Genomic DNA, 220,058 nt, shown 5'->3' on the forward strand with positions numbered 1-220,058 from the left:
TCAAGTACATATAACATAGCTAAAGACGCCTTGCCTAGCCATGCCCCCACAGGACCCAGCAGTGATAAAAATTAAGCAATAAATGAAAGTTTGACTAAGCCATGCCTCTTTAAGGGTTGGTAAATTTCGTGCCAGCCACCACGGTCATACGAATAACCCAAACTAATTATTCTCGGCGTAAAACGTGCTACCGGAAACCTAAAAAATAGCATTAAAATCCATTCAATATGTGAAAATACATCGCTGGGCTTAAAGCCAATGACGAAAGGGATTCTAATGCACCTGAGACACGATGGCTAAGACCCAGACTGGGATTAGACACCCCACTATGCTTAGCCCTAAACTTCAATAATTATAAAACATTTTGCCTGAGAACTACTAGCCACAGCTTAAAACTCAAAGGACTTGGCGGTACTTTAAATCCATCTAGAGAAGCCTGTTCTATAATCGATAAACCTTGTTATACCTCACCACCCCTTGCTAATTTAGCCTATATACCGCCATCTTCAGCAAACCCTAAAAAGGAGTAAAAGTAAGCAAGAGAATCGCCATAAAAACGTTAGGTCAAGGTGTAGCCAATGAGGTGGGAAGCAATGGGCTACATTTTCTTACAAAGAACACTGCGCTACCCTTTATGAAACTAAAGGACAAAGGAGGATTTAGTAGTAAATTAAAAATAGAGAGCTTAATTGAATTGAGCAATGAAGTACGCACACACTGCCCGTCACCCTCCTCAAACTAAATAAACGAAATTTATATATAATTACATCAAAAATTTACAAGAGGAGATAAGTTGTAACAAGGTACGCGTACTGGAAAGTGTGCTTGGAATAACCATGATGTAGTTTAACCTATGTAAAGCATCTGGCCTACACCCAGAAGATTTCACAACCAACGGACATCATGAACTAAACCTAGCCCTAATAAACATACAACTCAACTATAAGATATACTAAAACAAAACATTTGACAAAAGAAAGTATTGGAAAAAGAAAGCTATTTTAGGAGCTATAGAGAAAGTACCACAAGGGAAAGATGAAAGATTAATTAAAAGTAAAAATAAGCAAAGATTAAACCTTGTACCTTTTGCATAATGAGTTAACTAGAAAACACCTAACTAAGAGATCTTAAGCTAGGCACCCCGAAACCAAACGAGCTACCTAAAAGCAGTACAAAGAACTAACCCGTCTATGTCGCAAAATAGTGGGATGACCTAGATAGAGGTGAAAAGCCTACCGGGCTTGGTGATAGCTGGCTACCCAATAAAGAATTTCAGTTCAACTTTAAGATTACCATAAGAAACACAAATCGAAATGTAATCTTAAAATTTAACCTAAAGAGGTACAGCTCTTCGAGAATGGAAACAACCTTCTATACTGAATAAACCCTAATATCTAAGACCATTGTTGGCTTAAAGGCAGTTGTCAATAAAGAAAGCGTTAAAGCTCAACACTAAAAAACCTAAATTCCATAGATTATAATGACTTCCTATTAATATCGATTGGGCTAATCTATAATTATATAGATGAAATACTTTTAACATGAGTAACAAGAACACTTTACTACTATGTAGACCAGGCTGGCCTCGAACTCAACCAACAATCTACCTGCCTCTGCCTCCCGAGTGCTGGGATGAAAGGTGTGCACCACCACATCTGGCTTCCTAGAACTTTACTGTCAGAAAAGGAGAAGTTAGAAAGAGGCTCCTGATGTTCAAACACTGTAAGGGAAGTCACCGAAGAAGCGTCCACACCCGTGTCTGCCTGTTCTCTGACTCCCCTGCCATCACTAGAGCAGGGATGGATGCAAGGAGCCTGCATTTCGACAGCGGTGATTTCGGGTCTCTCTCCTAAGATAATGAGAATCACGTCTGCAAACGCAGGCAATGTGAACTGAAGGACATGGTTCCGGAGGAGGACTGCATTTTCTGTCCTGTTTTAACTGATTTCGAAGCTGGGACTCTGCTATGTGGGTTTCCAGGGTCAGGAATGGGCCCTAAGAACCCTTCCAAGATAAGCACTTGACTCGAAACCCTTTTTCCAGGCACCCACAGCTGCTTTCCTCTGTAGTCAATAGCATTCTGTAGCAATGGATTCTGGTTCCCTTTTGCAAGGTGCTGCAGAATATAGTGCCAGGCAGGATTAATGGCCAACAACCTTTCCACTGGCCTCAACTCCAGTGTACTGGGATTACGGGCACACACCACAACACCTGACTCATATTAAAACTTTTACAAAGTACTTGGGTGCCTGTGCCTCAGCACCACTTAGAGATGTCCGTGTGTGCATGTATGTGTGCGTGTGTGCATGCGTGTGTGTGTGTGTGTGTGTGTGTGTGTTTGAGATAGAGCTTACCATGTATCTCTGACTGTTCTGGAACTCACTATGTAGACCAGGCTGACCTCAGGCTCACAGACATCTACCTGTTGAGTTTCAAGGTGTGTGCCACCAGTGCCCAGCCTAGAAGAGGTCCCTTAAGGACAGAAACTGTGACCTGGTGGAGGGAAGAGGAAGACGAAAACGGCACTGTGCTTAGAAACATGTTCATTCCGGAAATCCTGGGAGCAGGCAGGCCTGGAGGACCTCACGTATGATCCAGAGAGCCTGAAGACACATGCAGACCACGTCACAAAGCCATGTCTGTGCACCCATATCCAAGGGTCTCCAGTACACCCAAGAGGAGTCATACCCAGGCATTTCCTGTTACAGCCACCCCTTCGAATCAGGAAAGCATGACAGACTTAATCCACCATTGCCACAATTATGACCGACTTTGGCTGATGCCTTAGTGCAGCGTTTCAGCTGAGAACAGGGCATGAGTAACTCCAAATAGGATCAAACAAAGTAAGGTGGGCAGTTTAGTTGGGAAAGAGTGTATATTGATGCAGTTCGACCCACCTGCGCCGACCTGCATCCTATTAGCCACAGGTGCTTCCCGACAATCCTAGTTGGTTTCTCTCTGCGGTTTCCCAGCATGCTACAAATAGACTCATCCCTCGAAATCTGTTGTCACGCTTAAGCAATGGATTCTTGTTGGTGAACTGAGAACACCCTAGATTCTCTGAATAAATTATCCATCAGTTGGTATTTGTGAATACTCCCCCCAAAAAGGCAGTGTGTGTCGTTCTAGGGCTGGACACTGACGCCAGGTCCAGCAGGGCCTCCCGGAGGCCCCTACCACTGAGCACAGCACCTGAAGCTGCTTTTGTCTTTCCCCTGCTTCTTGGAGGGATTTTAGCATAACGTGGGCTCGCTGCTACCGCAGGACAAGATGTCTAGCAGTAAGTGCTCTCCAAAAAACTGTAGCCTATGGAATTCCGGGTCTGTGTGACGCTTTCCTTTGCTCTCATGGCACCTGGGAGGCGTTTCTCATACACCAGGACCAAATGTCCTGGACAGGTGTCAGTCATGAGGGCTACAATCAGCGTCTAGTCAGAAGTAAAAGGCACTGTGATACTTAGATCCCAGCCATGCCTGGGCTGATGAGATAAAACCTTGCCATTCAGTGTTCTTTGGAAAATTTTGTGAATTTTGTCGGAGGCACTGGCGTTCTCCATTCCTACTTTTCTCATGTATTAATCCCAAAGATTCCAGGAGAAAGACCACCAGCTCAAATAATTATGGTCAAATTATTTAAAGCAAGCTTTTAAATTCACGTGCGCAGGCTGTCTCCTTCTAAAGCAGATAGATAAGGTTTTTAGAGCTCAGGGGTGGGGGTTTCCAAATGAAGGGGTTGCAGGCAAGTGAACGGGGTTACGGAAGCTGAACCTAACAAGGTGGTCCTACAGCTGGTGGCCGTGGTGTCTTTCTTGTTGGACTTTCTTGAACTGCCAGCGCCCAAATAATGACACGAAGATGTTGTGTAGTTTTGGCCAGCAAAGAAAACACAACACCAGACTCTTCTCAATTGCAGTTTAATCAGGAAACCTTGAATAATCTTCTGACCCCGGGGAAAGCCAGCCCACATCTAAAATAGCCCCTGGGTAGCCAACTCCAGCAAGCCACGTAGGAAACACGGATAGGCCCAGGTACACAGAAACAAGCCAGATTCTTAGTTTTAGCCATGTATGGAGTTATTTACAGCTGAAAGCACATTCCACCCAGGGGGTGGAGAGCAGCAGTCAGCGCCATCTTTAAGGTGCGGCACAAAGCAGCTCACTACATTTCCCCCTTTTTGATTTAGATGCCACGGGTAAAAGTAGAGGCCTGCTCTCTGTGAAAACAAGAGTCTTGTACTGATCCTCCCTAGGTGTCTTCCACTCAGAGTGCCAGACTGGCCCGATGCCATTTTTCAGAGGTGGGATCTTGGACATCAACCCACATGCAGCTAGGCGTGCTCTTCTCAAAGTCAGCAAAAGCCGTCCTTGAGTGCAGTGCCTTGCCTCGCACCCTGGATGCGTCACATTATCCTTTCATGGTGGCTAACCATGCTTGTGGGGACTGGCCAGCCTCTATAGCCAGGCTGTATAATCATGGCTGTACTGCAACGCTGAGAGTCCCTAATCTGACAGATACACCACAGGCAGGCTAGAGAGACCAACACCAGAGCCAGCTAACGCTCCCAAGCCCGCCCATTCCTTCAGATGAATCATGGCTGCAGAAATCCAGGACGAGAGTCCCTCGACCATGACAGCATCCACTCGGGTAGAATTCACGGTGACAATGGCCACTCTCAGCTGCTCCATCACGGCACCAAATTCTCCAGTCCTGTTACCTAAAAGATAACTAGACAACTGTTTAGACAAATTTGTAACATGGGTAAAGTACTAGTCATGGCATGGGAAGCATCCACAGGCACAGGCATGATGCTCCTTGTGCTGAACTCTTCTAGTCAAATGCTCTGGCACCCACACCGGATCTTGTTGGTCCTGTGGGAAAACACAAACAGAGCCTCGTGCCCATGTTAGGATGAGATCGGGCCCGTACCAGAGCCCTGTCAAAATATCCTTCCACTTGACCATCCCTGTAGCAGGGCCATGGGGGTCCTGATGTCTATCAGCTGCAGAACAACCTTGAGCATCCAAATTTAAAAAATTAATGGTAAAGAGGGCAAAGGAAAATCTTTTTTTTTCCTTGGGGTCCGGCTGTGGCTTATTCCCCCTTTTTGTTTTTGTAGACATTCTTTTAGTGTATGATGAGCACACTCCACAATGCCCTGCCCTTGAGGATTATAAGGCAAGCCATGAATAAACTGCACCTCCATTTGTAAACAGAAGGAGGCAAACATTTGACCTGCTTAAGCTGGTCCATTGTCAGTCTTTTTTTATTTTTTTATTTTATTTTTTTACTTATTTATTTATTTATAAAAATTTCCACTTTCTTCCCTCCTCCCAATACCCTCCCATTCTCCCCACTCCCTCTCCTCCTCCCTCTCCAGTCCTAAGAGCAGTCAGGGTTTCCTGCCCTGTGGGAAGTTCAAGGTCCTCAGCCCTCCCTCCAGGTCTAGGAACGTGAGCATCCAAACAGACTAGGATCCCAAAAAGCCAGTACATGCAGATGAAACAAGACCCAGTGCCATTGTCAATGGCTTCTCAGTCAGCCCCCATGTCAGCCACATTCAGAGAATCCGGTTTGATCACATGCTCGTTCAGTCCCAGTCCAGCTGGCCTTGGTGAGTTCTCATTAGATCAGTCTCCATGTATCAGTGGGTGAATTCACTCCTCGTGGTCCTGGCATCCTTTTTCATGATCTCCCTCCTTCTGCTCCTCATTTGGACCTTGGGGGCTCAGTCCAGTGCTCCAATGTGGGTCTCCGTCTCTATCTCCATCCATCGTCGGATGAGGGTTCCCTCTGATCCTGCCTTCCTTGCTCACGTTCTCCCTCCGTCTGCTTCTCATTTGGACCTAGGGAGTTAAGTCCAGTGTTCCAATATGTGTCTCTGTCTCTATCTCCATCCATCGCCAGATGAAGGTTCTATGGTGACATGCAAAATATTCATCAGTATGGTTATGGACCAAGGCCAGTTCAGGCACCCTCTCCTCTGCTGCCCAGGGAACAATCTGGGGACCTCTCCTTGGGCCTGGGAACCCCTCCAGAATCAAGTCTCATGCAAACCCCAAAATGGCTCCCTTAGTTGAGATATATACCTCACTGCTCCCATAACCATCCTTCCTCCCTCCCCCATCCCATTCCCCCAAGCTATCCCCAATCCTCCCCCTCTCTCTTTTCTCTAGTCCTCTCCCCTTACTTCCACCCCTCCACCCCCCATGCACCCAAGTTTGCCTGGCAATCTTGTCTACTTCCAATATCCAGGAGAATAACTATATGATTTTCTTCAGGTTCACCTTCTTATTTAGCTTCTCTAGGATCACTAATTATAGACTCAAAGACCTTTAATTAAGGCTAGAATCCACTTATGAGTGAGTACATACCATATTCCTCTTTTTGGGTCTGGGTTACCTCACTCAGTAAAGCGTTTTCTATGTTCATCCATTTGCATGCAAAATTCAAGATGTCATTGTTTTTTACCGCTGAGTAAAACTCTAATGTGTATATGTTCCACACCTTCTTTAACCATTCTTCTATTGAGGGGCACCTAGGTTGTTTCAGGTTCTGGCTATTACAAATAGTGCAGCTATGAACATAGTTGAACAAATGCTTTTGTAGTATGATTGGGCATCTCTTGGGTATATTCGCAAGAGTGGAATTGCTGGGTCCTGAGGGAGGTTGACTCCCAGTTTCCTGAGAAACTGATTTCCACAGTGGCTGCACAAGTTTGCATTCCCACCAACAATGGATGAGTGTTCCCCTCACTCCACATCCTCTCCAGCATAGGCTATCATTGGTGTTTTTGAGTTTAGCTATTCTGACAGGTGTAAGATGGTATCTCATAGTTGTTTTGATTTGCATTTCCCTGATCACTAAGGAGGTTGAGCATGACCTTAAGTGTATTTTGGCCATTCGAAGTTCATCTGTTGTGAATTCTCTGTTCAGATCAGTACCCCATTTTTTAATTGGGTTAATTAGAGTTTTAGTGTCTAGTTTCTTGAGTTCTTTGTATATTTTGGAGATCAGACCTTTATCTGATGAAGGGTTGGTGAAGATCTTCTCCCAGTCAGAAGGTAGCCTTTTTGTCTTACTGACAGTGTCCTTTGCTTTACAGAAGCTTCTCAGTTTCAGGAGGTCCCATTTATTCATCGATTCTCTTACTGTCTGTGCTACTGGGGTTCTACTTAGGAAGTAGTCTCCTGTGCCTATGTCTTGTAGACTACTTCCCACTTTCTCTTCTATCAGGTTCAAAGTGGTCAGATTAATGTTGATGTCTTTAATCCATTTGGACTTGAGTTTTGTGCATGGTGATAGATATGGATCTACTTTCATTCTTCTACAGGTTGACATCCAGTTATGCCAGCACCATTTGTTAAAGATGCTTTCTTTCTTCCATTGTATACCTTTAGCTCCCTTGTCGAAAATCAGGTGTTCATAGGTTTGTGGGTTAATATCCGGGTCTTCTATTTGATTCCACAGGTCGACTTCTCTGTTCTTATGCCAATACCAAGCTGTTTTCAATACTGTAGCTCTATAATAGAGTTTGAAGTCAGGGATGGTAATGCCTCCAGAAGTTCCTTTATTGTATAAGATTGTTTTGGCTATCCTGGGTTTTTTGTTTTGCCATATAAACTTGATTGCTGTTCTCTCAAGGTCTGTGAAGAAGTTTGATGGGATTTTGATGGGGATTGCATTGAATCTATAGATTGCTTTTGGTAAAATTGCCATTTTTACTATGTTGATCCTCCCAATCCAAGAGCAAGGGAGATCTTTCCATTTTCTGGTATCCTCCTCAATTTCTTTCTTCAAAGACTTAACGTTCTTGTCAAATTGGTCTTTCACTTCCTTGGTCAGAGTCACCCCAAGATATTTTATGCTATTTGTGGCTATCATGAAAGGTGATGTTTCTCTGATTTCCCTCTCTGCTTCTTTATCCTTTTTTTATATTTATTTATTTATTATGTATACAATACTCTGTGTGTATGTCTGCAGACCAGAAGAGGGCACCAGACCTCATTACAGATGGTTGTGAGCCACCATGTGGTTGCCAGGAATTGAACTCAGGACCTTTGGAAGAGCAGGCAATGCTCTTAACCACTGAGCCATCTCTCCAGCCCCCTTCTTTATCCTTTGTGTATAGGAGGGCAACCGATTTTTTGGAGTTAATCTTGTATCCTGCCACATTACTGAAGGTGTTTATCAGCTGTAGGAGTTCTTTGGTAGAGTTTTTGGGGTCGCTTATGTACACTATCATATCATCTGCAAATAACGAAAGTTTAATGTCATCCTTTCCAATTTGAATCCCCTTGATCCCCTTATGTCATCTTATTGCTATTGCTAGAACTTCAAGCATTATATTAAAGAGGTATGGAGAGAGTGGACAGCCTTGTCGTGTTCCTGATTTTAGTGGAATGGCTTTGAGTTTCTCTCCATTCAATTTGATGTTAGCTGCCGGCTTGCTGTAAATAGCTTTTATTATATTTAGGTATGATCCTTGTATCCCCAATCACTCCAACACCTTTATCATAAAGGGGTGTTGAATTTTGTCAAATGCTTTTTCAGCATCCAATGAAATGATCATATGTTTTTTTTTTCTTTTAGTTTATTTATATGATGGATTACATTGATAGATTTGTGTATGTTGAACCAGCCCTGCATTTCTGGGATGAAGCCTACTTGATCATAATGGATAATTTTTCTAATGTGTTCTTGGATTCGGTTTGCCAGTATTTTATTGAGAATTTTTGCGTCAATGTTCATGAGTGAGATTGGCCTGTAATTCTCTTTCTTGGTTGTGTCTTTGTGTGGTTTTGGTATCAGAGTAACTGTAGCTTCATAAAAGGAATTTGGCAATTACTCTTCTCTTTCTATATTGTGGAATACATTAAGGAGTATAGGTATTAGCTCTTTCTGGAAGTTCTGGTAGAATTCTGCATTGAAACCATCTGGTACTGGGCTTTTTTTGGTAGGGAGATTTTTGATAACAGCTTCTAATTCTTCATGACTAACAGGTCTATTTAGATTGTTCACCTGATCTTGGTTCAACTTTGGTATATGGTACTTATCTAAAAAATTGTCCATTTCTTTTACATTTTCCAATTTTGTGGAATACAGGCTTTTGTAGTAAGATCTAATGATTCTCTGAATTTCCTCTATGTCTGTGGTTATGTCCCCCTTTTCATTTCTGATCTTATTAATTTGCATGTTCTCTCTCTGCCATTTGATTAGTTTGAATAGGGGTTTGTTGATCTTGTTGATTTTCTCCAAGAACCAGCTTTTTGTTTCATTGATTCTTTGGATTCTTTTCTGTGTTTCTATTTTGTTGATTTCAGCCCTCAGTCTGATTATTTCCAGTCTTCTGCTCCTCCTGGGTGAATCTGCTTCTTTTTTTTCTAGAGCTTTCAGGTGTGCTGTTAAGTCTTCAATGTGTGCTTTCTCCGTTTTCTTTTATTGGGCACTTAGTGCTATGAACTTTCCTCTTAGCACTGCTTTCATAGTGTCCCATAGGTTTGAGTATGTTGTGTCTTTATTTTCATTGAATTCAAGAAATACTTTAATTTCTTTCTTTATTTCTTCCTTAACCCAGGGGTGATTCAGTAGTTGACTGTTCAGCTTCCATGAGTTTGTTGGCTTCCTGGGGGTAGCATTGTTGTTGAATATTAACTTTAATCCATGGTGATCTGACAAGACACAGGTGGTTACTAATATTTTTTTGTATCTGTGGAAGTTTGCTTTGTTACCCAGTATGTGGTCAATTTTCGAGAAGGTTCCATGAGCTGCAGAGAAGAAGGTATATTCTTTCCTATTTGGGTGGAATATTCTATAGATGTCTATTAAGTCCATTTGATTCAATACCTCCAATAATTCTCTTACTTCTCTGTTGGGTTTCTGTCTGATTGACCTGTCCATTGGTGACAGAGGTATGTTGAAGTCTCCTACTATTAGTGTGTGTGGTTTGATGACTGCCTTGAGTTCTAGAAGTGTTTCTTTTACATAAGTGGGTGCCTTTATATTAGGGGCATAGATATTCAGGATTGAGACTTCCTCCTGATGAATTGTTCCTGTTATGAGTATAAAATGTCCGTCTCCATCTCTTCTGATTGATTTTAGTTTGAAGTCAATTTTGTTAGATATTAGAATGGCCACACTCGCTTATTTCTTAGGACCATTTGCTTGGAAAACCTTTTCCCAACCCTTTACTCTGAGTAGGTGTCTGTCTTTGTGGTTGAGGTGTGTTTCTCGTAAACAGCAGAGTGTTGGATCCTGTTTTCGTATTCAATCTCTAAGTCTGTGCCTTTTTATAGGTGAATTGAGTCCATTTATATTAAGTGATAATAATGACCAGTGGTTGTTGACTCCGGTTATTTTCTTTTTTTTTTTTTTGTGGGGGTAGTAGAGTGTGTTTGTTTCCCTTCTTTGAGTTTTGCTTGTGAAGGGTTGCTAGACGTCTGAGTTATTGTAGGCAGTATTGGCAATGTTGGATTCCTTGGGTTGTGATTTTCCTTCTAATACTTTCTGTAAGGCTGGATTTGTGGCTACATATTGTTTAAATTTGTTTTTATCCTGGAATATTTTGTTTTCTCCGTTGATAGTGAATGATAGCTTGGCTGGGTATAGTAGTCTGGGCTTGCATCCATGGTCTCTTAGTTTCTGCAGTACCTCTATCCAGGACTTTCTGGCTTTCATGGTTTCCATAGAGAAGTCCGGTGTAAGTCTGATAGGTTTACCTTTATAAGTGACTTGACATTTTTCCTTTGCAGCTCTTAATATTCTTTCTTTAATCTGAATGTTTTGTGTTTTGATTATTATATAGTGAGGGGATTTTTTTTTTTGATCCAGTCTATTCGGTGTTCTGTATGTTTCTTGAACCTTCATAGGGATATCGTTCTTTAGGATGGGGAAGTTTTCTTCTATAATTTTGTTGAATATATTTTCTGGGCCTTTGATCTGCAATTCTTCTCCTTCTTCTATCCCTATTATTCTTAGATTTGGTTTTTTTATTGTGTCCCACATTTCCTGAATGTTTTGTGATGAGAATTTGTTGGATTTGCTGTTTACTTTGGTCAGAGCGTTTATTTTCTCTATGGTGTCTTCAGAGCCTGAGATTCGTTCTTCCATCTCTTGTATTCTATTGGTTATGCTTGTTTCTGAAGTCTCTGTTCGTTTACCTAGATTTTCCATAGCCAGCTGGCACTCGGTTTGTGTTTTCTTCATTGCCTCCATTTCAGTTTTCAATTCTTGAACTGTTTCCATTACCTGTTTGGTTGTTTTTTCTTGGTTTCCCAGGGTTTCATTTATGGATTTACTCATTTCTTCAAACTTTTTGTTATATGTCTCTTCCATTTCTTTACTCATTTCTTCAATCTTTTTGCTATATTTCTCTTCCATTTCTTTATGGCAGATTTTCACCTCCTGTTTAAGTTCCTCTATTATTTTCATAAAGTTCCACTTAAGGTCGATTTCTTCAATTTCTTCTGGAGTAGGGTGTTCAATTCTTCTAGTTTCATGATCCCTGGATTCTGGTGATGTCATGTTGCCTTTCAGGTTGTTGGAGGAATTTTTGCACTGGCCTGCCCATCTCTTCCTCTCTGGATGGGACTCCTCAGCACTCTCTGGACAGAATTCCTCAGCACTCTGGATAGAACTCCTCAGCACTGAAATAGGGAGAGCTGGTATTCCAAGGACACAGGAGACAAAAGGGCAACAGTGGGGGCAGGGAAGATTCCAGCAGAACACCAAAGATCCTGCTGCAGAAACTGAGGGGGGGGGCTGTGCTCTCTTCCGGGACAGTCTGTTCTGGCTAGCACAAACTCACCTCTGGATAGAACTCCTCAGCACTGAAATAGGGAGAGCTGGTATTCCAAGGACACAGGAGACAAAAGGGCAACAGTGGGGGCAGGGAAGATTCCAGCAGAACCCATTGTCAGTCTTTAATTGTTGAGGCTTGCCCCAAGCAGCCCAAGCTTCCAGACTATGGGCAATGACATTGTGCGCTTTTTCTCCAGTCAGAGGTGTGGCATGTATTACGCCTGAACAGGTGTCCACAGACACATGCACATACTTTATATTTCCAAACTCAGATATATGTGTCACATCCATTTGCCAGATTTTTAGAGGGAGTAGACCCCATGGATTTACTCCAATACTGGGTGGATGTTGATGAGTCACACATTGAGAGCAATCTAAAATTACCTGTCGAGCATCTGCTCGAGAGAGATGAAATTTTTGTTGTAATATTTTAGCATTAACATGAAAAGCTCTCCCCTTCTCCAAGGTAGAACTCATGAATATACATTCCATTCTAGTCCACTGATCAACTATATCATTTCCTTCACATAAGGGTCCTGGCAGACCTGTATGTGCTCTAACATGCTGGATGTAAAAGCGATTTCTTCTTTGCCAGATTAAATGTTGTAATTGCTGAAATAAAAGGCACACTGGACTGGAACTTTTAATAGGTCCAGCTACTTCTAAAATTCTAAGGGCATTAACAACATATGCAGAATCTGATATTAGATTAATATCGGATGCAAAAGGGAAAACTTTAAAAACTTCAACTACAATCTATAATTTTATAACCTGAGGAGAACCAGGTTGAAACTGATGCATCACAGGATCTTGTTTATCTATCATATACACCCCACAGCCTGTCTTAGATCCGTCTGTGAATACATTTGGAGCCATGGAAATAGGCTGCAATGATGTTGTTTTAGGAAATATTACAGGATGCTCCTTAAAAAATCCTAACCGTGGATGTCTGGGATAATGATTATCCATGTTGCCATCAAAACCACACTGCAAAATAGCCCAATCATCTATCGTAGCACACAAGATCTTAACTTGATGGCTGGAATAAGGCACTATAATGGAGGTGGGGGCGGTCCCAAAATATTGTAAACACTGCTGAATCCCGGTCAGGGCTAAAGTTGCCACAGCAGTAGGATAGTGCTCAAGAGATGTGGCTGGAGATATTTTGGGATAAATCCAAAGCAATGGCCCATTTTACTATAACAATCCTGTAGGCTGGTGAAGGCAGAATGCACAAAATAATGTCTTGGCCTTCTTGAATCCTCTGCAGAAAGGCATCTTGTAATATATTTTTCACTTTTTTTCAATGCCTCACGTGCTTCATTAGTCAGTTGCCTTGGAGAATTCAAAGCAGAATCTCCATTTAAAATATCATATAAGGGCTTTAACTCATAATTTGGCAACTTCAAATAACATCTAAGCCAATTTATATCGCCTAACATTTTTTGAAAGTCATTCAAGGTCTTTAAATTATCTTTTCTCAACTCTACCTTTTGTGGAATAATTTGCTTCTCACAAATTCGTGCTCCTAGATAATTTACGATTTTATCCTTTTGTAACTTATCAGGGGCTATAAACAATCCCTTCTTTTCAAGCAATTTAATTAACTCCACATAGGCCTGTTCCAAGTCCGAGCAGCATATCTCTGTCCCATGCTGGATTTCCAACTGCTTAATTAGCTGTAGCCTGCTCGCTAGCAAACTCAATCAAAAAGACTCTCCAATCTAAGTACTGTCCAGGGCTCAGGCATGCACAATCAAGCCCACTCCAGTCACTAGGTGTCATGCAGTATCTATTCAGGGCTTCTACCTGCGCCACGGGTAAAAGAGGCTGTAATCCCGTAAGTTTTCACAGATTCAGCCAAGGACTTAATCACCTTAAAAACCAGAGGTTCTTTGTACCTATTTCCTTGCAGACCTTGAAACATTGGATATGCTAATTGCAGCTCAGTTTTCACCACTTTCCAAACGCCTAGATAAAATGTGCGTCCGGAGTTGCCCTGACCTCCTCCCACATAAGGTGGAGGGGTGGAGGGTGTCGTGGGGCAAAATGTCAGCGCTTTTGAACCTCCTTTCTCCTTTTTTCTCACCCTCTTTCTCAGTCTTGCCTTCTGCAATTTTCTTGCGATTGCGTATCTGACTCTTCTAACTCAGAAAGGTCCGGGTGTAACTCTCCCCATTCCTGATGCTTCCTTTTACTGCTTGCCTTTTCTGACTTTTCTGATCTTTCCTCTTGCAACATCTCCAGCGCTGCCTGTCCATTTTTTTTACCGCTTTACTGCAACGCTGGTCCTCAAGACAGCCTCTAATTAATTTCCAAATTGGCTTGACCCCTCCCTTAAGGATCCCTTGCTCAAATGCAAAATCTAGGTCTCTCCCTAGCTACTCCCATGATGACATTGAGAAACTCCCTGAAACGGTGAGCCAGGGTGCAATAGCGTCACGCTCGTTCAGAAACTTCTCCAAATTAAAATTCTTTGAACGTAGCAGCTCATTAACAGCCAAAAAAAATTGGGTGCGATTGATTAGCGCCCATATTTGATTTACATTTCTTTTATTTTCGTTTTGTCAACTTGCAAAACGACTCTTCACTCATTCCTTATTTAGGGAATAAACAATAAATCCCCTGCTTTGATTACGGTTCTCCCCCTTTATTTCCAGGAAAAAGCAATTAACCCCCGCTCTGCCACGGTTGCTTTCTCTTTAATTACCGAGAAAGCTTTTAATTAATTCTGCTTTAACAGCAGTCGCTTTCCCTTTATTTACAGGGAAAGCAATTAATTAACCCTACTTTAGTCATAGAATTCCCATTCACCTGGGAACTATTGCCCCTGCTGTGGTTGCAGGATCCCCAGCTTACCTGAGGACTATTCCAGTGCACTGCCCCTGACTGCAATGAGTTCTGGGTCCTTGACAAGCGGCTCCCGGGTATCGGCACCACCTGTTGCGTAGTTTTGGCCAGCAAAGAAAACGCAACACCAGACTCTTCTCAATTGCAGTTTAATCAGGAAACCTTGAATAATCTTCTGACCAAGGGGAAAGTCAGCCCACAGCTAAAATAGCACCTGGGTAGCCAACTCCAGCAAGCCACGTGGGAAATACGGATAGGCCCAGGTACACAGAAACAAACCAGATTCTTAGTTTTAGCCATGTATGGAGTTATTTACAGTTGAAAGCACATTCCACCCGGGGGGGTGGAGAGCAGCGGTCAGTGCCACCTTTAAGGTGCAACACAAAGCAGCTCACTACACGAAGACTTACCGTTGATTATGAAAGCTTGGCTTTTAGCTTAGGCTTGTCCCACTCGCTCTCAAAACTAGAATCAACCTCCTTCTGCTAATCTACATTCTGTCGCTTAGCTTTTTACCTCTCCTTCATTGTGCGTCTGACTTCCTCTGTGTCTCACTGGCACCTCTCGTGCCCAGATTCGCCTCTAGTTCCTCTCTCTCCCTGGAAGTCCCGCCTATCCTCTCCTGCCTAGCTATTGGTCATTTAGCTCTTTATTAAACCAGTCAGAAGGTGCCTTAGGCAGAGGCAATTCTTTACAGTGGAGATGGTCCTAACAACTCTTTGATACAAAAGACATGGTTGCTGTTTCCTGAAGCAGGCGCACAGAACCATTTGTAGTTAAGGTTACAGGTGGGCATAGTGCAATCCTTGAGAAACAAATTTAGCCATACACAGGAATGAATCTAGTTTGTCTTTACTACAAGATGGCTTTGAAGCCTAAGATGGAAGCAGGCTGGTTCATCCCTTGGTGCCATAACAAATCACCATGAATTTTGTGGCTTAAAACCCATCAGAATTTCAAAACCAAGGGCTTGCTCTTTATGGCGGCTCCAGGGGAGGGTATCCCCTTACCTTTTCTGACTCTGTTCCTCAGCTTGGACCTTCTGCCTCTGCCCTCCAAGCAAATGTTGCAGATCTGCATCAGTCTCTCAGAATCCGTCTTCACCTTCGTTTTGGCTCTGAATTCCTGGCTGCTGTTTGTGTAACCCAGGCCTCACCTGCGCCCAGCAAACACCCCACTCCTAAGCCACAGCCCAAGCACCAGGCTCTCTTTTATAAAGATACTCTGATTATACTGGGCACACCTGAATAACCCAGGATGGACTCTTCCATGCCCAAACCCTTAATCACAATGACAAAATCCTGGGGTTTTTTGTTTGTTTTGTAATGGAATGTGACATATTGTCAGGTTTTATGGATTTAATTGTGAACATCTGTATCATAAGAATATTTTTGAGGCAAATCACCATTTTGATGATGGAGATACAAACCTGAAAACCTTTTCTACAAAGATCTAGACAGTACATATTTTAGGGAATGAAGGCCACAAAATCTGTTATGACTTAATTCTGCATTGCAACAAAAAAGCAAGCATGGATAATATAAAAATAAAAAAAAACATAGCTGTGCCTCCCCCAAAAAAATAAACAAAAAAAGTATTTACAAAAATCAGAAACAAGTCAAATTAGATCTTTGAGTTCTATCCCCACTCCCACTGAAATAAAAAAGTCTGGTGACACTTTGTGAAGAAGGAAAGCCAGATGAACTTTCATTGGTTTACAATTCAGAGTTAGTAAACATGCTAGGAAGAGATTATGGGGATCAGGGCTTAAGAAGCCAGACCACAATTTACCTGCAGTAACAAAGGAAGCAGGCAGGCAATGGTGTTAGTGCCAAGCCAGGAAAGAACCTGTGATCAGAGCTAATCCTTCTGAAGACCCCGAAATCCCTTCACCTATACCAGCCAATGTCGAGTTTCCCAGAGAGGAACAAGTGTGCATTTCTTCCCTGAGCAGAAAGTAAATGTCCCAAAGACGGCTGTTCCCACAGAGGGGAAACCAGGGTCCAGGGGAGATGAATCCGAACATATGGTAGTGTTTATCAGCCATAAAATTATGTGGATACTGAGGTGAGCTCCAGGCAGCCAACTACCAATATAGTAAATCCTTTGCCTGACTGCTTTGGGGAATGCTGGTTGTGTGTCCTTCCCGGGGGAGACTGGAAACCACCATTTGTGGCCTGGGTGAGACTGGAAACCACCATTTGTGGCCTTGCCCATTGTCGTAGTAGTTTCTCTCACCTCACTGCTTCTTAACTGCTCAGAGCCAAATATCACTACCACCCCTTCCACCTCTTCTTTCTCCCACATCTCTCTCTTGGGCATCACAGGCTGCTTTAACTCCTCAGGAACACACCTTGTGGGCACACTGGATTCTGCAGACTGCAATAACACTGTAACCCCTAGTACTGCCACCCTGCTCCTAGGCCCAAACAGTTCCAATGCCTCGATTCTTTGTGGTACTCAAGTTTATTGCTGCTTACCTACCAGGTGGCCTGGGACTTGTGCCCTTTTGTTCCCCTTTCCTAAACTAAGGGTGGTACCTGATGAAGAACCATTGCCAATTCCCATTGCTAGGCTCCTAGTGGCACAGCATGAGAAATGAGCAGTCCATGCCACATCCTCTCTAGCAGCCCTGGGCCTAACTGCTGATGTGGCCTTTGGAGCAGCAGAACTGACTCCCCCGCTAACTATGTTCATCGAGGATTTCCAGTGGGTAGTTCAGACTATCCTGACCCTTTGGGGTCAAATAGACTCACTGGCTGCCATAGGATTACAAAATCATAGAAGATTAGATCTACTAACAACAGAGCGAGGTGGTCTTTGTCTTTTCCTTGGGGAGAAGTGTGGTTTCTATGTTAACCGATCTGGTTTAGTGAAAGACAAGATCAACAACTCCACATCTTCAGAAACTTAAACAGCGTGATCCTCTGGCCAGTGGATCACTGGTAGTCAGATATGGAACTGGATAATGCCCTTCTTAACCCTTCTTCTCTTCTTTTTCTTAATCCTACTAATGTGCCCCGCCCCATAAACTTGTATAGATTTCTTCAACAACAGAGCCAAAAGATTTCTGACCAGACTTTCAACCAGCTACAATTATATAATTACCAACCCCTAGCTATAGAGCCGGAGACCTGCAGCTCCTGGTTACATTCTGACAAACAAGATCAGGATTGCCCCCCCAAGAACCTCGTATCCCCATTCAGTGGGAAGTAGTCTAATGGTGACGCTACTCCTTTCAATCCCTAACCTTTTCCTTTGGGGCTGTAGGTATTCCTTGACTTCTGATGATGGGGATACCTTTCCCTTCAGAAGTGTAACACTTACGCCCTCACCATGGGCATGAGAGAGCTGACTCCACCTCTTGTCTGAGGGGTGTGGTCCCAGCTGCCTGGACTGACCAACTCAGTTACCACCCAGGCACAATCCAGGGCTCTAATTGGCCCACCCAAACATCTACCAATATATGACCTACCTGCTGGAGCTCATGAAGGGCCTGATCTTTGGAACCATAGCCATAGGATCTTCATGACAAGGGGCAACAGCAGGAAATCTGAGAGTTTTTGATGAGGGTCCAGATTGACAGTGTACCAGAAGCCAGGGGCCTCTGTAGGCCCATATTTCTATATGGTAGGGCAGCCAGGCTCTACAGCCATAGGCCACACCTGAAGTGGTCACGTAACCTTCCAGACAAAGGTCAGGATGTTGTTTTGCTCCTTCTCTGTAATTTGGAGGATGCCTGAATAGAGATGCTGATTCAGCCAACTGACTGAGCTAGCATACTGACCAGGAAGACTGGACAGCAAGCACAGGTAGATGTGGACGTGACTAAAAGCCATTCACTGGCTACCTAGGAAATAGAATGCTAATGTATTTCCCCTTCAGTTAAGTTTTGGTATAAAGACTATTTGGAAAATAAGCAAGGAGCAATTTTTCAAGATGTGAGCTCAGGATTTCATGAGGGATCACGGAAAATCTCCCTCCCAATAAAGTCATGTGAGTTGTGTCTTCTTTATTCCCGTGCTTCCACGCTGGTCCAGAGAGCGACGGTTTATGTTGGGGTCTTGTCCAAAGGGATCCCAACAGGCCTTGAGCCAGACCAACAACTCACTACACAATGAACTTTTGCAAGTAAAACTGGACAAAAATATACCATGTGACACATCGCTGCTCCTGATGCCACTAAGATGAACGAAGAGGTGATGGAGAGGGACAGGTGGAGGAAGGAAGTGGGGTTTTTTTGGTTTTGTTTTTTTATTAGTATTTTTATTTTTTTATTTTTTTAAGTTTTCCTTTTGAGGGGATGCTACAGGGGTCAAGGGTGAAAACAGAGGAACTGGAAGGTGAGTGGGGTTGGTTGCATAATGTGACATCCCTAAAGAATCAATAAAAATTAATGTTCAAAAAAAGAAAGAAAATGGAATAATTCTTATATTTGATTTTTTTTGAGAAAAATTTAAAGTCTTTTATGTCTTTTTCACAGCAGTCATGGACAAGACTCTGCCTTCCCCCTTAACTCTCCCCAGCAGCTCCTAATGGTAGAATCTCACAGGGGTAGGATGCTATACAAAAACAACAGGATTTGTAAGTCCAGCCTCACCTGTGCAAAGTGAAGTCAGGAAGGCTGGATTTGAAAGTGAAAGACAATAGCTTAATAACAGCCTAGGCTTCTTCACTCTGAAACAGCGATTCCCAGTACACAGAACAATCAGTAAGGACATTGGAAGAGGCCAAAAGATCCCTGAAGATAATGGTGGCATTTTGGAGAGATTTCTACTCCTTGGTGTTGTTGGAAGAGCTGCTTATTTTTTCCAGGTGCTCAGCCCTGAAATAACCACACAGAAACCATATTATCTGCAATACTGTTTGGTCAATAGCTCAAGAGTATTTCTGTCTAACTCATATCTTAAATTAACCCATCTCCATTAACCTATGTATCACCACGAGGCTGTGGCTTGCAGGGTAAAGTTCCAGCATCTGTCTCCAGCAAGGGCTACATGGCTTCTCTTGACTTTCCCTTCTTCCTCCCAGCATTCAGTTTAGTTTTCCCCGCCTACCTCTGTTCTGCTCTGCTATAGGCTCAAGCAAGCTTTCCTTATTCATTAATGGTAATCAGAGCATACAGAGGGGAATCCCACATCACCTTGGTACTTACCTAAAATTGTAACAGATATTGATTTGACGAAATACAGCTTGTGAAGGAATATTAACTGATGACACAACAGAACTGAATATTTAAATAAAATAGTTTTATTTATATTAAATTGCTTTAAAATGTCAGGCATTTAATAGACGCTAAATAAATAAACAGGTTGTTCATCTGAATTCTCTGGTGATAAGAATGCAGGGATCAGCCACTTGCGTGGGAAATGAATGGGGCTGTTGTGGGCTCTCCTCCTCCATCTGCAACGCTTTATGCTGGTGCACGGCTCCGTTTCTGCAGTTAGCTCTCAGTGGGTGTAAACTGCTCCTCCACTTTCCCAAGGTCCCCTTGCTTCTCTAAGCGCTATGTGCCTGTAAACTTGTTTTAAGAAGCAAACTAGAGAACTGTAGTTATTTAGAATATCCTTGGGAAGAAAATAAGGATATTTTAAAATTATGGAGCAAGAAAGTTCTTACTGAAAATTCCAGGAATGAGGTAAAGCAAACGGTACAAACCGGTTACCTGGCGGTGATAAAGAAACTGAGCTGCGGGAGAGAGACAGGGAGATGATGGTGATGGGGAAGGAAGAGCCACAGGACTGGTGTGTGTTGGGGGGAGACACAAGCACACAGGAACAAACGTAAGCAGCTGAAATACAGCTTGTTCTGACGGAGCCTTAGAGGTACAGTACTCTGTCAATCAACCCTCAAATGTCATTCCTCTGCCACAAAAATAAATGGGTTGTATCTCATGGAAGGCACACCAAGTCTAACCGGAAATGTTCTTTCTGTGGTCCGTAAGGCAATGGTACAGCCGAGAGAATCTGTGATCCCCATAGACTAATCTGCAGCCATAGGAGCTACACTCTGAGTAAGTTGGAAACATTTCAAAAGCTAACTCTGAAAACTATCCGCTAAGGATGAACTCTGTATAATGTACCTGAGCTGTCTGATTTCTACACAGCGCTGGAAACCTTGCAGTGTTCTCTAATCTGAGCTACTTTAAGAGGGTAGGGGAGAGCTTTGATTTGGAGATGCAGCTGGTAGCTGCCAGGGCAAGGAGACGGTGGCTCCTGTAACTTCGTAACCTTCCTCTGAGAACCTCACTAAGCAGCGAAGTGCAGGATAGATGAATTACATCTTCATAGTTACATCCTCAATTGGAACACAATGATCCTCCAACAGGACACAAAAAGGCATCTTGAGATTGGGACAAAGGCTGGCAGGTTTCCAAACCCAGAAATCTTAAGCCTGCTTCTGTTGCTAAGACACAACACTAACTAAAAAACAAAGCCAAGAGAAACCCGTGCCAACTCCTCTGATGAACCTGAGTCTTGAAGCAGCCACTCTTGAGATGGCCACATAGAATTTGGATGCCACCAGCAGAAGCAGAAGCCCATGCCCATCTCTGACTTACCATTGAGCATGGTCTCTTTTTTGAGACTTGTAAACCACAAACCAGGACTTCTCCCTGACTGGTCTGACGCTGCCTGAGATACTCAGTTTGGAGAATTTAGTCCCAAGAGGTTGAGGGGGGGGGGGGGATCCTAGGTGGCTGGCTGAAGCCTTCAAAATTTTGGCTCTAACTCCAACTCAGAGAATATTCCCAGATCAAACTGTAACGGAGATAAGGAGCTCACAGAAAACTTCAGAAGACATACAAAGAAACAAGACACCAAAAATAAAAATAGTAGGTGGGGTGAGGGAGCGGTTGTGGAAAGACGGAGCATGGTTAAGAACATTTGCTGCTCTTGCAGAGGATTCAGGTTCGATCCCAGCACCCACATGGTGGCTCACAACTGTCTGTAACTCCAGTGCCAGGGGCTCTGAAGCCCTCTTCTGATGCATGTGGTACACATACATGCATGCATGCAAAATATTCATACATACAATAAAATAAATAAATCTTTTAGAAATTAAAATAAATCAATAAGTAAAAATGAACATGAAAAACAATAGATGAGAAAGAATCCAGATATTGAAAAGATGAGATACAACATCTGTAAACCTATATAACAAATCCACATGCCCCAGGAACACACAGAAAGATTTTGACCCCCGGCAGAATCCAGGAACACACACAGTGAACTCAAAATGAGATCTTAGTTACACTCATTTTTTAAACTGGAACTGCTCAGGATGTACATGTAAACATCGGACAACCCCCAATTCCAAACTAGACTTAGAGAAACAAACAAGTATCCCAGGATGTTCATAGTATTCGTGATACTCATAGAAAAGGAGAAACCCTGGAAATAAGCCCACACTCACCAACACGTGAGTAGATTAAGTATCATCTAGTCCCACAATGCTGTCCCGCTGAAGAACAGTGCAAATGAAGGCACCTTGCCACGGACATCAATGTAGACAATTTGCAAATGTATTGTTGAACAAAGGTATAACCATGATACATGCAGTATGAGCCCATTTACATCAGAATAAACAGCGTACATTGCTTAAACATACAAAGGTCACCACCTTTGTACAAAATTTAGAATAATGGTTATTTCTGGGAATGGGGGGTAGCAAGGAATTATAATCAAGGCAGAGCAATGAGGTTCTTGGTTTTGAGGTGTGTATGCATGTGTTTGTGTATGTAAGACATGTGTGTGTTGAGGCCAGGGTTCAGCTCCAAGTGTTGCTGCGTTGGCACTCTCCACCTAGTTTGGTTTGGTTTGTTTTGAGACAAGGTCTCTTCCTGACCTGGAATCTCCAAGCAGGCTATGCTGGCTGGCCCCAGCGTCTGCCTGACTCTGGTTCTCCAGCAGTAGCCTTATAATCTTGTGCCACCATGCCTACTTTAAAAAGATGAATTCTGGGATCCAACTCTGGTCCTCATGCCTTCAAGGCAACACTCTACCAACTGAGCGATCTCCCCAGCTCAGCTGAGGATTTTCTAAGGTATTTGATAATATTTACTTAGGTATCTATGCTTGGTACTCTATTAAATATCTGCTTTACATGGGAGGCTGAGACCAGAGATTGCTTGAGGTCAACCTGAGCAATAGCAACAACATACGTATCTTTGCTCCTAAGACATAGGCACAAAAACCAAAAGTAAATGAGGACGCTCCTCATAGTTCTGTAGCTGGAACCAGCTGCTAGAGTTTTGTGTTGTTCACGGTCTCAATGCCAGCTTCCTTGGCCATAAAATAAAAGGGACCCATTTTGGACAGCAGCTCTTCAGGACTGCCGTACTCCACAATCTTCCCACTGTCTAGGACCATTATCCTGAAATAGAGGAGAGACGAGCTTTAGAGAGTGATGTCAAAGCTCACCGACTGTAAGAACAGCCAGGACCAAGTGGTAGTCAACAGAACAGGGGCAACGAACGGACTTCAGCAGTGAGCATGCGCAGAGTGAACACCATGTCTAACCCTGAGTGGAAGGGGCAATGGAGAAGAACATTTGCGTGTGCGTGCATGCGTGCGTGCGTGTGTGTTACAAAGTACATGCTATTTAAGGCACTTGGATCAAAGGGGGCTCCTTCCTCTCCAAATAGTTGTAATACGCCAGAGTAGGGACAGTTGAGGCCGGCGTGGTTGGGAAGGTCTATGCCCACATCTGTCACGTGCAAGACGAGGCTTCCACCTTCCGGTACTCAGTTACTATAGCTTCCTAGTTTATCCTCGCCCCCATTTGTTTTTATTAGCTTGGTTTACAGTTTGGGCTAAATGTATTAAAACTGCAAGGCCCAGGGCTCCAAATGACACTGTTAAGCCCCCTGCTGTGAAGCGCCTCTGGGCTTCCAGCTGACACTGCAGCTATTGCCCAGATTAGGTTCTGTCCCTTCACTCCTGTCACTGTCCACGATGGTGGCACCTGTGGGCAATGGTGATGCCCTCCCCACATGCTGTCCACGATAGTGGCACCTGTGGGCAATAGTGATGCTCTCCCCCCCACGCTGCCCACGATGGTGTGCACCTGTGGGCAATGGTGATGCCCTCCCCTAACACACTGTTCACGATGGTGTGCACCTATGGGCAATGGTGACGGCCCCTCCCCCGCCCACACACACTCACTTGTCACTGTCCATGATGGTGTGCAGCCTGTGGGCAATGGTGACAACGGTACAGTGGGAGAACTCATTCCGGATGGTCGTTTGAATAAGGTTGTCTGTCTCTAGATCCACCGCAGCTGTGGCCTCATCCAGGACCAGGATTTTGGATTTTCGTAGCAAAGCCCTGCCCAGGCATAGGAGCTGCCTCTGCCCTATGCTGCAGACAACAGAAGAAGCCACACATAAGCCCAAAAGACTGGGGAAAACCTGCGGCTCGGCTCAGTCTCATGGCCCAGGTCAGGCTCTCAACACCTCCCATTGGTCACTGTGAAAGTCAGTGTTTTTCAGATTTTCTCAGAAGACTTACCAGAGAATCTTGATTTAAAAAGTTATATTTCTGGGTCTCCCTTTATATAGATTGGGGAACGGAGTAGAGGTGTACATTTTTAATAAGCACTCCAGATAATTTTCATATTGAAGCAAGTTTGAAAAACATTGGCCCAGGGCTGGAGAGATGGCTGAGATGTTCTTCCAGAGGTCCTGAGTTCAATTCCCAGCAACCACATGGTGGCTCACAGCCATCATAAATGAGATCTGGTGCCCCCGTCTGGCATGCAAGCATATATGGAAGGAATGTTGTATACATAATAAATAAGTAAATTGATTTTAAAAAAAAAAAACATTGGCCCAGAAACAGTGCTTTGTATTTGGCCATAGTGGTAGCAATATTTTCAAACCAACATGAAAGCCCCAAGCTTGTTACAGCAGTGTGTGACCTGACACTGTTGACAACAAGGGTGACATTGCAGTAGGATGCCCCCGTGGCCTCTATCTGTGGCCTTAGCAAATGCATTCGTTATTTTAATGTGCACTTCTGGTCGCAAGGCTAATGATTTGTTCAAGGCTTTCTGCCTTGATTAGAGACAAAGCCAGCTAATGAGTCCGGCATCTTGGTGTGAGATGCAACGTATGTGGAACTCAAATAATCTTGTAAAATGCAAACAGTTTTAATTTGGTAAGAGCCGATAATGAAAGCTGGACCTCTTACTTACACAAAGGAGCTTTGGGAAATGATGTGAAGGAAAAACTGGGGAATTTGCTAATTACCCTTCCCTGCTGTGGTCATTAGGGATTGCATTAAACGGGGTAGCTAGACTAATGTTCTGTAAATCTCTGTAAGAACATTTCTGCAGGAGGTGAGAAGTCATCCGAGATGAACTTCAGTACATGTTTGTAGTGTAAGGCCAGGCACGCTGCAGAATTATTAACCTCGCTGGCACCACACGCCTGCCCAGGTCAAATGGAATTGATGATGACAGGCACCACTCGCTGGCAGCCGCTCGCTCATGCTCCTCTTCGGAACATTTATCACAGATATTGCAAGCCATTTGTTCCTCCACTCATATATGTAAGTTTTAACACCCTAAACCAGGTCTGAGACACAGGTCTGAATTCAAGGCCCTAGTAATAGCGGTGAAGTGACTCCCAGACTCACATCCTGGCACAAGGTCTCCCATGTCCCCTCTGCAGTATTAACAGCAATGCCATTTATGCCCTCATTATGTTTAATGTTCTTGGAGGTCCAGGGCTGTATCTGTGTTATCTCTGTGTCTCCAATGCCTGGCACACAGGTGTTAATATGTATTTATTGACTGCATATTTGAATGGCCTTTTACATCAGGCTAAACAGCTGTGTAAGCCTTGCTGGCTCCTGTGTCTGTTGCCAAGGAAAAGCAAGATGGATGATATTCACTACCAAGCCAGAAAAGTGCCCCTGTGGGTGAAGCCACCTTCGTCTTGGGTTCAGATAGTCTGGGGAACGGTCTGAACACTGGGACTTAAGTTTCCTGGGCGAGTTCCTCAGTCTACTTAGGAACCAGAGCTCCAAGCAGGTCTCTCAAGTTACAGCATGCACACAAGCCGCTGGGAATCTTGCTAAAATGTAGGTTCAGAGTAGTAGGCATAGGGTCTGGGAGTCTGGGCTCATATGCAGCTCCCAGGTTCTTCCAGAGCTTAGACTAGTGGTTCTCAAACTGGGATGCCTTTTCTAGCCTATGGGAATCTTCACGTCCCCGAGTTCAGTCTGGGTTTCATAACAGATAGATCAGACTCTGGTTGGACTGGGGAGCTGGCTATTGTTACCATGACTCTGTTGAGTGTTCTATGGTTCTCCACAATAGTGGCATTTGCAAGCTCACATGATAGAATGCCACATGAAGGGCACATTTAATAACAAAGGTTTTCAAGTGTTTCTAAGCATTTTACATATTTTTTAAATCATATTTTTGCTTATTTTTTTTTTGAGACAGGGTTTCTCTGTGTAGCTTTGGAGTCTGTCCTGGAACTCGTTTTGTAGACCAGGCTGGCCTTGAACTCACATAGATCTGCCTGCCTCTGCCTTCTGTGTGTTCTACACATTAGGAATTAGATCTACACATTGTAAACCCCATAATGGCAAACCACATCTAAAACAGGAACACAATAAACAGTCCCCACATTGTGTCACTGCCTGTGGAAGAAGTGGGTTACAAGCCATCACCTCAGGTTGTCACCGCCCTCTGTCACTTCATGATACAGCCCAAGTTGCAGGCCATCCACGAAGGATTTGAGATGAGCCAGTTCCAGGGCTTTCCAGATCTCCTCATCTGAGTATTTGTTGAAAGGGTCTAGATTCATCCTCAGACTCCCGGAGAACAGGATGGGGTCCTGCAAGTCGAAGAATGGCAAGCTGTTAGGGGTGATGTCAGCACAGGGCACGGTCATGCTTTGTGGCCAGACATGGTCTGAGATGAACTCCTGGCAAGAAGCTGGCTCATGACAGTGTTCCTCTCACACCTCTGAAGGCCCGGAGTGTTTGCGTCTGGAGAGCTGTGCACGGGGTATGAGGAGTCCGTGGTTTGTACCTGCTTTCTTCCACTCTGGATCTCCCTGTAGACATCCAGGTTTGTTGCCACATCTCTTTAGGAGATGAAAAGAAAAATCCCTCCCCTGAAACAGAAACTCCTGGCTTAGAGATAGAGACTAAGAAGGTAGAAGAAGAGAAGGTGTAGTCATCTGACAAGAAGCCGTCTCCTACATTTTGAAGAGGTTAAAGAAGAGAATATAGCAAGCTAACAAAACATGGGGGCTGAAGAGACTTTTGATGCTCAATCATCAAACCTGAGTTTGGACCCTCAGCATCCAATAGAAAGTTGAGTGTGGCCTCTCCAGCCTTATGCTCAGCCCTGGGAGGGAGAGGGGAGCAACCAGAGGTTATCGATATCTGGAGTTATTGACCCATAGTCTGGCCAAAATAATGCTCTCCAGAGGCTGGAGAAGTGACTCTGTGGATAAAGCACTTGCTGCTCTTCCAAAGGACCTGTATGCAGTTCCCTGTAGCCACACAGCAGCTCACAACCATCTTTAACTCCAGAGGATCTGGTGCCCTCTTCTGGTCTCTGTGAGAAGCAGATCCACATGCAACATACATACATGCAGGCAAAATACTCATAACACATCAAAATTTTTTTAAAAAATCTTAAAACAACATCAGAAAAACAAAAACAAAACAAAGAAACAAACGGCAAGCTCCAGGTTCCATGGAAGATCCTGTCTCAATGCAGTGGGGAAAAGTTACTGAAGAGGGCATCTGACGGCACACACCAGACATCAGACAAACAAATCCTCCACAGGCGCTTGGCCGCAGTGCAGACAGTAGAGGCCTCCAAGGCAACCCTGACTTTGGTAGGGTCCATAGAGCAAGCCAAAGGGAGGTCTTTCTTGCTGATACAATAAATGTTCTGCTTGCTGGCAAAAACTTGCAGCAAATTCCCTCCCCTATCTTTTAGTCACATCAAATGGGGGATATAAAGCTTAATGGCTTCAAGCTTCAGCAGCAAAATTGCTACTGCTAATTACGAAGGTCTCAGCAAACCATGGTGGGCTATGGACCCGCCAAATAATCATCTGCTCTATTTGACTGCGTTGTTTTGCTGCCACCTACCGGTCAACTCCAGCAGCCACAAAGAAGGCGCAAAGTCAGAGCTCTTCTCAGATGCAGTGTTTTGGGGAACTAGTCTGGAATCCTGGTGTGAAATTGAACCCTGATAGTCAACAGGGTCTAGAACCATCTAGGAAACAGACACCTGGAGGTATTTGAGAGGGAGTATCTAGACTGGGTAAATTGAGCCGGGAAGACACCTTAAACACCAGCTGCACTGTTTCCACGAGGGAGGGTCTTACACTGAGGAGAAATGAAAAACACAGCTGAGCGCAAGCACTCATCTCTACTTGGTGGGTGCAGATGCAGTGTGCCAGGGTCCACTCATGCTGCCGTCTTTCCCACCACGACGGACCATGTCCCTTCTCAAACCGTGAGCTCAATCACCCTTTCTCCAGTAAGTCACTTCCCGTCAGGCCCAGTGACAAGAAGACTAACTAATGCAGCTGTGGGAGGTGTATGGTTGGTTGAGTTCCTGTCAGAGTTTTTCTCCTGTCTGTGTTAGAGTAAGTTCTAGGGCTGACCTGGGGGATGATGGTCAGCTTCTCACGAAGGTCGTGCAGTCCGATGGAAGCAATATCTACTCCGTCAATGATGATCTGGCCGCCTGCAGACTCTAAGATTCTGAAGAGGCAGTTTGTGAGGGATGACTTCCCAGCTCCAGTCCTGCCCACCACACCAACCTATGAACAGAGTTCATATACATCTGGGTCACTTGCAGTTCTTGGAGAAAAGTTAGCCTGTATAGCCACACTGTGATAGTCACAGACAGAACAGAAAGAAAGAAAGAAAGAAAGAAGGAAGGAAGGAAGGAAGGAAGGAAGGAAGGAAGGAAGGAAGGAAAGGCAAACACCTTATATCAAACATATAAAATGGCTTTTAGTCTTGATGAGAGAAAACATTTCCCAGATGTCAGAAACAAACAGCTCTCTCCCACTCCTCCTCAGTCGTGCGGGCTGAAAACAGTGACAGAAGAAACGGACGCGCCCTCTTAGCTGTCGTTACAGTTAATCTTGGAAATTACAGCGTTATTCCTTTTTGAATTTTTTTTTGAAGTAGAGGGCAAGGAACCTTTGGGGTGACTTAGTAGTAACAGCATCTGTTGCTAGCCAGATGACCCTAGTGCAATCCCTGGAACCCACACAATGGAACAAGTTAGCCTCTGCTCTTCACATATGTACGTGTGCATGCATACATGGGCACGCACATGCAAACTCACAACACAAATAAATAAAAATGTACTAACTTAAATTTTTATTACTTCTTTTATTTTTTGAAATTATAATTTAATTACATAATTTCCCTTTTCCTTTCTTCCCTTCAAACCGTTACCCTTCCATGATCTTTTACAAATCCATTGCCTTTTTCATTAATTGTTGTTACATGCATACATGTATACATACATATATACACATATGCATACGAATACACACATAAATATTCCTAAATATAACCTGCTCAATCTGCATAATGGTACTTGTGCTATGTTGTCGGAGATGACCAGCTGGTGTTGAATGACCTTTGGTGTGGTCTTCCCTGGGGAAGACCATCTCTCCCATTCCCATCATCACTTCGCCGCCTATGGAACACGTCACAGACTTTCGTGTCTGCCTTGCTCAGGGGCCATGCTAATCTTCTCTGTGCTGTGCTAATTTTACTACACGTGCTGCTGAGGGGAGAGCTAGGTTTATTTGTTTGCTTGTTTTTGTTTTATTCTTCAGTAGAAAGAAGGAAAGGCTTGTCACCAGAAGAGAAACCTGGTTCTCAGCGTCCTGTCTAGACTGGTTGGTTGATGGGTTGATTTGTCCACATTAGACCCCAAACTGTGGCGAACAAGAGCTCTATAGGAAGGGTACTCAGCTTCACAGACCAGGAGAAATACTAGGTGATTCTCTCCTTGTGGACGGTCATCTACACAGTTTTTCTAAACAACTCTCCCTCCAGGCCTGATGCTCTCCCTTTCTTTCCCAGGTTCTTCACCACACATTATACCCTCATGGGGTGGGCCAACAGGGAGGCAGGATCCAGCCCATTATTATATTCCTAACATGTTCCCAGACTGCAGGAAGTACCCTAATCTTCTCCCTGTACCCAAATGATGGAGACCTTGTGACCTCCTTCTGTGCCAGACACTCTCTGCTGACGAGGCCTGACAGCCAGAACTCTCCAGAGCTGTCTTCATCACCTACCTTCTCCGTGCTCTTGATGTGGCAAGTGATGCCTCTCAGTACCAGATCCAGCTCAGACCGATACCGTACTTGATAGTTGTTAAAATGGATCTCACCTTTGCTGGGCCAATCTGCTGGAGGCCTCTTATCGGTCACCCAGGGTGCCTAGCAAGGGGAGAGGATGAGGCAGGCGGGCACAGTAGCAACTCAGCAAACAAACGGCTGTCCTGGGACTCATGTCATATGACAGAAAGGTATCAGGGCTGGGTGAGCTGGGCTTTTCTCTTCCAGAGGGTCTCTAAGTTTATTCAGTGAAGAAGTGCTATCCTGCAAGGTTGTTCTATGAATTTCCAGAAAGATACTGTCATTTACTAAATCATTTCCTAGTCTTACATTTGAGGAGGTTAAGTCCTTTGAGTTAGAGTAAGGGGGGCTTTGAAACAACATGACGGTGCCAGAGAGATGGCTCAGAGGTTAAGAGCACTCATAGCTCTTCCAGAGGTCCTGAGTTCAATTCCCAGCAACCACATGGTGGCTCACAACCATCTGTAATGAGATCTGATGCCCTCTTCTGGTGTGTAGGCAGAACACTGTATACACAATAAATAAATAACTCTTAAAAAAGAATATGATTAAGGTGGGCGGTGGTGGTGCATGCCTTTTAATCTCAAGTGGCAGAGGCAGAGGCAGAGGCAGGTGGAGTTCTGCAAGTTTGAGGCCACCCTACAGACTCCAAAGCTATTCAGAGAAACCTTGTCTTGAAAAACCAAGGGGAGAGGAGACAACACTAATCCACTCAAGATGTTTTTAAAAATGAAAATGTCCTCTCAAAAGAATTTCATGGGATTCTTCTGAGTTTCACTAATTCTCACCTCATTTTCCACATTTATGTATTCATTTATTCGCTCAACAGCCACAATGTTGGTCTCTGCTTCTGATGTCATCCTCACCAGCCAATTCAGGGTTTGTGTGATCTACAGAAGAAAAAAATTATACCAAACACACAAATACACACACACACACACACACACACACACACACACCAAAAAAAACAATGAAAAAAAAACCCTCAGGCTTAGAAACTAGCTCAGTTAATCAGCTGTAGCACAAGGTAAACTGAGAGGTTACTTTATATTCAGGACTGTGGTGATATAAAAAGACAATTCTTACTGAATTCTTATTTTCTTAGCTAAGAAATAAGACCCGTGCTCTGATTGGCTGGGTAACAGTTGAGTGCTTACCTATGTGGTGCTCACAAAAGGGCAATGTGAACTTTGAATAGTTCAGGGCTAAAGCTCGGCTGAGGAGGCTGGCTCTTGGTAAGGTGGTACCAGAGTTCAGGTCTCCTGCCTGCAAACCTAAGGCTGTTTACAGAATTGTTGTAGATGGCCCTCTGCAGGTGGGGGATACCATGAGGAAACACTCAGGGCATGAAAAGGCTTTCAGAAACGCTGCCTTCTGTCTCTGACCTCACTCCTAGCCATCAAGGTGGGATAGCCCTGTGGACCCCTGTCCTCTTTTATACAAACTCTGGCTGTCTCCTGCTATCACACAAACATATCCAACCACCAATCAGAGATTCATCACGGTGCAGACCAGTCTACAAAACAAGGACCACTCAGATAGGAGCTTCTTTCAGGAGAGGAATCAGGAGTTTGCACATCTGCCCAGGAATTTTGGGGAGGGAATGGCAGCTAGAGAGAGGAAGGCCCATGAGACAGGATAGGACCACGGTGACTTAGAGTAATAACTTTGTATGGGTTGAACCACACATAACTGCAGTTACAGAATTAGACTTTACTTCCATCTAAGGGTGTCCCGACTCTGCCGTGGCTGCCCTGGAGAGACAGGGAAGTAGTACAAAGAACCAAGGAGACTCTGGAGAACACCACTGTTTGGGGTGCCCCGTCATGGGCCTCATAATATCTAACGAACACAGTCCTACATAGAGGACATCTGCGGCCATGCAAACCTCTGGGACAGTAGCTGTAGTGCTGGCCACTGCTCAGACACTGGGAAGTACTAATGCCAGCGTGCATCCCTGCTGTGCTCGCCCTGCAGCGAGAGTCATCCACGTTTCTCTCAGGCTCCCTATAACAATTTGTTTTACTTGTTCTGTGATATAAGAGACTCCAACTCAGGAGGTTTTTTGTCCAAAGGATTTTCTGATTACCACTATATTCTGGATAAGAAATATATAATCTTTGTTGATTAGAGTCAATGAAGAAGGCAATAAGTAGAAACATATAAAAATTGCCTTTTTTAAGTCATAAGGACAGTAAGAGTTATGCCCACTTTGCCAGATAGTTCTGGTGCCCACTTAAATGAGGTAAGGAATGTACCTATGGGTAAAGATGAGGAGTCAGGATTTGAGCCCAGTCTTCCTAATTTGGATGAGAAATAATAAAAGACAGGGCTCTCAGACTTAGTTTAAGATTAACTGACTTGCTGGGCGGTGATGGCTCATGCTTTTAGACCCAACACTCAGGCGGCAGAGGCTGATGGATCTTTGAGTTTGAGCCCAACCTGAAATCCCATATCAAAAAACAAAAACAAAAACAAAAACAAAAACAAACAAACCAAAAAACCCAACAACAATAGAAGATTGACTTAGCCAAGACTTCAGACTTACATTGAGGGCATTGGACAGAACAAAGCCCACAGCATCCCCAGTTAAGGATTCTTTATAAATAACCAGAAATAAGGCTGAAAAGAAGACAACCAAGTTTCCAACCAGCTCCAGACGAATTGCAAGCCACCTGTAGAGCAACAGAACCAGAAAGAGGGGTGTCATTAGTCTCTGCTCACTCATCTGAACCAGGAACTTGGGAGCCCATAAAACACTGGTGACAGGGATGGTCAAATTAGGGGAGGGACAGAGAGGAAGAGCAATGAGAGAGATATCTTGATAGAAGGGGTCCTTTTGGGGCTAGGGAGAAACCTGGACATAGGGAAATTTGCAGGAATCCACAGGATGAACCCAGCTAAGACTCCTAGCAATAGTGGAGAGGGTGCCTGAGCTGGCCTTCTCCTGTAATCAGATTGGTGGTTACCCTAATTGTCACTACAGAACCTTCATTCAGTAACTGGAAGCAGATGCAGAGATCCACAGCCAAGCACTGGGATCGAGATCCTGGAGTGCAGTGGAAGAGACAGAGCAGGGATTATATGAGCATGAGGGTTGGGGGTAGAAGATGGAGGGGTGGTCCAAGATCATGATGGGGAAACCCGCAGAGATAGCTGACCCCTACTAATGGGAGCTCATAAATTCTACGACAGCTGAGGAGCCTGCATGGGACCGAACTAGGCCCTCTGAATGTGGATGACATTTATGTGGCTTGGTCTGTTTGTGGGACCTCTGGCAGTGGGACCAGGATTTATCTCTGGCACATGAACTGGCTTTTTGGAGCCCATTCCCTATGGTTGGATACCTTGATCAGCCTTGATGCAGGGGGGAGGGGCCTGGTTCTGCCTTGACTTGATGTGCCAGGCTTTGTTGGTTTGCCATGGGAGGCCTTATCCTTTCTGAGGAGTGGAGGTGGGAAGGCAGGAAGGGGGGAAGGAGGGGAAACTGTGTTTGGTATGTAAAATTAATAAAAAAATTTAAAATAAAAAAATCATTCTTAGAGGGCTTGACTGGTATACTGTGCTCTTAGGAGCTACCTTAATTTGATTTAGAAATACTTAAATTCTTAATAACCCAATAAGTTGACTTTTGAGGGAAATAAGTAGCATTTTAAAGGGTCTAAAAGAGTTTTCTAAACTAAAGAAATCCTACAATACAATATTCCCCAAAGTACCAAGCTATAAAAATTAAATAGGGTAAGCACTGAAAATAAAACATACAAATTCATCTAAAATATCCTTAGACATTTTGGAGGAAATTCTGATTCAAGGACCACATATGAGGTAAGCATCTACGTTTCTTTTTCTTTTCTTTGAGACAGGGTGTCACTATGCAGCCTTTGGCTGGCTCAGAGCTTGCTGTGGAGACCAGGTTGGCCTCTAACTCACAGAGATCTGCCTGCCTCTGCTGGGATTAAAGCCCTGAGACAGCAGCCTGGCAAGCAGCTGCGTTTTAAATGAATGGTGATTGCCTTTGTTTAGCATAAGGAAGCAATGGCCTAGTGGATCCACAGAGAGCTAGAGTCTGAGTATCTCTTTCAAGTGGGGAAAAACTGGGAGTGGAAACAAGTTAGGTGTGAACTGGTCACTGGGAGACAAATTGGACTTCCTAGGGAACCGAGGGATGCATAGTTTAACATCATTCATAAAAGTCAGCCGTCCCAAATCAAATATACTTAGCTAAGTTTGTATCAATAATTCTAGCAGGTACTACAGTAAGGATCATTGGGTTTACTCGGAAGTCTTCCCTTGGACAGTCTCTAAGAAATCAAACCTCTGACCTTGCAGTGTGCCAGCTAACTGATCCTCACTAGCCTGCCCTTAACATCACAAGGCATCCTGAAAGCCACCTAGGAACTTCACCTCCCCAAACCTCTCTTTCAGCGGCCGGCTTATCTAGCTTGCCATGGCCTATTGAATCCTAGTCTGATCAGATGACCTTTTCTTTTCTTTCTTTTTCCTTTTCTTTCTCCCCCCTTTTTTCTGTTTTTACTTATTTATTTTCTTTCTTTTTACATACTTTATTGCTTTTTAATTGAGCTACACATTTCCCCGACTCCTCCCCTCCCTTCTTCCCCCTCCCCTCCCCCACTCTCCCCTCTCATCCTCCCCCTCCCCTCCCACCCTCCCTTTTCATGTCTTGTCACCAATGTTTTCACCTACAAATCCCTAACTCTCCTCAAGCCTCTGCTTCATCTGTTGCCCTAAAAAGGATGCCATGCCTATGAAGAGTCTCATCTCTAGTCTCAGGAAACCAAACAGATATTGCTCAATTCACCTGGCACGTGTATACTACTAGAGTTTTCAGATACTCAGAAGTGTCACATGACTTTCACCGTAACTGTAAGACATGTTGTATTCTAAGCATTGAAAAACAAAAACATTAATACTGAAGGACCCCAACTCGTTTTAACCACAGTTATGCCATTCTGCAAAGGTTTTCAGATAGCAAGCTTAATTAAGGGCCTCTGGAGTTCAGGGCCTCCGGAATGCTGAGCAGATAACAAGCTCCATTAAAGGCCTCCGGAATTCAGTACCTCCGGAATGCTGAGCAAAGATACCTGAGGTTAGAGCAAGGACAGCCTTATCTGGCTGCGAGACAGGAGATTTATGAACTGGCCATAGAAACAAAGAAAGAGAGGATTGTGAGGCCTGAGTCACGTATAAAGCGGGGCTCGTCACGAGTCAGAGGCTGTGCAATCAGACATCTGGTCGCCAGCCAGGAAGGAGGGGCAGGATAAGAGGAACAGTAAACCGCTGAGTAGTCCCCTCATTGTTATTTAGGTTAAGAATTTACCACCCTGCATCTTGCTTCTGTAAACCTCGCTTTTTGCTCTCCTATAAAAACCCCTCACCCCCAACCTGCGGCGCGCAAGTCTTCTGAGAGACTCTGTCGCCCCAGGTACCTGCGTATTCAATAAACCTCTTGCTGATTGCATCCGGCCGTGTGTTTTTGACTGATCTTTGGGCATGGGGTCTCTCCCGAAGGAAGACGCCCACGGGAGTCTTTCATTTGGTGCATTGGCCGGGAAACGAGGCCCCTATCCCAGAGACCGCCGAATCACTGCCGGGAGGTGAGGTAAGCTGGCCAGACTTCTATGTTCTATGTTCTATGTCCTGTACTTGTCTTATGTTGCGCTGCGAATTTGAATTTGTTCGATTCAGCTGGGTCGGTTTGTATTTTGGCAGGCCTCGGAAAGGAACTGACGAGTTCGGACTTTCCACCCCCCCCGCACCCCGGAAGACGTTCCGAGGGAGTTTTGGAGGCCGATTTTTCGGGGCTCATTTGTCTGAACCCACGACCAGAATCGGACTTTTGTCCGAGGGTACGGGGCTCGTTTGTCTGAACCCACGACCAGAGTCGGACTTTTGTCCGAGGGTACGGGGTTCGTTTGGGAGGTGGGGTGTCCGGAGCCCCTTTGTAACCTCCGTTTGCGCAGCGTGTTTGATTGTCGGTCTATTTGTCTTATTGTGCATCTTTGAGGTTTGTCTGTTTGTTATTGGAACACCAGCATGGGGCAGTCTTTAACTACCCCTTTGAGCCTTACTCTAGAACACTGGTCAGACGTCTCTAAACGAGCGAGCAATCAAACGCTCGAAGTCAAGAAGAAAAAGTGGCAGAGCTTCTGTTCCTCGGAATGGCCCACATTCAACGTGGGCTGGCCGCGGACGGCACTTTCAACAAGAATGTTATTTTGCAGGTCAAGGAACGAGTCTTCGACAAAGGGCCCCGTGGACACCCTGACCAGGTCGCATATATCGTTACTTGGGAGAGTTTGACTAATGACCCACCCCCCTGAGTGGCCCCCTTTATTTTTCCAGAGAAATCCCAACCCTCCCTAGGTCTCACTCCTTCAGCCCCGACTCCTCCCCTGCCTTCCCCTCCTCCGCCTTCCCTATCAAAGACCCGCACCCCTACGGTCTCCTCCCTTTATCCTGCACTGACGAAGGAGGAGACCCCCAAACTACATGAGAGACCAAAGGAGACCCATAAGCAGCCATCTGTCCTTCCCCCTGACCCAAATTCCCCTCTTGTCGACCTCCTATCCGAAGATCCTTCCCCCTACAACCCCCAGCAGGAGCCCGGAAATAATGAAGCGGATCTTGCGACGCCCTCGCCCTCGTCACGGAGCTCCCCACCTACTGCCTCCCCTGTTGCGAGCAGGCTCCGGGGAAAGCGTGAACCGTCTCCCCTGGACTCCACCTCCCAAGCATTTCCCCTGCGACAGGGAAATAATGGCCAGTTTCAATACTGGCCCTTTTCCGCCTCTGATCTATACAATTGGAAACAACACAATCCTCCCTTTTCCAAGGATCCTATGACATTAACTAGCTTAATAGAGTCTATTCTGCTTACACACCAACCAACCTGGGACGATTGTCAACAGCTTCTACAGACCCTCCTCACTTCTGAGGAAAAACAAAGGGTCTTCGTAGAGGCACGAAAGCAGGTTCCCGGAGAGGATGGGAGGCCAACCCAGTTGCCCAACGAGATTGATGCTGCCTTCCCCCTCACCAGGCCTGACTGGGATTTTACTACGATTGCAGGTAGGACGCACCTACGCCTTTATCGCCAGTTGCTCATAGCGGGTCTCCGAGGGACTGGTCGTCGCCCCACAAATTTGGCACAGGTAAAGCAAACGATTCAAGGGGCAGATGAGTCTCCAGCAGCTTTTTTAGAAAGGCTTAAAGAAGCATATCGTATGTATACGCCTTATGATCCCGAGGACCCAGGGCAGGCTAACGGCTTGTCGATGTCCTTTATCTGTCAGTCAGCACCTGACATCAGGAACAAGTTACAGAGGCTGGAGAATTTGCAGGGGTATACGTTACAGGATCTACTTAAGGAGGCAGAGAAAATCTTCAACAAAAGGGAGACTCAAGAAGAAAGGGAGGACCGTATCCGTAGAGAGAAAGAAGAAAGGGAAGATAGATTGAGAAGGGAAGCAGAGGAAAAAGAGGAGGCTAGAGATAGAAAAAGGAATAGGGAATTGAGCTGCCTCTTGGCCGCCGCAGTTCAGAGCCAGGAAAGTCGACAGGGAGATAGGATGGGAGAACGGAGAGGCCCTCGCGTGGAACGCGACCAATGCGCCTACTGCAAGGAAAGAGGACACTGGGCGAAAGACTGCCCTAAAAATACTGGTAAACCCAGAGGCCCCAAACCACGAGCCTCACTCCTGGCCCTAGATGAAGACTAGGGAGGTCAGGGCCAGGAACCCCCCCCCTGAGCCCAGGTTAACACTTGATGTTGGGGGGCAGCCGGTTACTTTCCTAGTAGATACCGGAGCTCAGCATTCGGTTCTTACCCGGTCACCTGGACCGCTCAGTGAACGGACCGCTTGGGTACAGGGAGCCACCGGCGGAAGACAATATCGCTGGACCACCGAGCAGAAGGTGCAATTAGCAACTGGTAAAGTAACTCATTCCTTCCTACATGTTCCAGACTGCCCCTATCCATTACTGGGGCGAGACTTACTCACCAAACTGAAAGCCCAAATTCATTTTGAGGGGCAGGGGTTCGAGTGTTGGGCCCAAACAGGGACCCCCTCCAGGTCTTGACTTTACAATTGGAGGACGAATACCGGCTATACGAACAGGACCCCAAGGTACAAGGGTCCAGGGACTTGGACATATGGCTTACAGAGTACCCACAGGCATGGGCCGAAATGGGAGGTATGGGGCTAGCGCTACAGCAGCCCCCATTGGTTGTAGCCCTAAAAGCCTCAGCCACCCCAATCTCAGTCAAGCAATACCCCATGTCAAATGAGGCCTACCAGGGGATAAGACCTCATATCAAGAGGCTATTAGAAGAAGGCATACTGACTCCCTGCCGGTCACCTTGGAATACCCCCCTCCTTCCAGTAAAGAAACCAGGGACAAAGGATTATCAGCCGGTACAGGACCTCAGGGAAGTAAATACGAGAGTTGAAGACATACACCCGACCGTCCCTAATCCATATAATTTACTAAGCACCCTGCCACCTTCGCACACCTGGTATACGGTGCTAGACTTGAAGGACGCCTTCTTCTGTCTCAGATTAAGCCCCAAAAGTCAACCCCTTTTCGCCTTCGAATGGAGAGACCCCGAATTGGGGATTTCAGGCCAACTGACGTGGACCCGGCTCCCACAGGGCTATAAGAATAGCCCCACCCTATTTGATGAGGCCTTACACCGGGACCTTGCAGACTTCAGAGTTCAACACCCGTCATTAATCCTGCTCCAGTATGTGGATGATCTTCTGCTGGCAGCCCCCACGGAACATGACTGCCGACAAGGTACGGGGGCCCTATTGCAGACCCTGGGACGGCTGGGCTATCGAGCATCCGCCAAAAAGGCCCAGATATGCCAGACTGAAGTGATTTATTTGGGATACAAGTTAAAAAAGGGACAGCGTTGGCTCACAGCCGCACGCAAAGAGACTGTATCCCACATACCTGTACCCCGAAACCCTCGCCAGTTAAGGGAATTCCTGGGGACAGCTGGGTTCTGACGCTTATGGATACCAGGCTTCGCTGAAATGGCAGCTCCTCTCTATCCCCTCACCAAGCAGGGGGTCCCATTTGAATGGACAGATAAACAACAAGGGGCTTTCGAGAACATCAAACGGGCCCTCCTCTCCTCCCCGGCACTGAGTTTGCCGGACGTCACTAAGCCATTCGAACTGTTTGTTGATGAAAAACAAGGATATGCCAAGGGGGTTTTGACCCAAAGACTTGGACCATGGAAACGCCCTGTCGCATACTTATCAAAGAAATTAGACCCAGTGGCCTCAGGCTGGCCCCCTTGCCTACGGATGGTGGCAGCCATTGCCGTCCTTATTAAGGATGCTGGCAAACTGACTTTGGGACAGCCCCTGACCATACTGGCACCCCATGCCGTCGAGGCCTTGATTAGGCAGCCCCCTGACCGGTGGCTCTCCAACGTCCGCATGACCCACTACCAATCCTTGCTGTTGGATACGGACCGAGTCCAGTTTGGACCTATAGTCGCCCTTAATCCGACGACCTTGTTACCCACACCGGAAGGACCAGACCAGCATGACTGCCTTCAGATCCTCGCAGAAATGCATGGAACCCGGATGGACTTGACTGATCAGCCCCTCCCAGATGCGGACCACACCTGGTACACCGATGGGAGCAGTTACCTACTAAATGGGGAACGCAGGGCGGGAGCCGCAGTTACCACGGAGACCCAGGTAATCTGGGCCAGTGCATTACCCAGCGGCACCTTGGCCCAACGTGCTGAACTCATCGCTCTAACTCAAGCCCTTAGATTGGCAGAAGGTAAGAAGCTGAATGTTTATACTGATAGTCGGTATGCATACGCTACTGCACACATACATGGAGAAATATACCGGAGACGAGGGCTCTTAACCTCTGAAGGCAAGGAAATTAAAAATAAAGCAGAAATCCTTGCTCTATTAGAGGCCTTATTCCTCCCCAAAAGACTGAGCATTATGCACTGTCCCGGACACCAAAAAGGAGATCACGCCGAGGCCAGAGGAAATCAGCGGGCAGATGAAGCGGCCCGAGAGGCTGCGTTGGGACCACAAATTCTCCCCCTAATATCCGAGGCCGTCCAACCCACAATAGACTGGGCCTATGATAAAGAGGACATACACTTACTCCAAAAATTGGGGGCAGAATACAACTCAGCGAATAGACGATGGATTTATCGGGGAAAAATAGCAGTGCCCATAAAAATAACCCATGAACTTATAGACTACTTACATAAATTGACCCATTTGGGTACAAAGAAAATGAAAATCCTCCTAGACAGAATGGAGACTGGACAATTCCTCCTGAACAGGGATAGGGCACTCCAACGGACAATATATAATTGCAGGGCCTGTGCCCAAATTAATACAGGCCACTCGAAAACCCTCCAAGGGGTGCGTCTCCGAGGACACCGGCCTGGCATCCACTGGGAAATAGACTTCACCGAAATTAAACCTGGTTTGTATGGGTACCGATACTTGCTGGTTTTTATAGACACCTTTTCAGGATGGGTAGAGGCCTATCCCACCAAACATGAAACAGCCAGGATGGTTGCCAAGAAGTTATTGGAAGAAATTTTTCCCCGATACGGGATGCCAAAGGTATTGGGATCCGATAATGGGCCAGCCTTCGTCTCCCAGGTAAGTCAGTTGGTGGCCAAGCTACTGGGGATTGATTGGAAATTACATTGTGCTTATAGACCCCAGAGTTCAGGACAGGTAGAGCGTATGAACAGAACAATTAAGGAGACTTTGTCTAAATTAGTGCTCGCAACTGGCACAAAGGATTGGGTGCTGCTCCTACCCCTAGCTCTATATCGAGCCAGGAACACTCCTGGGCCACATGGCCTTACCCCATTTGAAATATTGTATGGGGCACCGCCTCCAGCCGTACATTTCTTCGATACGGACATTGCAGACTATGCTAACTCCCCTTCTCTACAAGCCCATTTACAGGCCCTGCAACTGGTACAACAAGAGGTCTGGAAACCCCTGGCAGCAGCCTACCAAGACAGCCTCAGCCAGCCGGTGGTGCCCCATCAATACCAGATTGGAGACACTGTTTGGGTCCGTAGACATCAGACCAAGAACCTGGAACCGCGCTGGAAAGGACCGTTTACTGTTCTCCTGACCACCCCAACGGCGCTTACAGTGGACGGAATTGCTGCTTGGATCCACGCCTCACACGTGAAAGCCGCCAGCCCAGGAGAACAAACGACTAGCCAAAAGAAAGGATGGAAGGTCCAACGCTCCCAGAACCCCCTAAAGATAAGACTGGTTCGGGAATAATGTTATGGGTATTAGTCTTTCCAATGTTGATCTCGGGATCCATGGGGGCTCGTAATGGAAGCCCCCACACAATTTACTCCTTAACTTGGCAGATTATTTTCCAGACCGGGGAAATAGTCTGGAAGAAAACTGGCCAACATGCCCTCAACACCTGGTGGCCGCCCCTGTTCCCAGACTTTTGCCAATTAGCAGCTGGTTTAGACACCTGGGATGTTCCCATCGAGGATCCTACCAACTCTGAGGACAACCTGCCACGCGCTAGGCGTGCGGCCATAGGGGTTAGCTCATCAGGAGGACCCATGCAAACTTCTCCCGGATGCAGGGACAGTTGGGCTAAGGATAGGCTGGCTTCATTAGATTTCTATGTATGTCCAAGGGATGATAGAAGCAGAGACAAAGCATATGCTTGTGGCGGATATGAACAATACTTCTGTGCTCAATGGACATGTGAAACCACTGGGGATGCCTACTGGAACCCCTCTTCCTCCTGGGACAAAATTATTGTCAAGAGAGGCTGGGTTAAAAATGGGGCAGGAACCACTTCGCTGCCCCTTAACATCACATTCACTGACAAGGGTAAACAAGCCCTGGAATGGCAGAAAGGTTATACCTGGGGACTACGCTGGCATATGTCAGGGACAGATAAAGGGGTGATATTCAAAATACAACTTAAGGTAAAGACAGCGGCCATACCAGTCGGCCCTAATCAAGTTTTGGCAGACCAGCGGCTTCCATCTGTACAGGAATATAAGGGACCATCAATTAATCACAATGCACCACCTGTTCTGCCCAGTCCACCTAAGACCCATGGCTCAACTCCAACCCCCATCCCCCCAGCAGCCACAATTGAGCCAGAAAGAGGAACGGGAGATCGTCTTTTAGGCCTCATTAGGGGGGCTTACCAGGCCTTAAATCATTCAGATCCAGATCGGGCCAACAACTGCTGGCTCTGTCTTAACCCAAGTCCCCCATACTATGAAGGGATAGCCCTCTGGGGTAACTATAGCAATGTCACTCCGCCACCCCCCACCTGCCAGGGCATGGATCACCATCTAACCCTTACCCAGGTGACAGGCACCGGATCTTGCATAGGAGCTGCATCTGGCCAGCCCTTTTGCACTTCAACCATGGCTGTCATCAAGGGGGACTATTATTTAATTACACCGGAGGGGACCCTTTGGGCTTGTAACACTGGTCTGACTCCCTGTGTTTCGGCAGCAGTGTTCAACCAAACTCATGAATATTGCGTTTTGATACAAATTTGGCCACGCATCACATACCACTCGGATGAGACCGTCCTCCAATATTATGGATACTTACCCCAAAGGGAAAAACGGGAGGCTGTTACTTTGACGCTGGCCGTGCTCCTAGGGGTGGGGGGGGTGTTGCGGCAGGGATAGGCACTGGGACCGCCGCCCTGGTGCGCATGGACCAATATATGCTTTTACATCAAGCTATGAATGAGGATCTGAGGGCCCTTGAAAAGTCGGTTAGAGCCCTGATGGAGTCATTGGCTTCCTTATCCGAGGTGGTGCTGCAAAACTGGAGAGGACTAGATTTGCTCTTTCTAAAGGAAGGAGGACTTTGCGCAGCCTTAAGAGAAGAATGTTGTTTTTATACTGATAATACCGGAGTGGTGACTGAAACTTTAGATAAGTTAAAAGAAAGGCTAGAAAAGCGTAAAAAAGAATTTGAAGCACAACAGACATGGTATGAGGGGCTTTGGAACCGATCCCCATGGTTCACTACCTTAATCTCTTCTCTAATGGGACCTATAATCCTGTTGATGTTAATTCTTACGGTTGGCCCTTGCATTGTAAATCGGTTGATTCAATTTATTAAGGACAGACTTTCAGTCATTCAAACCCTGGTCTTAACCAGCCAGTACCAAAAATTGAGCCAAAGCGAGAAAGAGATCTTATAAATACTTGAGTAAAAGGTTTTACTCCATGATAAAAACACAAAATGGGGGAATGAAGGACCCCAACTCGTTTTAACCACAGTTATGCCATTCTGCAAAGGTTTTCAGATAGCAAGCTTAATTAAGGGCCTCCGGAGTTCAGGGCCTCCGGAATGCTGAGCAGATAACAAGCTCCATTAAAGGCCTCCGGAATTCAGTACCTCCGGAATGCTGAGCAAAGATACCTGAGGTTAGAGCAAGGACAGCCTTATCTGGCTGCGAGACAGGAGATTTATGAACTGGCCATAGAAACAAAGAAAGAGAGGATTGTGAGGCCTGAGTCACGTATAAAGCGGGGCTCGTCACGAGTCAGAGGCTGTGCAATCAGACATCTGGTCGCCAGCCAGGAAGGAGGGGCAGGATAAGAGGAACAGTAAACCGCTGAGTAGTCCCCTCATTGTTATTTAGGTTAAGAATTTACCACCCTGCATCTTGCTTCTGTAAACCTCGCTTTTTGCTCTCCTATAAAAACCCCTCACCCCCAACCTGCGGCGCGCAAGTCTTCTGAGAGACTCTGTCGCCCAGGTACCTGCGTATTCAATAAACCTCTTGCTGATTGCATCCGGCCATGTGTTTTCGACTGATCTTTGGGCACGGGGTCTCTCCCGAAGGAAGACGCCCACGGGAGTCTTTCAATACTTTCCTTAGAGAGTCCAAGGCAACTCACCTAACTTGGTCAGTGGAGACCTGGGATGGAGAACCTGTCTCCAGCTCCAAAGTTTGTGCTTTCTCCTTTCTACTTAAACAACATGTGTTTTTGTGTGCATGAGGTCAGAATGAACTTTGTACCACTGGCTATGCCTGCCCTCCAGTGCTAAAAGTCAAACATGCAAAACCCTGAAACATACCTTGGAGGAAACCCTTAAGGGAGGCCTCACCTGTTGGAGGTGATCCAGGAGAAGACACATTTCTGGTTGGTGTCAACCAGTCTCTCGCTGCATGCTAGGAAACGCTGCTGGTGCTGGAAAGCACGGATGACAGGCAGACCCGAAACAGTCTCGCTGAAGTGAGAATAGATTGGGGACCTGGTGACAGAGTCCAGTCGTCTCAGCTGGCGGGAAGTAGCCACATAAAACACCTGAACAGAAGCACCAAGAGTCAGCTAGTCACACAGCCATAAAGCATGTTTTGTACTTCTTTTCTTCTGGCCTTGGACCGACATTTGTCACTCAATGACTGTGGCTCACATCCAGACAGGAAGACTAGGGCGGCGGGGAGCAAAGGGAGCTGACAGAGGCGGGTTAGAGATGTGCGTTTCTAACCCTCGGGAGGAGCTGGGCAGTCAGGCCCATCTCTTTCCTTAGCCCTTCATGGGCTATCCAGACAGAAATTTCTGGACCGGCTAGAGAAATGGTTACCAAGACGATTTTGTAATAGATGCTGGGACACAAGGAGTATATAAAGTAGGGGAAGATGGTTCCTTAGTTAAGAAAATTTGTTGTTTTTGCAGAGGTCCTGGGTTCAGTTCTCAGCACCCACATAGTGGTTCACAATGTCTGTAACTCCAGTTCTGTGGGCACCAGACACACAGCTGGTACACATGCATACAACACAGGCGAAACATGCATCTGCATAAAATAAACACATCTTTTAAAAATAGTAGGTTATGCTGAAGTTGGGATTAAAATGGAGATTGACCAAAACTGTGGCTCTGTGGTGTGCTGTTAAGGGTAATCCTGAGGGCATGCGGAGTGTTGCAGTGGAAGAACTGGCCTGGTCGTAAGAGAATGCAGGCATATGCCCATTGGTGAGAGGCAAGGTGAACAGGTTCTCAGTGCTAATGGGACCTGTGAGAACTTGTTGAAGGAAAAACTGAGCATTTGAGAGTCACGGTGCAAAATGCTAAGTCTCAGAGTTTCTGCATATGGTCCTGCCTTTCTTGACGATTTGTTATAAACAGCTGAAAGGCTGCTGAGGACATGGCTATGCACCAGCAGAACTCTACGCGGGCACTATAGAGTTTCTATAAGTTCATCACAGCACCCCCCTGGTTGGGTAAGAAGTGGGGGGCTGGTGAGATGGCTCAGCAGGTAAAAGCTCTTATCCTGCAAACTTGACAACCAGCGTTGGTTTCCCTGAACTCACATAACAAGAAGAAAATTGACTCTGCAAAGCTGCTGTCAGATGTCCACACATGTGCCTGTGCACACTGACATACAGTACACACACGCACGTGGGCACACACACACACACACACATGCCAAATAAAATTAATTCATTTTAAATAAGAAAGGCAACTTGCAGCAAAGCATCATTTTCTTTATAGCCTCCTTTTTCTCATCAATTTTTATTTGGGGCAGGAAATGATTCTACTTAGTCCAGCCTTTTGGGAAGATAGCTGCGCTGGAACTTGCAAGGCCCACAGACATGACAGACATGCCAATGAAACTAGAAACACCCTGAAGTGAGATGAGATCCAGCCCCTGCATAAGGACATCCCCAAGCAGTTATGCCTTTTCAATAACAAAGGAAGCAGCAGCCCCACACAATCCCCTGGAAATGACCTAACTCTTGTGTATGTGTGTGTCAGGGGGAGGGGTGCTGGCTGTTTTTGTCAACTTGATACAATCCTGGACATGTCTGGGAAGAGGTTAATTGAGACAATGCCTTCGGAAGATTAGCCTGTAGGCAAGTCAGTAGGGCATTTTCTTGATTTATGATTGATGTAGAAGCGCCCCACCTACTGTGGCTGTTACCTGGGCAGGTGGTCCTGGGTGGTGTAAGGAAGCAGGCAGAGCAAGCCACGAAGAACAAGCCCGTCAGCAGCATTCCTCTATGGCCGGCTTCAGTTTCCCCCTCCCGGTTTTTACCCTGTTTGACTTCCTGGCCTGACTTCCCCCAGTGTGATGGATGTGACCTGAGAGGCGGGAGCTGAAACAAACTCTCTCCTCCCCAAGCTGTTTAGTCATGGTGCTTATCACAGCAACAGAACCCTAAGACAGGGGCCCTGATGGAACTGTGAACATGTCATCTTTCTCTCCTACCCTCCCTCCATTCTTTCCCCCCTCCACCCCATCCCATCCCCTCTCAGAGCTAGGCAAGTGTCCTGCCACCAAGCTATATTCCTACCCCTCCAAACAGTCTTGAAAGCAAACACACGTCTCCTCCTTAAGCTCTCTGGAGTGCAGTGTAGGGCGCCATATGCTGTGATCCACACTCACTGATACCACAATTGCGCTTTAGGTAGTCCCGGGCTTTCCAGGATGCAGGGGAAGAGTGACCAACAGCAAACACAAAAGAGCCTCAACGACTTCCAAAACAGAGAGGAAGGGAGACCTAGCTGCACCCATAACTTACCTGAACAGACACATAAATAATGCCAAGAGGAATGATGACGACGGCGAAGATCGGAGTAGCCATGCAGATCATAACAAGAGTGCTAATTATGATAAATAAGCATATAACCCAGCTCCGCAGAGTCTGGGGGAGCAGGTCATCCACAGTAGAAATATCCTAGAGATGCAAGGAGGAGAGAAGGTGAACCTTCTTCTAAGACCTTCCTCTAAGATATTGCTTCCTGCCTGGAATGCGGGGCTTTTTTGTTCTTTAGGCCTTTGTCATTCAATCTCTTTAAGTCACCCATGTGTAATAGATTATACTGATCTGTCCAATAATTATTCACACATCTGTGAATTCCTTATTTTTTTCAAATTCTTCCAAATATATATGGCTATCTGTATATCTTATAGAATGTTTCTTCCCTTCCATAGGATGATAACTAAAAGCTGTGCTGAAGGAGCTTCAGAATCTTCCAGAATTGCCTGGATCCTGCCCCTATTCCTAAAACTCCCCTTTCAGATGTGTTTAGATGAGCCAGCGAATTAGGTCTCCCCATGAAGGGAGCCATCCTCACATCTCACGGTACTAGACTGGTTGAAAGGACTCAGCTGATGGCGGGAAAGGAACGACTGATGCCTGTGGTCCCAGAACCAACGCAGATGGAAACAATGAGAACGCAAATACAATATCTCAACCCAAAACTCAGATCCACCTCAGTGGTTCTCAAAGCATCAAACGTCGAAGTTTTAGGGGTGGAGACAGGCTAAGGAAAGATTTTTCTTACAATTCTTTTTATTAACTGTTATGAGCAGTGAAGGTGTTTTCACTTATGCTTCTCTGCAGAATGGCGCTCCTCACCCCGCTTCGACTGCCCCTTCCGCTCCCCACGACAACCCTCACTATTGTCTTACTGGAGTGATTTAACTCAAGTTTCGCCTTTTCTGACGTTTCCCATCCTTGCCATCCAGGCTGAGCTAGTACGCTGTCTCTGCCATTCCTTTGTCCCCACAGGACACCTCCGCACATGCTATTGGTGTTTTTTAATCCTATCACAATCCTTTTCTTTGATTTTCTCCTTCACTAGAGGGTGAGCTACTGAAAAGCCAGTATGTTCACCCCTAGGATTCTTGAGACTTCACAAGAAGGATCCCAGAAATATTTGCATGCTAAGTAGACCAAGAACTCAAACTGCAGAGTTGGGTGAGGACTCTCTTATAATCAAAATTAGAAAGACCCTGTCATCTAAGCACCCCAGTGTGCTGAGATACTTACACCAGCAAATCTGTTCACAATCCGGCCTGTGGGAGTTGTGTCAAAAAAGCTCATGGGTGCTCGAAGGATGTTGGTGAGCAGCTGCTTGTGCAAAGTTTTTGATGAATGGTTGCAAGCAAACATACTCCAGAGAGTCGCAACAAGCACAAAGATGCCTGGAAACAGAACCGATATGGTCAGCCCCATGCGGCAGACTCCTGGTGATCTGGGACTTGGATACAACAGCAAAGGATTTCCTGAGTTGCAGATTTCCAAGGTCCATGGAGATGTCTACCCTCGCCATCAGACATACCTTGTGCCAATCCCAGAGCTGCAAAAACTCCAATTCTCATGTCCCTCTGAGAAGCTGGATAGTTAGTGCCATTCAAGTGTTGAGAGTCTCTGGTCCAAGCACTCAGCCAGAGGTTAGATCCAATAAAAGAAACAGAGTACAATGCATAGCACAAGAGGATAAAGGTTATCGAACACCATCCTACTGATTGTAGGTATTTCAGGTAGATGGAGAACTTTACCTGCAAAGACACCATCAACAATACCCTAAGGGCTTTGGGTAAGACGTTATAGAAAACTAACCATAAGGAGGACTGTGCTGGCTGGGTTTTTTTGTTTGTTTGTTTGTTTTCTTTGGTTTTTTTTTTTTGACAACTTGATAAGCTAGAATCATTCTGGACAAGGGATCCTCAATTGAGAAAATGCCTCCACCAGACTGGCCTGCAGAGAAACTTGTGGTGTGTTTTTTGGTTGGCAACTGATGTGGGTGCCACCCCTGGGCTGTAGGGCTGGGTGCTGTAAGAAAGCAGGCTGAGCAAGCCACGAAGCACAAGCCAGGCAGCAACCTTCCTCCACAGCTTCTGCTCGAGCTCCTACCTCCAGATTCACCTGCCCTGCTTGAGTTCCTGCCTTGACTTACCTCAGTGATGTGTAAGATTTTACATTGGAAGTGGAAGTATAAGATTAAAAAAAAAAAGCAACCTTTTCCCCCCAAGTTGCTGTTAGTTGTGGTGTTTTGGCTTCACTAACTCAAGAAGTGGTGTCCCCTGGAAAAGTGGGGAGCAGCGTTTAGCTGTCTGTGGTCACCATTTCCACACTTGGCAGGATATATCCTGCTAAGTATGATGCAAGGGGAATAGCCACCAGTTATGAATAAGGATTTAAAAGTGATGAACAAAATACATGAGACAGGCTGGAGAGGTCACAATTTACTAAGACCTTGGAATCTGTGGTTTTAAGTTTCGTTAATTTGAGTCGTGTGCTCTGGGTCTGATGTTTTAGTGTTCCCTAGCACCGACAACCGTGCTTCAGATCAATTTTGTCGTTCTCCACACGTAAGTAGAATCAAACATTCATCCTTCATTCTTCTTTTTCTTTTTAAAAGATTTACTCTATGTACACAGGTGCTTTATCTGGACGCATGCAGGTGACGAGGAGGGAGCATCAGGGCATCTGACTGTGAGCTGCCATGTGGGTGCTGGGAACTGAACTCAGGACCTTTGGAAGAGCAGCCAATGCCCTTAACTGCTGAGTCATCTCTCCAGCCCTGAGACATAATTTTCTGGAAAGTCTGTTTCTGTTTGCATTTAAACATTGAATTTGAAGATTTGCAAACGTGCTGCTCCAGTAGATACGTGTTTAAGTTTCAACTAACTTCCAGACTTTTTCAGATTCCAAGCCTGATTTCCCCTCGAGCAGTACTTTCTGTGTGTGGTGTTTACCTTCCCGGTTTCCATAAATTCCTTCTTGATTAGTTTTTGGCCTCTCACTAGTTCTCCCTTCTCCTTCAAGGCAGTCACATTCTTAATCTTCAAGGAGTTTTTGAGGGACTTCCTGTGCCTGCCACTGGACCTGGAGCTGAGGTAGACAAAGGAAAACACCCTGAGCTTGGGGACACTTCCCAAGGACCTTCCCACAAGCAGGTGTCACAGCCCCTGCCAGCATGGAAGTGCTTTCATAGCCAAGAGCTAGTGAACAGCTGCCCTTCCCCCACCCAAGGAAACAAAGAGCCAAGAGTGTTCCTGAGATCCATTCTGTGTGGACAGAAGGTCCACACGGAAAGAAGAAAGTCCAAATAGGACTAAAGAAGCTGTAAGAGTTGCCAACCGAATACATGGGCTACCTGCGACTCAGTGTTCGGCGAAGGCTGTTTTCTCTTCTCATGGTCAAGGAAGCTGCATCCTCGGGGATTTCCTCCACACTTGGTATCAGTCCACCGTCATCATCGTCTTCCTCACTATCATCATTGACTAAGGAGACATGTTTGAAGTTAGGGAATGACACAGGACTCGCAACACTATGACTAAGGAGAGAAAAGTCCTCCTGCATCGTGTTGATCGAGGGAGCTCAGATGTATACACGTTAGAATATTCAACCTCATAAATTCTCACTGAGGATGCTAGGATAAAGAAGGGATGGGTTCACAATCCACCAGAAGAGAACGGTCAAAAGGAGAAGGAAACCTCCGGAGTTACCTAAGTTCTTTTGGAGAAGAAATAGCTTTAGAGATACAGGAATAAACTGCAGACGCCATCCACAGAATCAACCAAAGAGAGGGTTAAGAATTAGAAACACTCATCTCAAAGTTCAAGTAATTCAGCTTACTTTTATTAACTGAAGGACTTACGAAAGCATTTGAAAATGAAGGAACTAAGGTATGAAATACAGTAAGGGCACCAGTGGGAACGCTGATGCTGAGATCTCTAGAAACTCCTCCTCTTTGGCAATGAGAATGCTGAGGGGTGGGGAGGTGTGGACAGTTTGCCAAAACACAACTCTTTCCAAGACTCTGAAATCAACCAAAATCAAACATCTTTTTTTTTTTTTAAATGACAAAATCTTGGTAACTGGAAACCTTGCGGTACTTTAATATGTCGCATTTCCACCTCTCTCTCCTCAGCTGATAGAGCTTGTAAACCAATCACAGGAATTCCGATAGAGTAAGTGGATTTCGCACTACCCATAACAGCCCTATCCCAGGATAATTACTGAAGACTGGCTTTCATGTACCAGGAGGCAGCATGCAGCTTCCAAGGAAGGGAAGCAGCCAGTAGTCCTACCCAGCTACGATGAATATGAAATACAACAATGATCAGCTGGGCATGAGAGCCCTAAGGGTGCAGCAGTGGCTTATACACCTTTGGCAGTAACCAACAGCTCCCTTATTGGCATTAAGGACCATTCAACAAGAGGGAAATTGTGCCTGGTACTGGAAACCTGTTCACCTGGGTCTAGTGAGGTCATGGATCTCTGCAGAGAACCTACAACCACAATTTTACTAAATCAGCATAATCCTTAACTGCATTCTAAATATCTATCTTTATACCCACAGATAAGTGTAGTTCTTACCCCTTATCAAAGACACTTTTCTTTGTAACAGATGGAGATCATTAATGAAAATCACAACCAATCAAAATGTCGAGAACAAAAGATTGTGTGGTGCCCATTCCCAACTGATACATCTATAGCACAACTCCTGAAACCAAGGCTCTAGGGTCATTGCAGAAGAGGGAGTAGAAGGATTGCAAGATCCAGAGGAACAGGCATACCCATGAAGTCTCGTGAACATGGCTGCCTATACAAGACCTGAACAACGACAGCACCAATGGACATGCTGACATGGAAGAGGGAAAGCCCATGGGGTCTCAACCCTAGACAAATAACTACAAGCAATTGGAGAATGCTGAGAGTGGGAGAAATGGTCTTCAACAGGGAAGAACTCCCCAAATGATTGTCTAATACTCAGTATATACAGGTATAGTATATAGACCAAACAGATTCTATTTATGTATTTAGGAATATATGTATATATATGTATGTATGTATATTCCTATATCTATTATTTATACATATATATTCATCTACCTATCTATCTATTATCTATCTATCTATTATCTATCTATCTATCTATCTATCTATCTATCTATCTATCTATCTATCTAAAACAAGAATTAAAAAGAGGCCAGGTGTTGAGAGCTTCTGGTAGCAATGGCTTTACCAGAGGCCACTGAGAAAATACAACAGATGACAATTACCGATTCAGGTGTCATCCCACCAGATGAGTGACGCTCTGATGGAGAGAACCTCATTGAGCAAGGCTTATAGGGCCACAGACTCTGAAGACTGGTTGCTTCTGTCTATAACTTTTCTCATGTGATATGGGAGAATTGTCTGTATTCTGTCAATCATTTTAATAAAACGCTGATTGGCCAGGCAGGCAGTATAGGCGGGAAAGCCAGACAGGAAGTAGGGGTGGAGCAAAGAGACTGGAAGTATTCTGGAAGCAGAGCTCCCTCAGCACTCCTGCGCAGATCACCTAAGAGGCAGCATGTAACTTGCCCAGCTGAGAAAGGTATGGAGCCAATGTGGCTAATGTAGATAAAGATAATGTGGTAACATAAGTTATAAGAGTTAACAAGAAGCCTGACCTAATGGGCCAATCAGTTTATAACCTTATAGAGTCCTGTGTGTGATTTTCTTTGGGGCCTGCCTGCTGTGGGGTACTGGGCGGGACAGATACCCCAACAAGCTGGCCCTCATGTAACACTCATGTGCCACGATAAACAGCCATGGGTATTTTTCCCATTGCCTGTGTGTTTATCTCATATATATATTCCATCTACTGGGCATACATATAGCTGTGGGTGGTCAGGAAGAGGATTTCTGCTTGATCTATATAATTCTGATGAATAGAAATAATACTAGAATATGTTTCATTACTCAGACTGACCTAGGGAAGGAATAATATTCTCAGTCACAGAGACAGTCAATTTTAGACTTCAGGACTAATTCAAAGCAAACTGGAACTTGAGTAAACAGAAGCCTGGCATTCCTACAACTGGGTCTCTGACACCATTGCTTTTCTTTCCATAGAAATTACTCACTCAAACATCCATTGTACACTCTGAAGTGTCTGTTGGTTGCATACCAGAAGTAGAGGAGTAGGAAGTACCACTCACTTGGCCCAGGCAGAGTTTCAATTTCTGTGTTTCTTTACAAAGACACAGAACACAGAAGAATGAAGTTTGAAACTCTGGGCAATTAGGCCCCTAAATGTAGTTCACTGAATACTTAATAGTTTAGGATATAGATGCTGGTTTTCCCTCCCTCTAGGACACCAAGTTCCATCCTCTTCCAACCCTGTTCACATACCTGTGGCCTCTCCTTCTGGCCCAGAATGCTTCATGAATGTCTTTAGATTCTTAGCGAACACTCCTTTTTTGCTCAGCAGATCCTGGTAGGATCCTTTCTCTAAGACAGTACCGTTCCCCAGAACTATAATCTCATCCACTTGGGGAAGGAAGTGAATGCTGTGAGTCACCAAGATGCGAGTCTGTAAAAGTCACACGGAACGGCTCTGATTACTCCATGCCCACCATCCTCCCTGGATTGCTCTACAAAGGGAAAAAACGGACTTCTCCATTCACACGGGGGCTTTGCCTCAGAGTCCAGCCCCAACTGTGTGACTCTTTTTACCTTATGTTCTGTTCCTAGCATTTCATCTTAAAGCCTTACCCTGCGTGTGAAATGAGACTAGACTCGTGGATCTACTCACAGTTATTTTCCTGTAGTGTCAACAGGGTTTGCCTGACACATGCTCTCCTTCATGTTCCTGAACAACAAGACTGAGCTAAGAGCATCCCTAGGACCGATACCTAGTCTTACAGACAGATAACTGGTTAAGTGTCCCTTCTCACTCAGGCTGTCACTCACCAGCTAATCAACTGTAGAAAAAGAACTGCCCGTATCCTTCAGTAAGCTAGGGATACTGTGGGATAAGAAACATTATTTTTACCCAGGACTTCCTGGCATTAGAGACTTGACACACCTTGTATTCTTATACTGATTACTATGGTTTGAAAGAAAATGACCCCCAAAGAGCATGGCACTATTAGGAGGTGTGGCTTTGCTGGAGTAGGTGTGACCTTGTGGAGGAAGTGTGCCACTGTGGAGGTGGACTTTGAGGTCTCATATATGCTCAAACTTCTCAGTGTGATACAGGGACCACCTCCTGCTGCTTGCAAGATGTAGGACTCTCAGCTACTTCGCCAGCACCATGTCTGCCTGTACACTGTCATGTCCCACCATGATTATAAGGGACTGGGCCACTGAACTGTAAGTGAGCCACCCCAATTGAATATTTTCCTTTACAAGAGTTGCTGTGGTCATGATGTCTCTTCACATCAATAGGAACCCTAAGACAGCTCCTGACACAGGAACTCCACTCACAGAAAGACTGATCGGTCAACAGTGAAACTGAATTAGCACATGGGGTTGTAATGGGCTTCGGAGAGAACCTAAGCCCCTGCATTTGCCCTCCACCCTACAGTCCAACAGCATCTAGAGTCTTCCTGAGGTATCCGGGGGATATTCATTCCTTCTGTATCCACTCAGAGCAAACCCCTGGTTCCTTTCCCAAGTCCCTTGGGAAGACATGGGTATTCTTCTGAGGTTTCCACTGTAGGTTGTGCCAACAACCTTGAAAGTTTGTTTTTTCATCAAACTTGGCATAGAATAGACGCCAGTTCATGAGTGAAAAAGGAGGTCTTAGGGACAGGAAGAGGAAGAATGAATTTCTGCAGACTTATTGAGCTAAGATAGAGACAAAGGGTCTCAGTAGGACAGCAGGTTGCCTCATCAACTCTGTCATTTTCTTGCTAGCAGCATTCAAGAAGTCTTGAAGGAAACAGCCAAATACAGTTGGCATCTCCCTGCCTGTTGCTAAGGAAAATGTTCTTATCAACAGAGGGACAAAGATACATATATACCTCCCCCCATTATCCTAAAAGACTCAATATTAGAGCAACAGAGTAAGCTAAGCCTCTTATTAGTCAATTTCAGGATAGGCCATGACTTCACAATTAGAACCTTCAAGGGACAGACTTTAATGAGACCAGTCTGACAGGAAGAAGATAATAAGAAAATCTTCTTCAGGACATACTGTTCTGAGATGTGTATGACAACACCCCAAGCCCTCCCTTCCTGCCTTCACCATTGGATAACTTCTTACCTTGCCTTTCAATATGCCATTGGGGCCCACAACCTTATCGAAAATGTGTTTCCCCACATGAGAATCCACAGCCGATAGGGGGTCGTCTAGAATATAGATGTCTGTGTTCTGATAGGTAGCTCTGGCCAGGCTGACTCGCTGCTTCTGACCACCGCTGAGATTTATGCCCTGAAGAAGAAATAAGTCCTGTTGAGCAGCATGCCCTAGTCCCCCTCTGCACAGTCTGAGGTGGAGGGGAAAAGAAAGGCCTCAGTAAGGTTTAATGGCTTTCAAATGTCCTGTTTCTTTATATGAACAAGTCATTTCTATTCAAACAAATAACCTTAGCCCAAATGATTAGTCATGTCTGACTTACTGTTCTCTACCATGTAGCTTTCTTATTGACTACTTCTGACACTCTCTACCCTGAGAAAGTGGAGCTAACACAAAGTCAGAGTCTCTGCCACTTAGTCATTCAATCAATGGCTCCTGACTTCGAGGAAAAGACAACTCTAGAATTGTATTTCCACTCATCTCCTAGTGCCTCAGAGTCCTTGCCCTCAGAGGATTGATATGTTCACTTTTTAAAAGGGGGAAAGGAGTCAGTTGGTAGTGCACGCCTTTAATCCCAGCACCCAGGAGGCAGAGGCAGGCAGATCTCTGTGAGTTTGAGGCCAGCCTGGTCTACAAGAGCTAATTCTGGGACAGGCTCCAAAGCTACAGACACAACCGTTCTAGAAAAAAAAAGGGGGGGGTGGGTTGGGGGGAGGATAAAATATTTTAAACATGTAATAATCAAAATTTTCTAAGTGAATTATGCTATATATATCCAATGGATGTAATATAGTTATTCAAATCAATTCTTTCTCTTTTTCTTTTTTTTAAACAAATCTTTTGCTGTTGTTTTCTAGACAGGGTTTTTCTGTATAGCCCTGGCTGTTTAGAACTCACTCTGTAGGCCAGGGTGGCCCCAAACTCAGAGATTTGCCTACTTCTGCCTCCCGAGTGCTGAGATTAAAGCTGTGCCACCACGCCTGGCTAAAATCAGCTTTTTGTTTGTTTGTTTTTCGAGACAAGAGTTTCTCAATGTAGCCTTGGCTATCTTGAAACTCACTCTGTAGAACAGGCTGGCCTTGAATTCACAGAGATCTGCCTCTGCCTCCCAAGTAATGGGATTAAATGCACGCACCACCACCGCCTGGTCTAAAATCAGTTTTTATTAAAGATATTTAATGGCACAAGTCAACTCTGGGTCATTATAATAAACTCAGTCTCTTGATTCCTTTGCCTTATTAGCTTTGATTCAGAATATAAATTCTTATATATGTTTTCAGGTACAATGTTTAAAACATTGGAGGCCAGTTCTGGTGGTGCAGACTTTTAATCCTAGGACCTGAGTAGCAGAGACAGGTTCTCTGTGAGTCTGAGGCCAGCCTGACATACATAACAAGCTCCAGGTCAGTCAAGGTTACATAGTTGGATCATGACTTATATAAAGTATGCAGTCTTACAAACATGTTTTGTGTGCTTGTGACTATCATATTTATTAACACACTTTTCCCTATCATCCTCATTGTTTTTCTTCAGTTATTTCTGTACCCTTCAAGGTCCCTTGCCCCAAGTACCTTCTCTCCAATCTCAGCCATGTCTCTTCCAGGCAACATCTCCAAGTCTGGGAGGAGAGCGCAAGCTTCAAGAACTTGCTGGTACTTCTTTTCATTGAATTCTGATCCAAAGAGGATGTTGTCTTTGATGGTCCCATTCTGAATCCAGGACTGCTGAGGGACATAGGCTGTGGTGCCCTAGATGGGAAGGATCAAACCAGGTGACAGTCACAGTTAGAGGCTGGAGCTAAGAGTGGCAAGGACCCAGCAGAGCTTAGGTTTGGAGAGCTGTACCCCAGGCTTCCCAACTATCTGGTGTTTATTAATGTTAGAATCAGGAAGTAAGACCCAGTGTTCAACCACCAAACCATCCTCCCTGCACACCTTTTAATAGCATCATTTTCTTCCCTTGACCCTGAAAATTAGAAGGAATGGGCATGCTGCTCAGAACAGGGTTTTAGTCAAATCTAATGGCCTGGTTGGAACTAATACAATGCTAGGTTAGCCCTTTCAATGGCTTAGATGACTCACTAGGAAGAAAACTCAAGAGGCTAAAATTAACACATCACAGGGACAGAGGCTGAGCAATGCCTGGGTTTGAGAAATAACTGAGCTGTGGGTTAGCAATAAAAGTCTCCCAAAAGGAATTAGGAGACAAAGTTAAATCAGTAGCTGTCTTTGCTATAGTACATTTTAAAAAAATGTATATTGGCTCATTGGAGACTGATAAACAAGTGAGTAACCTCGTCATACTGTGGAAGAGAAAATAGTTCTTCAGTGTTTCCAAGCAGGTTAGTGCCAAGCAACTAGGCACAAACTTTCTCAAAATTAAAAAGAAAGCCTTCAAAGAGGTTGAAAATTTCTTCGTGGTCCAAATAGGCTGGTTTAATGATTGAAAATTGGTTATGATTTTCTGTAAATATAACTCAGTGGAGAGGTTCAGAGAGTTGATGAAAATGTCATGAAACCACTTTCCTCTGGTTTCAAACAAATAAACCATAATTAATATTGTGTTTGAGGAAACGTATTTAAAGTTCTTGCTCTCAAAAAAGGAGGTGAGCTGGGCACTGTGACACACGCCTGTCATAAAAGTTACTCAGGAGCTCTGAGGCGGCAGACCACAAACACAAGGCCTGCCTTGACTACACTCTGAGACAGGCTACAACCTATTTCAAAACAAAAAGCAAGAATAGGGGATGGTGGAGATGGTTAATCCCAAGATCCCATGTAAAGCTGGACACAGTAGAATATGTCTATGATGTCAGTGTTCCTAAGGGCAATTGGGAACCACAGGCAGTAGACTCCCTTCTGGGGCCTTGTGGGTCAGCTAACCTGGTACCCATAGTAGTAAACAACAACAAAGAGAGGCATCTGAAGTCATCTTCTTAACATGCACACTGGGGCACAAGTACACACATGCACACACGGGGCAGGGGTAGGGATTGAAGCAAAGAGACGGCTGGAACACGAAGAGGTGGAGCATTTGCCTAGTCTGTATAAGGTTTAGTTCCCATCACTAGTGATGGTGAGGGCTCAAGACTAATCATGATGTTAGGTACAAATGCCAGTGTTGATTTTATTTATTTATTTATTATGTATACAATATTCTTTCTGTGTGTATGCCTGAAGGCCAGAAGAGGGCACCAGACCTCATTACAGATGGTTGTGAGCCACCATGTGGTTGCTGGGAAATGAATTCAGGACCTTTGGAAGAGCGGGCAATGCTCTTAACCACTGAGTCATCTCTCCAGCCCCACCAGTGTTGATTTTATAGATTACATTACATTACAGATTTCATTGTTGTTTATTGTTGGTACTCTGGTTACAAAGTTAAGTTTGCTGTTGTTTAAAGATTGATTTTATTTTTATTTTATGTATTTAAGTGTTTTGCCTCTATGTGTGTATGTACACCACATGAATGTCTTGTGTCCAAAGAATCAGAAGTGTACTGAATCCCTTGGAACTGGAGCTACAGATGGTTGTGAGCTACACTGTGGGTGCTAGGAATCAAACCCAGTAACTGCTGAGCCATCTCTCTAGTCCTCCAAAGTTAGGTTTGGGGAGCCTCTTAAAACTTTCTCCTAGGTCCTTTTACTTTTATTGCACAATTTAGTAGATGGGGGGCTGTCAGACACACATGTATATTTACAGCGGAAATGCCTACACTGTTAAGGAAGACATCTCTAGTCAACAGTTTCAATACCTTGGTATGCATATAGGAATCACATGGACAGCTCATTTGAATGTCAGATATTCTATAATGTTAGGTTCTATAACCAGAGTCTGTTTGTATAGGACTGGGGAGAGGCAGAGAATCTACAGTCCACAATTATACCAGATGTCTCCAGGACCTCGTGCATGAGTGGACTGTCCCAAATGGGGAAAGAGCACCAAGGCCCACGTTTGGGGTCAGAGGTCTTCTCCACTCACCTTGATAGTGATGTGTCCATGTACATTTTCCATTTCTCCCAGCATGGCTGACACCAAAGAGGATTTCCCACAGCCTACAGTGCCCACAACAGCCACCAGCTGGCCTGGCTTTATGTCCAGGTTCACACTGAAAGAGAGGAGTATTTATGAAGGAAATGGGTGGGTGGCAGCAGCAGTTCGAGCCACTTTTCTTGGCTTCTACAAGAAATGTTGTGGGAGTAATTTCCGCTGCCTCAACCAATAGTCGCTGAAATACGAGCCCACAGTGCAGCGGGGAGCGACTTCCACTCCGTCAGCCAATAGCTGCTGAAATACCAGCCCACTGGGGCGTGGTATATTTCTCTTTTAAAAAGAGAAGCATATCCGGAATAGGCTCTCTTGGTTCCGGCTCTTGGTTCCGGTGCTTGCTCCTGGCTCCTGCTCCTGGCTCCTGCGACTAGGCTCCCTTCCTGACGGTTTATGGTGTATGTAAGTTTTACCCCCCAAAATAAATAACCCCTTAAAACATAACTGGTGTGGGATTGATTCGCCGATAAAGAAATCTGCTTTTCTTGTAGAAAATCTTGTCATTTCCCCCTCAAGACTAGAAATTTTGCCCTGGGTGTATAAGACCCCAAAGTGCTTCTTTATTATTCTTAAGTTCTGAGATACTGAAGAATGAATTTTAACTCTCAAACTCATTAAAACAGTCAGTGTCAAGGGTGAGTTTATAGCAGTCCAAGTTATCCTAGGGGTGGTTCTCTGAGGACCAATGGTTGGACAACACCCTCTCTGGAGCCTAGGCACCTGATCTGGTTCAGGTCTCAACTCTGACACTGCTGGGTTGGGCAATTTTGAAAGGTCACTTTTTCTGGAGTAAGAGTTGGATTTTGCTTCTAAACTAAACTTGTTGCTTAATGTTTCCCAGATTTCTCTATTCTTTGGGTGATACCTGCTGGAAGCAAATTCTTTACCTAACCCTAACCTAACCCTGAAGGTCTGGCTTCTCTGGATGGGGAGGGGTCTACCTGGGGCTAGAATCCCAGGAACTCTCTGTGCTACCTTGACTATTTTGAGTCCCTAAAGCAGTTGGAACATCAGGAAACTGCCACACAGTCTTTCTAAACCTACTCTGGATGGCAGCAGTGAAGCGGGAACTATGTGCAGTTTCCTCTCTACAAAGGAAAGTTCTGGACTGGGAGGTTTAGGGCAATGGCCTTGTTGCTATTTCTGACTAATCCTGGTGCTGACCCCAGAGTGCATTTCAAGGCTAAAGGAATAGAAGAGAAGAGTAGGGAGTCATAGAGTTCTTTGCGTGGGGTAAGAGGACACACAGGTTCTGAATCAGAAGGCATTCATAGCCAGAGTGAGCAGAGGGTCTGGAGTCTAAAACAGTGAGGTCTTAACAGGTACCCTACATACAGCAGTGCACTCACAACAGTAGCTACAATAGTGCCCCTCCCCCCTTTTTAGGCAAAGTCTTGCCAGATAGCCCAGACTGGTCTCAAACTCATGATCCTCTTGCTTGGACCTTCTGGGTGCTGAGATGGCTGGTGTGTACTGACACAGGGAGCTCTGAAATCTATGGCAATAGTTCCCCTCGTCTAGTCTTGGGAGAGAAGCTGAAGTTCAGGACATGTACTTTCTCCACCTATTTTCTGGGGGGCACAAATATCTTCATGGATTCTCAACTGAAGAGACGTAGACTCGCAGCATGAAAGCAGAACTACACACATGGGAGAAGGCTGGACCTCTGCTCTCGGCTCCTCCCTCCAGGGTCTAGCCTAAACCAGTATCCAAGCGAATACAACATAGTCTTTTCTGGTGTTCCACTGTACAGAATTTTCCAAGAACAAGGGAGGGCAGGAGGGTCCTAAGAAAGCGAGAAAGCAAGGGGACAAACTCACTCTCGGATTGTTGGGTCCAAGTCCCGGTCCCAAGTAAAAGAGGCCTCTGAAAACTGCACAGCTTTATCTGTTGATAAGAGAAAGAGCCCTCTCTTTAGTTACACGCAGGTCCTCGTGTGGCCGCCAGCCTTTCCTCAGCATGCATGCGCCTCTGACTCCTCTGTCAGCCCCTGAAAACACCTCTGTTAGTTCCTGAGCTGCTACCAGCAGGAGGCAATAAGAGTTGCCAGGATGAGACTCAAAGTGACCTGCCTGTTGGGACCTAGAAGGGGGAGCTCAGAGTCCTTGGACCTCTAGATGCCCTACCCCCCACAACACACCCCTGACCCTCTATTACCTAGTCCTCTGTGTGAGCTCTACTTTCTTAGTTAAGTCCTCCCCACTTCAGACTCCAGATCTACTGTTCACTCTGGCTATGGATGCCTTCCAATTCATAACCGATCTGCTCTTTCACCCCTAAGCTACCTTCCCAACCCCTATCCAGCCTGATTTCTGTTTTCTACGTCACTTGCACGACTCCCTGTTTATCTCAGAACAGTTAACTGTGTTCTGCTAAGAAATCTGGCTAAACGTTTTCCTTTAGGTGACAACGTAGCTTGGATTGCCGGTGATATAAGTCTAATCAATTTAAGATGGAGTCCCTAGCTCTTCCTTTCCATTAGCTGCTGCGGTTAAGCTCCTGCCTGTAAATAGTACGGAGCCAGCGCGATGAATAATTTGCAAAAATAATTTCCAAATGTGTTTACCAAAGTTGCTGACATGGCGAATGGCAGAGATGTCCAAATCTTCCCCTCCCAAGTACTTCTCTAACCGTTCTACAGAAACACTGGCCTAGAAAAGAGCACAAGCGTTCCTAAGAACAGAGCACTCAGTAACACAGCCAGCACACATGGACTCCATAGCGATCCTAAGAACAGAGCACTCAGTAACACAGCCAGCACACATGGACTCCATAGCGATCCTAAGAACAGAGCCCTCAGTAACACAGCCAACACACATGGACTCCATAGCGATCCAAAGAACAGAGCACTCAGTAACACAGCCAGCACACATGGACTCCATAGTTTTGGTTTGTTTGCTTGGTTGGTTGGTTGGCTTGGTTTGGTTTGCTTTATCAAGAAAGAGTTTCTCTGTGTAATCCTGGCTATCCTGGAACTCACTGTGCAGATCAGGCTGGCCTCAAACTCATGAGATTTGCCTGCTTCTCCCTCCTAAGTGCTGGGACTAAAGGCATGGGTCACCATCACCCTAAATTGTTTTTTGTTTGTTTGTTTGGTTGGTTTTTTTTGCTTTGTTTTGACTTTTTGTTTTTGTTTTTAAGAGAAACTTGAAGAACATGAAATTGGGTGGGTAAGGAGATGGGAGAGAGTCTGGAAAGACGGGGAAAGGAAAGAATATACTTAAAATCTAGTGTATAAAATTATCAAAGAATAAGTAAAAAATCATTAAAAAAAAGACTTGGCCTTATGGAAATAAAGCTAAGGGGAAAAAAGGAATTTGGTACCAAACACAAGCAGGGAACTGATTTTCACTTTGCTATTAGCCATGGATTGACTACAGTTGGAACCTACAGATCCAGCCATACCTCAGCCCTGAAAGCTGTCCATCACACCTCAGCCCTGCAAGCCATCCCATCATACCTCATCCCTGCAAGCAATCCCATCATACCTCAGCCCTGCAAGGCATCCCATCATACCCCAGCCGTGCAAACTGTCCCACACTAAACGGAAGTATATAAAGACAGTATTTCAGTATTTCAGAGACTTGGCTTTCAACTCTATGGCTATTTCTCTCCAAACTTTGCTCTTGTTTCCAGAACCTGTTTGCCACTTTCTTCTATGACAGAGCCCTAACTTCTACCTACTTCTGGTAACTGGGCCCAGTCTTGCCCCTATTTGATTGAGTCTCTGCCTTAATAAGACATCCATCTGGTATTGAGATGATCTACAATACTCTGAAATTGCTAGAACAGAAGGACTTGGGAAGTTTTCAAGGAGTAATCACTTGGATGCTTTTCATTGCCTTCCTGTCTTCTAGGAGAACTGTCATCAGATTGTTTCCCACAGATATCAGCCCCTGACAAAGCATGGAACCTTAACTGTTGATCCAGCTGCTTCGTGCGTCAACACCTCAGAAACAATGTCCTACAGCCCGTGTTACGACTTTGTCAGGCCTTTTTTTGGTTTGGTGTCAACGTTTCGTGAAAAGGAGAAGGGAGTGAGCACCTTGACTGATCTTACTTGTGTTGTGTGCACAATAGACTATATCTAAAGGAGAGCACGATTGCTTTCCTGGCCAAGTGGGTCTCCTTTATTTATTCTCTCTAAGACAGAAAGAAGGGCTTCTGTTTGAATTCAGTCCTTCTTACGGCCAGAGGTGTCTGAACTTGATACCTCTCAAAGGAATGCCGGTCGACTCCGTACCTCAACCTTCTAGCCCTATTGTCAGTCTCCCATCTATCCTTTGGACTGACTCTTAAGGTCTAGTTCATGGTACCTATGTTCTCAGTGACTATGTTCAGTTTTCAGAACATAAGACATGCCTCAGCTTGAGGCTCCCAAACTTATTATTACATAGGTTCATGCAAAGACAGGGTTTTGTTTTGTTTTGTGCCATTATTTACCTAATGGTATGTCAACGCCTCAAGAGCTTTAGAAAAACAAGAGAGAAACTAGTCTGGGGAAGCGGCTCTGACCAGGCATAGTCATAATAATCTCACTAAATGCCTTTGTAAGACCGTCTCCCTGTGAAGCAGATGAGGTTAGTATGATTATCCATATTTTAAACTGGGGCTCAGAGGACTTACAGTTTTACTAAGATCAATCATTGGTCTCCAGAAACCAGATGAACTTTTAATTTAACCATTACCAGCAGGTGCTCGACATGAGATAAAGAAGGCTAGTAATCTGTACACAAGGCAACTAAGCAGGTAGCAGTGGAGCTCTTAGGTACCTGGAGCATTGAAGAGATCACCATAGGGAGCATGGCAAGAGGAAATCCAAGGACGTTGAAGAGGGTGATGGAAGTGAAAGCCTTCTCTGCACTCAAAACATTGTTGCTGTCCACCATGACATAAACAGAAAAGGTGATCACAGACACCTAGGAAGAATAAGGCTGTGAGAAACCCACGCTAAAATGGACCAAAGACCTCTGTGCCAAGCTTCAGGAGCACTGTAATCAGGAACGTCAGGGACTACCCCAATCTCTTCACACTACCCATAAGAAAATAGTCCTAGCAGAGGAAGAGGAAGAAATACCTCCCGCAAGGGGACAAAGTCAATGAACGGATTGCTAAGGTCAGAGCTTGGGCCTTCTCTTTCAACACATCCGCATTGCTTTTCCCATGAAGACAAGTCCTACTATATAAGTAATTTGATGAACATCCTGAAACCTCACTAGTGGCTACTAGATCACCCAACAGTACATGCAGGGTAGAGCCAGAGTTGGGGTTGTAGGAGTTTGAGGAAGGGGGATAAATATCCCGAATCTAGGGACTGAGTCTAGAGATGGCTGGAGTCTACTAGGAACAGACTTTTCTTCTCGGAATATGACCTCAGTCCATACCCCTCCCACTCACCAGGACTGGAGTTAAATACAAGATGAATACTATAATAGTCTGCATTTGGCCAAACAATAGCAAATTCTTGAGTTCTTTCTTTCGAAGGCTGAGGACTTGGTCTCTGAATGAAAGTTCCCAGGCAAAATATTTCAGGATCTAATGGGTCAGAGAATAGCAAAATTCACATTGTTGTCTGAAAGGGCAACAGTTACATATGGTCCACTCTTATTTTAGGATAAATTACCAAAAGAATAGGGGAAATCTAGATTATAGAGAAGTAGCTTGTATTTACTGACAACCTGGTAAATTCAGAGCATCTCTCTCTCTCTCTCTCTCTCTCTCTCTCTCTCTCTCTCTCTCTCTTTTTTACACACACACACACACACACACACACACACACACACTTCATTTCAATTAATTTTTCAACAAACTCTCCTCGTTTGCCTATCCAAATAGATTTGCCAAGACACAGAACTTCCCATGTTAGAGCTTAAAAATTTTGGAGCAAATCGAGGTGAAGCAATCACCCCCCTTTTGTAGAGTACTGTATCCATTTTAGCAGCGCGGGAACTGGTGGAAAGAATCCCTGTGGAAGGCTTCACTAATAGACTGTGTCAGGGAGGTGGCAGAATGTCTGAGCTCGAAGAAACTGGAACAGTTTCAACGGGTCTGACAGCCCTGACCTTCATGGGCATTTGCACTCACATGCGCGCACACACACACACACACACACACACACACACACACACACACACACGGGGGAGGAAAGGAAGGAGGGACAGAGGGAGGGATGGAAAGAGATGTAAAAATAAAACAAAATTTTCTTTAAAAAAAAACAAAAATAAAAAACTAATGGTTGTGAAGGTCAACGCCTTAGGGGGCCCCACTACTATTGTTTGCTAATGGAACTTCTAAGTGTTCACATTCGTACCCACAGACTGGTGCTGCTCTCAGCTTCCTCCATGAAGCTTCTCTTTGCCAGAGTCAGCAGTTACTGCAGACTCACAGTTGGTCAAAGTGCTGAGAAGAGGTGACTACTGAGCGAGGCTCAACCCTAAGCAGTGGTTCCAAATCACTGCTCTCCTGCTTCCGGGGCCCAGGGAACATCGTGAAAGATGGAGGAGCAGAAACGATGTGAGAGCCGGAAGATGGGGGTACCACAGAACACTGTTTTCTGTGTGTGACAAGGACACTGCCCTCAGGAGCCCACAGCAGCCGTCATTAGGGACTGACTGGGCCTGTCAACCTTCCACCATGGGGAGGGGAGGGAATTTCAGAGGGCTCACTCTAACCTGAGCTGCTATCGGTAGTTAATGGCTGATGTAGGTGGGTCTTCTGTTATATGTTATTTTTATTGGTTAATAAAGAGACTGCCTTGGCCCTCTGATAGGACAGAAAATTAGGTAGGCGGAGTACACAGAGCAGAATGCTGGGAAGAGGGCAAAGAGGCAGACGCCATGGAGCCAGCCACCAGGTCAGACATGCTGAATCTTTTCCAGTAAGCCACCGCCTCTTGGTGCTACACAGATTATTAGAAATGGGTTAATCAAAATGTGAGAGTTACCCAGTAACTAACTCTCTAGAGATAATGGGCCAGACAGTGTTTAAATGAATACAATTTGTGTGTTATTATTTCTGGGGCTAAGCTAGCCGTGCGGGAGCCAGACGGGATGAAAATCAGGCCTTCCCGCAGCTCCTCACTACAAATGACTGCTAGTTTGCCTTCCGGTGGCAAATTTCTATAACTGAGCAAACAACTCTATGCTCATGTGCATGCAAATATTCCTAGTTAAACTCAGGGGGCTTTCTGTATATTTACAGATAGGAAATTAGAGAGGGTATGTCTAGAAGAAAGGGTTCAGAGGGCGTAGAAGGGGATAAGAGGGGAACTGGGAGGGGGAATAAGTGTAGTGAAAATTTGTTATTTATAAAATTGTTAGATAAATTAAAATTTATTTAAAAACATTTCTACAGCAAAATGTAAAGACAAGCAATTTAGGGTAAACAAATAGAAATCAAGGTTCAAAAGTGTCTGGAAGGGTTAGCGATAGAAGAGGAAACAGGAGACTTGTGGGTAAACGAATCAGAAATCACATGACACTCAACAGCTGAATCAGTCACTGCCTCTCTTACTGTACCCAGAGGATTTTCTCTGTTTGCCTTTCCTTTTTCTTTACCTTAATTCCACTGAGAATCTCATTCATGATTTTTAACCGCTTGTCTTTATACTTCATATTTTTGACCTGCCAAGAGAAAGAAAAATAAAACCAAACTGAACTTCCGCGAGAGAAGCTCCAGGTTTGCAGCTAATGGTAGACACCAGTGGAAAGGTGGCTGCCATCTCATCAGAACTTGAGGTGCCCCGGGAGGGCATTTGTTTCCCTCCAACTCTTCCCATTTCCCATTCTGTTTCTTCTGTCCCTGCCTCTTTCTGACCCTGGAAGATGCCAAGCATATTCCTATCTGCCCTCCTTTGCCTGACTGTACTCTGTCTCCAGACTGTTCTCCCCTTGCTGTCCCCAAATCTCCCTCCTCCGTTGTCAGGATGTGCCTGCCGGTCAGAACTTGGCTTCAGATGCCCACCTCTCAGCGGACGTCTTTGGCCTGACTGAAAACTTCTACCCTCCCACTATCGTTTTGTGTTCAGTTCTCTGTGTGGTACTCATCATGACTCGTTTCTTTATTGTATTGTTGTCTATCTCTCTGCCCTGACAGTAGGATGCTTGTCTGATTCCTTGCTGTGCTCTCGGCAAAACGTGAAATAAAGAGTTTTAAGACAATATTTGCTACTAAATGAACATAAAACAAATGAATGAATAGATCACAGACGCTAGGGAGTCCACTACTACTGTGACCTGGCAGAGCTGAGGACCGTGTATGCTTGGAGGACTCCCACCTGGTAACAGCAGGGGAACAGCCAGGACATAAAGGAAAGATAGGATTACCCATGGAACTGCTATGCGTGGTTGGTTTATTTTTGCTATGGTGGAGAAGCAAGATTTTTTTTTTGAAGTCCCTTTTGGAAGAAGCTCAGCAGAGCGGGGTGGGGAAGGATTATAAACTAAGTGATCAGAAACCAAAAGGGAAGATAGAAAAAGCCAAGCACATTTGGGATGGCAGAAAGTCTCAGATAAGCTTTTCCCTCCTCCAGTTCCCTCTAAGAATTAGCAATGTAAGTCAGAGTTTGACTGTTGAAAAGGCACATGCACACGGGTGACTATTTCTTTACCTGAATCTTCCTGTTCTTGGTAGCCAGTACTGCGTTGACTGGGATCATGAAAACCATTACCCCAACACCTGCTAAGACTGAAGGTCCCAACTCTCTCCACAGGAAGTAGATGGACAAGACAATCTGTAAAACGGTTGACCACGTCAAGTGAATGTAGTTGGTCACATCCATTAGCTTCTGGGCATCGACAGACATCAAGTTCACGGTCTCTCCAATGGTGTACTGCCTCCTGGCCAAGTTAGATAGCTTCAGAGCCTAAAAATAAAGAATAGGACTGGGGTCAGCAGATAAGACAAAGAGAATGGGGAGAGGAGGACCTCAGGAAAGGAGGGAATAATAGAAGAAGGGGCTCCATATGGACACACCTTCTCTCTGGGGCCACAGCTTCCCATTCAAATCTTAACACACGGTGTTAACCTCATTTTTGACCACTTGTTCGTCTGTTTTCACCTTCATTCAACCCCGCCCACCTATACACTTCTTTGCCCAGAAAATTCCCATCTATCTTTTGGTATCAACTTAAATGCAACTTTTAAAAGGACTCTCCAGACTTCCAAATTTATAAGAGTGACCTCTTTTTGCAACCTCTAATAGTCTACAGGTAACTCTTTCTTGATCTTAGGTATATAATTTTTATTTATTTCTCAGATGTAACTGTGGTGATGAGGTCTACATCTATCCATTTCACTATTGTATCATAGTCAATTCAATATTGGAGAATGGGAGAAAATGAGAAAATTAAAGATGCAGAAAGAGAAGGAGCATTGTTGATTCTTGCCTTATAGACTTAATAATTTTGTTTTATTTATTTATTGTGTATGTGTAATGGGCGGGTCCCATCGTCATCTGCCTGATGACAAGCATCTTTACCTGTTGAGCAATCTCACCAGCCCGTCGTTGTTGGTTTTTGTTCTTTTGGCTTTTTGGGGGGCCCACCACCCAGCTCCCAAATAAATCACTCACAGAGACTTACTCTTAGTTATAAATTCCCAGCCTTAGCTTGGCTTGTGTCTTGCCTGCTTTTTTAAAACTTAAACTAACCTGTCTACCTTTTGCCTCTGGACTTTCATCTTTCTTACTTCCGTGTATCTTACTTCCACTCCTACTTTGTGGCTATTGGGTGCCTGGGTGGCTGGGCCCTGACGCCCTCCTTCCCTTCTTCTCTCATTGCTCCTCCCTACAACTTCCTGCCTGCTGGTTGCAGGCGCATCTCCGGATCACAGGTGAATTTTATTTAATCAAACACATCTTTGCATCGTCAAACAAATGTTCCAGAGCATAAACAAAAGTAACACGCTTAAAAATGATATTCTACAACACCAGTACTTTACTAGGCTTTTGAGATATCTAACTTCTATTGCACCACAGTCTTAGAAAATTCAAGCATTATCAAGGAGGACAAGAATTTTTAGAATGGAGAGGAAAACTGCAGAGGTCACACATCTGAAGTTACATGCTCTCTTGTTGTTCACAGACAAGTTCTACATGTCTGAATCTCACAGTATAGGCTTTCTGCTTTCATGTTAGGGAGAACAAGAGACTAATACTCACATCGCTGTTCCTTACTATGCCTTACAAAAGTAGCCGAAGTAGCTTACATCTGTACTCTCGGCACCTGGGAAGTTGAGGCAGGAGGATTGCTGGAAGTTCATAGCCAGACTGGGCTACATACTAAGTTCCAGGCCATCCTGAACTACAGTGTAAGAAAGATGAAAGCCCAGAGGCAAAAGGTAGACAGGTTAGTTTAAGTTTAAAAAAAGCAGGCAAGACACAAGCCAAGCTAAGGCTGGGCATTTATAACTAAGAGTAAGCCTCTGTGTGTGAGTATGGTTGTTTTCAGTGTCAACTTGTCATGAATAAGAATTTTAAAAAGTAGAGGGCCTGTCCTGAAGAACTGTCCTGGTTGCTTTAATTGATTGATATCAAGTCCAGAGAGATGACTTAGCAGGTAATAACACTTGCCACCAAGCCTGTCAACCTGGATTTGATCCTCAAAAACCACCCCTGCAAGTTGCTCTCTCACCTACACACACCTACATAATACACATACGTACACACATACCTTCCCACACATCCCTATACACACACATATACCCACACATACTTATACACACAACACACAATAATGCATATACCTACACACAAATATACACACACACACATAAATGCAATTTAAAAATTTTAACCATGTATCAGAGAAAGATGAGCAAAATCATCTCAAGCAAATAGAACACCTCCCAAACCTACAGAACTCAGTAATGCAAGAATGTAATTGAAATAAGTAAGTAAGTAAGTAATAAGTAATTAAGTAAGTAAGTAAGTAGGCAGAAGAAGGTTTGGTACCTGCTAAAGATAGAAAAAGGAATTGCTAGGCTGGAGGTAGCTCAGTGGTAGCACATTTATGTAGCATAGAGAAGATTCCAAGTGTGATCATCAGCGCCCCCAAAACAAAACCATAAACCCCCATGAGAAGAAAGAACCAGAAAAAGAAATTTCTGGGAAAAATATATTCTAGGGTGATGGGGCCGTGACTCACACAGCACTCTAATGCCCCTAGTAAGATCTGCTGTGGGACGATATACCAGGTCTTTGAACTCATGCTAGTAAGTATTTGAATTAAAGTTGATGGTTCAGTGGTTAAGGGCACTGACTGCTTGAGGACTCAGATTCAATTCTCACTCTCCATATGGAGGCTTACAAATGTCTGTAACCCCAGTTCAGGGGGATCCGATGATTTCTTCTTGCTCCCACAAGCATCAGACACACATATGGCGAACATACATTCAAACAAAACATCCATGCACATAAAATAAAACAAAACAAAAATACTTTAAAAATTAAATAATTTTTAAATTATTTAAAAAATTAAATTAAGAGTGTGCCCCTCAGCACCTTCTTCTCTGACTTTACCTTATTTCCTTAGGCTTTCCATTTTGTGAGGACAGGCAATGAGAATGTGTGTCTGAGCCTTCAGGGCCAAGTAGCAGACCCCAGGCAGCTTGCTAGATTCTCCCTAGGGTGCTCAGTATCATGAACACACTTCATTTTTTAGTTTCCAAATAAGGATTTAGAGGAACCTTGTAACTAATCAAAATTAAGTATTGATATTAATTTTTATTTCTATCAAATTTTTCTCAATCTTGGAATAAATGTTCATATTTATTGTTTTTTTTCTTGGGTTTGATTTTTCTTTTACTTTTTCTTTTTCTTTTTTTGGCTATACTTGACATAATCACTTACCTTCTTATATACAGAAGCCATAACAGTTGTCCGTACACTCATTCCCAACATGAAACAAAACTGAAAGTAACTCTGAAGGCAGAAAGACTGGATGAGACTCACGACAAACATTAGGATTGCAGAGACAAATCCAACCCACGCGTATGTGTCAGGGTCGCTCACAAAGGCAATGAGAAATCTGCAGGAACAAAACCAAATGAAGTGACACTCACTCATTAGACCCCCAAGGACTCCTTCTATTCACACCCAGCTAAAATCTCACTCTTGCACTACAGGTAAAAACACAACCAAAATTGTCCCTGACACAAGCTAAAGACACCTGACAGGAGGAACCTCAGTTAAAATGATCAGGCTCTAAGTGGGTGTAGGAAATTTTCCTTTCCTTTTCTTTCCTTTCCTTTCCTTTCCTTTCCTTTCCTTTCCTTTCCTTTCCTTTTCTTTTCTTTTCTTTTCTTTTCTTTTCTTTAATTTTCTTTCCCTCCCTCCCTCCCTCCCTCCTTTCTTTCTTTCTTTCTTTCTTTCTTTCTTTCTTTCTTTCTTTCTTTCTTTCTTTCTTTCTAGTTTGTCAAGACAGGGCTTCTGTGTTTAACAACCATGGCTTTCCTGGAACTCACTTATTTTTTTTTAAGATTTATTTATTTATTATGTATATAACATTCCTTCCATACCTGCTTGCATGCCAGAAGAGGCACCAGATCTCATTACAGATGGCTATGAGCCACCATGTGATTGCTGGGAATTGAACTCAGGACCTCTGGAAGAGCAGTCAGTGCTCTTAACCTCTGAGCCATCTCTCCAGCCCCTGGAACTCACTTTGTAGACCAGGCTAGTCTCGAACTCACAGAGATCTGCCTGTCTGCCTCCCAACTGCTGGGATTAAAGGCATGTGCCACAATGCCTGGCTGGAAATTTTTCTTAATTAGCAATTGATGGGGGAGGGTTTAGTCCACTGTGGGTGGTTCCATCCCTGGCCTGGTGGTCCTGGGTTCTATAGGAAAGCAGGCTGAGCAAGCCATGAGGAGCATCACCTCTCCGTGGCCTCTGCATCAGCATCTGCCTCATCGTCCTTGTCCTGCTTGAATTCTGGGTTTGACTTCTTTCACTGTTGGAGTGTGGTGTGGAAGTGTAGCCAAATAAACCCTTTCCTCCGCAACTTGCTTGGTCATGATGTTTCATCAAAATAATAGTAACCCTAAAGCATGCATTCCCAGTACTCGGGGGCTAAGGGAAGAGACTAAGAATTTAATGTCAGCCAGCCTAGGCTACATAGAGAGACTCCAAAAAGGCGAAAAAAGATCTTTAGAGAAATCTCTCTCTCTCTCTCTCTCTCTCTCTCTCTCTCTCTCTCTCTCTCTCTCTCTCTCTTTCACACACACACGCACACACACACGTCACATGTCACGTAATGTTTCAGCCCTGTCATAGGGAGTGACATTAACTCACTCATTTTTAGACAATGCAAGCTCATACCCGGATGAGATAAAGGGCTCTCTGGTTGGTCCTTCACTCTGTACAGTGGCAGATTGCAAAGCCAATCATGAGCACCCTGGACCTCTAAGAAAGGGGCTGGCTATGAAGAGAAGAAGTTAGTCACTCGTTTGCTCTTCTGAAGCACGCCGCCCACGTGCTTAGATGTGGCTCAGTTCATACTCGTTCAGCTTAACAACAAAGAAGTCTAATGAGTATGTGGCCTCCTCTTAGGAGAGGCACACAGAAAAGAAAGAGATTGAAGTGTCATCTGAGAGCTCGAAAGCAGCCTTGTGATTTTCATGTACACGAAGCCGGAAAGTAATGTGGGATTCCCCTCTATGTGCTGGGAATACCATTGGTTAATAAAGAAACTGTCTTGGGCCTGCACAGGGAATAGAGGTAGGTGGGGCGGGGGAAACTAAATGGAATGCTGGGAGAAAGAAGGAGGAATTAGAGAGAAGTTATGTAGCCCTGCTGGAGACAGATGCTGGAACTTTACCCGGTAAGCCACAGTACTGTGGCAATACACAGATTACTAGAAATGGGTTAAATTAATATATAAATGTTAGCCAGTAAGAAGCTAGAGCTAATGGGCCAAGTAGTGTTTTCAATAATATAGTTTCTGTGTGATTATTTTGGATTTGAACTGCCGGGTGGCTGGGAAGCAAACAAGCAGACTCACTGCAACAGGAAAAGGGGTGAAAAGTAGAAGTATTTTTCAAAACAGGAGCCCAATGAATACTCTTGCCTACATACACAAAGGGCAGGGGAAGGTAGCAGCAAAGGTCTAGAAAGGACAGCAAGTCCTGGGCACTCACTTCAGTAACTGTGGATTCAGAAACATCAGAATATCGTGTATAAATTTTAATATAAGTGATTTCAGGGTCACCGCATAGAAGGTTTTGAAGAGGGCCTTCACCAGCCAGGACTTGGGGAAGTCTTTTGTAGTCTTAGACTTCTTTTTCTTCTTTTTAGTTTCTTCCTATGTATAAAACAAAAAACAACTATGTCCATAGAATTATGTAGTGAAAGCCTCCTACTGTGCTCTGAATGGCTCCAGGCTCCAGGAGGGCCTATGCACAGTTGTAATCTTCTCTTCACCTCCTTATTGCTGCCCACTTTCTGACTTTTCTCTTCCCACCCAACTCATAACTTTTGGATTGAAAAAGCAGACAACCAAACTAGAAAGAATACATCATAAAGAAAAGCATGGACAGACACTGGAGTTCCCATACTCAGGAGGCTAGGACAGAAGGATCATTCATTTGAGGCCAGCCTGAGCTACACAGTGAGTTCAAGGCCAGTCCTAACTACATAAAAAAAGACTGTTTCAAAAACTCAAGGTCTGAAGTTGTAGCTCAGTATGTAAAAGAGCCCCAGACCTTAGCACAACTGACTCCATGATGAAAGTATCACTCAGCCCCTAAAACTCAGGGCATGTAGGCAGTACCATCTGCCAAAACAAAAACAAAGACCTAATTCATCGAAGCCCATTGTTCTGGAAAAGTCTCTAAATGTCCTAACCATACATTTTAGCATCTGTAGTTCCACTTCGGGCTAAGTGTTCTTATTAACTGAAGTGTGTCAACCCAGAACATGGTTTTTGTGCTTAAAAACTCATGCTGAGAAAGGCTCATGGCTACATTGGGATTGTGATAGATAGATAGATAGATAGATAGATAGATAGATAGATAGATAGATAGATAGATAGATAGATAGACAGACAGACAGACAGATAGAGATTCATACTCTAGAGAACCCCAAGTAATAAAAAGTCCCACTCTCAGTATCTTAGAATGTGCCCTTCTTTGGAACTAGGATCTGTGTGTGTAAGCAAACTGCTCTTTAAGGTAGACTGTAATTCAGCATGACTGATGCCCTTATAAGAGGAAAAGAGACAGGGCTAAGATGGCTGTGTGACAACTGAGACAGTGAGAGGGATGGTGTACCCACTAGCCAAGGAATGCCTAGGATTTCTAGCCTAAACCAGAGTAGGAAAGGCAGAAATCATTCTCCCCTCCGTGTTTCAGGGAGAAAATGACCCTGTTGGTGACCTGAATTCAGGCTTCTAGCTTCCAGTGCTTGGGGTGATGCATTCCCCCTTCCTCTCCCGACTCCGACACTATCCTCCTCCTCTTTCTCTGTGTGTTTGTGGTCCTGGGAATCAGCAGCCACTCTATCATCCTCTCTTCTCTCTGTCCTTCCCTCCCACTTCCTTCCCTTCTCACTATGCTGCCCAAGCCACTCTCAAACTTATGATCCTCCTGCCTGAGCTTCCCGAGCAATCCCTGTGCCATTCTTGTCTCTGTTTTGTTAAGAGTATTTCTTACCCTCAGCATATGCACTGGCTTATTGCTTTTTCCCTGGTTCTCTGAAGATGAGCTTCCTATCAGACTTGTTTGCTGTACCCATCACCAAATAGACACACTGCTGTGCTCAGTAAATAAGTTTGAATAAATGAGTCAATAGCTTAGCTAATGAGCACTTCCAATACTGTGCAGTTTCTAGTAATGATTTTGTGTGTGTGTGTGTGTGTGGCACCCATGTGTGGATACAGAGAATGTTTGCGTGCCAGTCTCAGGTGTGCTAGAGTGTGCACCTGGGTGTCAGGACTACCTCCATGTGTTGGTCTTGGCTTTCATATCTTGTTTGAGATACAATTCCTTTCCTGCCGCTTACACCTGGCTAGCAGCCCTAAGAGAATCTGCATATTTTCCTGTCCCCATTTCCTGTAGGTACCTAGAATTACATATGCACGGTCTGCTGTGGCTAGCTTTCATGTAGGTTCTAGGTATTCAAACTCAGGTCACCAGGCTCATGTGGAAAGTGCTTTTACCCACTAACCCATTCATCTCCCTAGGCCTAGTGATGTTTTCATTATTAATAGTAATTACTATTATTATCATTGTTACACTATGACAAATTTCGGATTTATCCAAAAGGAATTACATACCCATGCATCCACCACTCAGGCGTTGCTAGACCTGTGTACATCACTAATAGAACATGCAGTGAGAAGTGTAGGGTGGTATGAAAACAAGAAAAATCAGAGGTGACACCACTTCCTGGCTGAGACATGCAGCACATTCACACAGACATTGTGTTAAAGTTACCAGGACAAGAACATCTTGACTTTGACTCTGGTTCTTGTTCAAACCGTGTAGTGTGGCCTCGGGGTTCTTCCGGGACTTCTTCTGCTGCCGCCTCTGAAGAGCCTGCTTGGCTTTCTGCAGGTCCTTTGTCATGAACACTTCAAACTTGCTTACCATTGACTTTGTTTTAAACCCTTCGTCAACATCCCAAACATCTTCTAGTGTCAACGGATGCTTGTAACCTTTCAGAACAGTGCTGGAACAAGAATGACCCACAGGCTGAGACTCTAAGTGCTGTGTTGGTCTGCCTCTATCGAGCCTGTCCTCCAGATCTGAGCTAGAAGGATGCTGTTTAGGGCTTCTCTACTGTTCCACTATCTCCATCTCCTGGCCTTTAATCTAACAGAAGAGTCAGGAGAACGCAGGGACAACCGAACGCATTAGAAGACTATATGGAAGAGAGAAGGGGAGAGGCTCTACTGGGTCAAAAGTCAAAGGCATCACTTTCTTGTCTCGTTCCTTCTCCTTTAAGTGACAACTACCTCTCTACACTCTGGCATCCCCTTGAGGGACCTCCATGATGCCCTTAGGAAATGCAGCAAATCTCACAGCTGCCTTCATACTGCATCTTTAGATTGGGCCTCTCCAACTCAGGGCTTGAGAAGATGAATGGAAAATTAATTTCGTCTTTCTTTGTAACAACTCATAACTGAAATCTAGCCTTTTCTCCTAATATGAACATTGCTACTTTCAAATTAGGATCTTTATGAGATCTATCATTAGGTATTTAAATTTAATGAATTGATTATAGAGTACATTCATTACTATATCACAAATTTGCTTTTTTATTTTGCTTTTAATTATGAGCATGTGCACATGTGTGCAGGTGCCTGTATATGCTGAAGGCATGAGATCTGTTAGAGCCAGAGTTACAAGCAGCAAGTGAGCCACTTAATATGAGTGCTGGGAACCGAATTCAGGTCCTCTGAAAGAACAGCAAGAATCTTGGCTGTTGAGCCATCTCTCCAGCCCCACAAACTTGCCTTTTAGACATTCTGACTATCTTTATAGTCTGTATCCAGTGTGCATGAAACATTTATGGACCTCACCAGCCTGTCAAAGGGTTCACAGACTACAAAGACCAAGGATCCCTGTTCTAGACCCGCTGGTAGCTCAGGCTGGAGTGTCTTCCTTTCCCTCCAAGCCCATACACATCACCTGCCTCCACATTCTCCCTCTCCGCCTTGCCGTCTCCTGTTTCTCCCGTGGAACTCTGAGACTACCAAAAGTGATTACCTCCCAGTTTCTCCTACTCATCCTAATCAGTCCAACGTAAGGGCCGGATTAAACTGACCTAAACTCTCTAAGGAGAAGAGAAATGGAGGCCACAGGAGGCACTTTAAAAAAATTGAGCTTGTCTTCACTTTCCAAGAAGTGAGTGCATAAGGATACAAGTAACCCATAATTCAGACACTTCCTACCTGTCATACCAACTAAACGTAATGCTACTCAGAAATGAAGCCGTGGATGATGGATTCTGAAAAATAGAAAATGTTGAAAAGTGAATCAATTGGAAACAGGAACTCTATGGGACTCTAAAATCAGACACTGATTTTCTAGACCCGGCTTTAGAGACTAGCTGTTACGCTGACATTGGCTGGTCAGCGTGCATTCTGAGGCTCCAACAATCAGGTTTTCTGGCATAGGTATGTGAGGTAGCCGCCTGTGTGGAACATTTACAGGTGAACATGGAAGTTGCTATTTCCACAGACTTAGCAGTCTCCTCTCTCTAGAAAATTCTATTGTGCAAGCTGGGCAACCCTTCTCTAAAACCCGGGACCAATCGCATTTCAGGTTTTGAACTTCTTTCAGTTTGCAATATTGTACAAACTTTTTTAAAATTTCAAATTTGGGGAGTTTTGGACCACTGATATTCAGTCTGTACCTTATTATGGGCTTATGAGACCTTATGAAACCCAGATATCTCCAAGCTATGTATGCTCGGGCACCCGCCAGCTAAAACCTGTATGAAATGAACGTAATTAGAGTCTCACACGTGAGGTGTCACTTGAGTCTGAAAAGGCTGACAGAATAAGGATGATGATCTGGAACCCGTAGGAGACAAAGAACAGGCAGGAATAGGCCAGGTTAGACTTGCTGTCCTGTGGGTGGGAGGCAAAAAAAAAAAAAAGACTTGTTTTATATAATCACAGTCTAATCGATCCATGTGTACCAATGCTTATGATTAATGACTATTATTAACTCTTTGATAGGATTCTACCCTGGAGCTCAGCAGAACGTCTTATTGACACCCGCTTTCCTTCTTACCTGCAGGAGCGCTCGTATCAGAGTTTGAAATTGGAACGTGCTGCAAACAATTGAGAGAATCCAGAATACGGACAGGAACCAAGAGTTCCTCTGTATGCATCCTTGCCTGCTGTGCTGGATCACTAAAACCAGGAGCTAGAGGAAAATGTACAGGAAACGTTGAAGCACAATGTTACCACCAAGGATGGAGGAGGAAGGGTGGCAGGGAACGTGGAAGAGAGGGGGCTTGAAACTAATCTGGCCAGGCAGAAAATACATGAATGTCAGGCTTACATTTCTTCCTTGATGCTATTAAACCCTCTTTCTAGCTTCATCTCTACACTTCGGTGAGAAGTTAGTAAGAAAGTAGAGTGTTGCAATTGAATCTTAGTAGAGTTACTTTAAGAATTGTGGAAACCTTTTCAGAACACAAGGAAATCCATAGCAGGCAGTGGTTAGATCGAGAAGGCAGATTCTGATGAATATATAGTTGACTGTATCTTGGTCCTATATTATTGATCTAAGAAACTCATTTTTCTTTTAAAACCCGAAGCCTTGTCTTGTGTCATCTCACTGGCTCCTATACCTAGGTTATGCTGGCAAACCACTGTTCTGGAGGAAGAAAAGCCATGATTGGTAGCAACTGTCAGCTGTCCTGGTGTAAACAGTGCTGCTGCCGTAGATTCAGTTTCCAAAGTAATGTCACTGAATGAAGAGTTGGGAGAAAAATCAACCCAGTCAGTTCTGTTGTCAGCTCCAGGACACCACTGTCTGAGCAGTGGTCACAAAGAAAGATTCCTGGGAAGAACTGTTGGATCACGGTACTGACTGAAGGCGGGGCAAGGGGCTCCAAGGTTCTAGTGAACACAGGAAAATCAAAGCTTCTCATTTTTTGAGAAAGTTTGTAAATCCAAATAGTTTTGTGTCAATTTCCTCTTTTAATATGATAGCAGCTATTCAGTCGTTTAAAAACAATACTGTATGTGCCTCTCCCCAAATAAAATATGCCTGCAGGAAAGATAGCAGTTTCTTCTTTTCTTTTTTCTTCTTTCTCTTCTCTGTTTTGAGAGAGGTTGGAGTAGAACTCACCACCCTCTGGGATTGCAGGTGTGTGTCATCTGGTTTAGCAGTTTCTGGTATCAACCTTACATACAGTTTAAACTCAGCGATCTGATTAGCCATCAGCCAGTTAAAAATAATGCTTACAGCATTTAAAAGTTATTTTGCATCATGGAAGTTAGATCTCATCTGTGGTTCTTAGATGGCAAGAAATGAGGAAGTAAGAGTAGAGAAGGCTCACTAGATTAGAGTGCAAAACCAGAAGAAACCTGTTTCACTTCTTGGGAAGCAAGCACTATTGCTCTGTAAATTCTTGTAAAAGACAGGTGTAACTGGGCTTAATTCAACACCCGAAGAGTGCATTTCAGCTCTTTATGGGTTACAGGACGATAACAGGGCGGGAGTGGTACTGGTCCTTACCCATGTGCATATGTAGAGGATTGGATTAGTATATCTGACAGGAGGAATTGCGCCTTGTCCAGTATCTTCTGTGAGTGCCAGACCCAAGTCTATGGCTGCTAAAATGAGAAGAAACACGACGAACACCTGAAAAAGACAGGACATGCCACTGCTGAGAAGGCTTTCGGGACCTCAGAATGGTTTGCAGCAACGGTGCACAGCAAGTCAGATAACACACTTAATTAATAAATAAGTAAAAATAAAGTTCAAAGTTTGACACAATAACTGTAATTTGAGTTTGTGCTCATTTGGGCTGGTAGCAGTGGGGAGCGTGCAGTAGAAGCACCTGGTAGGAGAGGTCTGATTCCGTCGCGACAGCTAAGGAGCAAAGAGGAAGGCTAGAGGAAGGGCCAACATCCCTGTATCTCTTTCAAGGGTCTGCCTTTAAAGATCAGATCTTACATTACCTCCTAAAGGTTCTACCAACTCACAAGAACAGCACAAGTCTTTAACACTCAAGATCCAAACCACAGCAGGTAAGTCAAATGCTTAACTGACATCCCATGCTCACAGCTGGCTCAGTCACGCCAGCTGCTTCCTTCTTCCCATATTCCCAGTCCATGGCTTAGAGCCCACTACACACACCCATCACTAAAGCAAGTGAGGTGCTCTCTAAAGAATGTGAATGCTACCCTGGGGAGGCCTGGAGCATAGCGGGGGCTACTGGTACCCAGAGTAAATTAATCTTCATTGCCTATATGTGGAATAGAGGCACAGTCGAGGCGGTTTCTCCTCCCCGGGGGAGCTGGTGAGGGAACCCAGACAGTTGTCAAGGGTTCAGAGCTTCACATCAGGGAGAGGCCAGCTGGGGAAGTTAACACACAAAAAGAAGAGGTCTACCCCAGCTATCTATGCTAATTTAGACTTTTATTAATAAATTCAAATGAAACTAGGAGTTGCTAGGAAATTGAGAAAAACAATGTAAGCAAAGAAGATGGACAAGATAATTAAATAGAACAATTGATTCTGGGAGCAAACAGAAAATAGTAAATGAAGAGAATTTTAAAATTAACATTCTAAGGCAGATTTGAGAAGATATTGTATCTTTTAAACAGGTGACTTTTAAAGAAAAAGCATATTCAAAAATTAAGAAAAAAGTTAATAAATGCTAAATAGTAAAATAAATTTCTTAAGACAACTGGTGGAAATAATTGGGAAAATCTAGCAAATAGAGGAAAAGAGAAAAAATTTGAAAAGGAGAGAAACAGAAAGAGTGACAGAGAGAGAGAGAGAGAGAGAGAGAGAGAGAGAGAGAGAGAGAGAGAAATTGGGGAGAAAAAAAAATCCATCTTGCAAAATATTCATCAGTATGGTTATGGGCCAAGGCCGGTTCAGGCACCCTCTCCTCTGTCCAGAGAATAATCTGGGGACCTCTCCTTGGACCTGGGATCCCCTCTAGAATCAAGTCTCTTGTAAACCCTAAAATGACTCCCTTAGTTGAGATATATACTTCCCTGGTCCCATATCCATCCTTCCTCCCTCCCACCCATCCCAATCCCCTGAGCTTTCCCCATCCCTCCCCTACTCCCTTCTCTCTAACCCTCTCCCCTTCCAACAACCCTCCCATCCCCCCCATGCACCCAAGGTTGCCTGGTACTCTTGTCTACTTCCAATCTCCAGGAGGATAACTACATGATTTTCTTCAGGTTCACCTTCTTATTTAGCTTCTCTAGGATCACGAATAATAGGCTCAAAGACCTTTAATTATGGCTAGAATCCACTTATGAGTGAGTACATATTTTTTTGCATATTATCATAGAACCTTCATCTGGCGATGGATGGAGATAGAGACTGAGACCCACATTGGAACACTGGACTTAACTCCCTAGGTCCAAACGAGAAGCAGAAGGAAAGAGAACGTGAGCAAGGAAGGCAAGATCAGAGGGAACCTTCACCTGTTGATGGATGGAGATTGAGACTGAGACCCACACTGGAGCACTGGACTGAGCCCCCAAGGTCTAAATGAGGAGCAGAAGGAGGGGGAACATGAACAAGAAAGGCAGGACCGTGAGGAGTGCGTTCACCGACTGATACAAGGGGACTGATCTAATGAGAGTTCACCAAGGCCAGTTGGACTGGGACTGAATGAGCACGTGATCCAACCAGATTCTCTGAATGTGGCCGGATTCTCTGAATGTGGCTGGCACGGGGACTTTCTGAGAAGCCATTGACAATGGCACTGGGACTTGTTTCCTCTGCATATACTGGATTTTTGGGATCCAGTCTGTTTGGATGCTCACCTTCCTGGACCTGGAGGGAGGGGGGAGGAACTTGAACTTCCCATGGGGCAGGAAACCCTGACTGCTCTGGGGGGATGGAGAGGGAGGAGGAGAGGGAGTGGGGGGAGTGGGAGGGTGTTGGGAGGAGGGACGGAAATGGAAACTTTTATAAATTAATAAACTTTTATAAAAAAAATCCATCATGGATCTTCAACATCTATCTAAAAGAAATCTGAAGACACAGAGTTTCCAATAGAAGAAAGACGCTAAGAGTAACATAAAAATTTCTCAGCAATAGGAAAGCTACGAGTCTTTAGGTTGGATGGCACATTGAACAGGTAAAGATGTATGAAATCAGACTCATGAGATTTCAAACTATAAAGAATAAAAAGCAGCTAGCAAGGATCACAGGAATAAGAATTCTTAGTAACACAAGATTCGAAGGGGAAATACAGCAAAATCTCCAGCGCAAAAATGGTGGAGCTAGACTTTTGTAAGCATAAGAGCACCTTAAAGATGCAAAGATTTAGAGACTTTACAGTTAGTTTTTTCAAAAGCTTCATTTGACAACATTCTCCTGTAGAAGAAGCTAAGAAATTTGAGAGCTCTAATCATCTAATGTTTTTCAGAAGTGCATCAGGAGGTAGAGTTTAAACCTAAGTACAAAAGTAACAAGTAGAAGAAATGTTTGAGGGGGGCAAATCCAAAATAACAAGACTGGAAACATGAGAAGAAACAGGACGGGACAGAACTGGAAGACTTGACTGAACCTTAGTGTTCAGTGTGTGTGTGTGTGTGTGTGTGTGTCTGTGTGTGTCTGTGTGTACACGCACGCATGCACAACTGTAGGGGAGTAGAAGGTCTGCCAGCTACTTTTTCCTTCCCAGCCCCTGCCACAGCACCACATCCATTTCCTGGGCAGAAGCACATCAATTGTTACTTGATAGACGTAGGTGCATCCCTGGCAGATACAGATAGAACTATCAAAATCATTCTCACTGAGGCCTCTGCAGAACAGGACTTCAAAGGAGGAGAACAAAGAAGAAATTTTTGCTTTTGATTTGTTCGTTTTTATCTCTTTAAAAAAAAAAGAACAGATGATAGTATACGGCGGTGTGGATCTGGCCTGTATCAGAGTGATACAATTATTATTGTGTGCAACAGGAAAACACACAATTGTTTAGTGTTCATTAAATACCTAATATTCTTTGATCCTGATCTCTGGTTTGTCAGAATTCAGACAAGGACTTTAAAACTTTCTAAAACTCAACTTCCTTTTTTTGTTGTTGCTTATCTTTGAGACTATAATTTAATGACAACATTTCTCCCTTCCCTTCCCTCCCTCCAAACTCTCCCATATGCCCCTCCCCACCCTCCTTCAAAGCCAAGGTCTCTTTTAATCATTAATTGCTATTGCATGCATATATGTATTCATATATACACTCATATTGCTAAACATAACCTGTTGAGTTCATATAATGTAACTTGTATGCATGTAAAAATGCAACTTTCTATAAAGCAATGTATCTCATTGGTATTAAAGAAGAGGAGAATATTATTCATTCATATTTAATACTTCTCCCATTGCAAGATTCTCTTTTTCTTGGTACTTTATGAATGACGAGGCTCTCCAGCTAAATCTACCTATTATTGAGGGTGTCTATTTCTAGCACTTCATGAACAGACAGAACACCTAATGTAGGTTTCAACACTTTCAGGGATTATATCTCCTAGAAGCCCTTTCCAATATGAGACCGCCATTTTTGCTAGATTTTTTCCTGTTTACTTCGATAAACTCCTCCACCCTGGAATAAAATCCATTCTCTTATCTTGTTCTTGCCTGCTGGAACTTTTGAGGACAAGTTGGGCAATGTTTTATCTTATACTTCTGTAATTAAACCCCGTGTCTTACTGGTTTAAACTTGTTTGATTTTGGTGTACCGCAGGAACCTACTTCAGCATTTCCACAGCAGCCGCTATCAGTTTGGTACCCACTGTTGTCTGTGTCCTTCAGTGAAGACGAATCTTTAAACAAACAACCCCGGGGAGTCCGCTGGTTACACGTTGCTCAAGCAGACTCACTAAGTCCAGATGAAATAGCACCATCCCAATGGGCAAACAGCCAGAGCGGCATCAGCTCAGAAAGTCAAAGAACAAAACAGCACAAAGGCAGGGAGAAGAGAGGCTGAGAAGAAAAGCAAGCTGAAGTCTGAATGGAGATAGTCACAGAAAAAGTGAATTATGCTTCTACTGTTTGAAAGGAGGAGCCAATTCTGAAATTTTTAAGAAGTTAAATCTATGCCTGCAACTCACGGAACCGGGACCAAAAAACTTAAAGCACAAATTTTAAATGGTTCTCCAGAGACTGGATTCAGACGGGCAGACCAGGAGTACGGGAATGGGGTAACACACTGGTTTTTCTTCTCTATAGAGATTTGCGCTTTCGAGTTAAACAGTGTTTAAACTGAGCATGAATCCCACTTTCTTCACCGTTATGTCCCAGGATGCAATAGGCTACAGGTACAGAAGCTCACTAAGCAAAGGAATCGAATTTGCCCTTCTAAAATCCTCTTTAGAAATGAGAACAGGCAGAAGAAGAAAGAGGTAAAAAGCAGTGTAAGCAACAGACAGTCTTATAAGGTAGCATCACGGCATCCCAAGACCACTCCCTGGGTTCCTTCTGGGAGCTCTGCTATGTCCACACTCTTCCCATCTCTGCCCTGCTATGGCTTGCCTCCACGCACACTAGCCCCTCCTCTTTCCACCACGCTGGGCATCCTGACTGGGGAAACACGTTGGAAAAACGTAAAAACCCATTTCAGATCTGAGTTTTGGGAAAGAAGTGATGGTTAAATTGGCGCAAAAGATGACATTATATAGTTCATCCGCATCTCGTGGCAGGTGGCAACTGAACTACAGCCCAGATTTACCACAGCAGCTTAAAGATGGCTGACCCATTGCTCACATCTGAAATGCATAAAGGTGATTCTAATTTGACCCCTCATTTGTGCTTAGGGAACCTAATATCCACAGGAATTCAGAGTCACTCTTCTTATACAAAAACCAAAGCTACTAAGAAATATGGCCAGTGAGACATAGGCAGGATGACAGCGAGGCTCTGCTTGAAATGGTATTACTCAGCAAACTGTCAGAGACTGGGACAAAGACACTGACCCAAAAGAGAAAGTGCCTCACCTCTGCACCAAGGACCTAGAGTGTGAAAACAGCGGAGTTACTGTACCTGCTTAGCAAGGTAGAATTTAGTTATAGATGACTTCTTCGTCCTGGATCTGCATACACTGAAAAGCTGCCAAGGGGCCAAGAGCCAAAGAAAGCCCAAGGGAATCCACATGAAAACAGTTTGTTCAAAGCAAAGTGTCAGGTCTGCATCTGGTCTGTTCAGTAATGAGTTATTCTGGGGACCAAAAGGAAAAAATTGTTGGATGCATCTTCATACTTTTTAAATGATGTCCATTCTCCCAGTGTACTCCACAGGCTTCCAAACAACTAAATTCAGCCCCATGTCTATAGCAAGCCTTACCTTTTAACTACCTGTAATATTGTGTTCATCATTAATATAGTATATTACATTCAAACAAATTTATCATTTATTGATATTTGGGGCTTTCCAGGCAATCCCATCTCTAAAAACTTATCTTCATGCGATTTTAACTGACTTTCTACATTGACTAGTCTGTGTAAAATTCATTAAACTTTTTATCAAACTATAGGAAGAAGAAGCCTATTCCTCTATCCAGAGGGGAGACTAGTTCCCCAGGGGTAAGAACATATAACTAGGTAGTACCGGACAGAGTATTTAATCATATTATTATGGCTGAGAAGGCTTATATCAAATCCAAGGGGACCTAGTGTATTGCAGGGCAGGAATGACAATTAACTTTTGGATACTTTGCATGTAATAAAGAAAGAGTCTTTGGGGATGGGTTCATAGGGAGGTATCAGCTCCTGTATTGTAATCAGGAAAAGGTAGATTTTTCTTTTCTTCATCAATTCTTTCAAATGATTTTGCAGATCTGTTGGTACTGATGCTTTAAAGGGGGAAGTTAAATTGCCTGCCAAGATGATTTACTGAATAATTCTCAGAGGGGGTTCTCAAGAGATGGCTTGCTACCTTCTAATAGACTTCATGTCCTGGCCATGGAAGTCTGGCGGCTTGAGTTCTTCCTAATGGATTAAGGACTGTCTGTGATGTCATTACTGCGCCTCTTTTCACGATGGACTGTCACCAAACTTTAGAATTCAGAAAACTCACCTAGCATATTTGAGTGTGATGTTAAGAGTGTGCAGGCAACACTCAAAGTCTCACTCTCCATCCACTAAGCCATTTGGTGATGTGTCTGCCTTGAAAATCCCAGCCCTCCATGGCTCTCCAAGTGCAGCTATTCTTGTTTAACCCCCTCCCCAAACACCTGAACATTTCTCCAGTGCATTTTCTTTCTCTGAAGACAGCGTTCTCCAGTTCTAACAGCTAGGAGATGATCTCAGCCCAGGTATGCTGACACACCACAAGCACACCTTTAAGCCTAGCACTCCAGAGGCAGGTGGATCTCTGTGAGTTCAAGACCAACCTGGTCTACATAGAGCGTTCCAGGCCAGCTGGTACTATAGAGGCCTTGTCTCAAAAAGACAAATAAAGGCTATTTCGGTGCTCATAATGCACAAATTTATAATCCTGGTCTCAACTCATAATCCACACCCTCAGTTGACAGCACCTCTAGACCACACTGTTATCATCTCAGCATCGAAACATCCCAAAAAGGTTCAGACATGCTTCTCCTTTTCCTCCCGCCCTACGACTGTAATTAACAATTCCATTCCTAGCACAGAAGAAACTGCATTTCCTCCACTTCTCTGACAGAAGGTGCTTCTGCCACTACTCAGTCTACAAAAATCATCTGCAGACAATAAACAGCGTAAGAATAAACTGTAATATCTTTCCTAGACAGTGCGATCATGTGGAGAAATTAAGAATTATTTTTCTTCAACAAACTAAACTTTAGGCCAAATACACTTCTAAATTTACTGGTTCATACTGATGGCCATGTTTGCCTGAGTTGGAGAAGAGAAAGCATAAGAATAAACGTGATTCCTCACCCAAAAAGTAGAGTTGCAGAACTCCTCCATTCTGACTTCCAGAGCGCCTCTGTGACGAAGCCTTTCCTATGCCTGTGCTGCTGCTTCTTTACCCGTTTCCTGGAGGAAGGCAGGTGACGAGAGGCGACGCGCCTTTCCCATTCTCAGGCCTCAGCTAAAGGCAGGGTTACTGACCTTTCATCCTAACCACTTAATAGTTAACTTTGATGAAAGTATGCTGATGTCATCCCAGTGGATAAACATGTGCAGGGATCTCCAGGTACAGGGAGGCTTGCTGGCTCCCCAAAGGCCCTGTAGTGTGGCCGTATACAGAAGGAACCCATCAAAGATGTCAGTACAGCTGGAAGGCAGGAGCCCAGGAAGCTTTTCTTCTCCTGAGTTTAGTTACCTACCCAAGGTCAAGGGAGGGACATGCATCCCTACATGTGGAGTTTTGCTTCCATTTGAGCTCTGTTAAGAGTTCATAGAAATGTTAAATATGCATTTCTCTGAGTTTTCAATTAAGAACATATAGTAAAAATAAAACATGGTTTAAAATAATATAAACTTTATTTGAAAAGGTCAAGTTATATAAAAGAGCAGAAAGCATTTTTTATATACACATATAATTTAGGCAATAAAATGTTAATCTTAGCTTAGTTAGGACTGTAGGTTGTTTTTCTTTTCTATTTGTATTTTTTCAATAATTATTAAGCATTATTTGTATACTAACATTTAAAAGTACATACCAAAATTTATCATCTTTACCGGTTCTAAGTATATAATTCAACAGTGCTAAGTGGACTCACATTGTTAACCAATTTCTAGAACTTCCTGCCTCACAGAACTGAAATTCTATGCCAACCCTGTATTGTCCTTTTTCTCCATGTGAAGCACACACTGTTTTGATGATAATATAAACAAGTTAACCTTAATATATCTTGGTTTTTGTTTTGTTTTGGGGCCAGGGTCTCACTGTGTAGCCTTGACTGACCTGGAATTCACTTTGTAGGTCAGGCTGACCTGGAACTCACAGAGATCTGCCTGCCTCTGCCTCCTGAGTCCACCACACATAGCTTATATTCTTATTTACTGAAATAAGATGTTATGAGTCCTGCTATTCAGCTTCAGACCATGCTTGCATGTGTGTTGATAACAAACATAATTCTACATAATCCTCTAAATTATGGTGTTTAGCATGTCAGTAAGTATGTCTTGATACTCTTGATTTAGAATAGTCTGTAAAAAAAATCTTTGTACATAGTTTACAAAACAAAATGTCTAAATTTTTATAAGTTTTGCAGCATATATCCCATTTTTATTTTCTTCTAGAAAAATACAACACAAAAATGGATTTTTTTTCCGAAACTGAGGGCTTTGTCACACTTGCCATCGTCCTGAGTCAAAAACAACAGTGGTACTGACCAGAAGCAGCTAAACTCAGCAGACACTGTGATAACCAACAAGAACCCAAGGGTATTCAGAGATGGCCCTACTGTGGTGAGAACACTGGCTGCCACTCTTTAGAAGGTGCTAATTTCTAAAGGAATAGATGGCATTTGGTTAAAAAAGCTGAGTATGCCAAGAAATACCTGACTGGTGGTGATAAATTTTGGTCATGAAAATTTTACAATTCTTCTAATAATAAGAAAAATTGGCATTCCCCTTTTTTGAGTGTCTGAGTTTGCTCTCATCGGGAAAAGGGGGCAGAAATGATGCTGGGTAAAGTCATGAGGCCCCAGCCCTGGAGCTCATGGGCTCTCTCACTTGCATTTCACTTCTTAAAATGTTGAACTACAACAAGGACAGAAATACCAAAAAATTAGATGCCACGTAGAAATGAGATCAGATAGAGTGATTCATCCTGACTGTTCTGGCTGGGGTCCAACATTGATTGACAGTTCCCTGGACCATCCGCCTCTCAGCTGGACACTGACCCAAGGGTAATTCCAGAAGAGATCATCGGAAGAATCACCCAGTCAGAGCACAGAATTATGAGGAAAGTGAATTGTTTTAAGTCACTAATTAAGCTGATTTTTCACACTGATATTTTAAATATCTTATTATAGTTTTTTTTTAATGCTGGTCATTGACCGTCTAGATCATTTAAATGACCAGCAGGCGTATATGATGAGTTCAGCAAAGAATTTGACAAAATATATCATGATTTCTGAACAGTTTAAGATTAGACAACATGGATCTTTAGTTGAACAATTATATAGTCAAAGATATGAACAATGAAGTAACAGGTATTCTGTGAGGCTCTAATAAAAGCTCTCCTCACCTTTGTCATTTTAAGCTTTTTATTAATTAGTATTATTGTTTGTGAGTGAGATGCATTGTGCACATGTGAGCTGTGTGTTGTGTGTGAGCAGTGTTGGTGGTGTAAACCACTGCACACATATAGCGGAGGTCAGGGGCAGCTTTTAGGAGTCTGTTCTCTCCTTTCTTTGTGAGTTCTGAGACTGAACTCGGGTCGTCAGGTTTGTGTGACGCTTTTCCCCTCGGAGCCATCTTACCAGCCCACCTTCATTTTTTTTCGAATGGCTGGCAGGATTTAAGAAAACTTGCATTTAATGGATATCTATAACATGTCAGCACCATTACAATGTTTTTTTCTATGATTTTTAGACAGAGTTTCTCTGGGTAGCTAGACACGGCCTCCTGCCTCAGCCTGCTGAGCGCTGAAATGACAGGTATGCTCCATATGTCTGGCCATTACAGACTTCATAAACAGGAAATGCATCTTTACATGAGGCACCCCTTCTTGTTTCGTTTATTTCTTTCAACAATCCTATAAGGGAGATATTTTTATTCTTGTTTTATCAATCAGGAATCTGAGATTCAGAAAGCCTAAAAGAATTATTCTACATCCAACAAGTTACAAAGAATAATGTTCCATATCTATATACAGAAATACCAACTAGTCTTCCACTCTCAAATGAGATAGAAGACCCAAGGAAGGATATCTACTTTGGGGACAAGGTTCAGCTAGAAAATCTGTAAGGTTTTGAGATTCAGTAAATACAAAATTTACACAAAAGACAAAAATAGTATTACAATTCCCTTTTCCTAAAGACAAACAACAGGATTTCTTTACATTAGAAACTCTCTTAGAACCTCGAAGGTGTGATCTAAGTCCAACACATGCAGAATTTTAGAAACGCTCCAATTCTTTCAAGTAAGGCTTTTTATTTACTTAATTAATTTTCTCCTTTTAAGGGCTCCTCATATTTAAAGGCTGCGCTACAAAGGGTTACAAGACACAGAAAAGGAGTCAGAAAGTTAGTCTGATGTTAGAGGATTTCTCTTCATTTCTTTTCTTCTTCAGTTGTAGAAATGTAACCTAGGACTTTATTCAGGATAAGCAAGAGCTCTCTACCATCCTGCTATAACTCCAGCCACCAAATCTTCTATGTGTCTCCAAGAAAGCCTTTCCACAGCCCAGGGTGTGCATATAAAAAGAGCCTTTACCACATGATACTGCAGTCAGCGCAGTGATGCATACGACAATAATAATCTCAGGAGGCTCTGTTGTCCACTGACAGAGCAATCCTAGTTTGTGAGACTTTGCAGAATGAAATTTCATCAAGACACATCCTCGCTTGCTGATATACCACTATAACTAATCATGCAGACACAATTAAGTGACAAATAATGTTAATCATAATGACTCAGGAGAAAAATGTACTATAGTATCGGTATGTAGCAATCAAAGCCCGACTAATAAGTTATTAATTGAATAAGTTAGTAAAGAACTTTTTAAAAATTTACAGAAGTTCATTGACAAAGATAATCTAAGAATTTTGCACTTTGGTTAATGATTAGCGATGTATCTAAGGAAGGTTTTCTTTCTTGTGTAATGCTCAGACACCCTGAGTAAAAAGGCAACAGTAAAAAGATTGCTTTTTCTGTCATAATTTAAAATTTAGAATAGTAATCTTTTACCTAGACAAAAATTAAAAATTTTTACCATGAAAAAAATTTGACTATGAAATAGCAAAATAATTTCTCCCGTAAAAGGTAATATGGACACTTTCATACTGCTAAAATGACAGTGATTTTGTTGTTTGTTGTAGAATATCCAGGAGCCGAGGGCCAGGGTGTAGTTCAGTGGTAGAGCACTTACCTATGTGCAAGGCCCTGAGTTTTAAGTATAGCACTTAAAAGAACAAACAAACACATCCAAGGATCAAAGAGATATATTCAGATAATAATTAGCATCATTTTAATATTTTTACTGTGAAATTATTTTCCTTTCAATTACTAAAACCTAGAATATAGTGAAATTCTTCCTGAGGGATAAATTGTAGAGAACATATTTTAATAATAAATGAACTCTTTAAGTTAGACTTAAAGCTTGCCCCAAAATAGGGTAATTACTAAAAGAAAGTTTATGTGGCCTTTACATTCATACTTTTAAAAATCATAAAAGTTGCAAGTAAGCCAAGGTGCTTGCCACAAGAGCCTGACAACACGAGTTCATTCCCTGGAGCCCACATAATGGTGGAAGGTGAGAATCAACTCCACAAAGTTGCCCTCTGCTCTGCAGAGGCATGCCCTGGCACACTGGTATGTGCACACACACAAAATTAAAACAATAAAAATTATAAAAGTTATCAATGGCACAGAATTATATTCCTAGTAGATTCAAAGAATACACCTGTGTTTAGAGGTTGTGCGTTTGGGGGGGGGGGGAGGGTTTGTTGTTTGTTTGAGACAGACTCTTACTGTGTAACCCCAGCTAGCTGGAACTTCCGATCTTCAGGCTTTAGGCTCCTGTAAGTGCTGAGATCACAAGCAGCTTTTAACCTTTGACACACTAGACAGAATGGGATGTCCTATACAGTGTTCTTTGGAAAGCAAGACATCAACATATGAAAGATTTCTAAGATCTTGACTTCACACATCCCATAAAATATAGTCTTGACAAATCATAACACAACAGAAGCAAACAGACTAGCATGAGAAGATACGCCCTAGAAGGAAAGAGACCCTCTGGGTTCTGAAAAACAGAAGGTAATATAGGGAGTAGGGAAACATGGTTTGTCATTCTTCAAAAAGGAATTTCTAAAACAAATACTGATAAGAAGTAGCCAGATGGAAATTTTATCTGACATAAATAACAAACCCACAGAGGGTGCTTTAAGCTATAACGTCATGAACAAACATATAACTGCACTAGCATTAAGTGCAAGTAAATTGTATAATTTTTCTTGAGAAAAGGTCTCACTAGATTGTCCAGACTGGCCTCAAATTCCTGTGTTCAAGCAACCCTCATGCCTTTTCCCCAAGTATATGGGAATACAGGCCTGCCTAGCAGGAAATTAATAGCCATTACTTTCAGAACTAGACAACTGAAGAAAATGACAGGATTTGAAGAGTGTAGAATATTAGCTCCCCAAGTCATCGTTGGTGTGACCTGGTGAGCAAAGTATTTGTTAGACAAAGAAGTTAAATCCCAGCAAAAAGCAATGCCTTGACATATGCCTCCTATGAATGTTAGCTATCAAATGCACTCCCCCTCCTGCCCTGAGACAGGAACCCGCTCTCTAGACAAGGCTGGCCTTGAACCCACAGATCCACCTGCCTCTGCCTCCCAAGTGCTGGGATTAAAGGCGTGCACCACCACTGCCTGGCCTCAAATAACATTCTTACAGCTGATGACTAGACTTACTGTAGACAGTAATGTGAACTGACAACATGAAAATGGCCAAATTGGTATGCTCAGGAAAGTTTGCTAGACAAGTCTTTGTGAGCCTACTGCCAAGTCTATAAAACACGTGTGTTTATATATGCCCCCCACATGTAGACATCACGTGTGTTTATATATGCCCCCACACACATGTAGACATCTGCAAGTACTTTGTTAGCAGTTTGCTTTTATGTGCTTGAAGTCACCTTTGGTGGTCTATCAACCAGTAATTTTAAGGCATTCGAACTAAGAAGCCCACATTTTATTTAAATGATACCCTGGAAACCTAAAATTGAATTTTTAAATCTTTTACTATGGAGGCAGTATCTAAAGAGTGAGCAGCAGGTAAAGTGTGGGCGAACATATTCGAGCTAAAAGATGCTGTTCTCAAAATCATGACTTTGACATGAGAGACAACTGTGTTATATCATCATTTACTTAAGAGAGTTCATTTCCCTGTGGCCTCCAGAGACAGGAAGAACTATCTCCTCAGTATCTTGTGATTAGACTCTTGAGAATGAGTTACAAAATAGGCAAACATGATGACGTATGTAACAGTGTCTTATCTTCACAGAAACAACAGGCTTCTGAGCAATCTCAGGTATAGAGTGCATTCTCTGAGAAACAGACTTAAACTCAGAGTGGCTTCAATGAACTCCATTGAAATTCTGAGGCCTTTGAACTCAGTTAAACCAAGAGACTTACCTTACTGGTGAGGTTGCATTTCCAAAGATAAGCTATCTCTTGCAAATTATTGACATACTACAGAGCCTTAGTTTTCCCAACCCTTAGCAACAGCTGGACTGGGAGAGGATTGTTTCTTCCGATAATTTAGGGCCACTTGCAAAGGTTATGACTAAACCAAAGTGACTTGAATATTTGCTTTCTGTAACTAACTAACTAACTAAACCCTGAGAGATTACAGTTCACCGAATTCCAGTGGCTCTATTTCATACACATCTCTGATTTTGAGCTTTATTCTTTTTTAAAAAAAAACATATTTTGTAAATATAAGTGTTCTACTTGTATGTTTGCCTGGGTGACAGCAGAGGGCATTGGATCCCATTATAGATGAACTACCATGTGATTGCTAGGAATTGAACTCGGGACCTCTGGAAGAGTAGCCAGTGCTCTTAAACTGCTGAGCCACCTCTCCAGCCCTCAGCTTTATTCTTGCATATGTGTGAGATGACTGCTATCTTCAGGACTCATCTCTAAATATAACATATACTAAGAAAGAAACACTTTCAGAAGGGCATCCAGAAGTAGAAGCAAATTTTCTGACATCTCAAATGATACAAGTTCTTCCTTAATAAGGCCCAACGTGTCTTGGTTTTTTAAAAATACATAAAGTATGACAAAAATACAAATGAAAAGGATAGGAAATATTTAAGCAAGGGACAAGCCATTTGTGCAAAATTCATTAGCTTCCATCTACATAAATGCTGCAAATTTGACTGTTGTTCTCATCAGTCAATGAAGAGAGGGCAACTTAGTAATTTAGTCAAGCTTTGTTTGGTTCCAAGTAGCAGAGATCCCTATCAAACTGGAGTTGTTGTTTTTTTTTTTTTTAAAGTTCTAAATTTAATAGAAAAGTTGATGAAAGGATCTAGCTGTAGATAGGTCAAGAGGCTCGAACAATGTCGTCACAATTTGTTTCTTCCAGTTTCACTCCCCGCGCTTTTCTCATTTTCTAGTAAAGATGGCCACAAATTTATGACTATGAGACAAAAAACCCACAACTGATGAGCTTTTAGGCTTTGAGAGGAAGCTTAACTACAGCTGTCCAGCTAACATGACATGGCGCCAAACTGACTTTTAAACATTTTATGTGTATACCCTTAGACCCTACTATGCCTGGCCTTAACTAGAGAGGTTTCTCTTTGCAGGGAACTGCACTGATGCAGACTCATGGCTGCTCAAGGCATTGGGTATTAAGAGATGGTTGAGAACTCAGTCCTAAACAGGAAATTTATACCACCTTTTCTAAGTCTCAAGGAACATCAAGGGAGAGAAAGCAGAAAGAGTGTAAAATCTGGAGTGAGGAGATGCCGCGCCAGTGCGGCAACTGTCGTTCTTCTGACACACGTTCTTCTGTGTCGGGATTAACACGCAACACAACTTCAGGTTCTGCAGACAAGCCTTGATTCCACTTTCTCACACAGTATATATAGCCCTCAGCAGGGGAGGCCAAGACAGAAAAAGCAGGAAGCTCATCACCATAACTCAATGGTTTAGGGGTAAACATCCTTAGAAACATTGCTGAAAACAACAGATGGTTCCTGTTTTTGTTCCTGTTTTCAACCAACTGCAAGAGTGCAAAACAGATCAAGTGGGGGTGCGAAGGCCTGTCCTCTAGGGACCCAACAAGGAGAAGCTTGTAAAATGGTACCTTCTGGGCATCACAGTTACTACAACCATCTCACAGCAACTCAAGTTGCTACTATCAGACCTTCACAAAACTGGACCTGTCGCTAGTCGATCACGGCTAGAAGTATCCATAGGACCACACTTCTGGTGAACAACTGGGTAGATTCTGGAGGAAAAGCAGCTATCTTCTTCAGTTACATATCCACAAGTTGAGCTCACCAGGCCCCAATGGATAGTTTGAAACCTATGGTTGCATAGATATATTCTTGGTTAAAATCAGTGAGTCACAAGACAAAACAAAGCAAGAATGTAAGATCTACAAAGAGGTGGGGGCTAAACAAATGTGGGAAGGAAATGAAGAGAGGGAAGTAACCAGATGTGTTATATACATATATGAAGTTATCAAAGAAAACAGGTTATATAGAAATGTGAAAATTTATAGAACACCCACACAAAAGCAGATGAGCACTGGGTATATAGCTGAGCGGCAGAGTGCTTGCCTGCATCAAAGAGGTTCTAGGTTCAACTATTTGTGGTATTATCCGAGGTTATATTGAATGATCCCGAGGGGAAGGATGGGATGAACATTCTTAGTGTTTTGTAATTCAGATACAAATAGAGAATGAGAATCAGATTTGCTTCACTGCTGTTTTCATGTGTACTATCCATTCCTTTACTCTATTCCAGGCAGATACTATCACTCTTTGGTGTCTTAGGCATGAAATGTTCTAGACCAATCTAAGAAAAAAAATCCTTCCTTACATATTTCTTTAAAAATTTTCATCTTTATTGTAATATGCTACGGACCGGCTCAGGGGAGCCACTCAGACCGTGGGGGAATCAGGGCGAAGGCACAGGAGAAATCAGGATACAGCGGAGGAATGACAGGCAGTCACTCTCAATGTATTTTGAAAATGCTGCTGCGTTTTTACTGTTTCAATGCAGAATTATATATTTTTTTTTACAATCAAAGAACTTGGCAAAGGCATACATCATCAAATCATAAAACAGAAAAGAACAGCATAAAACAGTTTACAAAAAGAATCTTTGAAGATGCTTTGACTTGAGCACAAGAGCACAAGGACTTCTGCTCTCTCACACTTTGCAAAACAAACTCTCTCCTCTTGCCTTCAGAGAGACCACTGCCCTTGAGCTAGACCATCTTTATCGGCTTGCAGGTGGCTGGTTGATTTGTGCTAAGTGACCTTGTGTGCCTGAGTGAGAAAGAAAAAGGCTATTATCTCCCTGGGAAAGCTTACTGCTAGGAAATTTCTAATACATAGTCTTGAATCTCTCTGAAGTTTACTCTGTATCACTAACCTCAACTCTCCTCCCTTCTCAATTCTCAGGCTCAGATATTTTCAGCTTAGGCTAGGTCTTTTTCTTCCCATAAGAAAGGTTTCATAGACCTTCTATTTACAACTGTACATATTTTTCAGGCAAATGCCTAAAGCTTCTAAGGTTTTTCCTAGTAAAATTAACTCGTTTTGTTCCACATCATCAAGGAATTGTCCTAATGATGATTCTGGCAATTCCCAGAACTGGCTACTTTTTAAGGCTTTAATTAATAGTGGAGCAGAATTCAAAAATGTCCTCAGCAGTCTTGTTTGTATCCGCAACTGCCTGGAATAGTCTGATCTGTTAGCAATATGCAAGAATCACAAAGAACACACAGACAAGAGAAAAGACAGACATATGGCTTCCAAGGACAGTCAGGTCAAGTCAATACAAATGGCGACTCAGGTGGCATTACACCACAACTGATTGCCACGGGGCAGCCCAGGACTCATCTCCGTGGAGCGCGGATCCCAATTCTCCGGCAACACTTGCCTGCCTAGTCAGCATTTCTGCTACACTGGCAAGATAGCCGTGGATGTAGCAGTAAGATACAATTCAATCACTTTATGAGAAAATTATTTTAATCTATACAGAGTTATACAATAACCATCCCCTAAAATAAAATAAAATAAAACCCCCAAAGAAAGAAAAAGAAGCCTCATATCCAGCTCAGAGCTCCTTGATTCCGGAAGCAGCCAACCCCGAGGAACAAGTGGCACTCCTGTTATCATTTTTCCTTGCTTGTCAAGGCCTCCTGCACCAGTTCCAGGATTGAAGCAGACAGGCGAGGACCAGAAGAAAAGGTACAAAGATCATTTTACTGAGCTGGAGAGCATCACTTTTTTTGTTTTCAGGATGTGGTACTTGGAAGGGCAAAAACTGAAAAAAAAACTCTAAAATAAGACGGCTGCCAATCTATGAGCTGATACTGTAATAGTTTGTTAGTGTATATATTTGTATAAAATAATGTGATGCATAATTCAGCATTGTTGGGCCAATGGTCATCCTCTACACACTTTATTACAGTTGCCTTCCAGGTGTCTAACTCTTCAGATCCTGCCTTCAGAAGGTCTTCCTTAGTTCTATGTAGGTATTTGCCAATCTGTGCAAAAAAGCACTTCCTTCCACAATTTTCCACTATTTGTAACTTAAGTCTGATTGATGAGTTATGGTGGTTTAGAACCAAATAGTGGAATATAAGGTCAGGTTTCCATTCTAATAACTAGCAAATAATCTGGAAATCAACATTTTAGTACCATGTAGAAAATTTAGCTACCAATCAACGTTTTATCTAAAGATTTTAACAAAGCTCATCCTTAACTCTTATTTCAGTAGGAGCTTCAAAATGATTATTTTCTAAAGGATAAATAATATTACTATGAATATCCATTTATCAAGTTTGGTGACTGTGAGCCATCATGTGGTGCTGGGGTCTGAACCTGGGTCGTCTGGAAGAGCAGTCAGTGCTCTAAATTGCTGTTATCTTTCCAGCCCTGCTATTTGATCTTTTGAGATAAAGTCTCAGTTTGTAGCCTGGGTTAATTTCAAACTCATGGCAATTCCTATCTCAGTGTCCTAAATGCTGAGATTATTGGCTAACTCCAGGAACTTTTAAATGCCGCTTTCCAGGTTGACCCGTCCAGCAGGCCAGGTTATTTATGGATCTCAAGGAGGCATCACCTAAGAATAATGGGGGGTGAAAGAGAAAGGAAGCCAAGCACGTAAAGAAAGACAAAATCAGTCTGAGATGCGTCAAGGCTCCGTTTATTGCTGGCACGGTTTCATTTTTATAAGGCAGTTTTTGCAGGGAGGGGGTGAGGGCAGAGGGGAACAGAAAACTACCAGACCCCTGGTGCTCCAGGTCAAAGAGGAAGTAGCTGTTTTTGCTTTTATTATCTGTATAGAACATCTTGCGGTTAAGCCATCTCGAAAACTTACACCACAGCTGTCTGTGCTTTCTGCAGCAAACTGTTCTTATGAAAAAGGTGTGAAAGATTAACCAGTTCTTATGTCCTGGGGGTCTCTTGGTCTCTCACATCTCCCCCTTTCTTTTATATAAATAAGCCAATCGGGATTTAGGATCCAGGTGCTGGAACTTATAACCCGGGACTGACGATTATTTAGTGCCGGAGCAAACCCAAAATTGATTCGAGCCTAAGCTGGTGCAATGGGAGCAAGCCCTCAGCATGCAAGGCCTCAACATTAGGGGTTCTGCAGCTTTGTGGCTGTCGTCAAAGTCCCAACATGAGAGAGACTGAGCCTGTTAGAAGAGTGATGCTAGACCTTTACCCGTCTTTGGGTCATCCTCCCCATTGGAACCCCTTGTCTTAGGTGGGCCTAGGCTTAGACAATTCTTCCGTCACTGACTTTCCGGCCTTCTACTCATGGGGTATGCAAATTTAAGGCACCATGGGGATAGATCTGACATGGCCAAATTTAAAATTTTTTCCAAAATTTCCATCTTGGACCTGGGTTAGGGGGTGTTGTAAATCTAAGAGGGGAATGGGAAAAGAATTGAGGAGAGGGAAGGGAATTCTCTGGCAGTCGGTCAGCAATCATGGGCAGCAATTCAATTGCAGAAGCAGGCAGCATCTCAGCACAGGGCGTCTCTTCTTCAACCCTCAATTGGTGATAATGAACCTCAACAGGCTTTAAGGCAAAATCTATTAAAAACTTAATAAAACGGGTTAAACGATTGAAGGCCCAAGGCCCAAAAGAGAGAAGGACAGCAAAAACAATCAGGGGGGCTATAATAGTGGGGAGTAAGGTCGAAAACCAAGGGGATCCCTGCAACCAGGAGAAAAACCAGGACTTTTGGCTGTCAAGCCGTTCAAATTCTTTTTCACATTTGTCCAATCTGTCTTTTAAAATTTCCATGGATTCCCTTACCACGCCAGTCTGATCGGCTTAAAAACAACATTCTTCTCGCAGGGCTGCACAGAGGCCTCCCTCTTTTAGGAACAGGAGGTCTAGCCCGCGCCTGTTTTGTAAAACTACCTCGGAAAGCAAGGTGAGAAAGCTCTCTAGAGCCGCAATAGATTTTTGAATGGCTCTGAGATCTGTTGTCATTGCTCTTTGTAGCTCCTGTAACCGGCTAGTTTGCAGTAGGGCAGCTGTTTCTGTCCCTATTCCAGCAGCTATGCCACCGATTCCTATTAAAGTGGCAGTAGTCATGGTCAGGGGTTCTCTTTTTATTCTATGTGACATTTGTGTCAAAATGTCTTCTGAATAATATTTAACAGTGGGCCAAAGTTGTATCAGAATACAAAATTCCCCTGAGATATTAAAGCTATTAGCAAATACACATGGTGTATGGTGTCAGGCCAGTATTACATGCCCAATAGGTTCCTTCAGGAGGCACAAGATAATATTGTCCTTTATGGGGAAAAATGGTCTTGCTGCAATACGGAAAGAAATGTTGGGAAGCTTTTCCTAAACAGTATCCTGATCCTGTAACTTTGGACAAGGTAAGCCGATGTGGGGTTACTCTACATCTTGGCGGGGGTAAAATCTGGTTGGATACATTGGCAATAATAACAATCCCTTCATAATAGGGGGGTTCTGCTAACAGGCACAACCAACAATCTTTTGTTAAATTAGGATTAAATGTATTAAGCGCTAAATAGGTTCCTTGAATAAAATCAAACAAACTATCAATCGTTCTGGGAGCTAAATCAGGAGAAAAGGTTGTCTTTGCAGGGGGCCATAATTTTATTAAAACACAATAATCATAATTTAGCACAGCAGCCAAGACACAGGGGGTTAAACCGGTACTGCATACCCAATGGGCTCCAGAAGGAGCAACTAAATAATGGGGTACAACAGGTGGCTTTTCAATAATGCTGCATAAGGTTTGGTAAATTGGAGAAACATTTCCTATACAGAGTCCCTTTCCAGAGACCTCTGACAAGGTCACTCCGAGGTGGGGGGGAGAGTTACAATCACGGGGTTTTAAGGTATATACAGAATAACTCCCCATCATAGCCATCCCTTTATAATAAGAAGGTCTGATAACTAAGGGGATGGGCGAAGAAAGGGACTGAGGTAAGGGGGTGGTTAAACGTGAAATCTGAGTAGGCTTAGGACTGGTTAGATGTGGACTCTGAGCAGGCTTAGGGCGTCGCACACCATATCTCCTTTGTTCTGGGAGGACAGGGTTAGGCCCCACAGGTGTGGAAGAAAGCGCCTCTCTCAATAATTAAATCATAAAAGTGGCAGCGGGATGGAAAAAAAGCAATCTTTGATATCAATAATAACTTTAATATGGCCCCGAGGAAAGGCCACGGGTGTGGGCATCCCCGGTTGCAGGGCTCCCATAGGTACCATGGTTTTATTAACCTCCCTGAGGTCCTGGAGGAGCCTCCATTTTCCTGATTTCTTTTTAATCACAAATATGGGAGTGTTCCATGGGGAGGTGGATGGTTCAAGGTGTCCTTGACCTAGCTGTTCCTGCACCAACAATAGGGCTGCCTGAACCTTTTCTTGAGATAGGGGCCACTGATCTATCCATACTGAATCATCAGATTTCCAAGTTATTTTTTCAGCATGGAGTGCAGGAGGAGCAGTGGCCCTCAGGAAAAAGAATGAATAGAGGCAGCAGGTTCCTGGTCCTCCCCGAGGCCTCGTCTATCCGTCTTTTGTTTAGGAGTGATAGGCTGTTTTATTCCCTGTTCCTCCTTTCCTAGTCCTTTTCTTGGTAAATACCCTGTTTTTTAGCATCATTTTGGTGACAGCCTCATTACGACTCATCATAATGGCCCCCATCTGGGTCAGTATATCTCTTCCCCAAAGATTAATGGATAGGCCTTCCACAACAAAGGGTGTGACAGTTCCTGTATTGCCCTCCTTATCTCTCCATTGTAAGACTTTGGAACTCTGGAGGGTGTTTTGGCTTTGTCCTGTACCCTGTAAGTGAGTGGCTGTGGTCTGGTGTCAGAGAAGGGCTTAATCAGCCTGACCAGGAGCCATCTTGCTCCTTTTTCCTTAGAATCATATATGGCAGCAGAACCTTTCCCCCAGATAAAAACTGGGTCAGGCCCATTCCATAGTCCAGTTATAGGATCTTTCCAAAGCACTCTGGCATATCCTTGGTGAGTCTGGGGGTGCCAGTGTCTTTCAGCTGCCGATTTCCCTTGCTCACCAAGCGTCAAGAAGTTTAGGACAAAGAGAGCCTGTGCAAGTGCCAGCTTTTGATTGCCTTTGTGGGAAAACAAGGTCTCCTGTGCTCTTAACCATTGAGCCATCTCTCCAGCCCCCTTAAGGCAGCCTTACAAGCGGAATTAGCATTTTCAAATGCAAGCTGTTTTATAATCAATCATCAGTGCTATTTTCTCCCAAAATCCTTTCTGCGGCTTCCAGAAGTCTGGCCACAAATTGAACATAGGGCTCATTGGCTCCTTGAACGATCTTAGCAAGGGAAGTGCCCACAGAGTTGGAGGAATGGCTCGCCAGGCGGCCAAAACAACTTGTGCAGAGTTGGTTAAGTAGCCCTACAGGCAGCGTTTGTTGTTTACTTTCGGCTGCATATTTTCCTCGTCCTGTCAATTTATCCAAAGTCCATGAGGCTGTAGCCATGTTTTGTTTGTTAACATCTGCCTGGGTTTCAAGTTTTTCTATCAGCTCGGCCTTCCAGGTTAAATATTGGGCACGAGAGACCACTGACTAAGCAACCGTTGCCTGTTCAATGGGGATAAGATTTCCTCCTTGCCCCAATCCTTCAAAAATGGAAAGTGTAAATGGGGCTGCAGGGCCATAATTCTTAACTGCTGAATGTAATTCCTTTAAATGTTTTATTTTAAGGGTCTTAACAATGCGAGAACCATTCATTGGAGTGTCCTCCTGTGCCTCCTCCTCCCCTTTAGACCGAGACTCTTCCTCCCCCTGCCCGTCCTCATTGTCTGAGGTGGAAGACTCTGCCTGGGCACTAGGGGCTGTTCCCTGAGATCTAGTCATCACCGGGAAGGTGAGACGATGTTTGGCAGGAACAGAACGAGTTTTGGAGAAACGGGCTTTGGCAGCTCTGGTCTGGGGGAGCTCATCTGGAGATTTCTGTGGTGCAGAGGGCAGCGATGATGGTATCAATAAATCAACCTGCAAGGTCTGAATCTGAGAAGTCAGATCTTTAAGTTCTTTCTGCAGGGAAATAACGCCTCTCAACTGGGTTATTTGGCTGGCAAGGGACCGTTTAGTGGCCAACAGGCTGTCAAAGCCAGGAGTTTGGTAGGGCAAAGTCGTAGAGAAGGGAGGGGCTGATGGCTGAGTCCGATAATCATGGGAGGGTGCATAAGGAGGGGGCTGAGACCATTTAAGTCTCCAAAGATTATTTCTTTCCTCATGCGTCCTTATGGGAGCTACGATAGGTGGACTATGTCTTTCCCTCTCATATTTAATTGCCTCCCTCTCCAAATCAATCTCCTCAGCAGGATCCAACCAATCATCATCCTTGTCCTTATGAATAACTGGATATAGGGAGGGTGGAGGAAAAATGGGAGGTGTGGAGGGTTTGTCAATCAGTGGTGGATGGAGTTTTTTTTTGTCTCCGACCTTCTCATCCATCAGAGAGGAGGTTGAAGAATCCGGTCCCTCTCTTTTAAATGAAAAAGGCAGGGACACTTCCTTTAATTCCAACTCCTGTCCACCAGTAATAAAATCCTCATAAAGGGCTAAAAGGTGAGATACTTTCCCCTCCTTTCCTAAATCCTTAAAAATATCTCTAAATACCATAAAAACTAAAAAAATGATTCAGAGACCTCTTCACCATTTCTTAAAAGATCATTAATACTTTTTCCTACTTTATTCCATGTCAGGGGGTGAATGTCTGGCACATTCAAAATTAGCCAAGGACATTTCTCCCCCGTGTAACAGAAAAAAATGGAAGAGGTACTTTTTCTTAACTCTTATTCCCCTTTCCCGTAATATGCTCTTTATCTCTCTTATAAAGAGGGCCTCTTTAGAAGCTGACTTCCCTATTATTAATTGAACAGCAGAACTTACCTCAAGACGCTGCATGAGCGATGCAGAACGTCTCTACCAAAGATGCTCTGGGCCCGAGCCTTTCACTTTTGATTGGTGCTGTCCGGCGACCACCGTTCCTCGAGCCCCACGTTGGGCGCCACTTGACCTGTCCAGCAGGCCAGGTTATTTATGGGTCTCGAGGAGGTATCACCTAAGAATAATGGGGGGTGAAAGAGAAAGGAAGCCAAGCACGTAAAGAAAGACAAAGTCAGTCTGAGATGCGTCAAGGCTCCGTTTATTGCTGGCACGGTTTCATTTTTATAAGGCAGTTTTTGCAGGGAGGGGGTGAGGGCAGAGGGGAACAGAAAACTACCAGACCCCTGGTGCTCCAGGTCAAAGAGGAAGTAGCTGTTTTTGCTTTTATTATCTGTATAGAACATCTTGCGGTTAAGCCTTCTCGAAAACTTACACCACAGCTGTCTGTGCTTTCTGCAGCAAACTGTTCTTATGAAAAAGGTGTGAAAGATTAACCAGTTCTTATGTCCTGGGGGTCTCTTGGTCTCTCACACCAGGTCTGTGAATTTAACAAAATCCCCAGAACCATGCATGCTATTCTGCTGCTCGCTTTCTGTGAATTCCCACACCTGATACAGGGCGCGCTTCCTGTACCAGCCACAACTCTGGATCATTATCCTAGGAATTGAACAGACACACATACAGAGAGATCGGATCATTCACCCAAAGGGTAAATGTCAATCTTTATTCAGCACACGTAGGCTTATATACTTGGAGGCAAGAGGATGAGAGCCCCCCTCCCACCTGGGAGTGAGATCATAGTGTTGACCGCCAACGCCAAGTGGCCTGAGCCTCCATGCAGGGGGTAATGAGCTGGGAACCCTGACAGACAGACAGAAGGAGATTTAGGGCACCTGTGAGGACCTTCTTAGCAGGTGAAATTATCATAGCAATGACAGAAACAAGGCTTTTAACTCATTCCCTCTGGCTGCCAGAATGAGCAGGGGAAGCTAAGCTGGTTAGCGTAAACAATTCTTGCATCCTGTGCTTTGGCCTCAAGGAACAGGGAAGACAGGGCCCTACATGTCCCCCTTTTGTATAAAATATGATGACTAGCACCTGTCTTGGGGGGTGATGGCATCAGGCAGGCTCTTTACCCGTCGTGGGAAAAGTATTTCAGATCAAAATACATTCCTATCTTACTTAGGTCAGAGGCACCTCCCATACAATCCTTACCCGTCATAGGCTCACTAGTCATGCATTGAGTCCAGCCAGATTTATGTTGAAAGATATTTTGAGGCGAATGCCAAAAGGACTTGACCTGAGTAGTCCTGACTCCGGCTTCATGAGATCATGAAGGTCACGCTCCAGCATATATAAGCATTCCCAAAGGAAATTGCACCCGCACAATTTCTGAAAAATCTGCTCAGAATACAGCCCCTTGAGTAGGGCTACAGCAGCAGTGAATGGAGCCCCTTGAATAACTAGCCAGACTAAACGACAGCCAATTAGCAAATTTTGTATTCCGGGGTTCAAGAAAAAACAGCAAAAATCTATTTCTGTGACCAGCAGAGGTCAAAAATCCACACCCAGTTTGTAAAGATTAACTACAGTATCCAATTGTGAATTTGGCTTAAATTGAATGGCCATGGCATTTCAGCCTGTGTTGAGAAGTTACTCATAGTGCCCAGAATCAGTTGACAGGATAAGAAAAACTGATAGCAAGCAATAACTGACAGATCAAGGGGAAATCCAGTAGTACAGCAATTGTCCAGCAACAACAATATAGTAATGACTGATAGATCAATTGTAGGGAGCTGGGGGAATATGAATCCAGGCGCTGGATCACTTTTCAGGAAACTGCCAGCTCTACAGTAGAGGCTTTGTCCTCAGGTTTCTGGACAGATGTACAGCACAGCCATGTACAGCATGTAGCAGTACCCAAATGGATGTCAGCGTTTCTGGAAGAGACATAAACAAACTTCTTTCTCAAATTAATGCATGAACTGGACCACATTGTATATTGGGAGTAACAAAATACTCAGAACAAAACTTAGTTCAGCCAGTATAGACACCGACTGGACTTAAACTTAGAGACCTGTAGGTCTCTGTTTTAATGAGAAAATCCTATTGGCCTGTGCCACTGCAGCAGGCCTTAGAATTTGGCTGAATAGCCAACCTCAAAACATCTTTAGAATCAGCTCTGCCTGGAACTTTTTCAGGGGCAGAAAATAATTATTTGATCCAGTATATGAGCACTCACACAATTGGATAGAATTATTTAAATTGTTATCTTTATGGGGGCACATAAGTCTCCCATCAACATTAGAGAAATAATTAATAGGATCTGTAGAACTGAGAAGCTTCCATATAGCACAGAACAGTCAACAAGACATATCTGGCTAAAGACTTGGAAAATCTTTATCAGTCATCAATCCATATAAAAAATATAAGGACTCCAGAAAATAGTCCTCCAGAGAATAATTAAATAAAAATATATGCAATAAATCTAAACTGAAAACTCTCAATAGATAAACTTAAAAATGACTGAAAGACATTTAAAAAACTCTTGAGACTCCATCTTATTTTAATGATATGACCAAGATCAAATATTGCTCATAACTTATACTTAAGAGAAACTCCTCCACCATTGGTGGAAATGTAAACTGGCACAGTCTGGATTTTAGAAAATTAGGCAACAAACCATCTCAAAATTTAGTTATACCTCTTTTGGGCCTATAAACATAAGATGTTTAACCATGTCACAAGGACATGTGTTTAACCATGTATATGGCAGAATTACTTTATCAATATAGAATCTGAAAACAACTCAAATGTATTTTTTAACATGCCTGATAAATGAGATAGCCATAAATGTTATAAAATATCCTAGAGTAACTCTAATTATATAAATTTAAAAACCTGTATAACAAGAACTTTAAACCTTATAAGAAATTTAAGCCATTAGATAATGGAGAGATCTTTATTCTTTTGTGAAGACAGTACCAAGATAGCCAAATTGACAATATTATTGAAGATAATCTATGAATTTAATGTAAATGTCCATTAAATTTATGAAGAAAATTCAGAGTTTTGAATAAAATAATTTTTAACCTATGAGAAAATGCAAACTTAAAATCCTGTATAATTAAGGAACCTTTGAACCTATAATAATCTCTAACTTAAAATTGTTGAGATTTAAGTTTTAAATAAATCGTTTTAAATCTGGCACAGTTGAGCTATTACTCCAAAAAATATAATTTTGAGAAAACTGTTCTCCTGCTCCTAGCCTGGAGCCCTCTAAAAATGTGTAAACAACCTTTCTTTAAAAAGGAGAAACATTAGATTTAAAACAAGACAGTTGTGAGCTGCCAAGTGGCAGCTGGGGATCAAACTTGCAACCCCTGGAAGAGCAGGCAGCTTTCTCAACCTCTGCACTATCTCTCCAGCTCTCTATTTAGATGGAAAATCCTTGAACTAGCAGTTGGGCACTGCTAGCCCTGCCTGCCGCCCCAGGCTATTGGTCCACCTCTGTTGCCTAGGATACGGGCAACCTGCTGTCGGCATTTTTGTCCAGCCCCACGCGGCTCCCCAGCTATGGCAGCCCTCTGAGCGAGCCCAAGTGCGGCAACTGCCTGCCAAAAAACTGCAGGCTCGTGGCCTCTGTCAGCTTAAAGGCATTTGTGTGTTTGGCCCGGCCTTAGTCACGGGTTTCTCCCTCAGCCCCCGCCCGGATCAACCGGGAGCCCGCGCGCACGAGCCTCAGGGCTCAGGAACAGGGAGGGTGCTCTGCTGGCTCGGACTGCAGGCGGAGGCCCGCCTTGGCCCTTCTCCTGGAACCCCATCTACCCATCTACCGGAGCCCCATCTACCCATCCACCGGCTCAGGGCTCAAGGTCGGGCAGGCAGCTCCTGCCATCCCCGCCAGCCTCGCCCTCCACCCAGCTCTGGGAGCTGCCTCTGTCTGTCCACATTTTTTTCTCTCTCTCTCTCTCTTTTAGGCTCTTTTGCCTCCTAGGCTGTGGTGTGTGTCCGCGGGCCCATTTGTCTTACTAGCTATGGCGAAAATATTTGGCCCTATGCCTGTGGGCGGCCCGCTGGTAGCCTGGGCCTGGGAGCCTTCGCTGGACGCGCGGCCCTGCCCACCGTGCTCCGGGCAGGCACCGTTCCGCTCCCTCCCCTCTGTGTTTGTTCGTCCATCAGTCCGAGGCCTGCAGTTACATGGCCATCGGCTATTACTAGCATGCCAGCTTATGCTGGGCCCTGAAATCGTCTATAGGATCTCCTGTGCTGCCTCACCTTGATCCTGGTGCCTAACCTCTTTACAAAATCCAGCAGCTGATCTGCCCACTGGCCTTTTCGCTCGGATCAGACCTTTCGGCACCCATTCTTTTAAAAATCAAGCTAATTCACCCCCTTTACACACCTGCACATTTGCACACTTTGAAACTGGTCAGTTTTCTTGTGGGGTGACTCCCATGGGCTTTACTTACCCAAGACGCTCGTGGGTGAGTGAGTTCACAGATGGCAGAACATAGCTGTTTTCCTTCAATATCTCAGCGGTGCCTCCAATTGCTGCTCGCTTTTCTGTGAATCCCCACACCCGATACAGGGCGCTTCCTGTACCAGCCACGACTCTGGATCATTATCCTAGGAGTTGAACAGACACACACACACAGAGAGAGATCGGATCATTCACCCAAAGGGTAAATGTCAATCTTTATTCAGCACACGTAGGCTTATATACTTGGAGGCAAGAGGATGAGAGCCCCCCTCCCACCTGGGAGTGAGATCATAGTGTTGACTGCCAATGCCAAGTGGCCTGAGCCTCCATGCAGGGGGTAACGAGCTGGGAACCCTGACAGACAGACAGAAGGAGATTTAGGGCACATGTGAGGACCTTCTTAGCAGGTGAAATTATCATAGCAATGACAGAAACAAGGCTTTTAACTCATTCCCTCTGGCTGCCAGAATGAGCAGGGGAAGCTAAGCTGGTTAGCATAAACAATTCTTGCATCCTGTGCTTTGGCCTCAAGGAACAGGGAAGACAGGGTCCTACACTATTCTACCTGAATAGCCTGCATCCCTGAACCACAAATCTGCAACAGAACCTTCATCTCACCTTTATTGTTTACCATATCCCTGCATTGTCTTTAAAGTGATGTGACTTTGGACCTTGACTGGTTCATCCCTCTTTAGGCACCCAGGGATCACCTGATCCCTAGAGGTCACCATATAGTGCAGATGACTGGGTGGTAAATTACACTACAGCCCAGAACTCCGGAACTCAAGTCATCCCCCTGCTTCAGACTCTCTAGCAGTTGAAATTACTGGCATACACCACTGTACCTGGCTCCAGTACAACGCTTCCTGCCAAATCACCACTGTGTTGAATGCACTTTCTTTTTGATCTCTGGTTTGCCTTTAACTGTGCTCTTCATTATGTCATCCAACACCTTGAGCCCCTTCAGATAGAGATACAGATTTTTGGCTCCTGTGTTGTTATCAGCACCGATGTTCATTTGTGGCAACTGGAAGACCCAAAGAAATAAAAAGTTTCACATTGGAAGACACACCTTGCCTCAATTTGGATATCAGAATGCAATAGAAAGAAAAAAGTCCAAGTCTGGGAATTTTTACACAATACTATTTTACTGCAACCTTTACATCCTGTCCTGAGCAACAAATCCAATGAGTACATGATAGAAAGGAAAACAAGAAATGGAAAAGCAAAACAATCTTCTTATATAATAAACTACTGAAAATATTAAGTAAAAGAATATGAGACTATAACACAACAGAATGAGGAGTTTTATATTACAAATGAAAATGCAAAAAGTGGACTAAACTGACTCTTCACCAAACTCTGATTTTCTACCTTGTGGTTGACCTTTGCCAGTTTATCAGTGAATTCCCTGAGGAAGTGGCACAGGCTAAATTTAGCCACCATGACAGCAATGACTGGCAAAGAAAAGGATTGCATTGCGGAAATTCAATTTCCTATATAAGAACATTTTATAAATGTATATATACACATATTGAATAAAATATGGACAACATTTTTGAAAAGTTTGAAAAGTGCTTAAATTTAAACTACTTAGTTTTTGAGTGAGGAGAGCACACAGAAAAACTGACAAACGTCCAAGGCAGTCAGACACGCCTAGACCAGGAGGGGATTGTGGTCTTACTGCCCAGACCAGCACTTTTGATACGCTACCAGAGTGGAAGCCAGAAGACCTGGATCTTTTCTGCACAAGCAAACTTAGAAGAGAGGGAAGCACTGGGAAGTCAGAGTGGGCTTCAAACAGAGGGGCAGAAACCGTGCACACAACAGAGGGGCCAGAAAGGAGGTGGCTGGAGAGACCCGTCTTTGGCAGTAGGCAGAGAGGGCACAGAACAGCTGCGGCATGGTGTTTGTTACAGGGAGTGTTGAGCTTCTTTTCCTGTTCCTGGAATAAAATAAGCTGAGAAAACCAATTCAGGAAGGGGAGGTTATTTTAGGTCACAGTTCAAGGTAAGGAGCTGTCGGCACAGGGAAATCAAGGCATCTGGAGCATTAGAAGTAGACGGTCGCATGGCATTGCATTGTGTCCTCGTTCAGAAGAGGAGGGGGATGCATGCATTCTAGCGCTCAGCTTACTTTCTCCATGCCCTACTGTAGAATTCCCAGCTCAGGGAATGGTCCGCCCACAGTTAAGATGGGTCTCCCCACAGAAATGACTATAATTAAGATGCCCAGAGGCCTGGTCTCCCAACACAGTATATGCCATCAAACTGATAATTAACCCTAATAACTATCACTGCCCCACCCCTTGTCAACTCAACACTCAAATATATCACTCCTTCCTAAAGGTTAATAATCTTTATAAATTTTTAATTTATTGTTGGGGTGACATGTGGAGGTCAGAGAACAGCTTTTTGGTTCTCTCTTGCCATCTCTTTATGGCGCCTGGGGACCAAACTCAGGTTTCAGGCTTGTGTCACAGATGCGTTTACTCTCTGAGCCCTGAGCTGGCTTACACACATCACTTCTGAGCCATAACTTTCCATCCCTTGCTCCCATCGTCTCAAGACCATGCTATAGTATAAAATACATCCATCTTCTCTGTTTCCTGATTGCAGACGTGACATGCTAGCGGCTCTCAGCTCCCTCACCTGGATAGCCCTACCATGGGATAGACTATTTCACAAGATATGTACTTATGAGAACAAGCGAGAAGAATAGAAAGTAAGTCACTTAGTATAAACTGAAGGAAGTATGGGCTCACCAAGTAGTACAGAAAATAGCCAGTAACCAGGCATGACCCCAGCGAAGCTTGAAGACAGTGGCACATGCCAGTAATCTCAGTCTTCTGAGCCTGGAGTAGGAAGAATGCCACGAGTTCCAGGCCAGTGTGGGCGCCTAGCAAGACTCTTCATGAGAGGTTTTGTTTAGCTGGGCATAGCACCACAGGCCTGTAATCCCAGCACTTGGGAGGTGACAGCAAGGGGATAAGGGGTTCAAAGCCAGTCTCAGCACTTTAGTAAATTCAAGACCAGCCTAGGCTACGTGAGATTTGGTCAAACAAAACAAAGAACAAACAAAAGCAAAATTAAGGAAAGAACAATTTTATTGACTGACACAAAATTCTCTTTAAAAAATTTACATCTCTCTCTCTCTCTCTCTCTCTCTCTCTCTCTCTCTGTGTGTGTGTGTGTGTGTGTGTGTGTGTGTGTGTGTGTGTGTTTCAAAACAGGGTTTCTCTATGTAGCCCTAGCTGTCTCCTGGAACTCACTCTGTAGACCAAGCTGACCTTGAACCACTGAGATCTGCCTGCCAAGTGCTGGGATTAAAGGAGTGTACCATCACTGCTGGACTTTTATATGCATATGTGTGTGGGTTTGTGCTTCTGAGCATATTCGGTCAAAAGAGTGTGCCTGATCCCTTGGAACTAGGGTCTTAAGGAGCTGTGACCCACCAGAAATGAGTACTGAGAACTGAATTTGAGTTCTCTGAAGAGCAATGTGTGCCCTTCCTCTTGATGGAGCCATCTTTCCACCCCTTCAAAATCCTCTTATTAAGCAGTAATAATATATTGCAAATTAATTGTCTATCTTTGCCTTATTATTTCACTTCTACCTCAAGACTAAAAAGCAGCAACTCGGTCTGAAGCCGCCAGTGACGCCCTTTGCCAGGATTTGTGTTTATCTGGTGCAGATTCAGAAATGGGGTCTCAGTGGCCCCTTGCATTCTTTGGTGTAATGAATTGCAGACTTAAGGATTGGGTGTTGGATTCTGGTTTGGAACCTGGAGAAGGGGCCTGGAGAACAAAGTGGGGAGAGGGGAGTGGCTTCTAACTAGTTCTAAGAATCTGGCCCAGCAGGAATTCCTCCCAGATAAAGGCCAAAGCAGGCAATTCCTGAGTAAAGGTCATGGGGAAAGTTTATCCTGAGGCTGTTGGGATTTAGGGTCCTGAGATGAAATGGATTCAGCACTGAAGTTCAGCGATCTAAAACGTTTCCCATAATCCCTGAAGAAAGCAATGAGCCCAGCTTGAGAGTTTCAATAAGAAAGGACACACTGCCTCCAAACAGAAGTGAAGTGGGTGCTAGAGGGAAAGAATGGGGGCTGGGTGGGTGGGCGGGGGGGGGGGCAGTGGCATGGGAATAGGGAAAACCAGGATTTATGATTCCTCCCGGCGGGGGCGAGGCTGAGCGGATTCGGAGACTGACCGACCGCTTCTTCTGGGGGCTTAAGCAGACTCACTACATCTATAACTGCGTCTAGACAGAAGTTAAGGAAGCCACCTTGGTGGCTGCCATGGCTTCCCTGCTATCTTTCACTCTTACAAGGTGTCATTTCAGCAGTGTTTTATTGCCTGCTTTGTCATCAGTTTGAAGAGATTATTAGGTCAGGAAAGAGACCTCAGGCTGTTAAGGGAAGAGTTTGAGATAGACTTACAAAGTCATTAAAAGATGAATACTCTTGTGGGACAGCAAATACCCTTTCCCCACTTTACTGTGTGTTTGTGTGTGTAAGATATTAATATTACACATACATCAAAAAGTCAGCAACTTCTACACCTTCAACATTTTCCAAATATATACATTTAAGCTTCCTTTTCCTGGGAGCTGGTTGATGGCTCAATGGTTAAGAGCACAAACAACTCCGATTTGGTTCCCAGTAGCCACATTGTGTAGGGTTTTCTTTTTTTTCTTTTGAGTCTGAAGTAATTTCTTTGGAGACTGGAACTAATCTGTATTATTTTTTTTTAAATTGATTTTTATTGAACTCTACATCTTTCTCTGCTCCCCTCCCTGCCTTTCTGCTCCCCCCTTTAACCCTCTCCCAGGTCCCCATGCTCCCAATTTACTCAGGAGATCTTGTCTTTTTCTACTTTCTACTTCCCATGTAGATTAGATAGATCTATGGAAATCTCTCTTAGTGTCCTCATTGTTGTCTAAGTTCTCTGGGATTGTGGTTTGTAGGCTGATTTTTTTTCTTTATGTTTAAAAACCACCTATGAGTGAGTACATGTGATAATTGTCTTTCTGTGTCTGAGTTACCTCACTCAAAATAATGTTTTCTAGCTCCATCCATTTTCCTGAAAAATTCAAGATGTCATTATTTTTTTTTCTGCTGTGTAGTACTCCACTGTGTAAATAAATATACCACATTTTCCTTATCCATTCTTTGGTTGAGCGGCATTTAAGTTGTTTCCAGGTTCTGGCTATGACAAACAAAGCTGCTATGAACATAGTTGAGCACATGTCCTTGTGGCACGATTGATCATCCTTTGGATATATACCTAAAAGTGGTATTACTGGGTCTTGAGGAAGGTTGTTTACTAATTTTCTGAGAAATCACCACACTGACATCCAAAGGGTTTGTATCAGCTTGCATTCCCACCAGCAATACAGAAGTGTTCCCTTTTCCCCACAACCTCTCCAGCATAAGTTGTCATCAGTGTTTTTGATCTTGACCATTCTTACAGGTATAAGATGGAATCTCAGAGTTGTTTTGATTTGCATTTCTCTCATGACTAAGGATGTTGAACATTTCCTTAAGTGTCTTTCAACCATTTTAGAGTCGTCTGTTAAGAGTTCTCTGTTTAGGTCTGTGCTCCATTTTTTAAGTTGGATTATTTAAATTTCTTGAGTTCTTCGTATATTTTGGAGATCAGCCCTCTGTCTGATATGGGGTTGGTGAAGATCTTTTCCCATTCTGTAGGCTGTCGTTTTGTCTTGTTGACCGTGTCCTTTGCTTTTCAGTTTCAGGAGGTCCCATTTATTGTTTCTCTCAGTGTCTGTGCTGCTGGGGTTATATTTAGGATGTGGTCTCCAGTGCCAATGCATTCAAGTGTATTTCCCACTTTCTCTTCTATAAGGTTCAGTGTGGCTGGCTTTATGTTGAGGTCTTTGATCCATTTGGTCTTGAATTTTGTGCATGGTGATAGATATGGTTCTATTTTCATTCTTCTACATGTTGATATACAGTTATGCCAGCACCACTTGTTAAATATGCTTTCTTTTTATCATTTGATATTTTTTGCTTCTTTGTCAAAAATCAAGTGTTCGAAGATGTGTGGATTGATATCTGGATCTTCTATTTGGTTCCATTAGTCCTCCTGTCTGTTCTTATGCCAATACCAAGCTGTTTTCAGTACTGTAGCTTTGTAGTAGAGTTTGAAGTCAGGGATTGTGATGCCTTCAGAAGTTCTTTTATTGTACAGGATTGTTTTGGTTATTCTGGGTTTTTTTGCTTTTCCATATGAAGTTGAATGCCATTCTTTTGAGGTCTTTGAAGAATTTTGCTGAAATTTTGATGGGCATTGAGTTGAATCTGTAGATTGCTTTTGGTAAGATTGCCATTTTTACTATGTTAATTCTGCCTACCCAAGAGCATGGGAGATCTTTCCACTTTCTGGTGTCTTCTTTAATTTCTTTCTTCAAAGATTTAAAGTTCTTGTCATACAAGTCTTCCACGTGTTTGGTTAGAGTTACTCTGAGATATTTTATGCTATTTGTGGCTATTGTGAAGGGTGTTGATTCTCTGATTTCTTCCTCAGCCTTTTTATCATCCGTGTATAGGAGGGCTACTGATTTTTTTTTTGAGTTAATTTTGTATCCTGCTACATTACTGAAAGTGTTTATGAGTTGCAGAAGTTCCTTGTTTGAATTTTTGGGATCACTTAGGTAAACTATCATATCATCAGCAAACAGTGAGAGTTTGACTTCTTTTCCAATTTGTATCCCCTTGATCTCCTTTTTGTGTCTTATTGCTCTAGCTAGGACCTCAAGAACTATATTGAATAGGTATGGAGAGAGCGGACAACCTTGTCTTGTTCCTGATTTTCACACTGTGTGGTTTACAGCCATGTGTAACCCCAGCTTTCAAGGTTCTGACACCCTTTTCTAGTCTCTATATGCTTGCATGCACTTGGTGTACCTGCAGACCAACAGAGACACAGATAAATAAGAATCGATAACAGCAACAAAAAACAAAAACTTTCCCTTTTAAACAAAATCACAGTTGTTTCATAAACTCTTTGTATATTGATTATTTTCAGCAACAGCACACATTAATATCATTGCAGGTTAGTACATAGGTACCTACATCCTATATCCCCACCCTCTTTTCTTTTGAAATAAAGCCTCATGTATCCAAGGCTAGCTTCACATTTACTGTGTAGCTGAGGATGACCATGAACTTCTGATTCTCCACCCTCTGCCTACAGAGTGTTGGGATTTATAGATTTACATAAATTTTTTAAAAATTTTTATTTATATTTCATGTATATGAGCGCTCTACATATATACCTGTCTGCCAGAAGAGGTCATCAGATCCTATTTAGATGGTTGTGAGCCACCATGTTGTTGCTGGGAGTTGAACTCAAGACCTCTGGAAGAGCAGTCAGTGCCCTTAACCACCGATCCATCTCTCCAGTCCCTTACATAAATCTTAATGGCTATAATAGTTATTTTTTATGGACATGTCATTATTTATTTACAAATGAAGGAACATTTGGTTGTTTCTGTTTAGATGATTTCTAAGTTTATTTTTAAGCTTTATTTTTTAGAAAAAAAAAACAAGTCTCTGCATCACATGCATGCAGTGCCCACAGAGACCAGAAGAGGGCATCAGAGCCCTCTGGAACTGGAGGTACAGAAGGTTGTCAGGTACCCTGTGAGCGCTGGGAAAGGAGCCTGGGTCACAGCTGTACAAGAGCAGCAAGTGCTCTACCTGTTTAAGTCTCTGCCTACACATGTCTATGCACTTGCCCAATTATTTACATAATAAATTCCTAAAAGTGAGCCTTTGAGTTAGAAGATCTTTTTATTAGATTGTTTAGTTCAGAGGTAGATTTTGACGTCCTGGGCTCAATTACTCATATTTCTATAAATACACAAAAAGCCTTTTAAAAGTAAGAGCTGTAGAAAATTCAGAAGTTTTACCTACTGTCCATATCTTTGTTGGTCTTTCAGCCCTGCCCTCTGGAATGCCACTGAGCACTCATGGTGTGTGGTCAGAGCCAGGTTTTATCTGATGCCTTTATAATTTGCTTTCTACTTAGTAGGTTTAATAGCTGTTTGATACAGCCTTTGTACCAAGTGCATCACTGTGCAGTTATGATGGCTGACCCGGGGCTGCAAAGATGTGTAGAACTGTCCTTTCAAACTGTCCTCCTTCATCTTTAGCCACCAGATGGCTACCAAAATCCAAAAGTGGCATCTAGGTCCCAATTGGCAGTAAAAGCATTAGGAGTAGAACCAAGACAGCCAGCTCACCCACGTCTCCTGTAAGCTGTTTCTCTACCGCTGCCATTAGTGAACTGGGGTGATGGGGGGGTTATTAGAAAGAGGCAGACGCCTGAAGCAGTGTTTGCCGCATAGCCTAAGTGCCTTATAAATATTTGTTTAAATAAATTAAAAAACTCAAAGGTGTGCCCACCTTCTGATGATGCAGGGAAACAACAGAAGTGGAGTGTTTTCAGCTGTGGGAAGGACCACACCAAAACTAGGGTCTCTCAGACTGCTTACAGTTTTACCTGTACAGAGTGTAACTCGGTGGTGGAGTGCTTAGCCAGTGTGGAAGGCCCTGGACTCCATTCTCAACACTCAGCAGAATTTCAAAGTACTGATTGGATTCCAATCTCTATTAATCTTAGCTTCCCTAAGACTAACTCAATAATGAAATTAGTGTGTTCCCCTTCCAGAATGTTCTCTGCACGCCCACGTTTTATACATAGTGTGTATTTAGAAATGAATGTTTGCAAGTTTTCCTTTCGTTTATCCCCCTATTTCTTTCTCTTCATTTGTTACAGAATGACGCATTGAAGTTTCCTTCTCCCTAGATTCCTTTGAAGTGTAAATGCTTGCAATCTGTGTAGGGAATCCAGGTGCCAATCATTCCTAGTTCTGGATGCTGACTACCCCAACCTGTGCACGTGAGAGAGATCTCTCTGTCTTCTGAGGGTAGATCTCCTTCTGAGGGCTTGATCTCCTTGGGAAGACCAGAGCAAAGAGAGGGCATTGCCCTGGCAGACAATATTGCCCACTTCACTCCAGGAAAGGGACAGCCTCCCCAGACAAAGTTTAGCACGTGGCTAAAAAGACAAGAGCTAATAGTGTCCAAAGGTGGGATTTCAAGGGGTTTAGGACTAAGAGCAAAAACAACCGGCAAGGAAAGGGTTGCACGCAGGCGCTGGTGCTTGGTCCAGCAGGGAAGGAGTCCGGCTCCATCCTTTACCACCAGCCCCGGCGGTGCCTGCATGCTTCGGGTGATTCAGAGGGAAATTCGTGAAGCCGGGGGATTGGCCGACCCTACTTGGCGGGCCGAGGGGGGGCCGAGGCGCTTTCTGGACGATGGGAAGGGTCGGTTCCTGGGCTGATTCTTGCACACCGGCGCGCGGGTCCTCAGGGCTGCAGGTATGGTGGGAACCGCCGGCGCAAAGTGCACAGCGTGGGACTGGGGCGGAGGCGCTGGGCTTCCCTCAGGCACGCAGCCGACCTCTTCCGAGGGAACCGGGCCTGGCTTTGCATCCAACGAAGCTGTGGGTCCACCCACTGGTGGAAATGATCTGGGTAACTCGCTGACCTGCCGAGAACTGGCCTTGGTTTGGTAGTGGGAGCCGGAGAGCGACAGAAAGCGAAGCGACAACGGTTCCGAACCCTACAAATACTTTGTTTTGTTTTGCTTTAAATCACTAAATTCGTGTGAAGTCCCAGGTCCTTCACACCTGTAAGAAGAAAGGGCCGGCTGGTCCGCACTGGTTACTTGTTGGTAAGCTGATGCCTCGGTTTCCTCGGAGCGACTGCTCGTCTCCAGATTTGTTCTTTTAGGAAAGTAGGATTTTTTGAACCAATGCACAGCGCGTTTTTTCCAACTTATGGACCCCACTCTTGTCTGCTGCTGAGGGCAGTGGCTCACCCACCGTGGGAAAAGGACTACCTTTTGTTGAGTTACCATGTTTAATTCCCCCAAGGACTCAGCAAAACAGGTGTTCTTCTCATTTTACAGGTGAGGAATTTGCCCAGAGGTGAACTTTTGTAGGGCTGGCTCCCAGGGTAAGCTCCAAAGCCTGTCACCGCTGCAGCTCACTGCAGTTTTCCAAGTACTAGAATTTTTGTTTGTTTTGTGGTATTGAAAATCAACTTCTGAACTCCCAGCGCCCTAGGCCTGAGCTCTACCCACCAGGTAACACTTCCAACCCCACAAAACGATATATCAAACCTTTTTATTATTTTAGCAGATATGTGGGTTAAAGGAATCAGTACATTTGGACTGATTTCAGACCAGACATTTTTGTCTGGAGAGCAGTCAATGGAACGTTCAGAAACACCCGAGGAGTTGTTAAAATGCAGATCCCTGGGTCCCCTCTAGATTTGCTGAGTGAGATTCTCAGGAGTGGTACCCATGAAACTGCAGACTTGCAAACAGTACCCCACAGAGGGCTTTTCTTTTATCTTATTAAGTAACAGGTTTGGGGTTTTTTTGTTCTTGTTTTGTTTGGATTAGCCAAGAGTCTGTCTACCAAACAAAACAAAACAAAATGCGTGCTGGAAATTTGAAGAAAAATGTGTCATAACCATTATTGAAACTTGAAAAAAAATAGTCAGGATACATTTTTCTCACTTTTAATATAAATAAAATCCTAATCTCTTGGCATAGGCTGCTGGCTTCTGGTTGAGTAAGAGCTTGCCTGGGGCTTTGTCCGTCCAGGCATTGCCACGAATAGATCTTTGATTCCTAGAAGGCTATCTCCCGGAAACGTTTGAAAGACGAGAAGCAGCCTGGCCTTCTCCACTCGAGAGTCCAGCAGCACCAGACTCAATGCTCAGGATTTGAACTTAATCTTTTGAGGCTGTTCCTCCAGAGCTGCTGTTTGCCATAGAACCTTTGACAAGCCGGTCAGCCTCCTAAATCTTCAGGTTTAATCTGTTAAGTAGGAATAAGAGCTGTGGCATACTTTATAGCTTTGGCAGAGTAAGTGAGTTCGGGGTACAATTTGTAAATTTGCTCACATATGGTTGGATTTAGTAAATGTTCCCCTTTTTTTTTGGAGCTTTATAGTCCTGTATTAATGGAGTTTCTCTTGTCAGTTTGCCACTAGCAAGAGCTAAAATATTTGAGAATAAGACCAATCACTTGAAGTCAGGTGGTGGTGGTGGTGGTGCATGCCCCTAATCCCAGCATTGAGAGGCAGAGGCAGGCTGATCTCTGGTCTATAGAGCTAGTTCCAGGACAGCCAGGGCTACACAAAGAAACCTTGTCTCAAAAAGTAAAACAAAACAAAAACTAAAAACCAATCAAGTTGAAATCACTGGCTTTTGTTGTTGGTTTTTTCTTTTTTTTTTTTTTTTAAATAGGGTCTCATGTGACTTAGTCTAATTTAGCTATGGATGTCCTTAAACTCAGGATCCTTCTGTCTCCAAAGTGGCATTCTAGACAAGTACCACCAAGTGTGGCCATAGGGGGAACTTAAAACAAACAATTCCATTAAAAAGTTTTCTATATGGTATAACTGATTTCCGTATGATACGTTAGCACTATAATGCTTGAAATGTTGCCACTCGTTGTGCCTAAAAGAAAGTTCAAGAAAGGTATTAGTTGTTGTTTAAAACTGTATTTTGGATAACGTTCAATTTATAGGAAATTGCCAAGGTACCATGTCTGTCTGTCTGTCTTTCTTTCCCTCCTTCCCCCTGCTTTTCTCTCCCTCTCAGTGGTCTGTATGTATTTTCCCCCTAGTTGGCTTCTGTGTGTTTTCTTGTGCATGGGAGAAAACTCAGGGCCTGGCACAGGTGAACTACCAGCCTAGTGAGTATGGGTGTTTCTTATGTGACTAAACTGCAGGGAATTTTACATTGGCGTGTTCATGTCTATAATCTGAAGCTGCTCTCCAGCCCCGGCAGATGCCCTGACAGTGTGTTTGGAGCCAGCACAGAATGGCCCAGCCAGTTATGTTTGAGAGCTGTTCTCCAACTTTTTTCCATGACAATGACATTTTGAAGACTATAAAGCTTCAATTTTGTTTGTTGTTTCCCCAAGACTCATTTCAAAACCAACATTTGTGACTAGAATACTACAAAAAAAGAGTGTATGATGTTTCCAGGCATATTTAGAAGCATGTGACATTTGTTTGCTCCTTCCTGGTGACCTTGACTTTGAAGGCCAGGTTGTGCTTTCTCCACTGTGTAGTCATTTCTTTAATTTTCATTTTTGTAATTAACATGTAATATTTAATAGTTAATTTAAAACGGTGCAAATGCCCTGATCATCTCAACCTCACTGTCATGGCCAGCATTATCTACTGATTTGCTTTTTTTGTTTTTGAAATTGGGTCTCACTCTGTAGCCCTGCTGGCTTGGAATTCTCTATGTAGAAGCTGGGGTTAGAGGCCTGTACTACCCTCATCTAAAAAAGATGCTTTCTTTCTTTCTTGACTTCTTTCTTTCTGATTTCTTCCTTCCTTCTTTCCTTCCTTCCTTCCTTCCTTCCTTCCTTCCTTCCTTCCTTCCTTCCTTCTTTCTTTCTGTCTCTGTCATCTTTCTGGTTCTTAAAATTTGACATTTGTCAAGGGAGAGCTTTCTCCTCTTCCCCCTCATATGCGTCAGGGCTGTAGGCTTCCAGTTCTTGCTTGAGTCAATGGATTATAGTGTGTTGGTGTGCTGACTAATTTTGATACTGAAGTGCCTGGTTGGGCGGGCTGCCCTTCCCTGGCTCCCTTCCTTTGTTAGCATCGTCTGGCCCCCTCCCCCTCGTTTAGGACCTCCCTGCTTTGCAAGCAAGACGCCTCCTGCCCCCGTCTGTAAACACTGACATTCCTAAGGCTTTAGGATTAGGGGCAGCAGAAGAGAGTTTTGAAGAATCCAGTCTGCTGAAAAAAACTGTAGTGTGAATACTAATTTTGTTGCTTTGAATTCTACCCCGACTTTATACTGTATTTACTTAGCGAATTTGTAGGTTTTAAGTAAGTCCTGGACTTTAAAGGAAATGTGGCAGGAGATTACCTCACCGTTACCTTTCTCCAGTTGTTTATTTTATTTCAATTTGTTTAAATGAACAAATGCTTCCTCATTTTTTCACGAGCATCATCCCATGCGTCCAAATAACAGGGATTGAAGGGGTAACGACGAGGATTATTTCTCTACATCAGAAAAGATCTCCCTGTGGATAGCCCTGTGTGGACTGGAACTTGCAGACTAGACAGGCAGGCTTTAAACTCCCAGAGATCCGCAGCCATTGTCTCTGCAGTGTCAACACACCTGGCAGGATTTTTAAAAATGAAATTTGATTAAGGAACTTAATGCCTATAGCATTTTATACCTGTTTTTAGGACGAGTGTGAAATAACCACCACCGTGAGTCTTGATGACAATTTGGCTAGGGATCGTTTCCACACCTAACAGTATGCTGATGGAAACCCCCAGTCAGTTCCTCTCTTCTCAGGGAGGGGATTCCAGTCTCTGTCCAGTTGGCATTGCTATGTGTTCCTCATAATATTCTTTTTTATTAGCTTTTTGCCTCTAATTTTTCATAATGTTTAAAACATTTTATCACACCTATTAATCTGCTTTGTGTGTACATACATGTACCATAGCAGCAAGCATGTAGAGGTCTGAGGACAACCTGAGGGAGTCAGGTCTCTCCCTTGTACCATGTGGGTCCCAGGGAATAAACTCAGGTCCTCCAGGTGGCAGCGAGTGAGTTTACCAGCTGAGCCATCTCACCGCCCACTCCCTAATTAATATTCTTAGTGGGCAGTATTTGATGTCCTCATTTCCCGGCTTGGTATTTTTGCTACAGACGTTATGAACGGGTTTTATATTTGATTAAATAAAATTAGTTCTGAATAAGGCTGGCAGTCCTTTCAACTTCATTAAGAGCCAGGAGATAGTGAATTGTCCTCTGAGAGTGACTGAGCTTCTTTGGGGAAGAAAGCAAAGGATCCTGCTTTGGGAGGAGTCCCTGCAGAGATGGCTTGCTGAGCGCCCCATCCGTGTTTACACTGAATGTTTGATCCAATCTCCTCCTGGTGGTCCCCAGTCCTGAGAGAGCTAACTCTCCAGGAATGCTGCTTCCTGGTTCCCAGTGCTGGAGGGTCCTCTTTTTATAAAGCTACTAATGGGTCCTCCTTTCCCTTCCAGACATGACGCTCCTCTTTTCTCAGTCTTTATCCCTGGTGGCCCCCTCCGGGTCTGTGTCCTCTGAAAAGCCGGAGCAGAGGATGCTGGAGAAGAGAGCCAAGGTGGTGGCTGAACTTGTACAGACAGAAAAAGACTACATCCGGGATCTGGAGATGTGCATTGAGCGGGTCATGGTGCCCCTGCAGCAGGCACAGGTGGGAGATGGGAGGCCACGTGACGGCGTGACCCTTAGGCCTGAAATGCTGGGATTGGAGCGAGGCTGTGTCATCTACTGCAGTGCCAAGGTTGCAGACTGAGTGGCTCAGTGGCGAAGGAATAAAGATTCAGCCTAAAGGACAGACTTACTGGGCACACAGTTTCAGGGTTTAGCTTGTGGTTGCTTGGCACTGTCGCTTCTGAGCCTGTGGCGAAGCAGCGAGTCATTATGCAGAAATTATGCAATAGAACCAAATTGCTCCCTTCTGGCCCCCAGGAAGCAGAGTGAGAAGGGGCGGGGCCTCGGCTCTCTCCTCAATGACCTGACTTCCTCCAGGTAGTCCCTTCCTGCTGAAAGATCCACCTCCTGCCTTTAACATGTGACCCCCCTGGGGGGGATGGACTACACCCTAGGGACAAAGGATGACAGCAGAGACAACCCAGCGGGAGTGGGTGAAGAGGAGGACCAGAGGACCGCAGAGTAACAAGCCTGGTGTGAATGAGGTTTCATTCCTTTCATCTCCTGCATCTTGACGCTTTCTTTCTCTTGCTCAGGTACCCAACACTGATTTCGAGGGACTTTTTGGAAATATGCAGACAGTGATTAAAGTCTCAAAGCAATTGTTGGCGGCCTTGGAAATCAGCGATGCTGTAGGTATGAGCTTGTGCAGCTGTTTCTGTCATGGGTGTGGGGAGAGGGGGGTCCTTTGTTCAGGTGACACACTAGGGAATGACATTTTACATCTTGCAGGGTTTGTGGAGGCCCTGCTTTCTCTCTTACTTCAGTCTGCTTTGATGTGGTTATTGTATTAGCAGTAGTTTTGTGATAGGGGAGTTCAGCCAATCACATTCTGTTTTTGGGGCGTGCTGCCCTCAGGCAAAAGCCTGCCTATAAACCTAGCAAGCGCACTCCGCTAGCTCTTTTTCGCCTGGCTCCTGGTCCGGACAGATCGTTTGGATTCTGGTGTAAGCTGTTGTAAGTCTTACTTCTGTTTATTAAAGCTGTATATTTTGTATCAAGATAGCCTGGGGACTTTTCATTGCCAATCACCCTGTGGCTACATTTGGCCCCCGAAGGTGGGCCCTTTTTCCCACTTTGTGGCTCGGGCCTAGCAGCCTGAGTGCACACAGCACCTGGCGGCCTTTACAGTAAAGCCTGCATTGGATCCCAGCTCCGTTCAATAGACTCGGACCGGGGACTTTCCAGATTCTGCAAAAGCCGTAGAACTCGGGCAAGCGGCAGCTCTACCCCCACTCAGGCAGTGTATTTCCTGTAGCCCCGGCTGAGTTTGGCTTGCACTGCTAGCCTGAAAGTAACCTCTGGATTTGAGTTTATATATATTTCAGAATCTTTCCAGGTCAGCGCCATTGCCACGTGGATTCAGGTGCACCCCCGCCACTTACTGGCAGGCAAGGGTCATTACAGGTAAGATTTTTCTTTTCAGTTGAAAACAAATAAATAAATACAATTTCTTTTGATTGAACATGTCAGAAAATATTACTATCCAAAAATTCAGTGGCCTTTTTAATTGCGCCATGGAGGATATCCTCCATGAGGTTTCTGATATTCCTCTTACTTGGTTATTTCTGGGTCTTGTCGCTTTTCTGGTGTTTGGATATTTTATAAGGATGATTCAGTCATTACAGATTGAATCTACTATGCTGAGGGCAGAGATTAAAACCTTAAGGACAATTCAGACTGACACCAACCTCCTCAAAAAAGAGTTTGGAGTTTTCAAGGAAGAGACTAGATCAGAGTTTGGAGCTCTCAAGGAGGGGACAACCAAAATGACTCGTAACCTCCAGTCCGTGATTGTAAGTGCTGAAACATTAGCTGAGAGGATTAAAACCATTGAATGTGAAAATTGGACTTTATCAAAAGGGTATGATAGATTAATTGACAGGATTTCCATACAAGAAGGCACAGTACATGCCATGAGGATTATGTCCAAGGAAGATATGGTATCTCTAACGGACAAGCTTCATGCCTTAGAATTATCAATGAAGGCGATAGTGTCCAGGGAGGAAATGGTGTCTCTGACGGACAAGCTCCATGCCTTAGAATCGTTAATGAAGGCTTTGGAACATAATACTGGACAGGAGATTCAGGATTTACAGAAGGCAATGGTGAGCAGATTTAATAAGATTGAGGAAGTCATAGACTCTGATGAACAGGAGCAAAAGGTAGAAAGGCAACATTTACCTCCGAAAACTCTGAGTCTACACAGAGTTATACCTGCCTTTCCAGTAATAACATCAGAAAAGATAACCGGCTCCAAAAACCCTAAGGTCATTAAAGAACATACATGGGAGCCTAATCGTATGAATGATCTGAAAGAATTTAAACAAGCAATTGTGAATTATGGACTACATTCATCCTTTGTTAGAGAGATGTTAAAATCCTGGGCTCTCAGCAGCAGGCCACCCCTCAAGATTGGAACCAGCTCATGTCAGCTGTCCTTGAGAACGGACCTTTATGGTATTTCAAATGCCTATTCAAGCAAGAGGCCAGACTTTTACAACAAGAATCAGTGAAAGGAATTGAGATTTCTCTAGATCAAATTCTAGGTGAAGGACTTTACTCTGATCCTCAGGAACAAGCTCTTTATGATGAAAACATTTTATTCGTATGTGCCACAGCAGCTCTAAGGACCTGGGACAGGGTTCAAGACTCAGGTCAAAGAGTAGAATCATATGTCAGGGTAAAACAGGGTCAGAGAGAACCCTTTAGTGACTTTTTACAAAGAGTAACTAAGGCTGTACAAATAGGGATACCTGATCCAGAAGCAAGAAATATAGTAATTGAGTCTTTGGCTTATGAGAATGCCAACATAGAATGGGGCATTTAAAGATCAGATCAGCACCTTTGGATGAATGGGTATTACATACAATGAATGTTGATACATTTGATTATGGCAATGAAACATGGGTGCAAGAAGCAATTTCCAAAGGTAAAAGGAGACATCAGATTACAAAATGCTTTCATTGTGGCAAAATGGTACACATGAAAAGGGACTGCAGACAATGGAATTCCAGGAATAATGCCTCTTCTAGGAATAACAGGAATAGGAGGACTCAGCCTTCAGGTTTATGTAGGAGATGTGGAAAGGGCAGGCATTGGACGAATGAGTGTAGGTCAGCAAGAGATAAACAGGGCAACCCGTTGCCATTGGGAAACTCAATAGGGGGCCTCTCGAAGGCCCCCATGGCAAATGTGGTCCAGTCATTTCCGTTCACTGCAGAGAACATGCCTCTTCAGGGAAATTAGAATGCCCCATGCCTGCTGTTAAAAGCAATAACGGCCTGAAGGATGAGTTAAATGTGGTGAATGAATCAAGAAATCTAAGAGGGCAAAGTAAACGTATATTCTGGCAGACTTCTATAAATGAACAAAGACCACAGCTAACAGTGTGTGTAAATGGCAAATTTATTACTGGCTTACTGGACACAGGTGCGGATGTAAGTATCATTACTCCAGAATCTTGGCATCCACATTGGCCTCTTCAGGAGGTAGATATTCAGTTCCTAGGAATTGGAACTCTATCTCGAGTAAGACAAAGCATGAGATGGGTCAATTGTATAGGTCCAGACGGACAAATAGGAAAACTAAGGCCATATGTAGCCAATATTGCAGTGAATTTATGGGGCCGTGACCTATTGCAGCAATGGAATACCCAAATTAACATTCCTGCTGCTTCTAGAGCCTATATTCCTGAGGAAAATACTACAAGATATTACAGATGGCGGAAACCAGCCATTAGAACTATACAAGAACACAACACAATTGATGGCCCTTCAGAGGTACCAACAGCCATGCCTCTAAAATGGTTGACTGAGAAACCAATATGGACTAAACAATGGCCTTTAGCTGAGGAAAAGTTATAGGCTTTAGAAAAGCTGGTACAAGAGCAATTAGATGCTGGACATATAGAAGAATCTACCAGCCCTTGGAATTCTCCTGTATTTGTTGTTAAGAAAAAATCTGGTAGATGGAGAATGGTGACAGATCTTAGAGCTATCAACAAGGTTATTCAACCAATGGGCCCTCTGCAATCTGGAATTCCTCTGCCCTCCCTGTTACCAAAGGGATGGCCTCTTATAGTTATTGATCTGAAAGGTTGTTTCTTCACTATACCTTTACAAGAAAAAGATAGAGAAAAGTTTGCCTTCACAGTGCCTACTTATAATAATTCTCAGCCTGCAAGGAGGTACCAGTGGACCGTCCACCCACAGGGAATGTTAAACTCTCCCACCCTGTGCCAATATTTTGTAAGCCAACCATTAAAACTTATACGCAAACGATTTCCTAAGTCCATAATATTTCACTATATGGATGACATTCTGATCTCTGTTCAAAACAAAGATACCTTAGAAAGGCTGTTTGAAGAAGTAAAAATAGTGTTACCTAAATGGGGATTGCAAATTGCTCCTGAAAAAATTCAGAGAGGAGATTCAGTTAATTATTTAGGTTATAAAATAGGCTTACAAAGAATTAAGTCACAAAAGGCACAAATCAGGAGAGACCGGTTACGAACTCTTAATGACTTTCAAAGATTATTAGGAGACATTTCCAGCCTATGACCGGCTGTTGGGATAACACCTGATCTAATAATTCATATAAACAAAACCTTGGATGGTGATAAAGACTCAAACAGTCCCAGAGAATTAACAGCTGAAGCAGAAAAAGAACTGACAATGGTTGAAAAAAATTACAGGAGGCTCATGTGGACAGGGTAAATTCAAAGCTTAGTTGTATTCTTGTTATATTGCCTTCCAGAATTTCTCCTACAGGAATTTTGATGCAAAGAGATGATATTATCTTGGAATGGATCTTTTTGCCACACAAACCAAGTAAAAAATTAAAAACTTATGTGGAAAAAGTCTCTGAATTGATTATAAAAGAAAAATTGAGACTTCGTCAATTAGCAGGTATAGACCCAGCAGAAATTATAGTGCCTTTCACTGCTGATGAGATAAAAAAGTTGTGGGAAGACAATGAACCATGGCAAAGAGCTTGTGCTAATTTTTTGGGAGAAATCAATAACAATTACCCAAAAAGCAAGAGACTTAATTTTATAAAGAGAACTTCTTGGATCCTTCCTCGAATTGTCCGTGATGCTCCACTAACCAGAGCCCGTACATTTTATACCGATGCTAATAAATCAGGGAAAGCAGGTTACAAATCAGAAGAATTGAGTAAAGTGGAACAAAGTCCTTATGATTCTGTCCAGAAGGCAGAATTATATGCCATTTTTATGGTGCTTAGGGATTTTAAAGAACCTCTTAATATAATTACTGACTCACAATATGCAGAAAGAGTTATCTTGCATATTGAAACTGCTGAATTTATATCTGATGATACAAAACTGACCTCACTGTTTATCCAGGTACAAGACATGATCAGGAACAGGCTTTGCCCTATGTATATAACACACATCTGATCTCATACGGGTCTGCCAGGTCCTCTAGCACAAGGTAATGCAGATATTGATCACTTATTGATTGGTAGTGTGCTGCAGGCATCTGAATTTCATAAAAAACATCATGTCAATAGCAAAGGCTTGAAAAAAGAGTTTTCTATTACATGGCAACAAGCTAAGGAGATTGTAAAGAAATGCCCTACTTGCTCTTTTTATAACCAAACACCATTGCCTGCAGGGACTAATCCAAAGGGTATTAAAAGGAATGAAATTTGGCAGATGGATGTGTTTCACTTTCCAGAATTTGGCAAATTAAAATATGTACATCACATCATTGACACGTACTCAGGTTTCTAATGGACAACTGCTTTAAGCTCAGAAAAAGCTGATTCAGTAATCACTCATTTATTAGAAGTTATGGCCATCATGGGTATACCTATACAGATAAAGACGGATAATGGTTCAGCTTATGTTTCTAGGAAAATGAAACGATTTTTTGCTTATTATAATATTAAGCATGTTACAGGTATACCATACAATCCTACAGGTCAAGCAGTTATAGAAAGATCAAATCGAACTATAAAAGATATGTTGAACAAACAGAAAGGGGTGGAAAATACCCCCAGGAATAGGTTACATAATGCTTTATTAACCTTGAATTTTCTCAACGCTAATGAGAAGGGGACAACGGCTGCAAAAAGACATTGGATATTGGAAAAGTCTGCTGAATTAAATCAACCAATTTATTTCAAGGATGTGCTGACCTCACAGTGGAAGCCAGGAGATGTGCTGCGTTGGGGAAGGGGTTTTGCTCTTGTTTCCACAGGAGAGGAAAAATTGTGGATACCATCAAAATTAATAAAGGTTCGGTTTGAAGAGGAGAAGCTCTTGGAAGAGATAAATGATAACTCACTTACAAGGATAATAATCACACCAAAGATAAGAGAAATATAAAGGTTGGGGGCAGGATTCTCTTCTTGTCTCCACAGGAGAAGACTCATTTTCAAAGGATCCAAGGGACGCTGGATAATTGAATATAGAAACCGCCTACGACCAAAAGAGGATCAACAATGAATCCAAATAGTTTAGGTAAGTATTACTATTTTTTTTAAATATGTACTAATGTGCATTTATTTATAAATATGTAGAGCTGGTTTTGGAGTTGGACAATGGCTCAGTCCCTCTTCATTTCGAAGCCTGTTGATAAGAGATATCCCAGAGTTTCTGTCTCATGTCAAGAGCCAAGATACGGGACAGAATAACTATAATTGATAAATTTTCTTTGCCTTTCCCCACATCTGTTTCTATCTTTATTAATATATATATATTATATATATATATGTGTGTCTGTATATGTCTTCATAGATAATGTTTAACTTTCCCATAACAAACAATAAATTTTCCTGCAGTAATCTTTAAAGCATCTAGGATAAAGATGGGGCCCCACAACACCAACTCCACCTGGTTACTATGACGTCATAATGTTGATAGCGCTATTTTTTAGACCTGTTTTTTGGTTCCAGCTTTAGAGCTGAGGTCGTTTTGTCTCCTAGAACTTTCCAGGTCAGGATATCACACTCTGAAGTGACAGGTGTTGGCCCCACACAGTGTTTGAGTGGACCTCTGAGCTATAATTAGTCTAACACTGTCTCTTAGAGTATGTGAGGAATTACTATAGCCACAGCCCCACCTTCACACGCTATTGTCTGTGTTTATTTTCAGTCCTTCCTTTCATTCTTACTGTAAATCAGACAAGATGTTAGGTGATAGACTTGATGTGCTGAAGGCATTTATGGGAAAGTAGAATGGCCTTGGAGACAGAAAGGCTCAGAAGCAGGCAGGAGGTTCAGTCTTAAGGAAGAGGGGTAGTGGAAGGCGGCAGTGACATGGGAGGGAGTAGGAGCATGAAAGAGAGACTGGACAGGAGCCCCAGTGACAGGCAACCTCAAGGCCAGCATTCAGGTCAACCTGAAGCCAGTGACTTCAGTAGGAAGTAAATGGAAAGAGACTGAGCATCTGATGAGGGAAGGGTCTTTGAAGCTGAGAGGTAAATTAAAGTGTCGTGAAGTCATTAACACAGGGAAGGAATGAAGGAATGAGGAAGAATTTGTTTAATAATTCAGAGAGTTGAGGCGGCTGCTCCAAAAGAAACCCGTGGGCAGGAGAGATGGCATCAGAGTTCGGATCACTCCTGTTCAGCTCCTCGGGCTCCTGCCAGGTGATTTACAGCTGCATGGACTCCAGCTCCAGGGGATCTGATGCCCTCTTCTGTCCTCTATGAACACCAGAATATGCCCACACACATAAATAAAATAAAATATCATTGCGTGGAACTCGACTTCAGGGTCAGTGCTCTGCCTCACTGGCTGCAAACCCCTGGTCTTTGGATAGATTGCATAGAGCCTATGAATTTGGATAGAAAAGAAACCTTGTGTCTTTGTTTACTTTCGATGGCACTGAACTGTGACATTCACTGGCTGTCGGGTTGCCTCGCCAGCAAGGAAAATGCAACACCGGACTCTTCTCACTGCAGTTTTTATTCAGGCCTTTTGAACAATCTTTTCACCCTCTCACTACCCCTCGCCCCCGGGGAAAAGCCAGTCTACAGCTTAAATAACATCTGGGTCGCCAACCCCAGCAAGCCACGTGGGAAACGCAGATAGGTCCAGAAACGCGGAAGCAAGCCAGATCTTTAGCCTTAGCCATAAATGGAGTTGTTCACACCTGAGAGCATTCACCGTTGGAAGGGTGGAAGGCCGGAATCAGCGCCACCTGTAAGGCGTGGCATCATGTGGCTCTCTACAACTGGCAGTGTGACTGTAGGGAGACAGCACCCTGTTAATGTGTCACTAACTGGCACGTCTGTTCATTTCTCCTTAGACTGCTTCATTTGCCTTGAGTTTCAGTCCCACTCAGCAGACAGAAATGCTGGTTTTAGTTGCTTACCTTTGCCATAGAGTACACGTGTGGAGATGACCAACCTCGTTGCTCATCCTGTTATCTGTACGAAGCACACGTGAGGGGCTGGGGTGATGGCTTGGGTAGCGAGCACTTGCTTCTGTGCACAGAGGACCTGGGTTTGATTCCCAGCATCCACATGATGACTCACAACTGTCTGTAACTCCAGTTTCAGGGGATCTGAGTCCCTCTTCTGGCATCCATGGGCACCAGGCACACACATGGTGCATATACATACATGCAGCTAAACACTTACGAATTAAAAAAATTAAAAATTGAGCTGGCCAGTGGTGGCACATATCTTTTAATCCCAGTACTTGAGAGGCAGAGGCAGAGGCAGAGGCAGATGAATCTCTGTGAGTTCGAGGCCAGCCTAGTTTACAGAGGTAGTTCCAGAACAGCCAGGGCTACACAGAGAAACCCTTTCTCGAAAAGACAATCAATCAATCAATAAATAAATTTTAAAAACCAAAGGGCAAGAAAAACACATATCATATTACAGATTGAGGTTTTATTTAATCACAGATATTTAAAGTAGTATAGTCAATTGCATTTGTACCCTTATGTTTTTATGTTGTGCACAAAGTTAAAAAACACTGCTGTGGAGGGATTCTTTTCATCCTTGCACAGATGTTCCTGAAGAGTATAGAGCAAGAGGGTCATATGACCTGGTCATGTGACCATTGGAGAGTGTTTGCAGACGCCATTATCTATCTTCATGAAGAGGCCTGGAAGCTGTATCAAGGCAGAATGTGTGAATACATGTTCTGAAAAATAAATACATGGGTGACATAGTTCTCTCAATTGTGGCTTAAATGATTTGTAATTTAAGCAATTACAGGAGTATTTATCAACTTGATGGATTATCTTATTGTTACTCATAGCAGGTGAACTTGAGTGACCATCATGTTTGTCAATATGCTTTGGACTACTAAGAGCAGTCCTGACATTGGTATATGTTTGTGTATGCTCCAAAGGACCTGTGTTTCTTGATCACCAGGATGAACTTGAGGGAACATACAGGGTGTGCTGCCAGAAACACGATGAAGCCATTTCACTGCTGGAAGTCTACGAGAAGGACGAGAAGATCCAGAAGCATCTTCAGGACTCCTTGGCAGATCTTAAGTAGGAGATTCTACAGTCATGCCTTTGCCTCTGCTCTCACACCTGTCTTTTAGATGCCCCATGGTCATGATATCTACTGCCAACCTTACTTGACACATAAGTGACACATTATCACGTGTCCTGTGCTGTATCTGGCTCCTTTCTCTTGTGTCATGGGAATCTTAAGTGACTTCCCGATTGTATGGCTTGATTAGCAAGCCTCTAGTTTTAGCACTAGGAGACTGAGTCATGATTGGAGTGAGTTCAAGTCCGACTTAGTCTACACAGTGACTTTCAGGCCAGCCCAGGACACGCAGTGGGGCCTGTCTGAAGGGAGGGAGGAACTGTATGTGTCTCAAACTGAGTCGGTGTTTGTAGTCTCAAAACAGCCAGGGAGATGACTCGCTGTCTAAGCTGGGATACCCACCCTTGGCATCCATGGTTTTCTTCTACCTGTGTGGCTTTTGTCTGCTGAGTAGACTTGTGGGAATAGTGAGAAGGTCAATGCCATCCGTCTCTAATGCTCTCTCTTTTTCCCCTCCTGCTTCCGCCCTATAGGAGCCTGTACAACGAATGGTAAGTCCCTCCATTGGTGCTTCATGCACACACTGTTTATTCAGTGGATTCATCAGGTCCTCAGAAGGCTGCTTTCATTTCCTTATAGACAGAAATCTAGACATGCTTGCCAGACATTTTCACAGCACTTCCCACCAATACCACTTTATTTATTAATTTGCTTAGCACTTGCTTCTTTTCTTCCCCGACAGCAAGGCTATCTTTGCTGTTCAGCACCTATAATAGTGCTATCCCTCTGTGGTACAGGACAGTATTTGCTGAATAAATGAGAACAGAACGCAGAGTCAGAGGCCAAACTGTCTTTAGGGATAGCAGATGATATCCAAAAACACCTTAGCACTGACAGTTGACTGGAGTCCTTTTCCGCTTGCTTTTACAGGGGCTGCACCAATTATATCAACCTGGGCTCCTTCCTCATCAAGCCCGTACAGAGAATAATGCATTACCCACTGCTGCTAATGGAGCTGCTGAATTCCACCCCAGAGTCCCACCCGGATAAGGTCCCTTTAACCAGTGCAGTGCTTGCCGTCAAGGAAATCAACGTTAACATTAATGAGTACAAGCGTTGGAAGGATCTAGGTGAGAAAGGCGTGGCTCAGTAAAGAAGGTTGCCTGGCTGCCAGGCCCTCCCTCTGACAAGGCTTTTCTCTAAAGAATTACTTCCCAGGGGCTTGGCAAGGCAGGGTCCAGGTGTGAGGGGGCCGGGAGGGACACACAGTGCTGGAATTCGGGGCAGCAGTGGCCTGAGGACAATGGGATGATGATGAGCCACCAGTGTGGACAGTCGGGAACAAGGAAGGATGATTAAGAAGTAAGTGATGGGATTTAGTGGGGCTAGACCAGTGATTCTCAACCTGTGGGTCGTGACCCCCCCATATCAGATATTTCCATTATGGTTCATAACATTAGCAGTTATGAAGTAGCAGTGACATAATTTTATGGTTGGGGGTCACCACAACATGAGGAACTGTATTAAAGGGTTGCAGCATCAGGAAGGTTGAGAAGCACTGGACTAGCCAGTGGTGATGGAGGGTTCTTTGTCACACAGTCCCATCACATCCTTGAAAGCAGGCCTTGTCAAGACCTGCTTAGGTTATTTTTTGATTCATCTAATTAGAGTTTTACTGATCCCTACTAAATTCGCAGACCCTTTTATTGCCGCCTGTGCCCAGTGGCTTGCTTTCTGACATGGGCCCTCATCTCTCCGCCCAGCCCTGTGCAGCCAGCTAGCTGTATGCCTACCCATTCCCCCCTGGAGTTGTAACATGAGGGGCCGACTTGTTGGGGTTTCTGTCCAGCCCAGTACCCCAACAAGCCAGCAAATCCCAAAGAAAAATCACACACAGGACTCCATAAGGTTATAAACTGATTGGCCCATTAGGTCAGGCTTCTTGTTAACTCTTATAACATATATTACCCCATTATCCTTATCTATGTTAGCCACATGGGCTCAGTACCTTTCTCAGTGTGACAGCTTACATGTTGCCTCTTCGGTGGTCTGTGCAGGAATGGCAGAGGGAGTTTCCTCCTTCCTAGCCTTATCCTATTCTCGTTGCCCTGCCTATACTTCCTGCCTGACCAATCAGCGTTTTATTAAAATACATGAATGACAGAGTACAGATAATTCTCCCACACCATGGAGTGAGCTGAACTCTTTTATTCTGTCATAGCTCGCACTGAATACTCCACAGGCGCAGCATGGTGATTGCCACGAGTCAGGGTTCAGAGGTCGGTCGTGTCGAGCTCTCGGCCTTCCGCCTGCTCTCTGTGTGCTGTGCTAGCGTCAGAGCAATCTTCATGAAAACTGCCCTTGTCTGCTGTGACTTTGGGAGCCTCTGCTACTGGAGCCCTTCCTTTAGGTTCAGTCTCCTGGTACAGGGTGTCCTTTCTGCTCCTCTTCCACCATTCCCGTCAACTGTACTCTCCAGACTTTTCTGTTCGACACAGTGGCTTTCCTGTGTGATATCATTGTATATAAATAACTCATTTGTATACATGGCTATCATATATTATTAATCTTAGGTGGCTCAAAAATATTAAGCTCGAAGAGGTAAAATGGCTTTTATAAAACTGAGCCCTGATTAGTGACAGCCCTGAGTCTTAAACTCACAAGCATCCTGGCCTTACACCTCTGCTGCCTTTCCTCCTATCTCAGGCCCCTTCCCTGGCTGCCAGTCTCTCTCTGCATGGAGAGTCACACCTCTGTCTAGACTGGTTCTTTGGACCAATATTTTGTCTGTTCAGTTAGAAGTTATCCAAGACAAGCACTCGTTTCTGTTGGGGTAATTTCATTTTATGCTCATTTTTAGAAAAACCTCTGCGTTTCTGGGATGATATAGTCTCACTGAGTTCAGGCGGGCGGGGAAGGCGGGCGGGGGATGGGACCTTCTTTTAACCAGTGGCCTTGGCTTGCATCCTAGTGCTTAAGTACCGCAAGGGTGATGAGGACAGCCTCATGGAGAAGATCTCCAAGCTGAACATCCACTCCATCATCAAGAAGTCCAACCGGGTCAGCAGCCACCTGAAGCATCTCACGGGGTTCGCTCCTCAGGTGAGCTCTGTGCTTGCAGCATGCCTGACAGCTCTGCAGGGCCTGGGAACAGCTGCTGGCATGGCTTGGCACCGAACCTTCTTAGTGTCTCCTTGATTTTGCCTGTTAATGGAGATAGGGCCCTTCACATACCAAGCTGCCTATAATGTGCACAGAGGCAAATGAGGAGGCCAGCTGGCCCACATATAATAGCTGTTGTGGTCTTCCGACCTCTAAGACGTCTATAATCTATTTAGAGAACCTGATCCACTGTGCAGACATATAAGCTAGGAGGGATTTAAAAGATCATCTAGATGAATACCTTACGTTATGAAGAGGGAAACGTGAAAGGAGGAGATTGAGCAATTTGAACCACAGCTTGGCAGTTGCAGTCTCCAGACTTCATCCTGTGCACCACATCCCGATGGTGATGGGAGTGGAGAGGACACGGGAGCAGAGAGCTTTGTTTCTGAACACTGTCATACACAGGAGATCTGTGAAAGTTTCACCTGAGCCTTCACCTGAGAGGGGGCAGGGGAGGGGCTGCCAGAGTGGAGAACACACAGAGAAGGGCCTGGTAGACAGACGTGGTCCCAGGAATGAGAGGACAGCAGCCCGGCCAGGACACAGCAGGGAAGTCAGTTTGTAAATAGGGAGGTCCACATGTGATCAGAATCCAGAGTCATAGAGGCAGGTCCAAACTCAGTTCCTTATGAAAGGAAACAGCAAGTATATTTATGTTTTGGTGAAAGATGTTTCTAAGATATTTTTTCAATAAGGTCTATTGAAAGAAAGTCCAGGTTTTCTAAAAGCACTTCTTTTGGACAGCTAAAAGATGAAGTATTTGAAGAGACAGAAAAGAACTTCCGGATGCAGGAGAGATTGATTAAATCTTTTATCCGAGACCTGTCCCTCTACCTCCAGCATATCCGGGTAAGTGTCAGCATGGCCCCAGTCAGGGTCACTCTCCTCCTCTGGCCTGTTCACAGAGCCCTGGTTAGTGAAAGCGATCTGTACTGAAATGACCACTCTTCCATGGCCAGTGATTTGTGTAGATGTTGTCTTCATCTGTAAGGTCTTACCATCAGTTTGTGGGGAGCCTTTGCAACAGCCTGAGTCGTTGGCCAACCCCTTTGGCCAAGAACTTGGTTAGCTGTAACCCATACCCAGTACCGAAGCTTCATTTGGTAGTGAGGGATATCTAGTCAGGGGCTCCGTTTTTTGGCAATTTCATTCGGGTCACCTTCATTATATGTACATATATAGGAAGCTTCTACTATATTAGATTTCTATGTGAAATGACCTCAAAAGGCCCTTAATTTTAGCTGTCCCTCCCTCCTTGTTTGATCTTCCTGTTCCAGTCCATCCCTTTGCCCGCTCCCCATGCCATCACAGTCTATCTATAGCTGTCTATTCTATTTCCCCTTTCTGGGAAGTTCTGTCCCTACCCCCAGTCCCTCACTTACACCTAACCTCTGTGGTTTTACTGTTATAGTTTACTAATCTATCTTAACACCTAACATCCACATATTAGCAAATGCCTACCACATTTGTCTTTCTGGCAATGAATATGGTTGAGTATATGTCTCTGTTGTAAGATGAAGCATCCTTTGGGTATACGCCCAAGAGTAGTGGAGCTGAATCAATTTCCATCTTTCTGATGAACTGCCACACTGATTTCCATAGTGGCTGTGTGAGTTTGCACTCCAATGGAGGAATGATCCCCTTGCTTCACATCTTCACCAGTGTGAGCTGTCACTTGTGTTATTGATCTTAGCATTCTGACTAGTGTAAGGTGGAATCTCAAAGTAGCTTTGAATTGCATTCCCCTGATAACTAAGAATGTCGAACATTTCTTTACATGTCTCTTGGCCATTTGAGTTCCTCTTTTGAGAATTCTGTTTAGATCTGCAGCCCATTTTTAAATTGAATCATTTGTTTTCTTGATGTCCAGTTTTTTTGCATTCTTTATATGTTTTGGATATAAGCTCTCTATCAGATGTGGAGCTGGTGAAAATCTTTCCCTATCCAGTACTCAACCACTTTGTAAATGATGGTATCCTTTGCTGTACAGAAGCTTCTCAGTTTCATGAGGTCCCATTTATTAATTGTTGATCTTAGTGTCTGTGCTAATGGTGTTCAGTTCAGAAAGTCTTAACCTCGGCCAAGGCTGTTCCCCAGGCAGGCAGTATAGGCAGGAAAGCCAGACAGGAAGTAGAGGTGGAGCAAAGACTGGGAGTATTCTAGGAAGCTCCCTCTGCCTGTTCTGCCCAGACCACCGGAGAGGAAAGATGTAAGCTGCCCAGCTGAGAAAGGTACTGAGCCGTGTGGCTAACGTAGATAAGGATAATGGGGTAACATAAGTTATAAGAACTAATAAGTAGCCTGACCTAATGGGCCAATCAGTTTATAATCTTATGAGTCCCGTCTGTGATTTTCTCTTTGGGGCATGCCGGCTGTGGGGTACCGGGCGGGACAGAGACCCCAACAAGCCGGCCCCTTCACAGTACACATGCTGACATCCAGTTAGCCAGCACCATTTGTTGAAAGTGTTGCCTTTTATTCAGTGTGTGTTTCTGGCTTTATCAAAAATCAGGTGCCCATAGGTGTGTGACTTTATGTCTGGGTCTTCAGTTGGATTCCATTGATCAGTGTGTCTGTTTTTGTGCTAATACTGTGCTGTGTTTATTGCTATAGCTCTGTAGTACTTGATATCTGGAATGGTGACACCTCCAGTAGTTCTTTGATTATTCATGACAGTTTTATCTGATAATTGTCACTTTAAGATCTGTGAAGAATTGTGTTGGAATTGGATGGGGATTGCATTGAATCTGTAGAATGGTAAGATGGCTATTTTTTTAAATGATTTTTTTTTATTTTTACGTTCATTGATATTTTACCTATATGCATGTCTGTGTGAAGGTGTCTGATCTCCTGGAGCTGGAGTTTCAGGCAATGGTGAGCTGCCACATGGATGCTAGGAATTAAGCCTGCGTCCTCTGAAGAGCAGCCAGTGCTCTTAACTGCTGAGCTGTCTCTCCAGCCCCAGCCATTTTTAATGTATTAATCCTGCTGGTCCACGAGCATGGAGATCTTTCCATCTACTGATACCTTCTTCAATTTCTTTCTTCAATATCGTAAAATTTTTAGTAATATAAATCTTTCACTCGCTTGGTTAGAGTTACCCCAATATATTTTTATTAAGGCTATTGTGAAGGGTCGGTTTTCCTGATTCCTTTCTCAGCCCATTTGTCATTTGTGATATAAATTTTTTGTGAGCTAATTTTGTACCCTGCTATCTTGCTGAAAATGTTTATCCACTGTAGGAGTTTCCCAGTGGAACTTTTGGGGTCACTTATGTATACTATCATATCAGCTGCATATAAAGATACTTTGACTTCTTTCCAGTGTGTACCCTCCTTGATCTCTTTCAGTTGTCTGATTGCTCTGGCTAAGACTCAAGTACCATACTGAATGGGTATGGAGAGAGTGAGAAACCTTGCCTTGTTCCTAATTTTAGCAGAATTGCTTTGAGTTTTTCTCCATTTAAGTTGATGTTGGCTGTGAGCTTGCTGTAAACTGCCTTTATTATATTGAAGTATTCCATGTATCTCTAATCTATCCAGGACTTTTATCATGAAGGGGTATTGGATTTTGTCAAAGACCTTTTCTGCATCTAATAAGATGATCATGTGGGTTTTGCTTTTTGCTTTATGTGGTGGATTACATTTATTGATTTACATATGTTGCCCCATCTTTGCATCTCTGGGATGAAGCCTACTTGATCATGGTGGATGATCTTTTTGATGTGTTCTTGGATTCAGTTTGCCCAGTATCTTATTGAGAATTTTTCCATCAATGTTCATGAGGGAAAATGGTCTGCAATTCTCTCTTTTTTTTTTTTTTTAGGTCTTTATGTATAGGGTTAGGTATCAGGCTGTCGCCTCATAAAATGAACTGGACTGTGTTCCTTCTGTTTCTATTTTGTGGAATAATTTGAGAAATCTTGGCATTGTCTCTTCTTTAAAAATCTAGTAGAATTCTGCACTAAATCCATCTGACCCTGGGCGGTTTTTTTTTTTGTTTTCCTTTTTGTTTGTTTGTTTGTTTGTTTGTTGTTGTTGTTGTTTGGTTGAGAAACTTCTAAAAAAATGTTTAAAACATTTATTAAAGTACAAAATTGTTGGAATTAAGCTGAATAGAAAGACATATTAAATATTTACAAAAAACATTGGTAACAGCACTGAAAGTAACATATACAATAGCACAGAAAGGTCTCAACGTTCACAAGGTGGAACTATGTATGGAGACTTGCACTGGACCACACTTCACGACTGAGCAGTTTTGCCTCCTCCCTGTAATCTAATGTTCAAAAGGCATCATAAGAAAGTCAAGATGCCATGTAACTGGCCTTCTTCCTGCTGCTTGTGCTGAGGTTACGGAGACACAGTCAAAGTGACTTTCTACAGCCTTTGATGATGTTCAAAAGGGTCTGAGTAATTTCTCATGACTTAAACAAAAATACAAAACATCATAGTTGAGCACTATATCTGTACTATTTATCCAGTTCTATGTGGTGGAATTCTACCTACACAACAGAAGTTGAGAAACTTTTAATGGCTGCTTCTATTTCACTAGGGCTTATAGATCTGTTTAAATTGTTTATCTGATCTTGATTTAACTTTGGTAAGTAGTATGTATCAAGAAAATTACACATTTCTTTTAGATTTTCCAATTTGGTATAGTACAGGCTTTTAAAGTTTATTCTTATGATGCTTTGGGTTTCCTTGGTGTCTGTTATGTCTCCCTTTTTATTTCTACTTTTGTTAATTTGGATTTTTCTACCTTTTAGTTAGTTTGGATATAGGTTCGTCAATCTTACTGATTTCTTTTTCAAAGAAACAGCTCTTTGTTGGTTTTGTTTATTCTTTGTTATTCTTTGTACTTTTTTTTCGTTTGTTTGTTTCTATTTTATTGATTTCAGCCTTGAGTTTGATGGTTTCTTGCTGTCTACTCTTTTGGGAAATGATTTCTTATTCTTTTTTTTTTCTGTATCTTTCCAATGTGCTATTAAAAGTTACTAACATGAGAATTCTCCAGTTTCTTTATGTAGACAGTGCTGTGAATCTGCCTCTTAGCCCCTCTTTCATTGTGTCCCACAAGTTTGGGTATGTTTTCATTTTTCACTCAGTAATGAGTTGTTCAGCTTCAAAGAGTCCATAAGCTTTCTGTTGTTTCTGTAGTTGTTGAAATCCAGCTTTAATTGATGATCAGATAGGATGCAGGGTTTTCTTTTCTTTTTCAATTTTCTTGTAGTGTTGAGATTTGCTCTATGCCTGATTATGGGTCAGTTTGAGAAAGTTCCATGAGCTGCTGAGAAGAAGGTATATTTTTGTTTGGTTGAAATGTTCTGTAAATATCTGTTAAGTCCTTTTGGTTTATGACATCAATTGGTTCCAATATTTCTGTTTTTGTCTGGATGACCTGTCCATTTTTGGAGTATTGAAGCTCCCACTATCAGTGTGTGAGGATCAATACGTAGTTTAAGCTGTGGTTATGTTTCTTTTCTTAATGTGGGTACCCTTGTGTTTAGGGCATAGTTGTTAAGAATTTCAATGTCCTCTTGATGGATTTTTCCTTTGAGTATCTAGTATCCTTCCCTATTTCTTTTGATTAGTTTTGGTTTGAGGTCTAGTTTGTCAGATATTAAAATGGCTACACCAGCTTGCTTCTTAGGTCCATTTGCTTGGAATCTTTTTTCATTCCTTTATCCTGAGGTGATGTCTATCTCGATGTTGAGGTGTATTTCTTGGCTGCAGTGGAAGGGTAGATCCTATTTTCGAATCCATTCTATTAATTTGTTACTTTTTGTTGGGGAGTTGAGACCATGGATGTTGAGTTATCGATGAGCAGTGTCTGTTGACTTCTGTTATTTTGTTCTTATGGTGTGATTTTCCCCCCATTTTGATTTGCTGGCCTGGTATTATTTATTCCCTGATTTTTCTTGGGTAAGGTTAAGCTCTTCACGTTGAAGTTTTCCTTCTAGCACTTTCTGTAGGATTCTATTTGTAGATATTTACTGCTTATATTTGGTTTTATTTTGGAATGTCTTTCTTTCTCCATCTATTGTGACTGAAAGTTTTACTGCATGTAGAAGCGTGAGCTTGGATCTGTGGTTTCTTAGAATTTGTACCTTTGTCCAGCCCCTTCTGGCTTTTAGAATCTCCATTGAGAAGTCAGGTGTTGCTAGGTGGTACAGCCCAAGCCTTTAATCCCAGCACTCAGGAGGCAGAGGCAGGTGGATCTCTGAGTTCGAGGACAGCTACACGGAGAAACCCTGTCTCGAAAAACCAGGAGGTGGGAGGTAAGGAGAGATCTGGTGTTATTCTAAATTTTGAAAAAGAGATTTATTTATTTTTTTATGTATATAGTGTTCTGCCAGAAGAGGGCACCAGATCTTGTTATAGATGGTTGTGAGCCACTATGTGATTACTGGGAATTGAACTCAGGATCTCTGGAAGATGGGCCAGTGCTCTTAACCTCTGAGCCATCTCTCCAGCCCCCTGGTGTTATTCTAATAGGTCTGCCTTTATAGATTACTTGATCTTTTTCTCTTGAAGCTTTAATGTTCTATCTTTGCTCTGTATACTAGTGTTTTGATTACTAAGTACTGAGGGTTTGTTCTTTTCTAGTCCAGTCTATTTGGTGTTCTGTAAGCTTCTTGTACCTTGATGGGCACCTCCTTCTTTAGATTAGTGAAATTTTCTTTTATGAGTCAATTGAAAATATTCTCTGTGTCTTTGACCCAGGTTTCTTCTCCTTCCCCTATTCCTGTTATTCTTAGATTGATCTTTTCATAATGTCCCTGATTTCCTGGATGTCTTGTGCACGAAGTCTTAGATTTAACATTTTTTTGAACTGAGGTATCCATTTCTTCTATCTTGTCTTCAGTGCCTGAGAGCCTCCCTTCCATCTCGTGTACTTTGCTGGTGAGAATTGCCTCCAAGGTTCCTGCTCATGTTCCTAAATTCTTCATTTGCAGATTTTCCTCAGTTTGGGTTTTCTTAATTGATTCTATTTCCATGTTTAGAGATTGACTGTTTTCTTTATGTCCTTGCACTGTTTGCTTGTGTTTTCAGAGATTTTTTTCCTTCTTTCCTTTTTTTCTGAGACACGGTTTCTCTGGGTAACAGCCCTTGGCTGTCCCAGAACTTGCTTTTTAAACCAGGCTGGCCTCAAACTCAAGAGATCCGACTGCCTCTGCCTCCCGAGTGCTGGGATTAAAGGCATCCACCACCATGCCTGTCTTCCATAGATTTCCTTAAGGGCTTTATTCATTTCCTCTTTAGGAATCTCTGTGGTATTCATAAAAACTATTTTAAGGTCTGTGTCTTGTGCTCCAGCTATGTTCCATGTGTTGGGGCCTCCTGCAGTAAGGCTGCTGGGCTCCAGTGCGCATATATTTTCCTGGCTGTTTTTACACTGGCATCTAGGCACCTGGATTTGGGATGATCATAATTCTAGGTGCTATTATCTCATCTTGTCTTTGTTGGTGGGTGTTTTGTTTCTTGGTTCCTGTTGCCCTCTCTGGTTCTTAGGAGATTGTGTGTTGCCTGGTAGGAAATGTTTCTAGGATCCTACTAGTAGGTGTGGCCCCCGGGGTTCTGGGTACAGTGCGTTCCTAGATGTTGAGAGCTGATACTTAGGAGTGGAGATGGACTAGGAGGAGGGGGTAGTGGAGATCCGTGGAGATCTGCAAGAGGGAAGGAAAAGTAGAGTGTTCACCTGGATCTACTTAATCCCCTGGGAAAGGGGGGGGCGTGTTGACCACAGCAGGTGGTCTGCTTCAGAACAGGGTTGGGAGGGGGATTGGATTTGGAGGAGATCTGGAGCTCACCTACCTACTTCTCTGGCCTACTTGCTTCTGGGGCAGGCTTGGCTGGTAGGTCCCTAGGGAATGCTTACTCTAGTTGGGAGCTGGGATAGGTGATTAAAGGTGGGAGGAATGAAGGCGGAAGAGCTATGGAGATGCGCTTCTGAGTTTGAGACAGTGGTTTATGTAGCCCAGGCTGGTTTCAGACTTGCTGGGTCTATGTATTGTAAGACGACCTTAAATATACCTTAAGTCTTGTCAATTGTGTGGAGGTGTGTGCACACATACATGTAGGTGTCTGCTAAGGATGCCAGATCCTCTGGAGTTGGTGTTCCAAGCAGCCATGAGCTGTCCCACACAGGTGCTAGGAACTGAACTCAGTCCTCTGGAAGAGAGCTCTGAGCCACGGGGTCATCTCTCCAACCCTGGCCTTGACCTTCTTTTATCTTTTGGGTATTGGGATTTAGGTGTGAGCCACGATGATCATCCATCATAACTTTTGAATTTTAAAGTCTAGCTGTCAGAACCAGAAGCAGCCTAGGGGAATAGGAGGAGCTAAATGGCACCAGCTGGTCAGGTGGGCCCCGTCTTTGCTGTTCTCTCTGAATTCTCTTGATTTGTTAGGATGCCGTGTGTAGGCACTGTAGGGTGCCTGCTACTTCCTTGTCATAAGTGAGTATCGTTTCTTTCAAAGGGATTTTTTTGCTTTAAAAAAAAATAATTAAAAATAAAGGGTAAGGTGACCGTGGTGGTGTTCTCCCAGCACTGAGGAGGCTGAGACAGGGGGATTGCTGTGGGCTTGATGTCAGATGGGCTACACCACAAGACTCTCGATTTTTTTTTTCAGTAAAAAATGACAAAGGTGGATCCGGAGAGGTGGCTCAGTGGTTAAGAGCACTGACTGCTCTTCCAGAGGACCCAGGTTCAATTCCTAGCACCCAATGGCAGCTCACAAGTCTCTGTAACTACAAGATCTGACACGCTCACACATGCAGGCAAAATACCAATGCACATAAAATAAAAATAAATTTTAAAAAATGACATAGGTATTAAGGTAGAACCTATGTGACACTCACACCATCCGACTGCTGGTCTGGTCTGGCTCTGACCAGCAGTGCAGGTTAGGAGACAGCGCATGGGCCGCTCCGTCACTGCTGACAGGTCTTTCCAACAGCAGTTACACGGACCAGAGGGACAACAGCAGCACGGGCAAGGGGCTCGCTGGGTTCTTCGCCCGTGGAACTTTACGATAATTTTGTTCCTTCCTCCCTTGAGGTAAAACTCTCATGCAGTCCACAGATTTACACCACTGCACCCCACGACCAGTTATTTCTTTAAGTAAGAAAGCAATCACCTTTGACATTAGTCCTCCACTAAGAAGAATTGAGGAGACTCCTCAGTTTATCCTGCTGACAAAGTATAGGCTTTTTTAAAAAAAAAATATGAGACTCCCCATATGTGTATGATTTTAAGAGTGAAATACCTAAAAATGTTATGAACTGTTAATGTGTGAGACACAGGCGGTTTTTACTAAAGGGTGCTCAGCCTAGTAGAGGTCCCTTAAGGAGAGAAACTGTGACCTGGTGGAGGGAAGGGGAAGACGAAAACTGCACTGTGCTTAGAAACATGTTCATTCCGGAAATCCTGGGAGCAGGCAGGCCTGGAGGACCTCACGTATGATCCAGAGAGCCTGAAGACACATGCAGACCACGTCACAAAGCCATGTCTGTGCACCCATATCCAAGGGTCTCCAGGACACCCAAGAGGAGTCATACCCAGGCATTTCCTGTTACAGCCACCCCTCCGGATCAGGAAAGCATGACAGACTTAATCCACCATTGCCACAATTATGACCGACTTTGGCTGATGCCTTAGCTGCAGCGTTTCAGCTGAGAACAGGGCATGAGTAACTCCAAATAGGATCAAATGGAGTAAAGTGGGCAGTTTAGTTGGGAAAGAGTGTTTATTGATGCAGTTCGACCCACCTGCGCCAACCTGCATCCCTTTAGCCACAGGTGCTTCCCGACAATCCTAGTTGGTTTTTCTCTGCGGTTTCCCAGCATGCTACAAATAGACTCATCCTTCGAAATCTGTTGTCACGCTTAAGCAATGGATTCTTGTTGGTGAACTGAGAACACCCTAGATTCTCTGAATAAATTATCCATCAGTTGGTATTTGTGAATACTCCTCCCAAAAAGGCAGTGTGTGTCGCTCTAGGGCTGGACACTGACGCCAGGTCCAGCAGGGCCTCCCGGAGGCCCCTACCACTGAGCACAGCACCTGAAGCTGCTTTTGTCTTTCCCCTGCTTCTTGGAGGGATTTTAGCATGCCGTGGGCTGCTGCTACCGCAGGACAAGACGTCTAGCCATAAGTGCTATAAGTGCTCTCAATAAACTGTAGCCTATGGAATTCCGGGTCTGTGTGATGCTTTCCTTTGCTCTCATGGCACCTGGGAGGCGGTTCTCATACACCAGGACCAAATGTCCTGCACAGGTGTCAGTCATGAGGGCTACAATCAGCGTCTAGTCAGAAGTAAAAGGCACTGTGATACTTAGATCCCAGCCATGCCTAGACTGATGAGATAAAACCTTGCCATTCAGTGTTATTTGGAAAATCTTGTGAATTTTGTTGGAGGCACTGGCGTTCTCTGTTCCTACTTTCCTCTTGTGTTAATCCCAAAGATTCGAGGAGAAAGACCACCAGCTCAAACAATTATGGTCAAATTAATTAAAGCAAGCTTTTAAATTCACATGTGCAGGCTGTCTCCCTCTAAAGCAGATAGATGAGGTTTTTAGAGCTCAGGGGTGGGGGGTTTCCAAATGAAGGGGTCGCAGGCAAGTGAGCGGGGTTACGGAAGCTGAACCTAACAAGGTGTCCTACAGCTGGTGGCCGTGGTGTCTTTCTTGTTGGACTTTCTTGAACTGCCGGCCCCCAAATAATGACACGAACTTACCGTTGATTATGAAAGCTTGGCTTTTAGCTTAGGCTTCCCAGCTCGCTCTCAGAACTAGAATCAACCTGCTTCTGCTAATCTACTTTCTGCCGCTTGGCTTTTTACCTCTCCTTCATTGTGCATCTGACTTCCTCTGTGTCTCACTGGCATCTCTCGTGCCCAGATTCGCCCCTAGTTCCTCTCTCTCCCTGGAAGTCCCGCCTATCCTCTCCTGCCTAGCTATTGGTCATTTAGCTCTTTATTAAACCAGTCAGAAGGTGCCTTAGGCAGAGGCAAATCTTTACAGTGGAGATGGTCCTAACAACTCTTTGATACAAAAGACATGGTTGCTGTTTCCTGAAGCAGGCGCACAGAACCATTTGTAGTTAAGGTTACAGGTGGGCATAGCGCAATCCTTGAGAAACAAATTTAGCCATAAACAGGAATGAATCTAGTTTGTCTTTACTACAAGATGGCTTTCAAGCCTAAGATGGAGGCAGGCTGGTTCATCCCTTGGTGCCATAAAAAATTACCATGAATTTTGTGGCTTAAAACCCATCAGAATTTCAAAACCAAGGGCTTGCTCTTTATGGCGGCTCCAGGGGAGGGTGTCCCCTTACCTTTTCTGACTCTGTTCCTCAGCTTGGACTTTCTGCCTCTGCCCTCCAAGCAAATGTTGCAGATCTGCATCAGTCTCTCAGAATCCGTCTTCACCTTCACCTTTATTTTGGCTCTGAATTCCTGGCTGCCGTTTGTGTAACCCAGGCCTCACCTGCGCCCAGCAAACACCCCACTCCTAAGCCACACCCCAAAGCACCAGGCTCTCTTTTACAAAGATACTCTGATTATACTGGGCACACCTGAATAACCCAGGATCTACTCTTCCATGCCCAAACCCTTAATCACAATGACAAAATCCTGGGGGTTTTTTGTTTCTTTTGTAATGGAATGTGACATATTGTCAGGTTTTATGGATTTAATTGTGAACATCTGTATCATAAGAATATTTTTGAGGCAAATCACCATTTTGATGGTGGAAATATAAACCTGAAAACCTTTTCTACAAAGATCTAGACAGTACATATTTTAGGGAATGAAGGCCACAACATCTGTTATGACTTAATTCTTCATTGCAACAGAAAAGCAAGCATGGATAATATAAAAATAAAAAAAACATAGCTGTGCCTCCCCCAAAAAAATAAACAAAAAAAAGTATTTACAAAAATCAGAAACAAGTCAAATTAGATCTTTGAGTTCTATCCCCACTCCCACTGAAATAAAAAAGTCTGGTGACACTTTGTGAAGAAGGAAAGCCAGATGAACTTTCATTGGTTTACAATTCAGAGTTAGTAAACATGTTAGGAAGAGATTATGGGGATCAGGGCCTAAGAAGCCAGACCACAATTTACCTGCAGTAACAAAGGAAGCAGGTAGGCAATGGTGTTAGTGCCAAGCCAGGAAAGAACCTGTGATCAGAGCTAATCCTTCTGAAGACCCCGAAATCCCTTCACCTATACCAGCCAATGTCGAGTTTCCCAGAGAGGAACAAGTGTGCATTTCTTCCCTGAGCAGAAAGTAAATGTCCCAAAGACGGCTGCTCCCACAGAGGGGAAACCAGGGTCCAGGGGAGATGAATCCGAACATATGGTAGTGTTTATCAGCCATAAAATTATGTGGATACTGAGGTGAGCTCCAGGCAGCCAACTACCAATATAGTAAATCCTTTGCCTGACTGCTTTGGGGAATGCTGGTTGTGTGTCCTTCCCGGGGGAGACTGGAAACCACCATTTGTGGCCTGGGTGAGACTGGAAACCACCATTTGTGGCCTTGCCCATTGTCATAGTAGATTCTCTTACCTTACTGCTTATTAACTGCTCAGAGCCAAATATCACTACCACCCTTTCCACCTCTTCTTTCTCCCACATCTCTCTCTTGGGCATCACAGGCTGCTTTAACTCCTCAGGAACACATCTTGTGGACACACTGGATTCTACAGACTGCAATAACACTGTAACCCCTAGTACTGCCACCCTGCTCCTAGGCCCAAACAGTTCCAAAGCCTCGATTCTCTGTGGCACTCAAGTTTATTGCTGCTTACCTACCAGGTGGCCTGGGACTTGTGCCCTTTTGTTCCCCTTTCCTAAACTAAGGGTGGTACCTGATGAAGAACCATTGCCAATTCCCATTGCTAGGCTCCTAGTGGCACAGCATGAGAAATGAGCAGTCCATGCCACATCCTCCCTAGCAGCCCTGGGCCTAACTGCTGGTGTTGCCTCTGGAGCAGCAGAACTGACTCCCCCGCTAACTATGTTCATCGAGGATTTCCAGTGGGTAGTTCAGACTATCCTGACCCTTTGGGGTCAAATAGACTCACTGGCTGCCATAGGATTACAAAATCGGAGAAGATTAGATCTACTAACAACAGAGCGAGGTGGTCTTTGTGTTTTCCTTGGGAAGGAGTGTTGTTTCTATGTTAACCAATGGTTTAGTGAAAGACAAGATCAACAACTCCACATCTTCAGAAACTTAAACAACGTGATCATCTGGCCAGTGGATCACTGGTAGTCAGATATGGAACTGGATAATGCCCTTCTTAACCCTTTTTCTCTTCTTTTTCTTAATCCTACTAATGTGCCCCGCCTCATAAACTTGTATAGATTACTTCAAAAACAGAGCCAAAAGATTTCTGACCAGACATTCAACCAGCTACAATTATATAATTACCAACCCCTAGCTATAGAGCCGGAGACCTGCAGCTCCTGGTTACATTCTGACAAACGAGATCAGGATTGCCCCCAAGAACCTCGTATCCCCATTCAGTGGGAAGTAGTCTAATGGTGACGCTACTCCTTTCAATCCCTAACCTTTTCCTTTGGGGCTGTAGGTATTCCTTGACTTCTGATGATGGGGATACCTTTCCCTTCAGAAGTGTAACGCTTACGCCCTCACCATGGGCATGGGAGAGCTGGCTCCACCTCTTGTCTGAGGGGTGTGGTCCCAGCGGCCTGGACTGACCAACTCAGTTACCACCCAGGCACAATCCAGGGCTCTAATTGGCCCACCCAACGTCTACCAATATATGACCTACCTGCTGGAGCTCATGAAGGGCCTGATCTTTGGAACCATAGCCATAGGATCTTCATGACAAGGGGCAATAGCAGGAAATCTGAGAGTTTTTGATGAGGGTCCAGACTGACAGTGTACCAGCAGCCAGGGGCCTCTGTAGGCCCATATTTCTATATGGTAGGGCAGCCAGGCTCTAAAGCCATAGGCCACACCTGAAGTGGTCACGTAACCTTCCAGACAAAGGTCAGGATGTTGTTTTGCCCCTTTTCTGTAATTTGGAGGATGCCTGAATAGAAATGCTGATTCAGCCTACTGACTGAGCTAGCATACTGACCAGGAAGACGGGACAGCAAGCACAGGTAGATGTGGATGTGACTAAAAGCCATTCACTGGCTACCTAGGAAATAGAATGCTAATGTATTTCCCCTTCAGTTAAGTTTGGTATAAAGACTGTTTGGAGAATAAACAAGGAGCAATTTTTCAAGATGTGAGTTCAGGATTTCATGAGGGATCACGGAAAATTTCCCTCCCAATAAAGTCATGTGAGTTGTGTCTTCTGTATTCCCGTACTTCCACGCTGGTCCAGAGAGAGACGGTTTATGTTGGGGTCTGGTCCAAAGGGACCCCAACAGGCCTTGAGCCAGACCAACAATTCACTACACAATGAACTTTTGCAAGTAAAACTGGACAAAAATATACCATGTGACGCATCGCTGCTCCTGATGCCACTAAGATGAACGAAGAGGTGATGGAGAGGGACAGGTGGAGGAGGGAAGTGGGGTTTTTTTGGTTTTGTTTTTTTTTATTTAGTATTTTTATTTTTTTTAAGTTTTCCTTTTGAGGGGATGCTATAAGGGTGAAGGGTGGAAACAGAGGAACTGGAAGGTGAGTGAGGTTGGTTGCATAATGTGACATCCCTAAAGTATCAATAAAAATTAATGTTCAAAAAAGAAGGAAAATGGAATAATTCTTATATTTGATTTTTTTTTGAGAAAAATTTAAAGTCTTTTATGTCTTTTTCACAGCAGTCATGGACAAGACTCTGCCTTCCCCCTTAACTCTCCCTAGCAGCTCCTAATGGTAGAATCTCACAGGGGTAGGATGCTATACAAAAACAACAGGATTTGTAAGTCCAGCCTCACCTGTGCAAAGTGAAGTCAGGAAGGCTGGATTTGAAAGTGAAAGACAATAGCTTAATAACGGCCTGGGCTTCTTCATTCTGAAACAGCGATTCCTAGTTTACAGAACAATCAGCAAGGACATAGGAAGAGGCCAAAAGATCCCTGAAGATAATGGTGGCATTTTGGAGAGATTTCTACTCCTTGGTGTTTTTGGAAGAGCTGCTTATTTTTTCCAGCTGCTCAGCCCCGAAATAACCACACAGAAACCATATTATCTGCAATACTGTTTGGTCAATAGCTCAAGAGTATTTCTGTCTAACTCATATCTTAAATTAACCCATCTCCATTAACCTATGTATCACCACGAGGCTGTGGCTTACAGGGTAAAGTTCCAGCATCTGTCTCCAGCAAGGGCTACATGGCTTCTCTTGACTTTCCCTTCTTCCTCCCAGCATTCAGTTTAGTTTTCCCCGCCTACCTCTGTTCTGCTCTGCTATAGGCTCAAGCAAGCTTTCCTTATTCATTAATGGTAATCAGAGCATACAGAGGGGAATCCCACATCACCTTGGTACTTACCTAAAATTGTAACAGAAATTGATTTGATAAAATACAGCTTGTGAAGGAATATTAACTGATGACACAACAGAACTGAATATTTAAATAAAATAGTTTTATTTATATTAAATTGCTTTAAAATGTCAGGCATTTAATAGACGCTAAATAAATAAAACAGGTTGTTCATCTGAATTCTCTGGTGATAAGAATGCAGGGATCAGCCACTTGCGTAGGGAAATGAATGGGGCTGTTGTGGGCTCTCCTCCTCCATCTGCAACGCTTTATACTGGTGCACGGCTCCGTTTCTGCAGTTAGCTCTCAGTGGGTGTAAACTGCTCCTCCACTTTTGTGGGTGTAAACTGCTCCTCCACTTTCCCAAGGTCCCCTTGCTTCTCTAAGCGCTATGTGCCTGTAAACTTGTTTTAAGAAGCAAACTAGAGAACTGTAGTTATTTAGAATATCCTTGGGAAGAAAATAAGGATATTTTAAAATTATGGAGCAAGAAAGTTCTTACTGAGAATTCCAGGAATGAGGTAAAGCAAACAGTACAAACCGGTTACCTGGCGGTGATAAAGAAACTGAGCTGCGGGAGAGAGACAGGGAGATGATGGTGATGGGGAAGGAAGAGCCACAGAGACTGGTGTGTGTTGGGGGGAGACACAAGCACACAGGAACAAACGTGAGCAGCTGAAATACAGCTTGTTCTGACGGAGCTTTAGAGGTACAGTACTCTGTCAATCAACCCTCAAATATCATTCCTCTGCCACAAAAATAAATGGGTTGTATCTCATGGAAGGCATACCAAGTTTAACCGGAAATGTTCTTTCTGTGGTCCATAAGGCAATGGGTACAGTCGAGAGAATCTGTGATTCCCATATACTAATTTGCAGCTTTAGGAGCTACACTTTGAGTAAGTTGGAAACATTTCAAAAGCTAACTTTGAAAACTATCCGCTAAGGATGAACTCTGTATAATGTACCTGAGCTGTCTGATTTCTACACAGCGCTGGAAACCTTGCAGTGTTCTCTAATCTGAGCTACTTTAAGAGGGTAGGGGAGAGCTTTGATTTGGAGATGCAGCTGGTAGCTGCCAGGGCAAGGAGACGGTGGCTCCTGTAACTTCGTAACCTTCCTCTGAGAACCTCACTAAGCAGCGAAGTGCAGGATAGATTAATTACATCTTCATAATTACATCCTCAATTGGAAGAACACAATGATCCTCCAACAGGACACAAAAAGGCATCTTGAGATTGGGACAAAGGCTGGCAGGTTTCCAAACCCAGAAATCTTAAGCCTGCTTCTGTTGCTAATACACGACACTAACTAAAAAACAAAGCCAAGAGAAACCCGTGCCAACTCCTCTGATGAACCTGAGTCTTGAAGCAGCCACTCTTGAGATGGCCACATAGAATTTGGATGCCACCAGCAGAAGCAGAACCCGTGTCCATCTCTGCCTTACCATTTAGCAGGGACTTTTTCTTGAGAAAAACCACAAACCAGGGCTTCTCCCTGACTGGTCTGACGCTGCCTGAGATACTCGGTATGGAGAATTTAGTCCCAAGAGGTCAGGGGTTAGGTGGCTGGCAGAAGACTTCAAAATTTTTCTTAGGAAGAATTTGGCTTTAACTCCAACCTCAGAGAATATTCCCAGATCAAACTGTAAGGGAGATAAGGAGCTCACAGCAAAAACTCAGAAGACATACAAAGAAAACAAGACACCAAAAATAGAAATAGGTGGGGTGAGGGAGCGGTTGTGGAAAGATGGCACATGGTTAAGAACATTTGCTGCTCTTGCAGAGGACTCAGGTTCGATCCCAGCACCCACATGGTGGCTCACAACTGTAACTCCAGTGCCAGGGGCTCTGAGGCCCTCTTCTGATGCATGTGGTCCACATACATGCATGCAGGCAAATATATTCATACATACAATAAAATAAATAAATCTTTTAGAAATTAAAAATAAATCAATAAGTAAAAATAGACATGAAAAACAATAGATGAGAAAGAATCCAGATATTGAAAAGATGAGATACAACATCTGTAAACTTATATAACAAATCCACATGCCCCAGGAACACACAGAAAGATTTTGACCCCCGGCAGAATCCAGGAACACACACAGTGAACTCAAAATGAGATCTTAGTTACACTCATTTTTTAAACTGGAACTGCTCAGGATGTACATGTAAACATCGGACAACCCCCAATTCCAAACTAGACTTAGAGAAACAAACAAGTATCCCAGGATGTTCATAGTATTCGTGATACTCATAGAAAAGGAGAAACCCTGGAAATAAGCCCACACTCACCAACACGTGAGTAGATTAAGTATCATCTAGTCCCACAATGCTGTCCCGCCAAAGAGCAGTGCAAATGAAGGCACCTCGCCACATCCATCAATGTAGACAATTTGCAAATGTATTGTTGAACAAAGGGATAACCATGATACATGCAGTATGAGCCCATTTACATCAGAATAAACAGCGTACATTGCTTAAACATACAAAGGTCACCACCTTTGTACAAAATTTAGAATAATGGTTATTTCTGGGAATGGGGGGTAGCAAGGAATTATAATCAAGGCAGAGCAATGAGGTTCTTGGTTTTGAGGTGTGTATGCATGTGTTTGTGTATGGAGGACATGTGTGTGTTGAGGCCAGGGTTCAGCTCCAAGTGTTGCTGCGTTGGCACTCTCCACCTGGTTTGGTTTGGTTTGTTTTGAGACAAGGTCTCTTCCTGACCTGGAATCTCCAAGCAGGCTATGCTGGCTGGCCCCAGCGTCTGCCTGACTCTGGTTCTCCAGCAGTAGCCTTATAATCTTGTGCCACCATGCCTACTTTAAAAAGATGAATTCTGGGATCCAACTCTGGTCCTCATGCCTTCAAGGCAACACTCTACCAACTGAGCGATCTCCCCAGCTCATCTGAGGATTTTCTAAGGTATTTGATAATATTTACTTAGGTATCTATGCTTGGTACGCTATTAAATATCTGCTTTACATGGGAGGCTGAGACCAGAGATTGCTTGAGGTCAACCTGAGCAATAGCAACAACATACGTATCTTGCTCCTAAGACATAGGCACAAAAATCAAAAGTAAATGAGGACGCTCCTCATAGTTCTGTAGCTGGAACCAGCTGCTAGAGTTCTGTGTTGTTCACGGTCTCAATGCCAGCTTCCTTGGCCATAAAATAAAAGGGACCCATTTTGGACAGCAGCTCTTCAGGACTGCCGTACTCCACAATCTTCCCACTGTCTAGGACCATTATCCTGAAATAGAGGAGAGATGAGCTTTAGAGAGTGGTGTGTCAAAGCTCACCGACTGTAAGAACAGCCAGGACCAAGTGGTAGTCAACAGAACAGGGGCAATGAACAGACTTCAGCAGTGAGCATGCGCAGAGTGGACTCCATGCCTAACCCTGAGTGGAAGGGGCAATGGAGAAGAACATTTGCGCGTGCGTGCGTGCGTGCGTGCTACAAAGTACATGCTATTTAAGGCACTTGGATCAAAGGGGGCTCCTTCCTCTCCAAATAGTTGTAATACGCCAGAGTAGGGACAGTTGAGGCCGGCGTGGTTGGGAAGGTCTATGCCCACATCTGTCACGTGCAAGACGAGGCTTCCACCTTCCGGTACTCAGTTACTATAGCTTCCTAGTTTATCCTCGCCCCCATTTGTTTTTATTAGCTTGGTTTACAGTTTGGGCTAAATGTATTAAAACTACAAGGCCCAGGGCTCCAAATGACACTGTTAAGCCCCGCTGTGAAGCGCCTCTGGGCTTCCAGCTGACACTGCAGCTATTGCCCAGATTAGGTTCTGTCCCTTCACTCCTGTCACTGTCCACGATGGTGGCACCTGTGGGCAATGGTGATGCCCTCCCCTAACACACTGTTCACGATGGTGTGCACCTGTGGGCAATGGTGACGCCCCCTCCCCCGCCCACACACACTCACTTGTCACTGTCCATGATGGTGTGCAGCCTGTGGGCAATGGTGACAACGGTACAGTGGGAGAACTCATTCCGGATGGTCGTTTGAATAAGGTTGTCTGTCTCTAGATCCACCGCAGCTGTGGCCTCATCCAGGACCAGGATTTTGGATTTTCGTAGCAAAGCCCTGCCCAGGCATAGGAGCTGCCTCTGCCCTATGCTGCAGACAACAGAAGAAGTCACACATAAGCCCAAAAGACTGGGGAAAACCTGCGGCTCGGCTCAGTCTCATGGCCCAGGTCAGGCTCTCAACACCTCCCATTGGTCACTGTGAAAGTCAGTGTTTTTCAGATTTTCTCAGAAGACTTACCAGAGAATCTTGATTTAAAAAGTTATATTTCTGGGTCTCCCTTTATATAGATTGGGGAACGGAGTAGAGGTGTACATTTTTAATAAGCACTCCAGATAATTTTCATATTGAAGCAAGTTTGAAAAACATTGGCCCAGGGCTGGAGAGATGGCTCAGATGTTCTTCCAGAGGTCCTGAGTTCAATTCCCAGCAACCACATGGTGGCTCACAGCCATCTATAAATGAGATCTGGTGCCCCTGTCTGGCATGCAAGCATATATGGAAGGAATGTTGTATACATAATAAATAAGTAAATTGATTAAAAAAAAACATTGGCCCAGAAACAGTGCTTTGTATTTGGCCATAGTGGTAGCAATATTTTCAAACCAACATGAAAGCCCCAAGCTTGCTACAGCAGTGTGTGACCTGACACTGTTGACAACAAGGGTGGCATTGCAGTAGGATACCCCCGTGGCCTCTATCTGTGGCCTTAGCAAATGCATTCGTTATTTTAATGTGCACTTCTGGTCGCAAGGCTAATGATTTGTTCAAGGCTTTCTGCCTTGATTAGAGACAAAGCCAGCTAATGAGTCCGGCATCTTGGTGTGAGATGCAACGTATGTGGAACTCAAATATACTTGTAAAATGCAAACAGCTTTAATTTGGTTAAGAGCCGATAATGAAAGCTGGACCTCTTACTTACACAAAGGAGCTTTGGGAAATGATGTGAAGGAAAAATTGGGGAATTTGCTAATTACCCTTCCCTGCTGTGGTCATTAGGGATTGCATTAAATGGGGTAGCTAGACTAATGTTCTGTAAATCTCTGTAAGAACATTTCTGCAGGAGGTGAGAAGTCACCCGAGATGAACTTCAGTACATGTTTGTAGTGTAAGGCCAGGCACGCTGCAGAATTATTAACCTCGCTGGCACCACACTCCTGCCCAGGTCAAATGGAATTGATGATGACAGGCACCACTCGCTGGCAGCCGCTCGCTCATGCTCCTCTTCCCAACATTTATCACAGATACTGCAAGCCGTTTGTTCCTCCACTCATAGATGTAAGTTTTAACACCCTAAACCAGGTCTGAGACACAGGTCTGAATTCAAGGCCCTAGTAATAGCGGTGAAGTGACTCCCAGCACAGACAAGAGAAGGGATGTCACTGTCACATCCTGGCACAAGGTCTCCCATGTCCCCTCTGCAGTGTTAACAGCAATGCCATTTATGCCCCCATTATGTTTAATGTACTTGGAGGTCCAGGGCTGTATCTCTGTGTCTCCAGTGCCTGGCACACAGTAGGTGTTAATATGTATTTATTGACTGCATATGTGAATGGCCTTTTACATCAGGCTAAACAGCTGTGTAAGCCTTGCTGGCTCCTGTGTCTGTTGCCAAGGAAAAGCAAGATGGATGATATTCACTACCAAGCCAGAAAAGTGCCCCTGTGGGTGAAGCCACCTTCATCTTGGGTTCAGTTAGTCTGGGGAACGGTCTGAACATTGGGACTTAAGTTTCCTGGGCGAGTTCCTCAGTCTACTTAGGAACCAGAGCTCCAAGCAGGTCTCTCAAGTTACAGCATGCACACAAGCCGCTGGGAATCTTGCTAAAATGTAGGTTCAGAGTAGTAGGCATAGGGTCTGGGAGTTTGGGCTCATATGCAGCTCCCAGGTTCTTCCAGAGCTTAGATTAGTGGTTCTCAAACTGGGATGCCTTTTCTAGCCTATGGGAATCTTCACATCCCCGAGTTCAGTCTGGGTTTCATAACAGATAGATCAGACTCTGGTTGGACTGGGGAGCTGGTTATTGCTACCATGACTCTGTTGAGTGTTCTATGGTTCTCCACAATAGTGGCATTTGCAAGCTCACATGATAGAATGCCACATGAAGAACACATTTAATAACAAAGGTTTTCAAGTGTTTCTAAGCATTTTACATATTTTTTTAAATCATATTTTTGCTTATTTTTCTTTTTGAGACAGGGTTTCTCTGTGTAGCTTTGGAGTCTGTCCTGGAACTCGTTTTGTAGACCAGGCTGGCCTCGAACTCACATAGATCTGCCTGCCTCTGCCTTCTGTGTGTTCTACACATTAGGAATTAGATCTACACAATGTAAACCCCATAATGGCAGACCACATCTAAAACAGGAACACAATAAACAGTCCCCACATTGTGTCACTGCCTGTGGAAGAAGTGGGTTACAAGCCATCACCTCAGGTTGTCACCGCCCTCCCTCACTTCATGATACAGCCCAAGTTGCAGGCCATCCACGAAGGACTTGAGATGAGCCAGTTCCAGGGCTTTCCAGATCTCCTCATCCGAGTATTTGTTGAAAGGGTCTAGATTCATCCTCAGACTCCCGGAGAACAGGATGGGGTCCTGCAAGTCGAAGAATGGCAAGCTGTTAGGGGTGATGTCAGCACAGGGCACGGTCATGCTTTGTGGCCAGACATGGTCTGAGACGAACTCCTGGCAAGAAGCTGGCTCATGACAGAGCTCCTCTCACACCTCTGAAGGCCCGGAGTGTCTGCGTCTGGAGAGCTGTGCACGGGGTACAAGGAGTCCGTGGTTTGTACCTGCTTTCTTCCACTCTGGATCTCCCTGTAGTCATCCAGGTTTGTTTCCACATCTCTTTAGGAGATGAAAAGAAAAATCCCTCCCCTGAAACAGAAACTCCTGACTTAGAGATGGAGACTAAAAAGGTAGAAGAAGAGAAGGTGTAGTCATCTGACAATAAACCGTCTCCTACATTTTGAAGAGGTCAAAGAAGAGAATGTAGCAAACTAACAAAACATGGGGGCTGAAGAGACTTTTGATGCCCAGTCATCAAACCTGAGTTTGGACCCTCAGCATCCAATAGAAAGTTAAATGTGGTCTCTCCAGCCTTATGCTCAGCCCTGGGAGGGAGAGGGGAGCAACCAGAGGATATCTGAAGTTACTGACCACTGACCTGGCCAAAATAATGCTCTCCAGAGGCTGGAGAAGTGACTCTGTGGATAAAGCACTTGCTGCTCTTCCAGGGGCCCTGTATGCAGTTCCCTGTAGCCACACAGTGGCTCACAACCATCTTTAACTCCAGAGGATCTGGCGCCCTCTTCTGGTCTCTGTGAGAAGCAGGTCCACATGCAACACACGTACATGCAGGCAAAATACTCATAACACATCAAATAAAAAAAAAAATCTTAAAACAACATCAGAGATCGGGTGCATGGGGGGGTGGGGGGTTGTTGGAAGGGGAGAGGGTTAGAGAGAAGGGACTAGGGGAGGAATGGGGAAAGCTCGGGGGACTGGGATGGGGGGAGGGAGGAAGGATGGATATGGGATCAGGGAAGAATATATTTCAACTAAGGGAGTCATTTTAGGGTTTACAAGAGACTTGACTATAAATGGGATCCCAGGTCCAAGGAGAGATCCCCAGATTGTTCTCTGGACAGAGAAGAGGGTGCCTGAACCGGCCTTGGCCCATAACCATACTGATGAATATTTTGCTTATCACCATAGAACCTTCTTCTGGCGATGGATGGAGATAGAGACAGAGACACACATTGGAACACTGGAATTAACTCCCTAGGCCCAAACAAGAAGCAGAAGGAAAGAAAACGTGAGCAAAGAAGGCAAGACCAGAGGGAACCTTCATCCGACGATGAATGGCGATACAGACGGAGACCCACATTGGAGCACCGGACTGAGCACCCCAAGGTCCAAATGAGGAACAGAAGGAGGAAGAAAATGAAAAAGGAAAACAGGACTGCAAGGGGTGCGATCACCCACTGATACAAAGGGACTGATTTAATGAGAATTCACCAAGGTCAGTTGGACTGGGACTGAACGAGGACATGATCCAACCAGATTCTCTGAATGTGGCTGGCCCGGAGTCTTTCTGAAAAGCCATTGACAATGACACTGAGACTTGTTTCCTCTGCATATACTGGAGTTTGGGGATCCAGTCTGTTTGGATACTCACCTTCCTGGACCTGGAGGGAGGGGGGAGGAACTTGAACTTCCCATGGGGCAGGAAACCCTGACTGCTCTTAGGGATGGAGAGGGAGGAGGAGAGGGAGTGGGGGGAGTGGGAGGGTGTTGGGAGGAGGGGCAGAAATGGAAACTTTTATAATAAAACTACTTTCTCAAAAAAAAAAAACAACATCAGAGAAACAAAAACAAAACAAAACAAAGAAACAAACAGCAAGCTCCAGGTTCCATGGAAGATCCTCTCTCAATGCAGTGGGAAAAAGTTACTGAAGAGGGCATCTGACGGCACACACCAGACATCAGACAAACAAATCCTCCACAGACGCTTGGCCGCAGTGCAGACAGTAGAGGCCTCCAAGGCAACCCTGACTTTGGTAGGGTCCATAGAGCAAGCCAAAGGGAGGTCTTTCTTGCTGATACAATAAATGTTCTGCTTGCTGGCAAAAACTTGCAGCAAATTCCCTCCCCTATCTTTTAGCCACATCAAATGGGGGATATAAAGCTTAATGGCTTCAAGCTTCAGCAGCAAAATTGCTACTGCTAATTAGGAAGGTCTCAGCAAACCATGGTGGGCTATGGACCCGCCAAATAATCATCTGCTCTATTTGACTGCGTTGTTTTGCTGCCACCTACCGGTCAACTCCAGCAGCCACAAAGAAAGCGCGAAGTTCAGAGCTCTTCTCAGAAGCAGTGTTTTGGGGAACTAGTCTGGAATCCTGGTGTGAAATTGAACCCTGATAGTCAACAGGGTCGAGAACCATCTAGGAAACAGACACCTGGAGGTATTTGAGAGGGAGTATCTAGACTGGGTAAATTGAGCCGGGAAGATACCTTAAACACCAGCTGCACTATTTCCACGAGGGAGGGTCTTACACTGAGCAGAAATGAAAACCACAGCTGAGCGCAAGCACTCATCTCTACTTGGTGGGTGCAGATGCAGTGTGCCAGGGTCCACTCACGCTGCCGTCCTTCCCACCACGACGGACCATGTCCCTTCTCAAACCGTGAGCTCAATCACCCTTCCTCCAGTAAGTCACTTCCCGTCAGGACCAGTGACAAGAAGACTAACTAATGCAGCTGTGGGAGGTGTATGGTTGGTTGAGTTCCTGTCAGAGTTTTTCTCCTGTCTGTGTTAGAGTAAGTTCTAGGGCTGACCTGGGGGATGATGGTCAGCTTCTCACGAAGGTCGTGCAGTCCGATGGAAGCAATATCTACTCCGTCAATGATGATCTGGCCGCCTGCAGACTCTAAGATTCTGAAGAGGCAGTTTGTGAGGGATGACTTCCCAGCTCCAGTCCTGCCCACCACACCAACCTGTGAACAGAGTTCATATACATCTGGGTCACTTGCAGTTCTTGGAGAAAAGTTAGCCTGTATAGCCACACTGTGATAGTCACAGACAGAACAGAAAGAAAGAAAGAAAGAAAGAAAGAAAGAAAGAAAGAAAGAAGGAAGGAAGGAAGGAAGGAAGGAAGGAAGGAAGGAAGGAAGGAAGGAAGGAAAGGCAAACACCTTATATCAAACATATAAAATGGCTTTGAGTCTTGATGAGAGAAAACATTTCCCAGATGTCAGAAACAAACGGCTCTCTCACACTCCTCCTCAGTCGTGCGGGCTGTAAACAGTGACAGAAGAAATGGACGCGCCCTCTCAGCTGTTGTTACAGTTAATCTTGGAAATTACAGCTTTATTCCTTTTTAAATTTTTTTTAAAGTAGAGGGCAAGGAACCTTTGGGGTGACTTAGTCGTAACAGCACCTGTTGCTAGCCAGATGACCCCAGTGCAATCCCTGGAACCCACACAATAGAACAAGTTAGCCTCTGCTCTTCACATATGTACGTGTGCATGCATACACGGGCACACACATGCAAACTCACAACATAAATAAATAAAAATGTACTAACTTAAATTTTTATTACTTCTTTTATTTTTTGAAATTATAATTTAATTACATAATTTCCCTTTTCCTTTCTTCCCTTCAAACCGTTACCCTTCCATGATCTTTTACAAATCCATTGCCTTTTTCATTAATTGTTGTTACATGCATGCATGTATATATACATATATACAGATAGGCATACGAATACACACACAAATATTCCTAAATATAACCTGCTCAATCTGCATAATGGTAGGTACTTGTGCTATGTTGTCGGAGATGACCAGCTGGTGTTAAATGACCTTTGGTGTGGTCTTCCCTGGGGAAGACCATCTCTCCCATTCCCATCATCCCTTAGCCGCCTATGGAACACGTCACAGACTTTCGTGTCTGCCTTGCTCAGGGGCCATGCTAATCTTCTCTGTGCTGTGCTAATTTTACTACACGTGCTGCTGAGGGGAGAGCTAGGTTTACTTGATTGTTTATTTTTGTTTTATTCTTTAGTAGAAAGAAGGAAAGGCTTGTCACCAGAGGAGAAACCTGGTTCTCAGCGTCCTGTCTAGACTGGTTGGTTGATGGGTTGATTTGTCCACATTAGACCCCAAACTGTGGCAAACAAGAGCTCTATAGGAAGGGTACTCAGCTTCACAGACCAGGAGAAATACTAGGTGATTCTCTCCTTGTGGACGGTCATCTACACAGTTTTTCTAAACAACTCTCCCTCCAGGCCTGATGCTCCCCCTTTCTTTCCCAGGTTCTTCACCACACATTATACCCTCATGGGGTGGGCCAACAGGGAGGCAGGATCCAGCCCATTATTATATTCCTAACATGTTCCCAGACTGCAGGAAGTACCCTAATCTTCTCCCTGCACCCAAATGATGGAGGCCTTCGGTCCTCCTTCTGTGCCAGACACTCTCTGATGACGAGGCCTGACAGCCAGAACTCTCCAGAGCTGTCTTCATCACCTACCTTCTCCGTGCTCTTGATGTGGCAAGTGATGCCTCTCAGTACCAGATCCAGCTCAGACCGATACCGTACTTGATAGTTGTTAAAATGGATCTCACCTTTGCTGGGCCAATCTGCTGGAGGCCTCTTATCGGTCACCCAGGGTGCCTAGCAAGGGGAGAGGATGAGGCAGGCGGGCACAGTAGCAACTCAGCAAACAAACGGCTGTCCTGGGACTCATGTCACATGACAGAAAGGTAGCAGGGCTGGGTGAGCTGGGCTTTTCTCTTCCAGAGGGTCTCTAAGTTTATTCAGTGAAGAAGTGCTATCCTGCAAGGTTGTTCTATGAATTTCCAGAAAGATACTGTCATTTACTAAATCATTTCCTAGTCTTACATTTGAGGAGATTTAGTCTTTTGAGTTAGAGTAAGGGGGGCTTTGAAACGACATGACGGTGCCAGAGAGATGGCTCAGAGGTTAAGAGCACTCATAGTTCTTCCAGAGGTCCTGAGTTCAATTCCCAGCAACCACATGGTGGCTCACAACCATCTGTAATGAGATCTGATGCCCTCTTCTGGTGTGTAGGCAGAACACTGTATACATAATAAATAAATAAATCCTAAAAAAGAATATGATTAAGGTGGGTGGTGGTGGTGCACACCTTTAATCTCAGGAGACGGAGGCAGGCGGAGTTCTCCAAGTTTGAGGCCACCCTACAGACTCCAAAGCTATTCAGAGAAACCTTGTCTCGAAAAACCATGGGAGGAGGAGACAACACTAATCCATTCAAGATGTTTTTAAAAATGAAAATGTCCTCTCAAAAGAATTTCATGGGATTCTTCTGAGTTTCATTAATTCTCACCTCATTTTCCACATTTGTGTATTCATTTATTCGCTCAACAGCCACAATGTTGGTCTCTGCTTCTGATGTCATCCTCACCAGCCAATTCAGGGTTTGTGTGATCTACAGAAGAAAAAAATTATACCAAACACACAAATACACACACACACACACACCCCAAAACAAAAACAATGAAAAAAAACCCTCAGGCTTAGAAACTAGCTCAGTTAATCAGCTGTAGCACAAGGTAAACTGAGAGGTTACTTTATATTCAGGACTGTGGTGATATAAAAAGACAATTCTTACTGAATTCTTATTTTCATAGCTGAGAAATAAGACCCGTGCTCTGATTGGCTGGGTAACAGTTGAGTGCTTACCTATGTGGTGCTCACAAAAGGGCAATGTGAACTTTGAATAGTTCAGGGCTAAAGCTCGGCTGAGGAGGCTGGCTCTTGGTAAGGTGGTACCAGAGTTCAGGTCTCCTGCCTGCAAACCTAAGGCTGTTTACAGAATTGTTGTAGATGGCCCTCTGCAGGTGGGGGAATACCATGAGGAAAGACTCAGGGCATGAAAAGGCTTTCAAAAACGCTGCCTTCTGTCTCTGACCTCACTCCTAGCCATCAAGGTGGGATAGCCCTGTGGACCCCTGTCCTCTTTTACACAAACTCTGGCTGTCTCCTGCTATCACACAAACATATCCAACCACCAATCAGAGATTCATCACGGTGCAGGCCAGTCTACAAAACAAGGACCACTCAGATAGGAGCTTCTTTCAGGAGAGGAATCAGGAGTTTGCACATCTGCACAGGAGTTTTGGGGAGGGAATGGCAGCTAGAGAGAGGAAGGCCCATGAGACAGGATAGGACCAAGGTGACTTTGTGTGGGTTGAACCACACATAACTGCGGTTACAGAATTAGACTCTACTTCCATCTAAGGGTGTCCCGACTCTGCCATGGCTGCCCTGGAGAGACGGGGAAGTGGTACAAAGAACCAAGGAGACTCTGGAGAACACCACTGTTTGGGGTGCCCCGTCATGGGCCTCATAATATCTAACGAACACAGTCCTATATAGAGCACATCTGCGGCCATGCAAACCTCTGGGACAGTAGCTGTAGTGCTGGCCACTGCTCAGCGTGCACCCCTGCTGTGCTCGCCCTGCAGCGAGAGTCATCCACGTTTCTCTCAGGCTCCCTACAACAATCTGTTTTACTTGTTCTGTGATATAAGAGAAGCCAACTCAGGAGTTTTTTTGTCCAAAGGATTTTCTGATTACCACTATATTCTGGATAAGAAATATATAATCTTTGTTGATTAGAACCAATGAAGAAGGCAACAAGTAGAAACATACAAAAATTGCCTTTTTTAAGTCATAAGGACAGTAAGAGTTATGCTCACTTTGCCAGATAGTTCTGGTGCCCACTTAAATGAGGTAAGGAATGTACCTATGGGTAAAGATGAGGAGTCAGGATTTGAGCCCAGTCTTCCTAATTTGGATGAGAAATAATAAAAGACAGGGCTCTCAGACTTAGTTTAAGATTAACTGACTTGCTGGGCGGTGGTGGCTCATGCTTTTAGACCCAGCACTCAGGCGGCAGAGGCTGATGGATCTTTGAGTTTGAGCCCAACCTGGTCTACAGAGTGAATTCTAACATAGCCAGAGCAGTACAGAGAAATCCCATACCAAAAAACAAAAACAAACAAACCAAAAAACTCAACAACAATAGAAGATTGACTTAGCCAAGACTTCAGACTTACATTGAGGGCATTGGACAGAACAAAGCCCACAACATCCCCAGCTAAGGATTCTTTATAAATAACCAGAAATAAGGCTGAAAAGAAGACAACCAAGTTTCCAACCAGCTCCAGACGAATTGCAAGCCACCTGTAGAGCAACAGAACCAGAAAGAGGGGTGTCATTAGTCTCTGCTCACTCATCTGAACCAGGAACTTGGGAGCCCATAAAACACTGGTGACAGGGATGGTCGAATTAGGGGAGGGACAAAGAGGGAGAGAAATGAGAGGGATATCTTGATAGAAGGGGTCCTTATGGGGCTAGGGAGAAACCTGGACATAGGGAAATTTGCAGGAATCCACAGGATGAACCCGCTAAGACTCCTAGCAATAGTGGAGAGGGTGCCTGAACTGGCCTTCTCCTGTAATCAGATTGGTGGTTACCCTAATTGGCACTACAGAACCTTCATTCAGTAATTGATGAAAGCAGATGCAGAGATCCACAGCCAAGCACTGGGGTTGAGATCCTGGAGTGCAGTGGAAGAGCCAGAGCAGGGATTATATGAGCATGAGGGTTGGGGGTAGAAGATGGAGGGGTGGTCCAAGATCATGATGGGGAAACCCACAGAGATATCTGACCCCTGCTAATGGGATCTCATGAATTCTACGACAGCTGAGGAGCCTGCATGGGACCGAACTAGGCCCTCTGAATGTAGATGACATTTATGTGGCTTGGTCTGTTTGTGGGACCTCTGGCAGTGGGACAAGAATTTATCTCTGGCACATGAACTGGCTTTTTGGAGCCCATTCCCTATGGTGGGATACCTTGCTCAGCCTTGATGTAGGGGGGAGGGGCCTGGTTCTGCTTTGACTTGATGTGCCAGGCTTTGTTGGCTCCCCATGGGAGGCCTTATCCTTTCTGAGGAGTGGAAGTGGGGAGGCAGGAAGGGGGGAAGGAGGGGAAACTGTGTTTGGTATGTAAAATTAATAAAAAAATTAAAAAAAATCATTCTTAGAGGATTTGATTGGTATACTGTTCTCTTAGGAGCTACCTCAATTTGATTTAGAAATACTTAAATTCTTAATAACCCAATAAGTTGACTTTTGAGGGAAATAAGTAGCATTTTAAAGGGTCTAAAAGAGTTTTCTAAACTAAAGAAATCCTACAATACAATATTCCCCAAAGTACCAAGCTATAAAAATTAAATAGGGTAAGCACTGAAAATAAAACATACAAATTCATCTAAAATATCCTTAGACATTTTGGAAGAGATTCTGATTCAAGGACCACATATGAGGTAAGCATCTATGTTTCTTTTTCTTTTCTTTGAGACAGGGTGTCACTATGCAGCCTTTGGCTGGCTCAGAGCTTGCTGTGGAGACCAGGTTGGCCTCTAACTCACAGAGATCTGCCTGCCTCTGCTGGGATTAAAGCCCCGAGCCAGCAGCCTGGCAAGCAGCTGCGTTTTAAATGAATAGTGATTGCCTTTGATTAGCATAAGGAAGCAATGGCCTAGTGGATCCACAGAGAGCTAGAGTCTGAGTATCTCTTTTAAGTGGGGAAAAACTGGGAGTGGAAACAAGTTAGGTGTGAACTGGTCACTGGGAGACAAACTGGACTTCCTAGGGAACCGAGGGATGCATAGTTTAACATCATTCATAAAAGTCAGCCGTCCCAAATCAAATATACTTAGCTAAGTTTGTATCAATAATTCTAGCAGGTACTACAGTAAGGATCATTGGGTTTACTCAGAAGTCTTCCCTTGGACAGTCTCTAAGAAATCAAACCTCTGACCTTGCAGTGTGCCAGCTAACTGATCCTCACTAGCCTGCCCTTAACATCACAAGGCATCCTGAAAACCACCTAGGAACTTAACCTCCCCAAACCTCTCTTTCAGTGGCCGGCCTATCTAGCTTGCCATGGCCTATTGATTCCTAGTCTGCTCAGATGACCTTTTCTTTTCTTTCTTTTTTCTTTTCTTTCCCCCCTTTTTCCCCTGTTTTTACTTATTTATTTTCTTTTTTTTTAAATACTTTATTGTTTTTTAATTGAGCTACACATTTCCCCCACTCCTCCCCTCCCTTTCTCCGCCTCCCCTCCCACCGTCCCTTTTCATGTCTTGTCACCAGTGTTTTCACCTACAAATCCCTAACTCTCCTCACGCCTCTGCTTCTTCTGTTGCCCTAAAAAGGATGCCATGCCTATGAAGAGTCTCATCTCGAGTCTCAGGAAACCAAACAGATATTGCTCAATTCACCTGGCACGTGTATACTACTAGAGTTTCCAGATACTCAGAAGTGTCACATGACTTTCACCGTAACTGTAAGACATGTTGTATTCTAACCATTGAAAAAGAAAAACATTAATACTTTCCTTAGAGAGTCCAAGGCAATTCACCTAACTTGGTCAGTGGAGACCTGGGATGGAGAACCTGTCTCCAGCTCCAAAGTTTGTGCTTCCTCCTTTCTACTTAAACAACATGAGAGGCATGTGTGCATGAGGTCAGAATGAACTTTGTTCCACTGGCTATGCCTGCCCTCCAGTGCTAAAAGTCAAACATGCAAAACCCTGAAACATACCTTGGAGGAAACCCTTAAGGGAGGCCTCACCTGTTGGAGGTGATCCAGGAGAAGACACATTTCTGGTTGGTGTCGACCAGTCTCTCGCTGCATGCTAGGAAACGCTGCTGGTGCTGGAAAGCACGGATGACGGGCAGACCCGAAACAGTCTCGCTGAAGTGAGAATAGATTGGGGACCTGGTGACAGAATCCAGTCGTCTCAGCTGGCGGGAAGTAGCCACATAAAACACCTGAACAGAAGCACCAAGAGTCAGCTAGTCACACAGCCATAAAGCATGTTTTGTACTTCTTTTCTTCTGGCCTTGGACCGACATTTGTTACTCAATGACTGTGGCTCACCTCCAGACAGGAAGACTAGCTTGGCAGGGAGCAGAGGGAGCTGACAGAGGCGGGTTAGAGATGTGCGTTTCTAACCCTCGGGAGGAGCTGGGCAGTCAGGCCCATCTCTTTCCTTAGCCCTTCACAGGCTATCCAGACAGAAATTTCTGGACCGGCTAGAGAAATGGTTACCAAGACGATTTTGTAACAGATGCTGGGACACAAGGAGTATATAAAGTAGGGGAAAATGGTTCCTTAGTTAAGAAAACTTGTTGTTTTTGCAGAGGTCCTGGGTTCAGTTCTCAGCACCCACATAGTGGTTCACAATGTCTGTAACTCCAGTTCTGTGGGCACCAGACACGCAGCTGGTACACACGCATACAACACAGGCAAAACATGCATCTGCATAAAATAAACACATCTTTTAAAAATAGTAGGTTATGTTGAAGTTGGGATTAAAATGGAGATTGACCAAAACTGTGGCTCTGTGGTGTGCTGTTAAGGGTAATCCTGAGGGCATGCGGAGTGTTGCAGTGGAAGAACTGGCCTGGTCGTGAGAGAATGCAGGCAAATGCCCATAGGTGAGAGGCAAGGTGAACAGGTTCGCAGTGCTAATGAAACCTGTGAGAACTTGTTGAAGGAAAAACTGAGCATTTGAGAGTCACGGTGCAAAATGCTACGTCTCAGAGTTTCTGCATATGGTCCCGCCTACCTTGACGATTTGTTATAAACAGCTGAAAGGCTGCTGAGGACATGGCTATGCACCAGCAGAACTCTACACGGGCACTATAGAGTTCCTATAAGTTCATCACAGCACCCCCCTGGTTGGGTGAGAAGTGGGGGGCTGGTGAGATGGCTCAGCAGGTAAAAGCTCTTATCCTGCAAACTTGACAACCAGAGTTGGATTCCCTGAACTCACATAACAAGAAGAAAATTGACTCTGCAAAGCTGCTGTCAGATGTCCACACATGTGCCTGTGCACACTGACATACAGTACACACACGCACGTGGGCACACACACATACACACGCCAAATAAAATTAATTCATTTTAAATAAGAAAGGCAACTTGCAGCAAAGCATCATTTTCTTTATAGCCTCCTTTTTCTCATCAATTTTTATTTGGGGCAGGAAATGATTCTACTTAGTCCAGCCTTTTGGGAAGATAGCTGCGCTGGAACTTGCAAGGCTCACAGACATGACAGACATGCCAATGAAACTAGAAACACCCTGAAGTGAGATGAGATCCAGCCCCTGCATAAGGACATCCCCAAGCAGTTATGCCTTTTCAATAACAAAGGAAGCAGCAGCCCCACACAATCCCCTGGAAACGACCTAACTCTTGTGTATGTGTGTGTCGGGGGGAGGGGTGCTGGCTGTTTTTGTCAACTTGATACAAACCTGGACATGTCTGGGAAGAGGTTTTGAGACAATGCCTTCAGAAGATTAGCCTGTAGGCAAGTCAGTAGGGCATTTTCTTGATTTATGATTGATGTAGAAGCGCCCCACCTACTGTGGCTGGTACCTGGGTAGGTGGTCCTGGGTGTTGTAAGGAAGCAGGCAGAGCAAGCCACGAAGAACAAGCCTGTCAACAGCATTCCTCTATGGCCGGCTTCAGTTTTCCCCTCCCGGTTTTTACCCTGTTTGACTTCCTGGCCTGACTTCCCCCAGTGTGATGGATATGACCTGAGAGGCGGGAGCTGAAACAAATTCTCTCCTCCCCAAGCTGTTTGGTCATGGTGCTTAGCACAGCAACAAAACCCTAAGACATGGGCCCTGATGGAACTGTGAACATGTCATCTTTCTCTCCTACCCTCCCTCCATTCTTTCTCCCTCCACCCCATCCCATCCCCTCTCAGTGCTAGGCAAGTGTCCTGCCACCAAGCTATATTCCTACCCCTCCAAACAGTTTTGAATGCAAACACACGTCTCCTCCTTAAGCTCTCTGGAGTGCAGTGTAGGGCGCCATATGCTGGGATCCACACTCACTGATACCACAATTGCTTTAGGTAGTCCCCGGGCTTTCCAGGATGCAGGGGAAGAGTGACCAACAGCAAACACAAAAGAGTCTCAACGACTTCCAAAACAGAGAGGAAGGGAGACCTAGCTGCACCCAAACTTACCTGAACAGACACATAAATAATGCCAAGAGGAATGATGACAACGGCGAAGATCGGAGTGGCCATGCAGATCATAACAAGAGTGCTAATTATGCCAAATAAGCACATAACCCAGCTCCGCAGAGTCTGGGGGAGCATGTCATCCACAGTAGAAATATCCTAGAGATGCAAGGAGGAGAGAAGGTGAACCTTCTTCTAAGACCTTCCTCTAAGACATTGCTTCCCACCTGGAATGCGGGACTTTTTTGTTCTTTAGGCCTTTGTCATTCAATCTCTTTAAGTCACCCATGTGTAATAGATTATACTGATCTGTCCAATAATTATTCACACTTCTGTGAATTCCTTATTTTTTTTTAATTCTTCCAAATATATATGGCAATAATCTTCAGCTTTTTCAGTTGATGTGCTGGATTTTCACTCTTCATAATCTTCATTTAACCACACTCTGTAAACTACTAGAGTCTCTCAGAGAAACCCCATAGCCAAACCAACTCGTTACAGCTTGTGATCCTAGTCCTAGGAGAGCGTCCAGCACATAACAGGCCTTGAAGACATTTATTTAAACTCTGTCCCACAAGCTTTGTCTCCACTTTTACTTAAGGACCCCTCGTGTACTGGGAAGTTATTACCTCTGCCAAACACAGGGTTTCAAGGGGAGAGGCGAAGGGGGCTGAATGCATCTCCTGGCTTGTCGGTGTCCCAACCAAGGAACCCAAGGTAAAAGACGGGTTTAACCACCATACTGTCTTACGTCATGTGAAATAAGATGGAAAAACTAACAGATGGGTGGATGATTTGGAACACTCAGAAAGTCTTGCTTATATCTTGGGTTGTCCTTGCCCAGCTTTCCTGGAGGATTATAATAATTCTCTATATTAGTTATATGTGCGTACTAAGGCAAGTCCAAATTATTTCTGGAATTTCCCATATTTGCCAGGGACACTAGGCTCCCAGGAGAGTTCTGAATTGGGCATGACTTCTGAATCTAATTTAGCGTTCTCAAGTTTTACATCAGCATGCAGATGTTAGCCACACCCAGGGCTGGTGAAACCCTCACTAGCTGTCAAGCCTACGAAGATTATTTTTGATCCCTACTTAGGACAGGCTCTCTACCTCTTTTTTCTTCCTTTCTCTCTTCTCTTAAGGACTTAGTCACCGTTTCTAGAAGACCTCACATCAAATTTCCTCATAGGCCTGAGATAATACCTCTCCAACAAACTTACTATAGGATTATGAGTTTTATCTTTGATGAAGAAGCAGTCAGCAAATATGACTGTAGCTCAACTAACTCACAGAAAGCCCTCTGTGTCCTTTCCCAGAAGACGAATCATACATATTATGACATTAGAAAGACTAAAATGTTTATAAAATTCTTCTGAGAAATATCTTCATCCAAAGTATGTGCCTTTTACTTTCAGCTGACTAGCAGATAGCCTATTTAAGCAATCTCCAATGACATGGTCACTATTTCTACCCTGCAGGAAGAAGAGAAATGGGAACAGTCACCTGTCTACTTTCAAAGCAATTGCTCTGTCCCCAGGTCCTCACTGGAGGCTATGACGCACCCTTTGTGTATCCAATGCAAGATCAAATAACTAATGGTCCAGAGCTATCTGTGTATCTTATAGAATGTTCCTTCCCTTCCATAGGATGATAACTAAAAGCTGTGCTGAAGGAGCTTCAGAATCTTCCAGAATTGCCTGGATCCTGCCCCTATTCCTAAAACTCCCCTTTCAGATGTGTTTAGATGAGCCAGCGAATTAGGTCTACCCATGAAGGGAGCCATCCTCACATCTCACGGTACTAGACTGGTTGAAAGAACTCAGCTGATGGCGGGAAAGGAATGACTGATGCCTGTGGTCCCAGAACCAACGCAGATGGAAACAATGAGAACGCAAATACAGATATCTCAACCCAAAACTCAGATCCACCTCAGTGGTTCTCAAAGCATCAAACGTCGAAGTTTTAGGGGTGGAGACAGGCTAAGGAAAGATTTTTCTTACAATTCTTTTTATTAACTATTATGAGCAGTGAATGTGTTTTCACTTGCGCTTCTCTGCAGAATGGCGCTCCTCACCCCGCTTCGACTGCCCCCTCCCCTCCCCACGACAACCCTCACTATTGTCTTACTGGAGTGATTTAACTCAAGTTTCACCTTTTCTGACGTTTCCCATCCTTGCCATCCAGGCTGAGCTAGTACGCTGTCTCTGCCATTCCTTTGTCCCCACAGGGCACCTCCGCACATGCTATTGGTGTTTTTTAATCCTATCACAATCCTTTTCTTTGATTTTCTCCTTCACTAGAGGGTGAGCTACTGAAAGGCCAGTATGTTCACCCCTAGGATTCTTGAGACCTCACAAGAAGGATCCCAGAAATATTTGCATGCTAAGTAGACCAAGAACTCAAACTGCAGAGTTGGGTGAGGACTCTCTTATAATCAAAATTAGAAAGACCCTCAGCATCTAAGCACCCCAGTGTGCTGAGATACTTACACCAGAAAATCTGTTCACAATCCGGCCTGTGGGAGTTGTGTCAAAAAAGCTCATGGGTGCTCGAAGGATATTGGTGAGCAGCTGCTTGTGCAAAGTTTTTGATGAATGGTTGCAAGCAAACACACTCCAGAGAGTCGCAGCAAGCACAAAGATGCCTGGAAACAGAACCGATATGGTCAGCCCCGTGCCGCAGACTCCTGGTGATCTGGGACTTGGATACAACAGCGATGGATTTCCTGAGTTGTAGATTTCCAAGGTCCATGAAGATGTCTACCCTCGCCATCAGACATACCTTGTGCCAATCCCAGAGCTGCAAAAACTCCAATTCTCATGTCCCTCTGAGAAGCTGGATAGTTAGTGCCATTCAAGTGTTGAGAGTCTCTGGTCCAAGCACTCAGCCAGAGGTTAGATCCAATATAAGAAACAGAGTACAGTGCAAAGCCCAAGATGACAAAGGTTATCGAACACCATCCTACTGATTGTAGGTATTTCAGGTAGATGGAGAACTTTACCTGCAAAGACACCATCAACAATACCCTAAGGGCTTTGGGTAAGACGTTATAGAAAACTAACCATAAGGAGGACTGTGCTGGCTGGTTTTGTTTTTTCTTTCAACTAGACAAGCTAGAATCATTCTGTACAAAGGATCCTCAATTGAGAAAATGCCTCTACCAGACTGGCCTGCAGAGAAGCTTGTGGTATGTTTTTTGGTTGGCCTGATGTGGGTGCCACCCCGGGCTATAGGGCTGGGTGCCGGAAGAAAGCAGGCTGAGCAAGCCACGAAGCAGAAGCCAGGTAGCAACCTTCCTCCACAGCTTCTGCTTGAGCTCCTACCTCCACATTCACCTGCCCTGCTTGAGTTCCTGCCTTGACTTACCTCAGTGATGTGTAAGATCTTACATTGGAAGTGGAAGTATAAGATTAAAAAAAAAGCAACCTTTTCCCCCAAGCTGCTGTTAGTTGTGGTGTTTTGGCTTCACTAACTCAAGAAGTGGTGTCCCCTGGAAAAGTGGGGAGCAGCGTTTAGCTGTCTGTGGTCACCATTTCCACACTTGGCAGGATATATCCTGCTAAGTATGATGCAAGGGGAATAGCCACCAGTTATGAATAAGCATTTAAAAGTAATGAACAAAATACATGAAACAGGCTGGAGAGGTCAGAATTTACTAAGACCTTGGAATCTGTGGTTTTAAGTTTCGTTAATTTGAGTCGTGTGCTCTGGGTCTGATGTTTTAGTGTTCCCTAGCACCGACAACCGTGCTTCAGATCAATTTTGTCGTTCTCCACACGTAAGTAGAATCAAACATTCATCCTTCATTCTTCTTTTTCTTTTTAAAAGATTTACTCTATGTACACAGGTGCTTTATCTGGACGCATGCAGGTGACGAGGAGGGAGCATCAGGGCATCTGACTGTGAGCTGCCATGTGGGTGCTGGGAACTGAACTCAGGACCTTTGGAAGAGCAGCCAATGCCCTTAACTGCTGAGTCATCTCTCCAGCCCTGAGACATAATTTTCTGGAAAGTCTGTTTCTGTTTGCATTTAAACATTGAATTTGAAGATTTGCAAACGTGCTGCTCCAGTAGATACGTGTTTAAGTTTCAACTAACTTCCAGACCTTTTCAGATTCCAAGCCTGATTTCCCCTCGAGCAGTACTTTCTGCGTGTGGTGTTTACCTTCCCGGTTTCCATAAATTCCTTCTTGATTAGTTTTTGGCCTCTCACTAGTTCTCCCTTCTCCTTCAAGGCAGTCACATTCTTAATCTTCAAGGAGTTTTTGAGGGACTTCCTGTGCCTGCCACTGGACCTGGAGCTGAGGTAGAGAAAGGAAAACACCCTGAGCTTGGGAACACTTCCCAAGGACCTTCCCACAAGCAGGTGTCACAGCCCCTGCCAGCATGGAAGTGCTTTCATAGCCAAGGGCTAGTGAACTGCCGCCCTTCCCCCACCCAAGGAAACAAAGAGCCAAGAGTGTTCCTGAGATCCATTCTGTGTGGACAGAAGGTCCACACGGAAAGAAGAAAGTCCAAATAGGACTAAAGAAGATGTAAGAGTTGCCAACCGAATACATGGGCTACCTGCGACTCAGTGTTCGGCGAAGGCTGTTTTCTCTTCTCATGGTCAAGGAAGCTGCATCCTCGGGGATTTCCTCCACACTTGGTATCAGCCCACCGTCATCATCGTCTTCCTCACTATCATCATTGACTAAGGAGACATGTTTGAAGTTAGGGAATGACACAGGACTATGACTAAGGAGAGAAAAGTCCTCCTGCATCGTGTTGATTGAGGGAGCTCAGATGTATACACGTTAGAATATTCAACCTCATAAATTCTCACTGAGGATGCTAGGATAAAGAAGGGATGGGTTCATAATTCATCGTAAAAGAATGGTCAAAAGGAGAAGGAAACCTCCGGAGCTACCTAAGTTCCTTTGAAGAAGAAACAGCTTTAGAGATACAGGAATAAACTGCAGACGCCATCCACAGAATCAACCAAAGAGAGAGTTAAGAATTAGAAACACTCATCTTAAAGTTCAAGTAATTCAGCACACTTTTATTAACTGAAGGACTTACGAAAGCATTTGAAAATGGAGGAACTAAGGTATGAAATACAGCAAGGGCACCAGTGGGAACGCTGATGCTGAGATCTCTAGAAACTCCTCCTCTTTGGCAATGAGAATGCTGGGGGGTGGGGAGGTGTGGACAGTTTGCCAAAACACAACTCTTTCCAAGACTCTGAAATCAACCAAAATCAAACATCTTTTTTTTTTTTAAATGACAAAATCTTGGTAACTGGAAACCTTGCGGTACTTTAATATGTCGCATTTCCACCTCTCTCTCCTCAGCTGATAGAGCTTGTAAACCAATCACAGGAATTCCGATAGAGTAATTGGATTTCGCACTACCCATAACAGCCCTATCCCAGGATAATTACTGAAGACTGGCTTTCATGTACCAGGAGGCAACATGCAGCTTCCAAGGAAGGGAAGCAGCCAGTAGTCCTACCCAGCTACGATGAATATGAAATACAACAATGATCAGCTGGGCATGAGAGCCCTAAGGGTGCAGCAGTGGCTTATACACCTTTGGCAGTAACCAACAGCTCCCTTATTGGCATTAAGGACCATTCAACAAGAGGGAAATTGTGCCTGGTACTAGAAACCTGTCCACCTGGGTCTACTGAGGTCATGGATCTCTGCAGAGAACCTACAACCACAATTTTACTAAATCAGCATAATCCTTAACTGCATTCTAAATATCTATCTTTATACCCACAGATAAGTGTAGTTCTTACCCCTTATCAAAGACACTTTTCTTTGTAACAGATGGAGATCATTAATGAAAATCACAACCAATCAAAATGTCGAGAACAAAAGATTGTGTGGTGCCCATTCCCAACTGATACATCTATAGCACAACTCCTGAAACCAAGACTCTAGGGTCACTGCAGAAGAGGGAATAGAAGGATTGCAAGATCCAGAGGAACAGGCACACCCATGAAGTCTCGGGAACATGGCTGCCTATACAAGACCTGAACAATGACAGCGCCAATGGACATGCTGACATGGAAGAGGGAAAGTCCATGGGGTCTCAACCCTAGACATATAACTACAAGCAATTGGAGAATGCTGAGAGTGGGAGAAATCGTCTTCAACAAGGAAGAACTCCCCAATTGACTGTCTAATACTAAGTATATACAGGTATAGTATATAGACCAAACAGATTCTATTTATGTATTTAGGAATATATATATACATACATACATATATGTGTATATATGTGTATATATATATTCCTATATCTATTATTTATACATATATATTCATCTATCTATCTATTATCTATCTATCTATCTATCTATCTATCTATCTAATACAAGAATTAAAAAGAGGCCAGGTGTTGAGAGCTTCTGGCCTCAACATGGCTTTACCAGAGGCCACTGAGAAAATACAAGAGATGACAATTACCAATTCAGGTGTCAACCCACCAGATGAGTGACGCTCTGATGGAGAGAACCTCATCGAGCAAGGCTTACAGGGCCACAGACTCTGAAGACTGGTTGCTTCTGTCTGTAACTTTTCTCATGTGCCACGATAAACAGCCATGGGTATTTTTCCCACTGCCTGTGTGTTTATCTCATATATATATTCCATCTACTGGGCATACATATAGCTGTGGGTGGTCAGGAAGAGGATTTCTGCTTGATCTATATAAGTCTGATAAATAGAAATAATACTAGAATATGTTTCATTACTCAGACTGACCTAGGGAAGGAATAATATTCTCAGTCACAGAGACAGTCAATTTTAGACTTCAGAATTAATTCAAAGCAAACTGGAACTTGAGTAACAGAAGCCTGGCATTCCTAAAACTGGGTCTCTGACACCATTGCCTTTCTTTCCATAGAAATTACTCACTCAAACATCCATTGTACACTCTGAAGTGTCTGTTGGTTGCATACCAGAAGTAGAGGAGTAGGAAGTACCACTCACTTGGCCCAGGCAGAGTTTCAATTTCTGTGTTTCTTTACAAAGACACAGAACACAGAAGAATGAAGTTTGAAACTCTGGGCAATTAGGCCCTAAATGTAGTTCACTGAATACTTAATATTTTGGATATAGATGCTGGTTTTCCCTCCCACTAGGACACCAAGTTCCATCCTCTTCCAACCCTGTTCACATACCTGTGGCCTCTCCTTCTGGCCCGGAATGCTTCATGAATGTCTTTATATTCTTAGCGAACACTCCTTTCTTGCTCAGCAGATCCTGGTAGGATCCTTTCTCTAAGACAGTACCGTTCCCCAGAACTATAATCTCATCCACTTGGGGAAGGAAGTGAATGCTGTGAGTCACCAAGATGCGAGTCTGTAAAAGTCACACGGAACGGCTCTGATTACTCCATGCCCACCATCCTCCCTGGATTGCTCTACAAAGGGAAAAAACGGACTTCTCCATTCACACGGGGGCTTTGCCTCAGAGTCCAGCCCCAACTGTGTGACTCTTTTTACCTTATGTTCTGTTCCTAGCATTTCATCTTAAAGCCTTACCCTGCGTGTGAAATGAGACTAGACTCGTGGATCTACTCACAGTTATTTTCCTGTAGTGGCAACAGGGTTTGCCTGACACATGCTCTCCTTCATGTTCCTGAAGGAGCTAAGAGCATCCCTAGGACCGATACCTATTCTTACAGACAGATAACTGGTTAAGTGTCCCTTCTCACTCAGGCTGTCACTCACCAGCTAATCAACTGTAGAAAAAGAACTGCCCGTATCCTTCAGTAAGCTAGGGATACTGTGGGATAAGAAACATTATTTTTACCCAGGACTTCCTGGCATTAGAGACTTGACACACCTTGTATTCTTATACTGATTACTATGGTTTGAAAGAAAATGACCCCCAAAGAGCATGGCACTATTAGGAGGTGTGGCTTTGCTGGAGTAGGTGTGACCTTGTGGAGGAAGTGTGCCACTGTGGAGGTGGACTTTGAGGTCTCATATATGCTTAAACTTCTCAGTGTGATACAGGGACCACCTCCTGCTGCTTGCAAGATGTAGGACTCTCAGCTACTTCGCCAGCACCATGTCTGCCTGTACACTGTCATGTCCCACCATGATTATAAGGGACTGGGCCACTGAACTGTAAGTGAGCCACCCCAATTGAATATTTTCCTTTACAAGAGTTGCTGTGGTCATGATGTCTCTTCACATCAATAGGAACCCTAAGACAGCTCCTGACACAGGAACTCCACTCACAGAAAGACTGATCGGTCAACAGTGAAGCTGAATTAGCACATGGGGTTGTAATGGGCTTCGGAGAGATAACCTAAGCCCCTGCATTTGCCCTCAACCCTACAGTCCAACAGCATCTAGAGTCTTCCTGAGGTATCCGGGGGATATTCATTTCTTCTGTATCCACTCAGAGCAAACCCCTGGTTTCTTTCCCAAGTCCCTTGGGAAGATGTGGGTATTCTTCTGAGGTTCCCACTGTAGGTTGTGCTGACAACCTTGAAAGTTTGTTTTTTCATCAAACTTGCCATAGAATAGACACCGGTTCATGAGTGAATAAAACCAAGGAGGTCTTAGGGACAGGAGGAAGAATGAATTTCTGCAGACCCATTGAGCTAAGATAGAGACAAAGGGTCTCAGTAGGACAGCAGGTTGCCTCATCAACTCTGTCATTTTCTTTTTCTTTTTTTTTTTTAAAAAATATTTATTTATTTATTATGTATAAAATATTCTCTCTGTGTGTATGCCTGAAGGCCAGAAGAGGGCACCAGATCCCATTACAGCTGGTTGTGAGCCACCATGTGGTTGCTGGGAATTGAACTCAGGACCTTTGGAAGAGCAGGCAATGCTCTTAACCTCTGAGCCATCTCTCCAGCCCCTCTGTCATCTTCTTGCTAGCAGCATTCAAGAAGTCTTGAAGGAAACAGTCAAATACAGTTGGTATCTACCTGCCTGTTGCTAAGGAAAATGCTCTTATTAACAGAGGGACAAAGATACATATATATCCCCCATTATCCTAAAAGACTCAATATTAGAGCAACAGAGTAAGCTAAGCCTCTTATTAGTCAATTTCAGGATAGGCCATGACTTCACAATTAGAACCTTCAAGGGACAGACTTTAATGAGACCAGTCTGACAGGAAGAAGATAATAAGAAAATCTTCTTCAGGACATACTGTTCTGAGATGTGTATGACAACACCCCAAGCCCTCCCTTCCTGCCTTCACCATTGGATAACTTCTTACCTTGCCTTTCAATATGCCATTGGGGCCCACAACCTTATCGAAAATGTGTTTCCCCACATGAGAATCCACAGCCGATAGGGGGTCGTCTAGAATATAGATGTCTGTGTTCTGATAGGTAGCTCTGGCCAGGCTGACTCGCTGCTTCTGACCACCGCTGAGATTTATGCCCTGAAGAAGAAATAAGTCCTTTTGAGCAGCATGCCCTAGTCCCCCTCTGCACAGTCTGACACAGAGGGGAAAAGAAAGGCATTTGCCTCGGTAAGGTTTAATGGCTTTCAAATGTCCTGTTCCTTTATATAAACAAGTCATTTCTATTCAAACAAATAACCTTAGCCCAAATGATTAGTCATGTCCGACTTACTGTTCTCTACCATGTAGCTTTCTTATTGACTACTTCTGACACTCTCTACCCTGAGAAAGTGGAGCTAACACAAAGTCAGAGTCTCTGCCACTTAGTCATTCAATCAATGGCTCCTGACTTCGAGGAAAAGACAACTCTAGAATTGTATTTCCACTCATCTCCTAGTGCCTCAGGGTCCTTGCCCTCAGAGGATTGATATGTTCACTTTTTAAAGGGGGGAAAGGAGTCAGTTGGTAGTGGCGCACGCCTTTAATCCCAGCACCCAGGAGGCAGGGGCAGGTGGATCTCTGTGAGTTTGAGGCCAGCCTGGTCTACAAGAGCTAATTCTGGGACAGGCTCCAAAGCTACAGACACAACCGTTCTAGAAAAAAAAAGGGGGGGTGGGTTGGGGGGAGGATAAAATATTTTAAACATGTAATAATCAAAATTTTCTAAGTAAATTATGCTATATATATTCAATGGATGTAATATAGTTATTCAAATCAATTCTTTCTCTTTTTCTTTTTTTTAAACAAATCTTTTGCTGTTGTTTTCTAGACAGGGTTTTTCTGTATAGCCCTGGCTGTTTAGAACTCACTCTGTAGGCCAGGGTGGCCCCAAACTCAGAGATTTGCCTACTTCTGCCTCCCAAGTGCTGAGATTAAAGCTGTGCCACCACGCCTGGCTAAAATCAGCTTTTTGTTTGTTTGTTTTTCGAGACAAGAGTTTCTCAGTGTAGCCTTGGCTTTCTTGAAACTCACTCTGTAGAACAGGCTGGCCTTGAATTCATAGAGATCTGCCTCTGCCTCCCAAGTAATGGGATTAAATGCATGCACCACCACCGCCTGGTCTAAAATCAGTTTTTATTAAAGATATTTAATGGCACAAGTCAACTCTGGGTCATTATAATAAACTCAGTCTCTTGATTCCTTTGCCTTATTAGCTTTGATTCAGATTATAAATTCTTATATATGTTTTCAGGTACAATGTTTAAAACATTGGAGGCCAGTTCTGGTGGTGCAGACTTTTAATCCTAGAACCTGGGTAGCAGAGACAGGTTCTCTGTGAGTCTGAGGCCAGCCTGACATACATAACAAGCTCCAGGTCAGTCAAGGTTACATAGTTGGATCATGACTTATATAAAGTATGCAGTCTTACAAACATGTTTTGTGTGCTTGTGACTATCATATTTATTAACACACTTTTCCCTATCATCCTCATTGTTTTTCTTCAGTTATTTCTGTACCCTTCAAGGTCCCTTGCCCCAAGTACCTTCTCTCCAATCTCAGCCATGTCTCTTCCAGGCAACATCTCCAAGTCTGGGAGGAGAGCACAAGCTTCAAGAACTTGCTGGTACTTCTTTTCATTGAATTCTGATCCAAAGAGGATGTTGTCTTTGATGGTCCCATTCTGAATCCAGGACTGCTGAGGGACATAGGCTGTGGTGCCCTAGATGGGAAGGATCAAACCAGGTGACAGTCACAGTTAGAGGCTGGAGCTAAGAGTGGCAAGGACCCAGCAGAGCTTAGGTTTGGAGAGCTGTACCCCAGGCTTCCCAAGTATCAGGTGTTTATTAATGTGAGAATCAGGAAGTTAGACCCAGTGTTCAACCACCAAACCATCCTCCCTGCACACCTTCTAATAGCATCATTTTCTTTCCTTGACCCTGAAAATTAGAAGGAATGGGCATGCTGCTCAGAACAGGGTTTTAGTCAAATCCAATGGCTTGGTTGGAACTAATACAATGTTAGCTAGCCCTTTCAGTGGCTTAGCTGACTCACTAGGAAGAAAACTCAAGTTGCTAAAATCAACACCACAGGGACAGAGGCTGAGCAATGCCTGGGTTTGAAAAATAACTGAGCTGTGGGTTAACAATCAAAAGTCTCCCAAAAGGAATTAGGAGACAAAGTTAAATCTGTAGCTGTCTCTGCTATAGTACATTTTTAAAAAATGTATATTGGCTCATTGGAGACTGATAAACAAGCGAGTAACCTCGTCATACTGTGGAAGAGGAAATGATTCTTCAGTGTTTCCAAACAGGTTAGTGTCAAGCAACTAGGCACAAACTTTCTCAAAATTAAAAAGAAAGCCTTCAAAGAGGTTGAAAAGTTCTTCGTGGTCCAAATAGGCTGGTTTAATGATTGAAAATTGGTTACGATTTTCTGTAAATATAACTCAGAGGAGAAGTTCAAAGAGTTGATGAAAATGTCATGAAACCACTTTCCTCTGGTTTCAAACAAATAAACCAATAAACCATAATTAGTATTGTGTTTGAGGAAACGTATTTAAAGTTCTTGCTCTCAAAAAAGGAGGTGAGCTGTGCACTGTGACACACGCCTGTCATAAAAGCTACTCAGGAGCTCTGAGGCGGCAGACCACAAACACAAGGCCTGCCTTGACTACACTCTGAGACAGGCTACAACCTATTTCAAAACAAAAAGCAAGAATAGGGGATGGTGGAGATGGTTAATCCCAAGATCCCATGTAAAGCTGGACACAGTAGAATATGTCTATGATGTCAGTGTTCCTAAGGGCAATTGGGAACCACAGGCAGTAGACTCCCTTCTGGGGCCTTGTGGGTCAGCTAGTCTGGTACCCATAGTAGTAAACAACAAAAAAGAGAGGCATCTGAGGTCATCTTCTTAACATGCACACTGGGGCACAAGTACACACATGCACACACGGGGCAGGGGTAGGGATTGAAGCAAAGAGACGGCTGGAACACGAAGAGGTGGAGCATTTGCCTAGTCTGTATAAGGTTTAGTTCCCATCTCTAGTGATGGTGAGGGCTCAAGACTAATCATGATGTTAGGTACAAATGCCAGTGTTGATTTTATAGATTACATTACATTACAGATTTCATTATTGTTTATTGTTGGTACTCTGGTTACAAAGTTAAGTTTGCTGTTGTTTAAAGATTGATTTTATTTTTATTTTATGTATTTAAGTGTTTTGCCTATTTGTGTGTATGTACACCACATGAATGTCTTGTGTCCAAAGAATCAGAAGTGTACTGCATCCCTTGGAACTGGAGCTACAGATGGTTGTGAGCTACCCTGTGGGTGCTAGGAATCAAACCCAGTAACTGCTGAGCCATCTCTCTAGTCCTTCAAAGTTAGGTTTGGGGAGCCTCTTAAAACTTTCTCCTAGGTCCTTTTACTTTTTGATGTGGGAGAATTGTCTGTATTCTGTCAATCATATTTTAATAAAACACTGATTGGCCAGGCAGGCAGTATAGGCGGGAAAACCAGACAGAAGTAGAGGTGATACAATGAGAACAGGAGAATTCTGGGAAAACAGAAAGCTTCCTCTGGCACTCCTGTGCAGACCACCGAAGAGGCAACATGTAACTTGCCCAGCTGAGAAAGGTACGGAGCCATGTGCTAACATAGATAATGATAATGGATTAATGTAAGTTACAAGGACTAATAAGGAGCTTGACCTGATGGGCCAATCAGTTTATAACCTTATGGAGTCCTGTGTGTGATTTTCTTTGGGCTTGCCGGCTATGGGGTACTGGGCAGGACAGAAACCCCAACAAGCCGGCCTTCATGTTACATATGGCGCTCACGTGGATAACTGAATCCACAGAAAGCCTGAGAAAGCTTGGGAAAGAATAGAATAAAGCATGTTTTCTTGGTAGCAGCAATTTTTCGGTTCTGCTCTGCTTGCTAGAGGCAAGCAAGTACTCTCATCTAAGAGAGAGTTCCTGACTCAGCTTTAGCTGCAAAACTTTGCAGCTCTTTTAAGAGGTCCTGCCACGAAACACTTAAATGGTGTTGATCAAAAGCTGAACGCATGCTTTTCGGTTTTCAGCCATAGCAGGAAAAAAGCTGCGCTGCGCTGTTTTAAAATGCCGGCTTTCTGGACTGTCCTGCCAGGGCAAACTCTGACTCTTTCAGGCAGGCATTCTGACTAAGTGTGGTCTGTGAGCAGAATGCTGCAGCTTGCTTGCTAGCAAGGACGTTGAAACGCCATAGAGTTGTGGCAATAAAAATGGCTTCAGCAGTACCTCTGCCATGAGGCTGGAAAGCTAAGGAATGGCCTAGATCCAGCCGTCAAAGCCATGGTTTTAGGCTCATGTGGTCAGAAAAAGAGAGATATACAGTAAAGAGAGATTCAAAGAGGAAGAAAACCTCTAAATGGTTTACAGTGTGTTAAAAATATATGCAGGCTAAAGGTTAAAGTCATTATTAAAAATAAAAAAGAAAGAAAGGGAGAAACAGGGTGTGGTGGTACACACCGTTAATCCCAATGCCTGGGAGGCAGAGGCATATTGACCTCTGTGACTTCAAGGGGTAGAGGTAGATTGACCTCTGTGAGTTCAAGGTGTGGTAGCACACATCTTTAATCCCAATGCCTGGGAGGCAGAGACAGATCTCTGTGAATTCAAGCTGTGGTAGCATACACCTTTAATGCCAGCACTGGGGAGGCAGAGACAGAGGGATCTCTGTGAGTTCAAGGACAGCCTGGTCTACAGAGTTATTCCAGGACAAAGATATACAGAGAACCTGTCTCAAAAGTAAAAATAAAAGAAATAGAGGTTAAAATAAAGATGGAAAATACACAGAAAATCTTGATACTGTATGCTATTATGCTCTCCTTGAATTGTTTGAATGCTGAGGAAGGAGAAACAGCTGCTAAAATACTTTTGTTTATAAATGCTGCAGAATTAATCCAAGATAGGCATTTTGAAAATACCTTGGCTTCAAAATTGAAGTCAAAAGGTATGTTACTTTGGAGAAGAGATTTTGCTTTTGTTTCCACAGAAAACGAGAGGCTCTGGATTTATTCAGAGTTAAGAAAAATCACCTTTGACCAAGGGAGACCACCTGAAAAATCTCTGACAGGAATAGATGGCCCAGATGACAGAGTTCTACATCCAGAACAGATTCAAGTCTGCTGCCTGAGATGATCAAGACTCACAGGATACTCCAGTCAGGACTTGATTATACCTCTAAATTTTCTTTAGGGCCCCATAAGATTATCAGCGCCCCCAACCAGCAGGAAGTAGCCTGAAATACTACGCCCACATTCCCAACAAATGGACTATGAGTATTTTCCTTTGTTTAAAAAAAAAAGAGGGAAATGATGCGGGAGAATTGTCTGTATTCTATCAATCATATTTTAATAAAACGCTGATTGGCCAGGCAGGCAGTATAGGCAGGAAAACCAGACAGGAAGTAGAGGTGATGCAATGAGAACAGGAGAATTCTGGGAAGCAGGGAGGTTCCTCTGCCATTCCTGTCCAGACCACCGAAGAGGCAACATGTAAGCTGTCACACTGAGAAAGGTACTGAGCCCATGTGGCTAAGGTAGATAAGAATAATGGGGTAACATAAGTTATAAGAGCTAATAAGTAGCCTGACCTAATGGGCCAATCAGCTTTATAACTTATAGAGATCTCTGTGTGATTGATTTTCCTTTGGGGCTTGCCAGTTGTGGGGTACTGGGCGGGAACAGATACCCCAACAAGCCGGCCCTCATGTTACAACTTTTATTGCACATTTTAGTAGATGGGGGGCTGTCAGACACACATGTCTATTTACAGCGGAAATGCCTACACTGTTAAGGAAGACATCTCTAGTCAACAGTTTCAATACCTTGGTATGCATATGGGAATCACATGGACAGCTCATTTGAATGTCAGATATTTTATAATGTTAGGTTCTATAACCAGAGTCTGTTTGTATAGGACTGGGGAGAGGCAGAGAATCTACAGTCCACAATTATACCAGATGTCTCCAGGACCTCGTGCATGAGTGGACTGTCCCAAATGGGGAAAGAGCACTAAGGCCCACGTTTGGGGTCAGAGGTCTTCTCCACTCACCTTGATAGTGATGTGCCCATGTACATTTTCCATTTCTCCCAGCATGGCTGACACCAAAGAGGATTTCCCAGAGCCTACAGTGCCCACGACAGCCACCAGCTGGCCTGGCTTTATGTCCAGGTTCACACTGAAAGAGAGGAGTATTTATGAAGGAAATGGGTGGGTGGAAGCAGTAGTTCAAGCCACTTTTCTTGGCTTCTACAAGAAATCTGTTTTTAGGTCATTTCCCCCTCAAGACTAGAAATTTTGCCATGGGTGTATAAGACCCCAAAGTGCTTCTTTATTATTCTTAAGTTCTGAGATACTGAAGAATGAATTCTAGCTCTCAAACTCATTAAAACAGTCAGTGTCAAGGGTGAGTTTATAGCAGTCCAAGTTATCCTAGGGGTGGTTCTCTGAGGACCAATGGTTGGACAACACCCTCTCTGGAGCCTAGGCACCTGATCTGGTTCAGGTCTCAACTCTGACACTGCTGGGTTGGGCAATTTTGAAAGGTCACTTTTTCTGGAGTAAGAGTTGGATTTTGCTTCTAAACTAAACTTGTTGCTTAATGTTTCCCAGATTTCTCTATTCTTTGGGTGATACCTGCTGGAAGCAAATTCTTTACCTAACCCTAACCTAACCCTGAAGGTCTGGCTTCTCTGGATGGGGAGGGGTCTACCTGGGGCTAGAATCCCAGGAACTCTCTGTGCCACCTTGACTATTTTGAGTCCCTAAAGCAGTTGGAGCATCAGGAAGCTGCCACACAGTCTTTCTAAACCTACTCTGGATGGCAGCAGTGAAGCGGTAACTACGTGCAGTTTCCTTTCTACAAAGGAAAGTTCTGGGCTGGGAGGTTTAGGGCAATGGCCTTGGCTCTGACTAATCCTGTTACTGACCCCAGAGTGCATTTCAAGGCTATAGTAATAGAAGAAAAGAGTAGGGAGTCATAGAGTTCTTTGCATGGGGTGTGAGGACACACAGGTTCTGAATCAGAAGGCATTCATAGCCAGAGTGAACAGAGGGTCTGGAGTCTTTTTAAACAGTGAGGTCTTAACAGGTACCCTACATACAGCAGTGCACTCACAACAGTAGCTACAATAGTGCCCCCCCTTATATTAGGCAAAGTCTTGCCAGATAGCCCAAACTGGTCTCAAACTCATGATACTCTTGCTTGGACCTCCTGGTGCTGACATGGCTGGTGTGTACTGACACAGGCAGCTCTGAAATCTATGGCAATAGTTCCCCTCGTCTAGTCTGGGGAGAGAAGCTGAAGTTCAGGACATGTACTTTCTCCACCTATTTTCTGGGGGGCACAAACATCTTCATGGATTCTCAACTGAAGAGACGTAGACTCGCAGCATGAAAGCAGAACTACACACATGGGAGAAGGCTGGACCTCTGCTCTCGGCTCCTCCCTCCAGGGTCTAGCCTAAACCAGTATCCAAGCGAACACAACATAGTCTTTTCTGGTGTTCCACTGTACAGAATTTTCCAAGAATAAGAGAGGGCAGGAGGGTCCTAAGAAAGCGAGAAAGCAAGGGGACAAACTCACTCTCGGATTGTTGGGTCCAAGTCCCGGTCCCAAGTAAAATAGGCCTCTGAAAACTGCACAGCTTTATCTGTTGATAAGATAAGAGAAAGAGCCCTCTCTTTAGTTACAGGCAGATCCTCATGTGGCCGCCAGCCTTTCCTTGGCATGCATGCGCCTCTGACTCCTCTGTCAGCCCCTGAAAACACCTCTGTTAGTTCCTGAGCTGCTACCAGCAGGAGGCAATGAGAGTTGCCAGGATGAGACTCAAAGTGACCTGCCTGTTGGGACCTAGAAGGGGGAGCTCAGATTCCTCGGACCTCTAGATGCCCTGCCCCCCCACAACACACCCCTGACCCTCTATCACCTAGTCCTCTGTGTGAGCTCTACTTTCTTAGTTAAGTCCTCCCCACTTGAGACTCCAGATCTACTGTTCACTCTGGCTATGGATGCCTTCCAATTCATAACCGATCTGCTCTTTCACCTCTAAGCTACCTTCCCAACCCCTATCCAGCCTGATTTCTGTTTTCTACGTCACTTGCACGACTCCCTGTTTATCTCAGAACAGCTAACTGTGTTCTGCTAAGAAATCTGGCTAAACGCTTTCCTTTAGGTGACAACATAGCTTGGATTGCTGGTGATATAAGTCTAATCAATTTAAGATGGACTCCGTAGCTCTTCCTTTTCATTAGCTGCTGCGGTTAAGCTCCTGCCTGTAAATAGTACGGAGCCAGCGCGATGAATAATTTGCAAAAATAATTTCCAAATGTGTTTACCAAAGTTGCTGACATGGCGAATGGCGGAGATGTCCAAGTCTTCCCCTCCCAAGTACTTCTCTAACCGTTCTACAGAAACACTGGCCTAGAAAAGAGCACAAGCGTTCCGAAGAACAGAGCACTCAGTAACACAGCCAGCACACATGGACTCCATAGCGATCCTAAGAACAGAGCCCTCAGTAACACAGCCAACACACATGGACTCCATAGCGATCCTAAGAACAGAGCACTCAGTAACACAGCCAGCACACATGGACTCCATAGTTTTGGTTTGTTTGCTTGGTTGGTTTGGTTTGGTTTATCAAGAAAGAGTTTCTCTGTGTAATCCTGGCTATCCTGGAACTCACTGTGCAGATCAGGCTAGCCTCAAACTCATGAGATTTGCCTGCTTCTCCCTCCTAAGTGCTGGGACTAAAGGCATGGGTCACCATCACCCTAAATTGTTTTTTGTTTGTTTGTTTGGTTGTTTTTTTTGCTTTGTTTTGACTTTTTGTTTTTGTTTTTAAGAGAAACTTTAAGAACATGAAATTGGGTGGGTAAGGAGATGGGAGAGAATGTGGAAAGACGGGGAAAGGAAAGAATATACTTAAAATCTAGTGTATAAAATTATCAAAGAATAAGTAAAAAAATCATAAAAAAAAAAAGACTTGGCCTTATGGAAATAAAGCTAAGGGGAAAAAAGGAATTCGGTATCAAACACAAGCAGGGAACTGATTTTCACTTTGCTATTAGCCATGGATTGGCTACAGTTGGGACCTACAGATCCAGCCATACTTCAGCCCTGAAAGCTGTCCATCACACCTCAGCCCTGCAAGCCATCCCATCATACCTCAGCCCTGCAAGCCATACCATCATACCTCAGCCCTACAAGCTATCCCATCATACCCCAGCCCTGCAAACTGTCCCACACTAAACGGAAGTATATAAAGACAGTATTTCAGCTTTCAGAGACTTGGCTTTCAACTCTATGGCTATTTCTCTCCAAACTTTGCTCTTGTTTCCAGAACCTGTTTGCCACTTTCTTCTATGACAGAGCCCTAACTTCTACCTACTTCTGGTAACTGGGCCCAGTCTTGCCCCTATTTGATTGAGTCTCTGCCTTAATAAGACATCCATCTGGTATTGAGATGATCTACAATACTCTGAAATTGCTAGAACAGAAGGACTTGGGAGGTTTTCAAGGAGTAATCACTTGGATGCTTTTCATTGCCTTCCTGTCTTCTAGGAGAGCTGTCATCAGATTGTTTCCCACAGATATTCAGCCCCTGACAAAGCATGGAACCTTAACTGTTGATCCAGCTGCTTCGTGGGTCAACACCTCAGAAACAATGTCCTACAGCCCGTGTTACGACTTTGTCGGGCCTTTTTTTGGTTTGGTGTCAACGTTTCGTGAAAAGGAGAAGGGAGTGAGCACCTTGACTGATCTTACTTGTGTTGTGTGCACAATAGACTATATCTAAAGGAGAGCACGATTGCTTTCCTGGCCAAGTGGGTCTCCTTTATTTATTCTCTCTAAGACAGAAAGAAGGGCTTCTGTTTGAATTCAGTCCTTCTTAAGGCCAGAGGTGTCTGAACTTGATACCTCTCAAAGGAATGCCGGTCGACTCCGTACCCCAACATTCTAGCCCAATTGTCAGTCTCCCATTTATCCTTTGGACTGACTCTTAAGGTCTAGTTCATGGTACCTATGTTCTCAGTGACTATGTTCAGTTTTCAGAACATAAGACATGCCTCAGCTTGAGGCTCCCAAACTTATTATCACATAGGTTCATGCAAAGACAGGGTTTTGTTTTGTTTTGTGCCATTATTTACCTAAGGGTATGTCAATGCCTCAAGAGCTTTAGAAAAACAAGAGAGAAGCTAGTCTGGGGAAGCGGCTCTGACCAGGCATAGTCATAATAATCTCACTAAATGCCTTTGTAAGACCGTCTCCCTGTGAAGCTGATGAGGTTAGTATGATTATCCATATTTTAAACTGGGGCTCAGAGGACTTACAGTTTTACTAAGATCAATCATTGGTCTCCAGAAACCAGATGAACTTTTAATTTAACCATTACCAGCAGGTGCTCAACATAAGATAAAGAAGGCTAGTAATCTGTACCACAAGGCAACTAAGCAGGTAGCAGTGGAGCTCTTAGGTACCTGGAGCATTGAAGAGATCACCATAGGGAGCGTGGCAAGAGGAAATCGAAGGATGTTGAAGAGGGTGATGGAGGTGAAAGCCTTCTCTGCACTCAAAACATTGTTGCTGTCCACCATGACATAAACAGAAAAGGTGATCACAGACACCTAGGAAGAATAAGGCCATGAGAAACCCACGCTAAAATGGACCAAAGACCTCTGTGCCAAGCTTCAGGAGCACTGTAATCAGGAACGTCAGGGACTACCCCAATCTCTTCACATTACCCATAAGAAAATAGTCCTAGCAGAGGAAGAGGAAGAAATACCTCCCACAAGGGGACAAATTCAATGAACGGATTCCTAAGGTCAGAGCTTGGGCCTTCTCTTTCAACACATCCGCATTGCTTTCCCCATAAAGACAAGTCCTACTATGTAAGTGATTCCTGGAGTCCTCATCCATGATGAACATCCTGAAACCTCACTAGTGGCTACTAGATCACCCAACAGTACATGCAGGGTAGAGCAAGAGTTGGGGTTGTAGGAGTTTGAGGAAGGGGGATAAATTCCCCGAATCTAGTGACTGAGTCTAGAGATGGCTGGAGTCTACTAGGAACAGACTTTTCTTCTCGGAATATGACCTCAGTCCATACCCCTCCCACTCACCAGGACTGGAGTTAAATGCAAGATGAAGACTATAACAGTCTGCAGTTGACCAAACAATAGCAAATTCTTGAGTTCTTTCTTTCGAAGGCTGAGGACTTGGTCTCTGAATGAAGGTTCCCAGGCAAAATATTTCAGGATCTAATGGGTCAGAGAATAGCAAAATTCACATTGTTGTCTGAAAGGGCACCAGGTACATATGGTCCACTCTTATTTTAGGATAAATTACCAAAAGAATAGGGGAAATCTAGATTATAGAGAAGTAGCTTGTATTTACTAACAACCTGGTAAATTCAGAGCATCTCTCTCTCTCTCTCTCTCTCTCTCTCTCTCTCTCTCTCTCTCACACACACACACACACACACACACACACACACACACACACACACACACACATACTTCACTTCAATTAATTTTTCAACAAACTCTCCTCGTTTGCCTATCCAAATAGATTTGCCAAGACATAGAACTTCCTATGTTAGAGCTTGAAAATTTTGGAGCAAATCGAGGTGAAACAATCACCCCCCTTTTGTAGAGTACTGTATCCATTTTAGCAACGTGGGAACTAGTAGAAAGAATCCCTGTGGAAGGCTTCACTAATAGACTGTGTCAGGGAGGTGGCAGAATGTCTGAGCTCGAAGAAACTGAAACAGTTTCAACGGGTCTGACAGCCCTGACCTTCATGGGCATTTGCACTCACATGCGCACACACACACTCACACACATACACACACACACACACACACACACACACACGGGGGAGGAAAGGAAGGAGGGACAGAGGGAGGGATGGAAAGAGATGTAAAAATAAAACAAAATTTTCTTTAAAAAAAATAAAAATAAAAAACTAATGGTTGTGAAGGTCAACGCCTTAGGGGGCCCCACTACTATTGTTTTCTAATGGAACTTCTAAGTGTTCACATTCGTACCCACAGACTGGTGCTGCTCTCAGCTTCCTCCATGAAGCTTCTCTTTGCCAGAGTCAGCAGTTACTGCAGACTCACAGTTGGTCAAAATGCTGAGAACAGGTGACTACTAAGCGAGGCTCAGCCCTAAGCAGTGCTTCCAAATCACTGCTCTCCTGCTTCCAGGGCCCAGGGAACATCGTGAAAGATGGAGGAGCAGAAACGATGTGAGAGCCGGAAGATGGGGGGTACCGCAGAACACTGTTTTCTGTGCTTGACAAGGACACTGCCCTCAGGAGCCCACAGCAGCCGTCATTAGGGACTGACTGGGCCTGTCAACCTTCCACCATGGGGAGGGGAGGGAAGCTCAGAGGGCTCGCTCTAACCTGAGCAGCTATCGGTAGTTAATGGCTGATGTAGGTGGACCTTCTGTTATATGTTATTTTTATTGGTTAATAAAGAGACTGCCTTGGCCCTCTGATACGACAGAAAATTAGGTAGGTGGAGTACACAGAGCAGAATGCTGGGAAGAGGGCAAAGAGGCAGACGCCATGGAGCCAGCCACCAGGTCAGACATGCTGAATCTTTTCCGGTTAGCCACCGCCTCGTGGTCCTACACAGATTATTAGAAATGGGTTAATCAAAATGTGAGAGTTACCCAGTAACTAACTCTCTAGAGATAATGGGCCAGACAGTGTTTAAATGAATACAATTTGTGTGTTATTATTTCTGGGGCTAAGCTAGCCGTGCGGGAGCCAGACGGGATGAAAATCAGGCCTTCCCGCAGCTCCTCACTACAAATGACTGCTAGTTTGCCTTCCGGTGGCAAATTTCTATAACTGAGCAAACAACTCTATGCTCATGTGCATGCAAATAATCCTAGTTAAACTCAGGGGGCTTTCTGTATATTTACAGATAGGAAATTAGAGAGGGTATGTCTAGAAGAAAGGGTTCAGAGGGCTTAGAAGGGGATAAGAGGGGATAAGAGGGGGGGGGATAAGTGTAGTCAAAATTTGTTATTTATAAAATTGTTAGATAAATTAAAATTTATTTAAAAACATTTCTACAGTAAAATGTAAAGACAAACAATTTAGGGTAAACAAATAGAAATCAAGGTTCAAAAGTGTCTGGAAGGGTTAGCGATAGAAGAGGAAACAGGAGACTTGTGGGTAAACGAATCAGAAATCACATGACACTCAACAGCTGAATCAGTCACTGCCTCTCTTACTGTACCCAGAGGATTTTCTCTGTTAGCCTTTTCTTTGTCTTTACCTTAATTCCACTGAGAATCTCATTCATGATTTTTAACCGCTTGTCTTTATACTTCATATTTTTGACCTGCCAAGAGAAAGAAAAATAAAACCAAACTGAACTTCCGCAAGAGAAGCTCCAAGTTTGCGGCTAATGGTAGACACCAGTGGGAAAGGTGGCTGCCATCTCATCAGAACTTGAGGTGCCCCGGGATGGCATTGGTTTCTCTCCAACTCTTGCCATTTCCCATTCTGTTTCTTCTGTCCCTGCCTCTTTCTGCCCCTGATAGATGCCAAGTGTATTCCTATCTGCCCTCCTTTGCCTGACTGTACTCTATCTCCAGAATGTTCTCCCCTTGCTGTCCCCAAATCTCCCTCCTCCGTTGTCAGGATGTACCTGCCGGTCAGAGCTTGGTTTCAGATGCCCAGCTCTCCGCGGACGTCTTTGGCCTGACTGAAAACTACCCTCCCACTATCGTTTTGTGTTCAGTTCTCTGTGTGGTACTCATCATGACTCGTTTCTTTATTGTATTGTTGTCTATCTCTCCACCCTGACAGTAGGATGCTTGTCTGATTCCTTGCTGTGCTCTCGGCAAAACGTGAAATGAAGAGTTTTAAGACGATATTTGCTACTAAATGAACATAAAGCAAATGAATGAATAGATCACAGGCGCTAGGGAGTCCACCACTACTGTGATTCCTGGCAGAGCTGAGGACCATGTATGCTTGGAGGACTCCCACCTGGTAACAGCAAGGGGCAGCCAGGACATAAAGGAAAGGTGGAATTACCCATGGAACTGCTATGGGTGGTTGGTTTATTTTTGCTATGGTGAAGAAGCAAGATTTAAAAAAAAAAAAAAAAAAAAGTCCCTTCTGGAAGAAGCTCAGCATTGCGGGGTGGGGGGTGGGACTATAAACTAAGTGATCAGAGACCAAAAGGGAAGATAGAAAAAGCCAAGCACATTTGGGATGGCAGAAAGTCTCCCATAAGCTTTTCCCTCCTCCAGTTCCCTCTAAGAATTAGCAATGTAAGTCAGAGTTTGACTGTTGAAAAGGCACATGCACACTGGTAACTATTTCTTTACCTGAATATTCCTGTTCTTGGTAGCCAGTACTGCGTTGACTGGGATAAGGAGAACCATTACCCCAACACCTGCTAAGACTGAAGGTCCCAACTCTCTCCACAGGAAGTAGATGGACAAGACAATCTGTAAAGCGGTTGACCACGTCAATTGAATGTAGTTGGTCACATCCATTAGCTTCTGGGCATCGACAGACATCAAGTTCACGGTCTCTCCAATGGTGTACTGCCTCCTGGCCAAGTTAGATAGCTTCAGAGCCTAAAAATAAAGAATAGGACTGGGGTCAGCAGATAAGACAAAGGGAATGGGGAGAGGAGGACCTCAGGAAAGGAGGGAATAATAGAAGAATGGGCTCCACATGGACACACCTTCTCTCTGGGGCCACAGCTTCCCATTCAAATCTTAACACACGGTGTTAACCTCATTTTTGACCACTTGTTTGTCTGTTTTCACCTTCATTCAACCCCGCCCACCTATACACTTCTTTGCCCAGAAAATTCCCATCTATCTTTTGGTATCAACTTAAATGCAACTTTTAAAAGGACTACCCAGACTTCGACATTTATAAGAGTGACTTCTTTTTGCAACCTCTAACAGTCTACAGGTAACTCTTTCTTTACCTTAGGTATATATTTTTTATTTATTTCTCAGATGTAACTGTGGTGACAAAGTCTACATCTATCCATTTCACTATTGTATCATAGTCAATTCAATATTGGAGAATGGGAGAAAATGAGGAAATTAAAGATGCAGAAAGAGAAGGAGCATTGTTGATTCAGTCTGGCTATGAACTTCCAGCAATCCTCCTGCCTCAACTTCCCAGGTGCCGAGAGTACAGATGTAAGCTACTTCGGCTACTTCTGTAAGGCATAGTAAGGAACAGCGATGTGAGTATTAGTCTCTTGTTCTCCCTAACATGAAAGCAGAAAGCCTATACTGTGAGATTCAGACATGTAGAACTTGTCTGTGAACAGCAAGAGAGCACATAACTTCAGATGTGTGACCTCTGCAGTTTTCCTCTCCATTCTAAAAATTCTTGTCCTCCTTGATAATGCTTGAATTTTTTAAAACTGTGGTGCAATAGAAGTTAGATATCTCAAAAGCCTAGAAAGGTACTGGTGTTGTAGAATATCATTTTTAAGCGTGTTACTTTTGTTTATGCTCTGGAACATTTGTTTGACGATGCAAAGATGTGTTTGATTAAATAAAATTCACCTGTGATCAGGAGATGCTCCCGCAACCAGCAGGCAGGAAGTTGTAGGGAGGAGCAATGAGTGAAGAAGGTAAGGAGGGCGTCAGGGCCCAGCCACTCAGGCACCCAATAGCCACAAAGTAAGAGTGGAAGTAAGATACACGGAAGTAAGAAAGATGAAAGCCCAGAGGGAAAAAGTAGACAGGTTAGTTCAAGTTTTAAAAAAGCAGGCAAGACACAAGCCAAGCTAAGGCTGGGCATTTATAACTAAGAGTAAGCCTCTGTGTGTGAGTATGGTTGTTTTCAGTGTCAACTTGTCACGAATCAGAATTTTAAAAAGTAGAGAGCCTGTCCTGAAGAACTGTCCTGGTTGCTTTAATTGATTGATATCAAGTCCAGAGAGATGACTTCGCAGGTAATAACACTTGCCACCAAGCCTGTCAACCTGGGTTTGATCCTCAAAACCCACCCGTGCAAGTTTCTCTCTCACCTACACATACATACACAATATACATATGTACAGACATACCTTCCCACATATCCCTATACACACACATATACCCACACATACTTATACACACAACACACTTACACAACACACAATAATGCATATACCTACACACAAATATACACACACACACATAAATGCAATTTAAAAATTTTAACCATGTATCAGAGAAAGATGAGCAAAATCATCTCAAGCAAATAGAACACCTCCCAAACCTACAGAACTCAGTAATGCAAGTATGTAATTGAAATAAGTAAGTAAGTAAGTAAGTAAATAGGCAGAGGAAGGTTTGGTACCTGATAAAGATAGAAAAAGGAATTACTAGGCTGGAGGTAGCTCAGTGGTAGCACATTTGTGTAGCATAGAGAAGATTCCAAGTGTGATCATCAGCGCCCCCAAAACAAAACCATAAACCCTCATGAGAAGAAAGAACCAGAAAAAGAAATTTCTGGGAAAAATATATTCTAGGGTGATGGGGCCGTGACTCACGCAGCACTCTAATGCCCCTAGTAAGATCTGCTGTGGGACAGATATACCAGGTCTTTGAACTCATGCTAGTAAGTATTTGAATTAAAGTTGATGGTTCAGTGGTTAAGGGCACTGACTGCTTGAGGACTCAGATTCAATTCTCACTCTCCATATGGAGGCTTACAAATGTCTGTAACCCCAGTTCAGGGCGATACGAGGCTTTCTTCTTGCTCCCACAAGCATCAGACACACATATGGCGAACATACATTCAAACAAAACATCCATGCACATAAAATAAAACAAAACAAAAATACTTTAAAAATTAAATATTGATGGTTTTAAGAGTGTGCCCCTCAGCACCTTCTTCTCTGACTTTACCTTATTTCCTTAGGCTTTCCATTTTGTGGGGACAGGCAATGAGAATGTGTGTCTGAGCCTTCAGAGCCAAGTAGCAGACCCCAGGCAGCTTGCTAGCTTCTCCCTAGGGTGCTCAGTATCATGAACACACTTCATTTTTTAGTTTCCAAATAAGGATTTAGAGGAACCTTATAACTAATCAAAATTAAGTTTTGATATTAATTTTTATTTCTATCAAATTTTTCTCAACCTTGGAATAAATGTTCATATTTATTGTTTTTTTTTCTTGGGTTTGATTTTTTTCTTTTCCTTTTCCTTTTTCTTTTTTTGGCTATACTTGACATAATCACTTACCTTCCTATATACAGAAGCCATAACAGTTGTCCGTACACTCATTCCCAACACGAAACAAAACTGAAAGTAACTCTGAAGGCAGAAAGACTGGATGAGACTCACGACAAACATTAGGATTGCAGAGACAAATCCAACCCACGCGTATGTGCCAGGGTCGCTCACAAAGGCAATGAGAAATCTGCAGGAACAAAACCAAATAAAGTGACACTCACTCATTAGACCCCCAAGGACTCCTTCTTCTATTCATGCCCAGCTAAAATCTCACTCTTGCACTACAGGTAACAACACAACCAAAATTGTCTCTGACACAAGCTAAAGTCACCTGACAGGAGGAACCTCAATTAAAATGATCAGGCTCTAAGTGGGTGTAGGAAATTTTCCTTTCCTTTTCTTTTTTCTTTTCTTTTCTTTAATTTCCTTTCCTTCCCTCCCTCCCTCCCTCCCTCCCTCCCTCCCTCCCTCTCTCCCTCTTCCTCCCTTCTTTCTTTCTTTCTTTCTTTCTTTCTTTCTTTCTTTCTTTCTTTCTTGTTTTTCAAGACAGGGCTTCTGTGTTTAACAACCATGGCTTTCCTGGAACTCACTTATTTTTTTTTTTAAGATTTATTTATTTATTATGTATACAACATTCCTTCCATACCTGCTTGCATGCCAGAAGAGGGCACCAGATCTCATTACAGATGGCTATGAGCCACCATGTGGTTGCTGGGAATTGAACTCAGGACCTCTGGAAGAGCAGTCAGTGCTCTTAACCTCTAAGCCATCTCTCCAGCCCCTGGAACTCACTTTGTAGACCAGGCTGGTCTTGAACTCACAGAGATCTGCCTGTCTGCCTCCCAACTGCTGGGATTAAAGGCATGTGCCACAATGCCTGGCTGGAAATTTTTCTTAATTAGCAATTGATGGGGGAGGGTTTAGTCCACTGTGGGTAGTTCCATCCCTGGCCTGGTGGTCCTGGGTTCTATAGGAAAGTAGGCTGAGCAAGCCGTGAGGAGAATCACCTCTCCATGGCCCCTTCATCAGCATCTGCCTCATCATCCTTGTCCTGCTTGAATTCTGGGTTTGACTTCTTTCACTGTTGGAGTATGGTGTGGAAGTGTAGCCAAATAAACCCTTTCCTCCACAACTTGCTTGGTCATGATGTTTCATCAAAATAATAGTAACCCTAAAGCATGCATTCCCAGTACTCGGGGGCTAAGGGAAGAGACTAAGAATTTAATGTCAGCCAGCCTAGGCTACATAGAGAGACTCCAAAAAGGTGGGAAAAAAGATCTTTAGAGAAATCTCTCTCTCTCTCTCTCTCTCTCTCTCTCTCTCTCTCTCTCTCTCTCTCTCTCTCTCTCTCACACACACACACACACACACACACACACACATCACATCACATGTCATGTAATGTTTCAGCCCTGTCATAGGGAGTGATATTAACTCACTCATTTTTAGACAATGCAAGCTCATACCCAGATGAGATAAAGGGCTCTCTGGTTGGTCCTTCACTCTGTACAGTGGCAGATTGCAAAGCCAATCATGAGCACCCTGGACCTCTAAGAAAGGGGCTGGCTATGAAGAGAGGAAGTTAGTCACTCATTTGCTCTTCTGAAGCACGCCGCCCACCTCTTAGATGTGGCTCAGTTCGTACTCGTTCAGCTTAACAAAGAAGTCTAATGAGTATGTGGCCTCCTCTTAGGAGAGGCACACAGAAAAGAAAGAGATTGAAGTGTCATCTGAGAGCTCGAAAGCAGCCTTGTGATTTGCAAGTACACGAAGCCGGAAAGTAATGTGGGATTCCCCTCTATGTGCTGGGAATACCATTGGTTAATAAAGAAACTGTCTTGGGCCTGCACAGGGAATAGAGGTAGGTGGGGCGGGGGAAACTAAATGGAATGCTGGGAGAAAGAAGGAGGAATTACGGAGAAGTTATGTAGCCCTGCTGGAGACAGATGCTGGAACTTTACCCGGTAAGCCACAGTACTGTGGCAATACACAGATTACTAGAAATGGGTTAAATTAATATATAAATGTTAGCCAGTAAGAAGCTAGAGCTAATGGGCCAAGTAGTGTTTTCAATAATATAGTTTCTGTGTGATTATTTTGGATTTGAACTGCCGGGTGGCTGGGAAGCAAACAAGCAGACTCACTGCAACAGGAAAGGGGGTGAAAAGTAGGAGTATTTTTCAAAACAGGAGCCCAATGAATACTCTTGCCTACATACACAAAGGGCAGGGGAAGGTAGCAGCAAAGGTCTAGAAAGGACAGCAAGTCCTGGGCACTCACTTCAGTAACTGTGGATTCAGAAACATCAGAATATCGTGTATAAATTTCAATATAAGTGATTTCAGGGTCACTGCATAGAAGGTTTTGAAGAGGGCCTTCACCAGCCAGGACTTGGGGAAGTCTTTTGTAGTCTTAGACTTCTTTTTCTTCTTTTTAGTTTCTTCCTATGTATAAAACCAAAAACAACTATGTCCATAGAATTATGTAGTGAAAGCCTCCTACTGTGCTCTGAATGGCTCCAGGCTCCAGGAGGGCCTATGCACAGTTGTAATCTTCTCTTCACCTCCTTATTGCTGCCCACTTTCTGACTTTTCTCTTCCCACCCAACTCATAACTTTTGGATTGAAAAAGCAGACAACCAAACTAGAAAGAATACATCATAAAGAAAAGCATGGACAGACACTGGAGTCCCCATACTCAGGAGGCTAGGACAGAAGGATCATTCATTTGAGGCCAGCCTGAGCTACACAGTGAGTTCAAGGCCAGTCCTAACTACATAAAAAAAGACTGTTTCAAAAACTCAAGGTCTGAAGTTGTAGCTCAGTATGTAAAAGAGCCCCAGACCTTAGCACAACTGACTCCATGATGAAAGTATCACTCAGTCCCTAAAACTCAGGGCATGTAGGCAGTACCATCTGCCAAAACAAAAACAAAGACCTAATTCATCGAAGCCCATTGTTCTGGAAAAGTCTCTAAATGTCCTAACCATACATTTTAGCATCTGTAGTTCCACTTCGGGCTAAGTGTTCTTATTAACTGAAGTGTGTCAACCCAGAACATGGTTTTTGTGCTTAAAAACTCATGCTGAGAAAGGCTCATGGCTACATTGGGATTGCGATAGATAGATAGATAGATAGATAGATAGATAGATAGATAGATAGATAGATAGACAGACAGATAGAGATTCATACTCTAGAGAACCCCAAGTAATAAAAAGTCCCACTCTCAGTATCTTAGAATGTGCCCTTCTTTGGAACTAGGATCTGTGTGTGTAAGCAAACTGCTCTTTAAGGTAGACTGTAACTCAGCATGACTGATGCCCTTATAAGAGGAAAAGAGACAGGGCTAAGATGGCTGTGTGACAACTGAGACAGTGAGAGGGATGGTGTAGCCACTAGCCAAGGAATGCCTAGGATTTCTAGCCTAAACCAGAAGTAGGAAAGGCAGAAATCATTCTCCCCTCCGTGTTTCAGGGAGAAAATGACCCTGTTGGTGACCTGAATTCAGGCTTCTAGCTTCCAATGCTTGGGGTGATGCATTCCCCCTTCCTCTCCCGACTCCGACACTATCCTCCTCCTCTTTCTCTGTGTGTTTGTGGTCCTGGGAATCAGCAGCCACTCTATCATCCTCTCTTCTCTCTGTCCTTCCCTCCCACTTCCTTCCCTTCTCACTATGCTGCCCAAGCCACTCTCAAACTTATGATCCTCCTGCCTGAGCTTCCTGAGCAATCACTCTGTGTGTGTGTGTGTGTGTGTGTGTGTGTGTGTGTGCGCGCGCGCGCGCACGCGCACGTGTGCTTGCGCGCCCATGTGTGGAGAGAGAGAATGTTTGTGTGTCAGTCACAGGTGTGCTACACTGTGCACCTGGGTGTAAGGACTACCTCCATGTGTTGGTCTTGGCCTTCTTATCTTGTTTGAGATACGATTCCTTCCCTGCCACTTACACCTGGCTAGCAGCCCTCAGAGAATCTGCATATTTTCCTGTCCCCATTTCCTGTAGGTACCTAGAATTACATATGCACGGTCTGCTGTGGCTAGCTTTCATGTAGGTTCTAGGTATTCAAACTCAGGTCACCAGGCTCGTGTGGAAAGTGCTTTTACCCACTAATCCATTCATCTCCCTAGGCCTAGTGATGTTTTCATTATTAATAGTAATTACTATTATTATCATTGTTACACTATGACAAATTTCGGATTTATCCAAAAGGAATTACATACCCATGCATCCAACACTCAGGCGTTGCTAGACCTGTGTACATCACTAACAGAACGTGCAGTGAGAAGTGTAGGGTGGTATGAAAACAAGAAAAATCAGAGGTGACACCACTTCCTGGCTGAGATATGCAGCACATTCACACAGACACTGTGTTAAAGTTACCAGGACAAGAACATCTTGACTTTGACTCTGGTTCTTGTTCAAACCGTGTAGTGTGGCCTCGGGGTTCTTCCGGGACTTCTTCTGCTGCCGCCTCTGAAGAGCCTGCTTGGCTTTCTGCAGGTCCTTTGTCATGAACACTTCAAACTTGCTTACCATTGACTTTGTTTTATACCCTTCGTCAACATCCAAGACATCTTCTAGTGTCAACGGATGCTTGTAACCTTTCAGAACAGTGCTGGAACAAGAATGACCCACAGGCTGAGACTCTAAGTGCTGTGTTGGTCTGCCTCTATCGAGCCTGTCCTCCAGATCTGAGCTAGAAGGATGCTGTTTAGGGCTTCTCTACTGTTCCACTATCCATCTCCTGGCCTTTAATCTAACAGAAGAGTCAGCAGAACACAGGGACAACCGAACGCATTAGAAGACCATATGGAAGGCAGAAGGGGAGAGGCTCTACTGGATCAAAAGTCAAAGGCATCACCTTCTTCTCTCGTTCCTTCTCCTTTAAGTGACAACTGCCTCTCTACACTCTGGCATCCCCTTGAGGGACCTCCATGATGCCCTTAGGAAATGCAGCAGATCTCACAGCTGCCTTCATACTGCATCTTTAGATTGGGCCTCTCCAACTCAGGGCTTGAGAAGATGAATGGAAAATGAATTTCGCCTTTTTTTGTGACAACTCATAACTAAAATCTAGCTTTTTTTCCTAATATGAACATTGTTACTTTCAAATTAGGATCTTTATGAGATCTATCATTAGATATTTAAATTTAGTGAATTGATTTTAGAGTACATTTACTACTATATCACAAATTTCCTTTTTTATTTTGCTTTTAATTATGAGCATGTGCACATGTGTGCAGGTGCCTGTATATGCTGAAGGCATGAGATCTGTTAGAGCCAGAGTTACAAGCAGCAAGTGAGCCACTTAATATGAGTGCTGGGAACCGAATTCAGGTCCTCTGAAAGAACAGCAAGAATCTTGGCTGTTGAGCCATCTCTCCAGCCCCACAAACTTGCCTTTTAGACATTCTGACTATCTTTATAGTCTGTATCCAGTGTGCATGAAACATTTATGGACCTCACCAGCCTGTCACAGGGTTCACAGACTACAAAGACCAAGGATCCCTGTTCTAGACCCGCTGGTAGCTCAGGCTGGAGTGTCTTCCTTTCCCTCCAAGCCCATACACATCACCTGCCTCCACATTCTCCCTCTCCGCCTTGCCGTCTCCTGTTTCTCTCATGGAACTCTGAGACTACCAAAAATGATTACCTCCCAGTTTCTCCTCCTCATCCTAATCAGTCCAACGTAAGGGCCGGATTAAACTGACCTAAACTCTCTAAGGAGAAGAGAAATGGAGGCCACAGGAGGCACTTTAAAAAAATTGAGCTTGTCTTCACTTTCCGAGAAGTAAGTGCATAAGGACACAAGTAACCCATAATTCAGACACTTCCTACCTGTCATACCAACTAAACGTAATGCTACTCAGAAATGAAGCCGTGGATGATGGATTCTGAAAAATAGAAAATGTTGAAAAGTGAATCAATTGGAAACAGGAACTCTATGGGACTCTAAAATCAGACACTGATTTTCTAGACCCGGCTTTAGAGACTAGCTGTTACGCTGACATTGGCTGGTCAGCGTGCATTCTGAGGCTCCAACAATCAGGTTTTCTGGCATAGGTATGTGAGGTAGCCGCCTGTGTGGAACATTTACAGGTGAACATGGAAGTTGCTATTTCCACAGACTTAGCAGTCTCCTCTCTCTAGAAAATTCTATTGTGCAAGCTGAGCAACCCTTCTCTAAAACCCGGGACCAATCGCATTTCAGGCTTTGAACTTCTTTCAGTTTGCAATATTGTACAAACTTTTTTAAAAGTTTCAAATTTGGGGAGTTTTGGACCACTGATATTCAGTCTGTACCTTATTATGGGCTTATGAGACCTCATGAAACCCAGACATCTCCAAGCTATGTATGCTCGGGCACCCGCCAGCTAAAACCTGTATGAAATGAACGTAATTAGAGTCTCACACGTGAGGTGTCACTTGAGTCTGAAAAGGCTGACAGAATAAGGATGATGATCTGGAACCCGTAGGAGACAAAGAACAGGCAGGAATAGGCCAGGTTAGACTTGCTGTCCTGTGGGTGGGAGGCCAAAAAAAAAAAAAAAAAAAAGACTTGTTTTATATAATCACAGTCTAATCGATCCATGTGTACCAATGCTTATGATTAATGACTATTATTAACTCTTTGATAGGATTCTACCCTGGAGCTCGGCAGAACGTCTTATTGACACCCGCTTTCCTTCTTACCTGCAAGAGCGCTCGTATCAGAGTCTGAAATTGGAACGTGCTGCAGACAATTGAGAGAATCCAGAATACGGACAGGAACCAAGAGTTCCTCTGTATGCATCCTTGCCTGCTGTGCTGGATCACTAAAACCAGGAGCTAGAGGAAAATGTACAGGAAACGTTGAAGCACAATGTTACCACCAAGGATGGAGGAGGAAGGGTGGTAGGGAATGTGGAAGAGAGGGGGCTTAAAACTAATCTGGCCAGGCAGAGAATACATGAATGTCAGGCTTACATTTCTTCCTTGATGCTATTAAACCCTCTTTCTAGCTTCATCTCTACACTTCGGTGAGAAGTTAGTAAGAAAGTAGAGTGTTGCAATTGAATCTTAGTAGAGTTACTTTAAGAATTGTGGAAACATTTTCAGAACACAAGGAAATCCATAGCAGGCAGTGGTTAGATCGAGAAGGCAGATTCTGATGAATATATAGTTGACTGTATCTTGGTCCTATATTATTGGTCTAAGAAACTCGTTTTTCTTTTAAAACCCGAAGCCTTGTCTTGTGTCATCTCACTGGATCCTATACCAAGGTTATGCTGGCAAACCACTGTTCTGGAGGAAGAAAAGCCATGATTGGTAGCAACTGTCAGCTGTCCTGGTGTAAACAGTGCTGCTGCCGTAGATTCAGTTTCCAAAGTAATGTCACTGAATGAAGAGTTGGGAGAAAAATCAACCCAGTCAGTTCTATTGCCAGCTCCAGGACACCACTGTCTGAGCAGTGGTCACAAAGAAAGATTCCTGGGAAGAACTGTTGGATCACGGTACTGACTGAAGGCGGGGCAAGGGACTCCAAGGTTCTAGTGAACACAGGAAAATCAAAGCTTCTCATTTTTTGAGAAAGTTTGTAAATCCAAATAGTTTTGTGTCAATTTCCTCTTTTAATATGATAGCAACTATTCAGTCGTTTAAAAACAATACTGTATGTGCCTCTCCCCAAATAAAACATGCCTGCAGGAAAGATAGTAGTTTCTTCTTTTCTTTTTTCTTCTTTCTCTTCTCTGTTTTGAGAGAGGTTGGAGTAGAACTCACCACCCTCTGGGATTGCAGGTGTGTATCAAACTTACATACAGTTTAAACTCAGCGATCTGATTAGCCATCAGCCAGTTAAAAATAATGCTTACAGCATTTAAAAGTTATTTTGCATCATGGAAGTTAGATCTCATCTGTGGTTCTTAGATGGCAAGAAATGAGGAAGTAAGAGTAGAGAAGGCTCAATAGTTTAGAGTGTAAAACCAGAAGAAACTGTTTCACTTCTTGGGAAGCAAGCACTATTGCTCTGTAAATTCTTGTAAAAGACAGGTGAAACTGGGCTTAATTCAACACCCGAAGAGTGCATTTCAGCTCTTTATGGGTTACAGGAAGATAACAGGGCGGGAGTGGTACTGGTCCTTACCCATGTGCATATGTAGAGGATTGGATTAGTATATCTGACAGGAGGAATTGCGCCTTGTCCAGTATCTTCTGTGAGTGCCAGACCCAAGTCTATGGCTGCCAAAATGAGAAGAAACACGACGAACACCTGAAAAAGACAGGACATGCCACTGCTGAGAAGGCTTTCGGGACCTCAGAATGGTTTGCAGCAACGGCGCACAGCAAGTCAGATAACACACTTAATAAATAAATAAGTAAAAATAAAGTTCAAAGTTTGACACAATAACTAATCCCAGCACATGGGAAGCTGGGGGAGAAAGATCATGAGCTCAAAGCCAGACTGGGATACAGTGAGAACATGTTTTAAAACAGGATACTTAAGCCATGATAAGCATTTTTGATGTGATGGTTTTAAAAATGTATGAATGATTTTGTTGTTGCTGCTGCTGTTACTCCTTTCTTTACACAGTGCCTAGCAGCAACAACAGGTGGCTCACAGAGATTACAAAGGCAACTCCAATTCCATTGGATTCGATGCCCTCTGCTGGCCTCCTAAATATCTGCAGCATGTGGCACACATACAGAGACATGAATACACATTTAAAGAAATCTTAGAAGAAAGAAAACGGTAAATGTAATAGTGTGTGGCTTCCGTGGCAGAGCCCTAGAAAGCCACACTGCTGCTCTGTCTTGGCTCCCCTCTCACAGCAATAGTTCCCCGAAGCTCGCTATCCCTGTCGTGAAGATGCTCAGAGCACTCCTGGGAAAGGACCACTTGGTTAGGAAGGAGACTGGTACGTGATAGCCAGTGAGAGACTGAGGACTTCTGCTCACACTCAAGTGGATGAACAGCTTAGAAGCAGCTCTTCTAACCAATAACCTCATGAGAGGTAAGCAAGTAACTCATAATTACTCGTCTATAGAAAATATAGGGTAAAATTGTTTATTCTTGGGAGGAATCTGTTCAATATACAATATTCTTTAATTTAAAAAAGTAGAAGAAAAATATCCATACTAAAGAAAAATGTTGAGGGAGCTAGGAGATAGCCTAGTCAGCAAAGTGCTTACTACCTATTTCTAAGAACTTGAGTTTGATACTCAGTACTCATGTAAAAAAGATAGGCACAGTCATGGTGGTGCACACCTTTAATCCCTGCACCAAGGAGGGTCTCTGTGAGTTTGAAGCCGGCCTGGTCTACATAGTGAGTTCCAGGACAGCCAGGGATTCATAGTGAAACCCTGTCTCAAAAAAAAAAAAAAAAAAAAAAAAAAAGGATAGGCTTCATAGTACATGCTTGTAATCCCAGCACTGGGAAGACAGAAACAGGAGGATCCCTGGGGCTTATCAGACAGCTAATTTAGCCCAATTGGCAAGCCCCACATCCCAGTGAGAGACTCTTTCTGAAAGAAAACAATGTGGATGGCTCAAGGAAGGACACTGAAGGTTGATCTCTGACCTCCAAGTGTACACCCATACATGCTGATGTGTACCCAAAGAAAGATGAACATGCATACACAATTGCATGCATGCATGCGCACGCATGCACCCCCTTTCCCCAATGCACACAATCTATTCCTTGAACTGTTAATCTGGGAAGCGACTTGTTGTACAGAAACAGAAAATACTGTATTAAGTTTAAAAGGAGAATTCAAGCCTAGAAGGAGCCTGTAATCTCAGCACTCAGAAACTGAGGAGTTTCAAACAGCCTGGGCTACAGAGGATCAGATTCCAACTTGAAAAAGAAAAATCCATTTCAACATTTCAACCTTTCTGATACTCTTCCCGTTGGTGATGGGCCCCAACCTTGACCTCACAAAGCCTTTGAAGTTAATATTGCAAACAACTGCAATTTCACCACAGTTGCCTTCCTGTTCCACGAGCTCATAAAACATCATTCCAGCTACTGAAGACCCACCTGGTAACAACGGGGCGGTGGGGGTGGAGTGCTGCTTGTTCTGAGAAAGCAATCAGTATCTCCCCCCCCCCCCACCCCCGAGATGAGGACCTTCTCTGCCGGCATCTGTCCTCCCATCATCCCTTTCGCTCCTACCTCCCACATGCACAGTAAACAGATCATCCTGGCCTTGTTTCTAACCGGGAAATGCTTGTGTAGACAATGTGTATTTATACAGATGATACAGACACAAATGTACCCATCACTCTCTGCTTTGGGGCTGCAGACTCATTGGAACCAGCTGTCTGAAGCTCCTGAGACAAGGAGTTCCCTGCCATGGTCAACTTGAATACAAAATTCTCTTCTTCCTTAAGTTGCTTTTTCAGGCTATTTTGTGGCAGCAACAGTAAAATAAAGGAGACATCAGCAGGTCAGGTATGCTCTAGAAGGTGGAAACAAACTACTAATAGTGACAGATACAACAGCTGTTGTGTGATAGTCGTGTTGTACACTGTAGAGCTGTGTCTCTGCCTGGGCACCTTCTGACTGGTTTAATAAAAAAAACTAAGTGGCCAATAGCTAGGCAGAAGAAAATAGGCGGGAATTCCAGGGAAAGACAGGAACCCAAGGAGATGAATTTAGGTGTGCCAAGATGCCAGTAAGATGCAGACCAAGTTGGACATACAGAGTGGAAGAGAGGTTAAAATAAAATAAATAAAAAAGCAACGTGGAAGAACATAGATGGATAAAAGCAGGTTAATTTAAGTTATAAGAGCTAGTAGGGGATAAGCCTAAAACTAAGGTCGAGTTTTCATAATTAATGAGAAGTCTCTGTGTCATTATTTGGGTTTGGTGGCCAACAAGAAAGTCTGACTATAAATGAGCAAAGAAACTAAAGCTTAAAAGTCACCTTTAAAAGGCAGCGTTGAATCTGAGCAAGACCTAAGCGCTGCTGTGCCGGCATCTCTGTCTGTCCCACTAGGCCCACCGTACACCTCATTTCTTCAAGCCTACAGTGTGGTCATGGCTTAGAGATACAAAACCCCGTGGTGGACGTGTGGGCCTGTAACCCCATCCCTAGGTGGGCACGGGAGGGAGAGGCAAGAGGATTGGTGGGGACTTCTGACTGCCAGTCTAGTTCCAGCCACAGTGGGAGACCTTGTTTCAAGAGAATGAGGTAGTCACAGAGCAGAGACCCCAGCTGACCCCTCTGGCCTCCGGACTTGTATACACCTGTACACAGACTCTCACTTTCTCTCTGCCACATACGGAATTAATAGAAAACAAAACTGCAATGAGATACCATTTTATCTATGGTATCTGGTGAAAATTAGTATTACAAACTTCCTACATTGCTAATAAAACACAAAAGGGTATTGCTACCTTGGAATTTTTAAGTTCTTCAAAAGATGACCTAGAAATTCTATTTGTAAGTGTGTACCTAAGAAATTGGAAACCTCTGTCCACTAAAAACCTAATGTGTAAATATTCCTGACAGTATCATTTAGTATAGACAAAAGTGAAAACAACCCAAAAGTCTATCAATTGATGAATGGATAAAAAAATTTGGCATAGCCATATAATACTTTTCAGTCATAAGAATGAGTGAAATGCTGGGCGGTGGTGGTGCATGCCTTTAATTCCAGCACTTGGCTGGCAGAGGCAGGAGGATTTATGTGAGTTTGAGGCAGCCTGGTCTACAAGAGCTAGTTCCAGGATAGGCTCCAAAGCTACAGCGAAACCCTATTTCAAAAACCAAAAAACAAACAAGCAAAAAAAAAAGTGAAATGCTGATGTGTATTGTAACATGGATGATAAGTCTTTCAAATGTTATGCTAAGTCAAAGAAGTCATACACAAAAGGGTACACATTCTAAGTCACATAGATATATAATTACATTTAATTATATTTATATAGGATATAGACAAATCAAGTACATTTAGAGATTGGAAGTAGATATGTTGTTGTCAGGGGCTAAGACACGAGATAGCAAGAAGAAACTGCTTGAGTTTCTATTTGGGGGTGATGAAAACGTTCTAGAGTAGCTAGTAATAATGAATAACCTTATATCTACTATAATATAAATAAACGTAAAAAGAAGTTAAATACTAACTCAAGCTACAACAAAATACTTTGTTAAGTAAAGTATTAGACACGAAAGGCTATCTATTATATACTTTTTCATGAATGAAAAGTCCTGAGTAGGGAACTACAGACAGAAAACAGGTTGGGGGTGAGATGGGAGTGGGGAGACATGAACAGCTACAGCTTGGGCTCAGGGCTGGGTTTAGAGCGAAGAATCATCCTGTAACTAGACAGCAATGGTGGTCACATAATTTTGGAAATACTCCAAAAGTCACTGAATTTCACACCTAAATTAGAGAGTTTTATAGCACATAAACTATGACCTCAGTAATGTTTCTTATATGATGCATAAGAGGGTCTGATACCTTTATCAGCCTCTGGATACTGACTTGATGGCGTGCATGGAGCTATTGCCGCCATCTTTCAACCGTACGATAGTTTAAGAGGCTCGATACCCTGAGATTACAAGAAAACTGACAAAACAGTCATCTGCTGATGTTTCTGGACTTGTTATATATGACAACAAATTGCTTACTGGCTAATTCAGCAGAAATGCTGTGCTGAAAAGTCCTAACTGACATAAATATATTCTTTGTAGTCAGCTCCGACTACAAAACATGTTGGTCAGCTTTTCATCACCATGATAAAATATCTAAGACAAACATCCTATAAGATGAAAGGTTTATCTTAGTGCATGATTTGAGTTTGTGCTCATTTGGGCTGGTAAGAAGGGGGAGTGTGCAGCAGAAGCACCTGGTAGGAGAGGTCTGATCCTGTCGTGACAGCTAAGAAGCAAAGAGGAAGGCTAGAGGAAGGGCCAACATCCCTGTATCTCTTTCAAGGGTATGCCTTTAAAGATCAGATCTTACATTATCTCCTGATGGTTCTACCAACTCACAAGAACAGCACAGGTTGATGACTAAGCCTTTAACACTCAAGATCCAAATCACAGCACGTAAGTCAAATGCTTAACTGACATCCCATGCTCACAGCTGGCTCAGTCACGCCAGCTGCTTCCTTCTTCCCATATTCCTAGTTCATGGCTTAAAGACCACTACACACACCCATCACTAAAGCAAGTGAGGTGTTCTCTAAAGAATGTGAATGCTAACCTGGGGAGGCATGGAACATAGCAGGGGCTACTGGTACCCAGAGTAAATTAATCTTCATTGCCTATATGTGGGGTAGAGGCACAGTCGAGGCGGTTTCTCCCCCTGGGGGAGCTGGTGAGGGAACCCAGACAATTGTCAAGGGTTCAGAGCTTCACATCAGGGAGAGGCCAGCTGTGGAAATAACACACAAAAAGAAGAGGTCTACCCCTGCTATCTATGCTAATTAAGACTTTTATTAATAAATGCAAATGAAACTAGGAGTTGCTAGGAAATTGAGAGAAACAATGTAAGCAAAGAAGTTGGACAAGATAATTAAATAGAATGGTTGATTCTGGGATCAAACAGAAAATAGTAAATGAAAGGAATTTTAAAATTAATATTCTAAGGCAGATTTGAGAAGATATTGTATCTTTTAAATGGTAACTTTTAAAGAAAAAGCATATTCAGAAATTAAGAAAAAAATCTTAATAAATGCCAAATAGTAAAATAGAGATTCTTAGTAAACTGGTGGAAATAATTGGGAAAATCTCCTAGTAAACAGAGGAAAAAAGAAAAAAATACTTGAAAAGGAGAGAAACGGAAAGAGTGACAGAAAGAGAAAGAGAAATTGGGGACAAGAAAACTCCATCAGGGATCTTCAACATTTATCTAAAAGAAATCTGAAGACACAGAATTTCCAATAGAAGAAAGGACCTAAGAGTAACATAAAAATTTATCAGCAATAGGAAAGCTACGAGTCTTTAGGTTGGATGGCACACTGAACAGGTAAAGACATATGAAGTCGGACTCATGAGATTTCAAACTATAAAGAATAAAAAGCAGCTAGCGAGGATCACAGGAATAAGAATTCTTAGTAACACAGGATTCGAAGGGGAAATACAACAAAATCCAGCACTAAAAATGGTGGAGCTAGACTTTTGTAAGCATATGAGCACCTTAAAGATGCAAAGATTTAGAGACTTTACAGTTAGTTTTTCTAAAAGCTTCATTTGACAACATTCTCCTGTAGAAGGAGCGAAGAAATTTGAGAGCTCTAATCATCTAATGTTTTCCAGAAGTGCATCAGGAGGTAGAGTTTAAACCTAAGTACAAAAGTAACAAGTAGAAGAAATGTTTGAGGGGGGCAAATCCAAAATAACAAGACTGTAAACATGAGAAGAAACAGGACGGGACAGAACTGGAAGACTTGACTGAACCTTAGTGTTCAGTGTGTGTGTGTGTGTGTGTGTGTCTGTGTGTGCACGCACGCACGCATGCACACCCGTAGGGGAGTAGAAGCTCTGCCAGCTACTTTTTCCTTCCCAGCCCCTGCCACAGCACCACATCCATTTCCTGGGCAGAAGTACATCGATTATTACTTGATAGACGTAGGTGCATCCCTGGAAGATACAGATGATAGAACTATAAAACTCATTCTCACTGAGGCCTCTGCAGAACAGGACTTCAAAGGAGGAGGACAAAGAAGAAATTTTTGCTTTTGATTTGTTCGTTTTTATCTCTTTAAAAAACAAAAAAGAACAGATGATAGTATACGGCAGTGTGGATCTGGCCCGTATCAGAGTGATACAGTTATTATTGTGTGCAACAGGAAAACACACAATTGTTTAGTGTTCACTAAATACCTAATATTCTTTTATCCTGATCTCTGATTTATCAGAATTCAGACAAGGACTTTAAAACTTCCTAAAACTCAACTTCTCTTTTTTGTTGTTGTTGCTTATCTTTGAGATTATAATTTAATGACATTTCTCCCTTCCCTTCCCTCCCTCCAAACTCTCCCATATGCCCCTCCCCACCCTCCTTCAAAGCCAAGGTCCTTTTTAATCATTAATTGCTATTGCATGCATATATGTATTCATATATACACTCATAATGCTAAACACAACCTGTTGAGTTCATAATGTAACTTGTATGCATGTAAAATGCAACTTTCTATAAAGCAATGTATCTCAATGGTATAAAGAAGAGGAGAATATTATTCATTCATATTTAATACTTCCCCCAATGCAAGATCCTCTTTTTCTTGGTGCTTTACGAATGACGAGGCTCTCCAGCTAAATCTACCTATTACTGAGGGTGAACACTTCTAGCACTTCTTGAACAGACAGAACACCTAATGTAGGTTTCAACACTTTCGGGATTATCTCCCCTAGAAGCCCTTTTCTATTATGAGACAGCCATTTTTGCTAGATTTTTTCCTGTTTACTTCGATAAACTCCTCCACCCTGGAATAAAATCCATTCTCTTATCTTGTTCTTGCCTGCTGGAACTTTTGAGGACAAGTTGGACAATGTTTTATCTTATACTTCTGTAATTAAACCCCGTGTCTTACTGGTTTAAACTTGTTTGATTTTGGTGTACCGCTGGAACCTACTTCAGCATTTCCACAGCTGCCGCTATCAGTTTGGTACCTACTGTTGTCTGTGTCCTTCAGTGAGGACGAATCTTTAAACAAACAACCCCGGGAGTCCGCTGGTTACACGTTGCTCAAGCAGACTCACTAAGTCCAGATGAGATAGCACCATCCCAATGGACAAACAGCCAGAGCTGCATCAGCTCAGAAAGTCAAAGAACAAAACAGCCAAAATGCAGGGAGAAGAGAGGCTGAGAAGAAAAGCAAGCTGAAGTCTGAATGGAGATAGTCACAGAAAAAGTGAATTATGCTTCTACTGTTTGAAAGGAGGAGCCAATACTGAAATTTTTAAGAAGTTAAATCTATGCCTGCAACTCACGGAATCGGGACCAAAAAACTTAAAGCACAAATTTTAAATGGTTCTCCAGAGACTGGATTCAGACGGGCAAACCAAGATGTACGGGAATGGGGTAACACACTGGTTTTTCTTCTCTATAGAGATTTGTGCTTTCGAGTTAAACAGTGTTTAAACTGAGCATGAATCCCACTTTCTTCACCGTTATGTCCCAGGATGCAATAGGCTACAGGTACGGAAGCTCACTAAGCAAAGGAATCGAATTTGCCTTTCTAAAATCCTCTTTAGAAATGAGAACAGGCAGAAGAAGAAAGAGGTAAAAAGCAGTGTAAGCAACAGACAGTCGATTTTATAAGGTAGCATCACGGCATCCCAAGACCACTCCCTGGGTTCCTTCTGGGAGCTCTGCTATGCCCACGCTCTTCCCATCTCTCTGCCCTGCTATGGCTTGCCTCCACGCACACTAGCCCCTCCTCTTTCCACCACGCTGGTCATCCTGACTGGGGAAACACGTTGGAAAAATGTAAAAACCCATTTCAGATCTGAGTTTTGGGAAAGAAGTGATGGTTAAATTAATTGGCGCAAAAGATGACATTATATAGTTCATCCGCATCTCGTGGCAGGTGTCAACTGAACTACAGCCCAGATTTACCACAGCAGCTTAAAGATGGCTGACCCATTGCTCACATCTGAAATGCATAAAGGTGGTTCTAATTTGACCCCTCATTTGTGCTTAGGGAACCTAATATCCACAGGAATTCAGAGTCACTCTTCTTATACAAAAACCAAAGCTACTAAGAAATATGGCCAGTGAGACATAGGCAGGATGACAGCGAGGCTCTGCTTGAAATGGTATTACCCAGCAAACTGTCAGAGACTGGGACAAAGACCCTGACCCAAAAGACAAAGTGCCTCACCTCTGCACCAAGGAGCTAGTTTTGTGAAAACAGTGGAGTTACTGTACCTGCTTAGCAAGGTAGAATTTAGTTATAGATGACTTCTTCGTCCTGGATCTGCATACACTGAAAAGTTGCCAAGGGGCCAAGAGCCAAAGAAAGCCCAAGGGAATCCACACGAAAACAGTTTGTTCAAAGCAAAGTGTCAGGTCTGCATCTGGTCTGTTCAGTAATGAGTTATTCTGGGGACCAAAGGGAAAAAATTGTTGGATGCATCTTCATACCTTTTAAATGATGTCCATTCTCCCAGTGTTCTCCACAGGCTTCCAAACAACTAAATTCAGCTCCATGTCTATGGCAAGCCTTACCTTTTAACTACCTGTAATATTGTGTTCATCATTAATATAGTACATTACATTCAAACAAATTTATCATTTAATGATATTTGGGGCTTTCCTGGCAATCCCACCTCTAAAAACTTATCTTCATGCGATTTTAACTGACTTTCTACATTGACTAGTCTGTGTAAAACTCATTAAACTTTTTATCAAATTATAGGAAGAAGAAGCCTATTCCTCTATCCAAAGGGGAGACTAGCTCCCCAGGGGTAAGAACATGTAACTAGGTAGTAGGTAATGTACCATGCCGGTACCAGACAAGAGTATTTAATCATATTATTATGGCTGAGAAGGCTTATATCAAATCCAAGGGGACCTAGTGTATTGCAGGGCAGGAATGACAATGAACTCTTGGATACTTTGCATGTAATAAAGAAAGAGTTTTTGGGGATGGGTTCGTAGGGAGGTATCAGCTCCTGTATTGTAATCAGGAAAAGGTAGATTTTTCTTTTCTCCATCAATTCTTTCAAATGATTTTGCAGATCTGTTGGTACTGATGCTTTAAAGGGGGAAGTTAAATTGCCTGCCAAGATGATTTACTGAATAATTCTCAGAGGGGGTTCTCAAGAGATGGCTTGCTACCTTCTAATAGACTTCATGTCCTGGCCATGGAAGTCTGGCGGCTTGAGTTCTTCCTAATGGATTAAGGACTGTCTGTGATGTCATTCCTGCGCCTCTCTTCACGATGGACGGTCACCAAACTTTAGAATTCAGAAAACTCACCTAGCATATTTAGTGTGATGTTAAGAGTGTGCAGGCAACACTCAAAGTCTCACTCTCCATCCACTAAGCCATTTGGTGATGTGTCTGCCTTGAAAATCCCAGCCCTCCATGGCTCTCCAAGTGCAGCTATTCTTGTTTAACTCCCTCCCCAAACACCTGAACATTTCTCCAGTGCATTTTCTTTCTCTAAAGACAGCGTTATCCAGTTCTAACAGCTAGGAGATGATCTCAGCCCAGGTATGCTGACACACCACAAGCACACCTTTAAGCCTAGCACTCCAGAGGCAGGTGGATCTCTGTGAGTTCAAGACCAACCTGGTCTACATAGAGCGTTCCAGGCCAGCTGGTACTATAGAGGCCTTGTCTCAAAAAGACAAATAAAGGCTATTTCAGTGCTCATAATGCACAAATTTATAATCCTGGTCTCAACTCATAATCCACACCCTCAGTTGACAGCACCTCTAGACCACACTGTTATCATCTCAGCATCGAAACATCCCAAAAAGGCTCAGACATGCTTCTCCTTTTCCTCCCGCCCTACGACTGTAATTAACAATTCCATTCCTAGCACAGAAGAAACTGCATTTCCTCCACTTCTCTGACAGAAGGTGCTTCTGCCGCTACTCAGTCTACAAAATCATTTGCAGACAATAAACAGCGTAAGAATAAACTGTAATATCTTTCCTAGACAGTGCGATCATGTGGAGAAATTAAGAATTTAATTAATTTTTCTTCAACAAACTAAACTTTAGGCCAAATACACTTCTAAATTTACTGGTTCATACTGATAGCCATGTTTGCCTGAGTTGGAGAAGAGAAAGCATAAGAATAAACGTGATTCCTCACCCAAAAAGTAGAGTTGCAGAACTCCTCCATTCTGACTTCCAGAGCGCCTCTGTGACGAAGCCTTTCCTATGCCTGTGCTGCTGCTTCTTTACCCGTTTCCTGGAGGAAGGCAGGTGACAAGGGGCGACGCGCCTTTCCCATTCTCAGGCCTCAGCTAAAGGCAGGGTTACTGACCTTTCATCCTAACCACTTAATAGTTAACTTTGATGAAAGTATGCTGATGTCATCCCAGTGGATAAACATGTGCAGGAATCTCCAGGTACAGGGAGGCTTGCTGGCTCCCCAAAGGCCCTGTAGTGTGGCCGTATACAGAAGGAACCCATCAAAGATGTCAGTACAGCTGGAAGACAGGAGCCCAGGAAGCTTTTCTTCTCCTGAGTTTAGTTACCTACCCAAGGTCAACGGAGGGACATGCATCCCTATATGTGGAGTTTTGCTTCCATTTGAGCTCTGTTAAGAGTTCATAGAAATGTTAAATATGCATTTCTCTGAGTTTTCAATTAAGAACATATAGTAAAAATAAAACATGGTTTAAAATAATATAAAGTTTATTTGAAAAGGTCAAGTTATATAAAAGAGCAGAAAGCATTTTTTATATACATATATAATTTAGGCAATAAAATGTTAATCTTAGCTGGTAAGACTGTAGGTAGTTTTTCTTTTCTATTTGTATTTTTTCAATAATTATTAAGCATTATTTGTATATTAACATTTAAAAGTACATACCAAAATTTATCATCTTTACCGGTTCTAAGTATATAATTCAACAGTGCTAAGTGGACTCACATTGTTAACCAATTTCTAGAACTTCCTGCCTCACAGAACTGAAATTCTATGCCAACCCTGTATTGTCCTTTTTTTCCATGTGAAGCACACACTGTTTTGATGATAATATAAACAAGTTAACCTTAATATATCTTGGTTTTTGTTTTGTTTGGGGGCCAGGGTCTCACTGTGTAGCCTTGACTGACCTGGAATTCACTTTGTAGGTCAGGCTGACCTGGAACTCACAGAGATCTTCCGGCCTCTGCCTCCTGAGTCCACCACACCTAGCTTATATTCTTATTTACTGAAATAAGATGTTATAAATGAGTCCTGCTATTCAGCTTCAGACCATGCTTGCATGTGTGCTGATAACAAACATAATTCTACATAATCCTCTAAATTATGATATTTACCATGTCAGTAAGTATGTCTTGGTATTCTTGATTTAGAATGTTCTGTAAAAAAATCTTTGTACATAGTTTACAAAACAAAATGTCTAAATTTTTAAGCCTGGCGGTGGTGGCACACGCCTTTAATCCCAGCACTCGGGAGGCAGAGCCAGGTGGATCCCTGTGAGTTGGAGGCCAGCCTGGTCTACAAGAGCTAGTTCCAGGACAGGCACCAAAAACTACGGAGAAACCCTGTCTCGAAAATCAAAAAAAAAAAAAAAAGTCTAAATTTTTATAAGTTTTTCAGCATATATCCTGTTTTCATTTTCTTCTAGAAAAATACAACACAAAAATGGAATTTTTTTTCGAAACTGAGGGCTTTGCCACACTTGCTATCTATCGCCCTGAGTCAAAAAACAACAGTGGTACTGACCAGAAGCAGTTAAACTCAGCAGACACTGTGATAACAAACAAGAACCCAGTGGGTATTCAGAGATGGTCCCACTGCGGCAAGAACAGTAGCTGCCACTCTTTAGAAGGTGCTAATTTCTAAAGGAATAGATGGCATTTGGTTAAAAAAGCTGAGTATGCCAAGAAATACCTGACTGGTGGTGATAAATTTTGGCCATAAAAAATTTACAATTCTTCCAATAATAAGAAAAATTGGCATTTCCCTTTTTTGAGTGTCTGAGTTTGCTCTCATCGGGAAAAGGGGGCAGAAATGATGCTGGGTAAAATCATGAGGCCCCAGCCCTGGAGCTCATGGGCTTTCTCACTTGCATTTCACTTCTTAAAATGTTGAACTACAACAAGGACGGAAATACTAAAAGATTAGATGCCACGTAGAAATGAGATCAGATAGAGTGATTCATCTTGACTGCTCTGGCTGGGGTCCAACATTGATTGACAGTTCCCCGGACCATCTGCCTCTCAGTTGGACGCTGACCCAAGGGTAATTCTAGAGGAGATCATCGAAATATCACCCAGTCAGAGCACAGAATTATGAGGAAAGTGAATTGTTTTAAGCCACTAATTAAGCTGATTTTTCACTGATATTTTAAATATCTTATTATCGCTTTTTTTAATGCTGGTCATTGACCCTCTAGATCATTTAAATGACCAGCAGGCGTATATGATGAGTTCAGCAAGGAATTTGACAAATATATCATGATTTCTGAACAGTTTAAGATTAGACAACATGGATCTTTAGTTGAACAATTATATAGTCAAAGATATGAACAACGAAGTAACAGGTATTCTGTGAGGCTCTAATAAAAGCTCTCCTCACCTTTGTCATTTTAAGCTTTTTATTAATTAGTATTATTGTTTGTGAGAGAGATGTATTGTGCACATGTGAGCTGTGTGTTGTGTGTGAGTAGTGTTGGCGGTGTAAACCACTGCACACATACAGCAGAGGTCAGGGGCAGCTTTTAGGAGTCTGTTCTCTCCTTTCTTTGTGAGTTCTGAGACTGAACTTGGGTCGTTAGGTTTGTGTGACGCTTTTCCCCTCGGAGCCATCTTACCAGCCCACCTTCATTTTTTTTTTTTTTTGAATGGCTGGCAGGATTTAAGAAAACTTGCATTTAATGGATATCTATAACATGTCAGCACCATTACAGTGATTTTTTTCTATGATTTTTGGACAGAGTTTCTCTGGGTAGCTAGACATGGCCTCCTGCCTCAGCCTGCTGAGCGCTGAAATGACAGGTATGCTCCATATGTCTGGCCATTACAGACTTCATAAACAGGAAATGCATCTTTACATGAGGCACCCCTTCTTGTTTCGTTTATTTCTTTCAACAATCCTACAAGGGAGATATTTTTATTCTTGTTTTATCAATTAGGAATCTGAGATTCAGAAAGCCTAAAGAAATTATTCTACATCCAACAAGTTACAAAGAATAATGTTCCATATCTATATACAGAAATACCAACTAGTCTTCCACTCTCAAATGAAGAACCAAGGAAGGATATCTACTTTGGGGACAAGGTTCAGCTAGAAAATCTGTAAGGCTTTGAGATTCAGTAAATACAAAATTTACACAAAAGACAAAAATAGTGTTAAAATTCCCTTTTCCTAAAGACAAACGATTTCTTAGGACCTCAAAGGTGTGATCTAAGTCCAACACATGCAGAATTTTAGAAATGCTCCAATTCTTTCAAGTAAGGCTTTTTATTTACTTAATGAATTTTCTCCTTTTAAGCACTCCTCATATTTAAAGGCTGCACTACAAAGGGCTGCAAGACACAGAAAAGGAGTCAGAAAGTTAGTCTGATGTTAGAGGATTTCTCTTCATTTCTTTTCTTCTTCAGTTGTAGAAATGTAACCTAGGACTTTATTCAGGATAAGCAAGAGCTCTCTACCATCCTGCTATAACTCCAGCCACCAAATCTTCTATGTGTCTCCAAGAAAGCCTTTCCACAGCCCAGGGTGTGCATATAAAAAGAGCCTTTACCACATGATACTGCAGCCAGCACAGTGATGCATACGGCAATAGTAATCTCAGGAGGCTCTGTTGTCCACTGACAGAGCGATCCTAGTTTGTGTGACTTTGCAGAATGAAATCTCATCAAGACACATCCTCGTTTGCTGATGCATCACTATAACTAATCATGCAGATACAATTAAGTGACAGATAATGTTAATCATAAATGACTCAGGAGAAAAATGTACTACAGTATTGGTGCGTAGCAATCAAAGTCTGACTAAAAAGTTGTTAATTGAATAAGTTAGTAAAGAACTTTTTAAAAATTTACAGAAGTTCAGTGACAAAGATAATCTAAGAATTGTGCACTTTGGTTAATGATTAGAGATGTATCTAAGGAAGGTTTTCTTTCTTGTGTAATGCTCAGATACCCTGAGTAAAAAGGCAACAGTAAAAAGATTGCTTTTCCTGTCATAATTTAAAATTAGAATAGTAATCTTTTACCTAGACAAAAATTAAAAATTTTTACCATGAAAAAATTTTGACTATGAAATAGCAAAATAATTTCTCCCGTAAAAGGTAATATGGACACTTTCATACTGCTAAAATGACAGTGATTTTGTTATTGTTTGTTGTAGAATATCCAGGAGCCAAGGGCCAGGGTGTAGTTCAGTGGTAGAGCACTTACCTATGTGCAAGGCCCTGAGTTTTAAGTATAGCACTTAAAAGAACAAACAAACACACCCAAGGATCAAAGAGATATATACAGATAATAATTAGCATTATTTTAATATTTTTACTGTGAAATTATTTTCTTTTCAATCACTAAAACCTAGAATATACTGAAATTCTTCCTGAGGGATAAATTGTAGAGAACATATTTTAATAATAAATGAACTCTTTAAGTTAGACTTAAAGCTTGCCCCAAAATAGGGTAATTACTAAAAGAAAGTTTATGTGGTCTTTACATTCATACTTTTAAAAATCATAAAAGTTGCAAGTAAGCCAAGGTGCTTGCCACAAGAGCCTGACAACCCGAGTTCACTCCCTGGAGCCCACATAATGGTGGAAGGTGAGAACCAACTCCACAAAATTGCCCTCTGCTCTGCAGAGGCATGCCCTGGCACACTGGTATGTGCACACACACAAAATTAAAACAATAAAAATTATAAAAGTTATCAATGGCACAGAATTATATTCCTAGTAGATTCAAAGAATACACCTGTGTTTAGAGGTTGTGCGTTTGGGGGGGAGGGTTTGTTGTTTGTTTGAGACAGACTCTTACTGTGTAACCCCAGCTAGCTGGAACTTCCGATCATCAGGCTTTAGGCTCCTGTAAGTGCTGAGATCACAAGCAGCTTTTGACCTTTGACACACTAGACAGAATGGGATGTCCTATACAGTGTTCTTTGGAAAGCAAGACATCAATATATGAAAGATTTCTAAGATCTTGACTTCACACATCCCATAAAATATAGTCTTGACAAATCATAACACAACAGAAGCAAACAGACTAGCATGAGAAGATACGCCCTAGAAGGAAAGAGACCCTCTGGGTTCTGAAAAACAGAAGGTAATATAGGGAGTGGGGAAACATGGTCTGTCATTCTTCAAAAAGGAATTTCTAAAACAAATACTGATAAGAAGTAGCCAGATGGAAATTTTATCTGACATAAATAACAAACCCACAGAGGGTGCTTTGAGCTATAACGTCATGAACAAACATATAACTGCACTAGCATTAAGTGCAAGTAAATTGTATAATTTTTTTTGAGAAAAGGTCTCACTAGATTGTCCAGACTGGCCTCAAATTCCTGTGTTCAAGCAACCCTCATGCCTTTTCCCCAAGTATATGGGAATACAGGCCTGCCTAGCAGGAAATTAATAGCCATTGCTTTCAGAACTAGACAACTGAAGGAAATGACAGGATTTGAAGAGTGTAGAATATTAGCTCCCCAAGTCATCGTCGGTGTGACCTGGTGAGCAAAGTATTTGTTAGACAAAGAAGTTAAATCCCAGCAAAAAGCACTGCCTTGACATATGCCTCCTATGAACGTTAGCTATCAAATGCACTCCCCCTCCTGCCCTGAGACAGGAACTCGCTCTCTAGACAAGGCTGGCCTTGAACCCACAGATCCACCTGCCTCTGCCTCCCAAGTGCTGGGATTAAAGGCATGCACCACCACTGCCTGGCCTCAAATAACATTCTTACAGCTGATGACTAGACTTACTGTAGACAGTAATGTGAACTGACAACATGAAAATGGCCAAATTGGTACGCTCAGGAAAGTTTGCTAGACAAGTCTTTGTGAGCCTACTGCCAAGTCTATAAAACACGTGTGTTTATATATGCCCCCCCACATAGACATCACGTGTGTTTATATATGCCCCCACACACATGTAGACATCTGCAAGTACTTTGTTAGTAGTTTGCTTTTATTTGCTTGAAGCTACCTTTGGTGGTCTATCAACCAGTAATTTTAAGGCGTTTGAACTAAGAAGCCTACATTTTATTTAAATGATACCCTAGAAACCTAAAATTGAATTTTTTAAATCTTTTACTATGGAGGCAGTATCTAAAGAGTGAGCAGCAGGTAAAGTGTGGGCAAACATATTCGGGCTAAAAGATGCTGTTCTCAAAATCGTGACTTTGACATG

General features: G+C 43.6%; 3 protein-coding genes, 1 long non-coding RNA gene and 2 other non-coding genes across 6 annotated transcripts; 1 reads left to right on the forward strand and 5 right to left on the reverse strand.

Annotated features, from left to right (window-relative positions):
- Window positions 1-21,882: 21,882 nt before the first annotated feature.
- LOC146893666 (ATP-binding cassette sub-family C member 2-like) lies at window positions 21,883-86,664 on the reverse strand. Its single transcript, XM_087907877.1, has 32 exons — window positions 86,505-86,664; window positions 84,631-84,804; window positions 79,132-79,257; window positions 77,674-77,808; window positions 77,400-77,507; window positions 76,827-76,882; window positions 75,367-75,601; window positions 73,072-73,235; window positions 70,784-70,961; window positions 67,544-67,798; window positions 66,492-66,557; window positions 64,333-64,470; window positions 63,708-63,854; window positions 61,502-61,586; window positions 60,756-60,822; window positions 58,870-58,996; window positions 56,461-56,637; window positions 54,857-55,024; window positions 52,999-53,179; window positions 49,970-50,096; window positions 49,569-49,704; window positions 48,149-48,368; window positions 47,857-48,011; window positions 46,603-46,758; window positions 44,184-44,383; window positions 32,567-32,693; window positions 30,807-30,908; window positions 29,956-30,099; window positions 28,291-28,449; window positions 26,327-26,493; window positions 23,810-24,004; window positions 21,883-23,018 (listed from the first exon to the last, which is right to left on the reverse strand). The coding sequence occupies exons 1-32, from the start codon at window positions 86,532-86,534 to the stop codon at window positions 22,889-22,891; spliced, it is 4,635 nt and encodes a 1,544-aa protein (XP_087764003.1). The 5' UTR covers window positions 86,535-86,664; the 3' UTR covers window positions 21,883-22,888.
- Window positions 29,342-29,448, reverse strand: LOC148121306 (U6 spliceosomal RNA). The gene has a single exon (XR_015738484.1). It is a non-coding gene; the product is annotated as a U6 spliceosomal RNA (small nuclear RNA).
- Window positions 86,665-97,629: 10,965 nt separating the features above from the next.
- LOC146893665 (uncharacterized) lies at window positions 97,630-107,645 on the reverse strand. The gene is made up of 2 exons (XR_015003311.2): window positions 107,349-107,645; window positions 97,630-104,816 (listed from the first exon to the last, which is right to left on the reverse strand). It is a non-coding gene; the product is annotated as an uncharacterized LOC146893665 (long non-coding RNA).
- Window positions 107,646-116,606: 8,961 nt separating this feature from the next.
- Window positions 116,607-144,889, forward strand: LOC148121307 (dynamin-binding protein-like). The gene is made up of 10 exons (XM_087907719.1): window positions 116,607-116,709; window positions 121,485-121,678; window positions 122,235-122,334; window positions 123,038-123,105; window positions 131,058-131,182; window positions 131,720-131,737; window positions 132,117-132,316; window positions 134,158-134,288; window positions 135,096-135,200; window positions 143,795-144,889. Exons 1-10 carry the CDS (start codon window positions 116,607-116,609, stop codon window positions 143,960-143,962), a joined length of 1,212 nt encoding a protein of 403 aa, XP_087763845.1. The 3' UTR covers window positions 143,963-144,889.
- A 7,320-nt stretch (window positions 144,890-152,209) lies between these two features.
- Window positions 152,210-213,990, reverse strand: LOC146893664 (ATP-binding cassette sub-family C member 2-like). Its single transcript, XM_087907878.1, has 32 exons — window positions 213,821-213,990; window positions 211,922-212,095; window positions 203,180-203,305; window positions 201,748-201,882; window positions 201,467-201,574; window positions 200,893-200,948; window positions 199,435-199,669; window positions 197,338-197,501; window positions 195,067-195,244; window positions 192,190-192,444; window positions 191,127-191,192; window positions 188,953-189,090; window positions 188,311-188,457; window positions 186,169-186,253; window positions 185,417-185,483; window positions 183,883-184,009; window positions 179,325-179,501; window positions 177,713-177,880; window positions 175,648-175,828; window positions 173,043-173,169; window positions 172,642-172,777; window positions 171,258-171,477; window positions 170,966-171,120; window positions 168,477-168,632; window positions 166,067-166,266; window positions 163,481-163,607; window positions 161,746-161,847; window positions 160,908-161,051; window positions 159,212-159,370; window positions 156,297-156,463; window positions 153,763-153,957; window positions 152,210-153,081 (listed from the first exon to the last, which is right to left on the reverse strand). The coding sequence occupies exons 1-32, from the start codon at window positions 213,848-213,850 to the stop codon at window positions 152,952-152,954; spliced, it is 4,635 nt and encodes a 1,544-aa protein (XP_087764004.1). The 5' UTR covers window positions 213,851-213,990; the 3' UTR covers window positions 152,210-152,951.
- Window positions 160,294-160,400, reverse strand: LOC148121308 (U6 spliceosomal RNA). The gene has a single exon (XR_015738485.1). It is a non-coding gene; the product is annotated as a U6 spliceosomal RNA (small nuclear RNA).
- Window positions 213,991-220,058: the final 6,068 nt, after the last annotated feature.

The sequence above is a fragment of the Myodes glareolus genome, chromosome 7 (assembly GCF_982192425.1).
Source record: "Myodes glareolus chromosome 7, mMyoGla1.1, whole genome shotgun sequence".
In the NCBI taxonomy this organism is placed as follows: domain Eukaryota; kingdom Metazoa; phylum Chordata; class Mammalia; order Rodentia; family Cricetidae; genus Myodes; species Myodes glareolus.

Coding starts and splice junctions, on each gene's coding strand:
- LOC146893666 (XM_087907877.1), bottom strand. CDS start 86,534: ATGGAGGAGTTCTGCAACTCTACTTTTTGG. Junction 44,384..46,602: donor TTATTTATGTGTCTGTTCAG/GTAAGTTATGGG, acceptor GCTTCTGTTCAG/GTGTTTTATGTGGCTACTTC. Junction 28,450..29,955: donor ACATCAAGAGCACGGAGAAG/GTAGGTGATGAA, acceptor CTCTGTTCATAG/GTTGGTGTGGTGGGCAGGAC.
- LOC146893664 (XM_087907878.1), bottom strand. CDS start 213,850: ATGGAGGAGTTCTGCAACTCTACTTTTTGG. Junction 212,096..213,820: donor TCTGCAACTCTACTTTTTGG/GTGAGGAATCAC, acceptor TTTGGTCCCCAG/AATAACTCATTACTGAACAG. Junction 159,371..160,907: donor ACATCAAGAGCACGGAGAAG/GTAGGTGATGAA, acceptor CTCTGTTCACAG/GTTGGTGTGGTGGGCAGGAC.
- LOC148121307 (XM_087907719.1), top strand. CDS start 116,607: ATGCTTCGGGTGATTCAGAGGGAAATTCGTGAAGCCGGGGGATTGGCC. Junction 121,679..122,234: donor TGCCCCTGCAGCAGGCACAG/GTGGGAGATGGG, acceptor TCTCTTGCTCAG/GTACCCAACACTGATTTCGA. Junction 135,201..143,794: donor TCTACCTCCAGCATATCCGG/GTAAGTGTCAGC, acceptor TCCTGGGAGCAG/GCAGGCCTGGAGGACCTCAC.